Below are 288,358 nucleotides of genomic sequence, written 5' to 3'. Positions count from 1 at the left end.
TTTGATTAAAAGTAATTTCTTGATTCAAATTAGAAGGAAACTTTGCACATTTTTGAAGTCCAAGTAAAAAGTTTGGGCCAGAATCATTAATGGGGTCACTGCGACTTTAAATGCCCCTTTCCCGTTAATGATGTCTTCCTTCTCACTTAAATGGGATTTGAGCGAAGCACTGGAGGCTGATTAGGACTAATCAACATCAATCGGAGAGTTTAGACCTTGGGCTTCCAGTTCACTTCAAAGACATGATTGGTTACTTAAAGTGAAGAGTGGGGGGTTCTCGAGGGGATGAAGAATTTCGCTGGATCATATTTAACCCTTTAGTTTATGTGTCAGCAGAACAGAGACGTCTGCAAGTCGTATAACAGGAAAGCTCAGCAGATCAAGTATAAAAACAATCTTCACGAAAGTCTTATCTTGGTCCGTAGACCGTCACACATAAGGGTGTACCAACATTTGACCCCTTGTCGGATATATTTGACGCGCCCCCTGGGCCAGTGTTGTTGGGGATACCCGGAGCCGGATCAGATGGGGGTTGTAGTCTCCGAGTGGCTGTGATCCGGTCCGTGCCCAGGGTGTCAAGCTCAGTGTGTGGCAGTCCTTATGATGTTTCTAGATGTTCTTTTGTGTCGACTACGCCACCCGTTGAATTGCGGTCACTACGGCCGCCGCTGCAGCAGGGTCCGCTGAGGCTGATGGTGTTTGTGCAGCTTAGGTAGTATAACCCCCAACGGGAGGGGTATAGCCTCAGGGGGTCAGGTGCAGAGGATGGTGGTTGTGGAAGTGCAGGGATGATGGTAATGAGAGTCAGAGTCGGGTTGTGCAGTTCAGGGTTCTTTACTTACTGCAGATGTTCCGGTCACTCCGGCCTTGAGTGACCACCCGAGCCGTGCTGCGTCCACCAGGTCCTGGACTCGGCCAACCCCCAAGTAGTTCTGGAGCGTGGTTCTGAGCTCCCTTTCTGTCCTGTCCTCGTCTCTGGCCTTCCCCACCAGGGATCCACCTATGTCCGGCTCCCTCGGGCCTTCTGTTGGTAACCCTTGACTCTGGGTTCCCTGACCCTACGCGTGGTCTGCCTTCCGGGTGGATATGGTGGGTGGCCGTGGCAGATGCTGCCCACTGCCTCCGGTCTCTGGCTGAGGTATGCTGTAGCCCCCACCAGTTTGGGATCCGGTACCCTGTTGCCAACTCTTCACCCTGTGTTTGTATTTGGGTTCTCAGAGTTCCTTCTTTCTCCCCCTCTGGGTCTTTCAAACTCCTCTCTCTCTCTGGGCCTTGGAGCTGCTCTTCTCCTCTGCTCTCTTCCTCTGCTCTGCAAAGTCTGATGTCTCTCTGACTTCTCACAGACTGACTGTGGCTGACTGACTGTGGCTGACTGACTGTGGCTGACTGACCCTGATCTTAGATGGTGCCCACCTTATATACTCCCTCTATGTGTGAGCTCAGGTGACCAGCACCCAATGAGCTCCTAACTTTACCCAGGCTGCTCCCCCTATCTGCCCCTACACTACTGGGATGTACCACCCCCCTCCCACTCCAGCCAGGAACAGACTCGGTCGTACCTGCACATTTCTAAGTGGGAGTACCGTTGGTCTGCTCCTCGGAAATGGGATGTGTGTAGTGCATGCAGCTGACTGAGCTCAGTTCCACACTCCATCCTTACCCGGGAGTGGAATATCACACCTCTGGGTTGAGGTGCAATACCCCTGTAGCAGCCGAATCCTCAGGGTGCTACATTCCCCCCTGGTAAATCACAGCACGTCCTCGGGCTGTAAGATATAAAAACACCAAAACATATAATTTTTTTTCATAAACAACATAATAAAACATCATATAAAACTTTTCATATAAAACTTTTCATAAATAACACTCTTGTCTCTGGTACCTCCGGTCACGGTGCAACTTGTGACCGGGTAAAGTGCGACTGTCTCTTGAAGAAACACGGTTTCCCATAAAACCGGTAGGGGGCGCTTTAGGAAGCGCAACTATATACAAGGGGATATGGCCGCTCTCAGTCCTCGGCCAGGTATTAGGGAGGATTGACCGCTCTCAGTCCTCGGTCAGTGGAAATAGGGACACACGGGATTAACAGTTCAGTTCTCTGGTCCCAACGGGAACTATATTAACAGCAACGGTTCACTGTGCCCCGACGGGCAACTATATACAGCTTCTACTCTGCTGTACTCAACGACGACGTCCTCCTGCTCTTTCTTTGTGATTAACTTTAGCTTCAGACCCGTCCGGGTCCTCTTGCTCCTCTTCACACCGCAGCTCCTCCTCCGTCAGGCGATGCACATGGAGGGCGTAGGGTCCTTTGGCACACTTGTGCCGGGTGAAGGTGACCTCGTCCCCTACATACAGGTCACGTCCTCTGTGTCCCTCCGGTAGGTGGGACTCAACGTCTCTTCTTGTCACGAAGACGTCGCCTGGGGTGCGGTGATCTCGGATGAAGCCCCACCCATGCTGCAGATTAAATTTGATCACAGTCCCGGTGGAAGGGGGACCATGAGCTGCACGGGGACTCCTCCTGGCCCGGCTCTTCTGCTCCGCGCTCTTTATTTGGGCTTGTTGTTCCCGGACCCGCCTCTCTCTCCGCTCCCTCTCAAAGACCTCGAGCTGCTGCCGGCAGCACTCTGCACGCTCCGCTGCAGCTGCCCGGGTCTCCTGAGTGAACCCCATGAGATCTTCTCCGGTGGGGTCCCACTCAAACTGTGCCTCCTCTAGCGGGGGCGAGATCCTCTTTATGGGCTTTGGAGCCGGGATCAGGGGTTCGTCTAGGGGTCTCTCTTTCCGGAATCGAGGATGGTGAAACTCCGGTGGCCATATGAAGGGCTGCCCATCCGGGCACGTATGTTGGGCGAACAGATCTTCTCCCAGATGCGGCACTCTTGGTTTTATGGGCGCGGTGGTGGTGGCGCCCGGGTTGCCCAGGCCTTGCGGCCAGGCCTGGGGCACCTGGAAAGTGAAGGGCACCGTAAGGACGGCGGCGCCCTGGGCTACTTGGCCCTGCGACCAGGCCGGTGGCTCCGCGGAGGTAGGGGGCGCTGTTGGTATTGCGGCGCCCGGGGGTACTAGGCCCTGCGACCAGGCTGGTGGTACTTCCTGCTTGGTCACGCTCGGGGTCGAGGCGTGTGACGTCACAGGGGTCGCGGCTGCGGCTTCCGGTTGAGGCCTAGTCTGTGGCGGTGACGTTGCGGTTACGGGCACGGCAGGGGGTACTTCGGGCTCTGCGACGGGGAGCTGGGGCAGGTGCGCGGTTTCCCGGTTTGGGGTAGAGACGTCCCCTTTACCTGCCTCCTTTCGTTCGGCTCCCTTCTCGGCGCCGTCTCCGGCCTTCAGTCCTCCTGCGCCATCCTCAGAGGCGGTCTGTCTCCTCGTCTCGGGTGGCGTGCTCCGCTGACGGGTTCTTGTCTGCTGGGCCATCTCACGGCTCCATTCCGCTAACGTCTCTCGCTGCACCCGGGCCATCCTCCGTGCGAGGCCCTCCAGCGCAGTCTGTGCACACTCCCGATCTCGGGGGAGCTGTGCCAGGACCTCCACTAAGCCTAGTGGGGTCGTTGCTTCTAGCAGGCTCCTGACCAACGGGTCGGTGCTGCTCTGCTCTCCTCTCGTTGTCTCCAGCAGGCCTTCTGGAGTGGCGACCGGCAACAGGCTCCTGACCACTGGGTCGGTGCTGCCTGGAGTGGCGGCCCGCATCAGGTTCCTGACCACTGGGTCGGTGCTGCCTGGCTCTCCCTCCATCTCCGGGTAGGCTCTTTCTGGACTCTCCTCCAGACGTCTTGTCTCCGGGTGCGCTCTCTCCAGACTGCTCCAAGCGACACCCATCTTTGCTCTCTTGTTCTCAGTCCTCCCACTTCGAGGGCGGTCCCGGGGCCACTTGGTGATTGTCAGCTCCAGGGGCAGTTCTTTCACGCTGACAGACACCTCTAGCATCACAGTCTCTGTTGGTGGGGGCGGTTTCCACTTTTGGCGCCATGTTCGGTCCCGGCCCACGATGGGAGGCGGCCTCTTGCCACCCTCTGGCACGCCCATAATGGCGTCCGCTCTTCCAAGGCGGGAAATCTTCGGAAATGGCGGGAATCGTCTCCCAGTGGCGGGAAACTCCATGGATGGCGGGAAAAAGCTGCAAATGGCGGACAACCGGCGGGAAACGACCTGTGATGGGGCCCGATGGCGGGGACCCTCCGGAACCGGCAGGAGACTTCTTTTTGAGGTAACGGTGAACTTTTCTTCAGGCACGCAGTACCCGGTTGTTGCGGGCACGTAATCCTGCCGACTACGCCAAAGTTGACGCGCCCCCTGGGCCAGTGTTGTTGGGGATACCCGGAGCCGGATCAGATGGGGGTTGTAGTCTCCGAGTGGCTGTGATCCGGTCCGTGCCCAGGGTGTCAAGCTCAGTGTGTGGCAGTCCTTATGATGTTTCTAGATGTTCTTTTGTGTCGACTACGCCACCCGTTGAATTGCGGTCACTACGGCCGCCGGTGCAGCAGGGTCCGCTGAGGCTGATGGTGTTTGTGCAGCTTAGGTAGTATAACCCCCAACGGGAGGGGTATAGCCTCAGGGGGTCAGGTGCAGAGGATGGTGGTTGTGGAAGTGCAGGGATGATGGTAATGAGAGTCAGAGTCGGGTTGTGCAGTTCAGGGTTCTTTACTTACTGCAGATGTTCCGGTCACTCCGGCCTTGAGTGACCACCCGAGCCGTGCTGCGTCCACCAGGTCCTGGACTCGGCCAACCCCCAAGTAGTTCTGGAGCGTGGTTCTGAGCTCCCTTTCTGTCCTGTCCTCGTCTCTGGCCTTCCCCACCAGGGATCCACCTATGTCCGGCTCCCTCGGGCCTTCTGTTGGTAACCCTTGACTCTGGGTTCCCTGACCCTACGCGTGGTCTGCCTTCCGGGTGGATATGGTGGGTGGCCGTGGCAGATGCTGCCCACGGCCTCCGGTCTCTGGCTGAGGTATGCTGTAGCCCCCACCAGTTTGGGATCCGGTACCCTGTTGCCAACTCTTCACCCTGTGTTTGTATTTGGGTTCTCAGAGTTCCTTCTTTCTCCCCCTCTGGGTCTTTCAAACTCCTCTCTCTCTCTGGGCCTTGGAGCTGCTCTTCTCCTCTGCTCTCTTCCTCTGCTCTGCAAAGTCTGATGTCTCTCTGACTTCTCACAGACTGACTGTGGCTGACTGACTGTGGCTGACTGACTGTGGCTGACTGACCCTGATCTTAGATGGTGCCCACCTTATATACTCCCTCTATGTGTGAGCTCAGGTGACCAGCACCCAATGAGCTCCTAACTTTACCCAGGCTGCTCCCCCTATCTGCCCCTACACTACTGGGATGTACCACCCCCCTCCCACTCCAGCCAGGAACAGACTCGGTCGTACCTGCACATTTCTAAGTGGGAGTACCGTTGGTCTGCTCCTCGGAAATGGGATGTGTGTAGTGCATGCAGCTGACTGAGCTCAGTTCCACACTCCATCCTTACCCGGGAGTGGAATATCACACCTCTGGGTTGAGGTGCAATACCCCTGTAGCAGCCGAATCCTCAGGGTGCTACATATTCATGTATTGGATGTTGTTTGGTTTCCGATTGGTTTACCAATTTAGTTAGCAGATATACATTTTTTCACCATGTGGATTAATTGGGCCATTAAGAATATATATAAATATAAATGTATATTATCTGCTTGTCCTCTGCAACGTTTTTCTAATAAGTGTGTACCAAGTATAACAGCTACTGGCCGATAATCTCCAAGAATCATTATCTGGCCTTGTGCCCACATCCATAATACGGCCCCATGTTTATTGGACACTAGGGCATCGGCATAGAGGGGACATGCTTCACTGACCTGGGGGCCTCTCACTCTTATATTTCCATTAGTCCCAATTATTCACGTACAGATGCATACCTCCCAACTTTTGAAGATCAGGAAGGGGGACATGCAGCGTACATAGTGCGCAAGGGCAAATTTTGTCCACATCCCAATCCACGCCCATTTACCATTTCTTTCTCCCCTGGCAGATGTCAGAGGGGCGGTGGTAGTGAGGGACATTCAGCAGACGCCCGAGATTGTAGGGGGTAGACCCAAATCCGGGACTGTCCCGCTGTATCCGGGACAGTTGGGACTAGAGATGGGCAGATTGATTCCCGGGTCTCTGGTCCAGAATCTAGGTCAGTACTACCCGGCGGCTGGACAGGAGGCCGCGAATCTCTTTCCCTTCTGATGTCCCCAGAGCGACTTTTGATCACCCAGGGCTGGAGCGACGCCATCTGTGCGTCCAGTTCATCTCTAGTTGGGACCTGTGGATTTAATTTTTGTTCCTTCATTCACAGTCGGAGCTGCCAGAGCTTTCTTCTTTATGTAGCTTCACTATACGGCATCTGGCTTTTTGGTGTTTATAAGGCCGTGTTCACACGTTGCAGAAATACTGTTTTTTATTTTCTGCAGGATCCTCACCAGACTACAAAATAACAATCTTCTCTGATTATTGCCGCATTTTTTAGGCCTTTTCTCCCTTATTTGATGCGTTTTTGGTGCAGATGTGAAACCACGTTTTTAATGTGTATTTTATAGTACAGAAAAGTTTTGATTCTGCACTTAAAAAAAGTATCTGCAGTTTTTTAAAAGCCTGTAGAGAAAAAAAAGAACCAAAACCGCACAGTTCAGCAGCGTCTTTAGGCCACAGGGGGCGCAGTTCTCATGAAATGACATATACTTTGCTTGGACTGTGAAACAGCAGAATTTTCTGTGCAAAAAAACCTGCAGTATTTACACAACATGTGAACAAGGTCTAAATGTCTAAGCAAAGTGGATGTGATTGCATGAAATCTCTGCCCTCTGTGGTCTGAAGACACTGTTGAACTCTGCGGTTTTGATGTATTTTTTCTCTATAGGCTTCTTCTGGAAAAAAAAAAAGAACGCTTGAAGAAAAAAGCGCCGCTGCATTTTTAAGTGCAGAATCAAAGCTTTTCCGTATTAAAAAAGCATTAAATGCGCTGCTTCATATCTGCACCAAAAACGCGTCAAATATGGGGGAGCACACATAAAAGGAACGCAGCAAACATGCAATAATCAGAGAAAATTGTTATTGCGTTGTGTGGTGCAGACACCTGCAGAAAAAAAAGCAGCAGAAAGAATGAAGCATTTACGCTACATGTGAACACGGCCTCAACATTACAGTTTTATTAAAAAAAATTGATAAGTTTAATGGAGAAAAAAATATCAATCGCCATTTTTTTATGCTCTTTACCGATCCCCGTAAATAATCTGATCACTGTGTTGTGCGGGTCGATACGATTACAGGGACACCATGTTATTTGCTGATTTGTGATGTTCATTATTTTTTAAAAAAGCGCATTAAAAATGACATTATTTTAAGTGCTTTTCATTATTTTTTTAATAAATTTATAGGATTAAAAAACATCTCTTCTATTCTCCCTCTAGAATACAAATACATACAAATACACTGATGTGTGCAATGTATCAGTACAAAGTCTGCAACACAGATCAAGTACACAAAATTCTCCCCATAACATCACCAGAGCTTGTGGCTCAGTAGCTTTAGCTCCTGCCCGTGGATTCAATTACAGGGGAGAATCACAATAAAAAAATTAAATTCTTGTAATTGTTTTTTATTATTTTTAGTTTTATAGGAGCAAAAAAGTCTGACTTTTTATTCACCTCAGTATACAGGGAACATAGAAATACATTGTTATATATACAATGTATCTCTATGGACATGTATAATCTTCTTCTGTGTTCATTGCCTGCAATACAGGTCAAGATTAACAAATTCTCCTATGTTTATCACTATGAGCTGTGGTTCATACATAAAGCTGCTGCCTATGAACATGAGTATTTGAGAGATGAGTATCAGAAGACAGGACAAAGCTCTGACATGTTGTAGCTCTGCTCAGTTTGTTGTGTGTTTGCTCTATGCTTTGAGTTCTAGTATTTTGATCTTTCTTGGCCGACCTTGGAATTACCGTTGACCCCCCCCATTTGCCTAGTCTCTTTGTCTTGATCTGCTACCTTCTTGGAATTCAAACCCCGGACTGTGACCTGACTACCCCTTTGCCTCACCCCTCTGTTTATGACATACCCCTGGCTTTTGACCTTAGACTCCCTGACTTCCCCACCTCACGGAGGGTCCGTAAATAGTTCTGTACTACCTCAGCACTTTTATGCTCAGCAGACTCTGCTACATCACTAGTCAGTACGGCTTTTGACTCTGTACAACCTCAGCTCTGCCATACACTGCCTTTGACTGTACTATGTATGACTGCCATATCGCTGAGTCTACTCTGCTGTACCTTTACTAGTACAGCATTAAATTAATTGTCCAGTCTTCTGATAAAAGTCCGCAGTCACTCTATGTGACTGCAGACTTCTGAATTCTGACAGCGTGTGGTGCGCAGGCTGTCATAATTCACTGGTATTGCTGGTGAGAGTGGTCGGTCACGTGACCGCATGAATACAATTTGCATACTTCTGGCCACATTCCGAGTAGACGTGCCTGGCTTCTCTCAATAGAAGTGAAGTGAGAGAAGCCGATCATGTCTAGTTGGCATGTGACTGACCACTCTCCTCTGCAATACCGGTGAATCCTAACAGTGTACGCAACATACACTGTTACATAGTGTTATGCAGACTTTATCAAAAGATCGGGCAACCCCTGTAAACTCTGTGGTCAACTCAGCTCTGATGCTTCCCAAAGTTACCTCTGCTATACAGTTGGTTCAGTCTTTAAACCTCCTGTGTAACTCTGCTCTACACCGTTTCCTCCAATTCCTTGTGGATTACAATTCTACACCAGTTCCCTTTGTCTCGACTCTGCTTCATCTTATCTCTTGGTTCCTGTTCTACTCCTCCTGATGCTGTCCAGTCTATATAGTCTCCATTGTTCCAATTGTACCATCCAGCTGCACCAACGTCATCTGTCCATGCTCCTTTACATCTGCTCATTTGGACCAAGTGCTTCAAGGATAACCCTCAGCAGGTGAGCCTGAACAATAACCTTCACTGATCTAGCTGAAAAATGGTGTCTCTATCCGATTTTAATCTAGCCCTGCTGGTTACAGACATGTTAGAAAATGTCATCGAGCTTTCACCAAATTACAAAATGGAGCAAACCTGATTCCTCTCTTTTGCTTAACTGAGGAGCGATGAGTAATAGTGGTAAGTGCCATCCTATAAATGTTCACTTATTGGTCCAACGTTAATTTGACTGACAACAAACTCTCCAAACCATCTGCTATACAAGTACACATTCAACCCAGCCGAGTGTGCATGGAGGCAGTATTATAGTAGCTATATTCTTGTACATAGGGGGCAGTATTATAGTAGTTATATTCTTGTACATATGGGGCAGTATTATAGTAGTTATATTCTTGTACATAGGAGGCAGTATTATAGTAGTTATATTCTTGTACATAGGAGCAGTATTATAGTAATTATATTCTTGTACATAGGGGGCAATATTATAGTAGCTATATTCTTGTACATAGGAGCAGTAATATAGTAGTTATATTCTTGTACGTATGAGGTAGTATTATAGTAGTTATATTCCTGTACATAGGAGCAGTATTATAGTAGTTATATTCTTGTACATAGGAGCAGTATTATAGTAATTATATTCTTGTACATAGGAGGCAGTATTATAGTAGCTATATTCTTGTACATATGGGGCAGTATAATAGTAGTTATATTCTTGTACATAGGGGGCAGTATTATAGTAGCTATATTCTTATACATAGGGGGCAGTATTATAGTAGTTATATTCTTGTACATAGGAGCAGTATTATAGTAGTTATATTCTTGTACATAGGAGCAGTATTATAGTAGTTATATTCTTGTACATATGGGGCAGTATTATAGTAGTTGTATTCTTGTAGTTAGAGGCAGTATTATAGTAGTTATATTCTTGTACATAGGGGCCGTATTATAGTAGTTATATTCTTGTACATAGGAGCAGTATTATAATAGTTATATTCTTGTACATAGGAGCAGTATTATACAGTAATATAGTAGTTATATTCTTGAACACAGGGACAGTATTATAGTAGTTGTTGAAGAGCTGTATTATAGCATTGTTGTTTTATTACGTTTTTGATAAGACAATATAGTATTTGTAAGAAAGTAGAAGAGGCTTCAACCAATGAATAATGTTACCAGACTTTTACGCCTCTTGTTACCTTAGTGGTTACTAGATATATTAATGTCCATGTTTTTTTTCAAATGCTTTGTCCACTTCACAAAATAAAAAGATAATTTTCCCCTTTTCGCAGATTAGGTTCCATTTTTTAATGCTGTAGGTAAAACACTGATGGAGCATCACTCTGGGGTTAATGTCCTAAGTGCAGCTATTATGTGAAGAGGAATGTTAGAGTCAGGATGTGAAGGGCCTGAGGGCAGAATGAGGAGGCCTCTCTCGTAATACAAGTCCCTGACCAGCCTGGCCCGAGGCATTGATGAGAGCGCAGCACCTCTATCCATTTGTTTATGTTTTCTCATGGTGGCTAGAGTCAGACAAAAGGTCCCTGCGAGTGTTTTGTCATGATCCATCACGATTTTGTAGACCAGCTACACTATCACTTCCTAAAACATGGCCGAGACACTACTGGTGGCCATATTAGCTGGTATCTGTCACTGGCTGGGAACCTTTTAAGTCATCAATCAGATGTTGCAAACACCAAACTTGGTTAAGGTTGGACATATTATACCAAATTTACTCTCAACATATACATATAAAATAGGTCTAGAGATAAAAAATATACCCACCATGTTCTGGGAAAGACGGGGACGATATTCAAAACCCAAGCTCTACTAATGTTATGAAACGTGGCCATAATGGAGGTCGTCATATTGGGAGTCACAGAGGTTTCACCGAATGTTATAATAAAGAATAAATTATATCAAATATCAGAAGTTCTAAAAGGAAAATGGCGGCATAGTGTTGGCCACAATCTGCGGTAAAATAGATATAATCTCTTGGACAACATAAATTTTTTTCACGGTTACTTAAAACTTTCTTACTACATACTTTATCGCTTATCATGGGCAATTCTTTATCACTATGGAGGCCTAGTCTTGAGGATTGCATAGTTTCCAATATTTTTGAGAATTTTTAAGCCCCACCCCTTCTCTGCTAGGTAACACCCCCGATCTGCCCAGAAACGCGCTCTTTTGGGCCGAGGTTAAATAAACTCCTCTCTTGTTCAGCGCAGGAATCCTCGAAATCCGGGACCATTGGCAACTATTGGAATATGCCTTATATTGCTATTCAGTCCCCATATAGTTATACAATGTTTTTATATAATTTGTATAAGTTATTAAAGTTTCCAAAAGTTTTTAAGATCTCTGCTTGGTGTTGTTGAGTAGGAACCATCATTGTTTTCTTACAGAGAAAAGTCTGTCCTGGTCATGTGAAGGGCACACAGGTTCGATATAGCACAGATATCAGAGCTCTTCACGTAATGAGGACCCAAATCATCATTTTAACCCAATGGTGGCTTACACCGTAATAAAATTGCACGAGCCGAAAGGACTCCTTTACCACTGTGTCTAAGCAGCCAGAACAAAGTTGGTCTTACTTTTACTAAGGAGTTCAGAGGAGCCTCTGACTTCCCTTGGGTCAACCCCCCATGTTTGCTGTGATCAAAACTGATCAAGGCATAGAAGTGAAAAGCAAGAAGGGATCCCTCTTAGATCACGTCATAAGAACGGGTGACGATCTAATGTGCATGGGGACATCCCAACTCTCCCCATCAGATGATATTACATCTTTAAGAGGTTGATCACTTCAATAGGAGTTTAGCTGCAGTACCTGACAATGGCCACTACACAGTGCACGGATCTGGACCACTCCGCTCTGTACACTGTTTACATCCGGCCGCCGTCAGAGCTGACAACAACCGATTGATGGGGTTGTTGGGGTTGTTGTGTGACAGACCTCTACCGATCGGATGTTGATGCTCCACTCTGAGAATAGGTCATCAATATCATCGTGGTAAAAAAAACCTTTAAATTTACACACCCACATATGCCACCGCCAGAGATGCCTGGCATAGACCTTCTCTCCCTTCCCGTTGACAACATGTGAACTCTTATCCAAGCCAAGCATTCATGATTTTGAGGAGATTGAAGAGGAAAGGTGTATGGGCTGCAGTGAAGGACCTAGAGCTGCCTGTTCAGGATGCCTGTGCATAGCACATACTTTAAGGGAATCTGTCAGCAGGATTTCACACCCACAAACCATTGATATGCGCATGTATCCAGCAATAACTTTACATGGCCGATCCATTCCTCTGTTACTGAGAAATCAGTGTTTGAATTGATATGCAAATGAGGCTGAAAAGCTATGGTAGATCTTAAGCCTCTGTCACTCCAGCTCTATTTCCCTCACAGTGCTGACCTTCTCCTGCTTGTCTGACACTTCCTTTGTTAGAAGTCACAGAACATACAGTGGGTAAGGAAAGTATTCAGACCCCTTTAAATTTTCACTCTTTGTTTCATTGCAGCCATTTGGTAAATTCTAAAAAGTCCATTTTTTTTCTCATTAAAGTACACTCTGCACCCCGTCTTGACGGAAAAAAAACAGAAATTAGAAATTTTTGCAAATTTATTAAAAAAGAAAAGCTGAAATATCACATGGTCATAAGTATTCAGACCCTTTGCTCAGACACTCATATTTAAGTCACATGCTGTCCATTTCCTTGTGATCCTTCTTGAGATGGTTCTACTCCTTCATTGAAGTCCAGATGTGTTTAATTAAACTGATAGGACTTGATTTGGAAAGGCACACACCTGTCTATATAAGACCTCACAGCTCACAGTGCATGTCAGACCAAATGAGAATCATGAGCTCAAAGGAACTGCCCAAGGAGCTCAGAGACAGAATTGTGGCAAGGCACAGATCTGGCCAAGGTTATAAAAGAATTTATGCATTACTCAAGGTTCCTACGAGCACAGTGACCTCCATAATCCTTAAATGGAAGAAATTTGGGACCACCAGAAGTCTTACTATACCTGGCCGTCCAGCCAAACTGAGCAATCTTGGGAGAAGAGCCTTGGTGAGAGACGTAAAGAAGAACCCCAAGATCACTGTGGCTGAGCTCCAGAGATGCAGATGGGAGAAAGTTCCACAAAGTCAACTATCACTGCAGCCCTCCACAAGTCAGGCATTTACGGCAGAGTGGCCCGACGGAAGCCTCTCCTCAGTGCAAGACATATGAAAGCCCGCATAAAGTTTGCTCAAAAACACATGAAGGACTCCCAGACTATGAGAAATAAGATTCTCTGGTCTGATGAGACGAAGATAGAACTTTTTGGTGATAATTCCAAGAGGTATGTGTGGAAAAAAACCAGGCACTGCTCATCACCTTCCCAATACAATCCTAACAGTGAAACATGGTGGTGGCAGCATCATGCCATGGGGGTGTTTTTCAGCTGCAGGGACAGGACGACTGGTTGCAATTGAAGTAAACATGAATGCGGCCAAGTACAGAGATATCCTGGATGAAAACCTCTTCCAGAGTGCTCTGGACCTCAGACCTGGCCGAAGGTTCACCTTCCAACAAGACAATGACCCTAAGCACACAGCTAAAATGTAACATACCTGGTGGCGGGCTTGCATGGTGCACCATCTCCCACTATGCAAGATCGCAAACTTGATCTTCAGTCCAGTCTGCTAGCCTGGCTTCTATTCATGCTGTCTGTTTGTCTCTGTTCTGACTGCTTAGGGCGGCGGCCCGGTTACTTCCTGTTTCTTGTAGCTGCTGTGGGCACACCCCTAATGCGTCCCCAGCCTATTGCTGTCTGTCACTTGATTTTTAAACCAGCTCCACCTTGAAGCTGGGGCCTGAGCAACTCTTATTCTTAGAGGGCTTCTTGCCTCTGATGTGCCAGGTCCTGTTCTGTTTTTACTGCCGGTCCGCCTTCCTTGAGGCTGTATTCCCAGGCCTGTCTAAACACGCTCCTAGCCTGTTCGTCCTGTCTTCTGGGGGCCGCATACCCAGACTCACTCCTGTATCTCGCTGCAGTGTCAGTTCCTGTCTTAACACTCAGTTCCTGTCTGAACACTCTCCTAGCCTGTTGCCTGTTTTTCTTTATGTCTGTACTTTTCCTTTTTCTGCAGAGTCTGAACCTGCACTTAACTCCTACTCGTTGTCGCTGTACTTCCGTTTGTGAGTTTGGAGTCCACTCGCTACTTCTTTGCAAGTACCTCGTGTGTATCTGGTTCTGCCTTTCCCTTCCAGTCAGTTCCATGTCAACAGAGCCCTGTCCCCTCTGCTCTGTCTTTGCTCACCGCTTTGGCGGTTTCCCCCTTGCTCTGCCTTGCTTACCGCCCCGGCGGTTTATCTCTGCTCTGCCTTACTTACCGCTCCGGTGGTTCCTGCAAGCTCTGCCTTGTCCACCGCACCTGCGGTTTCGCTCTGCACATCCTTGTCCACCGCACTTGCTGTTTCGCTCTGCTCAGCCTTGTCCACCGCACCTGCGGTTTCGCTCTGCTCAGCCCTGTCCACCGCACCTGCGGTTTCGCTCTGCTCAGCCCTGTCCACCGCACCTGCGGTTTCGCTCTGCTCTGCCCTGTCCACCGCACCTGCAGTTTCGCTCTGCTCAGCCTTGTCCACCGCACCTGCGGTTTCGCTCTGCTCAGCCTTGTCGACCGCACCTGCGGTTTCGCTCTGCTCAGCCTTGTCCACCGCACCTGCGGTTTCGCTTTACTCTGCTTGATTACCGCATCTGCGGCTCTGAACCCGTCTCCCAGTCTGTACTGGACCCTACCCAGCCTGTGCTGTAACCTGCCTGTTCCTGTATTCCCCGATGTGGGTCAACAGCCGTGTCCGGGGTCTGACCTGGAGTGGCACCTGGTCCCTCTGCTCGGTTCCTCCCTGGTGCACGGCATCGTACCCGTCGTGCGACCTGGGGTGGATTGGGTTGATACTTAGTTACGCCCCTCCAGGCACTCTCCAGTTCATGGCACAGTGGGATCACTAATCATGCACACCCCAGTCAGTCCGGGCATGTGCATAACAGTTAGCTCAGGCCATGGTTCCCGTTAAGTCTCACGACCCTTCGCTCTCAGAGACATTTGAATCCTTGTCTGGCGAATACGTGCACCAAGAAAAAAATTTTTCGCAAGCTGATGTCCAGGCGATGTACGCACCAGTCCAAATGGAGCTATCAGCACTCGTTCCTGAGGATCCACCACGGTACTATGGGGATCCAAAACAAAGTCGTGCGTTCATAGAGCATTGCCTGCTGCATTTCAAGTTCTATCCTCACTATTTTCCTACCGATCGGGTTAAAGTGGCATTTATGATGTCCTACTTAGCGGGTGATGCCTTGAAATGGATCACCCCCCTATGGGAAGCATGGGACCCTATCGTCTTTGACCTGCAGGCCTTCCTGGTGGCCTTTCTAATGGACTTCGATGTCCCCAATCCTGAAGCCTCTGCTAAAGCTTCTCTTCCCAATATCCCGGAGCAGCCCCGATGGGTAATGTGTGTGGGTAACTCACCAGTTCTCCATCCTGAAGAGACTGCTGCCCACCTAGAGTCCACACAGGATGACTATGCTCCACTGAATACTTCTCTTCCCAACCTCAAGAGGCAGTCCAGACATGCAAGGCATAGCAGCAAGCCATCACGTCAGGTTCTGTCCTCCCAAAGACCTCCTGTTCCCCAGCCTGTAGAAGCAGCTACCCACATTGAATCCATGAAGGTTAACCATGTTCGTCAGGCAAAGCAGAGGCCGGAACTCAGTCACAAGATTGGATTGTGGTCCCGCTGCGGCTGTTTGGGACCCCCTGACGGTCTTTTTCCAGCGAAGGTTGGAGAATCCCAAGACATTAGGCCTGTAGGAGAGGCTGCCCTAGGCGTTAGTGTTTCCTCTCCACAGATGACCCTGACTGTCTCCGTGGCAAGTGAAAGCCTCGGATTAACCGGAAGTTTCGGGCATAAAGCCTTGAAGAGTCAGTGTTTGATTCCCATCCGAAAACTCCAGAAACCGGTTTGGGCATTGTCTGCGGAAGGACGAGCCCTACTCAGAAACAGTCAAAATATGTCAGTACAAATTAAGTTCCAGATTGGAGCATTACACTTGAAGAAGCTTTCATTCCAGGTGCTGACTGGTTTACCCACAAGTCGTCCAGAGCTGAGAGATCTAGTGCCCGCTCAGGTCTGGAGACCTTGCATGGTGTATCCTGGGGGACTGCTAAGGTACAAGGGGTGTCCAGTCCCCATATCTTCAGAACAGTCAGCAGTTTCTTCTTCTTCTTCACCAGATCTGCTAGTCGCCGACTCGCTGTGCGCTGAAGTCTCCGAAGGAAGAGAAGCGGAGGCAATGTTCCCACACAGTCTCGACGATTGTACCAATGATCTGGCTTCAGGTACCGTCCCGCCTCACAGACATGTCATCTCTGAAACCAGACTGAAGATGGTCCCAAAGCAAGGACCCTTCATCTCTAATAAATCTGGCCTTACGTCCATCAAGGCGGTGGATACCTCCAAGTCTCTGCACCCCTCCAACCAGGCGGAGGACCTCCAGTTGCCTCCTGAATCCTCCAGGGTGCTACCTGATAACAAATGGAGAGAGACTTTCCTACACCTTGTACCTGATACCTCGCCCACTTCATCCAGTGAGCTTGACAAAGTGTACTCCGAAGCATTGGTTACCCCCGAGTCTCTGCACCCCTCCAACCAAGCGGAGGACCTCCAGTTGTCTCCTGAACCCTCCGGGGCGCTACCTGATAACAAATGGACAGAGACTTTCTTACACCCTGTACCTGGTACTTCACCCACTTCATCCGTTGCTGAGGATGGCTTGATGGGAGGAAGCATCCTAGTTACCAAGATGATGAGACCAGTTTCGTTTCCTCTAGTGGACAGAAGAGGTAATCCTCTTGAAGAGAAGGATTGGCCTCCCAATTCTCTGCGGAACACTCTTGCAGGCTTGAAGAAGAGGGAGCGTAAGGGGGGGGTACTGTAACATACCTGGTGGCAGGCTTGCATGGTGCACCATCTCCCACAATGCAAGATCGCAAACTTGATCTTCAGTCCAGTCTGCAGCCTGGCTTCTATTCATGCTGTCTGTTTGTCTCTGTTCTGACTGCTTAGGGCGGCGGCCCGGTTACTTCTTGTTTCTTGTAGCTGCTGTGGGCACACCCCTAATGCGTCCCCAGCCTATTGCTGTCTGTCACTTGATATTTAAACCAGCTCCACCTTGAAGCTGGGGCCTGAGCAACTCTTATTCTCAGAGGGCTTCTTGCCTCTGATGTGCCAGGTCCTGTTCTGTTTTTCCTGCCTGTCCGCCTTCCTGGAGGCTGTATTCCCAGGCCTGTCTGAACACGCTCCTAGCCTGTTCGTCCTGCCTTCTGGGGGCTGCATACCCAGACTCACTCCTGTATCTCGCTGTAGTGTCAGTTCCTGTCTGAACACTCTCCTAGCCTGTTGCCTGTTTTTCTTTATGTCTGTACTTTTCCTTTTTCTGCAGAGTCTGAACCTGCACCTAACTCCTACTCATTGTCGCTGTACTTCCGTTTGTGAGTTTGGAGTTCACTCGCTACTTCTTTGCTAGTACCTCGTGTGTATCTGGTTCTGCCTTTCCCTTCCAGTCTGTTCCGTGTGAACAGAGCCCTGTCCCCTCTGCTGTGTCTTTGCTCACTGCTTTGGCGGTTTCCCCCTTGCTCTGCCTTGCTTACCGCCCCAGCGGTTTATCTCTGCTCTGCCTTACTTACCGCTCCGGAGGTTCCTGCCCGCTCTGCCTTGCCCACCGCATCTGCGGTTTCGCTCTGCTCAGCCTTGTCCACCGCATCTGCTGTTTCGCTCTGGTCAGCCTTGTCCACCGCATCTGTGGTTTTGCTCTGCTCAGCCTTGTCCACCGCACTTGCGGTTTCGCTCTGCTCAGCCTTGTCCACCGCATCTGCAGTTTCGCTCTGCTCAGCCTTGTCCACAGCCCCTGCGGTTTCGCTCTGCTCAGCCCTGTCCACCGCACCTATGGTTTCGCTCTGCTCAGCCCTGTCCACCGCACCTGCGGTTTCGCTCTGCTCAGCCTTGTCCACCGCACCTGCGGTTTCGTTCTGCTCAGCCTTGTCCACCGCACCTGCGGTTTCGCTCTGCTCAGCCTTGTCCACCGCACCTGCTGTTTCGCTCTGCTCAGCCTTGTCCACCGCACCTGCGGTTTCACTTTACTCTGCTTGACTACCCAGCCTGTGCTCTAACCTGCCTGTTCCTGTATTCCCTGGTGTGGGTCAACAGCAGTGTCCGGGGTCTGACCTGGAGTGGCACCTGGTCCCTCTGCTCGGTTCCTCCCTGGTGCATGGCGTCGTAGCCGTCGTGCGACCTGGGTCGGATCGGGTTGATACTTAGTTACGCCCCTCCAGGCACTCTCCGGTTCATGGCACAGTGGGATCACTAATCACGCACACGCCAGTCAGTCCGGGCGTGTGCATAACATAAAATAACAAAGGAGTGGCTTCAGAACAACTCTGTGACCATTCTTGACTGGCCCAGCCAGAGCCCTGACCTAAACCCAATTCAGCATATCTGGAGAGACCTGAAAATGGCTGTCCACCAACGTTCACCATCCAACTTGACGGAACTGGAGAGGATCTGCAAGGAAGAACGGCAGAGGATCCCCAAATCCAGGTGTGAAAAACTTGTTGCATCATTCCCAAGAAGACTCATGGCTGTACTAGCTCAAAAGGATGCTTCTACTCAACGCTAAGCAAAGGGTTTGAATACTTATGACCATGTGATTTTTCAGTTTTTCTTTTTTAATAAATTTGCAAAAATTTCTACATTTCTGATTTTTTCAGTCAAGATGGGGTGCAGAGTGTACTTTAATGAGAAAAAAAAATGAACTTTTTAGAATTTACCAAATGGCTGCAATGAAACAAAGAGTGAAAAATTTAAAGGGGTCTGAATACTTTCCGTACCCACTGTAAAGGCTGTCAGATAAGCAGGATGAGGCGGCGTTGGGCGAGAAATAGAACTGGAGTGACAGAGGCTTCAGATCTACAATAGGTCTTCGACTTTATTTGCATATTAATTCAATTGCTGATTTCTCAGTAACAGAAGAAAGAGCTACAAGCACATATAAATAGTTTGGGGTGTGAAATCCTGCTGAAAGATACTCATGCAGTCATTGGGGTTTACCCAATGGGTATGTGTACACAGCTTCATGTACTCGCATATATCTATACATTTTCTGTAAAATAATAAACAATTAATAAATATCTCATTATTAGTGATGAGCGAACACACTCGCTACTGCTCGGCACTTGCCCGAGCATAACTGTGCTCGACGAGCTCGACGCTCAGCGAGTATTTCTGGTTTGCTCGGGTGGGAACTCGGGTCCCACCCCCTGCATGTTTGGCGCTCTTTAGAGAGCCAATGAACATGCAGGGATTGCCTGACCCTGCCATGCCGTAGCCATGTTGGTTGTGGGCATTACAGTGATTGTCTGGCCGCACAGCGTCATCAGGTGTATATAAGACCGGGCGCCGCCATGCTCGTGACAGTCTACTCCGGAATCAGGCAGAGTAGGGACAGCTGCTGCTGAGTCAGGGAGAGATTTGATTGTTCATAGTTAGTATAGGTATTCCACAACATATATCTATATCCATCTGAACCAACAGTCCTTCTGAGGACTAATCCAGCTGCATATAATCAGTGCTAGGCAGGCAGGTGAGACGCTCACAGCCCTCCCTGGGAAATTGGGTTACTCAGAGTCGGGCCTTGCTGATGTTGAGGGTATGCAGTCGTGGCCTAGACCCGTTCCGTGCCCAGGGCTGTCACATAAAAATAATGGGCTTCTTTTAGGATTAGTGGTTTGCTTGACTGCGCCACCTGTGGTGTCTGGTGAGGGCCACCAGCGCTGCAACGGTCCGCTGAGGCTGGTGTTATGGGCAGCTAAGATGGGACTGCACCCCACAGGCGGAGCGGGCCTCAGGGCAGTGTTTGGTGATGGTGGGTGCAGTGCCGCGCGGGAAATAACAGGCTGAAGCGGGGTGTGAAGTCATCCAGGGTTTTTACTCACATTCAGATGAACTTTAGCCGCAAAGCTTCCCTCTGCTCCTCGCGGTGTACTGCGGCGACCAGGAAGGGGGTTCAGCACTTTGCAGGTAGATCAGGAGCACCTGTCGAGACCCCTCTGGTGTGTGTTCCTCTCCTTGGTAAGTTCTCCCACTAAGTCTTCTCCTGACTGTATGCGTGGTGCGAACTTAGTGTAAGGCTGGGACTCACTGGGTGAACGCAGTGTGAGAGATACAGGTGGCGTATGCCGCTCCGTCCATATCCCCCTGGGATCCACTAAGCCTCCGGGCTTTTCTGGCTGAGACTTAAAGTGACAGAGTCAGATATCAGGGCCCGGTACCCCTCTTGAGGAGCTTTCTCCTCTGCTCCCCACCTTCTGAGCTTCCTCCTCTGCTCCCCGCCTTGGCCTTCTTGCTTCTGGGACCCTGGCCGGGGTGGAGGCGCCAATACTCCACCGCCGATCACTCCACCCCGCTCCTCGTCTCGAAGCCTGAGACCGAGGACCGTAAGCCTCCAGCCAGATGAGGCCCTGCGCTGCCTTCCAGCCGAAGACCCACAACCAAAGACCTTGAACTGAAGATGGCCGTTGGTTATATATGAATCAATGAGTGCATCCTAAGTGTCTCCTCCACCCTCACCCACTACATGGTTCCCCCTATCTTTGGTTCCCCCCATCTCCACTATCCCGGGCCGGGGCAGCACCCTGGTGCATTTAAGCCCCCTACAGGACAGGAGTGGTGTAGTGTTGAGTGCGAAGTGGGGTGATGCTCCATCCTTACCTGGAAGAGGAGGTACCACAGCTCTATCTGAGGTGCAGTACCCCTGTGGCGACTGAACCCTCAGGGGCGCCACACAGGCAGTGTATGTGGCAGACTGCAGTGTATAATACAGTATTAATTACAGATATTTCTAGACAGCCCCAGATATCAGTAGCCAGGGCAATTTTTTTTTATCTTAATCCTGGTTATTTGCTTAAAAAGCAATCCAGAATACACCATTTTTCTGCTCACTGCAGAAAAAAGCCAGATCTGTTCCATATTACAGCGATAAAAATCCAGAAATTTGAACTGAACGTGAAAAATATTGGCCTCCTTTTCTATTCTGTTGCAATGTGTCGGTGAAGCTATTCACACTAGGTCTCCGTGTAGAATAATATTATTAAATTACAGTCCTAAAATTTAAAGCCGTGCTTCTCTGTCAGACATATCACTGAAAAGACTTCTAAAATCATACATTTCTTCCATTTTCATTCCGTTGCAGTGTGTCGGTGAAGCTATTCACACTAGGTCTACTTGTAGAATAATATTAGTAAATTGCAGGCCTACAATTTAAAGCCGTGGTTCTCTGTCAGACATATAACCGAAATGACTTCTAAAATCATACATTTACTACATTTCCATTCCGTTGCAGTGTGTCGGTGAATCTATTCACACTAGGTCTCCGTGTAGAATAATATTAGTAAATTACAGGCCTGCTATTTAAAATTGTGGTTCTCTATCAGACATATCACATACAACTGTGTTCCAAAATCAGCCATTTCTCGTGAATGTGGAAAATATTGTCCTCCATTTAAAATGGGCAAGGTGCGTGGCAAGGGACGGGGAAGTGGGCGTGATGGTGATGGTGCATGCAGAGGCCGAGGACGTGGCCATGGGCCAGGTGAAATTGTGCCACAACAAACACCCACATCTTCTCGCTCGACCTTCCTGTCCCAATTACTAGGGGACCGCAGAGCACCACTATTGAACACAGAGCAGTGTGAAAAGGTTATTGGTTGGATAGCAGATAATGCTTTCAGTCACTTGGCCACCACCACCTCCACCCTGTCTTCCACATGGTCAAGTCTCAGTAGCCGTGAGTCTGGACCGCATATTCCTCACCCTGATTCTCCTTCCTTCCACCATGCCGAGTGCCCGGAGACAACTGATCCCACATTTGGACACTCAGAAGAGCTGTTCACTTTTCCATTTGTAGATTCGGGCCTCTCGCCCGGCCAGCTTCAAGCGAGTCAAGAGGAGAACACGTGTAGCGATGCACAAATATTGAAGCCGCCACGGTCACACGAAGGTGACAGTGGTAAAGTGCAATTACTGTCGCAAGAGGTGGATGATGGTGATGAGACACAATTGCCAGAAAGTCAGGAAGAGGACCAGGGTGCGATCCTAACGCCCCACAGGCCACACTACTAAATTCTCACATTTCGCGAATGCTTGCGCTCGAAATGTTGCCTTTTAGGCTCGTGGAGATGGAAGCTTTCTGCAACCTGATGGCGGTGGCCGTCCCTTGGTACTCGGTCCCCAGCCGCCACTGTTTCTCCCGGTGTGTCGTCCCCGCATTACATGAGCATGTGTCCCACAATATTAGACGTGCCCTCAACAACGCAGTTACTGGGAAAGTCCACCTAACCATGGACACGTGGACAAGTACTTGTGGACAGGGACGGTACATCTCGCGTATGGCACACTGGGTTAATATAGTGGAAGCCGGGACCCAGTTGGATCTTGGGATGGAACACGTAGTCCCGACGCCAAGGATTGCAGGCCCTGGATCAATCAGGGCAGCCCCCACATTCTACAGCTCCTGCACCTCCTGCACCTCCTCTTCAGAATCCGTCTCCAAAATGACATCAGTCGCAAGCTGGAAGCACTGCACACTGCCTCGGCCAAGAGGCAACAGGCTGTGCTGAAGCTAATATGCTTAGGTGACAAACCACACAACGCTGAAGAGTTGCGGACAGCTGTGAAAGAGCAGTCAGATCTGTGGTTGACACCACTGACCCTACAACCAGGCATGGTCGTGTGTGACAATGGCCAGAATCTGGTGGCGGCTCTGAGGTGAGGCAAGCTCACACACGTACCATGCCTGGCCCATATGCTTAACCTTGTGGTTCAGCGGTTTCTCAAGACCTACATTGATCTTCTGGATCTGCTTGTCAAAGTACGACGCTTGTGTGCCCATTTTAGAAAGTCAGCTACAGCTTCCGCCACCCTTGCCATGCTTCAGCAGCGTTTGCAGCTTCCAGCTCACCGACTGATCTGCGATGTCCTCACGCTTTGGAACTCTACATTGCAGATGTTGGGAAGGATTTGTGAGCAGAAGAGGGCAGTTGTTGACTACCAGCATCAACAAGGCCGTCGGTATTCATGTCAGACTCCACACATAAAAGCTCAGGAGTGGACATGGATGTCAGCCATATGTACCATCCTCCAAAACTTTGAGGACTCCACCAAGATGGTGAGTGGGGATGACGCCATAATTAGCATCACAATCCAGCTTCTCTTTCTTCTGAAATGCTCTTGTGACACCCCAGGGGTCTGGTTGCCACAGTGATAGAGATATTATGTCTGAGAGCAGGTGGGAGGTCTCTTGGTCAGGAATCCTATGCATGCCACACCTCCTGCCCAGTCCTGGGAGGGGAAGAACTTCCCCTATATAAACCTAGGGCTGAGGCAGGGTTAGTGAGTAGAGAAGAAGTAGAGACAGAGAAAAGAAGCAAATATAGGAACAGAACATCAGGAGCTCTGTGGGAGCAGTGTTACAAGGAGTCAGGGGCTGGCAGCTGCAGAGCTCGCCCTGACTGAGAAGATTTCTTACCGGACCCGGAGTCCGAGGCTGTGGGGAATAACTCCTACCCAGCAGCAGAATCCGTCAGGCAGGGGATTCCAGGTCCTCTGGCTAAGAAACCCGAAGGCCCCGAGTCACCGGCCATACGGGTGAGCACCACACGGTACACTGAGGGACGTGGGCTACTTATACCCGCCTCTAGCAAGGTAGCCAGAAGAGTACAGTTAGTTTGGGAGGCCTACAACTCCGCCTGGCCAGGGGAGATCCCATCTGCTCAAGGACTGACCAGGCCCCAATCGCTAGCCAGTACTCCGGGAGGGTCTATCTTTGTCACCAGTAAAGACCCTGAACTACACCGTACCGTCTCCGAGTGGTTCCTGCTACCCCCATCATCCACGTCGGCTGCCCTGAGGCCATACCCCTCCCGTTGGGGGTTATACTATCACGCTGCACAATACTACCACCGGCCTCAGCGGTCTGCCCTGCAGCAGCAGCTCCTTAGCTGTACTCAACGGGTGGCGTAGTCGTCCAACATCTACCGCTGATACATCGCCGCTCAGTTTGACTCCCTGGGCACGGACCGGGTCACCGCCACGAGACTACAACCCTCAACAGATCCGGCTCCGGGTAAGCTCCGGCGTGCGCAACGCAGCGCGACACAGGCCCAGGGGCGCGTCAACTTTTGGCGTAGTCGGCAGGATTTCGTGCCCGCAACCACCGGGTACTGCGTGCCTGAAAAAGACTGTTCAAACTTACCTGTGGTGAAGATTCCCGCCATCCGGCGCCATCTTCAGCCTTCTTCCCGCCATCGGTGAAGATTCCCGCCATCCGGCGCCATTTTCAGCCTTCTTCCCGCCTTCCGTGGAGTTTTCCCGCCGTTGGACGCCATCTTGAAGACGTCGCGCGGGAAGAAGATGGGCGTGGACTCCGAAAGCGCGCGAGAACTGAAGCCCCGCCTCACGTCCGGACGTCGCGTAAGGTCCTGGAAGGAGCCCAGCAGACGCCGACGTCACAGGAGCGCGACGGAAGGTCCTCAACCCTGACGATCTACTGCGGAGCCGCGGCCTACGGAAGAGGATCATCGCAAGGTAGGCCACGGTCCACTAGGGGGGAGGAGGATGTCGGATACGGAGGAGAGCTTCACTGCCTCAACCCCCGCCAGCGCCACCGCTGCTGCAGTCATGCCTTTCACCATGCCCTATATCCCGGGAGCGGCCTGGCTACCCCAGTACTCAGGGGAGTCACATACCCTGCATGACTTTAGAGAAAAGCTGGATAGCCTCTTCCAGGTGTACCCCCTCACAGAAGAGCAAAAAGTGAGCATCCTGGTGGCCCAATTAACTGGGGCAGCCCGAAGGGAGGTAAAGTCCTGGCCACCTGGGGGGAGGACTGTCGCAGGGATACTAACCCGGCTGAGGGACACCTTTGATACCCGCACCTCAGCCGAGATCAAGCTTAGATTCTACGGGTGCAAGCAGCGAGCACACGAGAGTATAAGGGACTATGCCCTGAACCTACAAGAGGCCCTGAGAGCCATTAAGCAGACCGACCCTGACGGCGTGGGAGACGAGGACAGGCTGTTGACTGAACAATTTATAGAGGGTTTATATTGCAATGCCCACCGAACCCAGTTGCGGGCAATGGCCTTACAGGACCCTCATCTGGGATTTGCACAGTTCAAGGACAGAGCCATCCGGGTGCTCCGAGAACCGGCACCAGGTGGCGTTGTGACCCACAGACGCCCCACTACCACTTACCACCAGGAGGCGGCACCCTTGTCGGCAGGGCCTGTGGGAGCTGATGCGCAGGCTTTGAACAATGACCCGGCTCCAGACCTGCACCATCAGGTCCAAGAGCTAGCTAAAAGCGTTGCTGCGCTAACCCGAACTGTGCAGTCTTTACAGGTTTCCACTCCAGGGAAGATCCAGCTGGCATCCGGACCGGAGGACATCCCGTGGCGTCGACCAAGGAGGACCCCACCGGCCAGAGGGAGACTCAGCGACCGATACAACGAGGACGGACGACCCATCTGCCGCCGCTGCAATCAACCCGGACATATGGCAAGGTACTGTCCTTTAAACTGGCACAACCTAGGGTAGAGGGCCAACCCCTAGGAAAAAGATCATCAGGCCCATCGAACTGGCGCGACAAATATGTGGGAGGACGTCCAGTCTTGCCTGTGGTACTGGATGGCATTCCTATGAGTGCCCTACTGGACACCGGGTCACAGGTCACCACCATCCCGTACGTGCTCTTCAAGCAGTACTGGAATGACTCGGATATTACCCGCTACCCTGACGACGACTTGAGTATCATCGCCAGCAATGGTCAGCCCGTGCCACAGATCGGATTTAAAGAGGTGACCATTAAAATTGGTAGAGTTGAACTGGCAGCACAGGGACTGATCATTGTAGACATTGACAAACACGAGAGTCACCCAAAGATAACTCTAGGAACTAATGTAATTGAAAATTGTCTTGCAGAGGTGATTTTCCTTTTACAGCAGGTTGCCAAGAACGCCAGCTCCGGTGAGCAGCGAGTGCTCCAAAAAGAGATCCGGGCACTGATGCGACGGCAACAGGTGGAACTCTCCGGCGGTGAGATTGGTAGCGTGAGAATGTGTGACCCTTTCCCTATTGCCATGCCCCCAAAAAGTGAAATGATGATTTGGTGCCGGGCAGCTATTGGTCTGAGAGGTAGAGATTACCAGGCAATGGTAGAACCAGTTTACTCAGACAGTAGGCCCACCATCTTGACAGCACGGGGGGTGGTTAATGTACGCCATGGGAGGGTGCCCGTTCGCATAATCAATATCGGGAAGAGGGAAGTGTACCTGCCCCGGTATGCCACGCTAGCCAAATTATATACCATTAACCAAAATGCTATACAATCTGTGGAACCCTTGCCTCCATCTCACCCGGAGGAAGGTAACGGCTCTAAGAAAACAATGGAGGACTGGTGTCAGCAACTACATTTGGGTACTGACTCCACTCCCTCACACCAGAAACAGGGAGTCTATCGGGTGGTTCAAGAGTACGAGAGAGTGTTTAGTAAACACCCGTTAGACTTCGGGCGAGTCAAGGGGGTAGAACACCACATCCCCACGGGAGACCATCCTCCCATAAAAGAGAGGTATCGACCCGTACCCCCTGCACACTACCAACATGCCAAGGGGATGCTTAGAGACATGAAGGAGGTTGGGGTGATCAGGGATAGCTGTAGCCCCTGGGCAGCTCCACTAGTCTTAGTCAAAAAGAAAGACAACACCATGAGGATGTGTGTAGATTACCGGAAAATCAACCGTATCACACACAAGGATGCGTACCCCTTACCAAGGATAGAGGAGTCTTTGGCTGCTTTAAGATCTGCTAACTTCTTCTCTACCTTGGATCTCACTAGTGGGTACTGGCAGGTTCCTGTAGCAGAGGCGGACCGGGAGAAGACCGCATTCACCACCCCGATGGGACTTAGCGAGTTTACCTGTATGCCGTTCGGACTCTGCAACGCACCAGGAACCTTCCAACGATTAATGGAGTGCTGTCTGGGCCACAGAAACTTCGAGACGGTCCTGTTGTACCTGGACGATGTCATCGTATATTCTAAGACTTATGAGGACCACCTGAAACACCTGGCGGAAGTGTTCGAAGCTCTGGCAAGCTACGGCCTAAAGGTGAAACCATCCAAGTGTCACCTCCTGAAACCAAAGGTGCAGTACCTGGGACACGTGGTGAGCGCTGACGGAGTGGCTGCCGACCCTGATAAGATCACCGCAATTAAGGAATGGCCAAGTCCCTCCAGTGTAAAGGAAGTGCGGCAGTTCCTCGGGTTGGTAGGCTACTACCGCAGGTTCATCCCCGGTTTCACCAAAAAGGCAGCTCCTATGCAGAACCTCCTGATAGGCCAGTCCCGGAAGGCCAAGAACCAGAAGCCGCCCTTCAGATGGGAGAAGTTGGAAGAAGAGTCCTTCCGCCAGCTGAAGATGGCCCTCACGGGGGATGAAATCCTGGCGTACCCGGATTACAGCCAGCCCTTTATCCTCTACACCGACGCAAGTAACATCGGGCTAGGAGCCGTGCTGTCCCAGATCCAGCAGGGGAAAGAGCGAGTAATCGCTTACGCCAGCCGAAAACTGCGACCCACCGAAAGAAACCCTGAGAATTACAGCTCATTTAAGCTAGAGTTCCTGGCAGTGGTGTGGGCAGTCACCGAACGCTTTAAGCACTAACTCGCTTCTTCCCGGTTCGTCGTGTACACGGATAACAACCCGTTGACACACCTGGACACGGCAAGACTCGGTGCCCTAGAGCAGAGATGGATGGCCCGCCTGTCCAACTACGAGTTCACCATCAAATACCGGGCAGGACGCTCCAATACCAACGCGGACGCCCTGTCCAGGATGCCAAACCTACCGGACGTAGGAGAAGATCCAGAGGGACTGGAAGAAGTCGAACTCCCCGCGTTTCACCGTCATGGGACTATCCAGTATTCCCATCGGGTAAGGAGTAAGCAAGGCGCTACGCTTAACCCCTTACCTCACTACAACTGGGCGGAAACGCAAGACAGTGACCCTGCCGTCCGGCTGGTGAAGGAGATGCTGACTCGGCCAGAGGCTCGCCTTGACCCAGACGCTCTGGAGGAAGCCAAGCAACTGTGGGCAGAAAAGAGTAGACTGTTCCTTTACAAGGGGAAGTTGTGCCGCAGGATGGTTAACTCCCGGACGCATGAACTAATCTGGCAAGTAGTGGTGCCACGACGAGACGCAGCCATGGTGATGGAGGCATACCACGATGGAGCTGGGCATTTCGGATGGAAGAAGCTGGAGTTCCTGCTGCGCGGGCGGTTCCATTGGGTAGGCATGAGGGGAACCATCGAGAGGTGGTGCAGAGACTGTGGCCCGTGCAACCTAAGAAGGAAGGACCATGCCAGCCAGAAGACTCCCCTGCAGTCCATCGTCACCCGGCAGCCGTTGGAACTGGTAGCCTTGGATCATGTAAAACTGACCCCAAGCAGAAGTGGCTACGTCTACGCGTTAACCATCGTGGATCATTACTCCCGGTTCTTGGTTGTCGTCCCCGTCAAGGACTTAACGGCTCAAACAGCAGCTAGAGCCTTCCAGCAGCACTTCTGCCGTCCACACGGGTACCCGGACCAAGTGCTGACGGACCAGGGACCTGCCTTTGAAGCGGAGGTCTTCCAGGAATTCTGCAATCTGTATGGCTGCCGGAAGATAAGGACGACACCCTATCATCCGCAAACTAATGGACTTTGTGAGAAAATGAACCAGGTGGTAATGGATCTTCTGAAAACGTTGCCCCTGGAAGAACGCAGTCTGTGGCCTGAGAAGCTGCCCGATCTGGTGGACCTATACAACCACATCCCGGTAGGTTCCACCAACTGTACCCCGGCTTACCTAATGAGGGCGAGACCTGGTAAGTTACCTGTTGACCTGGAAATGGGAGTCCTGACACCCGAGGACACTTCACCAGAAGCAGACTGGGACACAGAGAGGCAGCAGCAGTACCGGAAAGTACACGAGAGCGTGGAGCGAAGTCTCTGTCAAGCTAGGGAGAGACAAGAGAAAACTTACAACCAGTATGCTCCCGCTGTTCCCCTGGTGCCCGGAGAGCAGGTCTTGAAGAGGAAAAGACGGCTCCACAAGTTGGACGACCAGTGGGAGAAGGCCCCGTACACCGTACTGCCCTCAAGCCACGAGAACCCGAAGGTCTGTACCATCAGTAAAGACGGAGGGGAGACCACAGCCATTGTATCCCGGGATCACCTGAAGAAGTGTCCTGAACAGCTACGGAACCCTGAAGAGGAACAAGAAGACCATCGACCCGTAGAGGAAAGGGAAGATATGGTTAGTACTGTGCTCGGAGACTTCCCTCGGTCTTGGACTCAAGTCAATGGTGCAGTTGTGGTACCCGTACTCACCTTCCTCCAACCAGCATCCCAAGCACCTACGGAGCAACAGGTAGAGCTGGAAGAACAGCCGGTCCAGGAGGCAGAAGACCCCACACCAGCAGATCAGGAGGATCAACCCTCTGCTTGCAGTGAGCCTGCCATATCCCTAGTGAGCCAAAGGGCCCGTAGACAGCTGCCCAATTTACCCTTGACAGCTCCTACACCCTGTAGTTCAGGGCCAGACAGTCAGCTCCGTAGGTCCACTAGGGCCACGAGAGGCCAGTTACCTGCACGTTGGAGGATTTGAAGTGTATAAATTGTTTTATTTGTGGTTACCTGTTTTTCTTGTTGCTTGTGTATAATTATGTGTTTCTAGTTGTTTATAGGAGTCTTTGGTGGATTTACCGGGAATCCTGTGTACATAGTTGGAGCGTAACCCAGGACGGACTAAAGACTGTTAAGGACTCGGGGCAGGACAGACCCCTACCTGGTTACGTCTCCCTGTTTTGGTGAAATGGACACCTTGCTTTCTTCAAAGACTGCACCCGGTTACGGACATGCCGTGACCACCTTTATGTGTTTCTTTATTGTATTGTTATTGTTATATCTTGTTATGTTTTTCTAAAATATGTTTAGTCCCGGAGTACTAAATTTCACTATGGGGGAATGTGACACCCCAGGGGTCTGGTTGCCACAGTGATAGAGATATTATGTCTGAGAGCAGGTGGGAGGTCTCTTGGTCAGGAATCCTATGCATGCCACACCTCCTGCCCAGTCCTGGGAGGGGAAGAACTTCCCCTATATAAACCTAGGGCTGAGGCAGGGTTAGTGAGTAGAGAAGAAGTAGAGACAGAGAAAAGAAGCAAATATAGGAACAGAACATCAGGAGCTCTGTGGGAGCAGTGTTACAAGGAGTCAGGGGCTGGCAGCTGCAGAGCTCGCCCTGACTGAGAAGATTTCTTACCGGACCCGGAGTCCGAGGCTGTGGGGACTAACTCCTACCCAGCAGCAGAATCCGTCAGGCAGGGGATTCCAGGTCCTCTGGCCAAGAAACCCGAAGGCCCCGAGTCACCGGCCATACGGGTGAGCACCACACGGTACACTGAAGGACGTGGGCTACTTATACCCACCTCTAGCAAGGTAGCCAGAAGAGTACAGTTAGTTTGGGAGGCCTACAACTCCGCCTGGCCAGGGGAGATCCCATCTGCTCAAGGACTGACCAGGCCCCAATCGCTAGCCAGTACTCCGGGAGGGTCTATCTTTGTCACCAGTAAAGACCCTGAACTACACCGTACCGTCTCCGAGTGGTTCCTGCTACCCCTATCATCCACGTCGGCTGCCCTGAGGCCATACCCCTCCCGTTGGGGGTTATACTATCACGCTGCACAATACTACCACCGGCCTCAGCGGTCTGCCCTGCAGCAGCAGCTCCTTAGCTGTACTCAACGGGTGGCGTAGTCGTCCAACATCTACCGCTGATACATCGCCGCTCAGTTTGACTCCCTGGGCACGGACCGGGTCACCGCCACGAGACTACAACCCTCAACAGATCCGGCTCCGGGTAAGCTCCCGCGTGCGCAACGCAGCGCGACACAGGCCCAGGGGCGCGTCACTCTCTGCTCTCAATTAAAGAGGATGCATTGCAGGCGGAGCACAATGAGATGGAGCAAGGAATCATACAGGGTGATTACACACAGCCCAGCCTCATCTCATCCCAACGTGGATTGGATGACAATGAGGAAGAGGAGGAGGAGGAAGAACAGGAGCTATTTTACTGCACTATAGATGGTACTACCTGCTCAACTTTCATACCGTCTGTTCAGTGTGGATTGCCTGAGGACAGGGAGGAGGAGGAACAGGAGGAGAATGAGGAGGAGAGCATGATCAGTCGTCCTCTTGGTGAGGACACGGAAGTCTTGCCTGTTAGCAGTCTGGCACACATGGCTGAGTTTATGTTACGCTTGTGTTGTCCAAATTTTGGGTGACAGTCATTACTGGCTGGTGATGCTTCTAGACCCACGCTACAGGGAGAATTTTATGTCCCTTATTCCCTTGCAGGACAGACCTAATAAAATGGTGCAGTACGAGAAGGCCCTTGTTATGGAATTTTTAAAAAAATTCCCATCTGAAAGCGCTCCGATGTCACAGTTTGTTGGACAACCAAGGAGTACAGGTGAGAGAGACACAAAATGCATTCCAGCAGAGGCAGGGGAACACTGTCAAAGTTCTGGGACACTTTTCTCAGACCTTCCCATCGCAAAGGTCCTGAGGCGCAGGATACTCTCTCAAGGAGTGCAAAGTTTTGGAAGATGGTGAGGGAGTACCTTGCCGACGGTACCAACATCCCCCGTGATTCCTCTGTGCCTTATAATTATTGGGTATCCAAGCTGGACACATGGCATGAACTGGCTCTCTACGCCTTGGAGGTCCTGGCCTGGCCTGCCGCTAGCGTTTTGTCAGAGAGGGTTTTTAGTGCCGCTGGTGGAATTATAACCGATAGGTGCATCCGCCTGTCAACTGAAAATGCTGACAGGCTGACTGTTATAAAAATGAACAAGGGCTGGATTGGGCCAGACTTCTCAACACCACTGAATGATAGCAGCGTAACATAAACTCAAATACAGTGTCCTTTTTTGGGTACTTCTAACTCTATTCCCATGAACCTCTGTCTTCACACCCAGACATGGGTATACGCTTCCTGATTTTGTCTGTGTGCTCTTGTCATTCTCCTTCTCCGCATCCTCCACCACCATATGTACCATATCAACATATCTACGTCTCTTGCAAGGGGCATTGGAGTTCCTCCAAATTTTTGGCAGCCGTTGCAATCACTTCATAGGCAAACAGTATGGGAGACTCACTTCCTAATAATGGGAACATTGTTTTCAGGAGGCCCTCCGACCTCTACGTCTCTTGCAAGGTGCATTGGAGTGCCTACAAATTTTGGACAGCCATTGCAGTCATTGCATAGGCAAACAGTATGGGAGACCCGCTCCTTTCTAATGGAAGCATGTCGTTACTGTGGCCCAGCTCTTTGTGTCTTTAAATTGTTAGTGGGGTTTTTCCTAAATTTTGGCAGTCGTTGGACTCACTGCATAACCTATAACTGAATAGCAGACCCGCTCCTTTCTAATGGAAGCATGTCGTTACTGTGGCCCAGCTCTTTGTGTCTTTAAATTGTTAGTGGAGTTTTTCCCAAATTTTTGCAGCCCTTGCAGTCACAGCATGGGCATTACCACTATAGGAGACCCACTCCTTTTTAATGGGAGCATTTTTTTTTACTGCGACCCTCCTCTATGTCTCTTCAAAGGGGTATTAGGTTGCGTCCAAATTTTTGGCAGCCCTTGCAGTTACTGCATAAGCAATAACAGTATAGGAGACCACTCGTTAATAATGGGAACAACAAAGCATAGCCGGCTGATGGGTCTCTAACAATAGTGAGGCCCGACTGCTGGCCCTTTAAGAATAGTAAGGGCCACCTGATGACCCTATAAAAATAGGCTTTGTGACATTCAGAGTCCCTCCATCATAAATGAAACAGGATGTGTCTGATGATGTGTCACACACCACATGGCCAGATAAGGTTGTAAATTGTTAAAATGACATTTCCCGGTGAATGCATTTGTCTTAAAAAATAATGTAAAAAAATAAATAAATAAATAAATTTAAAAAAAAACAGTAGGATATTTGTTTAGTATAAAAAACAGACTCGCCAATGTAACCTCAATGTAATCACATTGTTCAGCTCCTGCACCTCCTCCTCCAGTTCGGCCTCCATCTCCGAAATGACCACATCAGTCACAAGCTGAAAGCACTGCAGCACTGCCCTGGCCAAGCAGCAACAGGCTGTGCTGAAGATAACATGCTTAATGCTTAGGTGACAAACCGCCCACCGCTGCAGAGTTGTTGAAAGATGTAACACAGCAGCCTGATCTGTGGCTCTCACCGCTGAACATACAGCCAGGCATAGTCATGTGTGACAATGGGCCAAACCAGGTGACTGAGAAATGACAGCCGGAGTAGATATGGTTTCCATGTATGCCAGTCCTTTCACCGAGCTAAAGAATATGGCTGTTGTGAAATACAACTCCCACTGAGAAGCAGTTTCAAACTGAAAAACATTGGACCCACCAGAAGATTTGATTCTGAGGGCTAACCTTTATCCCCCGCTCAAGAGCCCCATAGCTGCTGCAAAGTTTGCGCTATCATGAACTCTTCTGATGGAGAAGCCAGGGCCCACCCGAGGATTCTCTGGTGGGACCGTCCAACCCTACCGAGAAGCAGTCGTGGCTAAGAAAAGTGTGTGGGAAGGTTCCCGGACACTCTATGGCTTCTTTTTTACTGAGGTGGAAACCCATGCAAACACGGGGAGAACATACAAAATCCTTGCAGGGATTTGAACCCAGGATACCAGTGCTGCAAGTGCTAACCACTGATCCAGTGTGCTGCCGTTTACCCTCTGATATCTAACAGGCTGGAGAAACTTGCACCTACTGCCACTCTATCTTCAGCTCCTTTGTGAGAAACTAATGTATTTGGGCAGCCACTCAGTCTACCAAATAGAATTCCTGAGAAGGAAATTGGGGATGGCTTCACTACTGGTACTGGGGGCAGTGCTAATACCATGGTGTCGCACCATAGTTTACTGGAAATATTACAGGATGGTAGGAGTCAAGCAGATTCCCACAGAAAAGTACCAGCAGTAATGTTCAGGGACCCTTACTTGTGGAAGGCAGAGACGATACCGGGAGAAAGAGTGGCGGCTGGGGACCGAGTATGGACACCCGGCTGCCGCCACCACCATGAGGTTGTGAAAAGCTTCTGCCTCCACAAGCCTAAAAGGCCATATTTCAAGTGCAAGCAGCTGCCCAGAAATCTGGCAGTTTACTACTGCAGCCTGTGGGTGGGTGGGTGGCTGGCTGCATAGTTTGCGCTTGCATTCCAAGTAACAGAAAACTAAGCAAATGGTGGCCTCTATCATCATCATGGCCTCGCCTCGGCACTATGAACTCTCCTGATGGAGAAGCCAGGGCCCACCGGAGGAGTCTCTGGTGGGTCTGTCCAACCCTGCCGAGAAGCAACCCTGGCTAAGAAAAGTGTGTGGGAAGGTTACCGGACACTCTATGGCTGCTTTTTTTAATGTGGATTGGACGTGCTTAATTGCATGTTATTTCTGAAACCGCATTGCACATCAGGCCATTACCCAACTCTGTAGTCATGAAATTAAAGGGCAAAGAAAGACGTTTGTGTGTCGAAGCACCACCGACAAGTGCGAGCTTTGTTGGACGGGCTGCCATTGCTTATGCAACAAGCTGCACTAGAGGACTTCCTGGGAGAAATGACAGCTGGAGTAGATACGGTTTCCCAAGTCAGTCCTTTCACCGAGCTCAAGAATATGGCTGTGGTGAAATACAACTCTCACTGACAAGCTGTGGACTGGCTCCGTACTGTCCCTGGCCACATTCACTTGTCCACATGTTTGTGGTTAGGCGGTCGTTCCCAGTAAGTGCACTGGGGAAGGCACGGGTGATGTTGTGGGACCCGTGCTTGTGGAAGGCGGAGACGATACCCGGAGAAATAGTGGAGGCTGCGGACCAAGTATGGACACCCGGTCGCCGACGCCATGAGGTTGTGGACAGCTTCCGCCTCCACGAGCCTAAAAGGCCACATTTCAAGTGCATGCAGCTGTCAAAAATTTGGCAGTATAGTATTGCAGCCTGTGTGTGGGTGGGTGACTGGCTGCATACTTGCGCTTGCATTCCAAGGAATGGGGTAGGGACAACTGAACGCTGCGCTGGGACAAGGACATGGATGGTGATTGTTGCAAGTCTGCAACGACAGAGGCATCTTCGCATGTGCCAAGGATCACTTGTGATGGGCACACTTTTAGCCAGTGACCTGGGAGTCAGAGATGCTTCCAGGGGTCTTCTCCATGCTGTTCCCATGTCTTTTCAGCACTATATGCATGTGTCTGATGATGTGTCACACACCACATGGCCAGATAAGGTTGTAAAATGTTAAAATTACATTTCCCAGTGAATGCATTTGTCACGGTTGAAAGCAATGCAAAAGTGCTGCAAAAACGCATCGAAAACGCTACGTGTGAACATAGCCCAAGGTGTGGAGGAGTATTTTTGGTTTTGGTTATTTATTTTACCTTATATACAAGTCATTACCCTGGAAAGGATGTTCCTTAACATTTTTCCCAGGAAAATCCATTTTGGTTTCGTTTTTGTATGTTTTATTGTGAGTCCGTTGCTGACAGCAGTGACCTGGGAGTCAGAAATGCTTCCAGGGGTCTTCCGAATGCTGTTCCCATGTCATTTCAGCACTGTTCCCATCGATTTGGGTAATTTTTAGGCCCTCTGCAGACCGCCGGGGGGAGCCGCCTGAAAAATGCTCGAGTTTCCCATAGACTTACATTAGGCTCGTTGCTCGGGTCAAACACCCGAGTATTCCAATGTGCTCGACCCGAGCAACGAGTAACCGAGCATTTTAGTGCTCGCTCATCACTACTCATTATCTGATTTAAAAAAAAATACAAATGAATTTTAAATAATGTAAAATAGAAGTAAAAAGTAAAGATAAAAAAAATACACACAAAGGGTCGGAATTATCAAAACTACAAAAATAACTGCCATTGTTACCCATAGCAACCAATCATATCACAGCTTGTATTACTTTAACAGCTCTGGTAAAATGAAAGCCTCGATGTGATTAGTCATTACGGGTAACAGAGACGGTTTTTGGCCTGGATTTTGGAGTTTTGATAAATATGCTGCATTATTTTTATATATAAAACATTTTATTATATAACAGTAACAAAACAACAAATAATATAATATGCACATTTTGCGTGTTACCAGAATTGTAAGATCCTGTTCTATAAATCTACAAGTGATTGGTGAAAGGAGTAGAAAAAAAAATCTTTTAATGTTAACGCTATACAAATTTTCCCCAAAAAATGCCAGAATCCAAATTTTTGGTGTTCAGATGCACTTGAATTTCAGCAAAATGGAGCGTGACACACCTGATTGATGTCAATGTACTCATGTGACAGCGTGGGGCTTAGTGAAGAACGACAGCATTGAAGTCCCGGAAACAGAAGAAGATAGAAAATGGAAGTCAGAGAAGCAGATCAAAGGATCGCTGGAGGCGTGAAAGGTATGGGGAGGGACGATAAAAGGGAGTATTTTTTTCTTTTTTAAAAGGGCTGTCCAAAAATTTAATATTAATGGCCTTTCTTTTAGATAGGTCATCAAGATCTGGTCGGAGGGGATGCAACACCAGGCACCTTCCCCGATCAGGTGGTCCCAGTGTCAGCAGCTGCTGGAACTGATCAGTTGTGGAGTTGCACAGCTCCGGCGATGGACTAGTGGCCGTGGCCAGCTACTGCACATTCACCCCTCATTGATTTGAGTAGGGGGTGTATGTGGCCAGATGATACCACACCAATTTGTGTAATCCTGGAAGGCAAGTTTAACATCCCAAAGCGTCCATACCTCCAGTATCAATACCACCAGTGTCCACACCACAGGACACTATTCAGGTGCAGATCACGGTCAATTACATACCATACAATACCCTACCATTGATATTCATTTGCATGGTCAATGAGGTCCATGGGGTCACATGGGGAGGGGATATTGGGCCGAGGGGACGGGGCCAAGAAAATGGGAATAGGTCTACATTTTTTTAATAATGCCACACTGTTCACCAAGGAGGAATTAATATCTTTAGAAAATTATGTTGCTTTACTGAATTATTGGACATTTCATGCAACTTTTTTCAAAGTCTGACTTATTTTTATTCATGTAAAAAATTACAAAAAAAAGAATTCATGCTATATCTTTTATATATCACATGCCCCTAGTTCAGATCACCTTATCTGGGGCAGATCTGGGGCAAATGTTGGGGAGTAAAATTATTTTTTATTTGTTATAAACTTTTTATTTTAGCATTTTTTAAGTGTCCCTCGTAAGGTCAAAAAAATACCCTTTGGGGGAGATTTTTATTTATTTTTTAACATTACATCATTACATGTCGTCAATATCACTATCAGGACTTGGGCTTGGTTAGGTCACATGTCCAGATATCTGGCAATCACAGGAATGCAAAGCTATGGAGGCGGCAGAGGTGGCACTTCCACCCTGGTATCAGCACTGTATGTGCATCGGTCAAGAAGGCAAAAGCGATAAGATACCATTCCTGCCTTCTTTTAAAGGTACCTGGCTGTGAGATCTTTCATGCAACCATTGGTCTCTTACTGATTGTTGTGAAAAGTTGTATTCCCTTAAATGGCCCTTCATCCAATTCCTAAAAAAGTAACTATATATTTTGCGTCTTTAGTCACTTTTCCTGATGACCTTTGTTCCTCTCCCGTTTCCTCTTCCACTGTTCTTGGCATTCTGGTCCTCTTCAGTCCAAGATGGCATGAGGTGCTAAGTCAAAACCATGTCTTCCATGTCTTTCCTGTGTTGTGGATTCGTTGGATTAGACTTACACTGTGCTTCCGATGCCACTGAACCAGACCAGTTGGATTGAAAAGGACCAGAATACAGGAGGAGGATGCATCAGAATGGAGAAGAGGGGGGAAAGTGACTAAACTTGCAAAATGTATACTTTTTAGGGATAGCTGAAAGCTTTAAAGTGGACTTTTCACAGTTTTTTTTTATTTAAATTGAGTGTCTCCTCCAATTGTTGCTGCTTCATTGATTCCGGAACAGTTTTACTTTTTCTTCTGTGCCCCAAGATTCCAAAGTTACGCCACCTGGTAATGAATGTACAAATCTTCCCTTTAACCAACTGGGCGTATACCACAGAACTGAAGGGAAGATTTTCACATTACCGGAGGTCATATCTTTGGAATGGAGGAGCTCAGAAGAAAAAGAAAAACTGAAAAACTGTTCCAGAATTAGTGGAGCAGTGACAATTGGAGGAGCTACTCTTTTCACTGGATTTTTAAACAGTCCTCTTTGATCCCAGGCTGACCCTTTGGGGGGCCCATGAACTTTAAAGGGTTTGTACCAAGATATTAAGGTACCCCATATCCACCTTTTGGACTCCATCAGTTTCCAAGAATGGGACTCTACAGTATCCCATCTGAACAGAGCACGCCTTCTCTATTAATTGTCTAAAGTCCCCCATACACATTAGACTAATGTCGGCCAATGTCGGCCAACAATTTAATGTGTATGGGGGCGCCGTCCAACTGATCGTTGAGATAGACATCGAGCAGACATGTGCGATTTTAGACTGACGATCGCATTGCTTCCTTTGAGATAAGCCGCCAGCTGACATGTCAGTCGGCGGCATTCTCACAGAGCCAAGTGCTCCCGTGTATAGGAGAGTTGGCTAACATGGCTGTCAGCCAAACGATTGGCTGAAGCATCATTTGGCCAATAGCCACTTAATGTGTATGGCCAGCCTAAGAGTCTACAGAACCTCATTCAAGGCATCGCAGGTGCTTCGAGTTAGACCTTCCCCCACGATCAGTAAGTTATGTGTCCTATGAATGAATGGGTGGAAAAATATTAAGATTTGAGAGTCCTCAGTGGTTGATACCTCTTAATGGCTAACTGAAAAGATTACAAATTGCAAGCTTTCGAGACTACTCAGGCCTCTTCATAAGTCATAGATTAATATTTTTATATCTACTGGCTAACACGGTACAAAAATATATCTTTTTCCTCTATGAATGGGTGATAACTTGATATTTTAGTACAGACCCTTTAAGTAGGCCACACATTGTCCTACCATGTCCAACACACATGGTCTGAGTATGGACAGCAATGGATTCCCTGATCAAAACTCAACAGCCTCATAGGCATATACGAAACTGTTGAGTTTGGGACATGAGACCCACGGCCAGTCCGAACAGTTTGGCCATAACTCCGACCATGAAAGTCAGACATGTGGCATTATACCTCTAGTTTTTCCCATATTATCCCGGTGAGCATCTGTACACAAGCCCCTCCACCCTCAAGATCACGGCCTACAATTAGGAGCCTTCTTATATTTGTTTTTTACCTAACAGCCCTAAATGTTTATTTTGCTGCTGATCAATCACAGATTGACAACTTCCTATCCTCTTCCTCTCCAGAGAAGACCTCTTTGAGTAAATTCCTGTCACACGAGCCGGTATGGATGGACCGACATCACTAAGTAGGTTCTGCAGGATCAGTATGACCATTCCCCAAGTCCGTCATGGTGATAAATCAAAGAGGAGCAGGAACTTTCCTTGACACAATGTTATTTAGGAAAAGACATTTGTGCATTCACTCATAAAGATCTGTGGCAAATTACGAGATGGATGAGGCCATCAATCACATCAGGCTCTGAGGAACATGGAGAAGTGGACAGCTATTTGGAAAGGTATGGTTTCAAGGTGATGACAGACATGAGGGCCAGTCTAACCTGCTCAAGGGGTTGTACCGGACCGGTGATGTCAATGGAAGCTGAAGATTCACTGTTAACTCTGTAGGAACGTTTCCTGAGGAAGGGTCTACTGATGTCAGCGCTCTGGTTTATAGACCTTAGTAAAAGGGGTTGTGCAAAATTAGAAAATAATGGCTGCTTTGTTACAGAAACAATGACTGACTTGTCAACCAGTCGTAGATGATATTGAAACTCCACTGACGGGAGAATGGATGAACTGCAATACTACACACAACCTATAGACTGTGGTGGCACTGTTTCTGGGGGGGTAGAAAAGCAGCCATGTTTTTCTAGTCCTGGACAAACCCACTAAAAATATGTGGTGTCAGTATATAACTTTCTGTGATGGACTCCAAAAGGATATTTGGATCCTTAAGGCCACATTCACACGTTCAGTATTTGGTCAGTATTTTGCATCAGTATTTGTAAGTCAAAATCAGGAGCGGAACAATCAGAGAAAAAGTATAATAAAAACACGTCATCAATTCTGGATTTTTCGCCCACTCCGGGTTTTGGCTTACAAATACTGAGGAAAAAAACTGAACCAAATACTGAAAGTGTGAACGTGGCCGAAAAGAGGTTGTTAGGGTGTGATCAGACTGAGTTTTCTGAGAAGCTTTCCTCAAGGAGTTCAACAACCAAAAGTTGATTGGAGAGTTAGGCTGGGTGCCCACGTAGTGTTTTTCAAGCGTTTATGCTGCGGAATTTCCGCAGCGTAAACGCTTGTGAAACGCTAGGTAATCCGCACCCCATGGTCCCCAAGGGGATTCCGCATGTTCTATGCACATGCTGCGGATTTTTCCGCAGCGTTTTTGCTGCGTACAAAAATCCGCAACATGTCATTTAATTTTGCGGAAGCGCAGCGGAACTCCCGCCATTGACTTGCATTGAGACGCATAGAAACCGCGACTGTACATTTTTACAAGCGGCTTCTATGCGTCTCTATGTGCGGATGGTACCCAGTTCTGGAGGAGAGAAGACTCTCATCCAGACCTGGGTACCATTGTACCTGTAAAAAAAGAATAAAATAACAAATAAAGTTTATACTCACCTGTCCAGCGTCTTCTCTCTGAATGCCGGCATCGCTTGAGGACCTGCGGTGACGTCACAGTCATGTGACCGCAGGCCCTTCACCGCTCTGTCTCCCGATATGCCGGCAGCCGGGAACCAGACAGGAACGAGCGCTGCAGCCACGCCGGGGCCTCGGGGGTGAGTATAGCTTTATTTGAAGCATTGTTTTACGGTTCACACTATATAAATCCATGCTGGTTGCATGGATTTATATAGTGTGACCTAGTTGTCAAGCACTTTCCAAGTGATGCTATCGCCTGGAAAGCGCTTGTCAATCTGCATGCGGAAACGCATGTGAATCCGCATGTGGATCCGTATGTATTCTGCAGGAAAAACGCATGCACAATCTGCATGTACAATCTGCATGCGTTTTTTCTGCCAGGGAGATGCAGAAATGCTGCAGAAATTTTCTGCTTCATTTCTGCATCGTGGGCACATAGCCTTAAAGAGTTTCTGCTTAAGAAATGTAAAAAAAAACTCCAATAAATTGGACATAATGCACAACAATGTCTAAACCTCATTGCTGTGGACATGTTCCTCTGGGTATGTGCACGCTTTAAGGCTATGTTCACATTTTACTGCGTTTTTTATGCAAATTAAAAGTTGCTTTTTACAGTACCAGCATAAGCTACGAGATTTCCAAAATCTCAAGCATACGCTTGTTTATTTTTTTTCCTGAGAACTGCACCGTTTTTTTTTATGTCTTTAGCATTTCAGAAACCTCATGCACACACATTGTTTTTTTTTCCCTTTTTTGTATTTGAGAACTGCAACATTTTTTAAAACTGCAGCATGTCACTTCTTCAAGCGTTTTTTCACCCATAGTAATCAATGAGAAAAAAAATGTTGCAAAAAAACACAACAAACTTTTTGCAGCGTTTTTGGTGAATACAAATAACAATGTTAAACATGTATTATAGACAAAGCACACGTAATCCGCAGCAAAAAAATTGAAAAAAGACCCACTGTAAAAAAAACACAGAAAACGCCGCAAGACGGGCATTTTGTATGCAGCGTTTTTACTGCCAAGAAAAGATTTTAACTGCAGAAAACAAAATGCAACAAAAACCGCTGAGTGTGAACACAGCCTAAAAGTTGCTGAGCTCATTGAGTGACAGGACACTGCTCCTGAGTGCAGCTCCGGAGATGCTCGCTGGAGCGGCTCATTCTCCCTGGCTACTCGACGGCAGCGGTCAGAGGATTACAGCGGGGGACATCTCCGGACAGGTGAGTATGAGGATTTTATCATTTTATTATTATTTTTACACAGGGACACTGCGGGAGCAGACACTACTACTCCCAACATTGTCCCTTCTGGTGCTGATCACAGTGCGAGCAATGAACAATGATGAGAGCAGCGTTCAGCACCCGGTGCTTGGGAACAGCACTAACTGTACATTGATTCCCTGGTGCCGGTATGTGTGCTCCTGATGTGGCACACGGTTGCCACATGTGTGACACACAGGGACACACCGATATCTCCGGTACTGTTTTTTCCGGTACCGGAAATATACGGACCTGTGAAGCCGCCTTAAATCTGTTGATCCAGAAGATGGCAAAAATCCCAGTACACATTCAGCCAATTTGCATAATGGGGAAAAATTCCTTCTTGACCCCGAGAAAATGCAATCAGTCCTAGAACCCTGGATCAAACCTAATTATAATACTAGTTATGTAATTACTATTATCGTATTAAATGTACTACTATAGGTGGAATATTTTGTCTAATTTCACTGTAACCCACAATGTTATGTGCATCGAGGAAATCATCCAGTCCTTTTTTAAAAGCTGTTATAGTATCTGCCATTACTACCTCTTGTGGTCGGCGTTCCACAGTCTGACTGCTCTGACTGTAAAGAACCCTTTCCTGTTTAGGTGCTGGAATCGCCTTTCTTCTACCTGTAATCAGTGCCCCCTGGTCCTTAGCATAGTCTTTGGAAGGAATAAGTCCTGTGCTAGTCCTTTGTACTGACCACACATATATTTATACATATAAATGAGATCTCCTATGAGTCGCCTTTTTTCTAAGCTAAACAAACCCAACTTTTCCAACCTCTCATCATATGAGAGGCCTCCATCTCTTGTAATAATCTTGTTGCCACCTTTGAACTGACTCCAACTTCTGAATATCTTTTTTAAAATGTGGAGCCCAAAACTGGATCCCATATTCCAGATGTGGCCACACCAGTGATTTATTAAGGGGTAACAATATGCTGGGATCATGAGATTTTATTTCTCTTTTTATACACACTAATATCTTGTTTGCTTTTGCAGCTGCTGCTTGACATTGAGTACTGCTGCTCCGCTTACTTGTGACCAGAATACCCAAGTCCTTCTCCTGCTCTGTAATTCTGAGTATACTCCCATTTAATGTATATGTGGCAATAGGATTACTCCGTCCTCGGTGCAGTACTCTACATATATCTACATTAAACCTCATCTGTCAAGTGTTTTCCCATTCAGTCATCTTATCCAGATTGTTCTGCAATATCGTAATATCAAGATTAGATTTTAATATCCTACATAGTTTGGTGTCGTCAGCGAAGACTGAAACTTTACTCTCAATCCCCTTCACAAGGTCATTAATAAAGAGGTTAAAAGAATCGGTCCTAGCACAGATCCAGATATACACTATGTATATTTATATCTACTCGTATATACACATTTTAAAATGTTGTTTTTTTACCTGATTTTTTGAACCTTGCACTTCCACTTGAACCTGCAATAATGTTGCAGTGCATAGTATGATGTCCCCTTAGGTATACCTGCTCCAGAGCATGGTCCGTACACGCTCTTCCTGACTGTGATGTATGAAGGGGTTAAACGTGCGAGCGATTTATAGGCAGAATCTTATGGAGCAGAAGGAGCCGAGGTTTAGTAATGTAAATCCCTGCAGATTCTGTGCTTAGGAGTCCTGAGGGTGGTCCTATCCTATCTCTGTGTACACAGTCATATAGAGTAGGCTGTTTCTCACTAATAAGACCGCCCACTGGACTCCTAAACAAGGACAGGGTTTCCATTATTAGAGCTCATACTCCTCTGCGAGAAAAACGGACGAGTGCAATCAGATAAAAAAAATCGGATTGCACTCTAAATAATGTTAATCTAGGAGTCTCCGCTCATCTGCAATTTTTTTTCTCGGACTTAGAAAAAAATCACAGCATGATGCGATTGTCCTCGTATATCGGACAAGACTCGCCAATGCGAGTCAATGGGTGCGATTAAAAAATCGGACGCCATTCAGACCATGTGTGTGCCATCCGATTTTTATGCACCCGTCTCATAGAAAACCTGACATTTCATTAGTGGAGTACAGTAACATCACAGCGTGAACTGTCAGAATAGAACAAAAAGAATATATATATATATATATATGTACATAGAAGAGATAGATATAAAGAAAGATGTTAGTGACATATAAAATTAGTACAGTGCATGTGTAGTTTAATGTTCATGTATTTAGCTAATAATTCAATAAATTAACGAAGAAAATGACATTTTAATAACCAGCTGAGGGAAAGCCGACATCTAGGGGCTGATGTTTATAGCCTGGGAAGGGGCTATTATCCATGGAGCTTCCCAGGCTATTAATATCAGCTCACAGCTGTATACTTAGCCTTTACTGGTTATTACAATTGGGACCCCCCCAAAAAATGACGTGGGGTGCCCCGTATAATTAATCACCAGCAAAGGCTAGGTAGACAGTTGCGGGTTGATATTAATAGGCGAGGAAGGGGCCATGGATATTGGCCCCCTCCCAGACTGCAAACCTCAGCTCTCATTTGCCCCAGAAATGGCGCATCCATAAGAAATGCCAAATCTGGTGCGGTGGCGAGTAGGGTAATAGTATTGGGGTTGAAGTCAGCTTTGTATTGGGAGCTGACATCAAGTCCAGGGGTTAGTAATGGAGAGGCTGATGGGTATGAGCCCTTAAATTGCAATCTCTTCCTCCTGCTCTATAACATGCTACCTGCAGATAAGACACCATGTTCAATGTAACAAGTCCCCTTTAAGAGCTGCATGCTGGTAGTTCTAGTTCTAGAGAGTCAAAGATTGCAAGTCACAATTGTCTTAAAATCTGGACACCAGTGTAACCAGACATGACTGCTTACATTCAGTAAGGGGTTATATCACCTTCTGAGGGCTCATCACCCAGCTTTCCCAAGCTCCAGAATGGCCGGTCCACAGCAGAAGTACAGGAGCTTGGGACTTATATCCATTAGGAATATTCTACTTTTTGGTAGAATTTTTGTTAATTTTCCATGTAAGTAGAATTTCGGGATTTAGTGAAGCTTGAAGTGAATACATGGTAATCTGAGACTGATGAGCCGCCATTAATCTCCTGGGAGAGGATGGCGGGTAACAGAAAACTACTTCACCCTTTGGGCAGTAAATACCAGGAAGGGAATCTAACACCCCAGGTAACGTCCTTCCTGCACGTGGATTATTAATTGTAGACTAAATGCTGCCGTGCTGCGATCTGGAGACCTCACAGACAAGGCAGTCATAGACGCAGGAGGAGCGGTCTGCGGTGATACAGCAGTATATGTGGATATATCTCCTCTTACTATACATCTATCAGTGCCCTCTAGAGGTTACAGTCTCCTCTCCCCCTGGCCCTGTTACATGAGGCATGTTGTCTGCTGTCTCTGGTCTTCCACAAAATGGCTACCGGCAGCCGCCACTGGAGGGAGCTATTGCTGCAAGGAATGTATGCATAAGCTGAGCTCCCCCTCGTGGTGACTGCAGGCAACTATAATTTTATCATTGAAATCTAGAACTTGTATTATTGCAATGAAGGCTGTGTTAAGGAAGGCTTTAAGCTGTCATTATTACACCAGGCATGTACTCTCCCTTCCTCCGGATGTATGTGATTTGTTTGAAGGTGGGGAAAGCAAAGCCAGCGCTGATTGGCCGCAGGGATTGCGTGACGTAACACTGTTACACAATCCCCAGGAGAGCCAATGCTAACCCTGCTGGAACGGCACCGAAAGTGAGTATGAGTGTTATTATTTTAACATAGTGATTCAGAAGGGGATGTCCGAGTAGTGGACTACCCTTTTAAAGATTAACCATTATTACAAATTCTATTTCATAAATCAATAGTACATGTGAAAATAAAAAAAACTTTGTAATATATGAAATCAGAGAAATCTGCTTCTTTCTTCTCCTAGATTGATCATTCATTATCAAATCATGGGTAAAATCAGTGACAGTTGGTGCTTATAAAGTTCTATGGAGGAGGGAGGAGCTAGAGGCAAGTTCTCCTGAAACAAACACAGATTTTACCTGAGAATTGAGAATTCTGAGAATGAATGATCAGTCCAGGAGAAGAAAGAAGCAGATTTCTCTGATAAGATACATTACAAAGTTTATTATTTTCATGTGTACTATTGATTTATGGAAAAATAATAACAGCGACGGTTACTCTTTAAATTATCATATCTTTGGAAAACCGGCGGGATGATGAGATATGATGGCATGAACCAGAAGCATCAGAGCCCCCATTTTTCTTTTTGCTGTATGTATAGTAACTCATTCTTGTATTATTTTATTAGGATGTTGTAATAGATTAGATTGCTGGCCAGTATATCAGGCTCCTCCAATTATTGTAGAGTATATACTATATTGTGTATATAGCAAAGTGTGTGGTGATTTACTAAAATAAGACTTGGCTGATGGGGACACCTAGTGGTCATCAGGGGAATAGCATGTCTGCACTAATAAAGGGAAATTAAAACCTAGTCAACTAATTAACATTAAGAGATCATAATGCAAACCCGACAGAGACTATTAAAGTCAGTGGGGTCCTTATGGATTCCAATATGTCTGAAATGCATGTGGGTTTTTATATGCAGTTTCCAGTTTTGACTCCTTTGTTATGCAGTTTTTGTGGAATTTTTTTAAGCCTTTTTTTTTTTTTTTTTTTTTTTTTTTTAAATTTTCAAGTGAAGTTTTTTGCAACTTTTTGACTTCAGGGTTAATGAGGACCTGTTTCCAATTTTTGTTCTTATTTTATTCCCACTGCTCCAGAGTATTCAACCTTTTTTTGGGGGGAGGGGGGTTTAAATCCACCATATAGTTCCAGAGATATGAACCTTTTATTTAGTGTTAATTGTTATTGTCTTTAACAATGGAGGCGTGGATCAATGGATCCTCTGGGGCGTGTCTTCAGGCTGCTCTGCCTTATTGCCCGGTGAGTCTCGCCTCCTGGTAAATACCATAATAATTAGCACTATATAAAAAGGCCCATATGTCTGGAACCATATAACGGATTAAAAAAAAATGCTTGGGAAGAATAAGAACGGGAATAAGAAAAGAGCAAAACTGTCCCCATCTGACCTGGGAGCAGGTTCTCTTTAAGTTTAGTCTGGAAGCTGCATAGAAGAAGGGACATATCACTTTATTTTTCCATAGTGAGGTGAGTGCTGGTGCATTGCAATGCATTTATACCAGTGATCAGACTGCTAAAAGTTAAAGTCCCATAAAGGGACCAAGTAAAAAAAATATTAAAAAATTGTCAAAAAATAAATAAATAAATAAACAAAAAAAAAATATTAAACCAATAAATAGGTATATTTATCGAAAAAAAATAAATAAACAAAAAAATTACACAAATTTGGTATCGTCGAGTCCGGTATGACCTGATCTTTAAAACAGTCACGCTATTTAACCCGTTAAATGAAATTTGTAAAAAAAAAAAGTAATCAAAAACGTAGCAAAACAACTATGCTTTTTCATCATAATGGCAAAAAAAGTGGAAAAAGATGCAATCAAAAAGTTGAATGGAAATAAAAATGTTACCGCTGAAAACATCATCTTGTCCTGCAAAAAAAAAAGCCGCCATACAGCTCCAACAGCAGAGAAATAAAAACGTTCTAGCTCTCAGAATAAAGCAATGCAAAAATTATTATTTTTATATAAAATACATTTTCTTGTGTAAAAGCGACAAAAGACTAAGAAAAATGATATAAATGTAGTATCGCTGTAATCGTACTGACCTGAAGAATAACGATGCCTTATCAATTTTACCATATAGAAAAATTCCTGAATTGCTGGTTTTTGTTCATTCTGCCTCCCAAAACTTAGAATAGAAAGTGATCAAAAAATGTCATTAGTCCGAAAATGGTACCAATAATAACGTCAACTCGTCCCACAAAAAACAAGCCCTTAGATGACTCTGTCGGCAGAAATATGGAAAAATTATAGCTCTCAAATTATGGCGATGCCAATGAAAAGAGTCTTTTAGTGTGTGACAGCTGCCAAACATAAAAGCCCAATATAAATCTGGTATTGCTGTAATCGCACCGACCTGAAGAATAAAATCGTCTAATCAATTATACCACATGAGGAAAGGCGTAAAAAATACATAAAGCCAATTTTTCACCTGCTGTTGATTTGTTCATTCTGCCTCGCAATAAGGCTCAGTACACATCTATCCTGCGCTCTGCGCTGAGCACTTACACCGGGGTTTCCGTGTAAATCTCTGAAATAATTGATTCAGATGTCTTCCCCCAACGGAAGATTCCCTGTAATGAGGCAGATGGAGGCACTGTGGACGCCGTCTGGCCTGTGATCTGGCGGTGTCCTTCTTTTTAAGCGTGCAAAAAAACATGTTCAGAGGTGCACAAAACCATGGCCGTCCAAGAGGACACCTCAAAACAGAGGTCAGAAACAGTCCAGAGTAACTCTGCAGCCTCATTATAGTGAATGGATATTTCAGGGCTTTCATCTGAATCACATCATTCAGAGATTTAGATGGAAGCCCCGATGTACTGTAAGTGCTCAGCCTAGACCGCAGGATAAATGTGATCCCAAATTTAAGTAAAATGTTCCCAATAAAAGCTTCAACTCAATCCACAAAAAAAGTAAGTCCCCACTCAGGTCCGTCTTCTGTTATCAGAAATATAGGGGCTTCCATGTTACTGGTAGCACAAAGGCTCTGGAAATGCCCTATGGTTCCTCACCCCCCAAAAGAAATCCAGCAAATTCTGCAATCCCAAATCCAAATGTCTCCCTCCCTTCTGAGCCTCACAGTATGCCTAAACCGCAGTTAATGTTCACATGTTTGGCATTTCTGTAGCTGAGAGAACCCGCCTAATTTACACGTGCATGTCTCCAGAAGCATGAGCTGGGCACAACGTACTGGGCACTACAACATACTGGGCACTACAACGTACTGGGCACTACAACGTACTGATGACTTCAACCTACTGATGACTACAAAGTACTGGTCACTACAATGTACTGGTTGCTACAATAGCATTTTTGCAATTTTTTAATCAGCAACATCCATTACTGCTTGTTTCTGAAAAATACATATGGAGTCAAAATAGTCACTACACCTTAGATATAATAATAATAATTTTTATTTTTATAGCGCCAACATATTCCGCAGCACTTTACAATTTTAGGGGGGACTTGTACAGACAAAAAGACATTACAGAATAAGCATAACTCAGATATCAAAAGGAGTGAGGGTACTGCTCACAAGCTTACAGTGTATGAGAAAATAGGGGGGTCACAAAAGGTACAATGTACATATATTGTATAATACCGCCATAATATGCTAAATAGGGTATGCACATAACATTACACAAACTGGTTGCCAGCCAGTATGTGTACAGTCCAGGCAGAGGCTATTGAGTTCATGGTTGGTATGAACATGAGAGTTAAATTTGAAACGGGGTGTAATTTACAAAATAGGGTCACTTGAGGGGGAATTCTGCTCTTCTAGCACTTAGGTGATCTGTATATGGAGTCCGTAAACTATTCTGTAATAATTTGTTCTCCAGAAAGCAAATAGCGCCCCTTCCCTCTTCCCCTCCCCCCCCCCCCAAGTCTCGCCGTGCGGCTAGGCAGTACTGTACAGCCACATATGGGTATTGCCATGTTCAGCAGAAATTGTGGGACAAACTTTGGTGCCATTTTTACCCATTTCCCCCTGTGAAAATGTAAAATCTGGGGCTGAAACAAAATTTTTGTGGTCAAAATGTAATTATTTTTTCTTCACTCAATATGATCACCGCACCCCTACATGAATTCATTGAGAGGTGTAGTTTATAAAATGTGATTACTTATCGGGGCGCTCTGCTGTTCGGGAACCTCAGGGGCTCTTCCGGTGGGTCATGGCACCTGCAAATCATAACAGTAAAATCTGCACTACAATATGGCACTTCTTCACTTCAGAGTTTTCCACTGTACTTGAAAAGTAGTTTTCGACAAATATGGGGTTCCCAATTACATGTAGGATATTGGCGCACTCAGTAGAAATTGCACAACAAACTGAGAGGTCAATTTTTTTCTATTAGCCCTTATAAAAATTAAAAACTTGGGGGCTAAAACAACATTTTAGTGGTAAAAACGTAATTATTCTTTCTTCAACACTTAATGGTATAACATTTTTTGAAGCACATGTGGTTTCAATATGATCACTGCACCCTATGACAGGGTCACTGGAAATGTATGTGAAGGGACATATGTATCACGAAGATTGCCATCTTCCGTGATGTGAAACCCAGAAGTTCCTCTCCAGCATGTTATATGCTGAGAGAGGTTAATCAGCCATGACAGGGTTGGCTTTTTTTGTGAGTGGCTGTAAGAGATGGGTGGGACGGACACTCACCATATCTCCACCTCAAGGGTGTGGTTTGGCAAGTTAAATATCCTGTCCAGGGCCGGCTCCAGGTTTTCGTGGGCCCTGGGCAAAGGAGTCTCAGTGGCCCCTTTAACACATAGCACCATTCATGATGCACAGATACCGCAGAGAAATATATATATATAGTACAATGCAAAGATTTCACTTCTTACATTACATGAGTGATATCTATTGTAAATTCTACAATAGCTCAGAAGCCGGTGAATCCTCACAGCGCACAGACTGTGTTATAGGTTATCTGTTGTTGACGCCATGTTTATTTTGTTAAATCCTACACGGGCTTATGCCGTGTTTAAGTAAACCAGCAGAAGAAACATTCCGCATGCGGTGAGCGAGAGAGAATTCTCCCACGCTGTCAGTGACGTGCATGAGGTGAGCTGAGTTCATTGGACATGACCTCGGCTCATCCGGATGCCGTCACAGCGAGACACTGAGGAGCGCAAGCATGCCTGCGCTTCTCAGTCTCTGCGGCATGGCAGGCTGGATGGCAGTGTTCTGCTGCGATCCAGCCTGTCATGTGGATGTAGCAGAGCTGGAGCCGTCGTGGGAACCATGGAAAGGTAAAGATGAGGTTGCTTTATTATTTTATTTTTATTGCAGGAGATCGTTGGCTTCATCTGGAATGGGCATGATGGTAAGTATGGTTTAATTTAGAACAATAAAGGATTGTGTCTTTATTTCAATTAAAGGACTTTATTCTGGGTGTTTGTGTTTTTTTTTAACTTTGACTATGGGGTTAGTAATGGGGGTGTCTTATAGACGCCTCTCCATTACTAACCTGGGCTTGATGTCAGCTTATAAGCTGACATCAACCCCAGCCCTATTACCCCCTGCCACCGCACCAGGGCAGCGTGGAAGAGCGAGGCTAAGTGCCAGAATTGGCGCATCCTATCTATCTAATTTTGTGTGATTCTCTATTCCTTCTATTCTAAATTGTCGGGTACCGCTGCTGAATTGCCGGCCGACTTTTTTAAAGAGACAGTGCATGAAAACACTATTATTTTTTTTTATAAATCCTTTACACTAAATGACAAGTACAGTAATCAACACTGTCACCGTACTTCATATATATGTGACTGACATGTTTCTATCTATCTAATCTATGTATGATTCTCTATTCCTTCTGTTGTAAATTGTCGGGTACAGATGCTGAATTGCCGGCCGTTTTTTTTAAAGAGACAGTGCATGAAAACACTATTATTTTTTTAAATAAATCCTTTACACTAAATGACAAGTACAGTAATCAACACTGTCACTGTACTTCATATATATGTGACTGACATGTTTCTATCTATCTAATCTATGTGTGAGGCTCTATTCCTTCTTGTCTAAATTGTCGAGTACCGGTGTATGCCGCTGCTGAATTGCCGGCCGGCTTTTTTAAAGAGAGTGTCTTCTGAGCAGTTTGTCAGCTTTTGGACACCTTTGAAGGTGTTTTCTATGTATTTTTGTTTGCCTGCCATTGGTTTTAACAATGTTCAACGGTGTTCTAAGGTGTTCGACGAACAGTTCCACGAACATCCCGGTGTTTGATGAACCGAACCCGAACACTACGGGGGTGGCTCAACACTATTCCTAACAAAAGCAATTATGTAAGATGCAGATGTAAAGTCGACATATGGGAAATTGTATTTATTAATTTAGATATTTTTGTACAATATAACTATCTGATTTAAGAGCATAAAAATTTAAAGTTTGAAATTTGCTAAATTTTCACCAAAATTCTGATATTGTCACAAATAAACGCAAAAAATATCGGCCTAACTATATCACTAACAGGAAGTACAATATCTCGCAAAAAAACAGTCTCAGAATCAGTGGGATCCGTTGAAGCGTTCCAGAGTTATTAGCTCATAAAGTGACAGTGGTCAGAATTGTAAAATTTGGCCTGATCAGGAAGGTGAAGGGGTTAAGCTTATTAATCATATTTTTTTTTTCCCTGCACGAGGACAAAAAAATTAACATACGGATTGTAAAAATGAACACATTGACCAAAAATGGCTAAAAATCTTGTCCAGCATACTGATGATTTTTTTTTTTTTTTTTCATTTTTCAATTAATATAGCCCTGTGCAGTACCGTTCTTTTACCAGCAGATGTCACTATTGCTCTTTAGTATCTGGAACTGCTCATTCATCTGTATCCATGCTGCAGGGCCTCAGTGTAAAATCTGCACCAGAGCCTCTCACCTACCATGTGCCACTTCTAATGCTATAATAACATATTCATAATCAAATAGGCTCAGCACAAAAAAAAGTGAATTAACAATTGCCAAGGCGTTCTTTCATCCGCCTATCACTGTGCAAGGAGCGGTGACTACAGCCACGCTGGCCGCTCCTCAATGACTGAAAGTCGGCTGCACCCAGGAGGAATAAAGTTCATTTTCTCTTTCAGTAAGGTGGCCGGACATCTTTCTAACCCTATTAACCTGTAGAGATTGACCATATATGTACAGGTAAAGAGCGTTTGGGGAATTTATAGGTTCCCTTTAACAATCTCAACTTTGTTAAAAGGGAAGTTCAGCCTAAAATTTTGATCACCCCTTAAAAATATATATATTAATTGTCCTCCATTTTCAGATCATTTAAAGTTTAATCAGGTGTTTTTCATTTATATCAGTTTGTAGGAAAACTGGGGGACCGACAATGTGGCCACTAAACTTTCTAAAAGTCTATTCACCTCTCACCCATCTCCCTGTGGTGTTGTGTCTGATTCGGGTGACGGAAAGGTGACAAATATATAGCAGGAGAGAGAAGTTAGAGCGCAGAGGGGTTAAAAACAATGTCTGGAAAAGAAGAGCTGGTACAGCAGAAACTACAGTTACTGACGTAGCAGAGCAGGTACTTTGGAGGGTGATGTAGTAGAGTTGGTACAGTAGATACTGCAGATACTGACGTAGCAGAGCAGGTACTGTGGAAACTGATGTAGCAGAGCTGGTACAGCAGATACTGACATAGCAGAGCAGGTACTGTGGAGGCTGATGTAGCAGAGCTGGTACAGCAGATACTGACATAGCAGAGCAGGTACTGCTGAGGCTGATGTAGTAGAGCTGGTAAGCAGATACTGACATAGCAGAGCAGGTACTGTGAAGGGTGATGTAGTAGAGTTGGTACAGTAGATACTGCAGATACTGACGTAGCAGAGCAGGTACTGTGGAAACTGATGTAGCAGAGCTGGTACAGCAGATACTGACATAGCAGACCAGGTACTGTGGAGGCTGATGTAGCAGAGCTGGTACAGCAGATACTGACATAGCAGAGCAGGTACTGTGGAGGGTGATGTAGTAGAGTTGACAGCAGATCCTGACATAGCAGAGCAGGTACTGTGGAAACTGATGTAGCAGAGCTGGTACAGCAGATACTGACGTAGCAGAGCAGGTGCTGTGGAGACTGATGTAGTAGAGCTGACAGCAGATACTGACGTAGCAGAGCAGGTACTGTAGAGGCTTATGTAGCAGTGCTCCCTCTAGTGGTGAATGCAAGCAGCATAAACATTGTAAATTTGGAGTTTTCTATCAAACACAATAAGAAGCTTTGACTGCTGTCAATATATGATGTCTAATGAATGAACACAGTATTCTGCGGTGTTATTTTAGGATCGCCCACTTATAGTTACCCATCTAACATCTTTATAGTGGCAATGCTTGTGCAGTGAGTGATGTGTTATATTCCTGTATGATGGAAAGGCTTGATTTACAAGGAGATAAGTGGTTATTATCTCATCTCTAGTGGAGCCATATTGGATGCTGCTTTTCCAGGAGCAGATAAACATGTCTCCTCCTAAACCTGTCCTCTTCTAGACAATTCTCAAGAGACGTTACGTGAAGAAAGGGTTGTCCTAGTGGTGGATAACACCTTTAACAACTGAAGTTCCTTGTTCACATTTTGATCAAAGTGTGTGAACCCATCTGCTGACGACAAGACGACCTATTTATATGCGACACTGTCAGACTTACCTCTCCTTGGCCTCGACTTACAAATTTTAAGAAGACCCATCATCAGCTCCCCAGATTCTTACTTTATGTTATTTCTACTGTTCCCCTCAGTATTCTCTTTTTTATTTCTTCTAAATCTACAATACGGTTCCAGAGATATGGGCCTTTTTATTTCATGCTAATTTTTTTTAATGGTTCCTCGGGGGCGTGTCTTTAGGTTGATCTGCATAATTACTCTGTGAGCCACGCCCAGTTATTAAAGACATTAAATATTAGCACTATATATGAAGACCCTTATCTCTGGAACCGGATTGCCGATTTAAAAAAAACAAAAGACGTCATACTCAGGGGAGCAGCGGGACTAGAAGAAGAGCAAACACAGGCCACTTTAAATCGGGTGAGATGTCCTCCTTAAAGGAGTTATCCAGTAATGCTTACTTCTACGTTGGGATGACATCGCACCTGTACACATCTGCCGGGATGTATGCGCCATTCTTGACTACAAATTTAAGGAAAATATTGGGAAGAAATTTGTAGCCTGCCCTGTATTGTGGAAATCAAGCATTGAAAAAAACAGATCACATTCATGTGGATTTTCCAATAAAAGGCTTTCTGCATATGATCCATGCTAGTGGATATAAGGTGCATAATGTCAGTGTCACACAGTGCGTCACAAGAAGTCACGTTTGGTAGACTGCTTCCCCCATAGAGCTGGGGACAGAGGTGTGAGGAGGCGGTGAGGAGGTTGCAGAGGCATCTGGGTCCAGGAACCTGGCAGGAGTCTTTTTGCCACATATCACCGGACATTTTTCTAGTTGCCAAAAACTATTTTTTTTTGTGATGTATGGGGGATATGTGGTCGATTATAGGAGTGGGGTGTTAATCCATATCTTGACATTGGGGTGGGTTTGTGGACTGTTTATCAAGGAATAGGGTTACTCGGTCCCTACCAGATTTTAAAATTTAAATTTAAGACCAGCCCTAAAATTCAGACCACAATCCAAGACCCAGACCCCAGATCTGATCCCTATAATCTCATTGCCCCTTGTATTGAATCTGCAACACCGGCTCCTCTGGTTCCTGTCGCTGACTCGTGAGCTCTTGGCCACACATAAGGGTACATAGGTATGAGCAGCACGGTGGCTCGGTGGTTAGCACTGCAGCCTTGCTGCGCTGGGGTCCTGGGTTCAAATCCCACCAAGGACAACATCTGCAAGTTTGTATGTTTGCCTGGGTTTGCTCCAGGTTCTCCGGTTTCCTCCCACACTCCAAAGACATACGGATAGGGAATCTAGATTGTGAGCCCCAATGGGGACAGTGATGATGATGTATGTAAAGCGCTGCGGAATATGTTGGTGGGTATAAGCATTAAATTACTGTGAGGATGTCCTACAAGCCAATGATGACAGTCGGATCCTGTGCTAAGAACCGGTTCTCTGAGTTGGAGGCGGCTAATAAAAGGTTCATTGACTTTAGACTTTGTCATGAGTAAAACAATCTCTCGTAATAAAGTAAAGCAAGTCTCACATTACAGCCATTTGTTAGATAGTTTACAAGGTAAAAGTGCAGGAGTTTACATCACCGGTGTATGCACAATAAAGGACAGGCGGTCTATTCTCACTCCATCTGGTTAAAGGGCATATCGGAAAGGGTTAGTCCTAAATATCTTCCTACGTGTCCAATAAACCTATCAGAGCACATCCTGAAGGGTTTAGGAGTCAGGACGGATGATAAACTGAAGAATCCATATGTACAATGCAAGAAATTAAAGGTATAGAAACCTACAAGTGCTCGTAAAAAACGATGGAAGTCTAGAGGCTGCTCACGGGCTTGGGTTGGCTAGGCCCCCCAGAAAACATGATTAGCCCCTTAAACAGGCACTTTTTTATCATTGGTCAACTTAAAGTGCTGCCCCTTTTCAGAAAACTTTCCTTCATAGGATACAGCAGCTGCAAATAAACATAGATTGTATTATTTACCCTCCCCGGGTCCCTCTGCCCGATGTCTATTTGTCCGCAGCGCTGACATCATCTCAACAGCACTGCAGCTAATCAGTGATTGCACATTATATACAGGCAGAACTGGTGAGCTCACAGATTGGCTGCAGCGCTGTTGATGTGACGTTACTGTTGCAGCTCTGTTGATGTGACTTTACTGCTGCAGACAAACAGGAGAGATCAAGCAGTGCTGGAGATCCAGTAATGGACCGGGGGAGGGTAAGTAATATTTGGTTTGTTTTTTTTATTTACAGCTCCTGAATCCTATGAAGGAAAGTTTCCTGAAAAGGGGCAACCACTTTAATAACCAAGTAAGTATTTTGTAATTTTTTTTATCCTTACATTAAAAGTGCAATATCTTTTTTTATTTTTCTTTCGATAAAGCTGTAGGCTCATTTATTTTTTTTGTAGTACTAGTTGTATTTTTTACCACTACCATTTCAGGGCAAATATTTTTTATTTATTACCTTTTATTAATTGAGGGGAAAGGACTGCTAAAAAAAACAGAAGTTTCAGTAGTATTTTTTGTAAGGTTTTACCCAGTTTACTGCAATTTCATATCATTCGATGGGACGGTATGAACGCAGAGATGCCAGACATGTGAAGGGTTTGTTATGGGTTGTGAAATTGTGTCGGTACCAAATACATCTATATTTTATCTCAAGTTATTAAAAAAAATAATAATTTTGGATGGAAAGTACCTCTGGTGCCATCTATTGGATGTAGCAATCCTAAAAGTCAATACTGACACTTTAACAGCCTTATCACAGGACTTAAGATAAGAAGCCAAACCAGACACTCCATTTTCAGACACATGTTTAGGGGTGTTGCCCCTCCTCAGTGCAAAGCAAGAGATCTAATCTGGCTGTATATGAGGCCTCTGACTGGGGGGGTTAAAAATGAACATTTCTCTTTGTGGAGTGTTCGATACTTTTACATTCCCTTCTGGGCAATAGCTTCTATTTTCTCACGCAGGACTTTCTCCCAGTCATCTTGCTTTTTGAGGAATCTGGACCGTGTTTCCTTCTTCATCAATGCCTCGATCTCTGGCGGTATCTCCGGTACAAGATCTGCTCGAAGAATGACGTCCTGGAATTTAGCAGATGATGCTGGGGCCAAACAGCATCTAAGTCTGTGGAATGAAAATATGATAGTTTTGTGAATTTATATTAAATTTAACCAAAAAAATCTGTCTTTAGTCAACTGCAAAATTTGCAAACGGACTTGTCACTGATGTAAATACTTGGTCTTTAAAACAGCATAAAGATACTGGGCCGTACATGACACATTCTTATTATGGGGGCTCTTTCTGCGGTATCACATACTAGCCATTCAAATAAATGGGCAAGGGCAAGGAGATTGAAAATGTCTTCAATTTCTCATTATCAATGGGGAGCAGAGGGCTTTATCTTTACGACACATACTCTTGAAAAGCTTTCTTTTGCCTAAACTCCACCGACATGTCATTTAATGCCATAAAGACATATTTTACTGAAACCATTGGCTATTAATACAACACACTATTGGCTCAGAGTTAACAGTGGTGTACCACAGGGGTCAGTATTGGGCCCTCTTATTTTTAATATATAAATTAAGGACCTGGTACAGGGCATACAGAGAAAAATTCAATATTTGAGCACAATACTAAACTCTGCAGGGTAATCAACATAGAGAAGAGGGATTTGGGGCAGCTTGATGCTTGGGCTGAGAAATGGAAAGTGGCAAGGAAACAATATGCACAATTATGTACTAAATGGTAAAACTGTCACTGAAAAAGACTTGGGTGGACAGCAAACTAAATTTTAGTGGCCAGTGCCAGCCAGCAGCTACAAGGCAAATATAATAATGGGATGCATTAATAAAGGTATAGATGCTCATGAACATAGTTTTGCCTCTGTACAAGTCACTAGTGTAGGCACACTTAGATACTGTGTACAATTTTGGGCTCCAGTGTGTAAGAAGGACATAGCTGAACTTCAGCGGGTGCAGAGAAGAGCGACCAAGGTTATTAAGGGAATGGGTGAAATGCAGGACCAAGAGAGGTTATCAAACTTGAAGTTATTCAGCTTGGAAAAACAAAGGCTTAGGGGCGTTCCTATTAAAATGTACAAATATAATAAGGGACAGTACAGAGATCTGTATAATCTTATTACACATAGGCCTGCGACGGTGATAAGGGGGTATCCTCTACATCTAGGAAAGAATATTTAATCACAAATGAAGATTTTTTTTTACTGTAAGAGCAGTAGGACTATATACTGTATAAGCAATAAAACTATGGATTATTTACTGTATGAGCAGTGAGACTATGGATTCTTTATGGTAAGAGCAGTGAGACTATGGATTCTTTATGGTAAGAGCAGTGAGACCAGGGATTCTTTACTGTATGAGCAGTGAGACTATGAATTCTTTACTGTCTGAGCAGTGAGACTATGGATTCTTTACTATGTGAGCAGTGAGACTATGGATTCTTTACTGTGTGAGTAGTGAGACAATGGATTCTTTACTGTATGAGCAGTAAGACTATGGATTCTTTACTGTATGAGCAGTGAGACCATGGATTCTTTACTGTCTGAGCAGTGAGACCATGGATTCTTTACTGTCTGAGCAGTGAGACCATGGATTCTTTACTGTCTGAGCAGTGAGACCATGGATTCTTTACTGTCTGAGCAGTGAGACTATGGATTCTTTACTGTCTGAGCAGTGAGACCATGGATTCTTTACTGTCTGAGCAGTGAGACTATGGAAATCTGTGCCACATGTTGTGATGGTCAGAGCTTATTATGAACTAAATGAGTAGAGTAGGATAATGTTGACATCATGTACAGACCTAAAAAATATTGAAAAAAATAGTAAAAATAATAAGTCATGTAAAAAAAATAACACAAGTCGTGCTAACTCCTTGTAATAAATTAGTTCTTACAAGTTTTGATTGATGTTGAACTGCTGATAATGGTAATAGACGGCGACAGCGGAGTGTGGACAGAGTAGATACTGGTTCTCCTGCCAGCAGCGTCTTATGGTCTGGAGGATGTTATCATCTGTGACTGAGCAAGATTTCATCATTCCTAGAAGCTGTAGGAGATGGAGAGACGGTGGAAATCTCTTACTGCCGTAATCACTATTATTACTCTTGTTATTACAAGTAGTATTACTATTAATTGTAGTGCTTTATATTAGTTATAATAAACTTGCCAATCTACTAATGAAAAAAAGTCAAATTGGCTCCTTGAGGGGTCAATCTGGCCACTAACATTTTGTCCATCCCTGTCCTTACACATATTAAAGGTAATCGGTCAGCAGGTTTTGCTATGTAATCTGAGAGCAGCATGGTGTAGGGGCAGAGACCCTGATTCCAGTTATGTATCACTTACTAGCTTTCTTGCTGCAATTTTGATAGAATCTCTGTTTTCTCTGTTGTAGGTGTAGCAGGAGTCAGAATGCTGAGCTGTGTATAACCCCGCCCACACCACTGATTGGCAGCTTCCTGTGTGCATTGCGAGCAAGCAGCCAATCAGTGGTGGGGGCGGGGTAACACAGATTAGCTGGACTGCCTGGCACGTGAGACCTAGTCCTCTAGTGATAATCTTCTGCTGATAAAACATTGCTTGTATTGAAACTACAACACACAGCCTGATAAGTGATACATCGCTGGAATCAGGGTCTCTGCCCATACATAATGGTGCTCTCAGATTACATGCTGACAGATTCCCTTTAATGATTAATTAAAGTGAATAGTTACTCCTTCTTTACTATCATGTTTTATTTTTGTAATCTAATCTAAATGTGAGCTGATTTATTTAATATTTTTTAATGACAATCAGGGCCCTATTTCTCTGATTTAGAGCTCCAAATTCCCTGCAAAAAACATCAAGATGAAGAAAAAAAATTATTTTTTTTCCCCCCTTTATAATCAGAGTGTTAACATTTTATTTTTCCACCCACAGCCTTATGAGGGTTTGTTTAGTTTTGCAGGACAAAATTGTAGTTTTAAATGACATAAATCATTTTAATATACAATGTACTGAAAAATTGGGGGGAAAAATTCCAAGTGAAGTGAAATTGTGAAGAAAAAAATAATAATTAAAAAAAAACAAAAAAAACAAACAAAACGCAATTCTGAAATAGTTTTTTGGGTTTCGATTTCATGACGTTCATTGTGCAGTAAAAATTACCTGGGAGCATGATTGTTCTGGTCGGTACGATTACGGCAATAATTAATTTTTTTTATTGTTATTTTAGTGACTGAAAAAAATCTGCACTGTGTGAGGTTGATTTTTTTTTTTAAGTGGCGAGCTGCAGGTTTTTTCTAACCATTCTGGGATACGTATGATGTTTTGATTGCTTTATATTGCATTTATTGGAGGAGTTGCGGTGACCCAAAAAATGTCAATTTTGCCAGTTCGATTTTTTTTTTTTTTTATGGCGTTTATGGATGAAAAAATTATATACTTTGATAAATAAGATTATTATTGATAAGATGATACCAAATATGTCTTTAATTTCTTTATTTTTGAATGGGCAAAAAAAGAGGATTCAAACTTTAATATTTTTACCATATATTTTAGTCCCTCTTCAGAACTTGAACCTGTGATGTAATAAGACTCACAATATTCTATAAAGAAGAAGAAATACGCTGCAATGGGTGCCAAAGCGGATGCCCAACTAGGGGGAGCTAAGCAGCTTACTGCATACAGGTTTCTCAGTGAGGTCAATGTATACACTGTATGCAGTAATCTCCTGAGCTCCCTCTAGTGGCGGCTGAAGGTAGCTGGAATAATTCAACTCTGAACATTCTAAAGATATATTCTGAATTTTTCAGCTTAGAATACTGCACCCGAAAACAATGTAATGTGAATGGGCTTTTTCAATGGGTTTACACTCTACCTTTCCGTGCAGCTCTTCTGGTAATTTCAGCCTTTTCCTCCCATTAAATTCAGCCATCAATTCTTTGATTTTTGCACTGTCTGAATCTGCAGCCAGCCACAGTATCCGCTCCATATTATAGGGCTCCTGTGCAGCAGAGGACATTATAAAAGCTGAGCTAACCTTATATTGTCATAGTCTAAGTGACATGTAAAATGTGCAGTCATCACTACCTGAATATCCATTGCAGAAGCCAATGTCATCGCCGTGTTCCCGAGAGAGAAGTCACCATGCTGTACAGCTCTGTGAATAATGTCATTACTATTCACCACAGCCACAAGCTGGATTGGTAGACCCATCTTCTGGGCAATACACCCGGCTGAGGGATTTACAAATGTTACACAGTGACTATCAGCAGAATAGTGAGTGCAGCTCTGGAGTATAACACAGGATATAACTCAGGATCAGTACAGGATCAGTAATGTAATGTATGTACACAGTGACTGCACAAGCAGAATAGTGAGTGCAGCTCTGGAGTATAATACAGGATGTAACTCAGGATCAGTACAGGATCACTAATGTAATGTATGTACACAGTGACTGCACAAGCAGAATAGTGAGTGCAGCTCTGGGGTATAATACAGGATGTAACTCAGGATCAGTAATGTAATGCATGTACACAGTGACTGCACCAGCAGAATAGTGAGTGCAGCTCTGGAGTATAATACAGGATGTAACTCAGGATCAGTACAGGATCAGTAATGTAATGTTTGTACACAGGGACTGCACCAGCAGAATAGTGAGTGCAGCTCTGGAGTATAATACAGGATGTAACTCAGGATCAGTAATGTAATGTTTGTACACAGTGACTGCACCAGCAGAATAGTGAGTGCAGCTCTGGAGTATAATACAGGATGTAACTCAGGATCAGTACAGGATCAGTAATGTAATGTTTGCACACAGGGACTGCACCGGCAGAGTAGTGAGTGCAGCTCTGGAGTATAATACAGGATGTAACTCAGGATCAGTTCAGGATCAGTAATGTAATGTATGTACACAGTGACTCCACCAGCAGAATAGTGAATGCAGCTCTGGAGTATAATACAGGATGTAACTCAGGATCAGTACAGGATCAGTAATGTAATGTATGTACACAGTGACTGCACCAGCAGAATAGTGAGTGCAGCTCTGGAGTATAATACAGGATGTAACTCAGGATCAGTAATGTAATGTATGTACACAGTGACTGCACCAGCAGAATAGTGAGTGCAGCTCTGGAGTATAATACAGGATGTAACTCAGGATCAGTAATGTAATGTATGTACACAGTGACTGCACCAGCAGAATAGTGAGTGCAGCTCTGGAGTATAATACAGGATGTAACTCAGGATCAGTACAGGATCAGTAATGTAATGTATGTACACAGTGACTGCACCAGCAGAATAGTGAGTGCAGCTCTGGGGTATAATACAGGATGTAACTCCGGATCAGTAATGTAATGTATGTACACAGTGACTGCACCAGCAGAATAGTGAGTGCAGCTCTGGAGTATAATACAGGATGTAACTCAGGATCAGTAATGTAATGTATGTACACAGTGACTGCACCAGCAGAATAGTGAGTGCAGCTCTGGAGTATAATACAGGATGTAACTCAGGATCAGTACAGGATCAGTAATGTAATGTATGTACACAGTGACTGCACCAGCAGAATAGTGAGTGCAGCTCTGGAGTATAATACAGGATGTAACTCAGGATCAGTAATGTAATGTATGTACACAGTGACTGCACCAGCAGAATAGTGAGTGCAGCTCTGGGGTATAATACAGGATGTAACTCGGGATAAGTAATGTAATGTATGTATACAGTGACTGCACCAGCAGAATAGTGAGTGCAGCTCTGGAGTATAATACAGGATGTAACTCAGGATCAGTACAGGATCAGTAATGTAATGTATGTACACAGTGACTGCACCAGCAGAATAGTGAGTGCAGCTCTGGAGTATAATACAGGATGTAACTCAGGATCAGTAATGTAATGTATGTACACAGTGACTGCACCAGCAGAATAGTGAGTGCAGCTCTGGGGTATAATACACGATGTAACTCGGGATAAGTAATGTGAGGTTTTCACAAAGTTATTAAGGATACAGTGCCTTGTGAAAGTATTTGGCCCCCTTGAACTTTTCTACCTTTTGCCACATTTCTGGCTTCAAACATAAAGATATAAAATTCTAATTGTTTTGGGAAGAATCAACAAGTGGGACACAATCGTGAAGTGGAACGAAATTTATTGGATATTTTAAACTTTTTTAAAAATTAAAAACTGAAAAGTGCGGCGTGCAATATTATTCGGCCCCCTTGAGTTAATACTTTGTAGCGCCACCTCTGGCTGCGATTACAGCTGCAAGTCGCTTGGGGTATGTCTCCATCAGTTTTGCACATCGAGAGGCTGAAATTCTTGCCCATTCTTCCTTGCAAAACAGCTCGAGCTCATTGAGGTTGGATGGAGGACGTTTGTGAACAGCAGTTTTCAGCTCTTTCCACAGATTCTCGATTGGATTCAGGTCTGGACTTGGCCATTCTAACACCTGGATATGTTTATTTTTGAACCATTCCATTGTAGATTTTGCTTTATGTTTGGGATCATTGTCTTGTTGGAAGATAAATCTCCGTCCCAGTCTCAGGTCTTTTGCAGACTCCAACAGGTTTTCTTCCAGAATGGTCCTGTATTTGGCTCCGTCCATCTTCCCATCAATTTTAACCATCTTCCCTGTCCCTGCTGAAGAAAGTCAGGCCCAAACCATGATGCTGCCACCACCATGTTTGACAGTGGGGATGGTGTTTTGAGGGTGATGAGCGGTGTTGCTTTTATGCCAAACATATCGTTTTGCATTGTGGCCAAAAAGTTTGATTTTGGTTTCATCTGACCAGAGCACCTTATTCCACATGTTTGGTGTGTCTCCCAGGTGGCTTGTAGCAAACTTCAAACAAGACTTTTTATGGATATCTTTGAGAAATGTCTTTCTTCTTGCCACTCTTCCATAACGAACAGATTTGTGTAGTGTACGACTGATTGTTGTCCTACGGACAGACTCTCCCACCTCAGCTGTAGATCTCTGCAGTTCATCCAGAGTGATCATGGGCCTTTTGGCTGCATCTCTGATCAGTCTTCTCCTTGTTCGAGATGAAAGTTTAGAGGGACGGCCGGGTCTTGGTAGATTTGCAGTGGTCTGATACTCCTTCCATTTCAATATGAACGCTTGCACAGTGCTCCTTGAGATGTTTAAAACTTGGGAACTCTTTTTGTATCCAAATCCGGCTTTAAACTTCGCCACAACAGTATCTCGGACCTGCCTGGTGTGTTCCTTGGTCTTCATGATGCTCTCTGCACTTGAAACAGAACCCTGAGACTATCACAGAGCAGGTGCATTTATACGGAGACTTGATTACACACAGGTGGATTCCATTTATCATTACCAGTCATTTAGGACAACATTGGATCATTCAGAGATCCTCACTGAACTTCTGGAGTGAGTTTGCTGCACTGAAAGTAAAGGGGCCGAATAATATTGCACGCCCCACTTTTCAGTTTTTAATTTTTTAAAAAAAGTTTAAAATATCCAATAAATTTCGTTCCACTTCACGATTGTGTCCCACTTGCTGTTGATTCTTCCCCAAAAATTTTGAATTTTATATCTTTATGTTTGAAGCCAGAAATGTGGCAAAAAGTAGAAAAGTTCAAGGGGGCCAAATACTTTCACAAGGCACGGTATATGTTATGTAGACTTGTTTTAAAGCCAACTCTGAAAATATTCATCTAATCTAACACATCTTACCTGTAATGTTCCCAGCTCCACCTGTCGGTACCACTATTTCCACTGGAGGGAGCGCATCATTAGTCTGTGCGGCTGCACATTGGAAATACCCATAGAAGAAGTGGGCAATCTGCACCATTACTCGTACCCAGTTCACAGAGTTCATACTCATCAGCTTATGCTTCTTCACAAATCCATTGTCCATGAAGAGCTTTTTGATGGGTTCATCCAGCTCATCTGATGTTCCATCAACTACACAAAAATGATTGAAAACCGGATAGATGTAAAAATTTGACAAGAACACGTCACTAATACTTCATGCACGTGAGGAAACACTTTAAGGGTGTGGTCCTAAAATAACATTGATTTTAATCCCAAATGTCTATTTATTGTTATAATTTAATCTCTTTTCTAATATACTTTAATTAAAAATCCCCCTGTCCCCCGTTCCCTCTCTACTCTAAATGCTTTAGTTTTTCTTTTTACCTTCTTCCTGTTTGGTGACTCTTCATTTCAGAATCCTCAGTGCATTTTGTGATACTCAAATGGAGCGTCATCGGGGCCGCAGACTCTGTCCCCACCCTAAAACGAAGCGTCAATGACGTACTTTTCAAGGGCTGGGTTAGTCCCTGCTGTACTGAGCATTCATTAGTTGTCAATTCCGACATATGCTTAGTACGAGCTGCCTTTATCACTGTGCGATATTCTTTTCAGTGCATAGTGACAGTGCACTCCCTCGCCGGCTTCGATGAGAAGTGACGAGCTGACAAGAAAGCGATCTGTCAGTGCACACTGTAAGGAGAGAATGCGATGAGTAGGGACCAGTTCTGCCCCAAAAGTAACATCTGTTTTGGGGCAGGGATGGTCCCTGCTTGCCGCATTCTCTCCTTACAATGCACACTGACAGTTCACTCTCTTGCCAGCTCATCACTTCTCTTTAGAGTCAGTGAGGGAGCGCACTGTCACTGTGCACTGAAAACAATATCACACGGTGACCAGATCATACTGAGCATAAATTGGAATTGACAAGCGATGCATGCTCAGTACAGCAGGGACTAGCCCAGCACCTGAAATGGACATCACTGGTGCTTTATTTCAGGGTGTAGACAGAGGCTGCAGCAATGACCACAGCACCTTCCTCTTGATGATGTTTTGTTTGAACATCCCAGCATGCACTGGGAATTCTCAAACGAAGAGTCATCAAACCGGAAGTAGATAAAAAAAAAATAATAATAACAGTTACATAAATTAGGAAGGGAACGATAGGGAAGATTTAATTACAGTATATAGTGGACAGCCCCTTTAATTACTGTCTGCATGGGATACTACTAGTATATACAATAATATTCCGATCAGATTCTGATCAAGGATCCTGAATTTGGTAAAGAGAGGTGGGATTTTTATTTAATGGGGGCTGCCATCTCTCCTGACATGACTGTTATTGTAAATACTATTATTCCTCATTTTACAACATTCCTGGAACTCTGCGTTGTACCATCCTTCTGTTATTCCTCCTGGAAATTTATGAATAAATGGACAACTGGGCATTATTATTCTCTATGTCAATAGGGCATGGCACTATGTAATCAGACACTGATTGGACAATATCAGAGTTTTTATAGACACACCTCATTTCCAGGAGGAATAACAGAGGGATGGCACAAAGTTGGATTCTACTAAAAGAATTAAGCATTTACTAAAACAGACGTCAGAAGAGCTGCTGTTCTTTATGGACTACTTAACCATACTGTATATACGGACCAGTAAAGACGTGGACATTGTCCTCAATGACTGTGGTCATCTGTCGCTCTTGGATTTCCGTACACCGCCCATGTGGCAGGAGAACAATGATATCGATATTGGGAATTCCACGCACGCCCTCGATGGCAGCACTCCCCGTGTCTCCCGATGTCCCTGAGAGGTAATGTAAGAAGCAGAAAGTAAAAGATGTATATGTAATAAGTATCACTGCTTACTATGGATGCATGGGATAATGGTATTAAAGGGGAACACCACAAAAAGTACTACGGCTAACCCTTTCGCTGCCAGTGCCATGCCTCAACGGACTGGAATTGGGCCACCAGAGGATATGATTCAGGGTTTACCATGAGGAATGCCCACAGTACCCATTATTGGTTAGAGGGATTTGTGGTGCCAGAACCAGGAGCCACCATAGGATCCTCAAGGGATGGTCAATTTTTTTTTTTTAACAATTTTTTTCTTATTCAAATCCATGTAATTGCAGCTAAAAATTATTTTACAATTTGGTTTCATTAAGAATGTTGCACAGTTTGAACTTTACAGGCTCTTTGTTTCCTCGCAAATTCAACTTTGAAGTTGTCTGTGGTTATAAATTGGCTAAGAGGAGCACAGAAAAAGACACGGACGGATTCTCTGTTAAAGGGGTATTCCCATGTCCAAGATCCTATGTCAATGTGTAGTAGGTGTAATAATAATAATAATAATAATAATATTAGCAAATACCCCCAATTAGAAATTTAGTATAGTTCTTCTGATTTGCTATGTCGATTACCCGATGTGCAGGGCAAACGGTGGAAAAATTTTAATGAAACCCAATTACAAAAATTATTTTTAGCTCAAATTACATATATTTAAGTAAAAAAAAAAATTCCTAAATATGGAAAACCCCTTTTAATTATAGGTTTTTCTGAGTTTTTTTTTTTTAAATATATTAGATTAGTATCTGCTCATATCAATGTGTTATCAGTGTACTGCAGAACAGAGTAGGTCCTCCAAAGGGAAAGACACTCTTCATCATCTCTCCCTACACGGGACAAGAGTTGAGGATCCTGAAGAGAGAACCCCCTCTCTATTAACTCCTTAATAGGGCACATAAAATTGAATTTTTTTAAATAAGATAATCTGTTGAGGTAAACTAATGTGAAAGAAGTGTTAATCAATGAAATCCATCCTGAAACTTGGTTCACTGGTGAACATCCCAGCTGGGAACATTACCGAAGAAGAAACTGGAGAAAAGGTTCAGTAAAGAATGAGAGTGTCTACTACAGGCATCAGATATTCCATTTTAGAAACAATGAAGCTCTATTTAGTGGGGGCGGGTCTTTGTCCCTCTACAGAAAGTGGGGGCGGGTCTTTGTCTCTGTACAGAAAGTGGGGGCGGGTCTTTGTCTCTACAGAAATGGGGGTGGGTCTTTGTCTCTCTACAGAAAGTGGGGGCGGGTCTTTGTCTCTACAGAAAGTGGGGGCGGGTCTTTGTCTCTCTACAGAAAGTGGGGGCGGGTCTTTGTCTCTCTACAGAAATGGGGGTGGGTCTTTGTCTCTCTACAGAAAGTGGGGGCGGGTCTTTGTCTCTACAGAAAGTGGGGGCGGGTCTTTGTCTCGCTACAGAAAGTGGGGGCGGGTCTTTGTCTCTGTACAGAAAGTGGGGGCGGGTCTTTGTCTCTGTACAGAAAGTGGGGGCGGGTCTTTGTCTTGCTGCAGAAAGTGGGGGCGGGTCTTTGTCTTGCTGCAGAAAGTGGGGGCGGGTCTTTGTCTCTGTACAGAAAGTGGGGGCGGGTCTTTGTCTCTGTACAGAAAGTGGGGGCGGGTCTTTGTCTTGCTGCAGAAAGTGGGGGCGGGTCTTTGTCTTGCTGCAGAAAGTGGGGGTGGGTCTTTGTCTCTGTACAGAAAGTGGGGGTGGGTCTTTGTCTCTGTACAGAAAGTGGGGGTGGGTCTTTGTCTTGCTGCAGAAAGTGGGGGTGGGTCTTTGTCTCTGTACAGAAAGTGGGGGCGGAGGTGGTGCATTGTCTCTCTTCTCCCTGTCCCTGGTATGTCAAATTGCATACAGACATGACAAAGAAATAAGCTTTCAGTCCAGTGCAGGGAATTCATGCTTGGCATTAAGAGAAAAGAAGTTCCAGTTCCTATAGTACTGGAAGAATGCTGAGAGGAACTGCACACTAAAAAAAGAACAGATTGTAAATTACAAAGCATAAGAATCAGGAACGTTCTAGGACATGTGAGACAGGTATGTGCACCAAAAGCAGTATAAGCTGTTTTGGGAGGTGGGTGTGACGCGCCCCTGGGCCTGTGTCGCGCTGCGTTGCGCACGCGGGAGCTTACCCAGAGCCGGATCTCTTGAGGGTTGTAGTCTCGTGGCGGCAACCCGGTCCGTGCCCAGGGAGTCAAACTGAGCGGCGATGTACTAGCAGTAGATGGTTGGTGACTACGCCACCCGTTGAATGCAGCTATGGAGCTGCCGCTGCAGGGCAGACCGCTGAGGCCGGTGGAAGGATGGTGCAGCGTGGATGGTATAACCCCCAACGGGAGGGGTATGGCCTCAGGGCAGCCGACGTGGATGATGGGGGTAGCAGGAACCACTCAGAGACGGTGCGGTGTAGTTCAGGGTCTTTACTGGTGACAAAGATAGACCCTCCCGGAGTACTTGCTAGTGATAGGGGCCTGGTCAGTCCTTGAGCAGATGGGATTTCCCCTGGCCAGGCGGAGTTGTAGGCCTTCCCAACTAACTGTACTCTTCTGGCTACCTTGCTAGAGGCGGGAATAAGTAGCCCACGTCCCTGAGTGTACCGTGTAGTGCTCACCCGTATGGCCGGTGACTCGGGGCCTTCTAATGGCTTCCGCTCCACGATGGCGGTGCTGGTCCCACGCGTGTGACCGTGCCTTCGGGCTTCTGGGCCAGAGGACCTGAAATCCTCTGCCGGACGGTTTCTGCTGCTGGGTAGGAGTTAGTCCCCACAGCCTCGGACTCCGGGTCCGGTTAGAAATCTTCTCAGTCAGGGCGAGCTCTGCAGCTGCCAGCCCCTGACTCCTTGTAACACTGCTCCCCACAGAGCTCCTGATGTTTCTTGCTATGCTGCTTCTCTTCTCTACTCTTGTTCTGTCTTCTTTCTCTCACTAACTCTGCCTCAGCCCCGGGTTTATATAGGGGAAGTCCTTCCCCTCCCAAGACTGGGCAGGAGGTGTGGCATGCACAGGATCCCTGACCAAAGGACCTCCCACCTGCTCTCAGACGTAATATCTCTATCACTGTGGCAACCAGACCCCTGGGGTGTCACATTCCCCCCTAGTGAAATTTAGTACTCCGGGACTAAACATATTTTTTAGAAAAACATAACAAGGTATAGCAATAACAATACAATAAGAAAAACACATAAGATGGTTACGGTGTGTCCGCAACCGGGTGCAGTTTTGAAAAGCAAGGTGTCCATTTCACCAAAACAGGGAGACGTAACCAGGTAGGGGCCTGTCCTGCCCCGAGTCCTTAACAGTCTTTAGTCCATCCTGGGTTACGCTCCAACTATGTACAAGGATTCCCGGTAAATCCACCAAGGACTCCTAAAAAGAACTAGAAACACAAAATTATACACAAGCAACTATAAACAAGTAAACATTATAAGATAGCTTAAACATTTAGATCCTCCAACGTGCGGGTAGCTGGCCTCTAGTGGCCCTAGTGGACCTACGGAGCTGACTGTCTGGCCCCGAACTACAGGGTGTAGGAGCTGTCAAGGGTAAACTGGGCAGCTGTCTATGGGCCCTCTGGCTCACTAGGGGTATGGCAGGCTCACTATAAGCAGAGGGTTGACTTTCCGGGTCTGCTTGTGTAGAGTCTTCTGCCTCCTGGACCGGCTGTTCTTCCAGCTCTACCGGTTGCTCCGTAGGTTCTTGGGATGATGGTTGGAGGAAGGTGAGTACGGGTACCACAACTGCACCATTGACTTGAGTCCAAGACCGAGGGAAGTCCCCGAGCACGGTACTAACCATATCTTCCCTTTCCTCTACGGGTCGATGGTCTTCTTGTTCCTCTTCAGGGTTCCTCAGTTGTTCGGGACACTTCTTCAGGTGGTCCCGGGATACAATGGCTGTGGTTTCCCCTCCGTCTTTACTGATGGTACAGACCTTCGGGTTTTCGTGGCTTGAGGGCAGTACGGTGTACGGGTCCTTCTCCCACTGGTCGTCCAACTTGTGGAGCCGTCTCTTCCTCTTCAAGACCTGCTCTCCGGGTACCAGGGGAACAGCGGGAGCATACTGGTTATAAGATTTCTCTTGTCTTTCCCTAGCCTGACAGAGACTTCGCTCCACGCTCTCCTGTACTCTCCGGTACTGCTGCTGCCTCTCTGTGTCCCAGTCTGTTTCTGGTGAAGTGTCCTCGGGTGTCAGGACTCCCATTTCCAGGTCAACAGGTAACTTACCAGGTCTTGCTCTCATTAGGTAAGCCGGGGTACAGTTGGTGGAACCTACCGGGATGTGGTTGTATAGGTCCACCAGATCGGGCAACTTTTCAGGCCACAGACTGCGTTCTTCCAGGGGCAACGTTTTTAGAAGATCCATTACCACCTGGTTCATTTTTTCACAAAGTCCATTAGTCTGCGGATGGTAGGGTGTCGTCCTTATCTTCCGGCAGCCATACAGATTGCAGAATTCCTGGAAGACCTCCGCTTCAAAGGCAGGTCCCTGGTCCGTCAGCACTTGGTCCGGGTACCCGTGTGGACGGCAAAAGTGCTGCTGGAAGGCTCTAGCTGCTGTTTGAGCCGTTAAGTCCTTGACGGGGACGACAACCAGAAACCGGGAGTAATGATCCACGATGGTTAACGCGTAGACGTAGCCACTTCTGCTTGGGGTCAGTTTTACATGATCCAAGGCTACCAGTTCCAACGGTTGCCGGGTGACGATGGACTGCAGGGGAGTCTTCTGGCTGGCGCGGTCCTTCCTTCTCAGGTTGCACGGGCCACAGTCTCTGCACCACTTCTCAATGGTTCCCCTCATGCCTACCCAGTGGAATCGCTCGCGCAGCAGGAACTCCAGCTTCTTCCACCCGAAGTGTCCAGCTCCGTCGTGGTATGCCTCCATCACCATGGCTGCGTCTCTTCGTGGCACCACTACTTGCCAGAGTAATTCATGCGTCCGGGAGTTAACCATTCTGCGGCACAACTTCCCTTTGTAAAGGAACAGTCGACTCTTCTCTGCCCATAGTTGTTTGGCTTCCTCCGGAGCGTCTGGTTCAAGGCGAGCCTCCGGCCGAGTCAGCATCTCCTTCACCAGTCGGACGGCAGGGTCGCTGTCTTGCGTTTCCGCCCAGTTGTAGTGAGGTAAGGGGTTCAACGTAGCAGCCTGCTTACCCCTTACCCGGTGGGAATACTGGATAGTCCCATGACGGTGGAACGCAGGGAGTTCAATCTCTTCCAGTCCCTCCGGATCTTCTCCTTCGTCCGGCAGGTTGGGCATCCTGGACAGGGCGTCCGCGTTAGTATTGGAGCGCCCTGCCCGGTATTTGATTATGAACTCGTAGTTGGACAGACGGGCCATCCACCTCTGCTCCAGGGCACCGAGTCTTGCCGTGTCCAGGTGTGTCAACGGGTTGTTATCCGTGTACACGGTGAACCGGGAAGAAGCAAGGTAATGCTTAAAGCGCTCAGTGACTGCCCATACCACGGCCAGGAACTCTAGCTTGAATGAGCTATAATTCTCGGGGTTCCTTTCAGTGGGTCGCAGTTTTCGGCTGGCGTAGGCGATTACTCGTTCTTTCCCCTGCTGGATCTGGGACAGTACGGCTCCTAGCCCGATGTTACTGGCGTCGGTGTAGAGGATGAAGGGCTGGCTATAATCCGGGTACGCCAAGATTTCATCCCCCGTGAGGGCCATCTTCAGCTGGCGGAAGGACTCTTCTTCTAGCTCTTCCCATTTGAAGGGCGGCTTCTGGTTCTTGGCCTTCCGGGACTGGCCTATCAGGAGGTCCTGCATATGCGCTGCCTTTTTGGTGAAACCGGGAATAAACCTTCGGTAGTAGCCTACCAACCCGAGGAACTGCCGCACTTCTTTTACGCTGGAGGGGCTTGGCCATCCCTTAATTGCGGTGATCTTATCGGGGTCGGGAGCCACTCCGTCAGCGCTCACCACGTGTCCCAGGTACTGCACCTTTGGTTTCAGGAGGTGACACTTGGAGGGTTTCACCTTTAGGCCGTAACTCGCCAGAGCTTCGAACACCTCCGCCAGGTGTTTCAGGTGGTCCTCATAAGTTTTGGAGTATACAATGACATCGTCCAGGTACAACAGGACCGTCTCGAAGTTTCTGTGGCCCAGACAGCACTCCATTAATCGTTGGAAGGTTCCTGGGGCGTTGCAGAGTCCGAACGGCATGCAGGTGAACTCGCTAAGTCCCATCGGGGTGGTGAATGCGGTCTTCTCCCGGTCCGCCTCTGCTACAGGAACCTGCCAGTACCCGCTAGTGAGATCCAAGGTAGAGAAGAAGTTAGCAGACCTTAAAGCAGCCAATGACTCCTCTATCCTTGGTAAGGGGTACGCATCCTTGTGTGTGATACGGTTGATTTTCCGGTAATCTACACACATCCTCATGGTGTTGTCTTTCTTTTTGACTAAAACTAGCGGGGCTGCCCAGGGGCTACAGCTATCCCGGATTACCCCAGCCTCCTTCATGTCTCTAAGCATCCCCTTGGCGTGTTGGTAATGTGCAGGGGGTACGGGTCGATACCTCTCTTTTATGGGAGGATGATCTCCCGTGGGGATGCCGTGTTCTACCCCCTTGACTCGCCCGAAGTCTAACGGGTGTTTACTAAACACTCTCTCATACTCTTGAACCACCCGGTAGACTCCCTGTTTCTGGTGGGAGGGAGTGGAGTCAGTTCCCAAGTGTAGTTGCTGACACCAATCCTCCATTACTTTCTTAGAGCCGTTACCTCCCTCCGGGTGAGATGGAGGCAAGGGTTCCACAGACTGTATAGAGTTTTGGTTGATGGTATATAATTTTGCTAGCGTGGCATACCGGGGCAGGTACACTTCCCTCTCCCCGATATTGATTATGCGAACGGGCACCCTCCCATGGCGTACATTGACCACCCCCCGTGCTGTCAAAATGGTGGGCCTACTGTCTGAGTAAACTGGTTCTACCATTGCCTGGTAATCTCTACCTCTCAGACCAATAGCTGCCCGGCACCAAATCATCATTTCACTTTTTGGGGGCATGGCAATAGGGAAAGGGTCACACATTCTTACGCTACCAATCTCACCGCCGGAGAGTTCCACCTGTTGCCGTCGCATCAGTGCCCGGATCTCTTTCTGGAGCACTCGCTGCTCGCCGGAGCTGGCGTTCTTGGCAACCTGCTGTAGAAGGAAAATCACTTCTGCAAGACAATTCTCAATTACATTAGTTCCTAGAGTTATTTTTGGGTGGCTCTCATGTTTGTCAATGTCTACAATGATCAGTCCCTGTGCTGCCAGTTCGACTCTACCGATTTTGATGGTCACCTCTTTAAATCCGATTTGTGGCACGGGCTGGCCATTGCTGGCGATGATACTCAAGTCGTCGTCAGGGTAGCGGGTAATATCCGAGTCATTCCAGTACTGCTTAAAGAGCACGTACGGGATGGTGGTGACCTGTGACCCGGTGTCCAGTAGGGCACTCATGGGAATGCCATCCAGTACCACAGGCAAGACTGGACGTCCTCCCACATATCTGTCGCGCCAGTTCGATGGGCCTGGTGATCTTTTTCCTGGGGGTTGGCCCTCTACCCCAGGTTGTGCCCGTTTAAAGAACAGTACCTTTCCATATGTCCGGGTTGATTGCAGCGGCGGCAGATGGGTCGTCCGTCCTCGCTGTATCGGTCACTGGGTCTTCCTCTGGCCGGTGGGGTCCTCCTTGGTCGACGCCACGGGATGTCCTCCGGTCCGGATGCCAACTGGATCTTCCCTGGGGTGGAAACCTGTAAAGACTGCACAGTTCGGGTTAGCGCAGCAACGCTCTTAGCTAGCTCTTGGACCTGATGGCGTAGGTCTGGAGCCGGGTCATTGTCCAAAGCCTGCGCATCAGCTCCCACAGGCCCTGCCGACAAGGACGCCGCCTCCTGGTGGTAAGTGATAGCTGGGCGCCTGTGGGTCACAACGCCACCCGGTGCCGGTTCTCGGAGCACCCGGATGGCTCTGTCCTTGAACTGTGCAAAGTCTAGATGGGGATCCTGTAAGGCCATTGCCCGCAACTGGGTTCGGTGGGCATTGCAATATAAACCCTCTATAAATTGTTCAGTCAACAGCCTGTCCTCGTTTCCCACCCCATCAGGGTCGGTCTGCTTTATGGCCCTCAGGGCCTCTTGTAGGTTTAGCGCATAGTCCCTTATACTCTCATGCGCTCGCTGCTTGCACCCGTAGAATCTAAGCTTAATCTCAGCTGAGGTGCGGGTATCAAAGGTGTCCTTCAGCCGGGTTAGTATCCCTGCGACAGTCTTCCTCCCAGGTGGCCAGGATTTTACTTCCCTTTTGGCTGCCCCAGTTAGTTGGGCCACCAGGATGCTCACTTTTTGCTCTTCTGTGAGGGGGTACACCTGGAAGAGGCTATCCAGCTTTTCTCTAAAGTCATGCAGGGTATGTGACTCCCCTGAGTACTGGGGTAGCCAAGCTGCTCCCGGGATATAGGGCATGGTGAAGGGCATAACTGCAGCAGCGGTGGCGCTGGCGGGGGTTGAGGCAGTGAAGCTCTCCTCCGTATCCGACATCTTCCTCCCCCCTAGTGGACCGTGGCCTACCTTGCGATGATCCTGTTCCGTAGGCCGCGGCTCCGCAGTGGATCGTCAGGGTTGAGGACCTTCCGTCGCGCTCCGGTGACGTCGGCGTCTTCTGGGCTCCTTCCAGGACCTTACGCAACGTCCGGACGTGAGGCGGGGCTTCAGTTCTCGCGCGCTTTCGGAGTCCACGCCCCTCTTCTTCCCGCGCGGCGTCCTCAAGATGGCGTCCAATGGCGGGAAAACTCCACGGATGGCGGGAAGAAGGTCGAAGATGGCGCCGGATGGCGGGAAAACTTCGCGGATGGCGGGAAGAAGGTAGAAGATGGCGCCGGATGGCGGGAAACCTCACCACTGGTAAGTTTGAACAGTCTTTGCTTTTCAGGCACGCAGTACCCGGTGGTTGCGGGCACGAGATCCTGCCGACTACGCCAAACTTGACGCGCCCCTGGGCCTGTGTCGCGCTGCGTTGCGCACGCGGGAGCTTACCCAGAGCCGGATCTCTTGAGGGTTGTAGTCTCGTGGCGGCAACCCGGTCCGTGCCCAGGGAGTCAAACTGAGCGGCGATGTACTAGCAGTAGATGGTTGGTGACTACGCCACCCGTTGAATGCAGCTATGGAGCTGCCGCTGCAGGGCAGACCGCTGAGGCCGGTGGAAGGATGGTGCAGCGTGGATGGTATAACCCCCAACGGGAGGGGTATGGCCTCAGGGCAGCCGACGTGGATGATGGGGGTAGCAGGAACCACTCAGAGACGGTGCGGTGTAGTTCAGGGTCTTTACTGGTGACAAAGATAGACCCTCCCGGAGTACTTGCTAGTGATAGGGGCCTGGTCAGTCCTTGAGCAGATGGGATTTCCCCTGGCCAGGCGGAGTTGTAGGCCTTCCCAACTAACTGTACTCTTCTGGCTACCTTGCTAGAGGCGGGAATAAGTAGCCCACGTCCCTGAGTGTACCGTGTAGTGCTCACCCGTATGGCCGGTGACTCGGGGCCTTCTAATGGCTTCCGCTCCACGATGGCGGTGCTGGTCCCACGCGTGTGACCGTGCCTTCGGGCTTCTGGGCCAGAGGACCTGAAATCCTCTGCCGGACGGTTTCTGCTGCTGGGTAGGAGTTAGTCCCCACAGCCTCGGACTCCGGGTCCGGTTAGAAATCTTCTCAGTCAGGGCGAGCTCTGCAGCTGCCAGCCCCTGACTCCTTGTAACACTGCTCCCCACAGAGCTCCTGATGTTTCTTGCTATGCTGCTTCTCTTCTCTACTCTTGTTCTGTCTTCTTTCTCTCACTAACTCTGCCTCAGCCCCGGGTTTATATAGGGGAAGTCCTTCCCCTCCCAAGACTGGGCAGGAGGTGTGGCATGCACAGGATCCCTGACCAAAGGACCTCCCACCTGCTCTCAGACGTAATATCTCTATCACTGTGGCAACCAGACCCCTGGGGTGTCACAGGTGCATCAGGCTTTTCTATAGGTTTTCAGTAAAAGGACAGATATTCTTTATGTGATCTATGGCCGCTAACTGTTTCCAAGAACAGCTAGATGTACAGATGTTGCACTGCTCCTGAAGAAAAGAGACCCAAAATAATCCCTTCATTCAGAGAAGTCCCTGGGTTGGAAACAATATTACTATACATTGATTGCTTCTCCTAAGGATAGGTCATCACTGTGTATTACTTGGAAAACTCCTCTAACCCCTTCCTGACATCTGCCGTAAATAAACAGTGCATGTAAGATGGGTTGTTTGTAGCTCAAGAGCCGCTGATGCCAACTTTCTTACACAGCCGGCATCTGCCTATAACAGCAGCGACCAGAGCTAGTTGCGATCTCTGCTGTTTAACCACTTAAATGCTATCACCTTTTTTTTTTTTTTAAACATATCCGCAAAAGTTCAAGCTATCGAAATTAACAGTTATATGACCAATATGTAACCGACGAAAGGCAAATAAAAGTCAAAACTCCAGAATTGACATTTTTTGGGTCACCAAACATACCACCAAAAATGCAATAAAAAAAGAAGATCAAAACATGGTATGTATCCCAAAATATTACCAATAAAAGCTAGAGCTGTGCATGCAAAAAGCAAGCCCTTAAACAGCTCCATCAACAGGAAAATAAAAAAGTTACGGGTCTCCTGACTTAGAGAGTCATGATAATGGGTCGGTTTTACACCAAAGTGAACACAGTAAAACAAATCCCAACATATACAATGATGGATTTCCATCACAATTCACAATTTAATTTTTTTCCCTTTTTCCAGTATATTGTATGGAAAAATTAGTGTTGTCATTTAAAACTAGAACTCATCCTGCAAAAAAGAAACTCTCATATGGCTATGTCTACAGAAGAATAAAAAAGTGCAAAGTAGGGAAGGAAAAAGCCAAAGTTGTCCGCAGTGGAAGAGGTCAATGTCTTGTCAGAAACGTTCAAAATCAGGATTTCTCTCTTCAGAACTACAGATGTTTGGATGCTTTATTGGAAGGACCCAAAATCTGGGACAATTTAGATCTAAAGTTACAAAACTCCCAACTCTCCATATCTTCTGAGATGTCCCCATATACCTCTTATAAGAAATCTCATCAGGACTTACCAACCAAGATATTTACATGTCTATCGCTCTTCTTCAAAAAGTAATCCAGAAACTGCCCCAAACAGGACATCGCAAGATCCTTAAAGGCGTGAGTGGCTCCGTGCCACATCTCCAAGACGTTCAGCCCACTTTCCAACCTGGACATGGGAACGACATCCTTGTGTCTAAAGCGACTTAATGCTTTGTCTATTAGGCCTGGAAGAGGAAGACATCTATCCAAACATGGACTTAGTGGAAACGATTGATTAAAAAACCCTAAAACTCTATGCATACTATGGGAGAATGTTGTGGGCATGCTCTGTGACATGTGAATGGCTTTATTAGGCAGGGAGGAAAGCTGCCCCAATCTATGGGAGAATGTTTTGGGCATGTTTTGTGACACGTGGAGATTTTTTATTTTCGAAATTGTCGTATTGAATTGGTCCTTACATCTTCTTAGATTTCCCGGAAAAAGTGAACTTTATGCCTCCCGGGAGCCGTTGGCTTTCTGACGTAGAGGCGCACGGGGAGCGTCCACAATCATTGCATTGTGAGTGGTGGCTGTACACTCGATCGCTTTGATTGACAGCTCGCTCTGCACAGATGTACTGCGGAACCGGCTGTCTATCAAAGTGCTGGGCCGAGCTTACAGCCGCTGATCAGTAAGCAGTGATGGTAGCCGCTCGGGATACGCCTCCATGACTGTAAACCAGCGGCTCCCAGGAGGAATAAAGTTCATATTCTCCCGATAGCCGCACTTTAAGTAAAGAGCTCAGCACCGATATTAACCTGCAAATTAACCATATATCTGCAGGTTAATAGCATTTGGGGACATGACAGATTTCCTTTGAAATGCTCTTAAATGTAAAATATGTCCTTAAGCCACTATGGTAAAATACTAACACCCTCCAGAACACATTTACTTCTACACAGTGAAAAATGGTGGTCTACCTTTCACATACCGTAAAGCTCATTTCTGGGTATAGCTTCAGGGGGTATAAAGAGAGAACAGACTTCCTTCACTAAATCTTTGTAGGTGAAAGAGCTCCATGTTGTCAATGTCTCAGTGTTCAGCTTAGGAATGTGCTGCGGCATAAACAGGCCTCCATCTGGAGCAAAACCCGAAAACAGCACTCCTTCAAGATCCACATCTGACACTCCTCCACGTGTGCTAGTGTACTTCATACCTTCACCTGTGGGGGGAGGGAGGAATATTTATTTAGTATTTCTTAGGATATAACTATTATAATACAGCAATATGTGTACAAGTATAACAATATATAACTACTATAATACTGCTCCTATGTACAAAAATATAACTACTATAATACTGCCCCCTATGTACAAGAATATAAATACTATAATACTGTCCCTATGTACAAGAATATAACTACTATAATACTGCCCCCTATGTACAAGAATATAACTACTATAATACTGCCCCCTATGTACAAGAATATAACTACTATAATACTGCCCCTATGTACAAGAATATAACTACTATAATACTGCTCCTATGTACAAGAATATAACTACTATAATACTGCCCCTATGTGCAAGAATATAACTACTATAATACTGCCCCTATGTGCAAGAATATAACTACTATAATACTGCCCCCTATGTACAAGAATATAACTACTATAATACTGTTCATATGTACAATAATATAACTACTGTAATACTGCTCCTATGTACAAGAATATAACTACTATAATACTGCCCCTATGTACAAGAATATAACTACTATAATACTGCCCCTATGTACAAGAATATAACTACTATAATACTGCCCCTATGTACAAGAATATAACTACTATAATACTGCTCCTATGTACAAGAATATAACTACTATAATACTGCCCCTATGTACAAGAATATAACTACTATAATACTGCCCCTATGTACAAGAATATAACTACTGTAATACTGCTCCTATGTACAAGAATATAACTACTGTAATACTGCTCCTATGTGCAAGAATATAACTACTATAATACTGCCCCTATGTGCAAGAATATAACTACTATAATACTGCCCCTATGTGCAAGAATATAACTACTATAATACTGCCCCTATGTACAAGAATATAACTACTATAATACTGCCCCTATGTACAAGAATATAACTACTATAATACTGCTCCTATGTACAAGAATATAACTACTATAATACTGCTCCTATGTACAAGAATATAACTACTATAATACTGCCCCTATGTACAAGAATATAACTACTATAATACTGCTCCTATGTACAAGAATATAACTACTATAATACTGCTCCTATGTACAAGAATATAACTACTATAATACTGCCCCTATGTACAAGAATATAACTACTATAATACTGCCCCTATGTACAAGAATATAACTACTATAATACTGCTCCTATGTACAAGAATATAACTACTATAATACTGCCCCCTATGTACAAGAATATAACTATTATAATACTGCCCCTATGTACAAGAATATAACTACTATAATACTGCTTCTATGTACAAGAATATAACTACTATAATACAACCCATATGTACAGGAATATAACTACTATAATACTACCCCTATGTACAGGAATATAACTACTATAATACTGCTTCTATGTACAAGAATATAACTACTATAATACTACCCCTATGTACAGGAATATAACTACTATAATACTACCCCTATGTACAGGAATATAACTACTATAATACTGCCCCTATGTACAAGAATATAACTACTATAATACTACCCCTATGTACAGGAATATAACTACTATAATACTGCCCCTATGTACAAGAATATAACTACTATAATACTGCTTCTATGTACAAGAATATAACTACTATAATACAACCCATATGTACAGGAATATAACTACTATAATACTACCCCTATGTACAGGAATATAACTACTATAATACTGCCCCTATGTACAAGAATATAACTGCTATAATACTGCCCCCTATGTACAAGAATATAACTACTATAATACTGCCCCTATGTGCAAGAATATAACTACTAATAATACTGCCCCCTATGTACAAGAATATAACTACTATAATACTGCCCCTATGTACAAGAATATAACTGCTATAATACTGCCCCCTATGTACAAGAATATAACTACTATAATACTGCCCCTATGTACAAGAATATAACTACTATAATACTGCTTCTATGTACAAGAATATAACTACTATAATACTGCTCCTATGTACAAGAATATAACTACTATAATACTGCTCCTATGTACAAGAATATAACTACTATAATACTGCCCCTATGTACAGGAATATAACTACTATACTGCCTTCTAGCTGTGAGGTTGTGTCTCAGTGGTTCTCCTGATGGCTGGAGCAAGCCCCAAGAACTGGCCTCCCTTGGCGTAGAAGCTCAGAGACTTCCAGGAGTACACTGGGAGGAAACTCCCAATCTCTATCTGCTGTGGATGCAAATCCTAAAGTGGTTTCTGAACAATAGAAAACTTAGATTGGAACCAACACCAAAAAATTATAGTAATGGAAGTAAAGCAAATAAAGAAGAAAAAGCCATGGTTGTACGTAAAAGAAATGAAGTAAAGCAGTCGGCCAGGCAAGGCCACACAGTGTCCTGAGCAACATAGAAAATCCCAGAAGGAATCTTCGGGCTCATACTCGTATGTGAGGAAAACAGACAAGTGCAATCCGATAAAACATCGGATTGCACTCGGAACAATGTTAATCAGTGACATCTCATCTGCGATTTTTTTTTTCTTTCATAGCTCAAATCGGACTAAGGGGATATGCACAAGTTGCGGTTTTGACTCTGCAAAATTTCTGCACCATTTCCACATCTAATATGCAAATTAGGTTAATTGTGTTTTTTACATGCGGTTTTGCCACATGTGTTTTTTGATGCGTTTTTTTATGCATGCGTTTTTCAGGTCTTCATGTTAAAATTTGCAGAGTTTCAGAGAATAGGGTTTTTTAAACAAACTTTATTGATCATCATACAGCGTTTTTGTGTGCGTTTCCGCTGCAAAAACGCTATTGAAACACACATGCGGTTTTTACGCTTGTGGATTTTCCTTCTCTTATGCAAGTCTATGGGAAAAATCCGCATGCGTTTCTGCAAGAGAAATTGACATGCTGCGGTCTGGAAAGACGTGCCTCATGTCAGTTTCTGCAGGGTGCACAAAAACGCATAGTGGGCAGGGGATTTCTAGAAATCCCATCCACTATGCTGTAACGTCTGCCCGCTGGGGTTTTGATGATGCATAAAAATGCAGCGTCAAAACCGCAGTAAATCCACACTGTGTGCACATACCCTAAGAAAAAAATTGCAGCCTGCTGCGTATTGCCACGTATCTCGGATGAGACTCGCCAATGCACCCCAGGGGTCCGGCTGGCACAGCTGCATTGCCTCCCTCGCAAGGGGTGATGCCATGCCTGGAAGTAAGGAGGGGTCCCCTAATCAGGTTTACCAGCATACAACACTTTCCTGGCTCCAGACCAGAAAGGGGAGCTCCTCCCCTTAAAAACTGGGATCTGGAGGCGGGGTTAGTAAGAGTGAGTTGAGAGAGTTTGAGACAGGAGAACAACGAGGAAGGACCTGGGGAAGGGAGCTGTGTGTAAGCTCACCCCAGAGGAGAGAAGCGCAGAAGAACCGGACACCGGAGTCCGAGGTTGTGGGGCACTGAAGGCCCAGCAGCTAAATCCGGAGGGCAGGAGACTGCAGGTCTCCTGGCCCCAACAGACGCCCAGTGGCTCAGCAGCATCATAGGGCCCAGCACCGCCACGTGGGAGCGACACTTGAGGAAGACCCGAGCTGCCTGCCATACTGGTGAGGAAGAGACGTTTTACTCAGGGACGAGGGCCGCAGCATAGCTACAAGCAACAGGGCCAAAGAGAATAGAGCAGAGGGAAGGCCTACAACTCTACCTGGCAAGGTGGATCCCCAACTTGCTTCCAGGCCGCCTGGACTTTCACCACCATCTAGTACCCGTGCCCCGGTCTGCTCTGACAATCCGCAAGTAAAGACAGAGGAAACCGCCATTAATTTGTTGACTGGTCATTATCTGCGCCCTCAGCCCTGCATTACACCGCACCAACAATATCTACCTCCACAATTCTTCATACACTGCCTGTGGAGAGCTGAACCAACTCTGCTGCATCACCATCAGCTCCAGTGGATCTGCACCGCAGCTACGGCCCCATATAGCCGCATACCGCAGGTGGCGTCACGAACATTATTTCTAAAAACTTTATTCCCCTTTTACTTTTCCTCTAATTGACCGCCCTGGGTCACGGACCGGGTCACTGCCACCGTGACATCCCGAGCACCGACCGGCCCGGCTACTGAGTACCCCACGGTCCCAGGGGGCGCGTCAGGTGCATGAAAAAAAAAATCACAAAGCACTTGGACCATGCGAGTGCCACCCGATTTTCATGCACCCGTCTCCTTGCAACCTGACAATTCATCAGCCGCATACAGTAAAATCACAGCGGTACCCAACAATATACAGTAGAATAGAACAACACACATATAGTAGTTCGATAGAAAGATGTCAGTCACATACTGTATATAATTTGTAGAGTGACTGATTTGGTTACTGTACTTGTCATTTATTGTTAAATTAAAGAATTGCGTGGAGTCCCCCGTAATTTTATAGTCTAGCAGAGGTTGGACAGCTGGGGCAGATGTTTGAAGCCTGAGAAGGGGGTAATACCCACGGAGCTTCCCAGGCTACTAATATCAGCCCCCAGTTGAATACTTAGCCTTTACTGGCTATTAAAATGAACGACCCTCCAAAAAATTAGTAGCCTGGGAAGGTCCGTGGGTATTACCCCCTTCCCAGGCTTCAAACATCTGCCCCAGCCGTCTGCTTAACTTCCGCTAGAGACTAAAATTAAGGGGGACCCCACGCCAATTTTTTTTTTTTTATATATATATATCTTTAATTTTACAATAAATGACAAGTACAGTAACCAAATCAGTCACTGTACTAATTAGATATGTGACTGACCTGTTTCTATCTATTCTATGTGGGTAGATCTATTCTTTCTATTCTAAATTGTCGGATACCGCTATGTTTTTACTGTACGCGGCTGATGAGTTGCCGGATTTTAAAGAGATGGTGCATGAAAATCGCATGACACTCATCCGTTTTTTCAGTCCAGATATCGGAACGTTTTTATTCTCACATATGGGTATGAGCCCTTCTGTTGAGAATCTGAAAAGTGGAAACCAGCATGGTGCACAGGAGGTGAGGCAGAGCCCATCATAGGCCGCAGGTGTGCAGCTCCCTCCTCCAACACACAGGCAGGGAGGACATCTCTGGAGAAGCAAATGCTCCAGGAAAACCTGCAGCAAGAAGTTGTGTCCGGCATGGCGAACTCAGGACGCACAAGGTCAGGTGGCAGGAGTAAAGCTCTGTAGAGCCATTAAACCAGCGATGGTGACAACTACAACTAAGGCTGTGTGCTCACTATGCGTTTTTAAGCGTTTCCGCAGCAGCAATTCCGCTGCAGAAATGGTTAAAAAACGCTTGATAGAAGGCCTGCAATGTTCCCCAATGATAATCCGCATGTGCTGTGCATGTGGCGCCCCTGAGGGTTCAGTCGCCACAGAGGTACTGCACCTCACCCAGAGGTGTGGTGTCTCCTTCTCGCAGGTAAGGAGGGAGTGCTGCCCAGAACCCCAACACCTGCATCCAGCACTACACTGCTCCAGGCCGGCTGGAAGGGCAAGATGCACTGTGTTTCCTGCTGAGCCCTGTCCCTGGCTGGAGTGGGGGGAACCCAAAGGTAGGAGGAACCAGTAGTGGGTGTGGGTGGAGGAAACAGTTTAGGGGAGGACCATAGTAGTAGGTATATAAAGGGAAGCCATCTTAGGTGGCAGAGTGAGTGAAGACAGACAGTCAGGGAGCAGAGTCTCTCTAGGAGCTCTGCTCCACCAGCAGGGCCCAGTCCTAGGAGGGAGCAGAGGGGTAGGCTCCGTTCTGTTTAAGGGATCCCAGGGGGTACGGCGAGTGCAGGATGGCACCTGTACGCCCAGATTCTGTCAGAAGACAGAGGGATCATAGGCCGCAAGAAGGGGACCGGCCCCTGGACCAGCCGTGTTACTCCAGGTCTCGGCTGGAAAACCGGAGGCTTCTGGCTTACATAGTCCAGTTGCCAAAGCCTCATTCTAATCTCCGTGAGGGTCAAGCAGGTCCGGGAACTCCAGTTAGACAGGAGGGACTGAGAGTGGGGAAGCGCAGGGCAGGAGGGAGAAGACCCAGCGTGAAGTCGGTCTAGAGAGGAACACAAGAAAGCGGGGTTCCGTCAGGTGCTCCTAACCTACCTGAGGAAGAGCTGAACCCCCGGTCTGGTGAATGCAGCACGACGTGGGAGGCTGTAAGCTGGACAGTGCAACCTGAGGAACTTAACTGTGAGTAAAGACTCGGCTGACTGCACCGCACTGCTTCCGTCCATTATTTCATCTGCGTCATCTTTTCCCCTGCACTACAAAGCCCAGCGCAACTAACACTATCTTCACTGCCCTGGAGCTAGCTCTTCCTGTGGAGAGCCACACCATCCCTGCTGCAGTAACATCAGCTCCAGAGGACTGCTCCGCAGCGGCGGCTCCCTTTAGCCGCATTCCACAGGTGGCGTCACAAACTTTACAAATCCCCTATATTCCCCTTTTTGTTGACCGCCCTGGGCCACGGACCGGGCCAGCCACCGTGATATCACCCACCAGCATCCATAGGCCCGGCTGCCGAGTACCCCACGGCCCTGGGGGAGTGTCATGCACATGCTGCGGAAATTTCCGCTGTGGATTATCATTGCGGAAAAATCCGCAGCACTACCAATTATATTGCGTAAGTGCGGTGTTTTCGCCGCCATTGACTTGCATTGAATCACTTAATATCCGCATGACTACATGTGAACATGCGAATACTAAGCGATTCAATGTGTGGATGGTACCCGAGTCTGGAGAAGAGGAGACTCTCCTCCAGACCCGGGTACCATAGTACCTGTATTAAAAAAAAAAAAAAAAAAAAAAAATTTATACTCACTTTCTGATGACCCCCGATCTCCATAGCGATGCACCCTTGCTTCTCGGCCGCTCGCGATGGTCTAAAAGGACCTTCCATGACGTAATTTAGTCATGTGACAGGTCACGCGACCGCCGACGTCAGCGGTCACGTGATCTGTCACATGACTAAATTACGTCATGGAAGGTCTTTTTAGACCATCGCGAGCCGCCCAACACACCGGACGCACCGGATTTATATAGTGTGACCAAGTTGTCAAGCACTTTCCAAGTGATGCTAAAATCGCCTGGAAAAGCGCTTGACAACCCGCATGCGAAATCGCATGATCAAAACGCTTCACTTCCGCTTGTCCCTGGCAGGAAAACGCATTTACAATCCGCATGTACAATCCGCATGTACAATCCACATGCGTTTTTTTCTGCCAGGAAGATGCAGAAACGCTCAGGAAAAATCCGGAGCAATTCTGCATCGTGGGCACATAGCCTAAGGATCATCCTATATTTAAGCATCCTGAATCTTTGACAAAACTAAAGACCAAAATTGGGTCATGCACCTGACCGGCTTGTAGAGGAGATCCAAGGACTGGTTGGTGAGTTACAGCAGTAAATGCTGCAGGTGGAGATAGACTGCAGGTAAGACCTTGTATTAGAGCAGATTATACTCACCTGTGTAAAGCTGGCTAATGTGGTGAAGGAGATAGTGTCCTGCAGAGGATGGGGCCCCTGGCAGAGAGACACGGAGACCAGGAACGATTTACATCTTACACGCTGGACTTTGAGTCAAGATCCTCTGATGCTGATTCAGCGTCAGACATTGGCCCAGATGAACCGCGGCAGCAGAAAAGACCGGTGCTACCAACTGCCAGTTTCTGTGTCAGCAGCTACTGCAGATCCCAATCAGGAGTCAAGTATTAAAAACGCTCCTTCATACCTGCCCTAAAAAATGGATCAGATAAGGGGGAAGACGAATAAAAAAAAAAAAAAAGCAGCAAACACATCATCAGTGAAGGTTATTGCGTCGTGTGGTGTGGACACCTGCAGGAAAAGAGGGGTGAAAAATGCAGCATTTACGCTTTAAAAGACATTTTTTACGGCATGTAAAAAAAAAAAAAAAAAAGTGGTGTACCTAACTCTGTGAGTGCATGGATTAAAAGTTATTATAAAAGATAACCCTATTAACACTATTAATCTGCAGATATGGGGTTAATCTGTAGGCTAATCGCATTACGAAGGTGCCTGTATGATTTATTGAAAGCTGGCGGCTCATGGGAGAAATAAATTAAATTTTCTTCCTGGTGCTGCAGTTTCAGTACAGCAGCTAGGCACCCTCATTGCACTATTGGGCTATATTCACACGTTGCGTTTTTGCTTCATTTTTTTTAATTCAAATTAAAAGCTGCGTTTTTACAATAGCAGCAAAAGGTATGAGATTTCAGATATCTCATGCACATGGTTGTTTTTTTTTCCTGACTGAATTGGAAAACTACTGCTTTTTTAAAAAAAAAACAAAAAAAAAAAACAACTGCATTATGTCACTTCTTTCAGTGCTTTTTTAACCCATAGAGAACAAGGAATAAGTAAAAAAAAAAAAAAAATTTTGCCCTCAGTTAAATTAATGATATATGTGAAATTGAACAATGCCCAACCAACTCAATGCTCTGACAATGTCTTAGGTAAACTATTCCCGACCAATTCACCTCCCCCCACTGTTACATTTGCAATTGTGTATTTTTTCATTAACTTTTTCTTGTTTAGAATAGTCACTAATTTGATCAAATTTCCCTTTTTTTGTTTTTCACAAAAATGTTTTATGGTTTCACATATGTCTTGCTTTGTTCATGCTTCTCCGGTGGAAGCAAAGCTGAACTTTGGGCTCCTGAACAATTCAGCAAAAAAGCACAAAAATAATGCAGCAAATCCTGATTTTTGTCTGCAGCTTATTTACTGCCAAGAGATCAGGTTTTGACTGCAGCAAAAAGAGCAATGTGTGCACATAGCCTTAGGGTGCAGACACACGGCTGTATAAATCGGACCAAGATTGGACTGCAAACAGAGTGGCCGGCGTGTCTCCCGACCAGAGCGTGACTGCTTCATATATTTCTATGGAAATGCTCGGGTCAGGAGACCCACCGGCCAGTCCATGCACTGCAGTCCAATCCTGGTCCAATTTATACGTCTGACTGCGCCCTTAACCTGTAGAGTAACCTCATATCTGCGGTTTATTAGCGTTATCTGACATGACAGGTTCTCCTTAACAATACACGTGGTGGAAAAATAAATCACAAAATTGCTGTTTTTCAATCATAACACCTTTTTCCCCCCAAAAAAGTGATCAAAACGTCTCAAGTATCCCAAAATTATACAATTAAATCCTACAACACGGCGTACAAAGATGAGCCTTCCCGCATCTGCGTTGATGGAAAAATAGCAAAATTATGGATTTAAAAAAAATAAAAAAGGCTTTTTTTTTTTTTTTTTTTTTTTTTTACTTCTTTACTCTTTTTGTTAGGGACTTGAACCAGCAAAAGTCTGATTGCTTTCACTATGTACAGCAATACCACAGTACTGCTGTATATAGTAAAAAAACACTGTCTTCTATGATGCCTGGATGTCAGAGGAGATCACATGACAGGCACAGGGGGAAGGGGCGTTGAGCCGGCCCACGACTGTGATAGCAACCCATCGGTGCCCTGCTATCGCATCGCAGAGAAGCCAATGACCACCCTGACTTCTGGGCCTTGGTGCTTAAATGCTGCTGTCAGCAAATTGACAGAGGAATTTAAGAGGTTAACAGCAGTGATCAGTGGGCATGCCATTTGCTGCTGCTACAGGCAGATGTCGGCAATATAATATAGCCGACATCTGCCCTCTGTGGAGTGGGCTCTGCTTCTGAACCCGCTCCAAAGTCCTTGACATGCTCCATGATGGAGAATCTGAGCACACTTTTCTCTGACCGGCTCTGTCCAAGGAAAAAAAACAATATTAATAAGAGTGCGATCCAATGTTTTGTTGGATTGCTCTCGGACTGGAAAAACAGTGGTGTGAGTGAGCCCTAAAACTGAGGATTAGTAATAAAACTTATAACCTGCATTTCATGTTATAGGTTTAAAAAATTTCTATGAAACTCAGTCTTGTCAAAATTTTGAAAATTGTTCTTGCGTTTAGTGAGATATTGATTAAAATCTTACTTTTCAAAGGGGGTGTACTCATTTATGCTGAGCAGTGTGTGTGTGTATATGTCTATCTCACTTAGTTTTGAAATGCCAGTGGGGTACTAGTCCATAGAAAACCCCAATTAATGTTTTCCAGAAAATCTCTTAAGGTTCCCATACACATTAGGTTCCCCAAATTCACAAATGAAGGGACTGGCCTTTTATTTGATGTGTGTGGAGTCTTCCCAACGTTTCACTGATTAAATAAAGTCTGTAGAGAGAAACCTAAGACATTTTGAATGTAACCCCTTCCTGAACGTTTTTGCACTTTTGTCTTTTCCTCCTCTACATCCTAGAGCCATGACTTTTTTTTTTTCTTTTTTCAGTTCTATAAGGGCTTGTTTTTGAGTGATGAGTTGTAGTTTCGAATGACACCATGAATTTTAATATCTAAAATGTTGAAAACACAAAATTCCATGTGGAGTGAAATGGTGAAAAAAAAAAAAAAAAAAAAAACACGTAACAGTGCCATTGTCTTTTACGGTGCTAATTGTTCAGTTAAAATCTCCCAACATGATTCTCCAGGCCATTTTGATTTTTAATTTCAGTGGTCAAATTTTTTTTTTTTTTAGAATTTTGGGGGAAAAAAAAATTGGTGTGTGATAGAACTGTGTGGGAGCTTGTTTTTTTTTTTTTACATGGCGAACTGATTATTTTATTGATGCCATTTTGGAGTACACAGTACATTTTGATTTAACTAATAAAAAAAGTCAATTATGGCATTTAATTTTAGATTTTGATCAGACTTTACAGACACCATAACGATAATACAAAATGTTTATTAAATGTTCTTATTTTTTGAATTGTGAAAGAGGAGGCGTCTTTAAACTTTTTTTTATTTTAATATTTTTAAAATATTGTTTATTTTCACTGTTTTTTTTTTTTTTATAGTCCTCTTAGGGGACTTGAACCTGCAATCAACTGATCACTTGTACTGGTATACTACCCTACGATTGACCCTTTTAGGCATTCTTGATCCGCGGGTGCTGTTTAGTAGAAAAACAAAACAAAACAAACCATTCTTTAGTCCATTGAGAGTCTCCACTGCTGCTATGTGTTTGGCATTGCCTGCAGTGCTGACATCCCAACAAAAATGCGGAAGACAATCATTTAGTTCAGCGACTCTGACCGGGACCTTCGTCTACATTGGCAGAGCCACTTAAATCACTAGTTGGTTTCTGCGCTGTCGCTCTGATTCAGCGCCGCAGATTATAACACACACAGAGAGTAACGGTGGAGACTTACTGGTGACCCTGGGACAGAGAGTAGAATTTGGATTGGTTTTTAATACCAAAATTTCCTGAAAGGAGCAACCCCTTAAATATTTTTGAGCAATACTCAACAATTTTGATGACTACCAGTATTCACAATGAACTAAACATTCACATGCTTGTCAGATCAAGTAAATATACTCACAGGTTGGACACCAGTTTGATGATGGACTTAAAAAGTAAGTAAGCTTTAAAAACATAGATATTTTTATTCCACACTGTGAAGTATTCCACTTTCCTCATGAAGCATTATTAAGGAGGTGAAAGTCCACGGGTGGGGCATAGTGGTAGATCTTCTTTTAATGTATTGTTTATATAGAAATAAGACTTAATTCAGACTTTATGCTGCTCTACATTTCAATGAGGGAATTATGGCGAAGTGCTGCCACTCTGTCTCCACCCTTGTCTGCTCCAATGAGATATTCACATACACCCCAAGGGACAGAAACTATGACTTCAATGAACATCAGATCGGCCGGACCTATTGTCCATCAGAGAATTAACCTGCTCGTAAGCATACGGACAATTTGGTTGATGTAATCATCCTAATGGATGCACATTGCACACTTCTCTTTGTGTAGATATAGATTCTTGTGTTTTGGGAAGGTCATGTAACTTGTTTGGTCTTTACCACCATTAGGCATTCCTCAGTCTGGACAGTCACACCGGGAAATATAATCTGGCAACTTGGTCCTTGAGTTTAGTTCACCATACTCTCTCTAAATAGCTGTCAGGTGAACGATTGTCTAGATCGGCAAGCAGCTATCTGTCCCAGCAGTGGCATAACTATAGTGGGTGCCAATGGGCCCTAAGGTCCCTTTTGGCCAATATGAAAAGACCAATACTATTAAAGTCCTATGATATTTAGTGTCTTTTTTGGGGATTTTGCATGGAAACCTAAAAGTTAAGCCACTGCGCCCCAGCTCCCCCTTCATATGCATGTTCAGCTGTAGATGGAATAAGCCACTGCCAGACTTATTAAAATCCAACATGCCAATTATTTTTTTCCCTTGATTTGCCATTGAGGGAGAATCCAATGACCCCCGTAAACATTAAGTACTTGGTTTCCATTCTGGTGAAATTAGGGTTTGGCTGATGTCTACTGAAACTGTTTGGGCACCTTTTTTAATACCGCACCAAAATTGAATTTTTCTAATCCTCTTTCCCTAGACATTGCCATTTTATGTCTTTGGCCAACTTGAGTTCATGTATCTGGATTGATGATCAGCTGAATGAACCTTCAAATATGGTAAATGTTTATTCCCGCTCATTACCCCATGTATATAGGCCCAGTGATCAGCCTGCAAACGAGCAAATAGGGGCAAATCCGCAAATCTTATCAGAGACCTGCTGCCAACACTAATGAAAGTGTGAGGAGCTAACAACGCTAAGATCATTTCTGTGAACCCTCTCATTATCAATATAAATGAAAATAAACAAAGAATAATCAACTTTCTTAATGGTTGATCAGTGACCGCCAGGGGCACAAAATCTGTCCATGTGAAATGGGGCCTCGAGAATGTGATCACAGAATCTATTTGGCCATTTCATAAAGTCAGGGTCTATGTATCTCGACAGATCTGCTGACCTAAATTCTGATATTATTCACCTTTACTAGAACTTTTCTGGATCTACCATTTGTGGTGCAGTGAAAGGTGTAGTACTGGATGGAAGGTTTATTTCTCCCAGCAAGATAAAATGTGACCTGGATTTTCCTTAATTCTCCGGGTTTTCAGCACAACACCTGACATACACAGCTCCAGCAATCAAGCCTGCATAAGTCAGTTAGGGGGGAAATCCTCAGGGTGTGAGGGGCTAGGCTGGAGTGAGCCTGAATTTGTTTTGCTGTTTGGATACATGCTGGAAAGGTCTGTGACAAAGATTCAAGCAACCCCGTGAATGTCACCTGGTGGTCGCCTGTGGCCTGCAACAAACCACATCACTAATGGTGACCAGGCGGCCTCTTAGTTAAGCCCATCCCATGCAAGGGTGAGTCTGAGACCGGTGGTTCTCCAGGTTGGAGTACAGTTACGTTGTGTTTTTTCCCTTTCTGTCACCTACTCTTTAAAGTGTGAATAAAACACTGAAGTTTGGACTTTGAGCCTGTGTGTTGCCTCATTACTGCTTTGCTGCCGCTGCCTACCAGAGCAAATCCCTACACATTACATCAGACATTGCCAGGTTTGCATGAGATACATTAAACTTTTAAGGCCATTAGCAATGAGAGAATTAATTTGCAGGTCCAGCAGCCAAGTCAACTTTCCATAGCCGCTGGACTTGAGCCCTGCAAAGCACATTTTCCTTGACGACATCCTTGGCTCATCTTTTGATTGGCGCAGTCATGATACACGAACGACATCACGCCAGGCTGGCTAATGAAAAGAGATGCCATGGATGCCATCAAGTAAGAGTCAGTTCACAGGTCTCCCACACAGTGGCCACAAAGTACTAACCTGGCCACTAGATCAGGGTCCAGAAAGTTTACTCTCTCATCTATAAAGCCCACCTTAAAGCATGATGAATATGACCATGACTGAAGATCAGAACTTTGTCTCATTGGGTCTTAATCCTTCAGTCATGCTTCATTACTATTTTTCCCCAATTATAATTCTCCCCATGTGCTACTCTTTTCTTAAAGTCATTTTCCAGACCCTCTAAGCCATGACCCAGTTGATTAGTGGAGAATTCATCAATTGTCATCTAACAAGTTATCTCACTGATATGGATCGCCACAATGTCCCATGTGATGAGTGACCATAAAGGCATCAGGTCCTAACAACCTTCTTGTAGCTTCAGGCAGGAGGAGGACTGGCAGTAGCCACTGCTGATAAGGCGGCCATCGATCACACTACACCATCACTACTCAGGTAATAGTGAGACTGGTGACAACACGCTGCTATCTATGGGGACCATCATCTCTTTATATGACCAACTAATGGGATAACATCTCACTGACACCACCGCCTCGTTTACTCCCAACACTGTGAGAAGCCCATGTATATGAAAGGGGAGAAGACTGATGAATAGTATTACTCTACTTTTGATTTTTTTTTTTTTTAAGAGACTGTGAAGTTCAAAGAATCTTTTCTTTCTTGTTTGCTTCTGTTTCATTTTTCTTTTTTTTTATTTCTTGTTTTAGTTATACTTAGATTTATATTCTTCTTCGTACTGTATCTAGTGATAAATTTGTTTAGTCAGATAAACCCTACTACAGTGCTCGCTCCATGTCATTAGGAGAGTCTTTTAAGGAAATGTTCCCATGTAGCGTGAATTATGCTTTAGTTTTTCCACTTTTCTTGAGCTGAAAACCTGATGCATTTTACAGTTCAAGTGGATGTTTTCATGCAAACTTATGCTAACTGGGCATTTAACAATGTTGACATTTTTTTTTTCCCCCCTATAGGATTTTAGGTGGGGCGTGAAAGTACATTCGTACAAAAAAAATTGTATTCATAATGGCAGAATCCCAATTATCTACTGTAGATGTAATCTATGCACAGTATGATGGCCCCACAGATTTCTACATACAGTATGATGGACCCACAGCCCCCTACATATAGTAAGATGACACACATCTATACTGCCTGAGGAATTCGGTCTCAGGATAAGAAGGCATATATATATATATTGAGGTTAAAACATTGAATCTTTATTATGATAAAAACAACATTTATTGATTAAAACAAGGTAAAAAGCAGGAATTTTCATTTGTAGCAGATTGATATAAAACTGTTCTTTAGCACCAGTAAAAGAGCACTGAAAGAATAATATGAGCAATATCCTAATGTAGGTATTATTAAGTATAAAATATTCTATGAACCAATCTCATCCATTATCCATGAAAAATCCTAGCTGCATTAATGCTAATCAAAACCTTTTGGGATGGTTTACCCCATTCTTTTTACTCCTCCATGTATGTAGTGTAAATTGGTGAACTAAATATTATAAGCTTGATCCAAGGACCACCACAACCTTCACTAAGCCCCTATTAAATGCTGGGCAGTGATTAAGACAATGCGTTTCTATAAACATTGTCACGTTAAAGGGCCTTTTTACACTCAGATTTGACAATATGACAACTATTTCCCCCCACCAACAATCCAAAATGACTCTTTGAAATTTTCCAAAAGTGCAGATCCCTTTTACCAACCTCAGCGTCCACAATTTTGCAAATTTGCATCTTCACCTAATCCCCTTAGAGTTTGGATCCCCTTCTCTCCCGCACCTCAAGCTCACTTTCCATCTTTGAACCTGTCATAGAAAAAGTTACCAGGCTCCCCGCTTATTCTCGCCCTACAACCTGCAGCAGTGACCTGTTTCCTCATATCTCCTTCAGTATCTCTCCTCAGTTGTCACTACTCACCCAACTAAAATAGTTAACCTCTCTCTTCCTTCTGGTATCTTGCCTTCCTCATTTAAACATGCCATCATAACCCCTCTACTAAAAAAAAAACATCCCTGGACCAGAATTGTTTTGCCAACTACAGACCTGTTTCTGATGACTCCAGTCTAATCCGCTATCTCTCAGATAACTCTCTTCTTGACCCTTTACAATCCAGTTTCCACTCTTTGCATTCTACTGAAACTGCCCTTTACTAAAGTCTCTACTGATCATTACTCTCTATTGATTCTCCTGGATCTCTCGGCAGCATTTGACACTGTGGATCACCAGCTCCTCCTCACTACGTTCCGCCTTATAGGCCTCAAAGAAACTGATCTTTCTTGGTTCCCCTCTTACCTCTTTGACCACTCCTTCACTGTATATTTTGCTTGCTCATCTTCCTCTACTCTTCCCCTTAATATCGGGGTTCCTCAAAGCTCAGTCCTAGGCACCCTCCTCTTCTCCCTATATACTACCCCTATTGGACAAACCTTCAGCAGATTAGGGTTATCGTGCCATTTACATGCTGATGACACTCAATTATACACCTCTTATCCTGACATGACCCCTGCATTACTGCAAAATACCAGGGGTTGTCTGTCAGCTGTCTCTAACATGTCCTCTCTCTATCTGAAACTGAATATCTCCAAAGCTAAACTTCTAGTGTTTCCTTCCTCTACTAACCTAATAATACCCGATATAGCAATTTCCTTAGGTCGTTCAACCATGACTCCCTAGCATATTTGACACAGCACTTTCCTTTATTCTCTATATCCAATTACTTGCTCCCTCGTGTCACCGGCATCTAAAAAACCTCTCTAGAACCCAACATTTTTTCACCATTGAAACTGCAAAACTCTTACTGTTTCTCTTATTCATTCCCGTCTGGATTACTGCAACTCTCTACTTATTGGTTTTCCGCTTACCAAACATTCTCATTTCCAATCCATCCTGAATGCGGCAGTAAGGATCATATTTTTGTCCAGCTGCTAGAGCGATGGCTCCACCTTGTGCCAGACATTGCACTGGTTACCCATCCTTTATACAGCACAATATAAACTCTACACTCTCACCCACATAGTGCTCCATAGTTCTGCACTACCATAAACCTCCTCCATCATCTGTCTATCACCATACCCCTGCTCTCATTTCTGCAACTGATCTAAGACTAACATCCTCAATAATCCGAAGCTCCCTTTTCCGTATCCAGGTATGCTGCACTAGCTTTCTGGAATGCACTACCCCAGAAGATCCAATTAATACCTAGCCCCACTTTTTTAAGCATGCTTTAAAATCACATCCGTATAGATAGATTAGTGAAGTGAGGTGATAGGCCTAAGTCTTCCTTGTTCCCCCTTCTAATTTTTCTTCAGAATCTGATCCCTCTCATTCATATGTCTCCACACCCTCCATACACCCAATATCATTTTATAACGGTACTTGGACAAATACTGGCTGGTGACCAGCTCAAGAAGCTTTATATCATAACCCAAATTTATTGTAATGGTAGTTGGATCGTACACGACAAGCACGTTCTACCTATTATGTCGTCCTCCCTCCCCCTCCCCCCCCCTCCATTTTCTTGTAGAGTGTAAGCTTGTGAACAGGGTCCTCACGCCTCTTGTAACTGGTGAACTATGTTACTTGTAATGTGTTACTTTGTAACGTATTTCTTGTCTGTACATGTCCACACTTAATTGTAAAGTGCTGCCGAATATGTTGGCGCTATATAAAATTATTACTTGTTTCAAGGAAGAATCTTAGGAAATGAAGAAATGTCCTGCAGTGGTACACAGATGAGGAGAGCAATCAATAGAAAGGATCCGTTGTTCTCACTGGTGCTTCTCTATATCCAACCATAGCTCCTCTACTGAAAAATACTTTGTGCAGGGGGATACTTGTGCAGATTTGTTCGAAGAGCCGTATTTGTCAAAGTGCCAAGCAGTTAAACATGGCATGAATTTAACACTTATTTCTCTTCTTCTTCTCTTCATACAGGTATAAGTTTATGTCATCTGCTGTTAACCCTTTTAAAGCCTGCATATTAACCTAAAGATGAGACATATCTATACCCACCTATAGCTCCTCTACTGCGAATAACAACTGGTTACCCAGAGAAGGACACATCTTTCCAAGGCATGAAGGTCTTGAGGCCCAATAATCTTGAGGCTAGACACATCATCAAGAACACCTTGAGACTTGAATGTGATGTAAAGAATATGAACCCCATCCAGCTGCTAGTTTATCAGACATCCAGCTTCAAGCCTATACCAACCTCAACTCAAGGGTGCCCAAGAAGCAGAAGCTGCTTTAATCATAAAGGCCATCCAATTATGGACTAGAGGATTATGCACCCCCAACAAAACCCACTTGTGCCTCATAGGAACTGGCATGAAAAATCCATTGAGCTACGTTCATAGCAATAACCTAACATGCCCCAAACATATGGATCCCAGCACCAGTTCCTGCCAAATTCATCAGGTTTTGGTGGAACAGATCTTAGCTGGTTTTCAGTCTCCTCCCAAAAGGAAATAATGAAGATGGTGAGGCCTCCCTAATCCTATCCTGCATTCATTGCCATGGGCATAAAGAGAACTCAAGAAAGGAAATTAACCCTGAGCAACATTTGTCAGTATGTGACGGACAATTTCCCCTTCTATAATAAGAATAAAGTCATGTGTCAGAACTCTAGAAGGCATAACTTAACCCTGAATGATTGCTTCAAAAAAGTTCCAAGAGCTAAAAATGATCCAGGTAAGAACTTCCCAACGAAATGTGTACAGTTAATGAGGTTATATTATATTCTAAAATTCTATTCTTAAGAGTTAACTTATTACTTTCTTCTTCTAAAAATGATAACTAGTTTTTAATTTTTTTTTTAGATGTCATATTTTCTAACATGCTAGTGGTATTATGGTATTATGTTTAATACGGAGCTATCTAGTAGATAGAAAAGGAATTAAAAGTAAGGATATTCGGAAATAAAAAGACAAAAATTAAAATTCTATCTACTGGCTAACACAATATTTTTATGTATTTTCATCTTTTGTTATTTTATTTTTTTTACACTTTTTTTCTTTTTGTTTTTCAACTTTAAAAAAAAGTCACATTTGAACATTTTTCCTTTGTGCATTTGGTTAGAAGACCTTCTATGTATCTTCCCTTCCACTTATCTCTCCGTTCTTATCTTTTCAGGTAAATGAAACTACTGGACCCTTGATTCCAACTGTGAAAAATTGTTGCACTACAGCAATTTCCAGAAGAAGCGAAAGAGCAAATCAGAAAAGATCACTTAAAGGGGTTTTCCCACGAACAAAAGTTCATTTTAATAATTGGCTGAGTCTGACCGTGTACAGAACATACCACAGCTCCTGGGCACAGGAGGAAGCAAAAAAACTATACAGACATTACAGCACGGGATCACAGAAGATTCATTTCCTGAGGTAAAACATTTCACTTTCTGTTTTTAAACAATATTTTACCTCACAAAATGAATCCTCTGTGATCAGCATAGAGCACTACATAATTACTAGCTATTGAACCCGTTCTACGCCCGGGTGGTGAGTATTTTTATTGGTATATGGTCTCCCATGCTGGTATGTGCTGCCCCCATCCTCGTATTTGTGCTACCCCCATCCTGTCCCCCTCATCCCCAATCCTGGTATGCATGGCACCCCTCATCCCCAATCCTGGTATGCATGGCACCCCTCATCCCCAATCCTGGTATGCATGGCACCCCTCATCCCCAATCCTGGTATGCATGGCACCCCTCATCCCCAATCCTGGTATGCATGGCACCCCTCATCCCCATCCTGGTATGCATGGCACCCCTCATCCCCAATCCTGGAAGGCATGGCACCCCTCACCACCAATCCTGGAAGGCATGGCACCCCTCTTCCCTATTCTGGTATGTGTGGTACTCCTCATCCCTATCCTGGTATGCATGGTACCCCATCCCTCATCCCTATCCTGGTATGTATGGTATCCCTCATCCTGGTAGGCATGGCACCCCTCATCCCCAATCCTGGAAGGCATGGCACCCCTCATCCCCAATCCTGGAAGGCATGGCACCCCTCATCCCCAATCCTGGAAGGCATGGCACCCCTCATCCCCAATCCTGGAAGGCATGGCACCCCTCTTCCCTATTCTGGTATGTGTGCTACTCCTCATCCCCATCCTGGTATGCATGGTACCCCATCCCTCATCCCTATCCTGGTATGTATGGTATCCCTCATCCTGGTAGGCATGGCACCCCTCACCCCCAATCCTGGAAGGCATGGCACCCCTCACCCCCAATCCTGGAAGGCATGGCACCCCTCATCCCAATCCTGGAAGACGTGGTACCTCATCCCTCATCCCTATCCTGGTATGTATGGTATCCCTCATCCTGGTATGCATGGGCCCCTCACCCACATCCTGGTATGTGTGGCCCCCCTCATCCCTTTCACGCTGTACACACATACAAAAAAATAAACACTTATACTCACCTTTCTTCCCTGTGCTCCAGCGCTGCTGTGTCCTGTTCTGCCGGAGGCCGGGGGAGGAGCGTGGCGCCGGAGTACGCGAGTGCCCATACCGCACTGTCCGGCACCATTTTGCTGAAGACACACTGCAAATGTGTCTTCAGTAAAATGGCGCCGGATAGCGCTATGCGCATGCGCCGATCCGATGCCTCACTCCTGCCCAGGTCTCCGGTGAAGAGAGGCGCCGCGGCAACGCTCCTCCCGGTCAGGTATGTAAGTATGGTACCGGAGATCGCAGTATGCATTCAGTGTCTACGCATATCGCGATCTCCAACGCAATCTCCTCTTACCTGCATTTCCATCAAATAACCTAAAAGGTTTTTATCCATGTAAAAATTGCTCAGTCTGCTAACGCTTACCTATGCAAAAACATAAAACTATTAGGAACCATACTATTGAGTTCCCTATTGTCAACTTTATTACAAGCTCTACAAAGGGATTGATTTATGGTTTAAAATGTCCATGTGACAAACTATACATTGGACGTACTAAGCGTCCTATGCATGTAAGGATTAATGAGCATCTTAGGAATATTAAAAACAAATTTACAGGCCACCCCCTATCCAAACACTACACTGTGAAACATGGGGGGGGGGGGATCCATGGCACCCAGGTCATCGGTATCCAAACTGTACCTAAACACTGGCGGCAAGGGGACTATATTAAACGTATGTCCAGGATTGAAAGCCAGTGGATTTTTAACATGGACACACTGAGACTTAAAGGTCTCAATAGCGAAATTTAACTTTTTGCTTTTAATGATTAAAGGACCTCCCACATTGCATATATAAGAAGCTGAGATACCATCAAGGACCATCTCTGAGGAAGGAAACCGCCTTTGTTTCCGAAACGCGTCAGATTTTGGTCCTCTCAGCTCTCCGTAGCTGCTCTATCACAAGGTCACCATGTGACTGTTATGTCACGTCAGGTCTTGCTCGTCCCGCCTGCCTCACCATAAGCTAGCGCGCCAACGAGTACTGCACCGTCGGAAGCTAGAGTCACCGGCCGGGACTCTGCTTCACTCTAATACCCCACCTAAGAATCTCTCAGCAATCCACAAGAAGACATCGATAAGGTAACATTACTGCTCTTATCGTGTACCTCCGGTATCCTCCCTGCTGCTTCTTGCCCACCGCATTACAACCGCCGCACTTTGCTTAAGGTAAGATTGCCAGTAAGGGGTCTGTCACAGGGGGGTGACTGTGCTCTGTTTTGAGACCGCTGCAGTGATTATCGGGAACTGCCTCATATGTCCATTCCTTCATCTTGCAGCAGCTGCATCGGTCACTCATTGCTCCTGGTGCCACCAGGACAACGCTGCTTGCACCACCTGCCTGACACTTGGTATCACGGGGTCCTCCCATCCACTAGGTTAATAGGAACTGCTCCACATGTCCGGAAGGATCCGTGTGAGACAGACCACATCGGAATCAACCTAGGAGAGAAAACCTCCACAAAAAACACTATCATCAACACCTGTTGATTCAGGCATATTCGGTATGACACGGTTTAATTGGTCAGCATATACATACCTTTTTTAACCATTTAATATAGCTACCTTCTTTACTCCTCCAGGTTAATTGTTTGCTCAATTTCCAAAATCCCATTATCAGCCTAAGTACTGATCTAGGATATAACCATAGAACCCTCGTATCAGGTAAATATTGGCAAATTAACATTACCTATGATATAGCCCTTTCTTTGTACATATCAGAGTTTCTCTTGAGTACTAGGTACCTCTGTATACTTGGCCACCCGGCAAAACCCCAGTAAGCACCAACTGTCAGGAATTCTATTTCACAGTCAATCAGGTAATACAACGATCCACTCCTAAAGAGTCATCAACCCGGAACATGAATCCACTCTAACCCACATACCTTTCTCTCCATCAAACTGACTCCATTTTTCCCTATCATCCAATCCTGTCCCTAAATCTACTATCTGGTTATTTACCCTTCCAAAACGGATCTTGAAGTCATTGTTTCTATATTTTTATCTTATTTAACCCCTTTACCCCCGAGGGCGGTTTGCACGTTAATGACCGGGCCAATTTTTACAATTCTGACCACTGTCACTTTATGAGGCGATTATTCTGAAACACTTCAACGGATCCCGCTGATTCTGAGAATGTTTTTTCGTGACATATTGTACTTCATGATAGTGGTAAAATTTCTTCGATATCACTTGCGTTTATTTGTGGAAAAAAAAAGCGGAAATTTGGCAAAAATTTTGAAAATTTTGCAATTTTCAAACTTTGACTTTTCATGTCCTTAAATCAGAGAGATATGTCACACAAAATAGTTAATAATTAACATTTTCCACATGTCTACTTTACATCAGCACAATTTTGGAACCAAAATGTTTTTTTTGTTAGGAAGCTATAAGGGTTAAAAGTTGACCAGCGATTTCTCATTTTTACAACAAAATTTACAAAACCATTTTTTTTTAGGGACCACATCACATTTGAAATGACTTTGAGGGGCCTTTGTGACAGAAAATACCCAAAAGTGACACCATTCTAAAAACTGCACCCCTCAAGGTGCTCAAAACCACATTCAATAAGTCTATTAACCCTTCACGTGCTTCACACCAATTAATTGAATGTGCAAGGAAAAAATGAACATTTTTTACTTTTTTTCACTAAAATTTTATTTTATACCCCAATTTTTTATTTTTACAAGGGTACCAGGAGAAATTGGACCCCAAAAGTTGTTGTGAAATTTCTCCTGAGTACGCTGATACCTCATATGTGGGGGAAAGCCATTGTTTGGGCGCATGGCAGGGCTCGGAAGGGAAGGAGCGCCATTTGACATTTTCAATGCAAAACTCTCTGGAATTCACAGCGGACCCCATGTTGCATTTGGAGAGCCCTGATGTGCCTAAACAGTGGAAACCCCCACAAGTTACCCCATTTTGGAAACTAGACCCCTTAAGGAACTTATTTAGATGTGTGGTGAGCACTTTGAATCCCCAAGTATTTTGCAAAAGTTTATGACGTAGAACCAAAATCATTTATTTCCTTAAAAACAATCTTTTTGCCGCAATATTTTTATTTTTACGAGGGTACCAGGAGAAATTGGACCCCAAATGTTGTTTTGCAATTTCTCCTGAGTATGCTGATACCTCATATGTGGGGGAAAGCCATTGTTTGGGCGCACGGCAGGGCTCGGAAGGGAAGGAGCGTCATTTGACGTTTTCAATGCAAAACTCTCTGGAATTCACAGCGGACCCCATGTTGCGTTTGGAGAGCCCCTGATGTGCCTAAACAGTGGAAACCCCCCCACAAATTACCCCATTTTGTAAACTAGACCCCTTAAGGAACTTATTTAGATGTGTGGTGAACACTTTGAGCCCCCAGGTGCCTCACAGAAATTTATAATGTTGACTTGTGAAAATAAAAAAAAAAAAAACATTTTTTTCACAAAAATGTTAAAAAAAATATTTTCACAAGGGTAACAGGGGAAAGTGGACCTCAAAATCTGTTGTCCAGTTTCTCCTGAGTACGCTGATATCCCATGTGTTGGAGAAAACTACTGTTTGGGCGCATGTCAGGGCTCGGAAGGGTAGGAGTGACGCTTTGGAATGCAGACTTTGATGGAATTGTCTGCGGGCATCATGTCACGTTTTCAGAGCCCCTGATGGGCCTAAACAGTGGAAATGCCCAACAAGTGCCCCCTTTTTGGAAGTGGTAGCTGATTTTTGAATCTTATAATTTAGTGTCATACGTCAGTTGTGTAGGACAACATGACAAACACTACACAACTGACGTATGACAACCTGACGAACACTTCGTCAGTTGTGTAGTGTTCGTCAGGTTGTCATACGTCAGAAATTAATTTAGTAGTGCATGGAAGTATGGTACTTTTTGAAGCGTTCTTTCATGCACAGGCCAGGTTTGTCGGGGCAGGTGTCACATTGATAAATGGTGTCCTTGCGTATTCCCCTTTTTATAACACACTCTGCACCTCTTTTGTGACTTACTTTTTTTTGCGACTTGAGGGATCTGCCCCGGGAAATGCTGGCCTGGTACAATTCTCGGTCCTTCAGTTCCGGAAGTACTAGGGCCCGCTTCGTCACCACTGCCAAATATCAGGGCCTTGATAACTATCTCCTGGAAGTGAAGGTACGACGCAGAAGTCTGGCCTGTACATTGTGACAGAAGGAAAGCGTTGTGCATTGCCATCTGTACAAGGTGCACCACCAACTTCTTATACCATACCTTGGACTTTCTCAAAGCACTGTACGGCTGGAGGACTTGATCGGAGAGATCAACTCCCCCCATGTACTTGTTGTACCCCACTACACAGTCTGGTTTGCCGACCTGTGTAGTGGAACCTCGTACAGTGCTGAGGGTGCTGCCATCACCATGTATGGTGGTCAAGATAAGGACATCCCTCTTGTCCTTGTACTTGACCACCAGCAGGTGGTCGCTACATTGGGCTCTGCTCTCACCCCTTCTGAGCATCTGCCCAATTAGCGTCTTTGGGAGGCCTCTCTGATTTTTGCGGACAGTACCGCGGGTTGCGGTACGTCGCGCAGAGAGGGTTTTGAAGAGAGGGACACTGGTATAAAATTTATCCACATACAGGTGATAACCTTTATCCATCAGTGGGTGCACCAAGTCCCACACAATTTTCCCACTCACTCCCAGAACAGGGGGGCATTCAGGGGGTTCAATCCGGGAGTCCTTCCCTTCATAAACTCTAAACTTGTGAGTGTACCCTGAGGTACTCTCACAAAGTTTATACAGCTTGATTCCATACCTGGCCCTCTTACTGGGCAGGTACTGCCGGAATCCAAGCCGTCCCTTAAAAGCAATTAAGGACTCATCCACACAGATGTCCCTTTGGGGCACGTACACTTCAGAAAACTTGTTGTTGAAGTTTTCGATGACCGGCCGAACTTTGAAAAGACGATCAAAGTTCGGGTCATCGCGTGCAGGACACCTTGCATTATTGTTGTAATGCAAGAACTTGTGGATGGCCTCAAAACGTGTCCGAATAATGACTATTCGGAACACTGGAGTGTTATACAAAACGTCAACACTCCAGTATTGCCGAAGATCTGGCTTCTTCACGATCCCCATATGAAGGACCAGGCCCCAAAACTTCATCATTTCTTCTGCGTCTACAGGAGACCAGTTAGAAAATGATGAAGAGGGGTTTTGTTCCAAAAACTGATGAGCGTACAAATTAGTTTGGCCCACCATGAGGTTTATAAAATCCTCAGAGAAAAAGTCTTTGAAAAAGTATATTTCTGTGAGGCTGGTGGTGTCAAACTTGATTCCTGATTCCGCCACGAAATCAGGAATCAGTGGCTCATAGTTTTCAGGGGGCGAGGTCCATATGGGTTCAGTAGTGGGGGGCGCTGGTTCGTCTTCTCTCCTGGGACGACTGCGGGGCGGTCCAGCAGCACCTGAGGGGGAAGAAGAGGACGATGAGGCGTCGGAAAAATAAAGAAATGTGGGATCCTCGCCCTCCCTGTCAGTGTCAGTGTCGGAGGCAAGAATAGCGTATGCCTCCTCCGCTGAATAGTGAGTTTGGGACGAGCGGGACATTTTTTTGTTTGTTTGTTATTTATGTAGTGTGTGTGTGTCTGTACTTTATTTAGAGTGTGTATGTGTCAGTGTGCTTAGTGTGAACTTTTTTTCTGAAAAAAAGGGAAAAAGGGACTACTGTATGTGGTGCAAACAGCGAGCACGAGTGTGGATCGGTGAACTTTGTCACCGATCAACGCTCGGCAGTTGCTGGAAGTGTGGGAAGTGGGAAGAGGGGAATTGGGGTGGATGAGGGGAGATCAGAGATGACTTACCAAAGTCTTCTCTGTTCTTCTTCCAGCAGCAGGCTCTGGAGCAGGATCAGCAGGAGACGGCGCCCGGAGCAGGAACTGGAGCCTGAAGCAGGAGACCAGAACCAAGAGAATTAACAAAAAAAATCCTGAAAAGCAGCGAGCATGGACGATGATCAGTGTCGTAGTCACTGGTCAGCGCTCGGCCGCTGCAGGATGCACGAAAAAAAAAAATGGTGGGAGGGGGGGTAAAAAGAGGGGGGAGGGTAGAGGGGGGAACAGAGATGGGCTTACCAAAGTCTTCTCTGTTCTTCAGCAGGATCAGCAGCAGGCTCTGGAGCAGGAACCACAGCAGGTCAGGAGCAGAAGACCCAGGACGCTGGAGCAGAAGATCCAGGAGCAGCAGCAGCGACTGGAGCAGGTTAGAAGATGGTCTTGTGGTGTCACAGAAGATTCTGTGGCACTACAAGGCCCAGTGACAGACAGATCAGATGTGACATCTCTGTAGAAATCCTCACCAAGTGTGAGGGTCTGCAGGGCGGTCACAGGGGGGTGATAGGGTGGTGATAGGTGGAGGTCACCACCCAGTCACCTCCCGGTCAGGTAATCTGATTGGAGCGATAGATGATGACCTTGATTTCTTCAATCAGAGTTCCTGAATACAGGTGACCGGGCGGTCACAGGGAGGTGTCACCTCTCTGTGACCCCCTGTGGTGCATGCTGTGCCCCAGCCAGCTGATTGGTGCAATCAATGTCACCAATCAGACATGGCTGGGGCAGAGCACGCACCACAGGGGGTCACAGGGAGGTGACACCTCCCTGTGACCGCCCGGTCACCTGTATTCAGGAACTCTGATTGGAGTGATCGATGATGACATTGATCGCTCCAATCAGAACAGTCAGGGGGCTTTCATCACATTGCAGGGGGTCATGAGGCGGTGACAGGCAGGTCACAAGCCGGTCACCGCCCCATGACCGCCCTGTCACCGCGCAGTCCCGCTATGATCGGTGTGATCGGCGATCGCACCGATCAAAGTGCTTTGGGGTCAGGGCTGGGGTCTCCTAGCAACAGGCTAGGATCTGTGCTCTTAGGAGCAACCGATCCTAGGCTGCACATCACTGTTTCCGGCAATCTGATTGCTGGAAACAGTGAGAATGCTGTGATTGGCTGTTCAGAATTGAACAGCCAATCACAGCGATCGTGGGTTCGAGGGGGCTGCGAAACCTTTAGTTGCGGGACCACATTAAAGACCATGACCTAATAGTACGTCATTGGTCCAATCGGCCCAGGTCACAATGACGTACTATTAGGTCACACGTCAGAAAGGAGTTAAATAAAATCTTTTTACCCGATTTTAGCTCTATCCCCTTTTGCATTTATTACGGAGTGTCAAGGTGGAAAGCTCGAACATGGGACTGCTACTCAACACAAAGATATTGACTACTGCCAGGTACGACCGGTACATATTTGAGATGGATCGATGATTGCTCAAGATGCAGCAACAACACCGGAAGTCAATACAATAGCTATGGGCAAATCAACAATGAAGTCACTGGACAAGGTCTTCAAATCGAGGAATATTTCACTGGCGACAAAGACACGGCTTGCACATAGTTTGGTCTTTTCTGTGGTAACATATGGATGCGAAACCTGGACGATAAAGAAACAGGACAGAAGAAGAATCGACACCTTCGAAATGTGGTGCTGGAGAAGGGTGTTATCAATACCATGGATGGTAAGAAGAATAAACAAATCAAGCCAGACATGTCACTCAAAGCAAGGACCACCAGGATATGACTTGCCTACTTTGGACACATCATACGAAGAGAGCAATCACTAGAAAAGGACATCATGGACAGAAGAATAGAAGGAACAAGGCGAAGAGGAAGACCAGCAATCCGATGATGTTACACTATCAAGATAACTGCAGAGAAGACCCTGATTGACTTATCTAAGCTTGCACAAGATCAATCTTCCTACAGAGCGTTCATCCATAAAGTCGCCATGACTCGAGAATGAGCCAAAGACCGTTAAATGAGAAATCATCAACTGACCAATGTGATCAACAACACTAAGATGAGTGGTATCAGGAGGGTCTACTGGTTGTAAGGATTTGCAGTTAGCTGCCATAGTACCATAAAAGGAGGATCCTCAATATTTGTTTGTTTGGAGACCATTTTTTTCATAGCATACAATCCTAATTAGACAACATCTGCAAAAATTATTTCCTTGAGAAGAAGGCTCTCCAGAAGACCACGTAATTCAAAGACCAATCTCTGGAAATCCAGAGCAGAATTCCTGTGCCAGTTTCTTAGATCTACATATTATCATCTTTAAGAAGACCACTTTTCAATGCAACTTTAGGGAGGCACCCTAAAGAGGATTTATTATATTCTACCTTGCTCGGCCATGCGTGTCCATAGGCCATGTCGAGAACTGCAACCCAGCATCACTGAAGTAAATGATGCAATTCCAGATGTAGCCCATAGTCAAGAGTGACACTATTTTAGGTTAAAAAAAATGTACCATTTCATTTAATCTTCTACGACAACTCTTTTGGACCACTCTGGTGGACAATCTTTTTCTCCATCTTGAAAGCCTGTCCATTTAGTATTAGATGAGGTTTACATATATTGTAGTTGTTTCCTTTAGTTCCACCTGACCTGTAATGTCTTTAATCCCTGCTCAAAATGGGACTGAAAAGTTCTGTAAACAATCTTAAGAGACTTATTGTTACGCGTTGACTCACAATAGAGAACATTTTATCTCTCCAACTTCGACTAGAAACAAGGCAAGTGTCTGAAAGTCTAATGCCAAAACAAACGGAGTAAATGGTGGAGTGTGTAGTGACAGACTGCTGAGCACGCAGAAAATCCAAATTAGGCTGAGTGTCAACGATCAGTTTTTTTGGTGAGGTTTTTACGCTATGTATTTTCACTGCATCAAATATGCAGCGTACTTCAGTTCCAGCAAAGTGGATGGGCTTGATGGAGATCTCATGGCCACTGTGCATCTTTTATACTCAGCATAAACTGACCTGCGGTGCGTGTTTCAAGTCTGCAGCATGTCAATTTCGCACGAAAAAAATCATCATGGCCACACAGCCTTACTGTAATACAAAATTATTGAAATGCTCCTTTTTACATTGAAAATTAAGTGAACCCTTAAGTCAGAGACAAAAAAAAACTTTGAAGTTTAGTCCCATAAATTGGTAAGTACATAGACATTATGTGAATATGTTAAAGATTCTATTCCATTCTGCAGATTCACCCAAATTCGGCTGGGAAATATAATACACATTGAATTTATTTGGCACAAATTGAATTACTGATAAAAGCTGTTTATTATGGTCTGAGGCTTTTCCAAATGACAGAGGATTATGAAAAGAGTGGTTAAATGAAAAAAAATATTATACTCGCCCCTCACCCATCTTGGCTCCGCAGCTCCCTACTCAAAGTTTGCTTTTCCCTTCTGAATCCAATTTTCAGTATTCTTCACTTTTTGTCATCACTTGCGCTTACTAGGCCTCGCGTAACACAATGAATTCAGTTGAGGCCTAGTTAGCGTTGGAGGCACCAAAAAGTGGGGATGGAAGTAAAAACCAAAGCCATGAGAAGGAAGCGAGCCAGCGGAGTACCTTGTGGGAAGTTGTGGTGCTGTTATAAATAACACATCCTAGATCTGAATGAATGAAATATTCTCATTGAATACTTTGTTCTGTACAAAGTTGAATGTGCTGACAACAAAATCACACAAAAATCATCAATGGAAATCAAATTTATTAACCAATGGAGGCCTGGATTTGCAGTCACCCCCAAAATTAAAGTGGAAAAACACACTACAGGCTGATCCAACTTTGATGTAATGTCTTTAAAACAAGTCAAAATGAGGCTCAGTATTGTGTGTGTGGCCTCCACGTGCCTGTATGACCTCCCTACAACGCCTGGGCATGCTCCTGATGAGGCTCAGTATTGTGTGTGGCCTCCACGTGCCTGTATGACCTCCCTACAACGCCTGGGCATGCTCCTGATGAGGCTCAGTATTGTGTGTGGCCTCCACGTGCCTGTATGACCTCCCTACAACGCCTGGGCATGCTCCTGATGAGGTTGCGGATGGTCTCCTGTGGGATCTCCTCCCAGACCTGGACTAAAGCATCCGCCAACTCCTGGACAGTCTGTGGTGCAACGTGACGTTGGTGGATGGAGTGAGACATGATGTCCCAGATGTCCTCAATCGGATTCAGGTCTGGGGAACGGGCGGGCCAGTCCATAGCTTCAATGCCTTCAACTTGTAGGAACTGCTGACACACTCCAGCCACATGAGGTCTGGCATTGTCCTGCATTAGGAGGAGCCCAGGGCCAACCGCCCCAGCATATGGTCTCACAAGGGGTCTGAGGATATCATCTCGGTACCTAATGGCAGTCAGGCTACCTCTGGCGAGCACATGGAGGGCTGTGCGGCCCTCCAAAGAAATGCCACCCCACACCATTACTGACCCACTGCCAAACCGGTCATGCTGAAGAATGTTGCAGGCAGCAGACCGCTCTCCACGGTGTCTCCAGACTATGTCACATCTGTCACATGTGCTCAGTGTGAACCTGCTTTCATCTGTGAAGAGCACAGGGCGCCAGTGGCGACTTTACCAATCCTGGTGTTCTGTGACCAATGCCAAGCATCCTGCACGGTGTTGGGCTGTGAGCACAACCCCCATCTGTGGACGTCGGGCTCTCATACCACCCTCATGGAGTCGGTTTCTAACCGTTTGTCCAGACACATGCACATTTGTGGCCTGCTGGAGGTCATTTTGCAGGGCTCTGGCAGTGCTCCTCCTGTTCCTCCTTGCACAAAGGCAGAGGTAGCGGTCCTGCTGCTGGGTTGCTGCCTTCCTACGGCCCCCTCCACGTCTTCTGGTGTACTGGCCTGTCTCCTGGTAGCGCCTCCAGCCTCTGGACACTACGCTGACAGACACAGCAAACCTTCTTGCCACAGTTCGCATTGATGTGCCATCCTGGTTGAGCTGCACTACCTGAGAAACTTCTGTGGGTTGTAGAGTCCGTCTCATGCTACCACGAGTGTGAAAGCACAACCAACATTCAAAAGTGACCAAAACATCAGCAAGAAAGCATTGGAACGGAGATGTGGTCTGTGATCCCCACCTGCAGAACCACTCCTTTATGGAGTTATATTGTTTAAGTGTTCCCTTTATTTTTTTGAGCAGTGTATATTGTTCAACATCTTAGTCAATGATTTTAGATGAATGAATTGAGGGTAAACTGATTAAATTTGCTGATGACACAAAGCTAGGAGGGATAGCTAATACGAGAGAAGAGAGAGAGGATTCAAAAAGATCTAAACAAACGAACTGTGGGCAGTAACTAGTAGAATGGTTTTAACAGGGAGAAATGCAAAGTCCTACATGTGGGCAAGAAAAATGAAAAAAGCATATACAGAATGGGAGGAATAGAGCTAAGCAACAGTACATGGGAAAAAGACTTAGGTATACTAATAGATCATAGACTGAACATGAGTCAACAGTGTGATGCAGCAGCAAAAAAGGCAAATACAATTCTGGGATGTATTAACAGAAGCATACAGTCTAGATCACGTGAAGTAATTATACACTTCTACTCCTCCTTGGTCAGACTTCATCTGGAATACTGTGTCCAATTCTGGGCACCACATTTTAAAAAAGACATTGAGAACTGGAGCAAGATCAGAGAAGAGCTACCAAAATGGTGACCGGTCTGCAAACTATGTCCTATGAGGAACGGTTAAAAGATCTGAGAATGTTTAGCTTGCAATAAGAAGACTGTGAGGAGACTTAATAGCTGTTGTGGTAGAACAACTTGCTCGGCCACTTCCGGAAGTAGACTCAGGAACCCGGGTTTTCTTTGCAGGCTTTATTAACAGCATAAAACTCTGCACTCCAGCAAAATAAACACAGCCTTACTTGGCAAAACAACAAAACAAAAGATAAACTGTAGCACAGTCCATATGTGTGTGTGTGTGCGGGTCGCTCACACAGGTTATATCCAGCCTTTAGCTTCCTCCTGAGCTATGGCTGTCCAGCCTGGAGACCTTGCCTCTCCAAACACACAACACAGAGAAAAAAAAACAGGACTGAACATTTAAATGTTGCTTATCCACACCCTGAGCTGGAGGTATGGGGAATGACGTCCCTCCCATCACTATGTCATTCCCCTAAAACCACGCGCTTTAAGTGAATTAACCCACCAGCATATAACATGCTGGCAAAAAGTTTATTGGTTTCCGTTCACACAGGCTAGCAACCTGTGCGACACATACATCCCATCATAAATCATACCAGTGACTCTGTCACACTGTCTACAAATATCTCAAGGACTGTCACAGTGTGGAGGGATCATCCTTATTCTCATTTGCACAAAAAAAGACTAGAAGCAATGGGATGAACCTGAAAGGGAGAAGATACAGATTAGATATTAGAAAAAACTTTTTGACAGTGAGGGTGATCAATGAGTGGAACAGGCGGCCACGAGAGGTGGCGGGTTCTCCTTCAATGGAAGTCTTCAGAGGCTGGACAGACATCTGTCTGAGATGGTTTAGTGATTCCTGTATTTGGGTTGGACACGATGACCCTGGAGGTCCCCTCCAACTCTAACATTCTATGTTTCTATGATGAGATTCAACTTTGGCTTTGGACCACCCCTTTAAGCCTTGCTAAGAGGTGCAAGCAACATGGAAGTGTGTACGCTTGAAAAAACATAAAAGTGATGAATGTGCAATTGTGTCATCAATTAGTGGGATCCTTCAGGTCCCTCATGAAGGACGACACTTTGGCCACTTTTGCAAGTCATATTTTCAAACAAGCCAGCTTCTGGACTTCAAGCCATAACTGCTGGTCAGTGGTCACCCATGTGAAAAAGCTTTAATCCTGCACTCCATTTCCAGTAATAGATTTTCGTCCATTAATACTACTTTCAACATATATTATTAATTGATTCTAGCCAAATGGTGGCGCATTGATTACAATGAACACAATTCAATACTTAATTTCTCCTTCGGTGGCACTGTTGGGAAATTGAATAGTTATAGCCAAGTTTGCTCCAAAATTACAGGTGACCAATGGACACTCTTGGAACAGGAGCCCCTAGGAATCTTTTATAATACAGGAAGCTTTCTAAAATAAAGGGTTCCTACAAATTTTTTGATTTTTTTCTTTAAAGGTTTTTTTTCTCAATATCAACCCTTAAAAATGTAATTAAGTTTGCCAGTTAAATTGTTTACTGGGCTGTATTCCAAAGCACTTTTTTTATGCAAGTAAATTTACAGTACACATACATTGCATTGTAGTTCGCTTTCGCAATGTTTTCCATTTCTTCTGTTTTTTTGTTGAGTCTTCCTGCACATTAGGTGTTAGTACATGGGTTTTCTTAGCCATTGCAATTGTTTTTAAATGTAGAGTCCCATTACATATGAAAAAGTTTGGCCGAGTGCTCCTGTGTTCTCCATAAGAAAACCACTGGTCAACACTTTGTCCGCTCTGAGATAAGCTGCTGTTCAATGTGATCGGAGTTCCAAAATCAGACATACCCGATCGACATCTCTCCCGATTATCAGTCAGTCGGCGCCCCCATACACATTAGACCATCGGTCGATATCGGAGGGTTCAGCCAACATTAGCCTAATGTGTATGGAGGGCTCAGCCATTACTCACTCACTAATGAACAATTCTTGCGATAGGTATGAGGACTCTGCTCCCAAGAGCTTACAATCTATGAGGATATTGGGTTGACACAAGAGGTAAAAAGTTCTTGAGTTGTACCAGGGTTGCCGACTTGCTTTTTTATTTTTTATTCTGGACAGCCTATCAATAAATCCATGACAGCTACATTTCTTTTACCGACACATTAAAAAAACACATAATAAATCCTTAAAATTGTGATACATGAAATGTCACATAGCCCAAAATTCTGATATGACGACACTAGCTGCATTCACCGTGGACTGTTATACAAATTATTATACCTTATTATCATTTTAAGTTTCTCTAGCTTAAAAAAAATCATGGACGCATCAAAAAAAAATTTTTCACCAATCAGGGAAAAAAAAGTGCTCTACTTTTACAGACTGTCCTGGAATGTCTGCCCTGTTTTGTACAATGGTCCAGTTATCTTTCAGAACACGTAAGAAAGTAGACCTAAAACTACAGGCGTCTTTCTCCAAGCCACCCACTAAGTACCTTCCAAAAACAACACAATCACATGAATGCACCCTAGATACTTATGCAAACGTTACAAACTCTGGGCAAAAGACAACCTGTGAGATGTCCATGGGTCTTCAATAACGAAGATGTCTTTTTCTCAGACCTGCGCTACAAGCTGCAACAAATTAGATAGAAGCAGACAAGTAGCTGGAGCCAGCATCCCTGGGTCGGCTACCAGGAACAAAAGGCTACAAAAAGTTCCTCTGAATAGGTTGCAGCCCTGGACAAAGGATCAGCATAGGATGGAGGACTTACCCAGTCCCTCAGGGCTATGAATTCTCCTCTTTAAGTGGATAGAATTACAGATCTGTTAGAATTTGCATTAAGTCCTCTGACCTGTTGCCCTGTTTAATACTTTAATTGGTGACCATTTCAAGACAGAAACACCCAGTGTGTTCTCCCTCAAGATAAATGACTCCCAATCTGTATGTTAATATGCACTTTTAACACTTTGGGGCTTTCACATTACTATGGGCCTGACTCATTAAGTTTGACGTTGTGCACTTGAGTCTTGATCGTCTCCACTGGCATGAAATCCACCTTATTCATCAAGAGGAGCACATCACTTGATGAATTAAATGCATTTTATGACTGCCAACTAATTCATTTTAAAAAATGTAAAAAAAAATTAGAAGTTCAGGCTTAGTCATGCCCGCCCTGTCCTGCACATGTCCCACCCATATTGGCAAAGTTGGGCAGGATTGTCGTGAAAATGTCATCTCCAAGACTTCTCTCATGCTGCGCCAGTTCTCTGGAATGCACTACCCCAGGCGATCCGACTGATGCCTAGCCCCCATGCCTTCAAGCGCGCTTTAAAAACCCATCTCTTTAAACAAGCCTACCACCTTAAGTACTCAATAAATTAACTTTCCCCTGTTCCCTCCTTCTAAATATCATTCATAATCTGTTCCCTACTATTCCTCTGTCTCCACACCCTCCATGCACAAGATAACTGCACTCGGTACTTGAGTATTGCACTTAAACATACAGGCTGATGACCGGATCATACAGCTTTATATGAAAATCCCTATTTATTATAATTGCCAGACCTGAAATAACAAGCACTTTTCACCTATTGTGTCCTCCCATTTCCTTGTAGATTGTAAGCTTGCGAGCAGGGACCTCACATCTAATGTAAATGTTTAAACTGTCCTTAAATTGTATTGAATTTATAGTCTGTACATGTCCCCGCTTAATTGTAAAGTGCTGCAGAATTTGTTGGCGCTATATAAAAAAAAAAATATTATTATTATTATAAAATGCCAAATGTTGCATAAATTTTGAAGAACTTCCCATTTGTGCAAAAATTTTCCAACAAATGAAGGAGTTTTACCCTAGTCACAAATTGGTCCATATATGTTCCAAACTAGGAGACCCAGGCAAACCTGGGTCAAAAAACAATGAAAAATTATCCAGCTTTCTGGACATAAAATCTTCATCTTTATTGGTGAATGTATAAAAACATTTTTACATCCAAACGTTAGTTCATGTATAGAAACACAAACGCGTTTCTGGTGCACATCATCATGATTATTGATATTCGAGCACTAAAATGCTCAAGTGCTTGGTACTAGAATCGAGCTGTGTCCAGAAGACACTAACAGTAGGGCTGTGAGGAAGGGGGGACAGGAAAATAACTAAAATGGATGGAGACAGAGCTCAAATGGAATGGGAACCACTTGGGAAAGATGTCTTGACGCATTTCTGACTCCGAGGTTGCTACTGGGAACTAAATATATAAATAATTTAAAAAATGACGTGGGATTCCCCCCCTCATTTTTGATAACCAGCCAAGGTAACGCAGACAGCTGAGGGCTGATATTATCAGGCTGAGAAGGTCCATGGTTATTTGACCCTTCCCAGGCTAAAAATACCAGCCCTTAGCCGCCCCAGAATTGGCACATTTACATTAGATACCCGACTCTTCCTGATTGCCACCGCACCAAGGCAATCGGGGTAATAATTTTTTGGGTTGATGTCATGCATGCAGGTGGCGCACGTGGTTTGTGGACACACTGTGACACGGGGCCGGGCTTATTTAGGATGGGCATAGCTAAGCAACTACCTGGTGTTCACTGGAGCTCCTAGGCAGTCCCCGGTACTACAGCTGCTGACCCCAGGGGTCAGGTACACAGACACGGATTAGGACTTGGGCTCCATTCAGACTACTAGGTTCTGGATGCTCTGCAGAATGGTTACGAACAGGGCTGATTCAGAGTCTGGTTTTAGCAGTCCGGATGCACAGAATACTTGAATGGGCACACGTTCAGATATACGGGTCTTGAATACTGATTCAGGAACGGCCGTAGCGGCTTCAGGCTTCAGGCACTGGCCACAAAAGGACCAAGGACTTTGGGTTCAGGACTGGCCACACAAGGACTTCTGGTTCAGGATTGACCACGCAAGGACTTCGGGTTCAGGATTGGCCACGCAAGGACCAGGGACTTGGGATTCAGGACTGGTCACACAAGGACCAGGCGACCTAACAACTTACTAGGAGAACACCTCACTCACTAGTGACATAATGTTGCTTCGGCATTGGCACGCACTTCCCTAAAGAGAGGGGTGCCTTTAATACAGGACGCTTCCCAGCCATTGGCTGGGGCATGTTTTCAGGTGCACACGCTGCCATGTTCTTAAAGGGGGTTTAAGAATAGGGCAGTGCGCACTAGATGAGCCACCGGGACACAGACACAGGAAGCAATGAACATGCCACATGGCCGGGGCGGTGAGTAAATCGGCGTCCCTGCATGAAGAGGGAAGGGAAGCGATGTGTAATATCAGCTGACATCAAGCCCAGGGGGTAATAATGGAGAGCTGACTATCAGACACCCCCATTACTAATCTGGTAAAAAATAAAAAAAACACACACAGAAAAAAATACTTTATTTGAATAAAGACTCCCTAACACTATCCCTCATTCATCAATCTATTATCAAAAATGTTCCCACGAAGATCCTCCATGTTCCCCGATTGCAGCTCCGGCGACTGTGAATAGTAGTAAAGTAGAGCTATTCACAGTCGCCGGGTGCTGACGACAACTCTCATCAGAGCCACTGGCTCTCACTGAGTGCAGCATTGAGTAACGAGCGTACCCAAGCACCCTGATGCTCGATCGAGCATCGAGCAGTGCCGAGCACGCTCGCTCATCGCTACACTATGGTGTTTTGGTAGTATCAGGAGTTTACCGATCCAGTGAGCACACAGGCAACTAACAATCTAATAATATGATATTATTCCTACTAGATCGCAATTTCTTCAGCAGAATAAGTATTTGTACAATACAATATCAAGAGAGGTACAATACATGACCCCACGAATAGTTAAAACTATAAGAAATGCGAATAAACAAAAGCATATTAAAAAAAAAACATATACAGCACAAGAGATGGTAAGAGCCAAGACAAAAAATACAAAAAGCACACCTGAATATCGATAAACAACAAGGCAGCATAGTGGTAAAACATCAATGAAACCTAATAACGACGATTAAATGATCTTGTAATCATAAAAATCATAAATGAGTTACAAAAACCTTAAACATAATAAAAAGAATTAGAAAAATCATTGGAACATTTAAATGCATATTGTTTTATATTTAAGTATAAAACTAAATGATAATATAAAAGGGACTTTTTGTGTAGGATAGCATAAACTTTATTTCTTCAGATTTAGAGAACACAAAGGATATTTTTGCAGTTTTTGCATTATTTGGCCAATTTGTTCTCTTAAAATGTGGAAATTGAAATTAAACTAATGTGAAATCAACAAAGGTGGAAATAAATGATTCACAAGTCTACAAGCAGACCCGAGTGTGATGGTGCCCTACTCTGTGTTTCATTGGGTGTCACAAAGACCTTTAGTGGTGTTTTCCTACATGGATTGATGGATTGGTATAGATGTATAGATCAGGGATAATGTGGCTTTTTTTACAGTACTGGGTATAAAGATCATAACAGTAATGTTAGCATTCAGTTGACACGTTTCAGATATTTTTATATAGTTTTTCAATTAAGGAGATTTCCCAGGTTAAAAAGACAAACTACACCAAATTTTGAATCAAACTTGTGCTAAAATGTGCAATATTTGTCTCCTTATTGTGTGAGTCCAAGCTTCACATTTTCACTTTTCAAATGGTTAGTAGTGCAAATTTACAAATGCTCATGAAAGGCAAAAAAAGAAGGAAAGGAGTGTCTAAAAAGACCACTTTACTTTGGCAGGGGTATTTATACATAGCCTTTGCTTGGTTGATAGACATTTAGTCAGAGTTTTTTATAGACGCAACCAAAGTCCATAATTGACAAAGCATACATACCTACAATGGAGCTTTTAAGTTTTTTGAACCCTTCAGAATTTTTCATATTTTTTTTTATAAATGTGATTCAAAATCACATCACATTTTCACACAAGTCCTAAAAGCAGTAAAAGTGAGACAAATCAAAAGAGTCAAAAATATTAGACTGCCATGATCCAATATCACATGTGTGAGTGGCAAAAGTATCTGAACCTTTAGGATTAGAAGATAATTTGAAGGTGAAATTAGAGTCTGGTGGTTTCAATCAATGGGATGACAGGTGTGAGTGGGTGACCTGTTATTTAAAGAACAGGTATTTATCAAAGTCTGATCTTCTGTATGTTCAGGGGTTTTCATTACATGTTTTTTTTCTAAATGTTAGCATGCAAAAAACAATAAAAAAGTGTGACCTTCACGACATATTTGTGGATGTATTTGAAGGAACAAACAAATGAGATTTCTGAGGACCTCTTCAGGATGGATGGAAAAAGTTACAAAGCCATCTCTAAAGAGATTACACACCATCAGTCCACTCCACAGTCTTACAGATTGTATACTAATGGAGGATATTCACGACCATATTAATCTCCCCAGAAGTGGTCACCCAACAAAGATCACTCCAAGAGCAATACAAATAACAGTCCACGAGATCACAAAAGATCACAAAGGAAACCTCTAAGCAACTAAAGCCTTCTCTAACATGTTCATAAGTCCTTCTTCAGGAGGTATCTGAACAACAACACTGTGCATTGTAGGATTGAAAGAAGAAACCCATTGCTCTCGAAAAAGAACATTGCTGCCCATCTGCAGTTTCCTAAAGATCAGCACAAACCAGAATGCACCGAACTTTTTGCTTAGTTACAAAAATGTATAAGTTTTGAATGTGCGGTCCATGTAGGCTATGGGCTACAGAAGCAATATTTTATAGGCTGATGAGATCAGACTAGAGATTTTTGCTATAAATGAAAAGTTATGTTTGAAGTAAAAAAAAAACACTGCATTACAGCATAACACCTCATTTGTGAAACATGGTGGTGGTAGTATCATGGTTTAGGCCAGCCCTGCTGCATCTGGGCCAGAACGACTTGTCATCATTGTTTAGAACAATGAATTTTGAATTTTAATAGTAAATACTAAAGGAAATTGTCACAATAAGCTGAATCTCAAGAGAACATGGGTCATGCAACCAAGGAAACTACCCAAAGCACATAAGTTGTTCTTCAAAAGAAATGTTAAAGTTTTGGAATGGTCAAGTCAAAGTCTTGACCTTTAATCCTAAAGAAATGTTGTAGAAGAACCCGAAGAGAGCAATTCATGAGAGAAAACCCATCAACATAACAGAGTTGGTGCTATTTCTGCATAGGAGCAGTATGCACAAAACAGGAGAATTTTGTAAAATTATTTGCACAGTTTGATTTTTTTTTTATTTTAGAAGAATTGCAGGATTAAAAATTTTTTGCAAAAGTCTTCACACCATTCAAAATAGTTTCTGATCAGTTGTTGATTCCCTATAAACATATCATTGTTTTAATAAACCTGTTTAGTAGCTGGGCTCTTCCTCCTATCAGTTTACCAAGTCTTCATGGTTATCATGTCATGTTAGAGTCTACACGGCTCATCATTCTTTCCGCTAAATGCTTCACGAATACTCCACTCATATCTGCAAATAAAGTTTACCAAGAATGGCTTTCCTACCAGACCCCTTCACCTGAAATAAGAAATAGAGAACAAAGAATATAATCCTGATGCAAAGCCAGTCACGGGTCTTGTCCTTCCCATAGCTGATGACAGGTGGCTTCCACATCTCATATTTGGCTTTGATTTTAGTTGTAAGCCAACCTAAATACTCAGAAGATCAGACTGTGATCCTACTGAAGCTTCGCAAGGGCTTAGGATAAATGGAAGCGTCTTCCTCGCCTTACAATGACACAGATCACATGTTTACATGTCCTGAGCCAGAAGTCTACGAAACCCAACACAATGTGTGTATAATAAAGGAATTAAAGGATTAGTCATGGTGTTATCCAAAATACTATGTAAGCCTTATTTGGTGGACATACCAATATGTAAAAGCTTTATTGTACCATTATTACATTCATGTTTCTTTCTATTTAATGCAGTAATATTTGGAATGTCCTTCACCCAGAAGTCAAGAATTCCAGCTTTTATGGCAAGTAAAATTTGTGGGCTAGTAAGGTAGGAGTATCATCCCAGATTTTCTTTTTCAGAATGCTCCGAAAACCTAAATCTTAAAACATTTCAGTGGAAACATGCGAAACGGCCCACCATGGTAGCAAAGATTTCCTTTTTTTCGCAGCTGCTCTGATTATCTCTTCCTGTCTAGCAGAGATAATGGCCTGTCCTTGCAGTGGACTCAGCAGTCAGGTCTATCGTGGTAGTAACATCTCTTCTGCTTCTGGTGGAGAATGTCAGAGCGGCAGCGCTGTAATGGAGGTTAGATCCCATGGGTAAATATGGCTTCTTCACTACTTTTATTCGCATATCTTCTATTCTGAAGCTTTAAACAAGAGTAGGATAGCCCCTTTACACTTATGGACTATGTAGTTTATACATATTCTTTATTGATTATTGGCTTCTATTCTGAAGCTTTAAACAAGCGTAGGATAGCCCCTTTACACTTATGGACTATTATTATTATTATTATTATTATTATTTATTATTATAGCGCCATTTATTCCATGGCGCTTTACATGTGAAAAAGGGGGTATAATACAAGAACAATTTCAATAATCTTGAACACAATGTGACAGCGACTGGTACAGGCGGAGCGAGGACCCTGCCCGCGAGGGCTCACAATCTACGAGGGATGGGTGAGGATACAGTAGGTGAGGGTAGAGCTGGTCGTGCAGCGGTATGGTGGAGCGGTGGTTACTGCAGGTTGTAGGCTTGTCGGAAGAGGTGGGTCTTCAGGTTCCTTTTGAAGGTTTCCACGGTAGGCGAGAGTCTGATACGTTGGGCTAGAGAGTTCCAGAGTAGGGCGGAAGCACGGGAGAAATCTTGTATACGGTTGTGGGAGGAGGAGATAAGAGGGGAGTAGAGCAGGAGATCTTGTGAGGATCGGAGGTTGCGTGCAGGTATGTAACGGGAGACTAGGTCGGAGATATATGGAGGAGACAGGTTGTGAATGGCTTTGTATGTCATGGTTAGGGTTTTGAACTGGAGTCTCTGAGCAATGGGGAGCCAGTGAAGAGATTGACAGAGAGGAGAGGCCGGGGAATAGCGGGGGGACAGGTTGATTAGTCGAGCAGCAGAGTTTATGATAGATTGAAGGGGTGCGAGAGTGTTAGAGGGGAGGCCACAGAGCAGGAGGTTGCAGTAGTCAAGGCGGGAAATGATGAGGGCATGTACTAGTGTTTTTGCAGATTCATGGTTTAGGAATGTGCGGATCCGGGAGATATTTTTAAGTTGGAGTCGGCAGGAAGTGGAAAGGGCTTGGATATGTGGTTTGAAGGAGAGTTCCGAGTCCAGGGTTACCCCGAGGCAGCGAGCTTGAGGGACTGGGGAGAGTGGGCAGCCATTGACTATGATGGATAGGTCAGTTGGGAGGGTTGAATGAGATGGCGGAAAGATGATGAATTCTGTTTTGTCCATGTTAAGTTTTAGAAATCTAGCAGAGAAGAAGGATGAAATAGCAGACAGACATTGTGGGATTTTGGTTAATACGGAGGTGATATCGGGTCCAGAGAGGTAGATCTGTGTGTCATCAGCATAGAGGTGATAATGAAAGCCATGAGACTCTATGAGCTGTTCCAGGCCTAAGGTGTAGATGGAGAAGAGCAGGGGTCCTAGAACTGAACCTTGGGGGACACCGACAGATAGGGGGCGAGATGAAGAGGTGGTGTGTGAGTGGGAGACACTGAATGTCCGGTCTGTTAGGTATGAGGAGATCCAGGATAGGGCCAAGTCTGTGATGCCGAGAGATGAGAGAGTCTGTAGTAAGAGGGAATGGTCCACTGTGTCAAAGGCAGATGACAGGTCTAGGAGGAGGAGGACAGAGTAGTGTCGCTTAGATTTGGCGGTTAGTAGGTCGTTTGTGACTTTAGTCAGTGCAGTTGCAGTAGAATGGTGCGGTCGGAAACCAGATTGTAGGCGGTCAAAGAGGGAGCAGGAGGAGAGGTGGGAGGACAGTTCAGAATGGACATGTTGTTCCAGTAGTTTTGAGGCATAGGGGAGAAGTGATATGGGGCGATAGCTTGACACAGAGGATGGGTCAAGGGAGGGCTTTTTGAGGATGGGTGTGATTGAGGCATGTTTGAAACATGAGGGGAAGACACCAGTTGTTAGTGACAGGTTGAAGAGGTGGGCTAGGGCTGGGATGAAGATAGTGGTAAGGTTTGGGATGAGGTGGGACGGGATTGGGTCAAGTTTACAGGTGGTGAGGTGTGATTTGGAGAGTAAGGAGGAAAGTTGATCTTCAGAAATGGTGGAGAATGTAGTTTTGGAGGAGGAGGGTTGAGTAGGTGTGGGGAGGGGCTGTGGGGGCTTTAGGCAAAAGCTTTGTCTGATGGTGTCAATCTTCTGCTTGAAGAATGAGGCAAAGTCTTCGGCTGAAATAAGAGGAGAGGGAGGAGGCACTGGGGGACGGAGGAGAGAATTGAAGGTGTTGAATAGTTGTTTGGGGTTGTGGGACAGGGAGGATATGAGAGATGTGAAGTATGTTTGTTTTGCTGCAGTGAGTGTGGACTTGAAGGTAGTGAGGGACTGTTTGAATGCGATGAAGTGCTCATGGGAGTGGGACCTTTTCCATCTACGTTCAGCAGCCCTGGAGGCCCGTCGCAGTTCTTTAGTTAGGCTGGTGTGCCAACTATGTAGTTTATTAATATTCTTTATTGATTATTGTCACCGCTGCAAGTCTTTGCATAGACACCTGAAATGATATTTCACTCTAAACAATAATCTAACTGAAAGACCTCCGTTTATGTATTTGGATTCGATCCGTGACACCATATCTGCTTTGCACCAATCCTCTGGCATTATGCCAGCCATAAGAGAATCTACTTAGCTGGTTCTCTGCTTTGGACAATCCCTTGAAAATAAGTTGACCACAAAGTTTTTCCTTGCTGGGACCACAGTAACCCTTGATACAAAAAATTGTGATCTCAGCTCCCTGAGGTCTCTTGGGTGTAAGTCATTTAGTTCTGATGCTTGGAAGTACACAACTATCTAAATTGATAGCTCTAAATTTTCAATTGTCTGCAATGATCATTGCCATTTTTCAGAGGTCTACTTTGCTTTTTGACAATTGGGTAAAGAAATTGGAAATGGAATATGAACAATAAACAAACCCATATAATTACAAGTATAGAAAGGACCAATACTGATGTCTTGTCTACACTTTTTCATCAAATTCTTATATCATTGATGTTTGGACAAGTATTTCTATGCTCCAGAAGTTTCTACATCCCATGGGATCAGGAACAATGGAACCGAGTGAACAGAGATGCAAGAAAATCCTTCTTCTAAACTGTTTACTTGGATCTAACAATAACATCAATTAGTAACTGATGGCGAATTGTCAGGTGGAAGGGGGAGAAACACTTTAACTTCTACTTCTTCCATCCTTGCATCCTAGATGGCTAGCGTCATCTGAGAATTGACCACATGAGATCAAAGAACAGAGCGGGCTTCAGATGATGGACGTGGTTCTCTACATTCTCACCTTGCACCGCTCTTATGATCTCACTTTACATTTTGTGTCACCAAAGACATTGAGGCTGTTTAAAACGTTACAGTGATTGATAGGAGCAGGGTTAGGTTACAGAAGTGATGGGGCTGAGAGCGGAGACACCTAGTTCTGCCTCAACTAAGACTCAATAATATTCACAAATTATCCAACATGGATCTAGGGTGAAATATGCACAATCGAGAGCAGAGGTCTCCAACCTGTCGCTTTCAAGCTTTAGCCAGGAGTTGTAGATTGTAGCAGATTAGGGCCTTATTATTCCGTGCTAATTTTTAACCACTTTATCCAGGGGATGTGACTCAGAGGGTAATTATGTAGATCATCCTGAAGACACACCCCTGAGGATCCAGTAAGCAATGTTCCCTTTGGTAAAGACAATAAAAATTAGCAATAAATAAAAAGGCCCTCTTTGAATGTTAACATGCTGGTTATGTGCAGCCACCACTTAGAGGACTCTTCAGGATTTACCGTATACTGGTTAATGTATTGAGTTTAGTGCATAAACATCAAAGATTCCTCTTTCTTCTGGAGGCTTTTATATAAAAACAAAAGATGTTAAAAGTTTAACATTCTTTTTCAGACTTTGACATGTGGGCAGCCTGGGCACTTGAATGGTGAACTAACTTTTAGGATAATATGTGTAATGTTAAACACCATGACTGTCCTGTAGTCAGTGGAAATTAGTTGGCAAAATGCCTCCTCTAGTTGGCCAGAAACACGATAGGGGCAAGAAGAACACTGACAGCCAAGTAACTGATTTAGGCTGGGTTCACTGTCCATGTATGGCCAATGACATATGGCCATCTGAATTTAGGGTTGTGACATCATTCTCAAAAGGGAGATCTACTGTGGATTATCTTTATTTTTTAAAAGGGTTTCTATATACTTTTTGTACAGGGATCTGGACTTATAACAGGGTCCACATGATTGCTTCCACGGAAGAGCTGCTGTCCAGAGGAGCAAGCCAGAGGCAAGAGAATGGTCTGGTAGTCAGATCAGAACCAAGAGGTCGGTGTAGGGACAAAATTGGAAGAATAGAATAGTTTAAAAACAAGCCGAGGTCAAAATCAGGAATGATCAGCAACGGGCAGTGGACAGCAGGATTTCAGAAGCTTAAATAACTTGCAGCCCCACCCATACCACACAATGGGGAGCAAACACTAAGAGAAGTTAACATTATATCTCCCAACCTGGATGGAAGTACAAGTCCCAGAGGACACAGAACTTGCCCACAATGAGAGCTTGACAAAAGCAGAGACAGTAATGGCAGGCATCAATACAGATGTCACAGCACCCTCCTCCCTCTTACGAGGGGCCTCCGAACCCTTAGGGCCAGACTTATCTGGAAAGGATCGATGGAATCTTTTGATGAGGTTGTTGGCATTGTTACTAGCTGACACCCATTTTTCTTCTGGCCCATAACCCTTCCAATGATCGAGATATTGAAAAGATCCTCTCATAAACCAGGAGTCAAGGAATGTTTTGTGCCTCGTACTCAAAACTTACCCTGACCAGAACGAGATGAGAAAGAATACTTACAGGATGAACAGGCGAAAGGTATATCTTAAGCGTCCAAGCACGTACATTCAGCCGAAATATATTGCGGCACAGAGACCCACTGGCTCCCTACACTGCAATACACGCCGCTGGCCAATCAGAGGCTAGCAGCTGACATTAGCATGCCCGTAACAGGTGGCTCATGGCAGTGATGGGCACACTGGAGTCGTCTGACAGCCTTTGCTATAGAAGAGGAATTCACACATCGTGGGAGTGGAGAACGGTAAAAAGAATCGCTTTTTGTTTGTTTTTTTAAAGTGTGCTGGAGAAGAGCGGTTGAATTGGGGAAATTGCACCAGAAAGGGGCCCAGGATGAGAAATATTATATAAGAAAGGGGTCCAGGATGGGGATATTGTTTCAGGATGGAGAATATTATCACAGGAAGGGCCAAGGATGGAGGACATTATGGCAGGTAGGGGCCCAGGATGGTGAATATTATTACCGGAAGGGCCAGAATGGAGGTCATTATTATAGGACGGGGCACAGAGTTGGGAACATTATTACAGGAAGGGAGCAAGGATGAGGGACATTATGACAGGAAAGGGCCAATGATTGGAGACATTATGACAAAAAGGGGCCCAGGATGATGGGCATTATGGCATGGGGGGGGCAAACATGTAAGTCTTTATAGGATCTAGAACGCTACAAGGGCCGATACATCTGACCAACATGCAGGTGAGGGCCCGGGTCCAAATTTTGCAACGTGTCCCATCGTACTCTAGTTATGCTACTGTCTCTTATTTCAGACCAGATTAACCTTAATTTGTTTATGAATTTTCAGACCTCAGGTATGTCCTGTTCAGAAGTTGAAAAAGAACCAAAGCGAGGTTGATCCCCAAGATTGCAGAAGAACGGGGAAGTCTTAATAGATTCTTGATATTGATTGTTTAAAGTCCATTCATCTAAAGGCAGAAATTCCACCCAGTCAGACTGATGGTCAGAAATATGAAAATGAAGAAATTGTTTGAGTGTCTGATTGGCACGTTCATTCTGACCATTGTTCTCTGGGTGGTAGGCAAATAAAAAGGACAATTCCATTTTGATCTTTTCATAGTATGTCCTCCAGAATTTGGAAACAAACGTAGCTCCTCAATTGGAAACAATATTTTCTGGAATCCCATGTAGACGCACAATGTGCTTGATAAAATACACTGCTCAAAAAAATAAAGGGAACACTCAAATAACACATCCTAGATCTGAATGAATGAAATATTCTCATTGAATACTTTATTCTGACAACAAAATCACACAAAAATCATCAATGGAAATCAAATTTATTAACCAATGGAGGCCTGGATTTGGAGCCACCCCCAAAATTAAAGTGGAAAAACACACTACAGGCTGATCCAACTTTGATGTAATGTCCTTAAAACAAGTCAAAATGAGTCTCAGTATTGTGTGTGGCCTCCACGTGCCTGTATGGCCTCCCTACAACGCCTGGGCATGCTCCTGATGAGGCTCAGTATTGTGTGTGGCCTCCACGTGCCTGTATGACCTCCCTACAATGCCTGGGCATGCTCCTGATGAGGCTCAGTATTGTGTGTGGCCTCCACGTGCCTGTATGACCTCCCTACAACGCCTGGGCATGCTCCTGATGAGGTTGCGGATGGTCTACTGTGGGATCTCCTCCCAGATCTGGACAAAAGCATCCGCCAACTCCTGGACAGTCTGTGGTGCAACGTGACGTTGGTGGATGGAGCGAGACATGATGTCCCAGATGTGCTCAATCGGATTCAGGTCTGGGGAACGGGCGGGCCAGTCCATAGCTTCAATGCCTTCATCTTGCGGGAACTGCTGACACTCCAGCCACATGAGGTCTGGCATTGTCTTGCATTAGGATGAACCCAGGGCCAACCGCACCAGAATATGGTCTCACTAGGTGTCTGATGATTCATCTCGGTACCTAATGGCAGTCAGGCTACCTCTGGCGAGCACATGGAGGGCTGTGCAGCCCTCCAAAGAAATGCCACCCCACACCATTACTGACCCACTGCCAAACCGGTCATGCTGAAGGATGTTGCAGGCAGCAGATGGCTCTCCACGGCGTCTCCAGACTATGTTACGTTTGTCACATGTGCTCAGTGTGAACCTGCTTTCATCTGTGAAGAGCACAGGGCGCCAGTGGCGACTTTGCCAATCCTGGTGTTCTGTGGCAAATGCCAAGCGTCCTGCACGGTGTTGGGCTGTGAGCACAACCCCCATCTGTGGACATTGGGCCCTCATACCACCCTCATGGAGTCGGTTTCAAACTGTTTGGGCAGACACATGCACAATTGTGGCCTGCTGGAGGTCATTTTGCAGGGCTCTGGCAGTGCTCCTCCTGTTCCTCCTTGCACAAAGGCGGAGGTAGCGGTCGTGCTGCTGGGTTGTTGCCCTCCTACAGCCCCCTCCACGTCTCCTGGTGTACTGGCCTGTCTCCTGGTAGTGCCTCCAGCCTCTGGACACTACGCTGACAGACACAGCAAACCTTCTTGCCACAGCTCGCATTGATGTGCCATCTTGGATGAGCGGCACTACCTGAGCAACTTCTGTGGGTTGTAGAGTCCGTCTCATGCTACTGTAGCACCCTGAGGACTCGGCTGCTACAGGGGTATTGCACCTCACTCCAGAGGTGTGGTATTCCACTCCCGGGTAAGGATGGAGTGTGGGACTGAGCTCAGTAGGCTGCATGCACTACATACATCCCATTTCCGGGGGACAGAACTACGGTACTCCCACCAAGTAAATGTGCAGGTACGACAGCGTCTGTCCCTGGCTGGAGTGGGAAGGGGGGTGGAACATCCCAGTAGTGTAGGGGCAGATAGGGGAGGGGCTCTGGGCATAGAGATAGGAGCCCATTGGGTGCTGGTCACCTGGGCTCACACATAGAGGGAGTATATATGGTGGGCACCATCTTAGGACAGGGTCAGTCAGTCAGTCTGAGGAGAAGCTGAAGGAGAGTTCAGCCAGGAGGGCTGACTAGGAGCTGTGGCTCCGGCTGGGCCCAGCTCCAGGGCCAGGCTTGTAGTGGAGAGGAAGAAGGAAGGCCCAGAGACGCAGAAAAGAGGGAACCCTAAGATCCCAGAATTAAGCCAAAAGGGTGAAGGGTTGGCAGAAGAGGGCACCGGATCCCAAGCTGGCGGAGGCAAAAGTAACCCTTAACCAGGAACCGGAGGTCGTGGTCAAGTTTTGCCACGACCCTCACCACATCCACCAGGAAGGTACACCAAGAGTAGGGTCAGGAAAGCCAGAGAAGGTTTTACCGTAGAAGGCCCAAGGGAACCGGACAAAGGTGGATCCCTGGTGGGGACGGCCAGGAGAAAGAGAGTGAGAGGGAAGCTCAGGACCACGCTCCGGAACTGCCTGGGGGTTAGCCGAGTCCCGCACCTGGTGAATGCACTACGGCTCGGGTGGTCACTCCCGGCCGAAGTGACTAAAGCAACATCAGTGAGTAAAAACCCTGAAACTGCATCTCACGTCTCTGACTCTCCTTTCTGCACTACCACTACCTCCATCATCCGCACCAGCTGCCCTGAGGCCATACCCCTCCCGTTGGGGGTTATACCACCATTGCTGCACACATACTACCGGCCTCAGCGGACTGTTCTGCAGCGGCGGCCTTGTGACCGCAAATCAACGGGTGGCGTAGTCGACACAGAAACAACATCTACCAAGACTGCCACACACTTAGTTTGACACCCTGGGCACGGACCGGGTCACCGCCACAAGGACTACTACCCCCATCCAGATCCGGCTCCGGGTATCCCTTGAACATGGCCCAGGGGGTGCGTCAACTTTGGCGTAGTCGGCAGGATCACGTGCCCGCAACTACCGGGTACTGCGTGCCTGAAGAAAAATTTATCTGTACCGTAAGAAGAAGTCTCCCGCCGGTTCTGGAGGGTCCCCGCCATCGGACGCCATCTCGGATCGTTTCCCGCCGTTTGCCCGCCATCTGCAGTCTTTTCCCGCCGTCCACAGAGTTTCCCGCCACTGGGAGACGGTTCCCGCCATCTGAGACGATTTCCCGCCCTGGCAGAGCGGACGCCATTATGGGCGTGCCAGAGGGTGGTAAGAGACGACCTCCCATCGTGGGCCTGGTCCCAGAAGAGCGCCAAAGGCAAGGACCGCCCCCACCAGCAGAGACTGCAATGATTGAGATGTCCATCAGCGTGGGGGGACTGCCCCTGGAACTGACAATCACCAAGTTGCCCCAGGACCGCCCTCAGTGTGGGCGGATCAAGAACAAAAGAGTGAGGATGGGTGCAGCCTGGAGGAGTCTGGAGAGAACGCACCCGGAGATGGAGGGAGAGTCAGGCAGCACCGACCCGATGGTCAGGAGCCTGCTGCAGGCCGCCACCCCAGAAGGCCTGGTGGAGATCCTGGCACAGCTCCCCAAAGATCAGGAGCATGCACAGACCGCGCTGGAGGGCCTCGCACGGAGGATGGCCCAGGTGCAGCGAGAAACGCTGACTGAGTGGAGTAGGGAGATGGCCCAGCAGGCTGGAACCCGCCAGCGGAGCACGCCACCCGAGACGAGGCGTCTGACCGCCTCTGAGGATGGTGCAGGAGGAATGAAGGCCGGAGACGACGCTGTGGAAGGAGCTGAAGAGACGGAGGCAGGTAAAGGGGACGTCACTACCCCAAGCCTAGAAACCGTGAGCCTGCCCCAGCTCCCCGTCGCAGAGCCCGAAATTCCCCCTACAGTGCCCGTCGCTGCACCGCCACCGCTACAGACTAGGCCTCAAGTAGGCGCCGCGGCCACGCCCCCTGTGACGTCACGCGCCTCAACCCCGAGCGCGGCCAAGCAGGAGACGCCACCGGCCTGGTCGCAGGGCCGAGTACCCCCGGGCGCCGCAGTTCCAACAGAGCCCTCTATCTCCACCAAGTCACTGGCCTGGTCGCAAGGCCGAGTACCCCCGGGCGCCGCCGTCTCCACAGTGCCATTCACCTTTAAAGTGCCACCGGCCTGGTCGCAAGGCCTGGTGAATCCGGGCGCCGCTACCACCACCGCGCCCTCAACCTCCACTGTGCTACCCTTGGGTGAAGACCTGTTCACGCAACATACTTGCCCGGATGGGCAGCCCTTTGAGTGGCCACCAGAGTACCTCAATCTCCGACTCCGGAAGGAAAGACCCCTATGTGAGCCCCTGATCCCGGCTCCGGCGCCCGCCAAGATCACCCCACTCCCGTTGGAGGAGGCGCAGTTCGAATGGGACCCCACCGGCGAAAACCTCATGGGGTTCACCCAAGAGACCCGGGCGGCCGCAGCCCAGCGTGCGGAGTGCTGCCGACAACAACTGGAGGTCTTTCAGAGGGAACGGCGAGAGAGGCGGATCCGCGAGGAGCGGCTGCAGGTCCAGAGCGCGGAGCAGAAAAGCCGGACCCGGCGAGACCGCCGTGCGGCCCACGGTCCCCGCGCCACCGGGACTGTCATTAAGTTCCAACTGGAGCACGGTTGAGGCTTTATTAGGGATCACAGAACCCCCGGCGACGTCTTTGTCACCCGCAGGGACGTCGAGAGCCATCTGCCGGAGGGACACAGAGGTCGTGACCTCTACCTGGGTGATGAGGTCACCTTCACCCGGCATCAGTGTGCCAAAGGTCCATATGCTCTTCATGTGCACCGATTGACCGAGGAAGAGCTACAGAGCAAGAAGGATCAAGAGGACCCGGACGGGTTTGCAGGTTACCCGCAGGAAGGAGCAGGAGGACGCCGTTACTAAAGTACGGTACAGTGAAACTGTAAATTGTTACCCGTAAGGGTACAAGAACTGTTACCTGTAAAGTATAGTCCCCGTTGGGACCAGCAAACTGTTACCCGTGTGTCCCTATCCCTAACCAGGCTGAGGACTGTGAGCAGCCATCCCTTATCCCCACTGGCCGAGGACTGAGAGCGGCCATACCCTTGTATATAGTTGCGCTTCTTAAAGCGCCCCCTACTGGTTTTATAAGGAACTGTTTTCGTACTGTTGCACTTTTACCTGGTCACAAGTGCACAGTGGCCAGAAGAACAAGAACATTCTATAAGAAGAGTATTATATCAAAAAGGTCTTATAATATAAGAAGTTACCCGTAATGTTATGTTGCTGATAATGTTTATAATGTTTTATATATTCGTGTATGTTTTGAAAAATTTTGTATGTTTGCATGTTTTGCTCTTTTACAGCCCGAGGACGTGCTGTGATTTACCAGGGGGGAATGTAGCACCCTGAGGACTCGGCTGCTACAGGGGTATTGCACCTCACTCCAGAGGTGTGGTATTCCACTCCCGGGTAAGGATGGAGTGTGGGACTGAGCTCAGTAGGCTGCATGCACTACATACATCCCATTTCCGGGGGACAGAACTACGGTACTCCCACCAAGTAAATGTGCAGGTACGACAGCGTCTGTCCCTGGCTGGAGTGGGAAGGGGGGTGGAACATCCCAGTAGTGTAGGGGCAGATAGGGGAGGGGCTCTGGGCATAGAGATAGGAGCCCATTGGGTGCTGGTCACCTGGGCTCACACATAGAGGGAGTATATATGGTGGGCACCATCTTAGGACAGGGTCAGTCAGTCAGTCTGAGGAGAAGCTGAAGGAGAGTTCAGCCAGGAGGGCTGACTAGGAGCTGTGGCTCCGGCTGGGCCCAGCTCCAGGGCCAGGCTTGTAGTGGAGAGGAAGAAGGAAGGCCCAGAGACGCAGAAAAGAGGGAACCCTAAGATCCCAGAATTAAGCCAAAAGGGTGAAGGGTTGGCAGAAGAGGGCACCGGATCCCAAGCTGGCGGAGGCAAAAGTAACCCTTAACCAGGAACCGGAGGTCGTGGTCAAGTTTTGCCACGACCCTCACCACATCCACCAGGAAGGTACACCAAGAGTAGGGTCAGGAAAGCCAGAGAAGGTTTTACCGTAGAAGGCCCAAGGGAACCGGACAAAGGTGGATCCCTGGTGGGGACGGCCAGGAGAAAGAGAGTGAGAGGGAAGCTCAGGACCACGCTCCGGAACTGCCTGGGGGTTAGCCGAGTCCCGCACCTGGTGAATGCAGTACGGCTCGGGTGGTCACTCCCGGCCGAAGTGACTAAAGCAACATCAGTGAGTAAAAACCCTGAAACTGCATCTCACGTCTCTGACTCTCCTTTCTGCACTACCACTACCTCCATCATCCGCACCAGCTGCCCTGAGGCCATACCCCTCCCGTTGGGGGTTATACCACCATTGCTGCACACATACTACCGGCCTCAGCGGACTGTTCTGCAGCGGCGGCCTTGTGACCGCAAATCAACGGGTGGCGTAGTCGACACAGAAACAACATCTACCAAGACTGCCACACACTTAGTTTGACACCCTGGGCACGGACCGGGTCACCGCCACAAGGACTACTACCCCCATCCAGATCCGGCTCCGGGTATCCCTTGAACATGGCCCAGGGGGTGCGTCAACTTTGGCGTAGTCGGCAGGATCACGTGCCCGCAACTACCGGGTACTGCGTGCCTGAAGAAAAATTTATCTGTACCGTAAGAAGAAGTCTCCCGCCGGTTCCGGAGGGTCCCCGCCATCGGACGCCATCTCGGATCGTTTCCCGCCGTTTGCCCGCCATCTGCAGTCTTTTCCCGCCGTCCACGGAGTTTCCCGCCACTGGGAGACGGTTCCCGCCATCTGAGACGATTTCCCGCCCTGGCAGAGCGGACGCCATTATGGGCGTGCCAGAGGGTGGTAAGAGACGACCTCCCATCGTGGGCCTGGTCCCAGAAGAGCGCCAAAGGCAAGGACCACCCCCACCAGCAGAGACTTCAATGATTGAGATGTCCATCAGCGTGGGGGGACTGCCCCTGGAACTGACAATCACCAAGTTGCCCCAGGACCGCCCTCAGTGTGGGCGGATCAAGAACAAAAGAGTGAGGATGGGTGCAGCCTGGAGGAGTCTGGAGAGAACGCACCCGGAGATGGAGGGAGAGTCAGGCAGCACCGACCCGATGGTCAGGAGCCTGCTGCAGGCCGCCACCCCAGAAGGCCTGGTGGAGATCCTGGCACAGCTCCCCAAAGATCGGGAGCATGCACAGACCGCGCTGGAGGGCCTCGCACGGAGGATGGCCCAGGTGCAGCGAGAAACGCTGACTGAGTGGAGTAGGGAGATGGCCCAGCAGGCTGGAACCCGCCAGCGGAGCACGCCACCCGAGACGAGGCGTCTGACCGCCTCTGAGGATGGTGCAGGAGGAATGAAGGCCGGAGACGACGCTGTGGAAGGAGCTGAAGAGACGGAGGCAGGTAAAGGGGACGTCACTACCCCAAGCCTAGAAACCGTGAGCCTGCCCCAGCTCCCCGTCGCAGAGCCCGAAATTCCCCCTACAGTGCCCGTCGCTGCACCGCCACCGCTACAGACTAGGCCTCAAGTAGGCGCCGCGGCCACGCCCCCTGTGACGTCACGCGCCTCAACCCCGAGCGCGGCCAAGCAGGAGACGCCACCGGCCTGGTCGCAGGGCCGAGTACCCCCGGGCGCCGCAGTTCCAACAGAGCCCTCTATCTCCACCAAGTCACTGGCCTGGTCGCAAGGCCGAGTACCCCCGGGCGCCGCCGTCTCCACAGTGCCATTCACCTTTAAAGTGCCACCGGCCTGGTCGCAAGGCCTGGTGAATCCGGGCGCCGCTACCACCACCGCGCCCTCAACCTCCACTGTGCTACCCTTGGGTGAAGACCTGTTCACGCAACATACTTGCCCGGATGGGCAGCCCTTTGAGTGGCCACCGGAGTACCTCAATCTCCGACTCCGGAAGGAAAGACCCCTATGTGAGCCCCTGATCCCGGCTCCGGCGCCGCCAAGATCACCCCACTACCGTTGGAGGAGGCGCAGTTCGAATGGGACCCCACCGGCGAAAACCTCATGGGGTTCACCCAAGAGACCCGGGCGGCCGCAGCCCAGCGTGCGGAGTGCTGCCGACAACAACTGGAGGTCTTTCAGAGGGAACGGCGAGAGAGGCGGATCCGCGAGGAGCGGCTGCAGGTCCAGAGCGCGGAGCAGAAAAGCCGGACCCGGCGAGACCGCCGTGCGGCCCACGGTCCCCGCGCCACCGGGACTGTCATTAAGTTCCAACTGGAGCACGGTTGGGGCTTTATTAGGGATCACAGAACCCCCGGCGACGTCTTTGTCACCCGCAGGGACGTCGAGAGCCATCTGCCGGAGGGACACAGAGGTCGTGACCTCTACCTGGGTGATGAGGTCACCTTCACCCGGCATCAGTGTGCCAAAGGTCCATATGCTCTTCATGTGCACCGATTGACCGAGGAAGAGCTACAGAGCAAGAAGGATCAAGAGGACCCGGACGGGTTTGCAGGTTACCCGCAAGAAGGAGCAGGAGGACGCCGTTACTAAAGTACGGTACAGTGAAACTGTAAATAGTTACCCGTAAGGGTACAAGAACTGTTACCTGTAAAGTATAGTCCCCGTTGGGACCAGCAAACTGTTACCCGTGTGTCCCTATCCCTAACCAGGCTGAGGACTGTGAGCAGCCATCCCTTATCCCCACTGGCCGAGGACTGAGAGCGGCCATACCCTTGTATATAGTTGCGCTTCTTAAAGCGCCCCCTACTGGTTTTATAAGGAACTGTTTTCGTACTGTTGCACTTTTACCTGGTCACAAGTGCACAGTGGCCAGAAGAACAAGAACATTCTATAAGAAGAGTATTATATCAAAAAGGTCTTATAATATAAGAAGTTACCCGTAATGTTATGTTGCTGATAATGTTTATAATGTTTTATATATTCGTGTATGTTTTGAAAAATTTTGTATGTTTGCATGTTTTGCTCTTTTACAGCCCGAGGACGTGCTGTGATTTACCAGGGGGGAATGTAGCACCCTGAGGACTCGGCTGCTACAGGGGTATTGCACCTCACTCCAGAGGTGTGGTATTCCACTCCCGGGTAAGGATGGAGTGTGGGACTGAGCTCAGTAGGCTGCATGCACTACATACATCCCATTTCCGGGGGACAGAACTACGGTACTCCCACCAAGTAAATGTGCAGGTACGACAGCGTCTGTCCCTGGCTGGAGTGGGAAGGGGGGTGGAACATCCCAGTAGTGTAGGGGCAGATAGGGGAGGGGCTCTGGGCATAGAGATAGGAGCCCATTGGGTGCTGGTCACCTGGGCTCACACATAGAGGGAGTATATATGGTGGGCACCATCTTAGGACAGGGTCAGTCAGTCAGTCTGAGGAGAAGCTGAAGGAGAGTTCAGCCAGGAGGGCTGACTAGGAGCTGTGGCTCCGGCTGGGCCCAGCTCCAGGGCCAGGCTTGTAGTGGAGAGGAAGAAGGAAGGTCCAGAGACGCAGAAAAGAGGGAACCCTAAGATCCCAGAATTAAGCCAAAAGGGTGAAGGGTTGGCAGAAGAGGGCACCGGATCCCAAGCTGGCGGAGGCAAAAGTAACCCTTAACCAGGAACCGGAGGTCGTGGTCAAGTTTTGCCACGACCCTCACCACATCCACCAGGAAGGTACACCAAGAGTAGGGTCAGGAAAGCCAGAGAAGGTTTTACCGTAGAAGGCCCAAGGGAACCGGACAAAGGTGGATCCTTGGTGGGGACGGCCAGGAGAAAGAGAGTGAGAGGGAAGCTCAGGACCACGCTCCGGAACTGCCTGGGGGTTAGCCGAGTCCCGCACCTGGTGAATGCAGTACGGCTCGGGTGGTCACTCCCGGCCGAAGTGACTAAAGCAACATCAGTGAGTAAAAACCCTGAAACTGCATCTCACGTCTCTGACTCTCCTTTCTGCACTACCACTACCTCCATCATCCGCACCAGCTGCCCTGAGGCCATACCCCTCCCGTTGGGGGTTATACCACCATTGCTGCACACATACTACCGGCCTCAGCGGACTGTTCTGCAGCGGCGGCCTTGTGACCGCAAATCAACGGGTGGCGTAGTCGACACAGAAACAACATCTACCAAGACTGCCACACACTTAGTTTGACACCCTGGGCACGGACCGGGTCACCGCCACAAGGACTACTACCCCCATCCAGATCCGGCTCCGGGTATCCCTTGAACATGGCCCAGGGGGTGCGTCACTACCACGAGTGTGAAAGCACAACCAACATTCAAAAGTGACCAAAACATCAGCCAGAAAGCATTGGTACTGAGATGTGGTCTGTGGTTCCCACCTACAGAACCACTCCTTTATTGAGGGTGTCTTGATAATTGCAAGTAATTTCCATCTATTGTCTATTCCATTTGCACAACAGCATGTGAAATTGATTGTCAATCAGTGTTGCTTCCTAAGTGGACAGTTTGATTTCACAGAAGTTTGATTTACTTGGAGTTATATTCTGTTGTTTAAGTGTTCCCTTTATTTTTTTGAGCAGTGTACTTACTTGAGGTTTGAGAGTTACGCAACACAGACAAAGGTACAATATGGCACGGTTTGCTAAATCTGTCCACAACCTAAAAAACTGTCTTCCTTTCTGAGGGTGGGAGGTCAGTAATGAAGTCCATGAAGAGGTGGACCCGAGGACTTTTCAAAGTAGGAAAGGGCTGGAGGAGTCTGGCGGGACAGGTATGGGGCATTTTGGCTCCGGCACAAATTTCTCAAGCGTACACATATTCCTTACAATCTCAAAATATAGCTGGCCACCAAAAACACCTGGCCACAAGTCAAAGAGTATTATTAATCCCAGGGTGACCTGCAAAAAGTGAGTAATGGGATTCCTGTAGGACTCACAAATGGAACTGAAGAGGAACATACACTTTTTGGGTGGGGATATTACCAGGGCAAATTCTCAGAATCTTCTCTAAAAATAATATAGAAATATTAGAGGACCCACTTGTGTCTAAACGCAGGCTACACGTAGCAATAGAAACCATATATGTGAATGTGTGTGTATATATATATATATATATATATATATATATATATATATATATATATACCTTGAGACATAGCGTGCCTGTAGAAAAACAGAGGAGGTTAAGGAGCACACAAGAACCTTGACGCACATTTCACCAACACTAGGCTTTGTCAGGAGGAATAGCTAAGTTAAAATTTGGGGGCAATTTGTACATCTCACCCATGCGTAGCAAATCCACTTGCACCTCAGCAGGATGCCCGACTCCTGGTGTTGCCACAAACAGACGAGAAGCAACAATTTTGCAGAACCATAGGGAAATACCTGTGCACCTAGGTGGTTATGTCCAAGCTCACCTAAGCACTGGCGTGTTCTAGCGGCAGTTGCCTTCAGCATGCACGCATCTGATGTTGATGGAAGTGAGCCACCCCAATCTGAATGTGCTCCTCAAGATAATAGCTAGACAAGTCCTTGGTGGAGATGCAGAGTCAGCAGTCGGTTGCTAGTGAGTTGGCAGCATTGAGAGTCAAGGAAAGAGAACTGCACCAACATATCCTTAATTTGGTCTTAAAGTCCAGTACGAAACTGCTACAATACTATTATACTGCTCCCTATGTACAAGGATATAACTACAATAATACTGCTCCTATGTACAAGAATATAACTACTATAATACTGCTCCCTATGTACAAGAATATAACTACTATAATACTGACCCCTATGTACAAGAATATAACTTATTATAATACTGCCCCTATGTACAAGAATACAACTACTATAATACTGCCCCTATGTACAAGGATATAACTACTATAATACTGCCCCCTATATACAAGAATAGAACTACTATAATACTGCCCCTATGTACAAGAATATAACTACTATAATACTGCCCCTATGTACAAGAATATAACTACTATAATACTGCTCCTATGTACAAGAATATAACTACTATAATACTGCTCCTATGTACAAGAATATAACTACTATAATACTGCCCCCTGTAGCATCGGCGTCTCTGCCTCCTGCCCGGCATAGATGCCGTCCCCCTTACCGCCGCGGTCCTGCTCTGGCGTCTTCTGGCCTCCCTGCAGCTGCTGCTGGTGCACGCAGCTTCCCTGGCTCTGTGCTTAGGGCGCGCGCACTTCCTCCCTCTTAAAGGGACCACGCGTGCCGTCCTAAATGTCCCCGGCCAATGGCTGGAGGACTTCCCCTATAAAAGGCACCTCCTCCAATATGGAGGTGCCCGTGCAAGGTTGTAGCTTTGTGTGTTATACTCTGCTTCAGCCCTCAGGTCCCGCTGCCAGCCAGACTACAAGTCCAGCCAGCCAGACTACAAGTCCAGTCCGCCATCTGGACTACTAGTCCAGTCCGTCTGCTTGTCTACTTTCCAGCCCGACAGTCTGCCTACTGCCAGTCCGCCAGTCTGTCTATGGGCTCTGTCCACCTGCTTACCTGGAAGCACCTGCCCGTTACTTGCCGTGCCTGCCAGCCCGCTTACCTAGAAGCACCTGCCTGTTACCTGCCGTGCCTACCAGCCAGCCTACCTGGAGGCTCCTGCCCGTTACCTGCCGTGCCTGCCAGCCCGCTTACCTAGAAGCACCTGCCTGTTACCTGCCGTGCCTACCAGCCAGCCTACCTGGAGGCTCCTGCCTGTTACCTGCCGTGCCTACCAGCCAGCCTACCTGGAGGCTCCTGCCTGTTACCTGCCGTGCCTGCCAGTCCGTGTGCCTGGATCACCCGTCAGCCTGCCTGCCGTGCTCATCTGCTGTACCGGTCAGTCCCTGCCTTCTGACCCGTGGGAGTCATCTGCTCTCATACAAGGTCGGTCCCCAGAGTAGCACCTGGTCCCTCTGCTCGGTCTCTCTCTGGTCACGGAGTCGATTGAGCCGCCATACGACCTTGGTCGGTCCGAGTTGATACCTAGTTATGCCCCTCTGGTCCCTCCTTGCACCGCAGCACAGAGGTTCCACCACCCGGATCCGTAACAACTACTATAATACTGCCCCTATGTACAAGAATATAACTACTATAATACTGCCCCCTATATACAAGAATATAACTACTATAACACTGCCCCCTATGTACAAGAATATAACTACTATAATACTTCCCCTATATACAAGAATATAACTACTATAATACTGTCCCCTATGTACAAGAATATAACTACTATAATACTGCCCCTATGTACAAGAATATAACTACTATAATTCTGCCCCTATGTACAAGAATATAACTACTATAATTCTGCCCCTATATACAAGAATATAACTACTATAATTCTGCCCCTATATACAAGAATATAACTACTATAATACTGTCCCCTATGTACAAGAATATAACTACTATAATACTGTCCCCTATGTACAAAAATATAACTACTATAATACTGCCCCTATATACAAGAATATAACTACTATAATACTGCCCCCTATGTACAAGAATATAACTACTATAATACTGCCCCTATGTACAAGAATATAACTACTATAATACTGCCCTTATGTACAAGGATATAACTACTATAATACTGCTCCTATGTATAAGAATATAACTACTATAATTCTGCCCCTATATACAAGAATATAACTACTATAATACTGTCCCCTATGTACAAGAATATAACTACTATAATACTGTCCCCTATGTACAAAAATATAACTACTATAATACTGCCCCTATATACAAGAATATAACTACTATAATACTGCCCCCTATGTACAAGAATATAACTACTATAATACTGCCCCTATGTACAAGAATATAACTACTATAATACTGCCCTTATGTACAAGGATATAACTACTATAATACTGCTCCTATGTATAAGAATATAACTACTATAATACTGCCCCTATGTACAAGAATATAACTACTATAATACTGCTCCTATGTACAAGAATATAACTACTATAATACTGCCCCTATGTACAAGAATATAACTACTATAATACTGCTCCTATGTATAAGAATATAACTACTATAATACTGCCCCCTATGTACAAGAATATAACTACTATAATACTGCCCCTATGTACAAGAATATAACTATTATAATACTGCTCCCTATGTACAAGAATATAGCTACTATAACACTGCCCCTATGTACAAGAATATAAGTACTATAATACTGCCCCCTATGTACAAGAATATAACTACTATAATACTGCCCCTATGTAGAAGAATATAACTACTATAATACTGCCTCCTATGTACAAGAATATAACTACTATAATACTGCTCCTATGTACAAGAATATAACTACTATAATACTGCCCCTATGTACAAGAATATAACTACTATAATACTGCTCCTATGTATAAGAATATAACTACTATAATACTGCCCCCTATGTACAAGAATATAACTACTATAATACTGCCCCTATGTACAAGAATATAACTATTATAATACTGCTCCCTATGTACAAGAATATAGCTACTATAACACTGCCCCTATGTACAAGAATATAAGTACTATAATACTGCCCCCTACGTACAAGAATATAACTACTATAATACTGCCCCTATGTAGAAGAATATAACTACTATAATACTGCTCCTATGTACAAGGATATAACTACTATAATACTGCTCCTGTGTACAAGAATATAACTGCTATAATACTGCTCCTATGTACAAGAATATAACTACTATAATACTGCCCCCTATGTACAAGAATATAACTGCTATAATACTGCTCCTATGTACAAGAATATAACTACTATAATACTGCACCCTATGTACAAGAATATAACTACTATAATACTGTTCCCTATGTACAAGAATATAACTACTATAATACTGCCCCTATGTACAAGAATATAACTACTATAATACTGCCCCCTATGTACAAGAATATAACTACTATAATACTGCTCCTACGTACAAGAATATAACTACTATAATACTGCCTCCTATGTATAAGAATATAACTACTATAATACAGCTCCTACGTACAAGAATATAACTACTATAATACTGCTCCTACGTACAAGAATATAACTACTATAATACTGCTCCTACGTACAAGAATATAACTACTATAATACTGCTCCTACGTACAAGAATATAACTACTATAATACTGCTCCTACGTACAAGAATATAACTACTATAATACTGCTCCTACGTACAAGAATATAACTACTATAATACTGCTCCTACGTACAAGAATATAACTACTATAATACTGCTCCTACGTACAAGAATATAACTACTGTAATACTGCTCCTACGTACAAGAATATAACTACTATAATACTGCTCCTACGTACAAGAATATAACTACTATAATACAGCTCCTACGTACAAGAATATAACTACTATAATACTGCCCCCTATGTACAAGAATATAACTACTATAATACAGCTCCTACGTACAAGAATATAACTACTATAATACTGCTCCTACGTACAAGAATATAACTACTATAATACGGCCCTCCATGAATAATAATATATTTGCTATTTCTCAGGGCACAGCTCACTCAGTGCAGTCAGCTGTTATGTCTCCTGATGTTACATGTCAGTAATCAGACTTACATATTACATAACACGGGCAGCGGAGTCCATAATTCAGTACAAACCAGTTACAGCCTTTGTCTTTCCATTACTTAATCTTAAACAACTCAGGCGCATAAAACCTTTATAGTATCTGATAAAACAATCAGCTTGTGCTGCAGACTGCTGGTGCTGCACAAATATTGGAGAGGAAGGGTTAATCTGCTGAGGTCGGGGCGACAGTAACACACATAATGGTCAGTCCTGGGGTTGGGAAAGTTCGTCTTGTACCTGATCAGAAGCCTCCTGCGGTCACTCCACAGAAAAAAACTAATTTTGTTTGTGCTGATATTCAGTTTTCATTGAAAATACCCAAATAAGTTCTACGGGTAAGGCGAGATCCTGCAAAGTTCTGTATGCAGCCCGGATCTACCCTCTGCACCCAAAGTCATGTGACTCTGAGTCTTAAAGGTACAGGACAAGTGTTCAAGTGTGCAGTGTAATCATCCCTTCACTGTGTTGCAGAGCGCTCCCACTCTGTTCACTTTTTTTTACTCATTTTCTTAAGAAATAAAAATAAGGGAATTAAACAAAATTACAAATAATAATCAAAATGTGTAGGTTAATCTTAATTTTCGTGACTCTCGGCAATATCATAGGGAAGGAACGTACCCTGAAGCCTCAGTTTCCGAATCTGCCACATGATAATTAATGCTATTGCGCTAAGAAGAGGTGGCCACATAAAAATGTAGTTCTTTCCAGTAGGGTCAAAGGTAGGTTAAGCTTCGACTGCATATTTGTCAACCTTCCTTTAAAGTCCGGGAAAAAAGAGGAGGTCTCCCAGACTTCTTGAAGAGTCGTAAAATCTCCCAGACCTTGCCAAAAAGTGCCCGAAACCTTCTGGAAATCAGCAATTTTGGAAGGTTTTATGTATCCTGGAGCCTTCGGTATGCAGGTGTAAGGGAGGTGGACCCCTGAAGACAGCAATTGCGTTGTTGTGTATTATGTCATCTGTCTTTTGTGTGTATATATATATAATATGTATTTATTGTGTTGTAATATATTGTGATACGGTTACGCATAGTGTATAGTGTAGGGTAAGCATAAGGTAGGTAGTATAAGATAGTTGACTGTAGTTAGGTAGTGATGATTAGGGCAAGGTAGAGTTAATGTTTGGGACTAGCCCATAGTGGAAGAGGCTTAGTGTTAGGGCAAGTGAATGCTTCCTGTAGATAGTTAGATACTGTAGGGTCAAATTCAAGTGCAAGTAGGAAGTGTCTGTGAGCAGTGCTGCCATTTTAGGTGAACTACAGGAAAAGGAGACTAAGGGACAAGGGAGTAGTGTGACCTTGAAGTAACCGAAGAGACAGTGTGGCCTTCCACAGAAAAGGGGTCCTTGGATAGGACGACGTGGCACGAGAACCAAGGTAACGAACCTAATCTGGACTGAATTTGTGGGACTAGTGGGGTTCCCGAATGGTAGATCCAGGACGCAGAACCGATGAACATGTAGAGAGACCTGCTGATCAGGACTGTTGCGACAAGCTAGTCTTTGATGAAGTAGGGCAAAACGGTGTGCTTCACCGGACCTGGAGTAGACTACAGTAGTGGAAGGATACTGTGTGAATGATAATGCTTTATACTACAAAGGAAACATCCATAAGACTTTGTGCCCGCTATCCCTTGTACATTTGTACATAACCCTTGCCAAGTTAACATTCAGCAAAGACTGTGTTTTAGAATGGAAGTCTGTCTCCTTTATTGAACTGCGGAACCTATTGATTGTGAGTAATTTATGATTGCTTCTACCACTTGTAAGGGTTCTTTTCGATTTTTCGACCATGGCCATAAAGTGACCACCAATCGGCAATATGTGATCGTTTAATGGCCTGTTTAGACTGGCCAACCGCACTTTCATGAGCACAGATGATGTCAAAAACCCTTGGGTCTTTGTATTCAGTCAATGTCATGTCCCACAACTTGGGAATCATACAGTATTGTATTGCCATTTTATTGTTGCTGTTACATTGCTGTGGTATCAGTTTGCCTTTAAGAAGTTTGTCCTGTCTCTCTCCCTGGAGTCCAGCTTTGATGTAAGTAACCCCTCCCTTCTTCATCCCCAGTTAGTGTTTGTCAGCCATGTTGAGAGGTTCATCTCTGAATATTTATGGTTGAGAATTGTCTCATTACCTACTGCAATTGTGCAAAATACAAAAATTCTGATTGAGAATAAAACTTCTTCTGGCATCTTCATACGTGCCTCTGCAGTCGAGTTAAAGCTCTCTGACGAAGGTCTTCATGTGAGTACTGGTTCATATGTGACACCCCAGGGGTCTGGTTGCCACAGTAACGTAATGTTATGTCTGAGAGCAGGTGGGAGGTCCTTTAGTCAGGGATCCTGTGCATGCCACACCTCCTGCCCAGTCTTGGGAGGGGAAGAACTTCCCCTATATAAACCTGGGGCTGAGGCAGGGTGAGTGAGTAGAAGAGGAGAAGAAGTAGAGACAGCATAGGAAGAAACAGCAGTTACAAGGAGTCAGGGGCTGGCAGCTGCAGAGTTCGCCCTGACTAAGAAGACTTTTTACCGGACCCGGAGTCCGAGGCTGTGGGGACTAATTCCTGCCCAGCAGCAGAATCCGTCAGGCAGGGGATTTCAGGTCCTCTGGCCCAGAAGCCCGAAGGCACGGTCACACGCGTGGGACCAGCACCGCCATCGTGGAGCGGAAGCCATTAGAAGGCCCCGAGTCACCGGCCATACGGGTGAGCACCACACGGTACACTCAGGGACGTGGGCTACTTACATCAGCTCCTAGCAAGGTAGCCAGAAGAGTACAGTCAGTTTGGGAGGCCTACAACTACGCCTGGCCAGGGGAGATCCCATCTGCTCAAGGACTGACCAGGCCCCATCCGCTAGCAAGTACTCCGGGAGGGTCTTTTGTTGTTACCAGTAAAGACCCTGAACTACACCGTACCGTCTCTGAGTGGTTCCTGCTACCCCCATCATCCACGTCGGCTGCCCTGAGGCCATACCCCTCCCGTTGGGGGTTATACTATCACGCTGCACAATCCCACCATCGGCCTCAGCGGTCTGCCCTGCAGCAGCAGCCCCCTGGCTGCACTCAACGGGTGGCGTAGTCATCAACCATTTACTACTAATGGACTGCCGTCTAGTTTGACTCCCTGGGCACGGACCGGGTCACCGCCACGAGACTACAACCCTCCACAGATCCGGCTCCGGGTAAGCTCCCGCATGCGCAGCGCAGCACGACACAGGCCCAGGGGCGCGTCAACTTTGGCGTAGTCGGCAGGATTTCGTGCCCGCAACCACCGGGTACTGCGTGCCTGAAAAGCAAAGACTGTTCAAACTTACCAGTGGTGAAGGTTTCCCGCCATCCGGCGCCATCTTCTACCTTCTTCCCGCCATCCGCGAAGTTTTCCCGCCATCCGGCGCCATCTTCGACCTTCTTCCCGCCATCCGTGGAGTTTTCCCGCCATTGGACGCCATCTTGAGGACGCCGCGCGGGAAGAAGAGGGGCGTGGACTCCGAAAGCGCGCGAGAACTGAAGCCCCGCCTCACGTCCGGACGTTGCGTAAGGTCCTGGAAGGAGCCCAGCAGACGCCGACGTCACAGGAGCGCGACGGAAGGTCCTCAACCCTGACGATCCACTGCGGAGCCGCGGCCTACGGAAGAGGATCATCGCAAGGTAGGCCACGGTCCACTAGGGGGGAGGAAGATGTCGGATACGGAGGAGAGCTTCACTGCCTCAACCCCCGCCAGCGCTACCGCTGCTGCAGTTATGCCCTTCACCATGCCCTATATCCCGGGAGCAGCTTGGCTACCCCAGTAATCAGGGGAGTCACATACCCTGCATGACTTTAGAGAAAAGCTGGATAGCCTCTTCCAGGTGTACCCCCTCACAGAAGAGCAAAAAGTGAGCATCCTGGTGGCCCAACTAACCGGGGCAGCCAAAAGGGAAGTAAAATCCTGGCCACCTGGGAGGAAGACTGTCGCAGGGATACTAACCCGGCTGAAGGACACCTTTGATACCCGCACCTCAGCCGAGATTAAGCTTAGATTCTACGGGTGCAAGCAGCGAGCGCATGAGAGTATAAGGGACTATGCACTAAACCTACAAGAGGCCCTGAGGGCCATAAAGCAGACCGACCCTGATGGGGTGGGAAACGAGGACAGGCTGTTGACTGAACAATTTATAGAGGGTTTATATTGCAATGCCCACCGAACCCAGTTGCGGGCAATGGCCTTACAGGATCCCCATCTGGACTTTGCACAGTTCAAGGACAGAGCCATCCGGGTGCTCCGAGAACCGGCACCAGGTGGCGTTGTGACCCACAGGCGCCCAGCTATCACTTACCACCAGGAGGCGGCGCCCTTGTCGACAGGGCCTGTGGGAGCTCATGCGCAGGCTTTGGACAATGACCCGGCTCCAGACCTACACCATCAGGTCCAAGAGCTAGTTAAGAGCGTTGCTGCGCTAACCCGAACTGTGCAGTCTTTACAGGTTTCCACCCCAGGGAAGATCCAGCTGGCATCCGGACCGGAGGACATCCCGTGGCGTCGACCAAGGAGGACCCCACCGGCCAGAGGAAGACCCAGTGACCGATACAGCGAGGACGGACGACCCATCTGCCGCCGCTGCAATCAACCCGGACATATGGAAAGGTACTGTTCTTTAAACGGGCACAACCTGGGGTAGAGGGCCAACCCCCAGGAAAAAGATCACCAGGCCCATCGAACTGGCGCGACAGATATGTGGGAGGACGTCCAGTCTTGCCTGTGGTACTGGATGGCATTCCCATGAGTGCCCTACTGGATACCGGGTCACAGGTCACCACCATCCCGTACGTGCTCTTCAAGCAGTACTGGAATGACTCGGATATTACCCGCTACCCTGACGACGACTTGAGTATCATCGCCAGCAATGGCCAGCCCGTGCCACAGATCGGATTTAAAGAGGTGACCCTCAAAATCGGTAGAGTCGAACTGGCCGCACAGGGACTGATCATTGTAGATATTGATAAACATGAGAGTCACCCAAAAATAACTCTAGGAACTAACGTAATTGAAAATTGTCTTGCAGAGGTGATTTTCCTTTTACAGCAGGTTGCCAAGAACGCCAGCTCCGGCGAGCAGCGGGTGCTCCAGAAAGAGATCCGGGCACTGATGCAACGGCAACAAGTGGAACTCTCCGGCGGTGAGATTGGTAGCGTAAGAATGTGTGACCCTTTTCCTATTGCCATGCCCCCAAAAAGTGAAATGATGATTTGGTGCCGGGCAGCTATTGGTCTGAGAGGTAGAGATTACCAGGCAATGGTAGAACCAGTTTACTCAGACAGTAGGCCCACCATTTTGACAGCACGGGGGGTGGTCAATGTACGCCATGGGAGGGTGCCCGTTCGCATAATAAATATCGGGGAGAGGGAAGTGTACCTGCCCCGGTATGCCACGCTAGCCAAATTATATACCACTAATCAAAATTCTATACAATCTGTGGAACCCTTGCCTCCATCTCACCCGGAGGAAGGTAACGGCTCTAAGAAAGACGTGGAGGACTGGTGTCAGCAACTACATCTGGGTACTGACTCCACTCCCTCACATCAGAAACAAGGAGTCTATCGGGTGGTTCAAGAGTATGAGAGAGTGTTTAGTAAACACCCGTTAGACTTCGGGCGAGTCAAGGGGGTAGAACACCGCATCCCCACGGGAGATCATCCTCCCATAAAAGAGAGGTATCGACCCGTACCCCCTGCACATTACCAACACGCCAAGGGGATGCTTAGAGACATGAAGGAGGCTGGGGTAATCCGGGATAGCTGTAGCCCCTGGGCAGCCCCACTAGTTTTAGTCAAAAAGAAAGACAACACCATGAGGATGTGTGTAGATTACCGGAAAATCAACCGTATCACACACAAGGATGCGTACCCCTTACCAAGGATAGAGGAGTCATTGGCTGCTTTAAGATCTGCTAACTTCTTCTCTACCTTGGATCTCACTAGCGGGTACTGGCAGGTTCCTGTAGCAGAGGCGGACCGGGAGAAGACCGCATTCACCACCCCGATGGGACTTAGCGAGTTCACCTGCATGCCGTTCGGACTCTGCAACGCCCCAGGAACCTTCCAACGATTAATGGAGTGCTGTCTGGGCCACAGAAACTTCGAGACGGTCCTGTTGTACCTGGACGATGTCATCGTATACTCCAAAACTTATGAGGGCCACCTGAAACACCTGGCGGAGGTGTTCGAGGCTCTGGCGAGTTACGGCCTAAAGGTGAAACCCTCCAAGTGTCACCTCCTGAAACCAAAGGTGCAGTACCTGGGACACGTGGTGAGCGCTGACGGAGTGGCTCCCGACCCCAATAAGATCACCGCAATTAAGGGATGGCCAAGCCCCTCCAGCGTAAAAGAAGTGCGGCAGTTCCTCGGGTTGGTAGGCTACTACCGAAGGTTTATTCCCGGTTTCACCAAAAAGGCAGCACCTATGCAGGACCTCCTGATAGGCCAGTCCCGGAAGGCCAAGAACCAGAAGCCGCCCTTCAAATGGGAAGAGCTGGAAGAAGAGTCCTTCCGCCAGCTGAAGATGGCCCTCACGGGGGACGAAATCCTGGCGTACCCGGATTATAGCCAGCCCTTTATCCTCTACACCGACGCCAGTAACATCGGGCTAGGAGCCGTACTGTCCCAGATCCAGCAGGGGAAGGAACGAGTAATCGCCTACGCCAGCCGAAAACTGCGACCCACCGAAAGGAACCCCGAGAATTACAGCTCATTTAAGTTAGAGTTCCTGGCCGTAGTATGGGCAATCACTGAGCGCTTTAAGCATTACCTCGCTTCTTCCCGGTTCACCGTGTACACGGATAACAACCCGCTGACACACCTGGACACGGCAAGACTCGGTGCCCTGGAGCAGAGGTGGATGGCCCGTCTGTCCAACTACGAGTTCACAATTAAATACCGGGCAGGACGCTCCAATACCAACGCGGACGCCCTGTCCAGGATGCCCAACCTGCCGGACGGAGGAGAAGATCCGGAGGGACTGGAAGAAGTTGAACTCCCTGCGTTCCACCGTCATGGGACTATTCAGTATTCCCACCGGGTAAGGAGTAAGCAGGCTGCTACGTTGAACCCCTTACCCCACTACAACTGGGCGGAAACGCAAGACAGCGACCCTGCCGTCCGACTGGTGAAGGAGATGCTGACTCGGCCGGAGGCTCGCCTTGAACCAGACGCTCCGGAGGAAGCCAAACAACTATGGGCAGAGAAGAGTCGACTGTTCCTTTACAAAGGGAAGTTGTGCCGCAGAATGGTTAACTCCCGGACGCATGAATTACTCTGGCAAGTAGTGGTGCCACGAAGAGACGCAGCCATGGTGATGGAGGCATACCACGACGGAGCTGGACACTTTGGGTGGAAAAAGCTGGAGTTCCTGCTGCGCGAGCGGTTCCACTGGGTAGGCATGAGGGGAACCATCGAGAAGTGGTGCAGAGATTGTGGCCCGTGCAACCTGAGAAGGAAGGACCGAGCCAGCCAGAAGACTCCCCTGCAGTCCATCGTCACCCGGCAACCGTTGGAACTGGTAGCCTTGGATCATGTAAAACTGACCCCAAGCAGAAGTGGCTACGTCTACGCGTTAACCATCGTGGATCATTACTCCCGGTTCTTGGTTGTCGTCCCCGTCAAGGACTTAACGGCTCAAACAGCAGCTAGAGCCTTCCAGCAGCACTTCTGCCGTCCACACGGGTACCCGGACCAAGTGCTGACGGACCAGGGACCTGCCTTTGAAGCGGAGGTCTTTCAGGAATTCTGCAATCTGTATGGCTGCCGGAAGATAAGGACGACACCCTACCATCCGCAGACTAATGGACTTTGTGAAAAAATGAACCAGGTGGTAATGGATCTTCTAAAAACGTTGCCCCTGGAAGAACGCAGTCTGTGGCCTGAAAAGTTGCCCGATCTGGTGGACCTATACAACCACATCCCGGTAGGTTCCACCAACTGTACCCCGGCTTACCTAATGAGGGCAAGACCTGGTAAGTTACCTGTTGACCTGGAAATGGGAGTCCTGACCCCCGAGGACACTTCACCAGAAACAGACTGGGACACAGAGAGGCAGCAGCAGTACCGGAGAGTACAGGAGAGCGTGGAGCGAAGTCTCTGTCAGGCTAGGGAAAGACAAGAGAAAACTTACAACCAGTATGCTCCCGCTGTTCCCCTGGTACCCGGAGAGCAGGTCTTGAAGAGGAAGAGACGGCTCCACAAGTTGGACGACCAGTGGGAGAAGGACCCGTACACCGTACTGCCCTCAAGCCACGAGAACCCGAAGGTCTGTACCATCAGTAAAGACGGAGGGGAAACCACAGCCATTGTATCCCGGGACCACCTGAAGAAGTGTCCCGAACAACTGAGGAACCCTGAAGAGGAACAAGAAGACCATCGACCCGTGGAAGAAAGGGAAGATATGGTTAGTACCGTGCTCGGGGACTTTCCTCAGTCTTGGACTCAAGTCAATGGTGCAGTTGTGGTACCCGTACTCACCTTCCTCCAACCATCATCCCAAGAACCTACGGAGCAACGGGTAGAGCTGGAAGAACAGCCGGTCCAGGAGGCAGAAGACTCCACACAAGCAGAACAGGAGAATCAACCCTCTGCTTATAGTGAGCCTGCCGTACCCCTAGTGAGACAAAGAGCCGGTAGACAGCTGCCCAGTTTACCCTTGACAGCTCCTACACCCTGTAGTTCAGGGCCAGACAGTCAGCTCCGTAGGTCCACTAGGGCCACTAGAGGCCAGTTACCCGCACGTTGGAGGATCTAAATGTTTAAGCTATTTTATAATGTTTACCTGTCTATAGTTGCTTGTGTGTAATTTTGTATTTCTAGTTGTTTTTAGGAATCCTTGGTGGATTTACCGGGAATCCTTGTATATAGTTGGAGCGTAACCCAGGATGGACTAAAGACTGTCAAGGACTCGGGGTAGAACAGACCCCTACCTGGTTACGTCTCCCTGTGTTGGTGAAATGGACACCTTGCTTTCTTCAGAGACTGCACCCGGTTGCGGACACGCCGTAACCATCTTTATGTGTTTTCTTATTGTATTATTAATGTTTTGCCTTGTTATGTTTTCTAAATGTGTTTAGTCCCGGAGTACTAAATTTTACTAGGGGGGAATGTGACACCCCAGGGGTCTGGTTGCCACAGTAACGTAATGTTATGTCTGAGAGCAGGTGGGAGGTCCTTTAGTCAGGGATCCTGTGCATGCCACACCTCCTGCCCAGTCTTGGGAGGGGAAGAACTTCCCCTATATAAACCTGGGGCTGAGGCAGGGTGAGTGAGTAGAAGAGGAGAAGAAGTAGAGACAGCATAGGAAGAAACAGCAGTTACAAGGAGTCAGGGGCTGGCAGCTGCAGAGTTCGCCCTGACTAAGAAGACTTTTTACCGGACCCGGAGTCCGAGGCTGTGGGGACTAATTCCTGCCCAGCAGCAGAATCCGTCAGGCAGGGGATTTCAGGTCCTCTGGCCCAGAAGCCCGAAGGCACGGTCACACGCGTGGGACCAGCACCGCCATCGTGGAGCGGAAGCCATTAGAAGGCCCCGAGTCACCGGCCATACGGGTGAGCACCACACGGTACACTCAGGGACGTGGGCTACTTACATCAGCTCCTAGCAAGGTAGCCAGAAGAGTACAGTCAGTTTGGGAGGCCTACAACTACGCCTGGCCAGGGGAGATCCCATCTGCTCAAGGACTGACCAGGCCCCATCCGCTAGCAAGTACTCCGGGAGGGTCTTTTGTTGTTACCAGTAAAGACCCTGAACTACACCGTACCGTCTCTGAGTGGTTCCTGCTACCCCCATCATCCACGTCGGCTGCCCTGAGGCCATACCCCTCCCGTTGGGGGTTATACTATCACGCTGCACAATCCCACCATCGGCCTCAGCGGTCTGCCCTGCAGCAGCAGCCCCCTGGCTGCACTCAACGGGTGGCGTAGTCATCAACCATTTACTACTAATGGACTGCCGTCTAGTTTGACTCCCTGGGCACGGACCGGGTCACCGCCACGAGACTACAACCCTCCACAGATCCGGCTCCGGGTAAGCTCCCGCATGCGCAGCGCAGCGCGACACAGGCCCAGGGGCGCGTCACATACAGACATCCGTAGAAATGGTATCTCAAGAGACCCACACTCGCCTAGTTATGGGGTCAGAATTGTCCAGTTGACTCTTTTTATCTTATTTTTGCACATGTCATGTTTGTGTACTTGAGACGTTGTATTGTATAGGTGCAGAAGTAGAATCGGGGCCTTCCACACTCTTGTAGCCGGAGGGTTCTTGACTCCCTGAAAAGACATGACACAACTCAAAACTTCTTAAAAAAATACAGAACTTATTTACAGCTTCTTCTTCCAACATGGAGGAGTAATATTTGAAACGACATGGCGCTGGAACACACAACTTTCTTTTTGCCGATGAGCCCGTTTTCCCTTAGTGACTTGCAGGGTGCCGACTTGTGCGATAGCCTGTACTCTCCTTCTGTCACAACTCACACAACGCACCGTACCCAGAGAGGCCTACTTCACTCACTTTATGGTTTTTCCCGGTAGACACACCCTCCACATGACACAAGCACTGCACTTCCTGGCTCTGCTTGTTTTCTCTGGCCGCTACCACTCTGTTGTGGTTTCTGACCTTATTGTTTCCACGGGTTCCAATTGATCAGTCACCACCTGCGCCACTCACCTTTTGATACTAGTGTAGTCCTCCTGGTTCAGTGGATAAAATCCCTCCTTTAGATTTGCGGCTGGAATGCAGGAACCTGCCTCTTACATCTCTCCCTCCCATCTCTCCTCAACAGCAGGTTAACTCCTAGTCTGAGTAGGACTTCTGTGCTTCCATCTTACCATATCTTCCCTCCGTGGTAATACTAGGCTAACTAACTGAGCCCAACAAACTTCATCAGTCATAAACTTTCTCAGGCTCACCCAAATCCGTCAAGCGCCAACCACTTACCCGTCACGCTCTTATGCACCATCGCATGTCATAGGTCTCCTGCCCAACATCAGTTAGCCCCTTTTATGAATGCATTGGGAATACGGCACTTTTTGGACAGGAACAAAATTATATGCAAAACTAGAAAAACAATAATATAAATGATATACAGTACTGTTTTCTCAGTGAGATATACACCACCTCCAAAAGAACACAAATGTACAAAAGTGTTAGAACGGGGGATTATGGGGGCGAGATCTTTTTCTTCCACCGCCTTATTGTATTGCACACTGACTGTGCACCCTTTGGGGCTCTTGGCTGCATGACTGGTGGGTTGCAGTACTCAGTAGTATACCCTGTCACCATAACTAATGGCGGGAATGATTGATTTGTTGTCTGTCAGCCAAATGCAGGAGGAGTTAGTGTCAGCATAAGCCCAAGAAGAACCCGACAATGATGTGTCCAGTGTGACATCAGTGCACTCTCTGATGCTGGTTAACTCCTTATACCAATGCTGTTCCTATCACAAATTTTAAGTATTGGTTAATTGGAGGCCAGAACGAACTTTTCCGCAGGGAAGGAGGTGTATCTGTGGGGTAAAATTCAGAGCGCTTGTGCAGAGGGTAACATTGCATGTTTTCAGGAGATACATGGGCGACTTCCAGTTACAGAGGTTGTGATGAAGACACCTAAGCTTCAATGACCCCTGCCCCACTTATTTTGCTCACCACCCACCTCTTCAGTTGCCACCGCCTCAGTCTCTGTTTCTATCACCACCATCTCTTTCCCTGAAATTAGACGTTGTCAGGGTGTGGTGATAGAAGCAGGGTGAGTGACAGCAGAGCTGCCCCTGATGATGATGAATTTTAGGGCTGTAATAGAAGTTGTGGGGTGGCACTGCTTTCACTCACCCTGCTTCTAGCACTACCCATTTATGATGACTCATTTCAGGGAAAGAGGTGGCGGAGTCAGAAGCAGGGACTGCGGCGGCGGTGACCAAAGGTGTGGGTGGTAACCACTAAAGCTATGGTCACTTCTCTATCACACCTCCACTTCCCTCACCGAAGCCAGGACGTCATCAAGGGATGGCAGTGATAAAGCTGTGGTAAATGACCACATTGCTGCCCCCTGATGACGTCATGTTCTATGGGGGTGATAGAAGCTTCAGAGAAGTTGCTACAGGGCCATCCTTCTATGACACCATCAAACGAAACACATCAGGAAGGAAAGTAAAAAAAAAAAACAGAGATATAGAGATTAGCTGTATAGGGAGAAGAGAATGGTCGCACATTTTATAATAATGCAAATTATAAAAGTGGTTGGGGCTTAAAAACAGATATTTATAAAGGGAATTAAAGGTATCGGACAACCCTTTAAAGGGATGTTTTGATTAATACAATGATTTTCTTCAGACACCAAGATTGCAATAAAGTAGGGGATAGATTCATAGGAAAATGCAGGGCTGGTATCACTGGTGTGATGGTGTGCTGTAAGATTTGTAACCATCAAACTTGTTGTGCCTCTGCTTTGTTAACTAAAGGTCAAGTAAAACCTTCTACTTTAAGCAACACCATCTGATACTGTTTTCTTAAATGGGAACCACGTGACCACTTTCTTACAAGCCACCATCACTAGAGTCTCCAACGTGGTGGCCACCTGAATTATCAAAACTGCAGCTTGTAAATGTGCTGTCAATCAAGTCTCTAGGAAAGTCCACCTGTCTCCGTAGACTAGAAGTTTGGGACTACACAGTGACTTTGGCCATAACATAAGTCACGTGGCTAAATACTGCAGTATGCTGCTGCTACATTGCAGTTTAGTGAAGGTGAACAGAGTCACATTGGGACCCACAAGGTACCCTAAGTTACAAAAAATCAAACTGTTTTTTACTTTTCGCTACTTACTTCTGACGGACGTAGTCCCTTGAGGGTCTCAATGTGACCCATTCACTTGCATTATTGTACGATGTAGCATTGGCATACAGTGATATTGACTGCTCTATCTGGGTCGTGCCTCAGTCTCAATGTGGTGCCAGCCATATCTATGATAGGAGATGACTCCACCTAGGTACGTTAGGCAGATTTCATGACTCTCCGGCATGCCCATTTGCCGTACCGGTAGCAGGTTCCAGTTTGGAGAATTACTGTTCATGATTTTGTAACATTGTGAAAACACGACTCAGATTTGCATGCTATATACCGGGCTATGCGTGTAAAATACCGAGGATTGAGGACATGGAAAGGGAACAAAGTGAGGAACCAGAAGTGACCAGGGAAAAGTGCACATCTCTATGCTGATGACATCCAATTATACACCTCTGCTCCAGACATCACCCTGCATTACTACAAAAGACCAGTGATTGTCTTTCTGCTGTGTCTAACACTATGTCCTCCCTAAGCCTAAAACTGAATCTGTCAAAAGCTGAACTCCTCGTCTTTCCTCCCTCCACTAACCTACCTGTGCCCGATATTGCCATTTCTGTTTGTGGCTCAACCATTACGCCCCAGCAACAAGCCCGCTGTCTTGGGGTAATTTTTGACTCAGATCTTTCCTTCACTCCTCACATCAAATCACTCGCTCGTTCATGTCATCTACACCTCAAAAACATCTCAAGAATCAGGACTTTTCTTACCTTTGACTCGGCAAAAACTCTTACTGTCGCTCTTATTCATTCTCATCTGGACTACTGCAACTCTCTACTTATCGGGCTCCCTCTTACTAAACTCTCCCCTCTCCAATCCGTCCTTAACGCAGCAGCAAGGATCATATTCCTCACCAACCGCTACACCGATGCCTCTTCCCTGTGCCAGTCATTGCATTGGTTACCCATCCAATATAGAGTTCAATTTAAACTTATCACGCTTACCCACAAAGCGCTCCATGCTTCAGTACCCCCCTACATCTCCTCCCTCGTCTCAGTCTACCACCCTACCCATGCCCTCCGTTCTGCCAGTGACTTAAAACTAAAATCCTCCGTAATCCGAACTTCCCACTCCCGTCTCCAAGATTTCTCGCGTGCTGCGCCAATTCTTTGGAATGCACTACCCAGGACAGTTTGATTAATTCCCAATACCCACAGTTTCAAGCGGACCCTAAAAATCCATTTTTTTAGACTGGCGTATCGCCTCCACAGACTATCCGTCCATCCCAATTGTCCGTCCCAGTTTTCCCTCATATTAAAATCTTCTTCAATTTAAGGTTCATACCAACCATGCACATAATTGCCTCGGTCAGGACGGCACACATACTGGCAGGCGACCAGTCCATGTATTATTTATCCTATATAGTATATCAAGGCTGCATTATACAATATATGTACATTCTACCTTTTGTGTCTCCCCCATTTCCTCATAGACTGTAAGCTTGCGAGCAGGGCCCTCACTCCTTTCGATATGAGATATGCTTATTCTGTATTGTTTGTATAAGTCCCCCCTAAAATTTGTAAAGTGCTGCGGAATATGTTGGCGCTATAAAAAATAAAAATTATTATTATTATTATTATGTTAGCAAGGAGGGTGACCGATTGACCACACTAATGAAGGGTTTTCTCTGCACAAGCAATGGGCTATATACTGTAGGTGACAAATGTACTTCTAGGTACTTCTGAACCTTGACTTTACACTTCTCTGTATAGTGCAGGAGCCTTTGATTACTAATCATCAGTCACCCTTGCACCTAGATATGAGGACCTTCCAGACTGATAAGAATATGTCTGCGGCGTACAAGGTCTAAAGCGACCGATTCAATAGTCAAACTGATATCCCCTTTCCAATCAGGCTATAAAGCTGATAAAAAGCGATAGAGATTTCATCGACCCATACAGCACAAAGATCAAAGTTACCCCCTAATTAGCCCAAAGTTACTTAAATTTATCTGACTGATAAAAGACGCAAAATCAAAGTACATGAGACATTAAATATATATCTATGTATATACACATATATGATATCTCTTTCCCTATATATATGATATAGCTTTAAATGTAGCCATACACAATAAAGGGTACTGGACATCAGATCCATGCTGCCCGAACTCGCATGAATCAGACAGTGGCTGCACGATTGCAGTTGTGTATGCTTTACACACGGAGAAACGTTACCCATTGGATTCCGATCAGACGCCTCTCACCCAGCCAAACTAGATCTCACACTTTGCACTAAAGAGGGGCAATACCCCCGAAACACAGTGTCTGCAAATTGAGATTCCTGGTTTGGCTTTTATCCTAAGTCATGTGGCAAGGCTCGTTAAAGGGTCGTTATTCACTTTTAGAATTGCTACTTCCAATAAATGCCACTAGAGTTCTAGTCCTTTTCCTCTCTGAAGAGACAATTTGATATTTCCCAAAGGAGCATTGCGGCTTAAAAGTTTCCTCACCTTGACATGCTTAACATGTCACTCGTTACCCCTTGGATCCCGTTCAGACGCCTCTCATCCAGCCAAACCAGATTTCACACTTTGCACTGATGAGGGGCAACATCTTGAAATACCGTGTCTGCAAACTGTGATTACTGGTTTGGCTTTTATACTAAGTCATATTGCAAGGCTCGTTAAAGGGTCGATAATGACTTTTAGGATTGCTACTTCCAATTAGTGGCACTAGAGTTCTAGTCCTCTTCCTCTCTGAAGAGACAATTTGCTTTAGACCACGGCCCCACTATCAGTATTTGGTCAGTATTTTTTCTCAGGAGTGGGAGCCGAAACCAGTTGAGGAACAATCAGAGAAAAGGTACAATAGAAACAACTGCACCAATTCTGCATTTATCACCCACTCCTGGTTTTGGCTCCTACTCCTGAGAAAAAATACTAAACGACAGGCCCAGCGCCAGCAGGCGGGGGGGCACACTCGCCGTCGGGCACCCCGGCGCACTATGGGACCCATGAGTGGAGGAGAGCGGTGCCAGCGCCCCCCCCCACACTTGTTGAGGGCCCCGGTACAATACTTACCTCTCCCCGTGCCTCTGCAGCAGCTCCAGTGTCTTTCGTGGCTGCTGCACTGTGACGTCTCAGGTCAGAGGGTGCGGTGACGTCTTTCCACTGCGCCCTCTCCTGAGCTGTCACAGCGTATAGGAAAAATCGCTGATTTCTGAATGAGGCTTTATCCTTAGGATGGATCAAATTATTGGGGGTCCGACACCTGGCAGCCCTCAGAAATCATTTGATTCTTAGTTCCAGTAGTATTAGAACCAACAAAGAGGAGCATATATAGCATAATGTCAATATATATGACTAGACACGCACCTAATCCATGAACTTAACAACAGAAAACAAAATGGTGCATGTAGGTCTTTAAAACAAAACCTTTATTGAAAAGAATGTTTATATAATAAAACCAATAAAATACGGAGTAGCCCAATGATGGACCACATGCGCGAAAGCTGAAGCTCACAAACAGAAAAACTTAGTGATCTCAAGATGCTGGAGCAAAAGATATATGAAAAAGATCATAATATATTCTATCATGGTAACAAGGTGGTAGTAATAAAAAGCCTATATGTAGATTAGTATACAACTCTTAGTGGGGAGATAGACAAATCAAAGATTGATAATAGTAATGTGCTGCAAAAGAAAACACATAAATCCTAATAGGGAAATAAGCATGTCCCAAGGTAGTAGCAGTAATACACTTACATGTGGAAATATGATAGGTTAAAGTTGCATGTGGCCCTGGCGCCCCAACGCGCGTTTTATCCTTGCTTCATCAGGGGGCGTGTCTGGATGTAAACAATGTATGTAAATGACATAACACAGCACCATAAACTGTTTAGGGGCTGCTACAGTGTACTACAGCTCATGTCCAATTCATATGAATAGGCATTGAGCTGTTGTACCCTTTAACGACCACTAAACAGTGCACGGAGTCATGCTAATCCAGGTCTATATACCTGGCACCCCAACCATTCAGGTGTTACCTGTGGAGACAGTGACTGGATGGAAACATTGCACAGAGTAGAACAGAGCTGCGCCGTACACTATTTAAACTGAAACAGATTTTTAGTTTCTGAACAAATGACACTCCCTTTTACAGCTCATGTGATGCATTCCCCAAAGTTGTCTATTCTCTCCTGACTCTCCCTGTTTACCCCCAAAATACCTTTTCAATTGCTACCATCCTGTATTTAAATTGGATGATCCGGTCCAATGGGCGTCATTGCTGCGACGTCTGTCCCTCTTCTCTCTCCTAATGGCCGTCCTCTGGCTTTGATTGATGTGGATGAATTTCTAGGCATTGGTTGAATTGAAAGCGCTGAATTTGTAGGCATTGACCAATAAATGTGTACAGAGCAGTGCAGTTCTACGTTTATATCCTGTCACTGCCTCAGTAAATAACAGCTGACCGGTGGAGGTGCAAGGTGTTGGACACCCACCAATCTGATATTTCTGATCTAATGGTGAGAAATCCAGGCAGATACATCATCTAATAACATCAGGGAGGCGTCTGATTGTTTCCAAATTTATTCTGCATCAAGATAACGACCCCAAACATCCAGCCAATGTCATTAAGAAAAAGGAGTCCTGGAAGTGATGATCCGGCCCCCCGCAGAGCCCTGATCTCACATCGTTCAGTCTGCCTGGGATTACATGAAGGGTCTGCACAAGCCTCATACACAGAAGATCTGTGATTAGTTCTCCAAGATGTTTGGAACAACCTCCTGCTGAGATCCTTCACAAAGGAGTGACAAGTACCCTGAATAACTGATTGATTAATTAATTGTGCGGTCACCAAATATTGATGGTATTTTGATTTTTCTTTTCTTCATTCACTTTGCATTTTGTTAATTAATAAAAATTAACTACTAGCACTTCTACTTTTTGGAAGCTTTGCAGCATTTTTTCCACACCTGCCTAAATATATTATGTATATATGTTACAATCTTCTAGGATGCAGAATAAATAAGAAGTAACCTGAGAAGTTGAAGATCTCTTTTAAGGCGCTAGCCTTTCCCCTATATTGTAGACGTTTTATCTGCTATCATTGGTTTCGATATGAGTAAGTGCTCGTTATCACCCGGAGCTGTTACATTGTGGTCAGCATGACCATTGCTCCGTAAGGCAAACGTTAATGTTTGAGCCGAGCTGTAAAGGTGACGATGACATCACCTCACCTCTGATCCGCCTGATAAATCAGACCATTTAAGCTCAGGCAAGACTGAGGTTCTCCTTCACTTCATCTCTCACTCTCTCTCTCTCTCCGTCACTCACTTTGTAGCTGAAGACTTTTCCCCAAATATGTCTTTCGCTGGAACCTATGAGCTGCAGTCCCAGGAAAACTTTGAGGTTTTCATGAAAGCCATTGGTAAGTGACTTTGACATAAAACTGTACTTTACGAAGTGGGACAATATAATAGAGGTCGAAGGAAGAGAAGATGTTCAATGAGGTAGAATTTGATAGTCCTAAAGCTTTAGAGTGTGAGGAATAAGGTGTCCCCTTAGGAGCACACGTTCCACTGCAACATGACTACCATGTCACTAGAATTAGGCAGAGAGTTTAGGGTGGTCTTAGTATTGGAAAATCAGTAGTTCTCTACTTGTATATTATCACTAGTCTCATGGTACCTGAGAGCAACATCTATGGTTATCGTACTCAGTAAATGCACTTACCCTAAAAACCTATTTGAGAAGATGTCTGTAAATTATAGTCGAATTAATAATTCACACCAACTTTTTCTGATAGATGGTGCCAAGCATGATGTTTTGTATCAAGCTCTACTCTTGGTCTACCATATCGGATAGTATCAAGCTAGTATAGGATTTTCTTAGTTAGAAGGTATATATATATCCTTAAAAGACTTTTTGGGAACGTGTTTTGTTTGAATTATAGCAGAAGTAAATATTTGACCTGTTCCTCCAAAAATTATATGGTTCAAAGCATGATGGTGTATGGACCTATGTATTTTTTTTTTCATCTGCTGTAAATGCCGCTGTTCTCCTGAATCTGGCGCTGTTTTCCTTTTGCTCCAGCACCTCTCCGTTCCAGAGATATGACTCCTTTTTCCTTTTATATAAAACTCCTTTTTCTAGATAACTGGGTGTGGTTCTCAAGAAGACTCCCACTGAAAATATTTGAGCCCCACGCCCACTTAGTTAACAAGACTAGATTTACATACAAGAAAGAGGGAGCCATATCTTAGGAACAGAGAGGCGTAGGAACTAAAGAAAAATAATGCCAGATTCAGGAGAACAGTGGCATTTCAGCTAGGCAAAAAAAAAATACAAGTGAAAAATCCTTTTTAATTATGTTCGTATCTTATATTGCCACAGATTGCATCAACGAGTATATGATAATTCTTACTGGATGACCCTTTAGTAGGTACAGATGACCATTTAAGAGAATGTTGGGCTTAAATTATAGCAGCTGAAGGATATTTACGGTAGCCAATCTAAATTTCTACTATTTTGAAGAGTAATGATTGGTCGGTAATTACATTAGTCTCTTTCCATGAAGATTTCTACATCCTTGTGATGTTTGGCAGGGGTGATTAGACTTTTTAGCCCCCTAAACTCAAAAAGCCCAGAACAAGAACAGGTGTTGGTAAAGGTGTTGTAGACCTCATCTCTGAAGACCACTAGGTGTCCAACAAAATCTCAATTGCTTGCTGGGACCGTGTGAAATGTTTGGGTTGATTTTCAATGTTTTTGGTTTCAGGTCTCCCTGATGATTTAATCGAGAAGGGAAAAGATATCAAGAGTGTAACCAAGATTGAGCAGAATGGAAATCACTTTGTGGTCACGGTGACTACCGGACCTAAAGTCCTACGTAATGAATTTGACATTGGCAAAGAGTCAGACATCGAAACTCTTACAGAAGAAAAAGTCAAGGTAAGAAGAATAGTGGTGTCTTGAAAAAAAAAAAAAAAAGACTTTTCCTTAAAGGGGCTCTATAGTTTTGCAAACATTTACCAGCTTGCCCATGAAAACAGCACCACACTAGTGAACAGGCTATCTGTGGTATTGCATCTTGGCTCCATTCAATTCGGTCAAACTCAAGTGGCGAATCGATGCCAAACACAACCACCGTAACACAGGCTCTTATAACAGAAAGACTATGCTATATTTAAGTCATCGCTTAATTTTTGTGTACACCTTTCAACCAGTAGATATTACAATAGCTGACCCCCACCGATATTGATTGACATTGGTGTTTATCATTGTGCCATAAACCATAAGGTGTACCCTTCTATACCATGCTCTTAATTCCTTATTCCCTAATCTGATACGATGGTAAATCTTACTCATTTATGGTAAATAGATAGCTTTAGTGTTAGACCAAAAAAAATTTGCTGGCCTAGGCAGAAGCCCAGTTTGGCTACATGGTGTCACACGGGTTTAACCATTGACCAACTCTTTTGTTTCCTTCTAGACTACAGTTAATATTGTGGATGGCAAGCTGGTGGTGCAACTGAAATCTGTCAACTCCGTCACAGAACTTTCAGGAGACACCCTAACCAATGTGAGTTTTCTTCAGAAGCTGAAAATGTGATGAAAGATGAGTAATAATGTGTTCAGGACTAATGAGACTGAGGGAAAAATATTCAGCTGTGTTCTTCTCCTTAACTACAAAAGGGCCCATTGACCAAAGTCAAACATAGGCAAAGGGGCACAAAACTAGGCTGAGCACTTCTGCCCGATCATTTCAGTGATCAGTGGGAATCTTATCACCTAGACCAGTGTTCCCCAACTCCAGTCCTCAAGGCCCACCAACAGGTCCTGTTTTCGGGATTTCCTTACTATTACACAGGTGATGGGATTGTTGACTGCGCAGGTGATGGAATTATCATCTGAGCAATACTAAGGAAATCCTGAAAACATGGCCAGTTGGTGGACCTTGAGGACTGGAGTTGGGGAACCCTGACCTAGACCACCAATGACTAAAATTACTGTCAATGTTTTGGGAAAGTGCAGCCATTCTTTAAAGTTGATCTATCATTTGACCCGAATATCTAATATTTTTAACTGGTGTAAACACAGCTGTTCTCCTGAATCTGATGATTTTTCTCTTTTATTCCTCCATCTCTCCGTTCCTGAGATATGGAACCATCTTTCCTATGTGCAAATCAGGAGGACCATGAGGACCATGCCCAGTTGGATAAAAATATTATTATTATTATTATTATTAATAATAATAATAATAATATTTTTATCCAACTGGGCATGGTCCTCATGGTCCTCCCATGACTACGTCCACTGTGATAAAAAAAAACTAGATTTACATACAAAGCAGAGAGGGGCTATATCCCAGGAATAGAGAGGCGCAGGGACAACAGAAAAACAATGCCGGATTCAGGAGAACAGCGGCATTATAGAAAAAATTACATAATAATCAGACTGGTGATTCAGCTACAAAATGGCATGGCTCATCAGCAGTTCAGGGTCTTTATATAGTTTTATTACAAAAGTAGTAAGTGAAATCACACACTGTATATTGTTATTTTTAATAATTGTAATAATCTTGTTTCATCTCTTAGGTTATGACTCTGAGAGACATCGTCTACAAGAGAGTGAGCAAGAAGGTGGCATAAATGAGAAACCTGTCATTACTTTTACTGTGTAAAATAAATGATAGTAAAATAAAAGTCTCATGTTTACAATAAATTATCATAATGCTTCAAATGTATACATATCATGTAGCAAAAATACATATTTTATAAATAGGACAAGGTGTTATGGTGGTTATAATCTTGTACATATGAGGCAGTACTATAGTAGTTATATTCTTGTACATAGGGGGCAGTATTATAGTAGTTATATTCTTATACATAGGAGCAGTATTATAGTAGTTATATTCTTGTACCTAGGGGCAGTATTATAGTAGTTATATTCTTGCACATAGGGGTAGTATTATAGTAGTTATATTCTTATACATAGGAGCAGTATTATAGTAGGTATATTCTTGCACATAGGGGTAGTATTATAGTAGTTATATTCCTGTACATAGGGGTAGTATTATAGTAGTTATATTCTTGTACATAGGGGGCAGTATTATAGTAGTTATATTCTTGTACATAGGAGCAGTATTATAGTAGTTATATTCTTGTACATAGGGGACAGTATTATAATAGTTATATTCTTGTACATAGGGGCAGTATTATAGTAGTTATATTCTTGTACATAGGGGCAGTATTATAGTAGTTATATTTTTGTACATAGGGGCAGTATTATAGTAGTTATATTCTTGTACATAGGGGGCAGTATTATAGTACTTATATTCTTGTACATGGGAGCAGTATTATAGTAGCTATATTCTTGTACATAGGGGGCAGTATTATAGTACTTATATTCTTGTACATGGGAGCAGTATTATAGTAGCTATATTCTTGTACATAGGGGGCAGTATTATAGTAGTTATATTCTTGTACATATGAGGCAGTACTATAGTAGTTATATTCTTGTACATAGGGGGCAGTATTATAGTAGTTATATTCTTGTACATAGGAGCAGTATTATAGTAGTTATATTCTTGTACATAGGAGCAGTATTATAGTAGTTATATTCTTGTATATAGGGGGCAGTATTATAGTAGTTATATTCTTGTACATAGGGAGCAGTATTATAGTAGTTATATTCTTGCATATAGGGGGCAGTATTATAGTAGTTATATTCTTGTACATAGGAGCAGTATTATAGTAGTTATATTCATGTACATAGGGGCAGTATTATAGTAGTTATATTCTTGTACATATGAGGCAGTACTATAGTAGTAATATTCTTGTACATAGGGGGCAGTATTATAGTAGTTATATTCTTGTACATAGGAGCAGTATTATAGTAGTTATATTCTTGTACATAGGAGCAGTATTATAGTAGTTATATTCTTGTATATAGGGGGCAGTATTATAGTAGTTATATTCTTGTACATAGGGAGCAGTATTATAGTAGTTATATTCTTGCATATAGGGGGCAGTATTATAGTAGTTATATTCTTGTACATAGGAGCAGTATTATAGTAGTTATATTCATGTACATAGGGGCAGTATTATAGTAGTTATATTCTTGCATATAGGGGGCAGTATTATAGTAGTTATATTCTAGTACATAGGAGCAGTATTATAGTAGTTATATTCTTGCATATAGGGGGCAGTATTATAGTAGTTATATTCTAGTACATAGGAGCACTATTATAGTAGTTATATTCTTGTACATAGGAGCAGTATTATAGTAGTTATATTCATGTACATAGGGGGCAGTATTATAGTAGTTATATTGTTGCATATAGGGGGCAGTATTATAGTAGTTATATTCTAGTACATAGGAGGCAGTATTATAGTAGTTATATTCTAGTACATAGGGGGCAGTATTATAGTAGTTATATTCTTGTACATAGGGGGCAGTATTATAGTAGTTATTTTCTTGCACATAGGAGGCAGTATTATAGTAGTTATATTCTAGTACATAGGGGGCAGTATTATAGTAGTTATATTCTTGCATATAGGGGGCAGTATTATAGTAGTTATATTCTAGTACATAGGAGCAGTATTATAGTAGTTATATTCTTGTACATAGGGGGCAGAATTATAGTAGTTATATTCTTGTACATAGGAGCAGTATTATAGTAGTTATATTCTTGTACATAGGGGGCAGTATTCTAGTAGTTATATTCTTGTACATAGGAGCAGTATTATAGAAGTTATATTCTTGTACATAGGGGCAGTATTATAGTAGTTATATTCATGTACATAGGGGGCAGTATTATAGTAGTTATAGTGTTGCATATAGGGGGCAGTATTATAGTAGTTATATTCTAGTACATAGGAGCAGTATTATAGTAGTTATATTCATGTACATAGGGGGCAGTATTATAGTAGTTATATTGTTGCATATAGGGGGCAGTATTATAGTAGTTATATTCTAGTACATAGGAGCAGTATTATAGTAGTTATATTCTTGTACATAGGGGGCAGTATTATAGTAGTTATTTTCTTGCACATAGGAGGCAGTATTATAGTAGTTATATTCTAGTACATAGGGGGCAGTATTATAGTAGTTATATTCTTGCATATAGGGGGCAGTATTATAGTAGTTATATTCTAGTACATAGGAGCAGTATTATAGTAGTTATATTCTTGTACATAGGGGGCAGAATTATAGTAGTTATATTCTTGTACATAGGAGCAGTATTATAGAAGTTATATTCTAGTACATAGGGGGCAGTATTATAGTAGTTATATTCTTGCATATAGGGGGCAGTATTATAGTAGTTATATTCTAGTACATAGGAGCAGTATTATAGTAGTTATATTCTTGTACATAGGGGGCAGAATTATAGTAGTTATATTCTTGTACATAGGAGCAGTATTATAGTAGTTATATTCTTGTACATAGGGGCAGTATTATAGTAGTTATATTCTTGTACATAGGGGGCAGTATTGTAGTAGTTATATTCTTGTACATAGGAGCAGTATTATAGTAGTTATATTCTTGTACATAGGAGCAGTATTATAGTAGTTATATTCTTGCATATAGGGGGCAGTATTATAGTAGTTATATTCTAGTACATAGGAGCAGTATTATAGTAGTTATATTCTTGTACATAGGAGCAGTATTATAGTAGTTATATTCTTGCATATAGGGGGCAGTATTATAGTAGTTATATTCTAGTACATAGGAGCAGTATTATAGTAGTTATATTCTTGCATATAGGGGGCAGTATTATAGTAGTTATATTCTAGTACATAGGAGCACTATTATAGTAGTTATATTCTTGTACATAGGGGGCAGTATTATAGTAGTTATATTCTTGTACATAGGAGCAGTATTATAGTAGTTATATTCTTGCACATAGGGGGCAGTATTATAGTAGTTATATTCTTGCATATAGAGGGCAGTATTATAGTAGTTATATTCTTGTACATAGGAGCACTATTATAGTAGTTATATTCTTGTACATAGGGGGCAGTATTATAGTAGTTATATTCTTGTACATAGGAGCAGTATTATAGTAGTTATATTCTTGTACATAGGGGGCAGTATTATAGTAGTTGTATTCTTGCATATAGGGGGCAGTATTATAGTAGTTATATTCTAGTACATAGGAGCAGTATTATAGTAGTTATATTCTTGCATATAGGGGGCAGTATTATAGTAGTTATATTCTAGTACATAGGGGCAGTATTATAGTAGTTATATTCTTGTACATAGGAGCAGTATTATAGTAGTTATATTCTTGCATATAGGGGGCAGTATTATAGTAGTTATATTCTAGTACATAGGAGCAGTATTATAGTAGTTATATTCTTGCATATAGGGGGCAGTATTATAGTAGTTATATTCTTGTACATAGCGGCAGTATTATAGTAGTTATATTCTTGTACATAGGAGCAGTATTATAGTAGTTATATTCTTGTACATAGGGGCAGTATTATAGTAGTTATATTCTTGTACATAGGAGGCAGTATTATAATAGTTATATTCTTGTACATAGGAGCAGTATTATAGTAGTTATATTCTTGTACATAGGAGGCAGTATTATAATAGTTATATTCTTGTACATAGGAGGCAGTATTATAGTAGTTGTATTCTTGTACATAGGGGGGCAGTATTATAGTAGTTATATTCTTGTACATAGGGGGCAGTATTATAGTAGTTATATTCTTGTACATAGGGGCAGTATTATAGTAGTTATATTCTTGTACATAGGGGGCAGTATTATAGTAGTTATATTCTTGTACATAGGGGCAGTATTATGCTAGTTATATTCTTGTACATAGGGGCAGTATTATAGTAGTTATATTCTTGTACATAGGGGGCAATATTATAGTAGTTATATTCTTGTACATAGGAGGCAGTATTATAGTAGTTGTATTCTTGTACATAGGGGGGCAGTATTATAGTAGTTATATTCTTGTACATAGGGGGCAGTATTATAGTAGTTATATTCTTGTACATAGGGGCAGTATTATAGTAGTTATATTCTTGTACATAGGGGGCAGTATTATAGTAGTTATATTCTTGTACATAGGGGCAGTATTATAGTAGTTATATTCTTGTACATAGGGGCAGTATTATAGTAGTTATATTCTTGTACATAGGGGGCAGTATTATAGCAGTTATATTCTTGTACATAGCGGCAGTATTATAGTAGTTATATTCTTGTACATAGGAGCAGTATTATAGTAGTTATATTCTTGTACATAGGGGCAGTATTATAGTAGTTATATTCTTGTACATAGGGGGCAGTATTATAGTAGTTATATTCTTGTACATAGGGGCAGTATTATAGTAGTTATATTCTTGTACATAGGGGGCAGTATTATAGTAGTTATATTCTTGTACATAGGGGCAGTATTATGCTAGTTATATTCTTGTACATAGGGGCAGTATTATAGTAGTTATATTCTTGTACATAGGGGGCAATATTATAGTAGTTATATTCTTGTACATAGGAGGCAGTATTATAGTAGTTGTATTCTTGTACATAGGGGGGCAGTATTATAGTAGTTATATTCTTGTACATAGGGGGCAGTATTATAGTAGTTATATTCTTGTACATAGGGGCAGTATTATAGTAGTTATATTCTTGTACATAGGGGGCAGTATTATAGTAGTTATATTCTTGTACATAGGGGCAGTATTATAGTAGTTATATTCTTGTACATAGGGGCAGTATTATAGTAGTTATATTCTTGTACATAGGGGGCAGTATTATAGTAGTTATATTCTTGTACATAGCGGCAGTATTATAGTAGTTATATTCTTGTACATAGGAGCAGTATTATAGTAGTTATATTCTTGTACATAGGGGCAGTATTATAGTAGTTATATTCTTGTACATAGGGAGCAGTATTATGCTAGTTATATTCTTGTACATAGGGGGCAGTATTATAGTAGTTATATTCTTATACATAGGAGCAGTATTATAGTAGTTATATTCTTGTACATAGGGGCAGTATTATAGTAGTTATATTCTTGTACATAGGGGCAGTATTATAGTAGTTATATTCTTGTACATAGGGGGCAGTATTATAGTAGTTATATTCTTGTACATAGCGGCAGTATTATAGTAGTTATATTCTTGTACATAGGAGCAGTATTATAGTAGTTATATTCTTGTACATAGGGGCAGTATTATAGTAGTTATATTCTTGTACATAGGGAGCAGTATTATGCTAGTTATATTCTTGTACATAGGGGGCAGTATTATAGTAGTTATATTCTTATACATAGGAGCAGTATTATAGTAGTTATATTCTTGTACATAGGGGGCAGTATTATAGTAGTTGTATTCTTGTACATAGGGGCAGTATTATAGTAATTATATTCTTCTCTGTATAGAGCATAGTAAGTAGCAAATAGTCAAGGTACAAGAAATAATAATGTTAATCAAAGAAATATGTTGGACTAAAAATGTGGCAATAGGTAAAATGACAAATAAATGTTTAGGACAAGAAATACTGACACAGCATAAGTGAAAAAAAACATTTTTCAAGGAGAACAAATTATAGAGAAAATATCTAAAGTTTATTAAGGCTATGTGCCCACGTTGCATTTATGAAGCAGAAAATTTCTGCTGCATAAATGCAAGTCCTCTCCCGGAAAAACGCATGCGGAATTCCGCACGCGTTTATCGCGCATTTTTCGCGCGTTTATCACGTGTTTTCCACATGCGGAATTGCCTTGCGTTTTTTATGCATTGGACAAAGGCAATTCCGCTTGCGGAAACGCAAAATTAAATGACATGCTGCGGATTTTTGAACGCGGCATAAATGCTGCGGAAAAATCCGCAGCATGTGCATAGAACTTGCGGAATCCCATTGGGGACCATGGGGTGCGGATCTACATGCGTTTTTCAAGCGTTTACGCTGCGGAAATTCCGCAGCATATACGCTTGAAAAATGCTACGTGGGCACACAGCCTAATAGATTAAAAACATATACAAAGATTAAAGAGAGTCGGCCAGTAGATGGCACCACACGACTGCAAGAAGGAGGTAAATGTAGATGATATAAAGACAGATAATATAACATATTATCAGCCTGGTGATAATACAGTAACTGATAAACAATCTAATATATAGTAAGGTAGGTCAGATAATCCAAGGAATGTATTGCTGAATAACCATTAACACAAATGATTGACTCAGAAAGTAAACAAGTTGCAAAAAACAGCAATAGTTACCTCTTGCCATGGTGTGGTGCCTCTTCCCCTGCGCACGTTTCGGCGGTTAAGCCTTCATGTGGGGGAGTGTCGTCACACCAAACAGGAAGAGTATATATATATAAGAGAAGCCAATCGTGGGAAGCAACACGACCAAATTATCAGAGCATCATGAGTGGTCGGAAGGGATTGATGCTTGTGACGCCGATGTCAACCAGAGAACTACATCGATAAGTGTGTCAAAAAAACGCACTGATATTACCACCATATAGTGAGAAATAGTGGTAGATACCAGTCCTGCAGAACATACGTATAGTGACTTACAAATGATGTTCTTTCTGATGGAGTCATTCACTTTTCATGTCTTTTTCATCTGGCCCAGACCGACGTGACAACTTCTTCCAGCCACGATTGCAAAGATTACAACAAAGACACATCTGACTTATCACATTTCCAGCACCGTCCCCATCTATTCTCAACCTGCACTAGTGCCTCATCCTGCTGATGCCCCAATACTGAGCCGCTGCTGCCATATGTGTCCCTATTACTGCACCTGCTGTTTGGAACAGTAACAGCACTTCTCTTAGTGCCCCACATAATAATGCCCACCACCGTGCCCACACATAATAATGTCCTCCATTGTGCATTGCATAGTAATAATGTCTCCTTTGTATCCTTTAGATGGTAAAATTGCTCCCTAGAAAATATTAATGCCCTGTGCAAATGACCTAGAAAACAGGGTCCACATTTTGTCCCTTTGATGGCCACAATACTCTGAGTGCCCCTATAAGAATAATGCTTCTTAAATGCCCACTTAATCCTCCAATGTACAGCTCCTCTATACACAATATGTGGTGGGCCCACAGCTCTCTTATACAGTGTATGATGTCCCCACAGTTGCACTATATTCAGTATGATGGGCCCACAGCTCCACTATACACAGTATGATGAGCCCACAGCTCCTCTATACATAGCATGATGTCTCCACCTCCACCAAAACACAGTAAAATGACCCCCACAGAAGCCCTCACACTGTATAATGGACCCCACAGTAGAACCCTCATTGCATAATGGCCCCCACATTAGAACCCATACTAGCCCTCAAACTGTATAATGGCACCGCATTAGCTTGTACACTGTATAATGGCCCCCACACTGTATAATGGCCTCCATAGTAATCCCTCACTAGCCCTCAAACTAAATAATGGCCCCTGAATTAGCTCCCACACTGTTTATTGGCTCCCTCAGTAAGCCACAAACTTTATAATTGCCCCCACATTAGCTCCCATGCTGTATAATGGCTCCCACACTTTATGAGGACCCCCACAAATGTCCCTACAATGTATGAGAGCCCCCCACACTATATGAGGGCCCCCAATGTAGTCCCCACACTGTATGATTACCCCCATGGTAAGCCTCAAATTGTGTAATGGCCCCCACATTAGCCCCCAAACTGTATAATGGCTCCCACAGTAGCCCCAAATTGTATAATAGCCACTGCTATAGCCCCCAATCTGTGTAATTGTCCCCGCATTAGCTCCCAAACTATATAGTGGCCTCACAATAGTCCCTAAGCTGCATAATGGCCCCTGCATTAGCCCCCAAACTGTATAATGGCCCCAACATTAACCCCCAAACTGTATAATGGCCCCCACATTAGCCACAAAACTGTATAATGGCCCCCACATTAGCTCCTACATTGTATAACAGCCACCACATTAGCTCCTACACTGTATAATGGCCACTGCATTAGCCCCCAAACTGTATAATGGGTGCCATACTTTATAAGGGCCCTCACAGTAGTCCCTATAATGTATGAGGGCCCCCCACTCTTTCCCCATTGTTTATGATGACCCCGCAAATTTTAATCAAAATAAAAAACATGATATATTCACCTAATGCATTATTTTGATGAGTCCACCAGGGAGGCCCAGGTGGACCAACGCATTGTCATCACGCCAGCGCACACACAGGATGTCAGAGTCCCGACACGGCAAGATGACGTCACCGCACCGGAGCTCTAACGTGCTGCGCATGTGCCGGTGTCTCGGTCGTTCTGTAGATCACAGGTTTAACGCAACCTGTGGTCTAAAGGAGGGAGAGCATAGTGCAGGGAGATCGTGTCTTTCTGCTCTACCGTGGGGCTTAACTGTATTGGCGTGTGCAACAATTAATGGTAGCATAGCTCTGGGTAGGCCCCTCTGAGCGAAGGGGCCACAGTGACCATACTCTCTGCCCTCCCCACATCCCCGGTAGCTATGCTACTGTGACTATATTAGATATCCTACAAAGAGCACTGAGATCGGATACATCTGCTGCTCTCTCGTCTTTAATATATAGAAAACTAAAGAGCCCATTTAGTACTTCCGCTTTCCCTTGATCCTCAGTGACAAACTCCATGTTACCAGTATTCAGAGGACCCACCTATGCGGATCTCGTTTTTTCTATCTTTACTTATTCTTGTACATAGTGGAAATTATTATAGTAACAAAGATATGTTAAAAATAATCCTTGTCTGGCTTTATTGATTAAATCACATCTTACAATACAGAAGCAAACACAGGTACAGTAACTGATGGGTTTCAGATCAATTATGGCCCGAAATGCGTCAGTTACTGTACCTGTGTCTTCATCTGTATCATATTATGTGTTTACATTAATAAAGTCAGACAGGATTTTTTTTTACCAGATTGTTGATGTTGGATGTTCCCTTTATTCAGTTAATTGTAAAGTGCTTCGGAATATGTTGGTGCTATATCAATAAAAATTATTATTATTATTATTATTATTATTATTGCAACACATTGCCTGTGTGATCCATGTACCTGCTGGAGAGTAAGCTGGATTTTCTTTGCTATATTCAGTATTATCTCCAACAGCAGAATTTACAATGTACAGGAAAATGTCAACTGATGCATTTCGAGGACTCCACTGAGATAGTAATCAAAGATGCAAGGGAACAAAGTTGCTTAAATCCCCAATATACCACTAATTGATCTTATTAGCTGTGCTGCACCTGAGCACAAAGGTGCCAAGATCCATAATTAACGCTTAAACTGGCATTACGCCTGCAAAATATTACACGATTACATTTTTTTAAAGTCAAATTTATCAGATTCAATCAATTTTTCCAAAAAGTTCAATTTGCTGTAAATTGATTTGCTGCAAAATGCAATACTGCAAAGCCTCCAATTTCCCTGAAAAAACATGAATGACACCTTGAGGTCTCACAGGACTGTATCCAACCTCTTTCAAGGTCTTTAACACAAGCACAGTCTTAGTAATGTCAAAGCAACCTCACTATAGAAACAGATGGTTACCCGGTGCTAGGAGTAATAAATGTGCTAATAGTAGTAAATGTCTGCTGGCGAATGCAAGAAGTCCCACAAACAAAATGAATGAACTGGAGACTCTTATGTCGGTCACAGAATAAGCTGCGACAATGTAGAGTCAGTCTGGGTAAATGTACATGGGGATGGCCATAATGGAAAGCTTCTAATTGGAGTTTTTTCCTCTGATCTGCCAATGACTTAAAACTAAAATCCTCCATAATCTGAACTTCCCACTCCCGTCTCCAAGATTTCTCACGTGCTGCGCCAATTCTTTGGAATGCACTACCCAGGACAGTTCGATTAATTCCCAATACTCACAGTTTCAAGCAGACCCTAAAAACCCATTTCTTTAGACTGGCGTATCGCCTCAACACACTATCTGTCCGTCCCAGTTTTCCCCCATATTAAAATCTTCTTCAATTTCAGGTTCATACCATCCATGTACTTAATAGCCTCGGTCAGGACTGCACACATACTGGCTGGCGACCAGTCCATGTATTATTATTTATCCTATTTAGTATATCAAGGCTGCATTATACAATATATGTACACTTTACCTTTTGTGTCTCCCCCATTTCCTCATAGACTGTAAGCTTGCGAGCAGGGCCCTCACTCCTTTCGATATGAGATATGCTTATTCTGTATTGTCTATATAAGTCCCCCCTAAAATTTGTAAAGTGCTGCGGAATATGTTGGCGTTATAAAAATAAAAAATTATTATTATTATTATTATTATTATTTTTTTATGAGCCTCCTAAAATAGCTGAACAGGTAGAGGATGAAATGCTGCAACAAATTAAAAAGGCAGCAAATAATAATAGGGTCCTTATTATGGGGAATTTTAACTATTCAGACATTCAATGGGACATAGAATCGTCCAGTTGTGCTTAAAGCTGCAAGTTCTTATCCACAGTTCAGGACAATTACCTCTCTCAGCTGGTAGATGAACCGACCAGGGGAGATAATCTGTTGGATCTGGTGCTGTCAAATAGACCAGATACAATTTCAGATCTACAGGTCCAGGAGCATTTGGGAAGCAGCGACCATAATATGGTAAGTTGCAATGTAATATTCAATAAAACATTTAAAAAAGGAAATGCAAAAACCTGGAACTTTAAGAAAGCTGATTTCAACAAATTAGGGAATAGGTTAATCATGTAGACTGGGACCATGTCATGGTAACTGGGGATGCTGAACATAAATGGGGCATTTTTAAGGAAATACTACTAAAATCCTGTAGAAAATGTATACCCTCTGGTAATAAAATGTCCAGGAATAAAAAGAAATCATTATGGATAAATAAGACAGTACAAAGTTAAAAAAAGACAAAAACAAAGGGCATTCAAAATATTGAAGTCTTAGAATACAGAAATAGCATTTCAGGAGTATAAAGATCTCAATAAAAAATGTAAAAAAAGAAATCAAGCTAGCAAAATTATCTACAGAGAAACAAATCGACAGCAACATTAAAATAAATTCCAAAATTTTTTCTAAATAAATGAATGCCAAAAAGAAAAACAACAGAAGGTATCGCCCCCTTAAAAGACGATAATAGCAAGATAATTATAGAGGACAAAGAAAAGGCTGAGATATCAAACAGGCACTTTTTATCCATGTTCACCAACGAACCGTCTGTCCCAGGGATCTTTTAACAAGGCAAAAATCAAAGTTCACCACCTGATATAACTAGTTTAACACAAAAAGAAGTACGCCTGCGCCTGAGAAAATTAAACATTGACAAATCCCCCAGCCCAGATGACATTCATCCATGGATACTGAGGGAATTGAGCTCAGTAATTGACAGACTGCCATATCTCATATTCTTAGACTCTCTTGTAACAGGGATAGTGCCACAGGATTGTAGGATAGCCGATGTGGTACCGATATTTAAGAAAGATAAGAAGGTGGATCCAGGTAACTACTGTCCGATAAGTCTGACATCAGTTGTGTGCAAAGTTTTTGTGGGCATCATAAGAGAATACCTGCACAGATATATTGCAATGAAAATGACAACCAGCATGGCTTCATGAAAAATAAGTCATATCTAACTATCATGTTGGGTTTCTATCAGGAGGTAAGTGCAAATCTGGATGTTGGCAATGCGACTGATGTGATTTATCTGGACTTTGCAAAGGCATTCGATACTGTACCACATAACAGCCTTATACTGAAGCTACAGAAGCAAGGACTTGAGAGAACTATATGTAGATGGGTAAGGTAAGGAATTAAAAGAGTCGTCATAAATGGTATGTTCTCTAAATGGGAAAAAGTCAACAGTGGGGCCCGCAGGGATCTGAGCTAGGACCGATTCTTTTTAATCTCTTTATTATTCACCTTGTGGATGGGATTAAGAGTAAAGTTTCAGTCTTTGCTGACGACACCAAACTATGTAGGATAATAAAATCTGATCCTGATATTACGATATTGCAGAATAATCTGGATAAGATGTCTGAATGGGCAAACACTTGGCAGATGAGGTTTAATGTAGATAAATGTAGAGTAATGCACCTAGGATGGAGTGATCCTATTGCTGCATATACATTAAATGGGAGTATACTCGGGACTACAGAACAGGAGAAGGACGGGGGATTCTGGTTACAAGTAAGCTGAGCAGCAATCAGCCGCAGCCGCAAAATCAAGCTATTAGAATGTATAAAAAGAGATAAAATCCCGCGATCCCAGTGTATTGTTATTGTTACCCCTTTATCAATCCCTGGTGTGGTCACATCTGGAATATGGGATCCAGTTTTGGGCCCCTCATTTTAAAAAGGATATTCAGAAGTTAGAGTCAGTTCAAAGGCGACAGCTAGATTATTACAAGGGATGGAGGCCTCTCATATGATGAGAGGTTGGAAAAGTTGAGCTTGTTTAGCTTAGAAAAAAGACGTCTCAGAGGAGATCTCATTTATATGTAGAAATATATGTGGGGTCAGTACAAAGGTCTAGCTCATGACTTATTCCTTCCAAAGACCATACTAAGGACCAGGGGGCACTCATTACAGGTGGAAGAAAGGCGATTCCGGCAGCTAAACAGGAAAGGGTTCTTTACAGTCAGAGCGGTCAGACTGTGGAATGCTGACACTATAATATATTTTAAAAAATGGGCTGGATGATTTCCTCAATACACATAACATTGTGGATTATAGATAATTTAGTGACAAAATGTATAATTGGTGGAGAAAGGTTGAACTTGACGGACCTAGGTCATTTTTCAACCTATGTAACCGTAACTATGTAACCAACAGCCTATTTAATAACACAGTGTACTGTCAGACTTCTTAATTTTTTTCTTTATAAAAAAAGAAATGGTTCAAAAAGTATTCCTCTTAGTCACTTGTGGTCAGACAGACCGTTCTGTTCAGAACACTCAAACTGACAGTGTCACTGTCGGAAGTAACATCATTCTGCTGTGACAGAGACGAGTGATTCCATAATGTCTTCTGCTTCCTCCCCACTAATACAATTGCTGGAGACAAAGGAGGTCAATTGTGGCCTAAATTTGTTAGTGCTACCGCTCAGATGGCTGGAGGCAGCGGTGATGGTGCTTCTGCTGCTGCGAGCAGATTCCACGTTCTTAGCCGTGGTATGCGATTTTTCTTTTACGCTACTTCATCCAGTGTCATGGACACTTTTTATTTTATCATACATTTTGTTCAACCCTATAATAAATAACTTTTCACAATCTGTTCAACTCAAATTATTCAACGCATGCCAAAAAGGAAGTAAAAAGAAATGCTAGATAGGTACATGTACAAAAAGCAAAATGTGGCTGCAGGTCAGATTACAGTTGAGGTGTCTATGGTTGTCAAATTATATTAGTAAAACAGGTTCGTAGAAATATACATGCACAGGCAAATGTCTACATTTTTATCTGTTTTTTTAAATTCAACCCCCTGCCTCATCATGACAAAATGAAAAATGCTAAGAAGGTACAAATTCAAGAATGTAGCACTGGCATCAGGGGCTCTGCACTGGTGTGGTGTGTACAAATATAAAATGTGTCTACAAGTGATGAGCAAGCGTGCTCGTTTAACCCTTTCGCCAAGCACCCTCGAGTGCTTTCCAAGTATCTTCGGCGTGCTCATGTAACGGGTCTGGGAGGCGGAACCTCTGAGCTACTATACAAGGGGGCGGTCCTTGTAAGGGAGCGGGTGGCGACCAGGCAGGCAGTCACAGCAGGTGACCGGGACAGTCTCTGGGTGTACGGGCAGGAGGTCACGGCAAGTGACCGGGACAGTCTCTGGATGAACGGGCTGGAGGTCACGGCAAGTGACCGGGGCAGTCTCTGGGTGAACGGGCTGGAGGTCACGGCAAGTGACCGGGGCAGTCTCTGGGTGAACGGGCTGGAGGTCACGGCAAGTGACCGGGGCAGTCTCTAGGTAAAGGGTAGGTACGACCTGTGATGGCTGAACCTCCAGGTAGGCTAGCAAGGCAGATGGAGGATGTGTGCTCCCAGGTGAGCAAGCGAGAGTCTCTGGAATAGCAGGTGGTCACAGCACGTGACGGCGAAGCCTCCAGGTAGGCAAGCAGGCAGGTAGCGGAGAAGCGCTCCCAGGTGAGCGGGCAAGAGTCTCTGGAATAGCTGGTGGTCACAGCACGTGACGGCGGAGCCTCCGGGCAGGCAAGCAGGCAGGTAGCGGAGAAGCGCTCCCAGGTGAGCGGGCAAGAGTCTCTGGAATAGCTGGTGATCACAGCACGTGACGGCGGAGCCTCCGGGCAGGCAAGCAGGCAGGTAGCGGAGGAGCGCTCCCAGGTGAGCGGGCAAGCTGGTCCATAGACAGACTGACAGGAATAGAAAGGCAGACCGTCGGACCTCAGGCTAGCAAGCAGGCAGGTAGCTGATGTGCGCTCCCAGGTGAGCGGGCAAGCTGGTCCTTAGACAGACTGACAGGAGTTGTAAGGCAGACCGTCGGACCTCAGGCTAGCAAGCAGGTAGCAGGAATAACAGGCAGGAAACAGACAGCAAACTGGCAGGACTCTGGCAGGAATCAGGCAGGTAACTGGCAGGTAACTGGCAACGGGACCTGAGGGCTGAAGCAGAGTAGAACAGTGCAACAACATTGCTCGGGCACCTCCATTTTGGAGGAGGTGCCTTATATATGGTGAAGTCCTCCGGCCATTGGCCGGGGACTCCTTAGGACGGCGCGCGCGGCCCCTTTAAGAGGAAGGGAGAGCGCGCGCGCCCTAAGCACAGTGGCCGGGAAGGAGCGCGCGCTGCCAGCAGAGCGGGAGGAGGACGCCAGGCACGGAGCAGGGAGGTGAGGGGAACAGCGTCCCTGCCTAGCAGAGGGCAGGGACGCCGGCGCTACAGTACCCCCCCCTTTAGGCCCCCCCTTTTTTAGGCCAGACAGAAATTTAGCAAGGATAAGAGGGGCATGGATGTTCTCCCGGGGCTCCCACGTTCTCTCCTCAGGACCAAACCCCTTCCAATCTACTAGAAAAAAGGTCTTTCCTCTTACCCTTTTGGTGGCAAGAATGTTCTCTACCTCAAACTCGTCCTCAGCAGAAACCGGAGCAGGAGGCGTACCTGTAGACTTGGAAAAAGAGTTAAGTACCACAGGTTTGAGGAGAGATACATGGAAGGAGTTAGGGATCCGTAAGTTGGCCGGGAGTTTCAATTTATAGGCCACCGGGTTGATCTGACTGATGACCTCCAGGGGGCCGATGAACCGAGGCCCTAACTTGTAAGAAGGTATCTTGAGTCGGACATATTTAGATGAGAGCCAGACTTTATCTCCGGGACGAAATTGTGGAGGATCCAGGCGTTTTTTGTCAGCGTGTCTTTTCATCCGTTCGGACGACTGAAGGAGTGCGGATCGGGTACTCTCCCAAATGGAGGAAAATTTGCCAACGAGAGATTCCGCAGCCGGGTTGTCCACAGAGGTGGAGACAGGAAAAGGAATCCGAGGATGCTGACCGAAGACTACAAAAAACGGGGATTTGGAGGAGGATTCGCTCTCGTGATTGTTATAAGAGAACTCGGCCCATGGTAGGAGATCCACCCAGTCTGAATGATGGGCATTAACGAAGTGCCGGAGGTAACTGGTCAGGTTCTGATTGATCCGCTCCACTTGACCATTGGACTGTGGGTGGTAAGCGGAAGAGAAGTCCAGGGTGACGTCTAGCAGTTTACAAGTGGCTCTCCAGAAGCGTGAGGTGAACTGTACCCCACGATCCGACACGATGTGGAGGGGCAGGCCATGAAGACGGAAGATGTGACGAATAAAGTCTTTAGCTAGCTCGGGTGCAGACGGGAGGCCTGGCAGGGGAACGAAATGAGCCATCTTGGAGAAGCGGTCAGCGACCACCCAAATGACCGTACAACCGGCAGAGACTGGGAGGTCTGTTATAAAGTCCATTGCTATATGCTGCCAGGGGGCAGCAGGTACTGGGAGCGGAAGGAGGCGACCGGCTGGCAGATGTCTCGGAACCTTGTTGCGGGCGCAGGACACACAGGCAGAAACAAAGTCTATTACGTCCTTGTGCAGGGTAGGCAACCAGTAGTGCCGGGTAATAAGCTGGAGGGTCTTTTTCTGACCGGCATGGCCAGCCAGTTTAGACGAGTGACCCCAGTGAAGGATCTTCTCCCAATCAGGTACAGATACGAACGTCTTTCCGGGAGGGAGACGATTTAGACTCACGGGAGCCACCTGCATTACTCTGGCGGGATCGATGATGTGTTTCGGATCTTCCTCGAGATCAGACACCAGAAAGGATCGAGCCAAGGCGTCCGCCTTGACGTTTTTGTCAGACGGGCGAAAATGAAGAACAAAATCAAAGCGAGCAAAAAACAAGGACCACCGGGCTTGGCGCGGGTTAAGTCTCTGGGCATGCTGGAGATAAGCCAAGTTCTTGTGGTCAGTGTAAATTATTACCGGGTGAAGAGCCCCCTCGAGCAGGTAACGCCACTCCTCCAATGCCAGTTTGATGGCCAATAACTCTTGGTCTCCTATGGAATAATTGCGCTCTGAGGAGGAGAAGAGTTTAGAGAAGAAGCCGCAAGTTACCATCCTCCCGGAAGATGATTTTTGAGTAAGTACCGCTCCGGCTCCAGAGGAGGAGGCGTCAACTTCCAGGAAGAACTGCTTGTTGCCGTCCGGGCGATGCAGCACCGGGGCGGAAGAGAAGGCCTGTTTTAAGGAAAGAAAGGCCTCCTCTGCTTCGGGCGGCCACTCTTTGGGATTAGTACCCTTACGTGTGAGCGCGGAAATTGGGGCAGTCCGGGAAGAGAAGTGTGGTATGAAGAGGCGGTAGTAGTTGGCGAAGCCCAGGAACCGCTGAATGGCCTTCAACCCCTCCGGTCGAGGCCATTTCTCGATGGCAGACAGTTTCTCTGGATCCATTCGTAGGCCGGTCTGAGAAATAATGTAGCCCAAAAACGGAAGCGAGGTCTGCTCAAAGAGGCACTTCTCGTATTTAGCGAAGAGGTGATTCTGCCTGAGCCTGAGCAGGACCTGACGAACGTCCCTCCGGTGAGTCTGCAGATCCGGAGAGAAGACCAAGATGTCGTCCAGGTACACCACTACGCAGGAGTAGAGAAGGTCCCGGAAGATGTCATTGACCAACTCTTGAAAGACGGCAGGAGCGTTACAGAGACCAAAGGGCATTACCAGATATTCATAGTGGCCGTCCCGGGTGTTGAATGCCGTCTTCCATTCATCCCCCTGACGGATACGAACCAGGTTGTACGCCCCACGGAGGTCCAGTTTGGTGAAGATTCTAGCCCCTCTCAGACGATCAAATAACTCCGGAATGAGCGGAAGGGGGTACTTATTCTTCACCGTGATTTGGTTAAGGCCTCTATAGTCTATACAGGGACGGAGAGAGCCGTCCTTCTTTTTTACGAAGAAGAAGCCTGCTCCCGCCGGGGAGGTAGATTTCCGGATGAATCCCCTGGCCAGATTCTCCTCAATATATTCGGACATCGACCGGGTCTCAGCAGCGGATAATGGATAAATACGCCCACGGGGAGGAGTAGTACCGGGTAACAGGTCGATAGGGCAGTCGTATGGTCTATGAGGGGGTAGTGTCTCTGCTTCCTTTTTATTAAAGACATCAGCATAAGACCAATAAGGAATCGGAAGTCCAGGTAGATTAGCTGGGGTAGGAGAAGGACGGACGGGATGGACGGGAACCAGACAGGTCTTATGGCAGTCCTGTCCCCAGCGAAGGACTTCTCCGGTCTGCCAGTCAAGCACGGGTGCATGTCTCTGGAGCCAAGGTAGACCTAGCAAGAGGGCGTGAGAGAGTCCAGGCAGAACATGAAAGGAGATACTCTCAGAATGCAGCATTCCCACCTGTAGAGTAATGGATTCGGTGATGAGTTGGATGGGGCGTGGTAAGAGACCCCCATCCACGGCAGCAACAGACAAGGGTACAGCCAGAGGTTTGGTGGGGATGCGGTATTTCTCTACCAGGGACTGTGAAATAAGATTCCCGGCTGCTCCAGAGTCCAGTTGGGCTAGTTCGAAATAATGGTTCTCCCCGCAGATGATTGAAACTGACAGCAGCAGAGATGGAGAGGATTTATTCTTGTCTAGGTCGACCTCTCTGAGCGAACCTAGACACAGGCGTTTCCCGACCTCTCTGGGCAGGCACGGATCCGGTGCTCCTTACTGCCACAGTAGAAGCAGCTCCCCTCGGCACGGCGTAAGTCCTGACGGGTTTTGACCATCTTGGTCTGGTCGACCTGCATAGACTCAGGAGAGTGTACCTGGGGAGAGACGGAGGGAGTGACGGGTCTCTGAAAGGTAGGAGCTAGACGTGGAAACCTCCTCTCACGGGTGACCTCTTTGGCACGCTCCTGGAACCGTAGGTCAATCCGGGTGGCAAGAGTTATTAGGTCATCGAGAGTGGTAGGAATGTCCCGACCGGCAAGTTCATCTTTAATACGGCCGGACAGACCCTCCCAGAAGACGGATACCAGAGCGTCGTTATCCCAGGCCAGCTCCGAGGCAAGGGTACGGAACCGTATGGCATATTGGCCCACGGTGAGACTTCCCTGACGGAGGCGTAGCAGAGATGATGCGGATGAGGTCTTCCGTCCGGGTTCGTCGAAGACTTTCCGGAAAGCCGTGAGGAAGGCAGGCAAGTCGGACACCAGGGGGTCTCCTCTCTCCCATAGAGGATTTAGCCAGGCCAGGGCCTCCCCGGTGAGATGGGACATGATGAAGGCAATTTTGGCCCGGTCGGAGTTAAACTGGTGGGACAATAGTTCAAAGTGCAGGGTGCACTGATTTATGAAGCCCCGAGCCTGGGCGGAGTCGCCTCCGCAGCGAGGAGGTGCAGAAAGCCGGGGTCCGGGGTAGGATACCATGGTATTGGTGGGCAGCGGAGCTGCCGGGTTGCGAGTCATGGCACTGGCGGTGGTTGCTGGTGGAGCAGTCAGAGTATCCAGGCGAGAATTGACATTCCGCAGGTGACCCAGGATGGACTCCTGTTGGGACCTCTGACGGGACAGTTCATGACAGAGGTCCGAGAGCGAGGGAGCTTGGGTGCCACCGGGTTCCATGGCCCGAGCAAACTGTAACGGGTCTGGGAGGCGGAACCTCTGAGCTACTATACAAGGGGGCGATCCTTGTAAGGGAGCGGGTGGCGACCAGGCAGGCAGTCACAGCAGGTGACCGGGACAGTCTCTGGGTGTACGGGCAGGAGGTCACGGCAAGTGACCGGGACAGTCTCTGGATGAACGGGCTGGAGGTCACGGCAAGTGACCGGGGCAGTCTCTGGGTGAACGGGCTGGAGGTCACGGCAAGTGACCGGGGAAGTCTCTGGGTGAACGGGCTGGAGGTCACGGCAAGTGACCAGGGCAGTCTCTAGGTAAAGGGTAGGTACGACCTGTGATGGCTGAACCTCCAGGTAGGCTAGCAAGGCAGATGGAGGATGTGTGCTCCCAGGTGAGCAAGCGAGAGTCTCTGGAATAGCAGGTGGTCACAGCACGTGACGGCGAAGCCTCCAGGTAGGCAAGCAGGCAGGTAGCGGAGAAGCGCTCCCAGGTGAGCGGGCAAGAGTCTCTGGAATAGCTGGTGGTCACAGCACGTGACGGCGGAGCCTCCGGGCAGGCAAGCAGACAGGTAGCGGAGAAGCGCTCCCAGGTGAGCGGGCAAGAGTCTCTGGAATAGCTGGTGATCACAGCACGTGACGGCGGAGCCTCCGGGCAGGCAAGCAGGCAGGTAGCGGAGGAGCGCTCCCAGGTGAGCGGGCAAGCTGGTCCATAGACAGACTGACAGGAGTAGAAAGGCAGACCGTCGGACCTCAGGCTAGCAAGCAGGCAGGTAGCTGATGTGCGCTCCCAGGTGAGCGGGCAAGCTGGTCCTTAGACAGACTGACAGGAGTTGTAAGGCAGACCGTCGGACCTCAGGCTAGCAAGCAGGTAGCAGGAATAACAGGCAGGAAACAGACAGCAAACTGGCAGGACTCTGGCAGGAATCAGGCAGGTAACTGGCAGGTAACTGGCAACGGGACCTGAGGGCTGAAGCAGAGTAGAACAGTGCAACAACATTGCTCGGGCACCTCCATTTTGGAGGAGGTGCCTTGTATATGGTGAAGTCCTCCGGCCATTGGCCGGGGACTCCTTAGGACGGCGCGCGCGGCCCCTTTAAGAGGAAGGGAGAGCGCGCGCGCGCCCTAAGCACAGTGGCCGGGAAGGAGCGCGCGCTGCCAGCAGAGCGGGAGGAGGACGCCGGGCACGGAGCAGGGAGGTGAGGGGAACAGCGTCCCTGCCTAGCAGAGGGCAGGGACGCCGGCGCTACAGTTCGTATATTAAGTTCGAGTCCCTGCGTCTGCATGTCTGCATGATTTATGACAGTTAGTCAGTCTCAACACATGTGAGGATTCCCTAACAAACAGGCAATCTCTGCATGTGTTAAGGCTGACTAACAGCCATAAATCATGCAGACGCAGGGACTCGAAATTAATATATGAGCGCGCCGAAGATACTCGGAAAGCATCCGAGCATGCTCGCTCATCACTAGTGTCTAGTAAAACGTGAAAAAAAAAAAAGATTGTTTGAGAAACACTTTCTTTGTGAGGGTGAAAGTTGCGTTTAAATGTTTTGATTTTGCCAAATTATTATTTATCAAATTCTTATCCACCACCTTCACAAAAATGATTGCACAAGAATTTCAAAAACATGAACAGTCGCTTGTGACAGACACTGATTCCAGATTTTTTTTTATAAAGCATATTGTGCTGGCTTACTGCTGATTTCTAGTGCATTAAGAATAAAGAAGAAACGTGTTCTATAATTCATAAGCAGAAGGAGAGATACAAACTGCACCATATCACTGATGAATAACACCTGGCAGCTCTCCTATCTCTCTCTCTCTATCTTCTCCATCAGTTAAATGATTTACACACTATTACTCTCATCTTCTTCAGAGCTGCAGTTGTACAACACATTATTGTCTGGAGTATTTGTCCAATGTTTTAGGTCTTTCTCTCCCTTTCTCTGTTGCTGAGCTGCGACATTTTCTCACTATCCATAATGACCCTAATATGACAGCTGCCTTCCCTGCCCCGGCTATTGTACAGGCTGGGATTCCTATCTTATTGGTTGCACTATAACATAAGTTAGTTGCAAGGCAATGAGAGGAAGCCAACGTGGTTACGCCTAAGGTCATGTGAGCCTTCTGTGACTGATGCCATCTTCTGCAATGCGTTAAATAGCGGCGGGCATTTATTTTGCGATCCGTACAGTAGTAAGCCTGTTCACCACTTTGTGTGCACGCTGCATACAAGAGCAGTATTATAAGGGTATGTGCCCACGATGCGTATTTCATGCGTATTTGGTGCGGAAATTTCCGCAGCGTAAACGCATGATATATGCATGTTAAGCCTTCTGCCATGGTCCCCTATGTAATTCCGCAATTGTAATGCCCATGCTGCGGAATTTTCCGCAGCGTTTTTGATGTGGGGAAAATTCCGCAGCATGTCCATTCTTTGTGCGTTTACGCATGCGGAATTGCCATCTACAATGCAGTAGAAAACGCAAGGCAATTCCGCACGTGCAAAACGCGCGAATTACGCGCGAAAAACGCGTGCCAAATTCCGCATGCATTTTTCCGGGAAAAGGACATGCGGTAAGCCTAGAGGACCGGACCCCCAGCGAACAGAAGCTATTTGCAATGTCTGTAATATATACAACAATTACCCCACATTCCAAATTATTATGCAAATGCTATTTTTCTCAGATTTTCCTAAAAGGTCGAAGCAAATGAGTCAGTATAATGTTTCATTCATCAACCGTTAGAGGATAAATCACATTTTATTGGACAATCCTCCCAATAATAACAGGATTTTTTTTTCAAAACTTAAAGAACTCAGAACGCTCTGTTCCAAATTACTATGCACAACAGAGTTTCCAAACATTTTATAGGTTGAAAGTGCTCATTTGTTGAATTTTCTGCATTACTGCATTTACTGAAACCAAAGGCTTTTTCAATCATGAACATCTTAACAGGCGAAGTTACCGTACATGATAACATAAGACCATACTTTCAAATCAACTTCGTAATTCTTGCATCCATTGAACTTATGAGTTTTGGGATAGTTTCTGCTTGAATTTCTTTGCAGGATGTCAGAATAGCCTCGCAGAGCTGCAGTTTTGATGTGAACTGCCTCCCACCCTCATAGATCTTTTGCTTGATGAAACTCCAAAGGTTCTCAATGGTATAGTGAAGGCCAGCACATGTTTGTTGTCCTGAGGAAGGAGTCGGATTTGACTCTAAAATGCGTTGACAAATAAGTTACCTTCAATTAATTTGTTTTATGATCCGTTCTTGAAGTCCACTCGCCCTGGCTTTTACTATTGTATACAAATCTGTAGATATCGCAGTGACTGACAACTATGCTGTGATAGTGGTGGTGTTACACACAACCCCTTCAGGTGAGCAGTTTTCAACTAACTCCTAACCCTAATACCCAGACGAGACCCTATAAATATAAATATATATACAGTATGTATATATATTGGCCAGAAGGGTTGGTTACAGTCCTAGGGGACCTCAAAGTGTTACACATGTTTTTTCAGGGCAATTGGAGGCATTGCACTATTGCGATTCGTGGCAAATCAGTTCGCTGCAGATTGAATTTTTGGGAAGAATTCCTCGGATCTGACAAATTTGAATTTCAAAAGATTCAATCATTTCTAACGTGTTGCAGTTGTAATGTCAGATTAAGAGTTAACTAACGATCTTGGCACCTTTGTGCTCAGGTGCAACACAGGTAACAAGCTCAATTAGCAGCATCATGGGGATTTAAGCACCTTTGTTCCATTACATTGCATCTTTGACTAAAAGCACAGTGGACTCCTCGAAATACGTCAGATTTATGTTTTACTGTGTATTGTAAACACTGCTACATTGTCTTCTATGTTGTGAATCTTGTGGCGTGATCCTGCCGCTCAGTGCACTCCAGATACACTCGGAGAGGTGAGCTCAGTTGTTAATATTTGTCATTTTCCATGCAGTATATAGCAGTTATAGTCTTAAACATAGAGAGCAGTATTAAATTTAGTTATAGCCTTGTACATAGGAGCAGTATTATAGTAGTTATATTCTTGCACATAGGAGGAGTATTATAGTAGTTATATTCTTGTACATAGGGGCAGTATTATAGCAGTAATATTCTTGTACAAAGGGGTAGTATTATAGTAGTTACATTCTTGTACATAGGAGCAGTATTATAGTAATTATATTCTTGTACATAGGAGCAGTATTATAGTAGTTATATTCTTGTACATAGGAGCAGTATTATAGTAATTATATTCTTGTACATAGGGGGCAGTATTATAGTAGTTATATTCTTGTACATAGGAGCAGTATTATAATAGTTATATTCTTGTACATAGGAGCACTATTATAGTAGTTATATTCTTGTACATAGGGGCAGTATTATAGTAGTTACATTCTTGTACATAGGAGCAGTATTATAATAGTTATATTCTTGTACATAGGGGCAGTATTATAGTAGTTATATTCTTGTACATAGGAGCAGTATTATAGTAGTTATATTCTTGTACATAGGGGCAGTATTATAGTAGTTATATTCTTGTACATAGGGACAGTATTATAGTAGTTATAGTCTTGTACATAGGAGCAGTATTATAGTAGTTATATACTTGTACATGGGGGCAGTATTATAGTAGTTACATTCTTGTACATAGGAGCAGTATTATAATAGTTATATTCTTGTACATAGGAGCAGTATTATAGTAGTTATATCCTTGTACATAAGGGCAGTATAATAGTAGTTATATTCTTGTACATAGGGGACAGTATTATAGTAGTTATATTCTTGTACATAGGGGCAGTATTATAGTAGTTATATTCTTGTACATAGAGGCAGTATTATAGTAGCTATATTCTTGTACATAGGGGACAGTATTATAGTAGTTATATTCTTGTACATAGGGGCAGTATTATAGTAGTTATATTCTTGTACATAGGAGCAGTATTATAGTAGTTATATTCTTGTACATAGGGGGCAGTATTATAGTAGTTATATTCTTGTACATAGGAGCAGTATTATAGTAGTTATATCCTTGTACATAAGGGCAGTATAATAGTAGTTATATTCTTGTACATAGGGGACAGTATTATAGTAGTTATATTCTTGTACATAGGGGCTGTATTATAGTAGTTATATTCTTGTACATAGGAGCAGTATTATAGTAGTTATATTCTTGTACACAGTGCGCAGTATTATAGTAGTTATATTCTTGTACATAGAGGCAGTATTATAGTAGTTATATTCTTGTACATAGGGGCAGTATTATAGTAGTTATATTCTTGTACATAGGAGCAGTATTATAGTAGTTATATTCTTGTACATAGGGGCAGTATTATAGTAGTTATATTCTTGTACATAGGGACAGTATTATAGTAGTTATAGTCTTGTACATAGGAGGCAGCATTATAGTAGTTATATACTTGTACATAGGGACAGTATTATAGTAGTTAAAGTCTTGTACATAGGAGGCAGTATTATAGAAGTTATAGTCTTGTACATAGAGGCAGTATTATAGTAGTTATATTCTTATACATAGGGGCAGTATTATAGTAGTTATATTCTTGTACATAGGGGGCAGTATTATTAGTAGTTATATTCTTGTACATATGGGCAGTATTATTGTAGTTATATTCTTGTACATAGGGGCAGTATTATAGTAGTTATATAATTGTACATAGGGGCCGTATTATAGTAGTTATATTCTTGTACATAGGGACAGTATTATAGTAGTTATAGTCTTGTACATAAGGGCAGTATTATAGTAGTTATATTCTTGTACATAGGGGCAATATTATAGTAGCTATATTCTTGTACATAGGAGGCAGTATTATAGTAGTTATATTCTTGTACATAGGAGCAGTATTATAGTAGTTATATTCTTGTACATAGGAGCAGTATTATAGTAGTTATATTCTTGTACATAGAGGCAGTATTATAGAAGTTATATTCTTGTACATAGGAGGCAGTATTATAGTAGTAATATTCTTGTACATAGGAGCAGTATAATAGTAGTTATATTCTTGTACATAGGAGGCAGTATTATAGTAGTAATATTCTTGTACATAGGAGCAGTATAATAGTAGTTATATTCTTGTGCCGAGAGGCAGTATCATAGTCCACAGTACATGGGAGCAGTATTTTATTGTACAAAGGGGGCAATATTATAAAAATTCCATTTTTATTATTCTCATTTCATAGTGTGTATTATTATAGTTGTTTCTCTTTTTATACATCACTAAAAAATGAATGTGAAAAATCAGTTTTGTTTCTTCTTAGTATTAGGTTGATCTCTATCTGCTAAGAAAATACTTTGACAATAAGCTAATCACCAAGTGTCCTGCTGTTGGGAGGAGCCCTAATAATTAGTTGTTAGCCCTTTAGCACAGTAGGGGAGCGGTCTTGGGACAGTGAGTGTCCGTTTCATATACAGTGCCCCCACAGGAGAAATCTAGTAGTACACAGTGTCAGTTGAAATTAGTGGAGAGTCTGTGCAATTCGCAGACATGAAGGGTCATCCAGAGATGATTTCTAGGAGTTTTCTGCTCTAGGTAATAAAAACTATACCCATTAAACATATTCTAAGGTATGTGTGTAATATGGTCTACAACAAAGAACGATTACAGATTTTTCAAGTCCTACCTTTGAAAAGTATTCACATAAAAAAGAATCAAATGTTTGAAATATTTGCTTTAAGATAGCAATATCCTTTTTCTTAAGGGACCATTACAGGGGAATTTCATCCATAGACATGACTGGTCGCTTATTGGCTTTCTGCATTATAGTCTATAGAAGTAAAGTATTCAGCCAAGCACAGATACAAAGTTCGGGCTGCAATTAAGAGTAACAGCAATGGTGGCAAGAATTGTCACCAAATCAGGTTATGTGTGGATCATAGACTAAGAAACTTATGCTTCATAGTCTGCGGCATTGTGCTCCACTGCGTCTGTACAGCACGAGAGAAGTCCCAGGAACAAGAGTGAAAAAAGGAAAAAAGTAGCTCACTCCCTGTACTGCACCGATCCCACACTGACCAGGTGTAACATGGGGCGGGCGGTAGCTGTGGACGCCCCGGAGCATTACATGAAAGTGTGGGTACTGGCTGGGTGTGTGGACTTGTGCTGTGAGGGTGCTACGCCTGTGCAGGCCGCACGTAGTATATGTTGCGGGTTTGCCAGGACCAGATGTTTCACAGTTCTATGAGGGAAACCACCATTCAAAAATGAACTTTTTACTAAACGGGACTTGACAGAGAATATATACAAGAGATAGCAGGTACAAAGTCTTATGAATGATTCCTTAACAAGTCGAAGCATTTTCCACACAGTTTCCTTCCTTCGTTTCTCTATTGTTCTCTGTGTCCACTGTTTCTCACTACTTCCCCACAACCCAGCTTTAACGATACAGTCCTGCTTAGCCTGGGTCATTAACTCGTAATATGGTTCCGCATCCTCCTTTCCTCTTTTGAGTGCCGGTATGGCCGGTAATGCTGACGCTCTGGTACTCTGGCCCACAACATTTTACTCATCCCACAAACTCAGTCCTGTTAAGGCCCATTACCTTCAAGCATTATAGGCTTAAGACCTTGTGGCATCCTCTCCCAGGACCCGTTTCTGGAAGGTCATTCTGTCTCTTAGTCACTTCTGCTTTGAGTCTCGCTATCCCTACTCCTTGGTCTCCTCTCACTTAGAGTCACCCCAGAATGCAGCACTGCTCACCTTGGACCTTTAGGTCCACATCCTATGCACTCCTGGCCCTATCTCACTTTCTACCAGTAAGTTACCCACTGTCTTCACGCATAGCCCCTCGAATTCTTGGTTAGTCCTAACCATTAACTCTGTCTCTCCCTGCTAACTACCTGTTGCTGGGCAGAGCACAACTCTATCACTAACAGCATATGTCACTTAAGACGTTGTACATCTAAATACATTGAAACAATACACCACATCACAATTCAAATTACACATCACCATCACCATAACGCATGACATTATACACACTACTGTTGTATTTTAAAGCTGTTGGTTTCAATATTTCATGTATTTTTCTGTTTGGATGATGGAATTTTAATGATAATAATAAATTTGGATGTTTTTATTCCCTATGAGCTGGAACAATTTGGTATTTTTATTCTGCCTAGTCTAATTTGACACCAAATATAAATTGGCTTACTTTGTGCTAGAAATTTGCACCAAAACGATCTGCATAATTTTTTGGAGCATGGTATTCCAAATTAGACCACACACAAATTTAAACAAACCCCTTTCCCACAAAGCCACACCCCATTGTTGGATGAACCTCCGAATGTGTTTAAGACACGTAATGAAGGTGGTGCAAGAACTCTGTAATAGTAAATCTTCCCAGTAATCTGAGCATGCTGCATTTGTGAAATAGAAGACCTTGACCAAAGAAGGGTGGAGACCCACAGGAGAAACTCCAGAATATCTATACTTCTTAGATATATTGGAGAATAGCACAACTCATCTCAGATACGAAGCAATATCACTTGAACAGTACAGTTTCATTGCAAGAGCCGCTGGTCTTTCCTCGGGTATTCACGGCACGCTTACTGTATCTCAGCTTCATGGCGATCGATACAGTAGCAACAGCACCATGGTCTTCCTCGTAGCTCTCTCTCCATCAGGGGTTGAAGCCTACTGTCAAAACTAAATGGCCTTCAATGATAGCCCTTTACATTTTTAAATAATGTGGTCACAACTAGCATGGAACTCTCGGGTAAACTCAATGGCAAGCATCACCCAGCATGCCAATGCTAATCTCTGGCTGTGTTCTGAAAGGACCTGCGGTCGCGTGACCATCACATGACTAAATGACGTCACAGCAGGTCCTTTCAGAACACCGCGGGACGCCGAGGACAGAGGACGAGGAGACCGGGGGCCGCCGGAGAGGTAAGAATAATTTTTTTTACATTTTTTATGTTTTAATTCTTTTTTACTAATGGTACCCGGGTGTGGATGAGAGTCTCCTCTTCTCCAGACCCGGGTACCATCCGCGCATTGAACCGCATAACATCCACATGCATACATGTATACATGTGGATCTTATGCGGTTCAATGCAAGTCAGTGGCGGTGATTTAGTCACGATTACGATTAAATGGTAGTGCTGTGGATTTTTCCGCAATGATAACCCGCAGCGGAAATTTCCACAGCATGTGCACAGCACACGCGGATTATCATTGGGGAACATGGCAGACAACTTAACAAGCGTTTTTAATGCGTTTTCACGGCGGAAATGGTGCCGCGGAAACGCATTAAATCCGCATCTTGGGCACATAGCCTAAAGGTCCATCATGCCTTCAGGTAAGTGATGTGGCGCCGCTGTGTGATTGCACCACTCCTGACCTTGAACTAATTAGATGCTGTCCTTCTCACAGCATGGCACCAAGGACAAGTTTTATCCATCCATCATTATGTACTCAAAGCCTTGACCGCACTACCCAGAGGTAAAACCAACGTTTTAACATAAACACATGCCAGTATGGCGGCCAACTTGATGGAACAATGCATAGCTCTCTGCAAACATAACTTGGAATCCATTGACCCTCACCTTACTAGGTAATAAATAGTACATGCCACAGTTCTACCCAAGGCTATACACATATAGAAAATTACATAAAGGCACACAGGTCAGAAAGAGCACAATATAACCAGAGAACGCCCCTCCACACCTTACATATCAGCAAACATGTCCATCACAATGACCTTCTAAAACTCTCAGACAATTATATTATTTACAAGACTCCCTTGTTTGGTTTGACTTTCAACTGACTTGGGTTCCATGACTTATGACCGAGTGACTTTTATGCAGACATGTTAAGAGCTTCTTCATTTGTTTGAGCAACCGACTAAAAAATAAACTGAGGGGAGTGACAAGGACTCTATGAACTCTTCACGATAAATTTGAGACACTGGTCGTAAAGGATCTCTATATTTCTTTATTGGCGTGGCCAACGATCAGATTGGAGGTTACCAGTATACAGTGTTTTTCTGCGTTCGTAGAACATATACAGTTGAAACCAGAAGTTTCCATACACTATATAAAAAGACACATCTGCATGTTTATCTCAATATCTGACATGAAATAAGAATAAACCTTTCCCGTTTTAGGTCAGTTAGGATTACCATCATTTTTAATATTTGCCAAATGCCAGAATAATGAGAGAGAAAGAATGTATTAAGGCATTTTTATTACTTACTGCAAAGTAAAAAATTTACATAGATTTCATTAGTATTTGCTACCATTGCCCTTAAACTGAATGACTTGGGTGAAACGTTTGGGATCTCCTTTCACAAGCTTCTCACAATAGTTGGTAAGAATGTGGGTCCATTCCTCCTGACAAAACTGGTGTAACGGATCCAGGTTTGGAGGTCGCCTTGCTCGCAGCCTTTTCAGCTTTGCCCATAAATTTTCAATAGGATTGAGATCAGGGCTTTGCGATGGCCACTCCAAAACATGGACTCTGTTATCCTTAAGCCACTTTGTTACCATTTTGGCAGAATGCTTTGGGTCATTGTCCATTTGGAAGACCCATTTCCGCCCAAGCTTTAACTTCCTGGCTGATGTTTTGAGATGTTGCTTCAGTATTGCCACATAATCTTCTTTCCTCATGATGCCATCTATTTTGTGAAGTGCACCAGTCCCTCCTGCAGCAAAACAACCCAACAACATGATGCTGCCACCCCCGTGTTTCACATTTGGGATGGTGTTCTTAGGCTTCCAAGCTTCTCCCTTTTTCCTCCAAACGTAACGATGGTCATAATGCCCAAAAAGTAAAATTTTAGTTTCATCAGACCACAGGACATGTCTCGAAAGATTAAGGTCTTTGTTCCTGTGTGCATTTGCAAACATTAATCTGGCTTTTTTATGTTTCTTTCGGAGCAATGGCTTCTTCCTGGCAGAGTGACCTCTCAGTCCATGTTGATACAGTACTCGTTTCACTGTGGATATTGACACAATCTTACCAGCTTCAGCCATCATCTTCATAAGGTCTTTTGCTTTTGTCCTTGGGTTGATATGCACATGTCGGACCAAAGCACGTTCATCTCTGGAACACACAATCCGTCTCCTTCCTGAGCAGTATGATGGCTGGACATTCCCATCTTGTTTGTACTTGCGTATAATTGTTTGTACAGATGAACGAGGCACCTTCAGGTATCTTGAAATTGTATCCAAGGATGAGCCAGACTTGTGCAAGTCCACAATTCTCTTCCTGATATCTTGGCTGATTTTTTTAGACTTTCCCATGATTCTACACAAAGAAGCAGTGTGTTTCAGGTGTGCATTAAAATAAATCCAAAGGTGTGTCTCTAATTAACTCAGATGTTGCCAAAAAAAACTATCAGAAGCTTCCAAACACATGACATCATCATATGGGCAGTCCAGAATTGTTTAAAGGCATAGTAATCTTAGTGTATGTAAACTTTTGACTGTTCAGTAAGTAATTAAAATGCCTTAAAACATTCTCTTTCTCTCATTATTCTGGCATTTACCAAATATTAAAAATTATGGTAATCCTAATTGACCTAAAACAGGAAAGGTTTATTCTGATTTCATGTCAGACATTGAGAAAAACATGCGTATGTGTCTTTTTATATAGTGTATGGAAACTTCTGGTTTCAACTGTACTAAGATAACAAATATTTCATAATTTTAATAGACGCTCATAGCCTATATGGCACAACGTACTCGTGTAATCATAGACCCGGCAGGCATGAGAATTCCTGCTACTGGTTTAGTCAATATGAGGCAGTTGTTATGTAAATGTTAATAGTTAACCAACTATAAATCAAGGTATGTCATCTCACAGCTGATCACGAAGAAGAAAGAAGCTACTTATAAACCTGGTCAAGCTGAAGAGGTCTGGCATTCTCATTACCTCTGGTTGAGAAACATTCTGAAAATGGCTTTCAGTGGAACTTTCGAGCTGCAATCCCAAGAAAACTTTGAGGCTTTCGGGAAAGCCATCGGTGAGTAAGACAATGTATGGAGGGACCTCATTACATGGAGTCGTGCTATCTATATTACTCTACTGAATCTCCTGGTCAACATCTCAATAGGGTTTTTCTAGTTTTGAATCTGGATCTTAAGGAAACTCAACAGTATATTCAATATAGTAATTATGATTCTTCTGTATTAAACCACTTTCTTGTTAGTCTTAAGCTTCATATTTCCTTTGGATGTTGGCCAGATAGTTCAATTAAATAAAAAAATTAAAAAAATCCTTTAAAAATAACATCTTGCGCTTATGGTGCAATAAAAATCTTCAACGCATTTTGAACGCGGTAAGCATCCTTAGTTCGAAACGCGTTGAAGATTTCTATTACACAACATAAACTAAAGATGTGATTTTAAAGGAATTTTTATTTAAATCTACTGGATTGAGCTAATTTACAATCTGTTTCCACTGACGATCACAATGCTCTACAAAGCACAGTACCGGGTTCTCCATTGAAAACTTAGGTGATTGGAAGGGTGAGCTATTTTTTATTATATTTCCAAATAGTTATTCCTCCCAACTCCACCATTAACATGCATTCTCAACTAGAATGCATTTTTTCAGCTGAAAAAGGGGAGTAAGCTGATGCCACATCCATTTAGTAGTAGTTTGTCTCCTGGGAGAACAAAGGATTGGGCATGTTAGATTTCAACATGGCTAATCTTTGTTCTCTGTTTGGCCTCCATTATGGCAGTGTTCACCTTTTTAGAGGAGGGCAAAAAAGAGTAGTCGAATACTCTTTTATGCCCAAGGACACTGCTGATAAAGTGGTGTTCTCTGTACCATTCTAGTGAATGGCTCCACTAGAGATTGCATCCTCAACCCATTTTTCAGGAATCCAGATGGACGCTCCTTTATGAAGCTTCAAACTTGTGGCAAGAATTTAACGTGAACATAGCCTAAGATGTGCAAGAGTCGATATCTTCAGCTTTCATGTGTTGGGTTTAGCTTGAGCTGATCCATGTTCCAGTTGATTTGGTCTGCTTCTCCTGATATATACAGTTTTCTCAAGTCTCTAAACGTTCCAACTTTTATAATTTTGGCATTGCCTTATGGAGCACCCAAATATTCCAGATGTCACTGTACTTACAGATCTATATACCTGTAGATTATTTAAGAAGTTACAGAGCCATGGAACCAAATAAATGGGCAGAACTGCACAAAAGATATTTAAAATATCTATACTTCAAGAGTGTCACCAAAATTCAAAAACTTATCTACATTTTATCTACATAAAGTTTGCAATCTTGTGTTCTCAGGTATTCCCGATGACTTGATCGAAAAAGGAAAAAATGTAAAGAGTGTAACTGAGATTGTACAAAATGGCGATCACTTTGTGGTCACGGTGACTACAGGACCTAGGGTCCAACGTAATGAATTCACTATTGGACAGGAGGCAGAAATGGAAACTTTTACCACTGAAAAAATTAAGGTAAGTTCTTCACTCTTTAAAATCAGCCTGATAATATGCAGCCTACAGACTCGGCTAAGTCCGGTCATGTTACATTTTTAAAGTTTAACTTAAAAATATACATGGAAATTAACAGGAATGTTCATCAACTCCATTTTTGCTAATTGATAAATCTGTATAACATAACTTTTATATTTTTATAGGCTACTGTTAATTTGGTGGATGGGAAACTAGTCGTAAACCTTAAAGGGATCACTTCTGTCACTGAGGTTTCTGGAGACCTTCATATCAATGTAAGATTCCTACAATGAATACAGAATGGGGTTACTTGTTATTGTTTTGAGATTGTGCTGGATTGAGTGTTTATATAAGGGATGATAAGTTACTTCAAATTGAGTATAGTATGTAGTGGCCCTTAGTGAGAGAGTGGTCCCCACTCAGGGATGATAGATGGGTGCAGATGTACAGAGCTGTTGGTTCAACAACTATACTCACAGGGAAGCAACAAGCTTGATGGTTACAGAAATTTACAAGAGGCAACAAGCTTGATGGTTAGAGATTATTTCAAAATGTAACAAGCTTGATGGTTACAGACACTTACAAAAGGCAATGAGCTTGATGGTTAGAAAGGCTTTTAAAATGCAACAAGCTTGATGGTTACAGACACTTACAAAAGGCAATGAGCTTGATGGTTAGAAAAGCTTTTAAAATGCAACAAGCTTGATGGCTACAGAAACGTACAAGAGGCAACAGGCTTGATGGTTAGAGATTATTTCAAAATTTAACAAGCTTGATGGTTACAGACACTTACAAGAGGCAATGAGCTTGATGGTTAGTAAGGCTTTTAAAATGCAACAAGCTTGATGGTTACAGAAACATACAAGAGGCAACATGCTTGATGGTTAGCAAGTAGTGATGAGCGAGCATGCTCGTTACTCGAGATTTAGAAGCATGCTAAAACATAACACCCAAGCACGCTGAAGATACTCGGCGAGCACCCAAGCATGCTCGTCGAAAAGGTTAACAAAACATACTTGCTCATCACTATTAGAGAGGCTTTCAAAATGCAACAAGCTTGATGGTTTCAGAAACTTACAAGAGACAATCAGCTTGGAGGTTACAGAAGGTTACAAGAGGGAACAAGCTTGATGGCTACAGAAACTTAGAAGAGTTGGTTTCGATTTTTTAACAAAAGATATTAGCTTAACTTGAACAGAGGTAATCAGTTGGTATCTGTAACTGTGGACTATTACTAAGTTGTGATACTTTACTAACACGTTCACCAGTACGCTCTACATTCCCCTTCAGTCAGGCACAGTCTTTGTGTCCTCGGTTTGCAGCACACATTTACAGTGCTGATTACAGTTCTCTTCATGGTCACCTCTCTTGGCAGCTATGTCCTGCAGGAAGAGATGATGCAAATCGATTCACAGGACCTGGTCAAGCAATTATGTCAGTAATCTGTAGCCTCCACATGTGAGCCCTGCAAACCACCTCACACCTGCCAGCATCCGCATTTCTTCTTTTGATTAGTTGATGTGGCGCTATGTCACATGTGTATCAGACTGCAATGATAACTGGCTAGTCAATCAAAAGAGGAGGCAAGACTACAGTCAGGTAAGAGGTGGTTCAAGGACTCCCATCTGGTGTCCACAAATTAATCACGTGGCAGCTGAACCAGGTCAGATTTGCATCATCTCTACCTGCAGGTGACCCACTCCTGTGGCCTACTCCCTACAGTTAACACTTGTCTGTGCCACACATACCAGTCTCTTCGACATCTGTAGCGGGACATACAGTACCTCTTCACACTCAGGCATCAGCTTACAGACTCCTCTGGTGCCACAATCTCCTTGCCCTTTGTGCTACAACCTCCTTGCCCTTTGGCAGCTGTTTTCTCACCTGTCTCCTGCATGCAGCAATCACAGGAATATTAACCCTTCTGCTCCCCTTTGCTGTGGCAATTCTTACCCATTTCTAATAGAGGTACTCTTATGTAAGCGGGTTGGTCCTTGCACCACAGGATGGAGCTTCTCACATGCTCGCCAAGCCCTGGTGTGATGCAACTTTATAGCAAATGCTACTTACCCTACTTGCTAGCTTGCTATGACGCAGGCATTTGGTGGGAAACAGGAACTTTATCAGAAATGCAACCAAGGGCAAGGAAGGAAAGAAATGTGTCCCTGTTTAAGAAAGTTACAAAATGTAGACGTTCACATCAAGTTTCACTTGTTTATTTGCATGATACTTTACAAGAAAAAAATTCACGTGTTTGTAAATAACAAATAGATATATTAAAATAAAAATTGGAAACAAGGCTTAGAAAGCCCTCTGGGGGCAACAATAAATATTACAAAATAATTGCCACCTATAAATGACAAATGTTTTTCAAAATAAAATGTATTAAATATTCAGATTTCATAGAGTAAATCTACAGTAAAAAGTGAAATAACTGCATTTTTTTTTTTACAGCTAATATTGTAAACTCCTCCCATAGTAAACTGTAAATCTGGTAAAAAGACACCAGCAGAATTATAATTGCTGCTCTGAAAGTGCCTGGACTGACAGCTGATATGATCTACACCTATACAGTTTGCATAAAGAATTTACAAAGTGATTGGTTATGCTGTGGAGCTTTAGACTGTGAAGTATTGAGCAGACATAGAGTTCCCCTTTAAATCTAACTTCCTGTTTCCTATTTTTCAGGTTTTGACTCTGAATGATATCGTCTACAAGAGGATCAGTAAGAGAGTATGAAACAGAGATACATTCGCTCATTAGATCAATCCGTGCAGTGAACAATGAACAAAAATTCTGTGTTTACAAAATAAAGAAATGTTTCAACAATGATTGGATCTCATTAATATAATATTAAAGGGAACATTTGGTAAATTACATATTGCTTGAGGGGTGTACTGTGTGCACATGATTTTGTCAAGGGGCATTTTACAGGTATAGTAATGCATGAGCAGGTGACATACACATAAATGCCCACGCATGTGATAGACACAGTCAGTGGCCTCATGGTAAATAATGTTATTCGCAGTGTATGTAGGTTATGCTGCCATACAGTACACATAACCATTCTCACTTTACAGTGCACATAAATAATGCTGCCATCATTTATACATAATCGATATCACTACAGTACACATAAGTAATGCTTTCTTCTGAACACATACCTAATACCATTTTACAGTACACGTAATGTTGCCATACTATACACCTAACTAATACCAATATACAGTGCACATAATGCTGTGCCATACTATAACCATAATACCACTCTACAGTGCAGATAAATAATGCTGCCATACTGTACCCAAAGATAACATGACTTTACAGTACACAGAATGCTACTTCGATGTACACATACTGTAATTAATACTACTTTATAATGTACATAAATAATGCTGCCATACTGTACGTATAACTAATACCACTTTATTATGTACATAAATAATGCTGCCATACTGTAAGTATAATTCATGCCACTTTATAATGTACATAAATAATGGTGCCATACTGTACACGTAACTAATATCCCTTTATAATGTACAGAAATAATGCTGCTATACCAATAACCTATACTGCCATAACTAATACCACTTTACAATGCACATAATTCTGCCATGCTGTACACATAATAGCACTTTACAGTGCACATAAATAACGCTGTCATACTGTACACATAACTAATACCCTTTCATAATGTACAGAAATAATGCTGCCATACCAGTAACCAATACTACCATAACTAATACCACTTTACAATAGATATAATGCTGCCATGATGTACTCATAATAGCACTTTACAGTGCACATAAATAATGCTGCCATAATGTACACGTAACTAGTACCCCTTCCCTTTATAATGTACAGAAATAATGCTGATATACCAATAACTAATACCACTTTACCATACACATAATGCTGCCATGCTGTACACACAATACCACTTTATGACATACATAAATAATGCTGCCATACGGTCCACGTAACTAATATCCCTTTATAATGTACAGAAATAATGCTGCTATACCAATAACTAATACTGCCATAACTAATACCACTTTACAATATCCATAATGCTGCCATGCTGTACACATAATAGCATTTTACAGTGCACATAAATAATGCTGCCATACTGTGCATTTTTATTGCAGAGTTCTCAAAAATTCCAAATGGTCCCTCATAGCTTGAATATATATACAATACCAACCGGAAATGCCTATAAGGCTCAGTACTAATCCAAGAATATATAGTTATTAGTCCATACAAGTAAGAGCAGCAATAACATAATGTAGACGGTAGGAGACTGGCAAATACAACTATAACATCACATTAGATATGAAGACTAATTCTATACAGTGTTAATTGCATGTAAAAAAAAACCTAAAATGCGAAGGAGCATAAATAACCACAACAAGTAAACGTCAGAGAGAGTCAAATGCTGCACAAAGGACAAAGAACACAAAGGCGACCTCTTCTTCCAACAAGGGTTTTGCAACAATGCATCCGGAGGATTTCTAGATCTATCATCCGTGCCGATTTATTTCACAATACACTGTATTTATATGGAACTTGGGTTTAACTGCCAGGATAGCAGACACAGCAACGGCAGTGGGGTCTGACATCTATGGGGGCAGATATTCACTTGGGCATAAAATGCAGTTAATGAAGCTCTAACACAGAGCCCCATAGTTATCCCAGCTGTGAGCACTAGATCTCCTCTGCGGCATTATTTTCTATCACAGGACATTACCGTAATATCCTCATACTGTGAAATCACTAGAAGCATTAACCCTGCGCCATCACTTAACTGTGTTATTTCACTACAATGACATCACTGTGTGCATTATCCCTGTACTGAGACATCACTGTGTGTATTATCCCTGTACTGAGACATCACTGTGTGTATTATCCCTGTACTGAGACATCACTGTGTGCATTATCCCTGTACTGAGACATCACTGTGTGCATTATCCCTGTACTGTGACATCACTGTGTGCATTATCCCTGTACTGAGACATCACTGTGTGTATTATCCCTGTACTGAGACATCACTGTGTGTATTATCCCTGTACTGAGACATCACTGTGTGCATTATCCCTGTACTGTGACATCACTGTGTGCATTATCCCTGTACTGAGACATCACTGTGTGTATTATCCCTGTACTGAGACATCACTGTGTGTCTTATCCCTGTACTGTGACATCACTGTGTGCATTATCCCTGTACTGTGACATCACTGTGTGTATTATCCCTGTACTGTGACATCACTGTGTGCATTGTCCCTGTACTGAGACATCACTGTGTGTCTTATCCCTGTACTGTGACATCACTGTGTGCATTATCCCTGTACTGTGACATCACTGTGTACATTATCCCTGTACTGAGACATCACTGTGTGTATTATCCCTGTACTGAGACATCACTGTGTGCATTATCCCTGTACTGAGACATCACTGTGTGCATTATCCCTGTACTGAGACATCACTGTGTGTATTATCCCTGTACTGAGACATCACTGTGTGTATTATCCCTGTACTGAGACATCACTGTGTGCATTATCCCTGTACTGTGACATCACTGTGTGTATTATCCCTGTACTGAGACATCACTGTGTACATTATCCCTGTACTGAGACATCACTGTGTGCATTATCCCTGTACTGAGACATCACTGTGTGTATTATCCCTGTACTGAGACATCACTGTGTGTATTATCCCTGTACTGAGACATCACTGTGTGCATTATCCCTGTACTGTGACATCACTGTGTGCATTATCCCTGTACTGAGACATCACTGTGTGTATTATCCCTGTACTGAGACATCACTGTGTGTCTTATCTCTGTACTGTGACATCACTGTGTGCATTATCCCTGTACTGTGACATCACTGTGTGTATTATCCCTGTACTGTGACATCACTGTGTGCATTGTCCCTGTACTGAGACATCACTGTGTGTCTTATCCCTGTACTGTGACATCACTGTGTGCATTATCCCTGTACTGTGACATCACTGTGTACATTATCCCTGTACTGAGACATCACTGTGTGTATTATCCCTGTACTGAGACATCACTGTGTGCATTATCCCTGTACTGAGACATCACTGTGTGTATTATCCCTGCACTGAGACATCACTGTGTGTATTATCCCTGTACTGAGACATCACTGTGTGCATTATCCCTGTACTGTGACATCACTGTGTGTATTATCCCTGTACTGTGACATCACTGTGTGCATTGTCCCTGTACTGAGACATCACTGTGTGTCTTATCCCTGTACTGTGACATCACTGTGTGCATTATCCCTGTACTGTGACATCACTGTGTACATTATCACTGTACTGAGACATCACTGTGTATTATCCCTGTACTGAGACATCACTGTGTGCATTATCCCTGTACTGTGACATCACTGTGTGCATTATCCCTGTACTGTGACATCACTGTGTGTATTATCCCTGTACTGAGACATCACTGTGTACATTATCCCTGTACTGAGACATCACTGTGTGCATTATCCCTGTACTGTGACATCACTGTGTGCATTATCCCTGTACTGTGACATCACTGTGTGTATTATCCCTGTACTGAGACATCACTGTGTGTATTATCCCTGCACTGAGACATCACTGTGTGTATTATCCCTGTACTGAGACATCACTGTGTGCATTATCCCTGTACTGTGACATCACTGTGTGTATTATCCCTGTACTGTGACATCACTGTGTGCATTGTCCCTGTACTGAGACATCACTGTGTATCTTATCCCTGTACTGTGACATCACTGTGTGCATTATCCCTGTACTGTGACATCACTGTGTACATTATCCCTGTACTGAGACATCACTGTGTGCATTATCCCTGTACTGAGACATCACTGTGTGTATTATCCCTGCACTGAGACATCACTGTGTGTATTATCCCTGTACTGTGACATCACTGTGTGTATTATCCCTGTACTGAGACATCACTGTGTGCATTATCCCTGTACTGTGACATCACTGTGTGCATTATCCCTGTACTGTGACATCACTGTGTGTATTATCCCTGTACTGAGACATCACTGTGTACATTATCCCTGTACTGAGACATCACTGTGTGCATTATCCCTGTACTGAGACATCACTGTGTGTATTATCCCTGTACTGAGACATCACTGTGTGTATTATCCCTGTACTGAGACATCACTGTGTGCATTATCCCTGTACTGTGACATCACTGTGTGCATTATCCCTGTACTGAGACATCACTGTGTGTATTATCCCTGTACTGAGACATCACTGTGTGTCTTATCTCTGTACTGTGACATCACTGTGTGCATTATCCCTGTACTGTGACATCACTGTGTGTATTATCCCTGTACTGTGACATCACTGAGTGCATTGTCCCTGTACTGAGACATCACTGTGTGTCTCATCCCTGTACTGACATCACTGTGTGCATTATCCCTGTACTGTGACATCACTGTGTACATTATCCCTGTACTGAGACATCACTGTGTGTATTATCCCTGTACTGAGACATCACTGTGTGCATTATCCCTGTACTGAGACATCGCTGTGTGTATTATCCCTGCACTGAGACATCACTGTGTGTATTATCCCTGTACTGAGACATCACTGTGTGCATTATCCCTGTACTGTGACATCACTGTGTGTATTATCCCTGTACTGTGACATCACTGTGTGCATTGTCCCTGTACTGAGACATCACTGTGTGTCTTATCCCTGTACTGAGACATCACTGTGTGCATTATCCCTGTACTGTGACATCACTGTGTACATTATCCCTGTACTGAGACATCACTGTGTATTATCCCTGTACTGAGACATCACTGTGTGCATTATCCCTGTACTGTGACATCACTGTGTGCATTATCCCTGTACTGAGACATCACTGTGTGTATTATCCCTGTACTGTGACATCACTGTGTGCATTGTCCCTGTACTGAGACATCACTGTGTGTCTTATCCCTGTACTGTGACATCACTGTGTGCATTACCCCTGTACAGTGACATCACTATGTGCATTATCCCTGTACTGTGACATCACTGTGTGCATTATCCATGTACTGTGACATCACTATGTGCATTATTCCTGTACTGTGACATCACTATGTGCATTATCCCTGTACTGTGACATCATTGTGTACATTATCCCAGTACTGTGACATCACTGTGTGCATTATCCATGTACTGTGACATCACTATGTGCATTATCCCTGTACTGTGACATCATTGTGTACATTATCCCAGTACTGACATCACTGTGTGCATTACCCCTGTACAGTGACATCACTGTGTGCTTTATCCCTGAACTGTGACATCACTGTCTGCATTACCCCTGTACTGTGACATCACTGTGTGCATTATCCCAGTACGTGGACAACACTGTGTGCATTATCCCTGTACTGTGACATCACTGTGTTCATTACCCCTGTATTGTGACATCACTGTGTGCATTACCCCTGTATTGTGACATCAATGTGTACATTATCCCTGTACTGTGACATCACTGTGTGAATTATCCCTGTACTGTGACATCACTGTGTGCTTTATCCCTGATCTGTGACATCACTGTGTGCATTACCCTGTACTGTGACATCACTGTGTGCATTATCCCAGTACGTGGACAACACTGTGTGCATTATCCCTGTACTGTGACATCACTGTGTGCTTTATCCCTGATCTGTGACATCACTGTGTGCATTACCCCTGTACTGTGACATCACTGTGTGCATTATCCCAGTACGTGGACAACACTGTGTGCATTATCCCTGTACTGAGACATCACTATGTGCATTATCCCTGTACTGGGACATCACTGTGTGCATTACCTCTGTATTGTGACATCATTGTGTGCATTACCCCTGTATTGTGACATCACTGTGTGCATTACCCCTGTATTGTGACATCACTGTGTGCATTATCCCTGTATTGGGACATCACTGTGTGCATTACCCCTGTATTGTGACATCAATGTGTGAATACCCCTGTATTGTGACACCACTGTGTGCATTACCCCTGTATTGTGACATCACTGTGTGCATTATCCCTGTACTGTGACATCACTGTGTGCATTATCCCTGTACTGGGACATCACTGTTTGCATTGCCCGTGTATTGTGACATCAATGTGTGCATTACCCCTGTATTGTGACATCACTGTATGCATTGCCCGTGTATTGTGACATCAATGTGTGCATTATCTCTGTATTGTGACATCACTGTGTGCATTACCGCTGTATTGTGACATCACTGTGTGCATTACCCCTGTACTGTGACATCACTGTGTGCATTATCCCTGTACTGTGACATGACTGTGTGCATTACCCCTGTACTGGGACATCGCTGTGTGTATTATCCCTGTACTGTGATATCACTGTGTGTATTATCCGTGTACTGAGACCTCACTATGAGCATTATCCCTGTACTGGGACATCACTGTGTGCATTATCCCTGTACAGGGACATCACTGTGTGCATTTTCCCTGTACTGGGATATCACTGTGTGCATTATCCCTGTACTGGGACATTACTGTGTGCATTATCTCTGTACTGTGACATCACTGTGTGCATTATCCCTGTACTGGGACATTACTGTGTGCATTATCTCTGTACTGTGACATCACTGTGTGCATTTTCCCTGTACTGGGACATCACTGTGTGCATTATCTCTGTACTGTGACATCACTGTGTGCATTATCTCTGTACTGTGACATCACTGTGTGCATTATCCCTGTACTGTGACATCACTGTGTGTATTATCCCTGTACTGAGACATCACTGTGTACATTATCCCTGTACTGAGACATCACTGTGTGCATTATCCCTGTACTGTGACATCACTGTGTGCATTATCCCTGTACTGTGACATCACTGTGTGTATTATCCCTGTACTGAGACATCACTGTGTGTATTATCCCTGCACTGAGACATCACTGTGTGTATTATCCCTGTACTGAGACATCACTGTGTGCATTATCCCTGTACTGTGACATCACTGTGTGTATTATCCCTGTACTGTGACATCACTGTGTGCATTGTCCCTGTACTGAGACATCACTGTGTGTCTTATCCCTGTACTGTGACATCACTGTGTGCATTATCCCTGTACTGTGACATCACTGTGTACATTATCCCTGTACTGAGACATCACTGTGTGTCTTATCCCTGTACTGTGACATCACTGTGTGCATTATCCCTGTACTGTGACATCACTGTGTACATTATCCCTGTACTGAGACATCACTGTGTGCATTATCCCTGTACTGAGACATCACTGTGTGTATTATCCCTGCACTGAGACATCACTGTGTGTATTATCCCTGTACTGTGACATCACTGTGTGTATTATCCCTGTACTGAGACATCACTGTGTGCATTATCCCTGTACTGTGACATCACTGTGTGCATTATCCCTGTACTGTGACATCACTGTGTGTATTATCCCTGTACTGAGACATCACTGTGTACATTATCCCTGTACTGAGACATCACTGTGTGCATTATCCCTGTACTGAGACATCACTGTGTGTATTATCCCTGTACTGAGACATCACTGTGTGTATTATCCCTGTACTGAGACATCACTGTGTGCATTATCCCTGTACTGTGACATCACTGTGTGCATTATCCCTGTACTGAGACATCACTGTGTGTATTATCCCTGTACTGAGACATCACTGTGTGTCTTATCTCTGTACTGTGACATCACTGTGTGCATTATCCCTGTACTGTGACATCACTGTGTGTATTATCCCTGTACTGTGACATCACTGTGTGCATTGTCCCTGTACTGAGACATCACTGTGTGTCTCATCCCTGTACTGACATCACTGTGTGCATTATCCCTGTACTGTGACATCACTGTGTACATTATCCCTGTACTGAGACATCACTGTGTGTATTATCCCTGTACTGAGACATCACTGTGTGCATTATCCCTGTACTGAGACATCGCTGTGTGTATTATCCCTGCACTGAGACATCACTGTGTGTATTATCCCTGTACTGAGACATCACTGTGTGCATTATCCCTGTACTGTGACATCACTGTGTGTATTATCCCTGTACTGTGACATCACTGTGTGCATTGTCCCTGTACTGAGACATCACTGTGTGTCTTATCCCTGTACTGTGACATCACTGTGTGCATTATCCCTGTACTGTGACATCACTGTGTACATTATCCCTGTACTGAGACATCACTGTGTATTATCCCTGTACTGAGACATCACTGTGTGCATTATCCCTGTACTGTGACATCACTGTGTGCATTATCCCTGTACTGAGACATCACTGTGTGTATTATCCCTGTACTGTGACATCACTGTGTGCATTGTCCCTGTACTGAGACATCACTGTGTGTCTTATCCCTGTACTGTGACATCACTGTGTGCATTACCCCTGTACAGTGACATCACTATGTGCATTATCCCTGTACTGTGACATCACTGTGTGCATTATCCATGTACTGTGACATCACTATGTGCATTATTCCTGTACTGTGACATCACTATGTGCATTATCCCTGTACTGTGACATCATTGTGTACATTATCCCAGTACTGTGACATCACTGTGTGCATTATCCATGTACTGTGACATCACTATGTGCATTATCCCTGTACTGTGACATCATTGTGTACATTATCCCAGTACTGACATCACTGTGTGCATTACCCCTGTACAGTGACATCACTGTGTGCTTTATCCCTGAACTGTGACATCACTGTCTGCATTACCCCTGTACTGTGACATCACTGTGTGCATTATCCCAGTACGTGGACAACACTGTGTGCATTATCCCTGTACTGTGACATCACTGTGTTCATTACCCCTGTATTGTGACATCACTGTGTGCATTACCCCTGTATTGTGACATCAATGTGTACATTATCCCTGTACTGTGACATCACTGTGTGAATTATCCCTGTACTGTGACATCACTGTGTGCTTTATCCCTGATCTGTGACATCACTGTGTGCATTACCCCTGTACTGTGACATCACTGTGTGCATTATCCCAGTACGTGGACAACACTGTGTGCATTATCCCTGTACTGTGACATCACTGTGTGCTTTATCCCTGATCTGTGACATCACTGTGTGCATTACCCCTGTACTGTGACATCACTGTGTGCATTATCCCAGTACGTGGACAACACTGTGTGCATTATCCCTGTACTGAGACATCACTATGTGCATTACCCCTGTACTGGGACATCACTGTGTGCATTACCTCTGTATTGTGACATCATTGTGTGCATTACCCCTGTATTGTGACATCACTGTGTGCATTACCCCTGTATTGTGACATCACTGTGTGCATTATCCCTGTATTGGGACATCACTGTGTGCATTACCCCTGTATTGTGACATCAATGTGTGAATACCCCTGTATTGTGACACCACTGTGTGCATTACCCCTGTATTGTGACATCACTGTGTGCATTATCCCTGTACTGTGACATCACTGTGTGCATTATCCCTGTACTGGAACATCACTGTTTGCATTGCCCGTGTATTGTGACATCAATGTGTGCATTACCCCTGTATTGTGACATCACTGTATGCATTGCCCGTGTATTGTGACATCAATGTGTGCATTATCTCTGTATTGTGACATCACTGTGTGCATTACCGCTGTATTGTGACATCACTGTGTGCATTACCCCTGTACTGTGACATCACTGTGTGCATTATCCCTGTACTGTGACATGACTGTGTGCATTACCCCTGTACTGGGACATCGCTGTGTGTATTATCCCTGTACTGTGATATCACTGTGTGTATTATCCGTGTACTGAGACCTCACTATGAGCATTATCCCTGTACTGGGACATCACTGTGTGCATTATCCCTGTACAGGGACATCACTGTGTGCATTTTCCCTGTACTGGGATATCACTGTGTGCATTATCCCTGTACTGGGACATTACTGTGTGCATTATCTCTGTACTGTGACATCACTGTGTGCATTATCCCTGTACTGGGACATTACTGTGTGCATTATCTCTGTACTGTGACATCACTGTGTGCATTTTCCCTGTACTGGGACATCACTGTGTGCATTATCTCTGTACTGTGACATCACTGTGTGCATTATCTCTGTACTGTGACATCACTGTGTGCATTATCCCTGTACTGGGGCATCACTGTGTGCATTATCCCTGTACTGGGGCATCACTGTGTGCATTATCCCTGTACTGAGACATCACTGTGTGCATTATCCCTGTACTGTGACATCACTGTGTGCATTATCCCTGTACTGTGACATCACTGTGTGTATTATCCCTGTACTGAGACATCACTGTGTGCATTATCCCTGTACTGGGACATCACTGTGTGCATTATCCCTGTACTGTGACATCACTGTGTGCATTATCCCTGTACTGAGACATCACTGTGTGTATTATCCCTGTACTGAGACATCACTGTGTGTCTTATCCCTGTACTGAGACATCACTGTGTGCATTATCCCTGTACTGTGACATCACTGTGTGTATTATCCCTGTACTGTGACATCACTGTGTGCATTGTCCCTGTACTGAGACATCACTGTGTGTCTTATCCCTGTACTGTGACATCACTGTGTGCATTATCCCTGTACTGTGACATCACTGTGTACATTATCCCTGTACTGAGACATCACTGTGTGTATTATCCCTGTACTGAGACATCACTGTGTGCATTATCCCTGTACTGAGACATCGCTGTGTGTATTATCCCTGCACTGAGACATCACTGTGTGTATTATCCCTGTACTGAGACATCACTGTGTGCATTATCCCTGTACTGTGACATCACTGTGTGTATTATCCCTGTACTGTGACATCACTGTGTGCATTGTCCCTGTACTGAGACATCACTGTGTGTCTTATCCCTGTACTGTGACATCACTGTGTGCATTATCCCTGTACTGTGACATCACTGTGTACATTATCCCTGTACTGAGACATCACTGTGTATTATCCCTGTACTGAGACATCACTGTGTGCATTATCCCTGTACTGTGACATCACTGTGTGCATTATCCCTGTACTGAGACATCACTGTGTGTATTATCCCTGTACTGTGACATCACTGTGTGCATTGTCCCTGTACTGAGACATCACTGTGTGTCTTATCCCTGTACTGTGACATCACTGTGTGCATTACCCCTGTACAGTGACATCACTATGTGCATTATCCCTGTACTGTGACATCACTGTGTGCATTATCCATGTACTGTGACATCACTATGTGCATTATTCCTGTACTGTGACATCACTATGTGCATTATCCCTGTACTGTGACATCATTGTGTACATTATCCCAGTACTGTGACATCACTGTGTGCATTATCCATGTACTGTGACATCACTATGTGCATTATCCCTGTACTGTGACATCATTGTGTACATTATCCCAGTACTGACATCACTGTGTGCATTACCCCTGTACAGTGACATCATTGTGTGCTTTATCCCTGAACTGTGACATCACTGTCTGCATTACCCCTGTACTGTGACATCACTGTGTGCATTATCCCAGTACGTGGACAACACTGTGTGCATTATCCCTGTACTGTGACATCACTGTGTGCATTACCCCTGTATTGTGACATCACTGTGTGCATTACCCCTGTATTGTGACATCAATGTGTACATTATCCCTGTACTGTGACATCACTGTGTGAATTATCCCTGTACTGTGACATCACTGTGTGCTTTATCCCTGATCTGTGACATCACTGTGTGCATTACCCCTGTACTGTGACATCACTGTGTGCATTATCCCAGTACGTGGACAACACTGTGTGCATTATCCCTGTACTGTGACATCACTGTGTGCTTTATCCCTGATCTGTGACATCACTGTGTGCATTACCCCTGTACTGTGACATCACTGTGTGCATTATCCCAGTACGTGGACAACACTGTGTGCATTATCCCTGTACTGAGACATCACTATGTGCATTACCCCTGTACTGGGACATCACTGTGTGCATTACCCCTGTATTGTGACATCATTGTGTGCATTACCCCTGTATTGTGACATCACTGTGTGCATTACCCCTGTATTGTGACATCACTGTGTGCATTATCCCTGTATTGGGACATCACTGTGTGCATTACCCCTGTATTGTGACATCAATGTGTGAATACCCCTGTATTGTGACACCACTGTGTGCATTACCCCTGTATTGTGACATCACTGTGTGCATTATCCCTGTACTGTGACATCACTGTGTGCATTATCCCTGTACTGGGACATCACTGTTTGCATTGCCCGTGTATTGTGACATCAATGTGTGCATTACCCCTGTATTGTGACATCACTGTATGCATTGCCCGTGTATTGTGACATCAATGTGTGCATTATCTCTGTATTGTGACATCACTGTGTGCATTACCGCTGTATTGTGACATCACTGTGTGCATTACCCCTGTACTGTGACATCACTGTGTGCATTATCCCTGTACTGTGACATGACTGTGTGCATTACCCCTGTACTGGGACATCGCTGTGTGTATTATCCGTGTACTGAGACCTCACTATGAGCATTATCCCTGTACTGGGACATCCCTGTGTACATTATCCCTGTACTGGGACATCACTGTGTGCATTATCCCTGTACAGGGACATCACTGTGTGCATTTTCCCTGTACTGGGATATCACTGTGTGCATTATCCCTGTACTGGGACATTACTGTGTGCATTATCTCTGTACTGTGACATCACTGTGTGCATTATCCCTGTACTCGGACATTACTGTGTGCATTATCTCTGTACTGTGACATCACTGTGTGCATTTTCCCTGTACTGGGACATCACTGTGTGCATTATCTCTGTACTGTGACATCACTGTGTGCATTATCTCTGTACTGTGACATCACTGTGTGCATTATCCCTGTACTGGGGCATCACTGTGTGCATTATCCCTGTACTGGGGCATCACTGTGTGCATTATCCCTGTACTGAGACATCACTGTGTGCATTATCCCTGTACTGTGACATCACTGTGTGCATTATCCCTGTACTGTGACATCACTGTGTGTATTATCCCTGTACTGTGACATCACTGTGTGCATTATCCCTGTACTGTGACATCACTGTGTGCATTATCCCTGTACTGTGACATCACTGTGTGCATTATCCCTGTACTGGGGAGCTCACTGCTCACATTTGTACAGGCTAATGTACTATAACATGTGTTCCCGCTGATTTACCAAAAGGCTCAGAATGGGTAATAATAATAAAAGAAGCTATACTCACCTCCCCAATCCCCCAGCGCTAACACTCCGATGTTGCCCAGATTTATCAATTTACAAAAATGATGCATTTCCAGATGACTAATTTACAAATTCAGCTCAGCTACATCTGCATCTTTCTACCATAAAAAAGATGTATTACAGCATCCCAAACCTTTCAGCACCTCAGCGATGTGTCAGGAAGCAGCCGGCTCTGCTATGTCGTGTTAGTAAAATACCCCCATGTGACCGGCAGCACCTGACATAGAAGTCATGGGGGGATCACACCCACAGCAATGGCAGAATGGGATTTCTACTAGAACGTGATGACGGAGATCTTCCTGGGTAAAGAAAATGTATTTCATTTCCCAACGTGTCCCAATCAGATCCCACATACAAGGCACCGAGATAATATCTCTGTTATAGTAATAGTAAATGTACCATATAGGGTCCATAATACAAGCCGACACCTGGTGCCTGCGTCCCGTGTATGACCCCATAGATCGTCCATGATATATGGTATCCGCAGTAGGATGGATTTGGACACCAAAAACATCTCCAGGTTATTGATAAAGACTTTTTATTTGGACGCTGATTTTTTATATGGGCACTATATGGTACAAAATCCGGGAAGGTTGCCGGCAAGAGGTCCAGCTTAGAGAACTCATCAATTATCAACTATTATTGTTAATTATTATCATAATCATATCATCAATTATTATTACTATTGCTGGTACTAGTGCCCTGTGCAGAACCTGCTATTGAAACTCTTTGCTTTATGGTGCCCATATAGAGTCCATATAAAAAACGTACCAACTTTTTACAAAGAGACGTCAGTGGGATAGAAAAGAGGGGAACAAACAGTGATTGACTGTGCAGACCATGTGACGCGCCCCCAGGGCCGTGGGGTACTCGGCAGCCTGGTCTAGGGATGCCGGTATGCTGGATATCACGGTGGCTGGCCCGGTCCATGACCCAGGGCGGTCAATCAAAAAAGAGAGGAATAATATTTATAGAGGATTTGGAAAGTGTTCTTGACGCCACCTGTGGAGTGCGGCTAAAGGGTGCCGCCGCTGCGGAGCAGTCCTCTGGAGCTGGTGTTACGGCAGCAGGGATGGTGTGGCTCTCCACAGGTAAAGCTAGCTCCAGGGCAGTGTAGGGGTGAATGGTTGATGCGGGTGAGAGACGGCAGGACGGTCCCGGAGGAAAAACCGACACTACACGGGGGTAAGCTTCAGTACCTTTACTGGTGATGATGCAGGCACAGTCCAGGGTACTCCGGATGAAGGGCGCACTTTTGGACTCTCCCCACTGAGCGGGTATAGGGCCTCCTGATCCGTGGCTTCACTCGCTAAGCTTCTGGCCTGCCTGGAACTAGGCCTAGCTTGGTTACTGACTCTCTCTCCCTTGCACCTGCTGACCTGGTGGTAGGGCCTTCTCTTGGAGATCACTCTCCCTGGACGTTGGAGCCTCCGTGACTCCTAGCCCTGGTACTGTAGTCAGCGTTTGGTAAACCTGGGACCTGTAGTCCTCCAGGGGTTCCGGTGGTCTCTACTGGGTATAAAGGGACCCCGTAGGCGGGGACCGGTGTCCGGTATATATCTCGGGGTGAGCCTGGTATGCTCCTCTGCCCCCTCGCTACTTCTTCCTTCTCCTCTCGCCTTCGGCCACACTCAGGGCCCTCACTCGTGCTGTAGGCCTTGGCTCGCCTAAGCACAGCAGCCAGCGTGCTGCCTCTTCGCTGCTCTCTGAGCGTCAGCATGCTCTCAGGTCACTACTCACTGAACTAACTTCTTGACTGAACTGAACTGCCTGGCTCCACCCTCCCTATATATATATCCCTATCAGGGTTCCCTCTGGTGGTCTGAGGTGGTAGGGTGGAGGTGTGTGAATGTGTGAGGGCCTCTTGTGGAGAAGTCCATCCATGCACCCTTCTGGGTTCTGTGGTACCAGTGCACAGCAGGGCCCCACACATGCACTATTGTTTTCACCTACACCACACATTTATATAAGACGCATCCCCAAACTGCCATAATGGAAATTACAGAATAGTGCATACAGGGGCGTACATAAAAATCATGGGGCCCCATAGTAGAAGTCCTAATTGCCCCCACCCCCAAAAAATATATATATATTAGGCGGGGTCACGGAAGAGCATACCTCACAACTTTGCATCCCTTACAAAGTAATCTTGCTTCTATTGAAGCCCCTCAATGTTCCCACGCATGAAGATACCCCTTGCATGGCCTCCATAAAATATGATGCCAATGAAAGTGTCCCCCAAACACAGGAAGAAAACCCACAGTGAATTCCTCCACAGTACCCTCCACATGCTGTATGATGACACTGCAGTACCCCAACAAAGTATGGCATCCCCACAGTGACCCCAACACAGTATAATCTCCCTCATAGTCCCCTACACACAGTATGATGGCCCCGACACAGTCCTCCATACAATAAAATGGTCCTTCATACAGTAGAGTGGCCCTCCATACAGTATAGTTGCCCACACACAACCCTCCATACAGTATAATGAGACCAACACATTCCTCCACAACACAGTCCCCTACACTCCTGTATAATGGCCCGCACATATTACAATGCCCCCCACTAGCCTTCTAAACAGTATGATGGCCCATCCACGTAGCCCTACAAATAGTATGATGGCCCCCATATACAGTAGCCCTCTAAATAGTATAATGGCCTCCACAAAGTACTGATTGATTTAAGAAAAAAATACTCACCTCTCCTCGTTCCCTGCTGCTCCGGTCTCTGCAATTTGTAGTCTGAAGCTCTGCAGATCTCGGCACAGTGGACGTAATGTAGTGACATCATCAAGCCCTCTGCACTGAGACATTAGACATGCAGGGACAATGATGCCCCCCTGTTCCATCATTGCTTTCAACTGTATCTGATTAAGGTCCAGACCTACAAGTACAAAAATAGCATTTAGTTATTTGGATACATCAGGGGGTTATAGTGATGACCCGGATGAAGGCACATCACCAGAAAATACTCCCAGCAATTCACCTGATATCACTACTATACATACAAAAAACAGACACGGAGAGGGGGGAGGAAACATGGGATCTGGAAATCAAAACCCAAGGAGATATCCACAGCGGTACAGGGGCAAACGGAAAAGGTTTTTGACCCCACTGAAAATGTAGTGAATTTGTCTTCTTTCATCATTACTGTAGCATCGACCAATTGAAATTACTGTCCAAGGGGCTAGGTTATGCACCTGATTTTCATTTTAATTTTTTTCATACGATCCTCGACGTTAACCGCTTTGTGCGAGCTTTAACGGTAAAGAGACATTTCTTCAAGGATTTTGAAAATGAGGAGCAAGAATTTATTAACCCTATATGTCCTCTTACCTCTATGAGCTTGGATGATCAGACCACCTATAAAAATTTGGTACAGCTGGACATAGAATCAAGGAGGGAAACAGTGACTGTATGTACTGCTGAAAATTTCCAGACAAAAAACCCTTCTTTTTATCCGGTCCAATCAAGAGTTCCTGTATTGGACCGTTTTCAGGAGTTGATCCAGAGTGATTTGAAGGAACTTTATTTGAATTCCTCATCGAGTAGACAGAAAAACAGTGTTATTTCCTCTCTAAAAAACAACTCTGAATTGGTAATAAGAAAAGCGGACAAAGGGGGGGCAGTGGTCTTATTAAATAAGTCTTTGTATAATAGCTTAAATTATCAGATTCTAGAAGATATTAACACTTATTCTGTCTTACAAGGTGATCCTACTGTGAGTTTCAATAAGGAATTGAAGCACCCTATTACTATGGGTCAATCTATGGGGGTTATGACTGAAAAAGAGGTAGAGTATGTATATGTAAGTGAACCGGTTGTCCCTATTTTCCACTCGGAACCTAAACTGCATAAGGGGAGGTTCCCCCCACCCATGAGACCTATAGTCTCTGGGATAGGATCTTACAGTGAACATTTGTCCGAATGGGTGGACTCTCTTGCAGCCCATGGTACAAATTTGTCCAGGCTATATAAAGGATACAAATCATTTGTTAACCCTTTTGGAACAGGTTGTATGGGAGGAGAACTACACATGGGTTACATGTGATATTGAACCCTTTTATTCTTGTATTCCACATGCCTTGGGAATAAAAGCGGTCTCTGAGATGTTGCAGAAATATTCAAATTATTCCCCGGATTTGATTTCTTTTGTTTGTTTGGCACTTGACTTTCTATTAAGCCATAACTATTTTCTGTATGATAATAAATATTTTTTACAATGCCGGGGTGCCTCAATGGGCGCAAAATTTTCTCCGTCTTTTGCTAATTTGTTCATTTCTTGGTGGGAAGAGTCAAGTATGTTTTCAGCTGACAATCCTTTCCAGTCCAGCATATCACATTATGCTAGATAGATGGACGATATGATCATTTTGTGGTCCACAGACGTTGCCAATGTTCCCCAATTTATGGAATATGTTAATGCCAACAATTGCAATCTTTTTTTTACTTACAGGTGCAGTAAGGCAGAGATTAGTTTTTTGGATTTAAAAATTTCTGCAAATGTATCTGATGGTAAAGTAAAAACATCAACTTTTTGTAAGGAAACCATGGGAAATACTATCCTCAGAGCTGATTCTTGTCATCCAAGACAGGGGCGGACCTACCGCCCGTGCAGCCGGTTCATTGAACGGGGGCCCCCGAGGGAGAGGGGGCCCCTCCAGCCTCCAGCATGGGGCCCGGCCGGTCGGGGCCCCCTCGGAGCCCCGTTGGGGCCCCCCTCTTGCGCATCTCCTCATGGGGCCCCCCCGCAGGACCCCCCGCCATCACATGACCGGAGATGTCTCTGCGCTCAGCATGGGCATCTCCGGTCATGTGACGGCGCCGGCACAATACTTACCCCTCCCCGTGCCTCCGCAGCGTCTTCCGCGTCCTCTGACTGTGATTTCTCAGGTCAGAGGGCGCGGTGACATGTTTACACCGCGCGATCTCTCCTGAGCTGTCACAGCGCGAAGACGCGGGCGATGCTGGAGTCCGGATCAGCATCAGATGAGGAGGAGTGAGGTGAGTATTTGATTTTTTTTTTTTATGTATGGGGCCATGGGGCATTATATGGTGGGGGGAGAGTGGGTGTGACATCCTGCATGGGGCATTATATGGGGGGGGTGACATCCTTCATGGGGCATTATATGGGGCAGGAACAAGTGACATCCTGCATGGGGCATTATATGGGGGAGAGGTGACATCCTGCATGGGGCATTATATGGGGCAGGAACAAGTGACATCCGGCATGGGGCATTATATGGGGCAGGAACAAGTGACATCCTGCATGGGGCATTATATGGGGGGGTGACATACTGCATGGGGCATTATAAGAGGGGAAGGGGGGAAGTGACGTTCTGCATGGGGCATTATAAGGGAGGGGGTGTGACATCCTGCATGGGGCATTATAAGAGGGGAAGGGGATGTGACATCCTGCATGGGGCATTATAAGAGAGGGAGGGGGGAATTGACATCCTGCATGGGGCATTATATGGGGGGGTGACATACTGCATGGGGCATTATATGTGGGGGGGTGACATACTGCATGGGGCATTATAAGGGAGGGGGGAGTTGACATCCTTCATGGGGCATTATAAGGAAGGTGGGTGTGTGACATACTGCATGGGGCATTATAAGGAGGGGGGGGTGACCTCCTGCATGGGGCATTATAAGGGAGAGGGTGGTCTGACATACTGCATGGGGCATTGAAAAGGGGGGAAGTGACATCCTGCAAGGGGCATTATATGGGGGGGAGAGGTGACATCCTGCATGGGGCATTTTATGGGGGGTAGAGGTGACATCCTGCATAGGGCATTAAAAGGGGGGTGTCATTCTGCATGGGGCATTATAAGGGGGAAACAGCCTGCATGGAGCATTACATGGGGGCCAATATTCTGTATGGAGTGTTATATGGGGGTCAGTATTCTGTATGGAGCGTTATATGGGGGCCAGTATTATGTATGGAGCATTATATGGGGATCAGTATCCTGTATGGAGCATTATAAGGGGACCAGTATCCTGTATGGAGCATTATATAGGGACCAGTATCCTGTATGGAGCGTTATATGGGGACCAGTATCCTGTATGGAGCATTATATGGGGATCAGTATCCTGTATGGAGCATTATAAGGGGGTCAGTATTCTGTATAGAGCATTATATGGTGCCCATAATACTGTATGGAAGACTATACTGTCCGGTCTGCACTGTGCGCTGTGAGTATTCGCCGGTTTCTGAGCTATTGTAAAATTTACAATAGATATCGCTCGTGTAATGGGGCATTATAAGGGGGGAACAGCCTGCATGGAGCGTTATATGGGGGCCAATATTCTGTATGGAGCGTTATATGGGGGTCAGTATTCTGTATGGAGCGTTATATGGGGGACAGTATTCTGTATGGAGTGTTATATGGGGGCCAGTATTCTGTATGCAGTGTTATATGGGGGCCAGTATTCTGTATGCAGTGTTATATGGGGACCAGTATCCTGTATGGAATGTTATATGGGGACCAGTATCCTGTATGGAGCATTATAAGGGGGTCAGTATCCTGTATGGAGCATTATATGGGTCCATTATTCTGTATGGAGGACTATGTGGTGCCCATAATACTGTATGGAGGACTATACTGTCCGGTCTGCACTGTGCGCTGCGAGGATTCGCCAGTTTCTGAGCTATTGTAGAATTTACAATAGATATCACTCATGTAATGTAAGAAGTGAAATCTTTGCATTGTACTATATATATATATTTCTCTGCGGTATCTGTGCATCATGAATCGTGGTATGTGATAAAGGGGCCACTGAGACTCTGTCGCCCGAGGCCCAGAAAAACCTGGAGCCGGCCCTGGGGGTAAGTACAGTATAACAAGTTTTTTTTTTTTTAAATACAATTAATTAACTAGGAGTGGGGGGAATCAGAGATGCACGGGGGGGGGCCTTCATGCCCCCTATGAAGGGCAGGGGGGGGGCCCCAAAAAAATTCTTGCACAGGGGCCCACTACAGTCTGTGTCCGCCCCTGATCCAAGACATGTAAGGGTTAATATTCCAAGGGGTGAGATGTATAGATCTAAAAGAAACTGCAGTGACCACGAATGTTATATCCAGGAGAGGAACGATATCTGCAGTAGACTCAAAGAAAGAGGTTATCGGGACTGGTCTCTTACCAGAGCAATTAACTCAGTGGAAAAAATTCCCCGGTTAAATATGGTGGGTAAGTGTAAAAATCAGCAGAGGAAAAAAAATAAAAAGCCGGTGTTTGTAACAACATACAGTAAGGAATATAGTCAGATTGAATCAATTATTTGAAAAATATTTGCCAATGTTAAAAAGTGACCAAATCCTAGATAACATTCTGAAGGAAGGCTGCTTATTTTCAACTAGGAAAGCTCCAACTTTGTCCAATCTTTTATCACCAAGTCTGGTGATGACGGGTTTGGGAAATAGAACATGGCTATCTACAAAGGGGCTTTTTAAATGTGGTAATAATAAGTGTGGTACATGTAGATATGCAGTGAATAGTAAACAATTTCAGAAAATAGCGAAACCAGAAATGTTTAAAAACACTTTCGCAACCTTGGGATTTTTCGCTTCTGCATTTTTCGTTTTTGCTCCCCTTGCTCCCAGAGCCATAACGTTTTTATTTTTTGGTCAATATGGCCATGTGAGGGCTTATTTTTTGCGGGACGAGTTGTACTTTTCAACACCATTACTAGTTTTACCATATCGTGTACGGGAAAACGGGAAAAAAATTCCAAGTGCGGTAAAATTGCAAAAAAAAGTGCAATACCACAGTTGTTTTTTTTTTTTTTTTACCACTTTCACTGAATGCTAAAACTGACCTGCCATTCTTATTCTCCAGGGCATTACGAGTTCGTAGACACCAAACATGTATAGGTTCTTTTTTATTTAAGTGGTGAAAAAAAATTCTAAAATTTGGTAAAAAAAATAAAATAAAATAGCGCCATTTTCTAAGACATGTAGCGTCTCTATTTTTCGGGATCTGGGGCTGGGTGAGGCTTATTTTTTGCGCGCCGGGCTGACGTTTTTATTGATAAAATTTTGGGGTAGATCCAATGTTTTGATCGCCCATTATTGCATTTTATTGCAGTTTTGCAGAGACCAAAAACGTAATTCTGGCGTTTAGAATTTTTTTCTCGTTACACCGTTTACCGATCGGATTAATTCTTTTTTTATATTGATAGATCGGGCGATTCTAAATGCGGCGATACCAAATATGTCTATGTAGGTTGTTTTTTTTATTATTTTATTTTGAATGGGGCGAAAGGGGGGGTGATTTAAACTTTTATATTTTTTTAATTTTATATTTTTAAAAACTTTTTTTTTTCACTTTTTGCATGCTTGTATAGTCTCCATAGGAGACTAGAAGCAGCAACTGTCCGATCACCTCTGCTACATACAGGGGATCAGCAGATCCCCTGTATGCAGCAGAAATGGTCCTGTGCTATGAGCGCCGACCACTAGGTGGCGCTCATAGCGACCAGCTCATGACAACCGCAGGCGTCTGCTGCAGACCCTGGGTTGTCATGCCCACCCATCGGTGACCCGCGATCACGTGACGGGGGTCGCCAATGGGCGGGGCTTAGGACGCGCTTCCTGGAAGTGCGCGTTAAATGCCGCTGTCGGAGATTGACAGCGGCATTTAACATGTTAACAGCCGCGGGTGGATCGCGATTTCACCCGCGGCTGTTGCAGGCACATGTCAGCTGTAATAATCAGCTGACATGTGCCCGGTTCAGTGCGGGCTCAGCGCCGGAGCCCTCACTGAACCTGGGTTTACAGCCTGTGCATACTAATACGTCACAGGCTGTAAAGGGGTTAAAATTCAGAGTTTTATCCACTGCAGTATCTCATATGTCATTTATATAATTACCTGCAATGTCTGTAATCTCTCATACATAGGCTGCACTACGAGGAAATTGCGACAGCATATTAATGAACATCTTCGTGATTCAGTGAACGGGGAAGCCTCTAATCCATCCAATGTATCCAAGCATTTTTTTCAAGTACATGGAGGAGATCTGAGGGGTTTCCAATTCTTTAGGATAGAAAGAGTCAACAAGCCTAGGAGAGGTGGGGCTTGGAGACAGAAACTCCTGAGTCGGGAAACCTACTGGATTCTGATGATGGAGACCGCCCACCCCACCGGCCTGAATAAACGCTCGGATTTGATTCTAGCCTATTAGAACTGTTCACGAATCACATTTATAACACCTTGTTACAATATTGTAATTTGTTTTTAAACTTGTATATGTGTTTTGTATTGGCATTTTAAAATGTGTTTGATACAGAGGTTTTGTAAGTCATGTGACAAGGGAGGCGGGACATGTTTGCCCGGCTTGTTTAAAATCCCCATGCCACAGCCATACAGCTAGGTTATGATTAAGGGGCACATATAGCCCTGAAACGCGTAAACCAGTGTCCTTGGACCTTGCTGGATTAAGCCCTCCATCTCCAAAAAATGTTGGCCCGTGTTTTTATGCCTAAGAACTTTTTGGAAAAAAGCTTTGGAACATATTGCTTTGGTGCAGGATTTCTTCATATTTCTATTAGACATGCAGGGACAATGATGGCGGAGGGAGCTGATGCCCTCCTGTTCCATCATTGCTTTCAACTGTATCTGATTAAGGTGGTAGAAGAAGATGCTGAGTCAAGAAAAGTTAAACTGTATAGTAATGTATAAATTAATGTTCATGGTTATGTGGTTTTATATAAAGTTGCATTTTTTATCCTTATAGCTGGTTTGTGTCTCGGTTTTCCTGGAGGTTTTACCTCAAGGCCGTCCCCGGGGATTGGGGAGGGCTGTCCATAGGGGAACCAGTGACAGGCATAGGGATACAATCTGCAGCACTCTGGGTAAGATACAGTTAAGAGTTTGGGAATAGCCCACATAGGGGGAGGATTTAGATCAGATAAGAAGGGGAAGCACTTCCTGCTTCAGGGGTTCTAGGAGGAAGTCTAAGGGTATGTGCACACGATCAGTAATCGCTGCGGATTGGACGCAGCGCACTTGCACTGCGTTCAATCCGCAGCGGTCAGATGTTACAGCATAGTGGATCGGATTTCAAGAAATCCCATGTCCACTATGCATCTGTGGCGCCCCTGCGGGTTCAGTCGCCACAGAGGTACTGCATCTCACCCAGAGGTGTGGCACTCTCAGGTAAGGATGGAGTACTGCCCAGGACCCAAACACTTGCATCCAACATTACACTACTCCAGACCAGCAGGAGGGGCAAGATGCACTGCTGCGCTGCTGAGCCCTGTCCCTGGCTGGAGTGGGGGGAACCAAGAGAGGGAGAACCATGTAGTGGGTGTGGGTGGAGGAAGAAGTTCAGGGGAGCACTTGAGAAGGAGGATATAAAAAGGGAAGCCATCTTGGGTGTGAAGTCAGTTCAAAACAGAGAGTGTGTGGAGAAGGAGCTCAGCAGGAGCTCTGCTCAGGAAGAAGAGAGACTGAAGGGAAGAGAGGAGCAGGGAGAAAGAAGGAGAGAGTGCATCCTAGGGGTACGGGAAGTGCTGGAGGCCACCCGTATGCGCAAATCTACCAGGAGTGGAAGGATCAGGCCGCAAAGGGGACCAGCCCCTAACTAGTGAGAATTGCAATATTCAACTAGAAACCGGAGGCTTCTACATTTCCAGGGTGTAGTTGCCACAGCCGCAATTAATCGCCAAAATAGCCACACAGGATCCAGGGAACTCCAGGTTGCCCGCCAACATCTGCGGTTACCGGCTTGGGACACTGTTTGCGAGGCGCAGGGCAGGAGGGTGAGAGCCAGCGCAGGCAGACGACCAGGAGGAACACACAGAAAGGGGTCCCTCTAAGTGCTCTTGAATTACCTGAGGGATTGCTGAACCCCTCCCTGAGTAAACACCGGATGACGTGGGTGGTTATGAACTGCAGTTGTAAGCAGGAGCAACGTGATAATCGTGAGTAAACCCTGAAGACTGCACCCCACTGTCTCTGAGAATTATTGCTGCGCCATCATCCCCTGCACCACACTGCACAACAACATCTACCTCATCTATAATCACCACCGCACCGCCCTGGAACTTAGCTCTACCTGTGGAGAGCTGAACCAACTCAGCTGTGTCATCATCAGCTCCAGAGGACCTGCTCCGCAGCGGCGGCTCCATATAGCCGAATACCACAGGTGGCGTCACGAACATTAAATACAAAAACTATAAAATCCCCTTTTATTGACCGTCCTGGGTCACGGACCGGGTCACCGCCACTGTTACATCTCCCCTAGCAACGACCGGCCCGGCTACCGAGTACCCCACGGCCCAGGGATCGTGTCACATCTCCGGGTACCTGCGGATCACGGACATGCGACGCGCCTTTACAGACCGCAGCATGTCAATTTCGCTAGTCTCTGCTAGAGAAATTCTATCAGTGCAATGTATAGGTTCAAGGTCAGCGGATGCAGCAGGTTCTGTCAGTCAAAGTCTCCAAAACAGTTTGAGGACATATCTGAAGTTTCACACAGATCGCGGGGCGATCCAAAGTATAGAACCCAGAAGAGGCATCGAACTCCATAACTGCTGCACCCGAGGCTTGGCTCCGCTCTACCCACTGTTTTTTGCATGAAGCTAATTCCCTCTGCCTTGATTGATAGGACTGGCTTATCCTGAGTGAGCGCGGTCTATACAGACTCCTTGGGTACATGCTCACGGTAGAATTGCCGAAGTGACCGAGCGATTGCAGGACCCTGGAGAGTCAGGAATTTAGTTCTAAGGAGATTGAGAAATAGAAAGATAACCTCTGCAGGTGACATTGCTATCCGGAGACTATGAGATGATCTATGGGGACTTTCTGCCACCTGCTGGAACAGTCAGTAATGACCTGACATAACTGCATGCTGAGCAGAGGGCATTACTGAATGCGGTATCAGCTGATAAGTGTCATATTAGTAGCAAAAAGATGTATGTACTATAATAGCAGCTGGGGCAGATGCATTGAGGTCACTGGAGACATGTGCCCTGCTCCGGGCGGCTGTACTAAGGTCACTGGAAACAGAGTGCCCTGCTCAGGTCAGCGGCACTAGGGTCACTAGAAGCAAGATGCCCTGCTCCGGGCGGCTGTACTAAGGTCACTGGAAACAGAGTGCCCTGCTCAGGTCAGCGGCACTAGGGTCACTAGAAACAAGATGCCCTGCTCAGGTCAGCGGCATTAGGGTCACTAGAAGCAAGATGCCCTGCTCCGGGCGGCTGTACTAAGGTCCCTGGAGACAGAGTGCCCTGCTCAGATCAGCGGCACTAGGGTCACTAGAAACAAGATGCCCTGCTCAGGTCAGCGGCATTAGGGTCACTAGAAACAAGATGCCCTGCTCCGGGCGGCTGTACTAAGGTCCCTGGAATCAGAGTGCCCTGCTCAGGTCAGCAGCACTAGGGTCACTAGAAACAAGTTGCCCTGATCAAGTCGGGAGCACTATGGTCACTAGAAACAAGGTGCCCTGATCAGGTCATTTGCAGTAGGGTCACCAGAAACAAGGTGTCCTGATCAGGTCAGCGGCACTATGGTCACTATAGACAAGGTGCTCTGATCAACTTGGGGGCACCAGGGTCACTAGAAACAAGTTGCCCTAATTAGGTCGGGGGCACTATGGTCACTAGAAACAAGGTGCCCTGATCAGGTCGGCGGCACCAGGGTCACAAGAAACAAGGTGCCCTGTTAAGATCAGTTGCACTAGAGTCACTAGAAACAAAGTGCCCTGATCAGGTCATTTGCACTAGGGTCACTAGAATCAAGGTGCCCTGATCAGGTCGGCAGCACTAGGGTCACTGGAGACAAGGTGTCCTGATCAAGTTGGGGGCACTAGGGTCACTAGAAACAAGTTGCCCTGATCAGGTCGGGGACACTATGGTCACTAGAAACAAAGTGCCCTGATCAAGTTGGGGGCACTAGGGTCACTAGAAACAAGTTGCCCTGATCATGTCGGGGGCACTATGGTCACTAGAAACAAGGTGCCCTGATCAGGTCATTTGCACTAGGGTCACTAGAAACAATGTGCCCTGATCAGGTCATTTGCACTGGGGTCACTAGAAACAAGGAGCCCTGATTAGGTCGGCGGCACTAGGGTCACTAGAGACAAGGTGCCCTGATCAGGTCATTTTCACCAGGGTCACTAGAAACAAGGTTCCCTGATCAGGTCAGCGGCACTATGGTCACTAGAAACAAAGTGCCCTGGTCAAGTTGGGGGCACTAGGGTCACTAGAAACAAGCTGCCCTGATCAGGTCGGGGGCACTATGGTCACTAGAAACAAGGTGCCGTGATCAGGTTGGCGGCACTAGAATCACTAGAAACAAGGTGTCCTGATTAGGTCATTTGCACTGGGGTCACTAGAAACATGGAGCCCTGATCAGGTCGGGGGCACTATGGTCACTAGAAACAAACTGCCCTGATCAAGTTGGGGGCACTAGGGTCACTAGAAACAAGTTGCCCTGATCAGGTCGGGGGCACTATGGTCACTAGAAACAAACTGCCCTGATCAAGTTGGGGGCACTAGGGTCACTAGAAACAAGTTGCCCTGATCAGGTCGGGGGCACTATGGTCACTAGAAACAAGGTGCCGTGATCAGGTTGGCGGCACTAGAATCAGAAACAAGGTGCCCTGATTAGGTCGGCGGCACTAGGGTCACTAGAGACAAGGTGCCCTGTTCAGATCAGTTGCACTAGGGTCACTATAAACAAGGTGCCCTGATCAGGTCATTTGCACCAGGGTCACTAGAAACAAGGTGTCCTGATCAGGTCGGCGGCACTATGGTCACTAGAAACAAAGTTCCCTGATCAGGTCGGCGGCAGTAGGGTCACTAGAAACAAGTTGCCCTGATTAGGTCAGCGGCACCAGGGTCACAAGAAACAAGGTGCCCTGATCAGGTCGGCGGCACTAGGGTCACTAGAGACAAGGTGCCCTGATCGGGTCGGCGGCACTATGGTCACTGGAGACAAGGTGCCCTGCTCAGGTTGGCAGCACTAGGGTCACTAGAAACAAGGTGCCCTGATCAGGTCAGCGGCACCAGGGTCACAAGAAACAAGGTGCCCTGATCAGGTCGGCGGCACTAGGGTCACTAGAGACAAGGTGCCCTGATCAGGTCGGCGGCACTATGGTCACTGGAGACAAGGTGCCCTGCTCAGGTTGGCAGCACTAGGGTCACTAGAAACAAGGTGCCCTGATCAGGTCAGTGGCACTAGGGTCACTAGAGACAAGGTGCCCTGATCAGGTCGGCGGCACTATGGTCACTAGAGACAAGGTGCCCTGATCAGGTCGGCGGCACTATGGTCACTGGAGACAAGGTGCCTTGCTCAGGTTGACAGCACTAGGGTCACTAGAAACAAGGTGCCCTGATCAGGTCGGCGGCACTATGGTCACTGGAGACAAGGTGCCCTGCTCAGGTTGGCAGCACTAGGGTCACTAGAAACAAGGTGCCCTGATCAGGTCAGCGGCACCAGGGTCACAAGAAACAAGGTGCCCTGATCAGGTCGGCGGCACTAGGGTCACTAGAGACAAGGTGCCCTGATCAGGTCGGCGGCACTATGGTCACTGGAGACAAGGTGCCCTGCTCAGGTTGGCAGCACTAGGGTCACTAGAAACAAGGTGCCCTGATCAGGTCGGTGGCACTAGGGTCACTAGAGACAAGGTGCCCTGATCAGGTCGGCAGCACTATGGTCACTGGAGACAAGGTGCCCTGCTCAGGTTGGCAGCACTAGGGTCACTAGAAACAAGGTGCCCTGATCAGGTCGGTGGCACTAGGGTCACTAGAAACAAGTTGCACTGATCAGGTCAGCGGCACCAGGGTCATAAGAAGCAAGGTGCCCTGATCAGGTCGGCGGCACTAGGGTCACTAGAAACAAGGTGTCCTGCTCAGGTCAGCGGCATTATGGTCACTAGAAACAAGGTGCCCTGATCAGGTTGGCGGCACTAGGGTCACTAGAATCAAAGTGCCCTGATCAGGTCGGCGGCACTATGGTCACTGGAGACAAGGTGCCCTGCTCAGGTTGGCAGCACTAGGGTCACTAGAAACAAGTTGCCCTGATCAGGTCAGTGGCACCAGGGTCACAAGAAACAAGGTGCCCTGATCAGGTCTACGGCACTAGGGTCACTAGAGACAAGGTGCCCTGATCAGGTCGGCGGCACTATGGTCACTGGAGACAAGGTGCCCTGCTCAGGTTGGCAGCACTAGGGTCACTAGAAACAAGGTGCCCTGATCAGGTCGGCGGCACCAGTGTCACAAGAAACAAGGTGCCCTGATCAGGTCGGCAGCACAAGGGTCACTAGAAACAAGTTGCACTGATCCAGTCAGCGGCATCAGGGTCATAAGAAGCAAGGTGCCCTGATCAGGTCGGTGGCACTAGGGTCACTAGAAACAAGGTGTCCTGCTCAGGTCGGCGGCATTATGGTCACTAGAAACAAGGTGTCCTGATCAGGGCACTTTGATTCTAGTGACCCTAGTGCCGCCAACCTGATCAGGGCACCTTCTTTCTAGTGACCATAAGAAACCATAAGGTCGGCAGCACTAGGGTCACTAGAAACAAGGTGCCCTGATCAGGTCGGCTGCACCCATGTGTGCATGGATCAAGTCTGCAATGGTTGTACAACGTTACCAACAAAGAGCAAAATAATCTTTGCTCGGGGGCCGCTCTAAAAAAACTTGACTTAACCCAACCAAGAAAAGATCCGTAACGTTGTGAGCATTTTAAAAGGTTCTTCCATGCAGTAAAATAAAGCCTCAAAATAGTAAAATAATAGATTCCCATATATTCATGTAACGACTTTTCTTCCATAATGCACCAGTCTGCTTAGTCCCTGACATAACATTATGTTCTGGGCAAAACAAGTGCACAAAATTAAAAAATGATTAAATCTAACCAATATATTTGGCTCCTAATTCTATTAGGAAATGTATTATCCTTAGGGCTCATTCAGATGTCGTTTTTTTCATGTATGAGAAAAACGGAACAAGTTTCACCAGTGATCTTGATTAGAGTGGTATTAGAGTTTCAACAGTTTAGTCAGAGTTTCATCAATTTTTTGTTCATCCGAGAGAAAAAAAAGTTTCTCCAACTTCTCCTATCTGATTGTCGGGGAAAAACAGACAAAACTTGGATGTCAACTGAGTGCTGTCAGCGTTGTATGGTGCCACATGAACCGGATGTGCTTTCTTTTATAAAAGTTTGGGTATTTTTTAGTAGCTGCCATTGTTTCTATTAGGCCACGGCCCCACTATCAGTATTTGGTCAGTATTCGGTCAGTATTCTTTCTCAGGAGTGGGAGCCAAAACCAGGTGAGGAACAATCAGAGAAAAGGTGTAATAGAAACAAGTCACCAATTCTGCATTTATCACCCACTCCTGGTTTTGTTTCCCACTCCTGAGAAAAAATACTGACCAATACTGATAGTGGGGCCGTGGCCCTAGTGTAGCTGTATTATGGTAACCCTGAAATAAACTATTTTTGAGCAGCCTCAAGTGTACTGCCCCATACCCCCTTGAAGATCTTTTGGTTACATTATGAATTGCCATGGTTTAAATGTTGTTCTATCTGGTTTGTGTTCTGCAACAGTGGGTTAGCTGCCGGCAGGGTTATCTATTGGGGTCAGCCGACGGAGGGGAGGAATTAAGTGGGCATAAGAAAAGCAGTCTCCTGTTGGGCAGATATTGAAGACTATTGAGAAGGAAAGGACCTATGGTCCTGCTGCTTGCAGGCCTGAATTGAAAAGATGATGTGTTGTATGCAAAGAAAGGAGACCATATTGGATAGCATGATCTGAAGGAAACAAACATTAAGTGGAAGAAGAATTTCTTATCTCAGGCAAGTGGGTCTAAAGCTAATATTATCTACAGTACAATATACTAGATAACAAGCTAGAGTGTAGCCTGGCCTGATGTTCATAGAGGGGAAGATGGCCAGGCTGGGACATGAGTTCTCCTATGGGGAACTGAAGATGCAGTCGCACAGCGAGGAGCATGTGGCCTTCATCGAATGGACATTGACAATAGTAGTGAGGAGTCGTAGCCACGTACCTCAGCCAGTGGGGTCTTCACAAATCAATGGTAAGTTGACAGTAACTGTGTAGGGTCGTAGCAACACACCTTGACCCATCTGGTCCTTAAAATTAAGATAAAGGTTCCCATAATGGTTTGCTGAACTTATGTAACATGTAATGGGAGTATTGTACTGCCACGTGTAACCATAAAGTTCCTGCCACTGGAAGAAGTAGCAGAAGAAGTATTCTTTAAGTGTTGTGTCTGTAATCTCATGTACATACCTTCTCATCAAGTTATTAAATAAAGGAAAGTTTAATTTTGGACTCTGGTCTCCCTCATTCGTCTCTTTTCCATCTGGTCCTCGCCTGCCATGTCAAGCGGCAGTATGCAGTCTGCAGAGGTGTATCGCCAAGGTAAAAGCATACACACCCATCCCCATTTTACTGTAGCGCGGTGCGGATGCGAACCTCGGCCATGGCTGCCCGATCCATTACAACTATACTTCCTCTGTGGTAGGAAGAGCAAATATTCCGGAGACTATAAATTCATACACAGTCTTTATTGAGAGATGGGAAGGTGACTTCATCATTTACAGACATTGGCTTCAGATATCACTAAACACTTCAAGCAGATCAGGCCCGTATATTAATCCTCTCATTGTGGCAGATTATTCACGGATCTGCACCGTGGACTGGAACCTGCTGAGGTCAGATCGCAGAATGCCGGGATCAAATGACTGGAAGGATCATCTCCATCTATGGTTTCTTATGGAACATATTTGATGGGGCCTCATTACTTGGTTCTTCCATAACTTGAAATGGTTTGTTGGAGAGAGCGGCTTCTCTCATCTTGTAATAGACAAATTCATTCTCCTGGAACATCCTCAGCTCCATCTCTGTCTGCCCCCGCATCGCCTACAAAGAGATCATACCGATGATACCACGCCCAACTATTTATGGGCAAACAGTGGAATATTCTCATAAATAACAGGCAAAGCAATGTTTTCTATCAATGCAAAGGAGCTGGCTGTCAGAGAACGTCCTGGTAGGTTCAGGTATGGTCAATATAATGGCCTATAGCCATAACCGAAACCACTCATACTGGCCAAAAATATTATCATCAATATAATATATATCAACTACAGCCCCATACTCTAGGTACAGCAATATACCCACTACAGTACAATACTGTCCCTGTGTTCAGGAATATAACTATTATAATACTGCTCCTAGGTTCAAGAATATAACTACTATAATACTGCTCCTATATACAAGAATATAACTACTATAATACTGCCCCTATGCACAAGAATATAACTACTATAATACTGTCCCTTTGTACAAGAATATAACTACTATAATGCTTCCCTATGTAGAAGAATATAACTACTATAATACTGCTCCTATGTACAAGAATATAACTACTATAATACTGCCCCTATGTACAAGAATATAACTATTATAATACTGCCACCTATGTACAAGAATATAACTACTATAATACTGCTCCTATGTACAAGAATATAACTATTATAATACTGCCACCTATGTACAAGAATATAACTACTATAATACTGCTCCCATATGTACAAGAATATAACTACTATATTACTGCTGCTATGTACAAGAATATAACTACTATAATACTGCCCCTATGTACAAGAATATAACTACTATAATACTGCTCCTATGTACAAGAATATAACTACTATAATAATGCTCCTATGTACAAGAATATAACTACTATAATACTGCCCCTATTTACAAGAATATAACTACTATAATACTGCGCCTATGTACAAGATTATAACTACTATAATACTGCCCCCTATGTACAAGAATATAACTACTATTATACTGCCCTTATGTACAAGAATATAACTACTATAATACTTCCCTATGTACAAGAATATAACTACTATAATACTGCCCCCTATGTACAAGAATATAACTACTATAATACTGCTCCTATGTACAAGAATATAACTACTATAATACTGCCCCCTATGTACAAGAATATAACTACTATAATACTGCTCCTATGTACAAGAATATAACTACTATAATACTGCTCCTATGTACAAGAATATAACCACTATAATACTGCTCCTATGTACAGGAATATAACTACTATAATACTTCCCTATGTACAAGAATATAACTACTATAATACTGCCCCCTATGTACAAGAATATAACTACTATAATACTGCTCCTATGTACAAGAATATAACTACTATAATACTGCTCCTATGTACAAGAATATAACTACTATAATACTGCCCCCTATGTACAAGAATATAACTACTAAAATACTGCCCCCTATGTACAAGAATATAACTACTATAATACTGCCCCCTATGTACAAGAATATAACTACTATAATACTGCCCCTATGTACAAGAATATAACTACTATAATACTGCCCCTATGTACAAGAATATAACTACTATAATACTGCCCCTATGTACAAGAATATAACTACTATAATACTGCTCCTATGTACAAGAATATAACTACTGTAATACTGCCCCATATGTAGAAGAATGTAACTGCTACACTCTTCATCATACACTACTATTTATGGATTTTTCACAATTTCTAAAAGCTTCTTTGATCCGTATTCTGCATATAAAGCTCAGTGATGGATATAATGGACTCACCTCTAGATCTTTGGTAATGGGGTGAGTGGGTCCATGAGTGATTAGAAGGATTGCAAAAGCCTTGCAGATCATCCCGTGACCAACTTCAATGAGTCCCGCATGCCAGTGTGTGACTCCAGCTCTCATTATTGACATCCCGAGCTGCGCATTGTTTGGATGGTATATTTTCCTGTTGGTAATAAGGAGATCGGGTATTAAAACAACTCTCCCTATAAACTTGTATTTTCATAAAACTATCCTCAATAAGGTCCCAGAGCAGCACAATTTTACATTTGTAAGCTGCCTCAAAATATTGGAGTATCCATGTCTCAGGGTATCCACTTTTGGAACTACAGAGACTACAGTTTTCTTTTTTCCTTCTGGAGGAGATATATCGTACATACTTGATTCCCAAGAAACAATGCGCTAAAGACTTTCATCCAAGTGGTTTTCCACTTAGAAATTGAGTACCTCCCAAAATATAATAGCGTAAGATAATTTTTCCATATTTTTTGTTATAATTGTCAGTCACTCATTCACATATATCTTCAGCTTTAACTACTTACAAGTAACCGTCTACCATTTTCTTGGCGTTCTCGGCAGCTTCCTCAAACATCTGGAGGTAGGACAGCACCTCAGAGACAATGCTCAGGATCTGGAGCATGTAGATATTGGTGTCTGCCAAGACGGGTTCCTGCCTCTTAAGACATTCCCGGCAAAGTTTCACCACCTGTCACCGAATTGTGAAAATGGATTTTAGGAAAGACTGAAACCAATGAAACAACCATGAAAACTCAAAAGGGCATTACACATAGTGAGAGATATGTACCTAATTGGTGAGGGTGTAGGTCGATCACTGGGACCTCCTCCTTTCCATCAGTGCCATGGATTTTGAATTGGGCACCAGGGTGCATTCTCAGCACAATTGATCTTGCAGCTGAGAAAGAGTGGAGGGAATAGGGTCTCCTGTTCTGGAGATCATTGGGAGCTCAGTTGGTCGCACCCCCACCAGTTATGCATAATAAAGAATGCTTTTATCCCTTTTAGATGGCCATAGAGAAGAAGACCAGTTGCAATGAAGCAATCCTTTTGCTTTACCCATAGTTGATACCAAATATCCCCCCCCCCCATTAAAATAAAGCCGTGTCACCCACAGCTATTGGCACTTACTACACACCTCGTGGTAAGATCCTTCCGCCCGAGCTTTGTCTATTTTCTCCAGGGTACTCTTTGAGAATTGGACCACTTCTTTCACCACATTTTCTGCAGGCTGCAACAACAAATGAGATAAGTGATATTGTATCATCAAAATTTCCCCAAATAGGTAACATTTTGCAGGACAAACTCAACTTTCTGATAAACATTCCCACAAATAATCCACTTCAGTATACAAAGTAGATGCTACAAAATGTGTCCAGCCTGTAAATAGATTGCAAAGGACAGCACCTGTATAGGAAACTGCAACCCCAAGTGCTGTATCTTTGGAAAAACTCACAAGTAGTGATGGGCGAACCCGAACGGCAAAGTTCGAGGTCCGAACCGGACACCTAGTGTCCTTGCACAGACCCCGAACACAGACTTCTCCCGGGAGTCTGTTTTACTGTTCGGGTTCAGCCGCCCAAATAAAGCTTGTTTAAAAGCTGCAGCCCAGCCAATCAACAAGCTTCTTCTGTATGGGCACTTCCGGTCCCATCACAGCCATGTCAGGTATTGGCATATATATATATATTAATAAAAAAAAGACATGGGGTCTCCTCTATTTTTGATAACAAGCACAGGTAAAACCGACAGATGTCAGCTTTATCTTGGCTGGTTATCAAAAGTAGAGGGTTCTCCAAAACATATTTTTAAATTATTTAAATAAATAATTTTTGATAACCAACCAAGCTAAATCAGACAGCTGGGGGCTGGTATTTTTAGGCTGGGAAGGGCCATGGATATTTAGACCTCCTCAGCCTAAAAATAGCAGCCCGCAGCCGCCACAGAAATGATGCATCCATTAGATGCGCCAATTCTGGTGCGTTGGCAAGCAGGGTAATATTTTTGGGTTGATATCAGCTTTGTAATGTCAATTGACAACAAGCCGGGAGTTAGTAATGGAGAGGTGTCTATCAAACACCCCATTACTAACCTCGTAGTGAAAATTAATAAAGACACACATAGAATAAAGTCCTTTAATTGAACAAAACACTCCCCAACAAGTCCCCTATTTTTCCCATTTATTAACATAAAAATAAAAAAATAAAGTAATCTTCACCTGTCCGCCGATAATCCATAATGCTGATGTCCCACGAGGATCCTTACTTCTGCTACACCTGGTTGCATTGCTGAGTGGTTACATCAGTAATGTTACCGCTCAGCCTGGCAGCCAGATAACACTGAGCTGAGTGTGAGATTGCAGCTGCGTGTGACTGGCAGTGACGTCATTAAGGTTACTGCCGGTTACACAAAGCCACGTTCTCATGCTCAGCTCTGTCTAGCTGAGCGGTCACATTACTCATGTCACTGCTCAGGGTTCATTGAGGGACATCAGAATTACGGATTATCGGCGGACAGGTGAGGATTACTTTGATTTTTTATTTTTATGTTAATAAATGGGAAAAAGAGGATATTTGTCGGGGTGTGTTTTGTTCAATTAAATGACTTTTTTCTGTGTGTGTCTTTCTTACTTTTGACTATTGAGTTAGTAATGGGGGTGTCTGATAGACACCCCTCCATTACTAACACCTGGGCTTGATGTGAGCTGACATTACAAAGCTGACATCAACCCCAACCCTATTACCCGCTTGCCAACACACCAGGGAAAGTGGGAAGAGCCGAGGCTAAGCGCCAGAATTGGCGCATGTAATGGAAGTGTCATTTCTGGGGAGGCTGAGGACTGGTGTTATTAGTCTGGGAGGGGGCCAGTATCCATGGCCCCTTCCCAGCCTACTAATATCAACCCACAGCTATCTATTTAGCCTTTGCTGGTTATTAAAAATAGGGGGGACCTCACGTATTTTTTTGGGGAGGTCCCCCTTTTTAATAACCAGTAAAGGCTACGAAGACAGCTGTGAGATGATATTACTAGCCTGGGAAGCTCCATGTTTATTGCCCCCTTGCCAGAGTAATAACACCATCCCTCAGATGTCTGCTTTCCCTCAGCTGGGCATTAAAAATATGGGGGACTTTACAGCATTTTTTTTTTCTGTCTTTCATTTATTTATTAGCTAAATACATGTACAGTAAGCTACACATGCACTGCACTAATTATATATCATACTGACATCTTTATTACTATGCACAGGCGTCGGCTGGTGAATATTCTCATCAGCATCTCCTGCTCTCACTGCTATCAGCGAGACCAGGCATACACTGATGAGAGTAGTACTCATCAGCCGACGCCTGACCGGTAGTGACCTTTTCACCGCCGGTCACAGCTTGCCCACACATTGTCTTCTTGTGACAGCGTGGGAACTGCAGCGCTGTGACCTGCAGTAATGTCAGTAAGGTTACTGCTGATCAGAGCCGGTGTTTCCCGCAATGTCAGACAGATAACAGCATGGGAACCGCCGGATGTTCGGGCCCCCCATTCATTTGAATGGAGTTTTGGATCGAGTTCGGGTAACCGTTCTGGTACCTAAACTGAACTTTTTTATAAAGTTTGGCTGAACCTGATGGACCCAAACATCCATGGGTCCGCCCATCCCCACTCACAAGGTAATTTACAGTGAAGCTGAGCTTCGATACCATACACAACCCATGGACTGGGGAACAAGTTTTGGAAGAAAGCACCCATTTTTCTAGATAACCCCTTTAAATGGAGGCAGAATTTGATTCTCCTAGATGCTCGTACAAGACTTACCACCATCCTCTTACCCATCTCATGCATTGACTACATTATGTTAATAACAGCGCTACTGTCATTTACATATAGGATACGTTGCACCACAGCAAACACAAAAAATTAAGCAATATATACTGTATATGAAAAATACTAATATAACTATTACTCATGTGATGTACATGAAGGACCTGTGCCCCATTAGCAAATATAAAATTACATCCCTTTCAGGAACTGTTTGACACCAACAGATTTATAACCAACTAGGTCTTCATCCAATTTTCCAGACTCAACAACTTTTTCCAGTTTGATTGATGATTGTTGAGTCAGGAAAATTGTTGACAGACGATTGTTGGGATGCCACCAATCACAACAGGGGTCTTGTGCTCCCATGTGAATGGAGCTGTAGTGCGAATGCAAGACTGCCACTCCAATAGCCAGTGGCTGCATGGTGATCATATGTGCTCATTTGCCTTATTCCTCACCAAGACAAAGGATTCGTTCTTGTGTGCACTAGCGTTCCCATACACGCATAAAAGCTAATGGAGTGGTGGTCACTCTATGATCTTGTGACCTCCATTCTCGGAATCAGAGAGGGACCCAGTGGTTGGACCTCCACCGATCATATATTTTTCATAAATATTTTTCATGAGATAACCCCTTTAACTACTGTCCTCTTATATGGCAGAAAAAAACTTTAGGTCACCTTTGGCACCAGGTGTGATTGCATCTTCTGCCCTCACATCACTGTCTTCAAGCCTCAATAGATTGTAATGTTGCCAAAATACCTTGTCATCACCATCTTTGGCAGCCAGTAGCAGGTCATCCTTGGTCCCCTTTGTGCAGTGAGCACAAGTGCAGTCAAAATAATATTGTTTCTTCAACTGTTTTCTTCTCTCTTCACTGAGATTGAGGAAGTCCACGTAGGAGACGCTAAGCTCTTCTCCTTTGTTGATCTTTCCAAGGGCACGAAGCTCGATTCTGTCATTGGGAAGGTAAAAGAACAATTAGTATTGCCAAATAACAGGTTCTGGGTAGACTCCAGTGCAGGCCAGGTAATGTTGAACACTCCACCTGTCCGGTCCTTGACCTTTCTACAGTTGTCAGAGTGCTGAAGGTTGCCTGGCCGAGCACCTTGGTTTTTCGGAGTTACGTGGATGAGTATTAGTTTGATGCTTTGATATTCATGCATCATCGATGTGACCAAACTGTCATCCCAGTCATCACCATCATCATCATCTCCATGTCATTGCATACGTTAGAACTTCTATGAAACTTATATTTTCTTTTGAGTCTTTCAGAATTTTCAAGGTTTTCTCAAAAAATACAAAAATAAACCATGCTCAAAAAGAATGGGAAATTGATAAAGATATATTCGTTCTTATGAAATTTCAGAACAGGTTGGAAATACTAAGAGTTAGCCAAAAGAAAGGTAGTGTGAGAGAATTAGTACTCGTTCTACAAAAAGTTCCATTTTAATTCTTATATTTAGTAATGATAATTATTGTTATTGCTGTTGTTATTATTATTATTATTATTATTATTATTATTATTATTATTATTTAGCTAATTGTCCATGTGGTAATAGTTCCTTCTCTACAATAGATTTATAAGAGGCAACATTTTCCACATGTATATATTTTGTGGAAGACTACCTCCAAATTGGTATTTCTGTTTTTGTTTTACTGTAATATGGTCTCTACTCTCCTAAATAGATTCCTTTGGCAGCATTGACCACTCATACACTTTAGACATCCGACAGGAGTCCTAACACTCCTCCAACCACCTATAGGGTAAAAGAAGAATTAGGCATGTTAAGTTTCAACATGCCCAATGTTTTGTTCCCACAGAAGAAAAGTCACCGCCAGAGAAGTCTGGCAGAGGTTTATTACCCTCTCCCCATTGATGCACTCTCGACCAAGTTAGCATACATGAGGATGGAAGCGTCTTGAAGAATAGCTATCGGACAAGCAAGTGCTCAGCTGACATGTAAGATGTGAAGACAGCTTTAGCCTCTACCAGATGCATCTATCTCTTGGGGAAACAAAGGTTTGAGCATGTTGGAATCAACACGCTTGGTCCTTCTTTTCCCCCAATGGCAGATGACACCCCCATACACATTGGGTTGTTGACCACGCTCAACAAAAGTTGCAGGCTTTCAACTAATGTGTATTAACATTAAAAAATGTCTATATTCTTCCACAAACAGCACAGAGTCTGCTCAAATGTTGTGCGTGATATTGCATCTAAGCTCCATTTACTTTAACAGATACAAGACACAACCTATAGACAGGTGTGACAATGTTTCTGGTAGATAGTTGCCATGTTTTTCTAATATTGTAGCTCCCCTTTAGTTTTTATCCATAAAGTAAAATTCCCTCCATTTTATATTCTTTGAGGTCTAGGAAGACATAAGGAGATGTTTGGCGAGGTCTTCAGACTATAGTTGTCCTGGTGTCTACTTATGACATGGAGGGAACACTTTGCTCACTGTGTTTCTCAACCTTACTACCAATGGGGAAGGCTTCAAGGAAATCGTAAAGGGTCCATAGCCATTGGATGATAGTCAGCCTAGCTTATCGATTTCTGCAGCACCACATGACCTCTGATGTGTAGGACTGCTTCCCAACTCTCCCACGACAGACGATGTTTGGGCAGAGAAGGATCAGACCACTGGAATTTTAATGACCGATCCTTTTCCACTCAGGGGAGATAAGCCACTTTCTCCTCTCTTATGGTTGAAAACACATGAAAGCTTGGTCCAGCCATACGTACCTGTGTATGGGGAAGGCGGTAGATAGCCGTCTGCTGAACGAACGTTTGGCCAACAGTTGTGCTGCGTATGGCCAGCTTAACACCTCTTCCTACTTTAAAGTAGCTACCGGCGTATACCTTTTTCTATTTCATGGTTTGGACGTGTTGACTACTTTGGTGACCCCATGATAAGCCTTCTTAAGCAAGCTGCAATCAATTTGACGACTCTTCTGTAAAAGGGAACCCTGATCCAGGGTAATAAATGCCCATCTCTAGCAATGCCAAAATTTGGTGCATGGGACTCACCTATACTAGGGGCAGTTCAGAGATAACAACATTAGCCAGAGTCTAATAACTAGAAAGGCCCATAAGCCCCTCTTCAACATATTGGAGCACTATTGGGTTTTGCACTGGGACCCATTACGTCTTTGTTGTTTCACATGTTTCCTCCATAAAATGACTGCCTCCACTGCATGTTGACCTTTCAGGCTTGGCCTTCATTCACTAATCATGTCTTCTGTTACGAGGAACCACGTATTTCAATGACCACGAAACCCAGAATAGAAATTGCTTCATATTAACAGGTCATTAATAAAATTAACAAATACCCATCTGGATAAAGTAGGATCCAAACTATACCGTATATGTGACCATATGTTTCCCACTAGACTGTTCAACATCTCTGAAAGACCTGGACAGAAAGTCATCTGTGCATAGGAAAGTATCACTCTCTCCATAAAAACAGCATCAGATATCTTGATTGGTATCTTCACAGCATAGAGAATTGCCTTCAGATGACCCCAAAGATAAAAGTCTAAGGGAGTCAGATCGGGAGACCTTGGTGGCCATTCAACTGGCCAACGATGACCTATCCACTTTCCAGGAAACTGTTCATGTAGGAATGCTCGGACCTGACACCCATAATGTGGTGGTGACCATCTTGTTAGAAAACCTCAGGGAACGTGCCATCTTCAGTGCATAAAGAGGGCAACACGTCATCATGTAGCAATTTCAGATATCCAGTGGCATTGAGGTTTCCATTGATGAAGAATGGCCCCACTATCTTTGTACCCCATATACCACACCATACCATCAAGATACGAGATGTGCAGCATCTGAAACAACGGATGCTAGAAGCCTGTGCCAGCATTTCTTCTGCGGTGTTGCTATCAGTGTGTCAAGAGTGGGCGAAGAGGGTTGCATTGACAATCCAACACAATGGGCAGCACTTTGAACACATTTTATAAGTGGTCATAAACTTGTAAAAAACTCATGAAAGAATAAAGTTACGTTAAAACCAAGCACACCACTGTTTTTCTTATCAAATTCTCAATAAATTTGATGTGTCACATGACCCTCTTCCCATTGAAAAAAATAAAGTTGGATGTAAAATGGCCGACTTCAAAATGACCGCCATGGTCACCACCCATCTGGAAAAGTTTCCCCCCTCCCATATACTAATGTGTCACAAACAGGAAGTTGATATCACCAACCATTCCCATTTAATTTAGGTGTATCCATATAAATGGCCCACCCTGCATATTTGTGAATGGTATTAATTGTCATTCCTTAGAATCCAATTTGCATTGTATGGTAAGAGGTTTTTTATTTTATTTATTTTCTCCAGATATTTTTACGGTTGTACTCCAGTACCCTAGTGGACTACAAAATCTGTCTAATTTTTTTTGTTTTGCACACTTGAACACTAATATTCAACTTTTTAAAGGATTGTCGCAAAAAGGTGCAAGAAATGTTAAAGATAAAAAAAAGAATATTTTTCAGTTTGTACAAAATTCATTACTTTTGGACTACCCATATATTATAAACATCCAGATGGCTCACACTTTACTCTGCACTGATGATCTAAAACTGCATTGCATAGTAAACACCTTACAGAAGATTGTGCAGCTGTGAGAGTGGGGAGATGGCTGTCAGGCACAGCCAGACTCCCCGCAAAGAAGATAAACCAGCACTTGTGTACACAGATCAAAAAGCACTCATTGGGCTTCCTACTCCGAACCCAGTGGTCATGTGATCACTGCGTGTAGAGAGGGAACAGGGTCTGCAGGGTCCTATGAGACCAAGTCAGCTCTGCTATGCAGGCAGGAGGCTGGATTTCCCCTGTAACTGGGGCTAATTTGCCAACCTCAGTTACAGGGGAAATAAGCTATTAAAAGACTATATTAATATGTTAAAATGCCTCCCAAAGGACTTTTAAGACCTTATGGGGGCACAGTGTGTGACATAAATGAAAAGAAAAAAAGAGACACTACCAGTCTGAAGCACTGTCTTTCTTCCCGCCCAAATCAAAAAAATATATAAAAATAATGTATATGGAAGGTGGAATGCAATTTAAAATGTTTACATTGAATACATTTTAGTTGTTTGATGTACAGTACAGACCAAAAGTTTGGACACACCTTCTCATTTATAGATTTTTCTGTATTTTCATGACTATGAAAATTGTACATTCACACTGAAGGCATCAAAACGATGAATTAACACATGTGGAATTATATACTTAACAAAAAAGTGTGAAACAACTGAAAATATATCTTATATTCTAGGTTCTTCAAAGTAGCCACCTTTTGCTTTGATGACTGCTTTGCACACTCTTGGCATTCTCTTGATGAGCTTCAAGAGGTAGTCACCAGAAATGGTCTTCCAACAATCTTGAAGGAGTTCCCAGAGATGCTTAGCACTTGTTGGTCCTTTTGCCTTCACTCTGCGGTCCAGCTCATCCCAAACTATCTCGATTGGGTTCAGGTCTGGTGACTGTGGAGGCCAGGTCATCTGGCATAGCATCCCATCACTCTCCTCCTTGGTCAAATAGCCCTTACACAGCCTGGAGGTGTGTTTGGGGTCATTGTCCTGTTGAAAAATAAATGATGGTCCAACTAAACGCAAACCGGATGGAATAGCATGCCACTGCAAGATGCTGTGGTAGCCATGCTGGTTCAGTATACCTTCAATTTTGAATAAATCCCCAACAGTGTCACCAGCAACGCACCCCCACACCATCACACCTCCTCCTCCATGCTTCATAGTGGGAACCAGGCATGTAGAGTCCATCCGTTCACCTTTTCTACGTCACACAAAGACACGGTGGTTGGAACCAAAGATCTCAAATTTGGACTCATCAGACCAAAGCACAGATTTCCACAGGTCTAATGTCCATTCCTTGTGTTCTTTAGCCCAAACAAGTCTCTTCTGCTTGTTGCCTGTCCTTAGCAGTGGTTTCCTAGCAGCTATTTTACCATGAAGGCCTGCTGCACAAAGTCTCCTCTTAACAGTTTTTGTAGAGATGTGTCTGCTGCTAGAACTCTGTGTGGCATTGACCTGGTCTCTAATCTGAGCTGCTGTTAACCTGCGATTTCTGAGGCTGGTGACTCGGATAAACTTATCCTCAGAAGCAGAGGTGACTCTTGGTCTTCCTTTCCTGGTGCGGTCCTCATGTGAGCCAGTTTCTTTGTAGCGCTTGATGGTTTTTGCAACTGCACTTGGGGACACTTTCAAAGTTTTCCCAATTTTTCGCACTGACTGACCTCCATTTCTTAAAGTAATGATGGCCACTCGTTTTTCTTTACTTAGCTGCTTTTTTCTTGCCATAATACAAATTGTAACAGTCTATTCAGTAGGACAATCAGCTGTGTATCCACCTGACTTCTGCACAACACAACTGATGGTCCCAATCCCATTTATAAGGCAAGAAATGCCACTTATTAAACCTGACAGGGCACACCTGTGAAGTGAAAAGCATTTCCGGTGACTACCTCTTGAAGCTCATCAAGAGAATGCCAAGAGTGTGCAAAGCAGTCATCAAAGCAAAAGGTGGCTACTTTGAAGAACCTAGAATATAAGACATATTTTCAGTTGTTTCACACTTTTTTGTTAAGTATATAATTCCACATGTGTTAATTCATAGTTTTGATGCCTTCAGTGTGAATGTACAATTTTCAAAGTCATGAAAATACAGAAAAATCTATAAACGAGAAGGTGTGTCCAAACTTTTGGTCTGTACTGTATATGGAAAAAAAATTGAAGATTTTATCTATTTTTTTGGATGTGCCGATCAACTTTACTTTTCTTGGACATAATATGTTTATAGCGGTCCTTTGTGGTCGTATAAAAAATGAAAATAAAAAGTTGTAAAAAAAAAAAGTATTTCCTATTTTTGTTGCATCTTTCTCCAACATCAGCGAAAAAAAGAGAAATATAAAATTACATAAAAATTAACCTTTTGTGAGGTAAATAAGAAAATTAGAGAAGTTAAAACCCCATGTACAATAAAACCCGAAAATGTGCCTGGTCAGAAATGGGAAAAATGACCAGGTCCTGAATTGGTTAAACCTTGATCTTCATTTTATAGAATTTGAAACAAAAAAAGGCAACAAATGCCACAAGACAAAAAAGAAAAATCACTTAGGATATACCCTCCTAAGCCGTCTATATGGACACGTTGGTCATAGAAAGTGAAATAAAATGATACCTTGATATCTGCGATCTAATACCTTATTCCCGAGATATCCATGATTTTCATAATATTTAAAGGAGCTGTTAAGATCTATGGGCTGAACACAGATCTCCCTCAGAATCTGCCTCCAGAGCTTATTTTAAATAAAAGGGGGCGTTACCAGTGTGAGACATGTAGATCAGGAGAGCAGACTGTCAGTCATTACATGTCTCACACTGGTAACGCTCCCTTTTATTTAAAATAAGCTCTGGAGGCAGATTCTCAGGGAGATCTATGTCTGGCCTGTAGATCCTAAGAGCTAATTTATATATTAAGAAAAAATGTGGATTTCTCTGGAATAAAACATGGGATCGCAGATATCAAGGTATCGTTTTATTCAGCTTCCTATGACCTAGATGACCATGTAGATGACTTATGAGGGTTGAATCTGGGCCTATATCGAATGCAATGTATTCCTAACAACCAAATGTCTCAATTGTTCAACTCAAAGCTGGAGAAGAAATGTAAATATATCTCTTGAAAACCAAAGACAAGATCCTGACCCTTTTCTGATACCAAACTTTGAATTGCACAACTCCCTTTATGTGAAAACTGAAGAAGTGACCATAAATTGTTCCTTTGTCTGTGGAGCAGTTTGTGCTTCAGGGTTGCTCTTCCTGTTGTAGTTGAAAACAGGAAGTAACAGCTATTGTCAGCCATTTTGAAGTGAAGGAACTCTTCCCTTTAATCACTCGGCCATCCACCTGCACTTAAGTATAAAGAGACTTCCTTAGTCTTGCACTCCTAGTTTACAGTATGTCAACTGAGAACAAAATAATGGAAATCTGACTTTTTTTTTTACGTGGTACTGATGAAATAAGAGACGAGTTCAACCGAGATCAAGTTCAACCAAAATTCAACATCTCTTTCCCCCCCGCAGATGATCAAAGCCCCTATACACATAACATTGTTGTACAATCTCATCAAAATCATCGGGTTCAGAAGACTTTGTGACCCCGATTGTTATTATATATTAAGGGAAAGGCTCTTCTACACTGTGAGAGGAACTCCACAGGTAAATGCAGAGGACCTTTTCCTTAGGGAAGACCAGCCTTTAAGAAGAAAACATTTTATTGCAATTTTGGGTGGTCTTCACAAAGACGACATTCTACGAACAATATATTCTCAGGTCAGTTACATGTCCATTTCAAATTGAAAATTTCTCTAGGTGGCAGACTAATTTTTGGCTAATTTTAGCCACAAATTGGTCATGTCTACCTTCATCAATCGAAAATTGAGACATAAATAGGTGTTAAATTTGGCATCATTAATTTGGTGAAAAAAAATTGTGGCTTAGTATTTTTTATTGTTGTTAGAAATAATTAGTCGTTCAGAACCACGTTACTAACAAGTTGTCTAATGTCGACTTCCAAACTCCAAAGACAATGCTACAATGCTCCATGCTTTCAGAAAATCACATAGGACGTCGTTGTGCACCAAGTATTCATTGAGGCAGGAGGTGGAATACACAGAATGGGAGATGGGATTAGAATGGGGTGGTCAGTATTAATGGAGGTCTAGGTGGAGGTATGTGGAGGAAGGAATTGGTAGAATTGGATGGGATATGGGAATGGAGACATTGTGTGGGTTATTGATTCCACGAGAAGGGAAGTAGTGAGGGATTTCACATTGATGCTTGTGACACCGACCCACCTCATCTGTGTATGATACATTGATTTAACAGCCTCATGACTGAAAAACAAAACAAGAGTCTACAATGGGTACAAAAATTTCCATCGAAAGGGCGGGAGATTCTGGGATCACAATATACATAGTGGCTATGCATCAATTTCCAATTTAGGCACAAAGTGAGTAAAATTTCACTATGTTCACTATGTTCTTTATAACCATGATTGCACTATTTTATATATTAAATCTGGTTTATCAATTCATTAAGATTTTGATACATAGCCTGTAACATTTCAATATTAACCGCCCCAAAGTCAATGCATTAAAACCATTGCACGCCATATTTATACATTACCGTAATAATACGTACAGGAGGGTCGAGAGGACGTCACAGCAGCTCTGAGAATATTTATTGGTAGATTATCCAGGACTGGGACCGACAATCAATCGGGGAAGTGAAATTGGAAATTGTCTTTTCTATACACAATTATTGGAAAAGCATTTGCATAGATTGGCTTTATGGCACTACATAAGAAAACTAAAAAGAAAGTATCTCATTGGCTTTTTAAGGGACACCAGGAACAGATGAAAGTAGACCGGCAACCATCTGATGTATATGGGGGGGATCAAGACTCTCTACCAATGATATCGAGTAAGTGACGGATCGGGTAGTTGGAATTTCAACGCATTTTGCTTTCCTGGAGATACAGTACAGACCAAAAGTTTGGACACACCTTCTCATTTAAAGATTTTTCTGTATTTTCATGACTATGAAAATTGTACATTCACACTGAAGGCATCAAAACTATGAATTAACACATGTGGAATTATATACTTAACAAAAAAGTGTGAAACAACTGAAAATATGTCTTATATTCTAGGTTCTTCAAAGTAGCCACCTTTTGCTTTGATGACTGCTTTGCACACTCTTGGCATTCTCTTGATGAGCTTCAAGAGGTAGTCACCGGAAATGGTTTTCACTTCACAGGTGTGCCCTGTCAGGTTTAATAAGTGGGAGTTCTTGCCTTATAAATGGGGTTCGGATCATCAGCTGTGTTGTGCAGAAGTCTGGTGGATACACAGCTGATAGTCCTACTAAATAGACTGTTAGAATTTGTATTATGGCAAGAAAAAAGCAGCTAAGTAAAGAAAAATGAGTGGCCATCATTACTTTAAGAAATGAAGGTCAGTCAATGCAAAAAATTGGTAAAACTTTGAAAGTGTCCCCAAGTGCAGATGCAAAAACCATCAAGCGCTGCAAGAAACTGGCTCACATGAGGACTGCCCCAGGAAAGGAAGACCAAGAGTCACCTCTGCTTCTGAGGATAAGTTTATCCGAGTCACCAGCCTCAGAAATCGCAGGTTAACAGCAGCTCAGATTAGAGACCAGGTCAATGCCACACAGAGTTCTAGCAGCAGACACATCTCTTCAACAACTGTTAAGAGGAGACTTTGTGCAGCAGGCCTTCATGGTAAAATAGCTGCTAGGAAACCACTGCTAAGGACAGGCAACAAGCAGAAGAGACTTATTTGGGCTAAAGAACACAAGGAATGGACATTAGACCAGTGGAAATCTGTGCTTTGGTCTGATGAGTCTAAATTTGAGATCTTTGGTTCCAACCACCGTGTCTTTGTGCGATGCAGAAAAGGTGAACGGATGGACTCTACATGTCTGGTTCCCACCGAGAAGCATGGAGGAGGAGGTGTGATGGTGTGGGGGTGCTTTGCTGGTGACACTGTTGGGGATTTATTCAAAATTGAAGGCATACTGAACCAGCATGGCTACAACAGCATCTTGCAGCGGCATGCTATTCCATCCGGTTTGCGTTTAGTTGGACCATCATTTATTTTTCAACAGGACAATGACCCCAAACACACCTCCAGGCTGTGTAAGGGCTATTTGACCAAGAAGGAGAATGATGGGGTGCTACGCCAGATGACCTGGCCTCCACAGTCACCAGACCTGAACCCAATCGAGATGATTTGGGGTGAGCTGGACCGCAGAGTGAAGGCAAAAGGGCCAACAAGTGCTAAGCATCTCTGGGAACTCCTTCAAGATTGTTGGAAGACCATTTCCATTGACTACCTCTTGAAGCTCATCAAGAGAATGCCAAGAGTGTGCAAAGCAGTCATCAAAGCAAAAGGTGGCTACTTTGAAGAACCTAGAATATAAGACATATTTTCAGTTGTTTCACACTTTTTTGTTAAGTATATAATTCCACATGTGTTAATTCATAGTTTTGATGCCTTCAGTGTGAATGTACAATTTTCATAGTCATGAAAATACAGAAAAATCTTGAAATGAGAAGGTGTGTCCAAACTTTTGGTCTGTACTGTAAGTCACAGGCAGAAGAGTCTGACAGCAGCTTTCTCCTTTCTCCTAGTTGAAAATGCATCAACATTCGGCAGAGATGTGGGCAAATGTGTATAAGGGAGTGTGGAGAGATAGCAGTTGACAGTTATCTCGTGTGTATGGCCAGCATAAGAGAATATGCATTTAAGTTCTCGTGTGTATGGCCAGCATAAGAGAATATGCATTTATCAAAGGCCACATCCCCATGTCTGTGCTTCACACACGTGTTCTATAGAGAGAATAGCGTTTAAAGAGGTGATCCGAAACCAGCACTCATTTAATACTAAATCTCTAATTGCTTTCCTAATACACTTACTTCTGATGAGAAGTAGTGAGTCGGCAAGAGAGCGCACTGTCAGTGTGCATTGTTAGGAGAGACCCTGGTGAGCAGGGAGAATAGAGACCAGCTTCCCCCGAAAGTGATGTTGGTTTCGGTGGCGATACTGGTCTCTGCTTTTCCAACTCTAAGGTTTATTTCTTTTAAATGTACCGTCTTGCTGGCTCCTTTCTTATCATCAGAGTCGGCGAGGAAGCGCACTGTCACTGTGCATTAAAAAGAATATTGCACAGTGACAAGATCCTACTGAACATACCTCGGAATTGAGAACTGGCACATGCTCAGTATAGCAGAGACTAGACCAGCACCTGAAACCGATGTCAGCCTCTGCCCCCCTGAAGACGTTTCATTTGAGTATACCATCATGTACTAGGGATTCTCAAATGAAACGTCATCAAACAAGAAGTTGGTAAAAAAATAAAAAAGCAGTTGGATAGAGTAGAGGAACGGCAGGGAATTTTTAATGAAAGAATATAAGAATAGCAATATTATATATTGTAAGGCGGCGGTGTTCACACCGTGCAGTAACTGAGGCAGTGACCCAAGCAAGTCCAACATAAACAGCTTTATTCTGCAACTCACGGGTAAACAGAAAAGTCCTCCGGTTCACAGCCGGGTTAACACGAATCCTTAAACAACGGTTGCCGTGGGCAACGGCTGCGCCGGACCGCTCAGAGCCTGACAGGTGCAGAGCCTTCCCAGGCGTGGGTTCAGCCACACTCAGTCCTGCTGAGCTTTCCTGCCATGCTCCTAGCAGGTTCCAACATAGAACAACACTAATCCTTAATGCAGGGGTTTTAAAGGACCTGTGGCAAGAGCCACTGGAAAACCCGAGTTGGAGGGAGGAGGCCGCCCCACTGCCTTCCTGTAGCCTCCTCCAAGAAATGAAGGCCCTGCCGGGTTTTACTTATTCTGCCTTAGCCAGATAGCCTGACCAGGTCAATGCTCACCTTCATTCCTGCATTGCAGCCGCAGCTGTGCCTGTGACTGCAATGCACTCCAATGGATTTAATAGGTCTCTGTACACATTCTGGGGGATATATACCGTCCCTCATATACAATCCCAGTCACTGCCTCACAATATATAGAGATTTAGGATGAAATCAGTGTTAGTTTCAGACCATTCCTTTTAATCAAGTAACACTTCAGAGAGATGACAAACAATTGATTGCTTGATGTATGTGGTAAGGCTCTCACCTGGTATGGCTATGCTAGGAGCACAACATCCAAACACACTTTTTGAAATATTGGGGTTTTCCGTAGTTACAGATTGGGTTTTTAGTATTGATGGAGCAAAAGGGATACAACGCGTTTCGGGGATGAACTGACCTCCTTCAGATACATAACCCTGTACTGGATTTAGCATTTTGTATGCAAAATATCCTTTCTATCATCGTGTATTAATGATTGTGGTACACAATGTATTATTTGTTTAAAGTTCTACTGATTGCTTTATGACTCGCCCCCTGGGCCGTGGGGCACGCGAATCCGGGCGATAGGGGAACGATGGGGGTAGTAGTAGTGGCGGCCCGGTCCCGCGGCTCAGGGTGGTCAGGCCAATGGTAGTCTGCTACGTGCTTTAGATAATGTCCGACTACGCCACCCGTGGATTTGCGGTTATTAGGAACCGCCGCTGCTTGCAGACCGCTGGGGCTGATGATGGGTGCAGCTGAGGTGATGTGACTCCCCACGGGAAGAGTGCAGCCCCAGGGCAGTGTAGTGGATGGTGGGAGTGATGGTAGTGAGAGTCCCAGTACCGGTAGTGCCGGAGGAGCGAAAAAGCACACAGACAACGTACTGCAGTCCAGCGTCTTTACTCACGGTTAATATCTAAGTCACTTCAGCTGGCAATGACTGCCCGAGCCGTGCTGCGTCCACCAGGTGTGGGGCTCGGTCAACTCCCAGGCAGTTCAGGAGCATGGCACAGGACCCCCTTTTATCCTTTCTCTGGCCTGCCTCACCAGTGACCCACTTTTGTCCAGCTGCCGCGGACCTGTGCGGTTAAACGTGGGCCCCGTCCTCCGCTGTCCTATATGGTGCCTTCCTAGCAGGTTTGATGAGGTGTCGCACCAATATATGATCACGACGACCGGTCTTTGGCTGAGGGTTGTTTCTCCTCCACCAACTTGGGATCCGGTACCCTTAATCTGCCTGACCCTTCACCCTGGATTCTCGTGGGTTCTTAGGGTCCCTTCCACCTTCTTGTTCCTGAGCCCTTCTGTTTCTCTGTCTCTCCTTCTTTGCAGTTCCTTTCTGCTCCTTTTCCTTTCTCTTGGAGCTGAGATGAGCTAGAATCTCAGCTCCCCTTCACCTCCTCCTCGGCCTCTTCTCTAGGCCCACTTCTCCTTCTCCTCTCAGGCCCCGGCCTCTTCTCTAGGCCTGCCTCTGGAGCAGCACTCAGCCTGAGCTGCTGCTCCCTGTCAGCTCTCCTCTCCTCACAGACTGAACACTGATCTAAGATGGTGCCCACCTTTTATACCTCCCTCTGACCATGAGCCCAGGTGACCAGCAACCAATGAGCTCCTAGCTACGCTCAGGAACCGCCCCCTATCTGCCCCTACAGCACTGGGTGTTCCACCCCCCTCCCCACTCCAGCAGGGACATGGTCGGTCGTGCCTGCACTTCTGTCTAGTGGGAGCACCGTTGAGCTGTCCCTGAGAAATGGGGTGTGTGTGCTGCATGCAGCTAACTGAGCCCTGGTCCATTCTCCATCCTTACCCGGGAGTGGAATATCACACCTCTGGCAGAGGTGCAATACCCCTGTAGCGGCCGAGCCCTCGGGGCGCTACACTTTACATTATGGTTGTGTACTTTTAGCTTATTAAGCCTTGCTACAATGAGCGGTCCTGGACCATAACGTCTTGACCTACGCCCTTGTAAAGGTGATAATTTCAAACAGCTATAAGTATCTCGTGAGAGTTTACTGTTTTTTTTATACCTGATGAAGGGGGGAGGTTCATCCTCAAAACGCGTTGTATCCATTTGGCACCTTCAATAAAAGAGTTCAATCCACAGGGAGCTTCACAAACTCCATTTATGGGACATTTTCTCTCTTTTTTTCCTCATTATAGTACTGTTTTTACATCCATTTTAGTTTCAATTGTCCGTTTTTTTGTGGATCGAAAAATAGCAGTGGAGATATGTCCAAGTAAATGTGTCCACATAACAAATAGACCACACACGGATGTCGTCCATTTCTCACTGGCTAATAGGAGAAGCTTGGGAAACCTCCATCAGTTTTTCTTCTCGTACAAGAAAAACGGATGACACTTGGAAGGTAGAAAAGGACACATGAGGACCAAAAACAGATGAAAATCAGACTCAACACATGGATGAAAAATGGTTCTTTTTTGGCAAATAATTTTTGGAAAATAAAATATTGAGTGGATTCAGCCCAGAGATTACAGCAGATCGATGAGGGGTAAAACAAGGGGAAGACTGAAAAAGGACCCTGCTTTCAAGTATGCTTGGTCCAAAATGTTTAACTATCAAAAACAGAAGTGTAACTGGAAGACCCTGGGCCCAATACCATTGCCCTGTCAACTTATGTAGCAAAAGACTTCTAGACCTCCTGGTGGTCCAGAACCTGAGATTGACAACCATCCCATGAGACTTGGACTTACAAGGGCTATCACAACTTGTTTCATCAGGAGCACAGTGCTCCCCTGACTCTCAGCTTCCTGGGGAAGAAGTAAGTAGGGTGGTGGGCTCCTGATGATTGACAGTTTGGGCCAACGGCATGGCCATGCTGTGGCTCGAACTGTTCACTCTCCAATGTAGTTTGGCCTCTGTAGTATCAGAGGAGCTCAATGGGCATTGAATGCAGCTGGGTCAAACGACACTTGTGAGCTGTACAGTGTGTCACCCCAGGCCTGGATGCCACAAATAGTTAAAGGCTGTGTCTGAGAGCAGGGGGGAGGTTCTCTGGTCAGGGACCATTAGCATGCAGCACCTCCTGTCCCAAGCCAGTAGGGGGAGCAGGCTGCCGCTAAAAAAGCTGGAACTGAGGGCAGGGTTAGAGAGAGCTGGACGACCTGTCTCTGAAGTGAGAGGCGTCCCAGAGAAGGGAGAGTCAGTTCAGCTGTAGCTGAGGAGGTCGTGTGGCAGCAGAGGAGCCACGAGCCAGGGACGGAAGGCGACGTGAGCCTGTCCTGGCTGAGAGAGAAACTGATCTACCGGACTTGGTGTCTGAGGCTGCTAGGATTCCAAGTCCTACAGCAAATAACCAGCCCGCAGGGGACTGTATGTCCCTTGGCCTAAGAAGCCCGGAGGTTCCGCCACAGCAGAAGGGACCAGCAAAGCCGTACCAGGCCGGGAGTAGAAAGGGACCCAAATTGCAAGCCATACAGGCGAGAAGACATGGCCTTCACCCTCACCCTGACCAGGGCCAGCTTCCCACTTGTTCTCAGACATCCAGGCCCCCTCCTAACTGGGACTGTTTTTGGGTCGCCTCACCTGTTCTAATAAAGACCCTGAACTGTTTAAGAGGCCTCCGTCTCCTGGCTATTGCGGTCGGAATCATGCCCTCCACCATCCATCTATATACTGCCCTGGGGCCACACTCCTCCCGTGGGGAATTATACCACTTAGTGCTGCACACCTACATCTGCCCCAGCGGTCTGCACTGCAGCGGCGGTTAACCCTGACCGCAATCCACGGGTGGCGTAGTTGGACATTTAAAACCCTACAAATAGACTGCCACAACGTTTGGTCTGACCACCCTGAGCCACGGACCGGGTTGCCACTACTACTCCCATTATTGCCCTGTTGCCCGGTTCCGGGTGCCCCACGGCCCAGGGGGCGAGTCAACAGCTAAGAGTTTGTAAGCGCTGCCCTCCTTGCCTAGGAGACTGGGGACTTCTGATGGACTGCAGAGGTGGTCGGCAACCGAGGCAACGAGCAGTAAAACTATAAAATTAAAAATCTCTCTGTTCTTCACAAATGGAGAGAATTTCTAAAAACAAGTGAATTGTAAAGTACTTTGCACTTTTACCAATTTCCGAAAACCACTACATCGCTGAATTCAGGTCTGGATGTGAATGGAGAATAAAACTTGATGTAAGTTAAGGTCAGTGCAAGATAAGTAAAGCAAGAGAAACTCTAAAGTGCATGTTAACTGCTATAATATAAGGATTACTGAAGGGAAAAAAAAGTATGTTCAAAAACCAAGGTACAATTTAAAGAGTAATCGTCGTTTTAATTTTTATTTCATAAATGAATAGTACACATGAAAGTAAGAAACTTTGTAATATATCTTATCAGAGAAATCTGCTTCTTTCATCTTCTGGGCTGATCTTTCATTCTCAATTCATGGGACATATCAGTAAAATCTGCATTCAGTGAAGACAGATATTCCCATTACTGAGATATGAGATGACAGTTGGTGCCTTTAAAATTCTATGGAGGAAGGAGGAGCACTTATTTTTCCATAGAACTTTATAAGCACCAACTGTGATCTCCTATCTCAGTAATGGGAAAATCTGTCTTCACTGAAGACATATTTTACTTGTGAATTGTGAATTTTCAGAATGATTGATCAGTCCAGGAGGAGAAAAAAAGTGGATTTCTTTAATAAGATGTATCAAAAAGTTTGTTATTGTCACTTGTACTACTGAGTTATAAAAAAAAAAGAAATTAAAACGACCCACCTGGCATCTCCTGTCAGCTGATAGCAGCGGTCCCTTCTTAGTGCAATCGGTTAAGCGGGGGTGGTGACATCTCTATGAATGAAATGTCATATAAATGTCAAGGGATAAGATCAGAGAGGGTAATCCTGGCTTCATTTCTGTGTGCTGAACTAACTCACTAATAGAGAGGAACAGATATTCATATATCACAGCTCCCTGCAAATAATCAAAGCCAAAAAGATCTGGCTGATGATAGGGGTGATAGTATTACAGAACATCGTCGACCTGTACTCTCGTCTGACAAGAAGTGAATGATGACATCCTGCGCTGGGGGATAACAGCTATTGATATGTATTGGATACGACTAGTTTTCAATAAAGAAGTAAAATGGTGACTCAGTGGTTAGCACTGTATGGTGGCTCAGTGGTTAGCACGGTATGGTGACTCAGTGGTTAGCACTGTATGGTGGCTCAGTGGTTAGCACTGTATGGTGGCTCAGTGGTTAGCACGGTATGGTGACTCAGTGGTTAGCACTGTATGGTGGCTCAGTGGTTAGCACGGTATGGTGACTCAGTGGTTAGCACTGTATGGTGGCTCAGTGGTTAGCACGGTATGATGACTCAGTGGTTAGCACTGTATGGTGGCTCAGTGGTTAGCACTGTTGCTTTGCAGTGCTGGGGTCCTGGGGTCTGATCCCACCAAGTACAACATCTGCTATGAGTTTGTATGTTCTCCCCATGTTTGTGTGGGTTTCCTCCTGGTTCTCCAGATTCCTTCCACACTCCAAAGACATACTGATAGGGAATGTAGATTATGAGGACCCAGGACCCCAGCGCTGCAAAGCTGTAGTGCTAACCACTGAGCCACCGTGCTGCCAGACATGCATGTATGACTTAAACGCATCATACACATACTGTATAGCCATTGGATGAGCAATCAATTGGCCAATCATTTTGCCGGCAGCTATCTCGATCTATACACAGAAGTGCTCGCTCAGACATTTTTGGCGGTGGCTTATCTCAGGCAGAACAAACGGATCTGCAGTCCAAAATTGGATATGTCGGATCGGTAACTCCCCCAATAATCATTTGTCTGGGTCCCCCATATACATTAGACTGTAGGAAAAACACATCGATATCGGCTTTGGCCAACGTTAGTCTAAGGGCGCTCCCAACCCAAGCATAGGAATGGATGAAGCTGTCACACGCGGGGCAGGAGAACCACCGGCCACTCCGAGCACCGCGTTCTGATGTTTGTCCGATTTATACGCCCATCTGACTGTGCCCTAATGTGTATGGGGACATAACAAATATCTACTGTTCAGATTGAGTAAAGCATTGTGTGGCGGCTCTTTCTGCTCCTTTTAGAGGGTCATTGTGAAAGCCATAATAAGGGTGACAGCCCCTTCTGCTTGGGCCTTGTCTGACTGGTTTAAGATTTTTCTTGCTTCTTGCATTTCCTTAAAATTTTTCACCTATTGCACCAGTTGTAAAGCTGGTCCAACAATGGATCCTACAATATTTCGAATGCTATGATTAAATCAAGATGTACAGTATGTCCAAGAAAAATGACCATGTTAATGACCATGATGCTTATAATAGTCTATGGGTCCACACTACAACTCTGAATGGCTCCATTACATGCTGCAATATGGAAATACTCTTCCCTTGATATTCTCTAGGTTATCATTGAGACACCATACACCGGCCCACAATGAACCCCCAAGGGCCTTAAAAATATAATTTAGTGGCTATAGGGGATGACAACCACCAGATATTTTGTTTTTGGCAATAAGAACTCGTTACTTCCTCGCACGTATCTTGAAATAAGACATCAGATTTTTGCATTGTTTTATTCATATTCGCATCATCTAATGTCTCTCAGCAAAACGAGTCTTCATTTTAGTAATATTTATTTTTTCAGTTAAGATATAACATAAAATCCAGAGTGGCATCTACTAATATGATATATTGCAATACGTAATTCATCAGGAAATATTCTACTTACTTGCCGTTGTTGAATATCACCGTGCAGTTCGGCCAGCAGTCATGGTTAACGAGGCAGAGATTTGGGAAAATTCCAACTCCAACGGCTTGAAGGCCTCTCTGATCGCTTAAAGTAAATCCGTTACAGCTTATCTTTCCATGTAAAAACATCGGAGGGGGGAGACAGAAAGACACAAAAAAAGGAGACAGTAAGTAAGTGTGTGACCTGATACTCCTTCATGACCAATAAAAGAAATACCTAAGCTGAATGACATACCCACCAACAGTACCGGCCTACAAAAATTACTGCAATTGCCAAACACCAAATGCCAACACTTACTGGCATCCAGTGGCATTTTCTCATCTAGATGTTGGATCACAGCAGTACAATGCTCATGGTCGTAATGTCGGGATCTGGTGCGTCTCATCACTCCGGCACACTCTTCATCAAGACTGCCGTGCAAAAATCTGTAGCGTCCAGATTCATTACATGGTCGTGTGCATATAACTTAAATCAGGTCCAAACACACAGATGCCCTTTTTGAGAAGTTTTTCCAATCTAGATATGATGGTCGTTATATGAGGGCACCACTGTTTTCTCAAATTAGCATCTAAAGAGCAAAGAAGGCCGTGCACCTTCAGTAGCTGTCAGAAGAACGACAGCTTTTTCCTGATCTTCCTATGCACATGCACGCTTGGTGCTGCCAAGCGTCTATACATTTTCAAGGAGTAGGAGGAATAATTTGCTGTTTATCTCCTCTGAGAACAAAGGATTGAGTATGCTGATATGCAACGTACCAAATCCTTTCTCCCCTTCCACGACATCTGTCAAACAAACCTAAATCAAACATCTAATTCACATCAGATGGTCTTTTGATCTTGATGAATTGTATGGCCACCTGAAGAGGTCTTCCGTTGGTTGCACAGGAACCTTCTACCATGGCCATCTACAGCGTTGGGATAAACAAGACTTTTTAGTCATCGCAATTTAGACTTACCACTCCAAAGATGTGCGAGACATACTGCATGCTGTACTGTTTATCCTGATTGGGCCAATAATCCAGAAAAGTCTGAACATCTTCCATCAGTCCACTCTTCTCCTCTGAATCAAAGTCGTCTATGTGGTTTTGTAGCTCATCGACAGAGACTAAGCATCCTTCTGTCAGGCCACTTCCTTCTCTCTCTATCCTCCACATGATTCTAGCCGCAAGCCTGTTGACACCGCAAACATGTGTAGGAAAAATAACAAAAAGAACAGTTAAATCAGAGATGTTAAGACAAGTCCACTTTAAATGATGCCATGTTCCAAATGGTCTATCAGTATTGGAATATCAATGTAGGACATTATGACGGGACAATGAATTCCATCAAGCCCAATTGCCTTTATTATTAGGTGAAGTTAATCTGTCTAAAATAAGCTCAAGAGTTGGTCACGACAAAACAAAATGGCGGCCTTGGCCAACTGTGTAATGTGTATGGGGGACCTCTCGACTCTCCCCCAAGAGATTATGTCTGGGGAGAGAAGAATCCAGTTCTGGACTTACACTCCATTTGTTCTCGAGGACATAAGCCACTACTAGTAGTATGGAAGATAGAGCTCGTATTCCTGTGTAAGGGGGAGTCAGGAGAGATAGCTGCAGGCCTAATGATTGACAGCTATCTATTGTGTATGGGGCAAATTTCTCCCCGGACCTCCATAGAAACATCATGGCCCTGATTCATCAAATCAATTTCACCAGATTTCGGTCATAAATTACTTTGAAATGTTGCGGGTTTTTTGGAGCTTTCACGCCAGTTTCACCCAGCTGTGCCAAAATTTAATTCATGATGAGCTGTGGCGTTCATTACACTAAAAATCTTACTCCAGTCCTCGATTGGAGTAAGATTTGTGGAGAGGTGCGCAAAGGCACACGCCACTTTACAGACACGACTGATTCATTAAGTGGCGTGAGTGCCTGACTCCAACAACCCCCTTTCATCAAGACCGACGTGAACATCACCAGTCTTGAAGAATTGAGGTTAATGGGTTAAAATGAAGAGAGGAGGAAGTAAGTCTTGAAGTTACCTATGGCAGCGACTTATCTGCCCTGAGAACAAAAGGATCAGTTGTTGAAATTCATCTTATCTTGCCCCATCATCAAAGGAGAGTTGGGACACAACCCATACACATTTCATGGTCTGTCGGTGTTCATGGCCAGACGATCTTGCCGAAACCAGTGGGTTCACATGGCTTTTTTCTAGTGTATGGGGGCCTTGTGAGTTGATCAAGTCAAAATATCCTCAGATATCAGTGGAAGTAAGGGTTATTTAGTGAGGTTGCTCTGGAACATCATGTTCCAAAGTTGCTTAATTGCTTTATTTATCAGATCAAAGTAAAGTTGTTCTAACAAGGCTAAGGGCTGGTCAAGACAAACCTAAAAAAGGGCAGTTTTTATCAAAGGAGCATGGAGGGGAGGTCGGAACAGCTATTTATTATCTACAGTATGTCCATCTTAGGAGTTGGCCAGGACAAGCCAAAGCCTTGTAAAAAATCACTCACATTTGACAAGGTCTAGTTAAAGTACCAACATACATTACAGGCAAGTTGGCTAAATCCATTGATCTCAGTGGAATTGGCTCACTGTCTCTAATGGAGCACTGTCAGTAGGTAGCTGGCATCTCTTAAAAGGGCTTCCATGGACAGGCTTTGCACAAGACATTCCATCTAGCAAGTCCAAGGGGAACCCTGGTCTTCACCTTTTAAGGTATACAGGGATCTGGACTTGAAAAGGGGCCCCTCAGCTGCATCTAGGAGTGGCTGCTGGCTGGTGGACCAGTTTGGTGGATAATAGTCAGAAAACCAGGTTAGAAACAGGATGTCAAGGTCTGGAACAAAACTGAAAGGCAATTGTAAAAAAAACAGGAAGAGCAGAAAAGCAGGAGTGAACCAGAGTAAGTATAACCTATAACTGGCAGCAACATACTGACTTCTGTGGGTCGCCCTGCCTCTGGTTTCTAGCAGGCAGTGATATGAATGAAAAAGGATTATTTTGTTGATTTCTAAATGCCTCGTCCTTTGTTTCGACAAAAGCTGACAGCAGCTTATTTCACTCCTCACAATAAAAACACATACATGGTTGGCCAAGCATGCATATGACTGAGGTGGTCTGGGAGAATAGCAGTTGATGAACAATCTTTATGTCACAGGCATACCACGACAAAGAAGACCGCAGTGTCTGGTTTCATGAACTCCAGCACTTGTTAGAAGTACTTCACCTTCAAATTAAACAGTGCGGGTTATTTCCTTGCTAATAGTGCAAGGGTTAATCTGTTCAGTTGAAGCTCCTGGAGCTTTTCTACCTGGATTGTCTCAGCTGTTCAGTGTTGGCCACTCCCCTCTGCTATATATTCTAGCCTCTGGCACTTAGGAATTGCCAGTGTTAGTTCTTGCTGCCTGGTTCTGGAGTTGGAGGTGTAGTTCATGGCTGGAGTTGGCTTTTGGAGATTTTCTTCAAGAGATTGTTGCTTGGAGTTTGGTCTGTGTGCACATCCTCATCCTCTCTTATTTGGTTTCTCCTTCCTTAAACTCCCCTGTCTCCCACTCTGTTGTTTTGTGTGTGAATTTTGTATGGTTGGTATTTTCATTTATCCCTGTCCCTGTCCGTCTTCCCTTGTTTGTCTGGTTAGTGTGTTCCTATACATTTCAGCATCCCACTACCCAGGGTGGGGGAGGGGACAGATAAGGGTTGATATAGGAGCATAGCAAGGCATGTGAACCCAGCATCTCCACCTTTAGGATTAATCCGGGGAACAGGGATAGACTAGTGTGCCCTTAGTTCTAGGGACCTGGTTAGCGTCCATGATCCCAACACCGTTATGACACTTTAGTTGCTAGTTAGCAAGTAAAGAAAATATTTATCCAACAAACCCAAAAGTTGGATTGTAATCTATAAAAAATGACAATTCCCCATTTAGAATAGGGTGTGGCAGATGCCCCATTTTTAATACTAAGTTGTACTTTTCTCCTATGATGGGATATTAGATCCACCACAGAAATAAAACAAATTGCTCGAAAGACTCTCAACAACCTCTGTGGTAGATCTATGTCACACCATATTGTCAAGTTACATTGGCTACAGAAGGCCACACGAGTATGATGACCAAGGGTCCATTAAGCTCTGGAGATGTTTTCATTAGAAACACATTTTTTACCTGATATTGTCATTCGGAGCTTTGCCGAGTTTCTTGATGGCCGCGCACTCATGCTTGTGGTTTACCCAGGAGTCCTTCTGGCAGGTGCGGTCACAGTAATGAGCGAATTTACACTGTCCACAGCGTTGCAGCTTTTCTTGTCTTTTGAAGCACGAATGGCACACGCAGTGTGTAAGGCTGGAAAGACAAATATAACATGACATATACTATATATACCCATAATGTCATCACCACTTCCTTCACCGGCTACTTGTCTACAACTCTCAGTCTTCCTTGAAATGTCCTCTATTACTTTCTTATGTGAATACCATTTATTAGTCAGTGTCGATGTGAATGATAGCGCTCACTTTCATATGTTACTATGGTGGGTGCTCATTTGCAAAATTTCCATTTGGTAAAGGATCTTTCTTAAAAATTTACAACCGATGGAGAAGAAGGACTTACTCTTGGTGGAAAAATGAAACTCATTAGGACAAGTTTTACATGAAAATATTACGGGCACATTTTCACACCCCTTTAAAAGTCCCAGCTTGGATGCCAGCCTAATCATCCCCACCGTCTTACTCCTTTCAACCTACTATATTTAACAAGTTTCTCTCGAACAAGGTAGATAACACTGGTCATGACTTGATGTGACCCGGGATATAAATCTGTGAACTAGAGTCCTTAAACTCAACGCCCTACTTACTTGATTTAATGGGTGGCCAATTTTTCCTAAGGGGGCTGCTGAGAGCAAACTTAATAATGAGGCAGACATACATTTCATCCCATTTGGTTGTTCCAGTGGTTTGAAAGAGCAAAGGTATAAATAGGGGGGAAATAAAGGTGGCTGCAATCCTCGACATAGAGGAAGCCATTCCTGCCCGATGTGGCATCATGAAAATCAAGACAAAGAGTCCCCCAGCTGTGTTCCAGATAAAAAAAATAAGCTTTATTCCAACAAGATTAAAAGATGGACATCCTCACGTATATATCCAAAATTCAATATCCTATCTAACGCGTTTTATATGCAATTGAGACCTTATTCATTAATCATCTATGAAAGATTAAAGGATAGACATCCTCACGTATATCCTTTTCCTACGCGTTTCAGATGCATCTCAGTCCTTAATCATGGATCATCGATGAAAGATTAATAGATAGACATTCTCACGTATATCCAAAATCATATATACTTTTCCTACGCGTTTCAGATGCATCTCAGTCCTTAATCATGGATCATCGATGAAAGATTAATAGATAGACATTCTCACGTACATCCAAAATCATATATACTTTTCCTACGCGTTTCAGATGCATCTCAGTCCTTAATCATGGATCATCAATGAAAGATTAATAGATAGACATTCTCACGTACATCCAAAATCATATATACTTTTCCTACGCGTTTCAGATGCATCTCAGTCCTTAATCATGGATCATAGATGAAAGATTAATAGATAGACATTCTCACGTACATCCAAAATCATATCTACTTTTCCTACGCGTTTCAGATGCATCTCAGTCCTTAATCATGGATCATCAATGAAAGATTAAAAGATAGATATTCTCACTTAAATCTAAAATCGTATATCCTTTTCCTATACTTTACAGGTGCAACTCGGTCCTTATTTAAAGATCATCCATGAATAACGACTGAGTCTTTAGTCTGAAACGCGTAGGAAAAGGATACACAATTTTGGATATATGTGAGGATGTCTAGCTTTTAATCTTGTTGGAATAAAGCTTACTATTTTTATTTGGAATACAGCTGAACTCTTTATCTTGATAGACAAGGGTGGCTGAATGCCATTTTAGTTGCCAATAAACTACTCTGTCTTAGTGAAGATATTTAGATCCAAGATTAGGACAGGAAAGTGAACTTTCCCCTGGGTTAAGGTAAACCGAGATTTCACACTTGAGATAAAATTTCATAAATGTACATGGCTGTATTGCATTTTAAAGGCATGACAGATGTAAAAATACTGCACTTCGTCTACCTTGATAAGCTGTGAAATTGACAAACAGGAGGGGGTACGGTGATAATTGGATGGCCTGCCACTAGAGAGAACAGTGCAGCTGTTAAAGAGGACCATTCACCAGTTTGAGCCACATCATTATAAAGGGGCTAAAAAGCTGAATAAAACACATTTTTTATTTTCTCATATGCATTGTGGTGATATTGGTTAGCAAACTTTATATGCTAATGTTCGCTAAGACCAATGGGGTGTTATCGGAGATTATTCTCGGGCGGCATTGACATTTTTCCTCTGCATGTCATTGACCAATCATAAGCAAGAGGTGTCATGCAGGGGAAAAAAAGAACACGCCTCCAGAGCATATCAGACCTTGCTTCACCAAAGAATAAAAAAAACACAAAATTTGAGCTTAGTTTAAATTGGTATACATGCAGCACATAAACGCATGTTCACAATGGCCATAAATCAGAAAAAAAACTACAAGAAGCAATTTGAGCATAAAACCTGCTGTAAGTAAAGAAATAAAAAGCAAAAGTGCATTTAAATTAAATAGGGTTCTTAGTAACACTGTTTTAGATCAAAAATAGCATGAAAGCTATCCCACTGCGGCAAGGTGAACTCAATCGGGATAGTCCTACTCTGTCCAATATTAAAAACCTTACCATGTGTCAAAGTTGACCTCAGTTTGTGAATAAGGGCAGACAAAAGACCTTACCTAAGCAAAGCCCTGCTCTCCTCACTGTAATCACAGTAAATGTCATCAGTGAGATAAAATACATCTGCATCTACAGTTCTCATCTCACAGAAATGTCAGCTCTACTCTACTCCCTCCCCTCTCACATTAACAGTGCCATGGGATGAAAGCTGCAGACGCAGAGGTGTTTGTAATGACACACAGCTCTACACCCTTCCCTGCTTATAATCACACTAGTCTCACCTTCTCTGGGGGAGTGTTCTTTTATTTTTCCTGTTGTGATTGGTCAATGTCATGCAGGGGAAAAAGTAACCACACCTCAGAGAAAATTCTCTGCTAATGTCATAGCGAAAAATTAGAATCGAAAGTTTATAAACTAACATTTCCACAGTGGAGATGAGAAATTGAAAAATAAGAAGCACATTTTATTCAGATTTACAGACATTACTGCATGAAGTGGCCAGTTTAACATAGTAAAACTGGGGAAAAAGTCCCCTTTAAGTCATATCAAGAAAGAAAGAAAAGGTGATCTAGCTAAATGGATGTGTTTTGTACTCATGTGCCCACATGTTTTTTTACTACATTATCTTTAATGTATTATGTGATACACGGTTTTGTTCACACCTGTGTTTTGTTCTCCATTTCAACTGTTTCTATTTTGCAGCTGTAGCACCCTGAGGATTCGGCTGCTACAGGGGTATTGCACCTCAACCCAGAGGTGTGATATTCCACTCCCGGGTAAGGATGGAGTGTGGGACTGAGCTCAGAAAGCTGCATGCACTACACATATCCCATTTCCGAGGAACAGACCAACGGTACTCCCACTTAGAAATGTGCAGGTACGACAGAGTCTGTTCCTGGCTGGAGTGGGAGGGGGGTGGTACATCCCAGTAGTGTAGGGGCAGATAGAGGGAGCAGCCTGGGTAAAGATAGGAGCTCATTGGGTGCTGGTCACCTGAGCTCACACATAGAGGGAGTATATAAGGTGGGCACCATCTAAGATCAGGGTCAGTCAGTCAGTCAGTCAGCCACAGTCAGTCAGTCTGTGAGAAGTAAGTCTTTGCAGAGCAGTGGAAGAAAGCAGAGGAGCAGAGCAGCCCCAGGCCCAGAGTGAGAGAGGAGAGAACGAAAGACCCAGAAGGGGGAGAAAGAAGGAACTCTGAGAGCCCAAATATAATCACAGGGTGAAGAGTTGGCAACAGGGTACCGGATCCCAAACTGGTGGGGGCTACAGCATACCTCATCCAGAGACCGGAGGCCGTGGGCAGCATCTGCCACGGCCACCCACCATATCCACCCAGAAGGCAGACCACGCATAGGGTCAGGGAACCCAGAGGCAAGGGTTCGCCAACAAGAGGCCCGAGGGAGCCGGACTTAGGTGGATCCCTGGTGGGGAAGGCCAGAGACGAGGACAGGACAGAACGGGAGCTCAGAACCACGCTCCAGAACTACTTGGGGGTTGGCCGAGTCCAGGACCTGGTGGACGCAGCACGGCTCGGGTGGTCACTCAAGGCCGGAGTGACCGGAACATCTGCAGTAAGTAAAGAACCCTGAACTGCACAACCCGACTCTGACTCTCATTACCATCCTCCCTGCACCTCCACAACCACCATCCTCTGCACCTGACCCCCTGAGGCTATACCCCTCCCGTTGGGGGTTATACTACCTAAGCTGCACCAACACCATCAGCCTCAGCGGACCCTGCTGCAGCGGCGGCCATAGTGACCGCAATTCAACGGGTGGCGTAGTCGACATAAAGAACTTTAGTAACATCAGTAAGGACTGCCACACACTGAGCTTGACACCCTGGGCACGGACCGGGTCACAGCCACTCGGAGACTACAACCCCCATCTGATCCGGCTCCGGGTATTCCCCTAAAGAATATGGCCCAGGGGGCGCGTCAACTTTGGCGTAGTCGGCAGGATTACGTGCCCACAACAACCGGGTACTGCGTGCCTGAAGAAAAGAACAAGTTTACCTCAAAAAGAAGTCTCCTGCCGGTTCCGGAGGGTCCCCGCCATCGGACTCCATCACAGATCGATTCCCGCCGGTTGTCCGCCATTTGCAGCTTTTTCCCGCCATCTGCAGAGTTTCCCGCCACTGGGAGACGATTCCCGCCATTTCCAAAGGTTTCCCGCCTTGGAAGAGCGGACGCCATTATGGGCGTGTCAGAGGGTGGCAAGAGGCCGCCTCCCATCGTGGGCCAGGACCGAAAATGGCGCCAAAAGTGGAAACCGCCCCCACCAACAGAGACTGTGATGCTAGAGGTGTCTGTCAGCGTGAAAGAACTGCCCCTGGAGCTGACAATCACCAAGTGGCCCCGGGACCGCCCTCGAAGTGGGAGGACTGAGAACAAGAGAACAAAGATGGGTGTCGCCTGGAGCAGTCTGGAGAGAGCGCACCCGGAGACAAGAAGCCTGGAGCAGAGTCCAGAAAGAGCCTACCCGGAGATGGAGGGAGAGCCAGGCAGCACCGACCCAGTGGTCAGGAGCCTGATGCGGGCCGCCACTCCAGGCAGCACCGACCCAGTGGTCAGGAGCCTGTTGCCGGTCGCCACTCCAGAAGGCCTGCTGGAGACAACGAGAGGAGAGCAGAGCAGCACCGACCCGTTGGTCAGGAGCCTGCTAGAAGCAACGACCCCACTAGGCTTAGTGGAGGTCTTGGCACAGCTCCCCCGAGATCGGGAGTGTGCACAGACCGCGCTGGAGGGCCTCGCACGGAGGATGGCCCGGGTGCAGCGAGAGACGTTAGCAGAATGGAGCCGTGAGATGGCCCAGCAGACAAGAACCCGTCAGCGGAGCACGCCACCCGAGACGAGGAGACAGACCGCCTCTGAGGATGGCGCAGGAGGACTGAAGGCCGGAGACGGCGCCGAGAAGGGAGCCGAACGAAAGGAGGCAGGTAAAGGGGACGTCTCTACCCCAAACCGGGAAACCGCGTACCTGCCCCAGCTCCCCGTCGCAGAGCCCGAAGTATCCCCTGCCGTGCCCGTCGCTGCAACGTCACCGCCGCAGACTAGGCCTCAAACGGGAGCCGCGACCCCTGTGACGTCACACGCCTCGACCCCGAGCGTGACCAAGCAGGAAGTACCACCAGCCTGGTCGCAAGGCCTAGTACCCCCGGGCGCCGCAATACCAACAGCGCCCCCTACCTCCGCGGAGCCACCGGCCTGGTCGCAGGGCCAAGTAGCCCAGGGCGCCGCCGTCCTTACGGTGCCCTTCACTTTCCAGGTGCCCCAGGCCTGGCCGCAAGGCCTGGGCAACCCGGGCGCCACCACCACCGTGCCCATAAAACCAAGAGTGCCGCATCTGGGAGAAGATCTGTTCGCCCAACATACGTGCCCGGATGGGCAGCCCTTTATATGGCCACCGGAGTTTCACCATCCCCGACTCCGGAAAGAGAGACCCCTAGACGAACCCCTGATCCCGGCTCCGAAGCCCGTAAAAAGGACCTCGCCCCCGCTAGAGGAGGCACAGTTTGAGTGGGACCCCACCGGAGAAGATCTCATGGGGTTCACTCAGGAGACCCGGGCAGCTGCAGCGGAGCGTGCAGAGTGCTGCCGGCAGCAGCTCGAGGTCTTTGAGAGGGAGCGGAGAGAGAGGCGGGTCCGGGAACAGCAAGCCCAAATAAGGAGCGCGGAGCAGAAGAGCCGGGCCAGGAGGAGTCCCCGTGCAGCCCATGGTCCCCCTTCCACCGGGACTGTGATCAAGTTTAATATGCAGCACGGGTGGGGCTTCCTCCGAGATCACCGCACCCCAGGCGACGTCTTCGTGACAAGAAGAGACGTTGAGTCCCACCTACCGGAGGGACACAGAGGTCGTGACCTTTATATAGGGGACGAGGTCACCTTCACCCGGCACAAGTGTGCCAAAGGACCCTACGCCCTCCATGTGCATCGCCTGACGGAGGAGGAGCTGCGGTGTGAGGAGGAGCAAGAGGACCCGGACGGGTCTGAAGCTAAAGTTAATCACAAAGAAAGAGCAGGAGGACGCCGTCGTTGAGTACGGTAGTATAGAGACTGTATATAGTTGCCCGTCGGGGCACAGTGAACTGTTGCTGCTAATATAGTCCCCGTTGGGACCAGAGAACTGAACTGTTACCCGTATGTCCCTTAACCCCACTGACCGAGGACTGAGAGCGGTCATCCCTTTCCTAATACCTGGCCGAGGACTGAGAGCGGCCATACCTTCCCTTTGTATATAGTTGCGCTTCCTAAAGCGCCCCCTACCGGTTTTATAGGAAACTGTTTGATTCCAAGAGAGACTGTCGCACTTTACCCGGTCACAAGTTGCACCGTGACCGGAGGAGCTAGAAGCAAGAAACGACTACGAGAAAGTTTTATATGAAAAGTTTTATGATGTTTTATTATGTTGTTTATGCAAAAATTGTATGTTTGGTGTTGTTTATATCTTACAGCCCGAGGACGTGCTGTGATTTACCAGGGGGGAATGTAGCACCCTGAGGATTCGGCTGCTACAGGGGTATTGCACCTCAACCCAGAGGTGTGATATTCCACTCCCGGGTAAGGATGGAGTGTGGGACTGAGCTCAGAAAGCTGCATGCACTACACATATCCCATTTCCGAGGAACAGACCAACGGTACTCCCACTTAGAAATGTGCAGGTACGACAGAGTCTGTTCCTGGCTGGAGTGGGAGGGGGGTGGTACATCCCAGTAGTGTAGGGGCAGATAGAGGGAGCAGCCTGGGTAAAGATAGGAGCTCATTGGGTGCTGGTCACCTGAGCTCACACATAGAGGGAGTATATAAGGTGGGCACCATCTAAGATCAGGGTCAGTCAGTCAGTCAGCCACAGTCAGTCAGTCTGTGAGAAGTAAGTCTTTGCAGAGCAGTGGAAGAAAGCAGAGGAGCAGAGCAGCCCCAGGCCCAGAGTGAGAGAGGAGAGAACGAAAGACCCAGAAGGGGGAGAAAGAAGGAACTCTGAGAGCCCAAATATAATCACAGGGTGAAGAGTTGGCAACTGGGTACCGGATCCCAAACTGGTGGGGGCTACAGCATACCTCAGCCAGAGACCGGAGGCCGTGGGCAGCATCTGCCACGGCCACCCACCATATCCACCCAGAAGGCAGACCACGCATAGGGTCAGGGAACCCAGAGGCAAGGGTTCGCCAACAAGAGGCCCGAGGGAGCCGGACTTAGGTGGATCCCTGGTGGGGAAGGCCAGAGACGAGGACAGGACAGAACGGGAGCTCAGAACCACGCTCCAGAACTACTTGGGGGTTGGCCGAGTCCAGGACCTGGTGGACGCAGCACGGCTCGGGTGGTCACTCAAGGCCGGAGTGACCGGAACATCTGCAGTAAGTAAAGAACCCTGAACTGCACAACCCGACTCTGACTCTCATTACCATCCTCCCTGCACCTCCACAACCACCATCCTCTGCACCTGACCCCCTGAGGCTATACCCCTCCCGTTGGGGGTTATACTACCTAAGCTGCACCAACACCATCAGCCTCAGCGGACCCTGCTGCAGCGGCGGCCATAGTGACCGCAATTCAACGGGTGGCGTAGTCGACATAAAGAACTTTAGTAACATCAGTAAGGACTGCCACACACTGAGCTTGACACCCTGGGCACGGACCGGGTCACAGCCACTCGGAGACTACAACCCCCATCTGATCCGGCTCCGGGTATTCCCCTAAAGAATATGGCCCAGGGGGCGCGTCACAGCTTGCACATATTTCAATACACTGCAAGCTGCTCAGTTCAGTGTCAATTCAGTGAGACAGTCTCCAGTCTGTCTTTCTTTTCTCATGAATGCATACCAAAAATGAAATCTGATTTGATTTGAACTTAGGCTAGGTTCACATGTTCCGTAATTATCCATTTGAAAAGGATCGAGCAGCACTCCATTGACAAAAAAGATGTGCAGACTCACACAACTTTTTTATTCAGCTGAAAAACACAGATTTCAACTGGATCCATTTTTTTAACATTGAAGTCTATCAAAAAAGGATTTGTTAAATAGTCATTCCTTTTTTCTTCCATTTGAAAAAACTGGATATGGAAAAATAAATATTTAACATTTACTACCAGACATGTGAACTTTCAAGTAATCATCCATTTGAATCTGATCCAGTAAGCATAAAAGGGATCATTTTCAAATGGAAGATAAACGAAAGGCTATTTAACCGATTCATTTTCCATAGACTTTAATATTAAAAAAATGGATCCAGTTGAAATCCATTTTTTTCAGCCTGACAAAAAAAAGTTGTGTCCGTACAGCTTTTTTGTCAAAAGATTGCTGCTGGATCCATTTTGAATGGATGATAATTGGACATGTAAATGTAGCCTTAGATGAACTTTTAAAAAAAGGGAGAAGAGTGGTAGTAGACTTGAGGACTAGAATTGGAGCTTCAGAAATGAGACTGAATATATTTCAGCAGCTTGCAGTGTATCGTCACAAATGCAAGCTGCAGAAAAAAGAGTCACAAACATTTGTAATTAAAACTACTTATAACTGATATGAAATCGATAGAATGCACTAAGAAACCAGCAAATTCTCGCAGTGCACAGTGCTGGCTGGGGGGATTCAAAAGTCTGTAGTCACAAAGAGTGTTCATTTTAGACTGGACAACCCCTTTTATTCAAGAGATAGATAAGTGTTATCAGTAGATGATAAAGTAAGACAACTAGTGAAAGGCTGACTACAAGTCTTTCAGGAATTTCCATACACGATAAAAGAATAAGTTGTCGCAACTTGCTCATATGTGTCCAATGCAATATGAGGGGTGTAGAAGTCACATTTGCATGTGGGTCATGGGGGGATTGAAATTGTCATTAATCCATATACACAGACAATATATAGGTAGAAGGCCTGATATAAATTTTTATTTTAGGGCTCTAAAGCATTATTTAGTTGTGGAGTATGCTGACAGTAAAGTATATATTGCCACTAGATACAGTAATCCTTGACTCCCTGAGAAAGCCAAGGGCGAAACATATGTCTTTATGGCATATTTCTTAATTGATACGTGTAGTTTATCTATCTTATAGTTATTTACTTACTTAAATTAATGTATTCACTTATTTGATAAATGTCTGCTACATCTCACTTTAAATATTAATATTCCACTGAGAACACAACAGCATTTTTTGATTAACCCCTTCCACCTATGTTTTTTTTAATATGTTTGTCGTAAACTTTACAATCCTTGGGTATTTTACTCCCCAAAATTTGAATATATTTTTTTAACTTCATGTTATATTTTTATGATATATTTATGTTCCCATTGTGGTTATTCACTCTTTGGTTTAGCCTATATAAAGTAATCGATATGATCTTTATTGACCTCATTTTTAAAAAGGGGTGATCTAATTGGACAATCCTTTTAGTTCAATTTCTTTCTGGAAACTAAGCTGATCACAGAGATCATCTGTAGTCTTTGGGTCAACTAATCAACTAGTGTTTGATTTTCCCTACACTGCCCCCACAGGAGAAAAAAAAGCATTACATGGTATTTATTGAATTCAATGGACTTGTACAACGAGCCGGATCCTCCAGATAGTGACCCTGTTAAGGGAGGGCAATAACCCTTCACGGTTCACCAAGTGAGTGTCAAATTATTATGTTGATTGCAATCCACAGAAAACCAAACGGAAACAATGTTCTGTATTGGGAGGATTCAAGGAATCTCTAATCCCGTTTAATTTGCTTAGCATTTTATATTGTTTTGAGTATATCAAATAGCCAATCAACTCTACAGCCATACTACAATACTATAGGCTAATTGATGTTAGTACAATTATTACGGAAAACACATATATGGTCATATTATTATTGTTAGTTTGAAGCACTCTGGAAATTTTACAAGGTCAAACCTGGCCTAAACAAGTTAGATGATAACAGAGTGTCTGCCAAAATGTTCTCTTGAGAAAATGTTAGTGTGAGATAAGTTCTATGGGAAGAGAAAGAAAGAATGTATGTTATGCAAGGACTGATAATAACATGATTTTAAAGCGAGCAGACAAAATGGAGTTGCTATTGCATGAGTATCAATATGTCCTTTACAACCCCAATATTTCTTGATTGCTCTCGATTCAGAATAATGAAAATTCTATTAGAATTTCTTAAAGAGAACCCAATATGTAAAAAATGGCTAGAACTAGAAGTGGAAGTTGTAACATTCAGTCTGGCTCGCAGAGAAGGAACACGTCCAGAAAGACAACAGGGAATTAATCTCTTCTCATGTTTGGATGCTGAACAGACCATAGCTACGGCTTGGAAGACTTCTCCTCTGGATTTTTCTGAAGTCAAACATAGACAGTCTGGCTTCATAGTGAATGAGCCTCTGACATCTTTATGAAAGGACAGATTCTCCTCTAACCAGCTCCATTATTAATCAATCTGTCCTGTCTCCATTCACATCTCAATTGTTTTATACTTTATATTTACTCGTGTTTGTGTCCATAAGCTTTGTGAAGACCATTACTGTTTATATCATTTAGCTTTGTATAATTAGAGCCTAACAGGTTATTGATGTCTTCGTGATACTACTTTAGGTGCATAGAAAAATTCAATGTAAAAAAAAGTAACTTTGTAAACGCAGTGTATGTCTTATCTTATAAGTATATTAAGAATGCCATTATTGTAGTTGTTTTTCATTATATTGTCTTAATTTTATAGAAAGAAAAAAAATAGCTGACCTCTTGAATACAGGTACACAGAAAGCAGTGATATATAGAGATGTACAGGATCTCTACATACCAGTACACTGAGCCTGTAATGAAGAACGGTACAATGCACTTTCAAGTATAGGAAATTCTCCAATCAATTACAGTGCAGATTGAGATTCATAGGATTTGCTGCTGCTTCTAATGCTGCAGGTTGAGAGTTTGATTCCCGGGGAGATTGGATTTCAAGAACAGGGAAGAATGAGTTATTAAAATGACTGTAAGTATGTACAGAGTAGAAATAGCCTGAGGAGGAGCTAAAGAGCAATGACCACAGACATGACTGAAGCCTTCACTTCAGGAGACTTTGCAGACAGCGAATCTGGGATGGTTCGGAGCTATGGTAATGTCATGTATTGTAGGGGTTTCTGGTCAATTGGTTGTGTTTTGAGGTAGGTACGGGAGGCGGTTTCAGCAAAAACGTCCAGGTTAGTGATGAGCGCCAGTGCTCGTTTCTCAAGTTTGCCCAGGGTGCTTCGTTATGCACCGAGTATCACGGGTGCTCAAGTGACATGTTTGTGTCCCCCTCGCCCGTATGTTTCGCCGCTGTTAGACAGCTACAAAACATGCGGGGATTGTCCGTGTTTGTCAGGCAATCCTCGCATGTTTTGTGGCTGTCTAACAGAAACAAGCGGCCGCGGGGACTCGAACATGTCACTCGAGCACCCGCATGCATACCCAAGCACCCTAGCCAAAATCTAGTAACGAGCACATGCGCTCATCACTAGTGCAGGCAGGTTTATTAAAACTCTAGAAACCGCTCATGATAACAAAACAAAAACAGCCTTTTCCGGCACAAAGTGAAAACATAAAGTAAATAGTCCATGCTGTAGTGCGTGTTCGCCCACTCAGGTTACTGTCCATCTCTTTAGTCTTTAGCAAAGGCAAACAACACTGGAGGTCTGCACACCTCCACTCACAGACACTGAATGAGACAACTGGTCTTCTTTTATGTTCCATATCAGGCCACAGGGTGGGGATATGTGAGCAGCCAGACCCACCCATCTCTCTGAATGCTGTAAACCCAGCCCTGACATGCCCTATTGACTCTCTCAGTACTATACGTGCTGGAGCCTGCTTTTCCGGGCTTACATCACAGAGGCTACCAAGCTCGATGAAACATATCTCCCCTTGAAAACCTGTCCGGCGGCAATCTTACAGTATGTACACAGTGACTTCACCAGAAAAAGAGTGCAGCTCTGGAATATAATACAGAATGTAATTCAGGATTAGTATAGGATAAGAAATGTAATGCATGTACACAGTGACTGCACCAGCAGAATAGTGAGTGCAGCTCTGGAGTATAATACAGGATGTAACTCAGGATCAGTACAGGATCAGTAATGTAATGTATGTACACAGTGACTGCACCACCAGAATAGTGAGTGCAGCTCTGGAGTATAATACAGGATGTAACTCAGGATCAGTACAGGATCAGTAATGTAATGTATATACACAGTGACAGCACCAGCAGAATAGTGAGTGCAGCTCTGGAGTATAATACAGGATGTAACTAAGGATCAGTAATGTAATGTATGTATACAGTGATTGCACCAGCAGAATAGTGAGTGCAGCTTTGGAGCATAATACAGGATGTAACTCAGGATCAGTACAGGATCAGTAATGTAATATATGTACACAGTGACTGCACCAGCAGAATAATGAGTGCAGCTCTGGAGTATAATGCAGGATGTAACTCAGGATCAGTACAGGATCAGTAATGAAATATATGTACACAGTGACAGCACCAGCAGAATAGTGAGTGCAGCTCTGGAGTATAATACAGGATGTAACTCAGGATCAGTACAGGATCAGTAATGTAATATATGTACACAGTGACTGCACCAGCAGAATAGTGAGTGCAGCTCTGGAGTTTAATATAGGATGTAACTCAGGATAAGTAATGTAATGTATGTACACAGTGACTGCACCAGCAGAATAGTGAGTGCAGCTCTAGGGTATAATACAGGATGTAACTCAGGATAAGTAATGTAATGTATGTACACAGTGACTGCACCAGCAGAATAGTGAGTGCTGCTCTGGAATATAATACAGGATGTAACTCAGGATCAGTACAGGATCAGTAATGTAATGTATGTACACAGTGACTGCACCAGCAGAATAATGAGTGCAGCTCTGGAGTATAATACAGGATGTAACTCAGGATCAGTACAGGATCAGTAATGTAATATATGTACACAGTGACTGCACCAGCAGAATAGTGAGTGCTGCTCTGGAGTATAATACAGGATGTAACTCAGGATCAGTACAGGATCAGTAATGTGATGTATGTACACAGTGACTGCACCAGCAGAATAGTGAGTGCAGCTCTGGAGTATAATACAGGATGTAACTCAGGATCAGTAATGTAATGTATGTGCACAGTGACTGCACCAGCAGAATAGTGAGTGCAGCTCTGGAGTATAATACAGGATGTAACTCAGGATCAGTAATGTAATGTATGTGCACAGTGACTCCACCAGCAGAATAGTGAGTGCAGCTCTGGAGTATAATACAGGATGTAACTCAGGATCAGTACAGGATAAGTAATGTAATATATGTACACAGTGACTGCACCAGCAGAATAGTGAGTGCAGCTCTGGAGTATAATACAGGATGTAACTCAGGATAAGTAATGTAATGTATGTGCACAGTGACTCCACCAGCAGAATAGTGAGTGCAGCTCTGGAGTATAATACAGGATGTAACTCAGGATCAGTGCAGGATAAGTAATGTAATGTATGCACAGAAGTGAAAGGGCGACAAGTGCTGGTGTGCGTAGTGCGGCCTGCTAAACTTTTTGATCACACATTTCTTTCTACCCTGACAGGAGGAGATGCAGAGGGACATTCAGCAGTCACAGGGCGTAGACCCAAATCCAGGACTGTTCTACTGTATCCGGAATGGTTGGGACCTATGATATTTTTTTTTTGTTCATCCATTCATAGTCGTAGCAGCCAGAACTTTCTCATTTTTACGGAAACTTCACCACATGAGATTTTGCCAAACAGATCTGTAAAGCCATGTTCACACACAATGCAAATGCATCTTTTCTGCTGCTTTTTTTTTGCACCAAACTATGCAATAACAATCTTCTATGGTTTGTTACATATTTTTGCATTTTTTTAATGCTTTTTCCCCATTATTTGATATGTTCTTTTGGTGCAGATGTGAAGCTGCATTTTCAATGTGTTTTTAAAATACAGAAAAGCTTTGATTTCACAGTTAATAAAACAACAGCGTTTTTTTTTTTAAGTGCATTTTTCAGGCTCCACAATGAAACTTATAGAGAAAAAAAAAAGCATCAAAACCGCAGAGATCAGAGATCTAGACACACAGGGGGAGCAATTCTCATAAAGTCACATCCACTTTTCTTGGACGGTCAAACGAAGCCGATTAGTTTTTTAGAAGGACAATTGAGGAGACGTGCGGCGATGCCATCTGACCGAGTGGAGTACAAAGTATAGAGTTTCCATGTCATCCTCATAGCGCAGCAGCCAAGGTCACAGGAGAGATAACTACTAACATATGACCTGTGTAGATATTAATGGACGTATACCATAAAAGACTACTCAGTAAGACAGTGCGCTGTCTGCCGATCTGTGTCACAACAGATAACATGTCACCTGTATACATTCAGGAGTGTCTGATGGAGGAGGGCAGAAAGGAAAAAGTAGCCTCATAGACATGATTTAATATTTGCCCAAAGGCAAATAATTACTATCCATCCACCTAACAAATAAACCCCCCTGACATATTTTGCTATGACAAGGCTTTATCAAGAACCTAAACATGTTTCGCTGCGGCACGGCTTCATCAAGGGCACCATAGGCATCAAGCCCCGTGATGAAGCTCTGTGTCACATCGAAACAGTTAGAGATTTTTAGACTAGCGCTACCTAATTATATATAAAATATTAAATGAATGGCAGGAGCACCATAGAAAATGATCATTTCATTATTACTTAGCCGTGAATGGCAATGAGGAAAATAAATAATAACTAAACATTAAAGGGAGCAAATACAGACGGTTCTAATACTCATTTTGTTGGTGTAGGATAGTATAGGATTTAACTAGTGGGAATAAAGGTTACGTTTAAATAGTTAGGGGTGAAGGTGGCAATTATTTGCCTTTATAAATATTAATTTATAAAACAGGGAAGTGCAGGGGATGGTGGGTGGAATACTGCCCTCAAAAATATGCAAGACTCAAAACTATATTCTGTATTCTTTCAGCTGCCCCCAATATCGACCTATAGCCATAAAATGCTTTCCCTACACAGAGCAGAACCTGTCATCAGGATTTTATATCCCATAAGAATGACATGCAAATAAAGGTGCTGTAATGCTGATTAATTAACTACCTGACTTGTAGAAATCCGTTTTTCTGTTTTAGAGAAATCCATAGTTGAAATTGTATGCTAATGAGCTGCAAGTGCAGTGGGAGGACAATGAACTTGCAGCTTTCCTGCCTTTTCTCCGTATTCCCCACCCACTGCCTGTCTCCTTTCTGACAACTTATTTTGTTATGACTGACAACTTATTTTCTTTTATTCTTGGGTTACAGCCAGTAATTTACTTAAGAGCTGCATTTATAATTCTGCTAATAGTCATTGGAGACAATCGACAAGCTTGTTGGCAGATTTTCATACATGTGCATCCTACGTTTGGATTGCAGATAGAAAAAAAATATTGTGATTTGTTACTAAATAAACTTCCCACATAATTAAATAGATCTCTTAGAATTGATTAGGCTAGTGTACTTACTATAAAAAAAATATGTATTAGAGTGGCGGTATAATCCTTTGTGATAGTTTTCCTGCCTTATATTGAAATTAGCATTTTAGGAGTCCAGTACTGGCTGGACTCCTAAAATGCTCATCTTAATATTAGGATGATACATTCAGACATGAATTTTCAAAGTGAGTACACCATCCTCCTCAGGTTTAGGAGAAGTATTTAATGATATATGTAGTTTTAATTATAAATCTGGTGTCACAGGTGTGTCAGATGTGACAGACAGTCGCCCTGCAGTTGGTTGCAGAAGAACTCTTCGTTTGGCATTACAGACACCTTCTTAGATCTGTCTCACTCTAGGACCCAGCGGCTACCTCCCTCCTGCTAATTGACACCCAGGCCTGGGTGTTTAAATACTGTTTGCTACAGGAAGGTGCCGGTGATATTCACATGTTCCCTTGTGAAGGCTTGGAGCTATTGCAGTCTGCTTGCTTCCTCTCTGGTGTCTAGGAGGACGTTTGGTGTAATCTCTCTGAAGTCGGCTCAAGCTAAGTTACTTTCCCCGTGACTAGTGCTCATCCCCCCTTCCCTATCCAGGGCCTAGTTCTAGGGAACTACAGGGTATAGGTTCCTGTGCGATTGGTGAGGAACCAATATACGGATGATAGGGGAGACAGGGTGATATCAGATCAGCCTAGGAGGTCTCCACTCCCCCTTTCCCTAGTGTCTGGGCTTCCTTCCCCTCTTCCCTTCGTGTTGCACTTAGTCTTTCCTACACCTTGTGTGACATCTGGTGAAAGATCCACATTAATTCCATGGAAGATTCCATTATAGATTCCACCAGCTACTATTAATTCGCTATGGTAGGTCATACAGTGTTCTTTGCACAAAACTAAAACATTCATAGAACTGATATATAATAATATAGAAATAATATAGTGGACTCATCATCATCACAAATATTTAAAGTCATTGTCTATGGACTCTACAAAGGGGTTTTACACCTTGGAATCCCCAGAATAGAGACTCATTGAGAAGGTTGTCACTAGTTTTGAGGGACTTGTCGTCATGTATCAGCCAACTGCTTTCTACACAAAAGCAGATGATCGGCTTCTGGTGATCAGCAGATCAGCCATGGAAGGAAAAAAGGTTGTCCTCATGGGACAATCCCATTAAACTGGCAGCCCTACTTTGTTGAAACAGTTTGTTATAGTGGCACAATGCCATTTTCTGTTGCACTGTATTGTTGGACCTTGGGGCATATTCTGGTTTACATCTTACTCATATTGGTGTGTTCTGCCTTTGTTTGCATAGGTTTTCTCATACTCTTGTTCAGGGGCGTAATGACCGCGGTAGCAGAGGGTGCATTTGTGACCAGGCCCGTGCTGGAGGGGGGTGCGACTGCGACCATGCCCAGTGCCTACTTCAGCTGGATCTGCGTCAGAGGATGAACATTCAGCTGAAGTGTATTGCAACCCAAGGACCCTACAGCTCCCAGGGCTGCAATACACTCAACCGGCCAATCAGAGGCTGTTAGCTGACGTCGGCGTGCCCGTCACAAGCGGCCAATGGCAGTGACATCATGTGTCGACATGACAGGTACACCGATGTCAGCTGCAGGCCTCTTCACCGGATGCAGAAAAGGGCGCAGAACATCATGGGATCAGAGGAAGGTGAGAAGAACAGGGGACATGTATACCAAGATGGGAGACATATATACCAGGAAGGGGCCCAGGTTGGAGGACATATATACTAGGATTGGGTACATACATACCAGGAAGGGGCCTAGTATGGGGGGGGGACATATATACCAGGATGGGGGATATATAATCCAGGATGGGGGACATATATACCAGGAAGGGGCCCAGGATGGGGGACATATAATCCAGGAAGGGGCCTAGGATGGGGGACATATATACCAGGATGGGGGACATATATACCAGGAAAGGGTCCAGGATGGGGAACATATATACCAGGATGGGGGATATATATACCCAGGAGGGGTCCAGGATGGGGGACATTATATCAGGATTGGGGACATGTATACCAGGATGGGAGACATATATACAAGGAAGGGGTCCAGGATGGGGGATATATATACCAGGAAGGGAAATATATATACCTGCAAGGGGCCCAGTTAGTACAGGATGCGGGACATTACAACATAATAAAGGGGGTGGGGCGAACACACATCTCTCTATAGGATTTAGTACTCTACAAGGTCCCATACATCTGACCAACAGGCAGGTTGGGGCCCAGGTCCAAATTTTGTACCGTGGTCCATTGGACTCTGCTTATGCCACTGCTCTTGTTATAATGGCTCCTAAAGCTGTCCAGGGAAAGCAGATAAACATCTGCAGAGCATTGGCAGATCCAGCTAAATTTGGTGAGCTAGTCCGTCCAACATAAGACCAACTTTAGGTGATGGCAAACTGCTCCCATCTTCTATGGTGCCCACAGGAACAGCCCTACTATGATATGTAATATTAAACCATTTACTTTTCAATTTAAGCTCAAATTCTCAATCATGTTTAAACTCTTTCAATACCCAGATTTACTACAGGTCTCGGGTTCTTGCTTTCTATAAAGCCGGCTCAGATCTCGTAGTCCCATATCCAAAGAGTTTGCTCCCTTGGGCCCAAAACATAGTGTATTGATTGGTCCTACTATGTATTAAACTGCCCATAGACATAAGATAAATTTTAATAAAATGACTGATTGTTGGACATTTTTTTATAACGTCAAGACTATTTTCTACCAAAAATGTAATTTTTTCAATTTGCATCTTCTCAGCAATTGTCAGCTGAAAAAAAAACATGCATGGGCGATCATTAACAACTTTGTGCAAGCCCACTGTGGTTTTTCCTTAATTGCCTCCCTAATCTGCCAGTTCACTTTGACGTGTCAAAGGTCATCAAGAACAATCTGACAATCGATTGATCAATTGGTGGCATTCTGGCCGGTCATAATCTTAAGCATTTGTATAACTATAGGAACTGTAGGATTAAGATCCCTGATGAGGACCCATTAATATCTGTACAGAGTTGCAAGACATAAATGAGTCAGTTGCATCTCCACATAGGAATTGGCTCTACAATCTAAAAGAAAATGTTAGCTCCAACGGATTAAATAATCGGATCCATCTAAAAAAGCAAAAACCTTGCAAAAGGTAAAAATTAAAAATGCAAAAAAACATCACTTTGGAGACTACAAAGAATTGTGACCATGGGACCCATTGCAGGAAAACCTCAGAAATGTCTACAATGACTTACTTGTCAAACACTACGGCAGCATAAGCCGGCTCTGCAAAGATGATATCTCCAGCCCATAAGTCCCTGATGGTTTTTAGACCTCGTCCTTTGCCTTCAGAGTTGAATACTTCTACATTCTCCATCTCTGCAAGTATCATAACCCAGAGCCGAAGAGAAGTGAAGTCAGCCTGGTTGAGCTAATGACTGCCTCAATCCTCAGTCACGTCTGTTATTTCAGCACCTTCACATTCCCGGAGAACAGCCCTATAAAAGGAACATCACCCCCTCCCCTCCTCGTCCCAAGGCTCAGAAGTGGCTGGAGACTCTCTCAGTGCTCTATCCCACCAGCCCTCACCCTCTCGCCTGGCCGAAATACCTTCCAAAGCGCCTGGACAATATTTCCTATAATCCATCCCCTGCCAAGTCTCCTGCACCCATAATGATATAATACAATATTCCATTTATACAAAAGCTTCATAAAACCTTCTCTTCTCCGCTGGCTATTTCTGGAGACCAGTTGCTTGGCCACGTCAAGTGACAACAGCTGTTACTACGTGCCCCGTCCATCTCCGCCTTGGGTCTGACTCTGAACTTTTAATTAAATAAAACAAAAAATAAAGTTATTGTGGCAGCTGTTTCATTTTCAACTTCAATAAAAGGCTCATGAAGAAGTAGTAGTATAATCAGCGGACACATACGGGGGACATCTAGAAGCATCCAGGAGAGTCCATGTAATGTAATAATGCTTAAAATAGCCACGGGTGTAATAGAATATCCTGAACGGACTGTCGAGAGGTATTTAAGACGTTCGGGAAAGTTCTCCAAATCTTCACACTTGGGTGGCGTTACCCTTTGAGTGTCGTTGTGCCTGGCCAGGTCTACAAGATGGTTTTGGCCTCTCGCATCTGACCTCAATTGTATCTCCTCTGTCCAAAACAGTGAGTCGACTTGGAACAACCTTGAGATAGTTGTACTCTACTATACATGAATGGAAAAGTCATCGTGATAAACTATCTGAAGGCACCAATCCAAATCACGTGTTAGTTGAGTTGGATATTTTTTTCAGCTCATCCCTAATGTTTTCATAAAAGTAAACCAACAAAAAAGGGTTAGCTTAGGGTCCAAAAGCAGTGCCACATCCTATGCACAGGTTGTTTCTGTAATTAGATGTGACCTGTCCCATCACACTGAACCTATGGAAAGGTATGGAGGAAAGCTTTGTTTTTCTAATTGTAGACAACCCCTTTAAGACCATATTAGGACATATTGACCCCCACTCAGAACAGAATGGAGAGCTTCAACGGTGTTGGTGGACACAGCTGGACCTATGGTTGTCCCAAAATTGTATTGGCTCTCATGTAATTCTATATTTATAGGAAAAATGATAAAAACAGTTGATCACTGTAGCCGGATCCGTGGTGATCAGTCAACGCTGTATAAACAAATCCCAAAAAAACAGTAGAAAGAGTCTTTCTACTCTCACCAAAAAAAATAAATAAAAGTAATAATATGCAACCCAAAAATGAGTTAGTCTAAAATACTACAAAACAAAGGGACAATATGTCTTTCAAAATGCAAGTGTGACATCTATATCAATGCCTGCCCTTCCTGTCTCTGCTTCTGTTGGCGTTACACTCTTATTGCAAGGGACACAAAGTGACAACTCTAGTTCTGTGGTCTCTGAGACTTAAAGTTCTATCTGTTCTGTGAGATCAAGAGTTAACTTTTGTCAGTGTTTGCTTCCTCCTGTGTGGTCTGGGCGGACCTTCAAGCTAATTAAGCTCCTGAAAGCCTGCTGTTCACTGCCAGTTATAATTTGACTAGTTCTAGTGTGCATCTTAGTATCCTGCTGCAATTCCCAGTAAACATTCCTAATTTTGACCTCAGCTCATTTTTTGAGTACTTTCCTGTCATGATTTTGTCCCTGAACTGACCTTCTGGTTATGACCTGACCTGGCCACTGGACCATTTTTCTTGCCAGCTTACACCACTGAATAGCATCTAACTCTGTGGCCCCAGCCTAGAGGTCCCTGATAAGTTCAGATCCTTGTATAAAGGTTAAAGGCTGAAGACCAGGGGAACCTTTAAGATTTGGAAAACAGAGTAGCCTGTTCGGAGAAACTTTCTTTAGAGCTGCCAGGTGACCACAAACATTGTCTTTGTTACAGCAGAGATGTAAAAAAAAGTTGTGTTAAAGGGGTTGTTCCATAAACGATGGATCACTCCTCCACGGCATAGATGAGTGTCGCTGTGACCCCAAATGGTCCTGGAAAATGCGAATGGAGTGGAATTCTCCTGTGAATGTGTAGCGCTCCGAGGGTTCGGTTGCTACAAGGGTATTGCGCCTCAACCAGAGGTGTGATATTTCACTAACAGGTAAGGATGGAGTATGGACCAGGGCTCAGTTAGCTGCATACACACACTCACCCCATTTCCGAGGGACAGCTCAACGGTACTCCCATTTAAATGCAGGCACAACTGACCATGTCCCTGGCTGGAGTGGGGAGGGGGGAGAGAACCCAGTGATGTAGGAGCAGAAGGGGACGGTTTCTGGAGCACAGGAAGGAGCTCATTGGGTGCTGGTCACCTGAGCTCAGGCACAGAGAAGCAGATAAAAGGTGGGAGCCATCTTAGGAGGGAGTTCAGTCGGTTCAGAGAAGTAGTCAGCCGGAGAGAGCTGACAGGGAGCAGAGGCTCTGTAGGAGCTCTGCTCAGAAGGCAGGCCTAGAGAAAAGGCCGGAGCCAGAGAGGAGAAGAGGAGAAGGAGAAGGAAGGAAAGAGGAGAGACAGAGGAGTAGAAAGGCTCCAGAAACAAGAAGGCAGAAGGGACCCTGAGAGAGCAGAACGGACAGCAACCGTTGCAAACCCGCGTTATATCGGGTGAAGGGTCAGGCTATAGAAGGGTACCGGATTCCCAAGTTGGTGGAGGCAAATCATCCCTCAGCCAAGAACCGGAGGTCGTGATCATCTATTGGTGCGACCCCCCGCCAAACCTGCTAGGAAGGCACCATATAGGATAGCGGGAAGAGGGGGCCAACGCTTGCCCGCAAAGGTCCGCGGTAGCTGGACAGAAGTTTGGTCACTGGTGGGGCACGAGAGGCCAGAGAAAGGACAGAAGGGAGTCCTGTGCCATACTCCTGAATTGCCTGGGGGTTGACCGAGCCCCTCACCTGGTGGACGCAGCACGGCTTGGGCAGTCCTTGCTGACAGAAGTGACTTGGATAACAACTGTGAGTAAAAGACCCTGGACTGCACCATTGGACTCTGTGTGATTTCTGCTGCGTCTACACCATCACCCCCAGCATCCACCTACACTGCCCTGAGGCTACACTCTTCCCGTGGGGAGTTATCCTACCCCTATGCTGCACACCAACACCAGCCTCAGCGGTCTGCCTAGCAGCGGTGGTTATCCCTGACCGCAATCCACGGGTGGCGTAGTCGGACATTCCCAAACCTATAAATAGACTGCCACAGCATTTGGTCTGACCACCCTGAGCCATGGGATCGGGTTGCCACTACTACCCCCAGCATCGTACAGAAGCCTGGTTCCGGGTACCCCACGGCCCAGGGGGCGAGTCAAATGGAGCAGCCATGGCTCAATTTACTGTCTGTAGAGGTGGTGGTCGCACATGTTCCCTACCGCTCCATTCACATGGGGGACGTTGGGACACTGTTCTCATGATCAGAGCGACTCTTAATAGTTGAACCCCAAGTGATCACACATCTATCACATAATTTGTAGATAAGTTATAAATGTTGATAAAAAGTATATATGAAGGCGCTGGTAGGTGGGCCTAGTTAAACCTGCTGCAAAAAGACAGACAACCAACCACAGGTTGACAAATTTGGATAATCCAATGTAAGAGTAAATATGAAGTGTGTCTTGCGCTGGTAAGATTAGGCCGTAGAAGTAAGATGATTAGATTAGATAAATAAATATTAAGAGCATAGGTGTATTTCACATGCAATTTTTATTTTTAAAATAAGTTTCATTTTAAAAAATTTTTAAAAAGAAGATAAGGATTATAAAAAGTGATTCCTGAAGGGTGACAGTGCGCCGATCCGTTACTGTTAATACAATACATACGCAGTGCGGTGCAGTGGATGGTTCTACAAACTATCAGAGCACTGCTCCGTCACTTACAGTTGTGAGTTTGTCTGGAGGTGTTCCAGTGAATGGTGTCCTCGGCGATGCAGGATTGGGGCGGCTTTTGCATCTTGCTTCTTAGCTTCAAAATACTGCGTTTGGAAGGTAGGATAATGAGGGAGCAGGGGAGTAGAACAGGGTCCCGGCCGGTGACCAGCTGTTATCCCACTATGCTCTCAGCATTTAATGAGGAATAGACCTGACATCTAAGGAGTGACCATCCAGAACAGCAATAAGCTATGTATTACACTGGAACTTGCAGCAAACTCCGCCCCTATTACTAGCATTGGAAGAGTGCACATATATAAGGGACCCATTTCCATCCACAGACCAACCCTGAAGAAGAGAACCGTAGTTCTCGAAACGCGTTGGTTTCTTAGTCTGTTCAGACCCCCGTACCGGTACGAGTCATGTGTGTCACATCACATGCACCTACGTCACGCAGGTCCTTCTGCTCCTTTGCCAGGCGCTCACCGCAGGTCCTATCCCGCTTCCTGAACGCCGCCGACGGAGGACGCTGAGAGCATAGTGGGATAACAGCTGGTCACCGGCCGGGACCCTGTTCTACTCCCCTGCTCCCTCATTATCCTACCTTCCAAACGCAGTATTTTGAAGCTAAGAAGCAAGATGCAAAAGCCGCCCCAATCCTGCATCGCCGAGGACACCATTCACTGGAACACCTCCAGGCAAACTCACAACTGTAAGTGACGGAGCAGTGCTCTGATAGTTTGTAGTACTATCCACTGCACCGCACTGCGTATGTATTGTATTAACAGTAACGGATCGGCGCACTGTCACCCACAGCGCGCCAGTCACTATTAGCATCCCAGTCTGAGGACAGGCTACAACTAAGGTAATACCACGCCGATTGCCACACAAGGAGAGCATAATTACCGCAGAAACGAGCTCTCCAGCGACCACCTCAACTCCGCATAGCTCTGAATCTATATATAAACACCCTACAGGTAACTGAACCTCCTTTCTCACATTGTTATTTATGTGTTCAATTTTCGATTTATCTATGCACTAAATTAAGCCTATACAAATACTTACCCTACTCAGTATCTTCCAGGCCATGCTCTTCATATGAGCTGTCCACAGTCTGGGATTTGCTACCATTTATCACGAAAAATTGTCTCACGCTACGGATCCAAATCCAACCCCGATCCACATCTGAACCAGGTATACTGCACTTTCTCTTCTTTTCTGGCCATAGGTGAGTAAACCCGCTCACTAACCTATTTCTTCCCCTTTTACTCTAATCCAGGAAACCTCCTGGACTATCCCCATAACGCTTAACTCCAGTCAGCCCAGAAATCCGCAGGCCCACTGCAAAAAGAATCCCGTATAGAGCCCTATTCTACCCTTCAGGAATCACTTTTTATAATCCTTATCTTCTTTTTAAAAATTTTTTAAAATAAAACTTATTTTAAAAATAAAAATTGCATGTGAAATACACCTATGCTCTGAATATTTATTTATTTATCTAATCTAATCATCTTACTTCTACGGCCTAATCTTACCAGCGCAAGACACACTTTAAGTTATAAATGTTGTTTATGGAATAACCTTTTTAAGTATCAAACAAGTCTGCATCTATGAGGGGGTAATATTTTATGTCTAGGCCAAAATATTGCTTAAAATTACAAAAATGTCTCTTTTAGATTAGTGTTTGGTGCGGTATTTTAATGGAAATGTAGGATGGGTTCTAATCACTATTTACATCAATATCTACATCTTGTCTGTATTGGATAGTGGCAGTCATGTGTTTATATATCTTTATACACAACTGTAGATGATAAAAATGCTAAAATCACGCAATCACAGTAAGGAGATCATATATGTTACTCCACCATGTCTTAGAATAAAGTCTTTATTGTCTTGCAGACAAATATGGATTCAAATCACAATTTGCATCAATATCTACATCCCCACTGGATTGAATAACACCAGTCATATGTGTATATTTAAGTACATTGATGTAGATGGTAAAAATGACAAAAAATAACACACAAAGTAGTGGAATAATATATGTTACGCCATCATGTCAAGATTGTCCTAGATGCGTAGTATGGCTAAAAATCACAGTCTGCATCAATATCTGGATTGAATAATGGCAGTGTGGTAAAGCGCCTTGCTCGGCGCTCGGTGGAGGTAGACACGGAACACTGTCTCTTTAAAGTTTGGGTTGGTTTATTAAAATGTCATAAACCAACCTGGAGTCCATAAACTAAACACAGCCTATTCGGCAAAGCAAAATACAAAGATGTAGCACAGTCCGTATATTGGCCGGGGCCCGGCCACTCCGGGTTTGCCACACACGGTTCAGCACAACACATGCAAGCTCCTCTCTGCAGCAGGTCTCTCCAGATACTGAACCACACCTGAGTCCCAAGGCTGGCTATTTAAAGCCCAGACCACTCCCTGGGGTGCAGATATGGAGAATGGCCTCCCACCTGCACTTTAGCCATCCACCTATAAAACATGCCATTTTAAATATGGCTGTTTAACCCTCTCTGCACTTACCATGCAGGAGAAAAACTTCCATGTTTCACATCACTGAAGCTAATAGCCTCAGTGAAACATATCTCCCCTCCAGTATTCTGCCAGTGACTTTGTCACAGCAGACATATGTTTATATATATGTTTCATTGATGTAGATGGTAAAATTGGAGAATCACAGTAATGGGATAATCTATGTTACGCCATCATGTTTTAGAACAGAGTCAGGATTGTCATGAAGAACAATACGAACTCAAATCACTATCTGCATCAATATCCACATCCTTTCTGGATTGAATCATGGCAGATATATGTATATATTTGTGCATGGGCACATGGTGGCTCAGTGGTTAGCACTGTTTCTTCACAGCTCTGTGGTCCTGGGTTCAAACTCCACCAAGAACAACATCTGCAAGGAGTTTGTATGTTCTTCCCGTGTTTGCGTGGGTTTCTTCCTTGTTCCCCAGTTTCTTTCCACACTCCAAAGACATACTGATAGGGAACTTAGATTGTGAGCCACAATGGGGACAGTGCCAATGTCTGTGAAGCAGAATTAATGGTGCTATATAAGTAAAATAAATAATAATAACATTGATATAAATGGTACAAATGCAGAAATCACACAATCACAGTAATGGGATAATATACAGTATGTGACACTCCAAAGTGTCTTAAAGGGGTATTCTCATACTGTCTCTTGAGCAGCTCACAGCTCTGCAGTCTCTTTACTTCCTGGTTTCTGGGGAGCGTATACTCCTCCTTGAATGACATCTCATGTCAGTAGCAGAGCTGTAGCATTAGCAGAGCTTGTGCTGAGCATTTTAGTTCTACTGTAACACATTCGGTGGTTTGTTCTGAAGGCTACACAGTTATTATATATATATAATAGGACATTTGAATAAACACATGGCTCAGGAAAGTGAGAGCCTTGATTATGAGAACTGCTCTGCAAGCTGTCTATGCTGGGGGCTGGTGATTTTGCAAGATTTGTAATTGCAGCTTGTCAGGAGCAGAGAGGGAGGAAGATGAGCAGATAACTTCTGTATGGATATCAATGGGCTGGAGAGTGCTGTTTGGGTTGTTGGGAGTTAACTTTTCTCCTGGTCATGGTTCTGGTGGCCAAGCTCCATGTAAAAAAGCTGTACACTATGTAAGATAAAAGCTCTCAGCAGGAGAATGAAAGCAAATAATAAAAGCAAGTCAATTGCAAATTTGCTTATTTTCCCGCTGTCTAGCTAACTAAAGCAATTTAATAACATGAAAATATCCCTTTAACAGAGTCAGCTGCAAGGCAGGGACTTAATGGATTAAACAAGTGTGGTTAATTCTCAGTTTATACTTACGGTACATACTTTCCCTTATGTGTCTGGTGTTAATGTCCTGCCATTGTCTGATGCTCTCAGAAGTCATTTCTGATTGAGTGCAGAGGCCAAAAAGAAAGTAAACTCTGCAAAGTTATTTTAAGCCTAAAATCATGTGAGTTGTTTCATGTGGTTCATTCACTCCTATTCCGTAATTGTTGCTTTTTTGGGCAAAAAAGGAGTAAAAAAGTGATTTGACTTTTCATGTTTGGGTTTCATAAGGATATAGCTTTGTACAATTTTCTGTGAGCTAAACAGCCTGGTAACCTCACTGATACATTTTACCTGCACTGATACATTGTAGCAAAACTGGGGATCTTTTCGACTTGGATACAAGTGCAGCAAATTGTGTAAAAATTAGAAATGAATGAATTGAAGTTATACATTTTTTTTTTTTAGATTCCTTAAAAGGAAGAACTAAGCATGACCAAAAAAAAAATCTGGTTAAAGGGATTGTCCACTTTCATAGTACAATCTAGTGGCAGTATATGGCGCTAGATGTGATGCCTATGTAAAGACTTTCTGAAAATGAACACAAAGTCCATGCAGATGACTTTTGTCTCCGTGGCGGATATTGCTGGTTTAGTTTCAATAATGAGTGGTAATTCTTCAGCATAAAATATTATATATGAGGCGGCGCTGTATAGGTCCGGCCGCTGTGTTTATTTGGATTGCTGCGTGACTGCAGATTTATGTCGGACTCGTCTCCATGACTCTTTTTCTTCGTCTGCTTTATATCCTCATCACTAAACATTGCTACTTTGAAATAAACTTTGGAAGGAATTCCTTCGGTAGCGACACATTTCACCAACACGAAAATATCAAGTGTTTACATTCTGTAATTGAGCAGGAGCGCAGGCAGCGCTGATTTACTTCTCACTGCAAATTTCCAAAATCAAGAGCCAATGAATTTCCTGGCTCCTGTCTGCAGTCAACCCATTAGCTCCTCTCTTAACCCCTGTTTATAGAGAGGATTATACAAGGAGTAAAAGTCCCATAAAATCAAAATATAGTCTCACACTTGGAATAACTGGAATCAGATGTAATTAAGAAAAGGTTGGATTACCCTAATCCTATTGAAACGTATAGATCTCCATTGGGCCTCATTCACACATCTGATTTTTCCACGTACGAGAACACGGACTGATTAATCTGATCAGACTTTGATCAGTGTCAAAGAGAAAAATTAAAATCCATACAGACATGTCCCCCTCACATTAAACGTATGGGGGAAATAGAAAACTAATTATAAGTGAGGAAGAGAAAAACTAATTAAAGCAAGGGAAGTAAGAGAGAGATCTGACACTTTCATATCCATTGAAGTAGCACCTCCCTGCAGTGACCAGGTAATCACACCAGGGAGATTTCCTGGGAAAGAGACAAGTCTGAGATTTGTATACGCAGAGGAGGAGAACTGCCTTTTCAGGCATAAGCTTCCTCCGATCAAAACATCTTTCATAGACCTGGTTAGTGGTTAGGGATGAATATTGGGGTTTGCATTGATTCGATAATCATGGGAGATACATTTTCGGCATCCCAGCGAAGAGACGAAAAGAACACATCAACTCACATCACCGTAAGGCCGGCAGAACCCCTACAACTTAATAATGGGTCCAATAGATGATGCTATCCAGGCCATGTTTGATCTTTATGTAAAGATAAAATCGCGATAAGAAATATGACAATATCTACCACCTGGGACCTGCAGGGGCGAAGATATCCTATTAGTTGGGGATCTCATAATTTTGTATTTGCACTGACAATTGGACGCAGTGGAGTTACATTCCCCTAACAAACTGGTGGCAGCGGTGAGATCTGTGTGATCTCTCCGGTGTCATTTGTGACAAACTGGTAACAGTGGTGGGATCTGCATGGCACCCCTGCCTGTTATTCTTGAAAATCAGAGCTCAATCATATTGTGGTCCGAGTGACATCCGTGTTAGAACTCT

The 288,358-nt window shown here is 44.9% G+C and overlaps 4 protein-coding genes across 12 annotated transcripts; 2 read left to right on the top strand and 2 right to left on the bottom strand.

Moving 5' to 3' along the window:
* Nucleotides 1-52,275: 52,275 nt before the first annotated feature.
* THNSL2 (threonine synthase like 2) lies at nucleotides 52,276-197,937 on the bottom strand. 8 transcript variants are annotated; one of them, XM_073649154.1, is made up of 9 exons: nucleotides 197,915-197,937; nucleotides 79,283-79,513; nucleotides 78,342-78,536; nucleotides 67,032-67,184; nucleotides 65,292-65,522; nucleotides 61,688-61,833; nucleotides 61,476-61,601; nucleotides 59,512-59,663; nucleotides 52,276-57,720 (listed from the first exon to the last, which is right to left on the bottom strand). In XM_073649154.1, the coding sequence occupies exons 1-9, from the start codon at nucleotides 197,916-197,918 to the stop codon at nucleotides 57,522-57,524; spliced, it is 1,437 nt and encodes a 478-aa protein (XP_073505255.1). In that variant the 5' UTR covers nucleotides 197,919-197,937; the 3' UTR covers nucleotides 52,276-57,521. The 8 variants fall into 8 exon arrangements, with proteins under 8 accessions (XP_073505255.1, XP_073505253.1, XP_073505257.1 ...); XM_073649152.1 differs by lacking the exon at nucleotides 197,915-197,937 and adding an exon at nucleotides 142,266-142,310; XM_073649156.1 differs by lacking the exon at nucleotides 197,915-197,937 and adding an exon at nucleotides 141,885-142,047.
* Nucleotides 159,713-163,159, top strand: LOC141163425 (fatty acid-binding protein 1, liver-like). The gene is made up of 4 exons (XM_073649149.1): nucleotides 159,713-159,882; nucleotides 161,233-161,405; nucleotides 161,947-162,036; nucleotides 163,052-163,159. Exons 1-4 carry the CDS (start codon nucleotides 159,816-159,818, stop codon nucleotides 163,103-163,105), a joined length of 384 nt encoding a protein of 127 aa, XP_073505250.1. The 5' UTR covers nucleotides 159,713-159,815; the 3' UTR covers nucleotides 163,106-163,159.
* On the top strand, nucleotides 186,324-198,793 carry LOC141163527 (fatty acid-binding protein 1, liver-like). The gene is made up of 5 exons (XM_073649158.1): nucleotides 186,324-186,438; nucleotides 194,344-194,503; nucleotides 195,792-195,964; nucleotides 196,147-196,236; nucleotides 198,650-198,793. The coding sequence occupies exons 2-5, from the start codon at nucleotides 194,437-194,439 to the stop codon at nucleotides 198,698-198,700; spliced, it is 381 nt and encodes a 126-aa protein (XP_073505259.1). The 5' UTR covers nucleotides 186,324-186,438; nucleotides 194,344-194,436; the 3' UTR covers nucleotides 198,701-198,793.
* A 30,968-nt stretch (nucleotides 198,794-229,761) lies between these two features.
* Nucleotides 229,762-278,714, bottom strand: SMYD1 (SET and MYND domain containing 1). Of its 2 annotated transcripts, XM_073649147.1 has the most exons (10): nucleotides 278,421-278,714; nucleotides 259,070-259,246; nucleotides 255,877-256,090; nucleotides 254,901-255,031; nucleotides 244,601-244,639; nucleotides 236,469-236,661; nucleotides 233,035-233,127; nucleotides 232,424-232,587; nucleotides 231,879-232,047; nucleotides 229,762-230,131 (listed from the first exon to the last, which is right to left on the bottom strand). In XM_073649147.1, exons 1-10 carry the CDS (start codon nucleotides 278,555-278,557, stop codon nucleotides 229,973-229,975), a joined length of 1,476 nt encoding a protein of 491 aa, XP_073505248.1. In that variant the 5' UTR covers nucleotides 278,558-278,714; the 3' UTR covers nucleotides 229,762-229,972. The 2 variants fall into 2 exon arrangements, with proteins under 2 accessions (XP_073505248.1, XP_073505249.1); XM_073649148.1 differs by lacking the exon at nucleotides 244,601-244,639 and having other exon boundaries at nucleotides 278,421-278,713.
* Between the last annotated feature and the right edge of the window lie 9,644 nt (nucleotides 278,715-288,358).

The sequence above is a fragment of the Phyllobates terribilis genome, unplaced genomic scaffold, assembly GCF_046119375.1.
Source record: "Phyllobates terribilis strain yellow unplaced genomic scaffold, ASM4611937v1 Scaffold_1__5_contigs__length_1240528914, whole genome shotgun sequence".
Classification (NCBI taxonomy): Eukaryota; Metazoa; Chordata; class Amphibia; order Anura; family Dendrobatidae; genus Phyllobates; species Phyllobates terribilis.
This window is presented reverse-complemented; position numbering and strand designations above follow the sequence as displayed.

What these genes read in the sequence shown, in the direction of transcription:
- THNSL2 (XM_073649151.1), bottom strand. Translation starts at nt 137,486, where the DNA reads ATGCTGAAGGCAACTGCCGCTAGAACACGCCAGTGCTTAG. An exon ending in TGGAGCTGGGAACATTACAG is followed by an intron (nt 61,834 to 65,291) that starts GTAAGATGTGTT and finishes TAAATCCCTCAG; the next exon opens with CCGGGTGTATTGCCCAGAAG. An exon ending in CTTCTGCAATGGATATTCAG is followed by an intron (nt 61,602 to 61,687) that starts GTAGTGATGACT and finishes TCTGCTGCACAG; the next exon opens with GAGCCCTATAATATGGAGCG.
- LOC141163425 (XM_073649149.1), top strand. Translation starts at nt 159,816, where the DNA reads ATGTCTTTCGCTGGAACCTATGAGCTGCAGTCCCAGGAAAACTTTGAG. An exon ending in GGTTTTCATGAAAGCCATTG is followed by an intron (nt 159,883 to 161,232) that starts GTAAGTGACTTT and finishes TTTTGGTTTCAG; the next exon opens with GTCTCCCTGATGATTTAATC. An exon ending in TTACAGAAGAAAAAGTCAAG is followed by an intron (nt 161,406 to 161,946) that starts GTAAGAAGAATA and finishes GTTTCCTTCTAG; the next exon opens with ACTACAGTTAATATTGTGGA.
- LOC141163527 (XM_073649158.1), top strand. Translation starts at nt 194,437, where the DNA reads ATGGCTTTCAGTGGAACTTTCGAGCTGCAATCCCAAGAAAACTTTGAG. An exon ending in GGCTTTCGGGAAAGCCATCG is followed by an intron (nt 194,504 to 195,791) that starts GTGAGTAAGACA and finishes TTGTGTTCTCAG; the next exon opens with GTATTCCCGATGACTTGATC. An exon ending in CTGGAGACCTTCATATCAAT is followed by an intron (nt 196,237 to 198,649) that starts GTAAGATTCCTA and finishes CCTATTTTTCAG; the next exon opens with GTTTTGACTCTGAATGATAT.
- SMYD1 (XM_073649147.1), bottom strand. Translation starts at nt 278,557, where the DNA reads ATGATACTTGCAGAGATGGAGAATGTAGAAGTATTCAACTCTGAAGGC. An exon ending in GTGATATTCAACAACGGCAA is followed by an intron (nt 244,640 to 254,900) that starts GTAAGTAGAATA and finishes TTTGTTTTTCAG; the next exon opens with TCATGAGGCTGTTAAATCAA. An exon ending in CCAAAGATGGTGATGACAAG is followed by an intron (nt 233,128 to 236,468) that starts GTATTTTGGCAA and finishes TTGTTGTTGCAG; the next exon opens with CCTGCAGAAAATGTGGTGAA.